At 42.4% G+C, this 288358-nt stretch overlaps 5 protein-coding genes across 9 annotated transcripts in view; 3 read left to right on the top strand and 2 right to left on the bottom strand.

Moving 5' to 3' along the window:
* tmem221 (transmembrane protein 221) overlaps window positions 1-84 on the top strand; it is a 6272-nt gene extending 6188 nt beyond the window's left edge. Inside the window, exon 3 of the mRNA XM_033621756.2 lies at window positions 1-84. This exon is cut by the window's left edge and continues 1103 nt beyond it. The gene's annotated coding sequence lies outside the window, so the exon portion shown is untranslated.
* The window catches only part of borcs8 (BLOC-1 related complex subunit 8), a 5640-nt gene extending 2080 nt beyond the window's left edge, over window positions 1-3560 (bottom strand). Inside the window, exons 1-5 of one of the 2 annotated variants that reach the window (XM_033621761.2) lie at window positions 3420-3560; window positions 3087-3199; window positions 1183-1247; window positions 986-1093; window positions 91-182 (exon numbers count right to left, since the gene is read on the bottom strand). In XM_033621761.2, coding sequence (XP_033477652.1) covers window positions 113-182; window positions 986-1093; window positions 1183-1247; window positions 3087-3199; window positions 3420-3456 — 393 coding nt within the window. In that variant the 5' untranslated portion in view covers window positions 3457-3560 and the 3' untranslated portion in view covers window positions 91-112. The remainder of the gene's footprint in view (window positions 1-90; window positions 183-985; window positions 1094-1182; window positions 1248-3086; window positions 3200-3419) is intronic. The other variant, XM_033621763.2, reaches the window with a different exon arrangement.
* rfxank (regulatory factor X-associated ankyrin-containing protein) lies at window positions 3175-7790 on the top strand. Of its 3 annotated transcripts, none has more exons than XM_033621758.2 (9): window positions 3175-3383; window positions 3944-4048; window positions 4198-4308; window positions 4416-4481; window positions 5091-5191; window positions 5546-5671; window positions 5835-5901; window positions 7263-7343; window positions 7436-7790. In XM_033621758.2, exons 2-9 carry the CDS (start codon window positions 3949-3951, stop codon window positions 7486-7488), a joined length of 705 nt encoding a protein of 234 aa, XP_033477649.1. In that variant the 5' UTR covers window positions 3175-3383; window positions 3944-3948; the 3' UTR covers window positions 7489-7790. The 3 variants fall into 3 exon arrangements, with proteins under 3 accessions (XP_033477649.1, XP_033477648.1, XP_033477650.1); XM_033621757.2 differs by lacking the exon at window positions 3175-3383 and adding an exon at window positions 3606-3841; XM_033621759.2 differs by lacking the exon at window positions 3175-3383 and adding an exon at window positions 3701-3841 and having other exon boundaries at window positions 4207-4308.
* On the bottom strand, window positions 7768-13748 carry nr2c2ap (nuclear receptor 2C2-associated protein). The gene is made up of 5 exons (XM_033621760.2): window positions 13653-13748; window positions 13388-13478; window positions 8898-9003; window positions 8671-8738; window positions 7768-8238 (listed from the first exon to the last, which is right to left on the bottom strand). The coding sequence occupies exons 1-5, from the start codon at window positions 13688-13690 to the stop codon at window positions 8116-8118; spliced, it is 426 nt and encodes a 141-aa protein (XP_033477651.2). The 5' UTR covers window positions 13691-13748; the 3' UTR covers window positions 7768-8115.
* A 61171-nt stretch (window positions 13749-74919) lies between these two features.
* ncanb (neurocan b) lies at window positions 74920-287940 on the top strand. Of its 2 annotated transcripts, XM_033621852.2 has the most exons (16): window positions 74920-75056; window positions 126784-126866; window positions 148136-148365; window positions 148497-148665; window positions 157468-157642; window positions 160802-160929; window positions 164756-165049; window positions 166173-167048; window positions 174603-175826; window positions 206967-207083; window positions 242809-242922; window positions 263412-263570; window positions 267432-267514; window positions 267957-268101; window positions 283578-283760; window positions 287004-287940. In XM_033621852.2, exons 2-16 carry the CDS (start codon window positions 126794-126796, stop codon window positions 287132-287134), a joined length of 4101 nt encoding a protein of 1366 aa, XP_033477743.1. In that variant the 5' UTR covers window positions 74920-75056; window positions 126784-126793; the 3' UTR covers window positions 287135-287940. The 2 variants fall into 2 exon arrangements, with proteins under 2 accessions (XP_033477743.1, XP_033477744.1); XM_033621853.2 differs by lacking the exon at window positions 263412-263570 and having other exon boundaries at window positions 287004-287566.
* Window positions 287941-288358: the final 418 nt, after the last annotated feature.

The following is a 288358-nucleotide window of genomic DNA, read 5'->3' as shown; positions in this document are numbered from 1 at the left end:
TTCAATACCTGAAAACAAACAAACAAACAAACAGTTTCGTCAGTATACAGGCCTGAATGTGATTATATCATGTCTGGAGAAAATACTAACCTTGGACACCTCTGTCTAGAGGTCATGAGGAAGTGGTGGGGGCATGTGCAGCAGAGACAGGGGGACTGGGAGAGGGGGTCACGTCATGTAAGCTTCATGCAAGGGTCAGTGGGAAACAAAAATTATAATAAGCACAGGCAAATAAAACAGAAAACATGAAGCTCCCAGTAACTACAAAAGAGTTTAGCACAGGTCTGATAAATATTTTGCAGTTATTGAGGTGATAAAGTGGCATGAACAGAAAGGTAAAAACAAGCTGTATTAGCTGATGTCCCAAAACAATAAAAAAAACAAAGGTTAAAGATGTGACGTGGAGCAAAGAATGGATGCAAACATGACAAAACTCCAGACATTGAGTCATTTATGTCTCTTATTTTACCCTTAAATAAGTCAATTATTGAAAGAGATTTAGTAAACGTTAAAGTGGATCTTTGACACATTGTGTAGGGGTGTGTTTAAATATTGACAAAATAAAGTATGTCAATGTTTGGAAAGTTAACTGTACATAAAAACCAGCTGCAATGACGACCATCCCTCCTCCACATGACTCAAGAATTTTCGCAAACACTCATATTACTGAAAAACTCAAGAGATAAAAGCACTGAGTTTTGCAGAGTTATAGTACTTATGTCACACTTAACCTTTCAAATGTCATACCCGCAGGCACTGCAGTGCTGGAGGGCTTACACTTTGAAGCAGCTATAAACATGTGTCATCTATAGAAAAGTTGAGTCAGATAACAGCCACTGAGAACTTTGCTTGACATGTGTAGCTGTGCATCTAAATTTTCACATTCTGTTGCTTTTTATCAGATGACCTTCTTTCATGTTTCACCCCTCCACACTTTGAACATCATCACCGTGTCTCAGTCAGCGTATTCACTGCTGCCTCCTACCTGCGTCCTTGAGAGCTGCTAATCTGCTCCTTCATGCTGATGGCCTGACGGAGGAGGCTGTCAATGTTTTTGAAATACATGCTGCTGTTCGTCATGCTCTTCACGGCGCTGCGAAAAACAACAGATCAATGAAAGTGTTTACAGCCATGACATGGTAGTGGGGCTGTGCAAATATTTTTGTCTATGCTTCTGCTCACCTGCATGCGTACTCTACAGTGTAGATGGCACCTTGACTCTGCTCCTCCCAGCTCTGCATGTCCGTCTGTGTGAGAGAAAACACATCAATTAAATATTCAGGAGAAAACCACATTATACTAGCAGTTGCTGTCCACAGCTGTTGACAGCAAAGCAATGTGTTTTACCACGAAACACACGCTCTTTAAGACTAATGTTGTGCCTTCAAGAGGATGCAGGGTGTCAGACACTTAAATTTAATGCCTTTTAAAGACTTTTTCAAGATAATTTTAACCAAATTTAAGACTGAGTTTTGGACAAATCATGTTTTTTTTATTCAAGCATTGCAGGTAATTAAAAAAGTAAGTAGTATATATGTAGTCTGGTGCAGAGGTAGGTTTTCTGTAGGAATGTGGTTATTGGAGTGAGTTAAGTAGATCTACATTTGGCCAACTGGTAAGTACAAGTATAAACTAAAAGGACAGAATTAGGTTCAGTGGTAGGTTTAAAGATTTGTAACATTAGATATGTGGACTTTCACGGCGCAGAGGAGCTTTTGTCTTACAGAAATTAAAGGATGGATGGATGAAATTAGATAATATATTTGTGGCAACTGAGACCTCACAAATTCAAATTTAAGACTATTTAATGACTTTTAAGGTCCAATATTTATAAAATTGAATTTAAGACTTCTTAAGGACATACAGATACCCTGGGTGACAACTGAAACAACTACCACAAAAGCTTCTGATGCTTGAAAAGACGTCAGAGAGTAATAACAGCCCCCAAACACAATTACAGAAAATACAAGTTCAAGCAGAATTCATGTTACTTCTTTACTATTATGTGCCTCACTTTTTTTTTAAATACCTGTTTTTCTTTTATTGAGTGAGCATGGTTCTGAATACAGTACATTTCATGTGTTACATATCATTTCTTAAAAAACCCAAACAAACAAAAATGATTTACTCCAGTCATATAATGCAGTCATATATGGTTTCATCACATTAGATGTTGAATCTTCACCCACACAAGCTTGTATGCACTTATTGCATACACACAGGGACCCTCATACCTCCCACACCTTCATACGACATTGAGAACGGGCTGCGTGATGAATTAAAATCACTTCCTTACAGTACCATTACTTATTTCATGAGCACAATTAAATCTGACTCATTGTTAGTTTGTGTTCTGTTTAAAACAACCTGGTCAATACCTCCTACCCTCCCTCCTCTCTCCCTCTCCTTGCGACTCAGACCCCACAGGTGTCAGCACTCGCTTCCAACTCACCTCATGACTAAACTGGAGCAATTAACCACCCTGATCGGTGATGTTAACCTCCACCTCTCTCACCTGGACTCATGGCGGTGCAAACAAACCCTCCGATTCATGCTGTAGTCTCTTACCCTGGCTGCTATTTACCCTCAATAGTGCCTCAGTTTTAACTAATTAATTTAGCAATTTCTGACCTTTAATTGAAGGGCAGAGGCATGTGTGTGATGTCATTTAAAGATATAACAAGGAGCAGGTCTTGTTTTGATTACAGTGTACATTATTAGAGTGAATATGAGCCATCCATTATTTTGTGGCATCCACAGTTGCTTGATTTTTAATACAAATATTCCTGTCAGGAATGTTTGTGTCATTTGGTTGTAATATTTATATTGGGTTTGGTTGTACTTGTCAGTTTCTGACTTTTTTCCCCACCCTTTACAGCTTTTGGGTTAGTTGCTAAAGTTGTCATTCACTGTCAGATCTTAGGACATAGCATTAGCTTGCCAAATGCTCTGGGCAGCAAACACTGATATAATGTTGTTACACCATATTGTGCCAAGTATGTTTGTATGTTTGCACTATTTCTTTAATTTTCCAGTGGCTTTACATCCAGTTTTTTCTCTCCATCATGATGACACAGGCTGAGTACCTTGTGTTGCACCAGCTCAGGCAGCGACCGTCTGACGTGTTCCTGCAGTCTGTAGAGAGCCACCGACGGCTCGTTAGCCAGCACGTACATGCTCTCCGTGAATTTGTCGGTCACTACAGAGTCAAAGAATTACAAATAAATATAGAGACAACACGACTTGCGTTAGAATAAATGGAGAAAACATCCAGCAGCATGGGACACGGACAAAAAGCGAAGTAAACAAAGTGCTAGCATCGCGTTAGCTTAGCGGCTAATGTGCTAACTAGCTTAGCTGCAGCGTTGAAAGGCAACAATGAGGTGAGCTGTAGTTTTATTTATCTTGCTAATAATTACCTCGTCTAACTTTCAGCTGCATCTCCTGGTCCTCCATTGTGTCGGCTGGTAATCACAGTCAGAAACGGATAACACAATGGTGCTATACGCGAGTTGTGTCAGGTAATTGTAGCCTCTTCCGTGTTTTTGTTATCATGTGCCACACGTTAATGTTCCGGACGGAAATATCGATCATGAAAAATCAGTTCTTCCTTCAAAGAGTACCAAGCGCTGTGATGCGTTACGCGGGTTGAATCAAACGTGTCTACATTTCCTTATTTAAAGAATTAATTGATTTGTTAAATAGCTAATCAACTGAGCGATAAGTGATGTGTTTCGGCACACTGGGATGGTCTGCGGGACCCACGGTGCCACTCGAGATAATTTACTTTCAGTTTGCCCAGAAGGAAGTTAGCGCAGATTAGACTGTGAGGCTGGATGTGGTGAGTGGACGATGTCATTTGCTCCATAAACTAATTGTGGCTACTTTTTCTTGAGGGTAGGACCATAATATTTAGTAGCATATGTCTTGTTTTATGTTGCAGTGATCATGGAGGCCAGAGGTGATGAAGAGGTTGCAGAAAGCCAAAATAATCGGCCATCTAACGCTAATGTTTGTCCCTCCGAGTCCAGAGATGAGAGGTCCAATGGTATCTGTGCCTCTTATATATTCTTTTAGTACAAGTTTCCAGTCTGTGATCACTTTCCTTACATGTTATGTTTTTCTGCTGCCACCCGATGTGTGGAGTGTTAAAATAAACAAACATGGACATGGTTGTGATTCACCTGTGTGTGTTAGTGTCTCCAGAAAACATGGATGTGGATGAAGAGGGTTTGTTCATACACTCCACCACTCTGACCAACAAGCAGCGTGGGAATGAGGTTACAGTGCGCCCAGCAACACTAGACTGTAAGTACTGGTGAACATGCTCTGGTGGTGAAGTGCTGACAGAAGTGTGTGTGTTTGACAAGCATTGTATTTTCATAATGGAGTTATAAGAATTTTATCGCCATCAGCTCTGTCCATACACCAGCTGGCGGCGCAAGGCGAGGTTTCACAAGTGGCTGCACACCTGAGTAAAGGTGAGGAATCTGTGTCAGAGCAGGATAACAGGATGCACATTATCGTAAAACTTCACTTAATAGCTAGTTATTGATTTGTTTAAATCACTGAAATCGATCGGCTTATATTTGGGGCAGGCCTTTAAGTCTTTTCACACAAAAGTGTTGCTCAGCAAAGACCAGGAAATACAATCACATTGTTTATTTAAATCAGTATGATTATTACTTGCCGATAATATATATCAGTTATGAATCATTCATTTGATCTAGCTCTGACAGCATCCGGCACCCCGACAAAACACCACCTTATCCTGCTGTTAAAACAATACTCACAACATAGATTAATCTTTATGAAAAACCCTTTTTATTCTTTTGATCTGAGGACCCTTATGGACTAAAGGAATATGAATAACTTACAGGATAACTCATAATTTGAGGTAGCCAACAACATCCAAATAAATGCTAGACAACCAGACCAGGCGTCTAATCGAGACAGGCCTTTATTTGTCAAAATGTGTAGCCACACTGGGCTAGTAAAAGAGATTAGGTGTTTAATTGGGACTTGGCTTTTAATTGAAGTTTTACACTGTCTGACATTGAATTGAACAAAACTCCTGCTTTATGTTGCAGACAGCTCACTGCTCAGCAAACAGGACGAGCGGGGTTTCACGCCTCTCATGTGGGCAGCAGCGTTTGGAGAAAAAGCAATGGTGGATTTTCTCTTGGAAAAGGTTAGAAGTAAGCGACTGCTGACCTGTGATTGTGGGGATAATGGTCAGCTTGTTATTGTTCTCTTTTTTATTATTTCATGTTGATGTAATTGCACTTTATTTTTTACTGCCTTATTCATATTTACCTTTGTACCTGTTGCAACACTTGATCTATTATTAATGTCAGGATACCATGCACAACTGTAAATAGAAAAATGAGCCTTAAATGCAGATGTGGGCTACATGTGGATTCCATCTGCTCAATAAAAGATATTAGAAAAAAGAAGTAAGCAGCTGCTGTGCACAAAGACTTGCACACATGTAGACAAAATGCACTACCTAACTGTTATATATGGGTTTTCTTTTTTTTTTCAGGGCGCAGACCCCAAAACAATAGCGAGGGAGCGGGAGAGCGCTCTGACACTGGCCAGCTCTGGAGGTTACGTGGACATTGTTGAGTCTCTCCTCAGACATGGAGTAGACATTAACACCTATGACTGGGTACATCATGACTTTCTTTATGTCTGACATGTCATCACAAGTTCATCAGATAAATTAGTTATGGCAAACCAACACACAATGTTAAGATGGTTGAAAACGTCTATTACACATCTAAGTACATTTGTTTTGGTTTTTACTTAACATTCTTGTATTTCTTTCTCAGAACGGTGGAACTCCTCTTCTCTATGCTGTCCGAGGGAACCACATCAAGTGTGTGGAGGCACTCCTAGGTACAATGCATATTTATGATCTAAGGCAGGGGTGTCAAACATATGGTCCAGGGGCTAGAACCGGCCTGCCAAAGGGTCCAATGTGGTCCTCTAGATGACTTTGCACACTTAATATTGATGCTCTCGATGTAGAGGCCAGTCAGCAGACTTAATGCTTATGTATTGGTTATGTCCAAACCTCTCCACCCTCTGGATAAGTATTTTTAAAGCCTTCAGTGAGATGTTTGAAACCCAGTTGGACCCCAACCTAGTCTGTGCACTTCTTGGTCTAACTTTGAAGGAATCCCATGCTGTCTTACCACATAATAAAAGCCCACGGGGTTAAAGCTTTCACCACTCTCCTGGCAAGACGTTTGATCCTTCTAAACTGGAAGCAACATGCTCCCCCATCCTTTTCTCATTGGGTCAGGGATGTCATATATTTCTTAAAGTTAGAGAAAATCAATACACACTCAAAGGGTCCTCTCAAACCTTTATTAAGACATGGAGTCCCTTTTTGGACGTTTTTTGATTCGCTACAGGACCCCCACGATAAAGAATAAGGTGGTACCTATAAATGTAGCACCTACAGATGTTTTCTTTTTTATTTCCTTTCCTCCTCTTTCTTTCTACATTTGCTTGAGTATAGTAAAAGTCAGGAGAGGAATGACTGAATTGATGTCAAATATACATTTTTTGTATTTTTGTTGTGGGATTAAAAACATTGAAAATCAATAAAACATATTTACCAAAAAAAACAAAAAACAAAAACAGCGAGTAGATACTTGATGTAAAATGCTGCCTCAGAGGCTTTTCCATCCTGACCAAAATACAGTTCTCTGGAAAAACAATGAATACTTTCTGTGGTCAGATTTAAAGATAGTGAACATTTTGCAAAATGTTGTCAACCAGCAGCTTCAGTCCAAAAGAATCTGCATGATGCCTGTCTTAAAACAATATTAGTGGAACCCTGCTGCTGAGGCACTGACAAAACTTTAGATTGTAAATGGTTTATAAGGCAGGGAATGACTTAACCTACTTCTTTAATAGCTTCCACTTATGTGGGAAATTATAAAAAAAAAAAATCACATATAATGAAAGAGTATTAGACTGATTGAATGTGATAAAAATGACAAACTGTTGAATTTGCATATATTTTTCTTAGAGTATCGCAGGCTGTTCATCATTTATTTGTAAATGGATGAACGTTTTCGGAATGATTTTCTTTACACTAAAAAAAGGAAAAATTTGAAGGGGTTGTTGAGATCAAACTGAACTGTATGTGGCCCCTGAACTAAACTGAGTTTGACACCCCTGATCTAAAGTCATGATTCATTCTGTTTGAATGCTTTATTAATTAATATTACTCTATGTTCTTTAAGCCAAAGGAGCAGACATGACCATTGAGTCTGACTCTGGCTACAGTCCGATGGCCTTAGCTGTTGCCCTTGGACACAAAAAGAGTATGTATTGTCTTATACCTAACAAATACATTCTTTTATGAGGCTGCTGTAAAAAATGCTGAGTTAACATTTTCATTTCTTTTGTTTCCCAGTTCAGAAAGTGTTGGAGGACCATATTCTGAAACTCTACAAGCCACCCACATGACACTAGGACGCTCTGACGCAGCTGATCTCAGATCTACGACCAGCTGTCACCGGTGGTGAGATGACTGAGATGTCTGTCACTATAACAAGTCATTGTAATAGACTGGTTCATATGCAGTGACATTAACACTGGGTAAACTACATGTTTTTTTAGAAATGGTTTATTCCATTAATGCATTACATTGTATGTATTACAGTGTACAAAAACTTGTAATGCAACGTTGAGCAGCAGAAATTATTTTGTTTGGCTGAAGGACAGCAAAAAAGGATTGTAAACATGTTTTAATAAAAAATATTTTTATACTGTGTGTTCCACTGGAATGGTGCTTCAACTCAAAGGCACAATACAAGCGTAGAGTATGATTACAAGTGCTTTTATAATCACAAGAAACCCGTTACATCTGCAATTAAAACTCAACCAGACTCCATGCAAAGCCTTCTGTGTTTGAGCAATGACAAGTGAGATGGCTTGACAGATCCCTGAAAGCCTCCATACCAAAAAAGGCCACATACACATCAGTTCATGAGGTGGCAGAGCAGATGACATGTTTCCCAAGTGCCACCACACCATCCTGCGTCCTGTACTCAGGAGTCACTTCCTCTCTCACGAGAGCATTTTAAAAAATGGTCATGAGGCTTTCTCCCCGAGGACGTCCAAGGAATAAACAATAATCCTCCCGAAAAAGTCGGCACTATTCTCAAACATTATTTTTACTTTGTCCACTGCAGGGGCCTCCTGTATGGGAAAGCTGTGGGTGTGGAGTTAAGGAAAAGATAAGCATGGCAGTAATGAAAACATGTGCAGGAAAATATTGTCTGATACTTATTATGAGCCAGATAGGACGCTAACAGGAAACACTGTGTTCCTAGAGTGACAGGTAGAGCTTCAGCTGATGTAATAACCTCAGTGTAGACTGACAGGCTGAATTTTATTGTACTACAGCAGATATCTCGTGAAAATATTTATGGCTCACGTCACTGGTTTTAAATTAATATTAATGCAGCTGACTGCAGAGTTAAATGTAAAATGTATAGCTACCTTGAGCACAGGTAAATAATGATGTTGTATAACATATACAGTTCGCCATTTTAAAATGTTGCTCCCCAATTTGGCATTGAATTAAAAATCCTTATTATTATCAATTAAATCTCCACTGTCAGATGCCGAATAGTTGAAGGATATCTGAAGAGAGTTGTCGTCCTCTGGGTAAAACTGGCAGATCTCTGTAAAGGCTCCATCTTTTGGGCAACCTGCAGAAAGCACAAGTGGAAATTAATTTGCCTCATCTTGTCACACCTAACATCTCGTCTGCAATAGGAAACACCAAAATGAGTCGGCGATGGATAATCACATCAGGAAACAATTTGCGCTGAGGCTTACAGCTGGAAAATGTAATGGCTGAGTTTTACCGTGTAGTCTGCATGTTTTTGCTGAGAAGCCTCCCTGGAACTGGACTTTCAACTCCAACACCTTGACAGACTGGGGGAACTCCAGAGACACCCACTGACATTCACCCTGTCAGAGACAAGCTGCTGATGACTCACTGTGAAGTGTACAGTGTAACATTCAGGTTCATCTCTGTTCTATACCACAAAGGAACTGTAAGTAGGGTGTGAATATGTGGTGTGTTCACTGGAAATTTGACTAAATGTTAGTCAGTATAAGGGTTTCAAAGTGTACCATGGTATGAAAGTCGATGGTTAAGATACAGTGTGCATTTGTTTATTTATAATATTGAAAAAAAAAATGCAACCAGACAGAGAATCTTACCTTTTTCTTCAGTAATTTCTAAATTGAGACTTTTGACACATTGATGAAAAGATGTTTTCAAGTTTCAATTATAGCAATTAAGTGTTTGTTCAACAAAAAACCTGAGTATATATCTGATGTTTATATATTTGATAATAATAATGCTTAGAATAATTATGTAATACCGTACCGTGAAAATGTCATACCATTACAACCCCTTGGTATGCATAATAGAGAGCACTTAATTTTTGTTTGTGCTGCTGATGTACATTGATTGATTATTTTTATTTACGTGTCATGCACAAAGTGCCCAACCCTCATGGGTTTATAAGACACCAAAAAAAAGTACAGTTGCAGTGTACATTATTATTATTATTATTTTTTTCATTTCATACATAATTACAGCCCCTTTTACGGCTCAGACTTTAAACAGAATATTCTGCCTTCTCTCCCACGCTTTACAAATAAAATCTGCAACAAAAAAGATTCCCTTTCTAAAACACAACTCAAGTTTCTCATACTCGTCCAGCCAAAAGAAATCAGCATAAATAGAGGACATTTTAATAAAAAGTACATCCCTCAAGTCCTCATAAACAAGACAGTAAAGCAGAAAATGGACCTCACTCTCAATTTCACCGAGCTCACACACCTGACAAAGTCTGTCCTCCTCTGGAATGGCATTAAACCTGCCGGTCTCTAAAGCCAAGGGTAATGTTCCTGAACGTAACTGTGCACATAATGATCTTTGTCTTTTGTTTAAGTTATACTTCACATACATTTCAACATCATAACAGTTTTTTATGAGACAGTAAGTTCGTAATTTTGGTTTATACCATATATCGACAGACCACTTTTCCTTATACTTGAGAAACATATTATTCTTTAACTCCCGAATATTACAAAGTAACCTGTTATGAAAGATAAATGAAAAATCATTCAAATTAAATAAGGATTTCATCTCGTTAGCCCAGGGATGACCATGTAAAATGTCCCAGATAAAAATCTTTTTAGTGAGTCTCTGATCTGACATCCTTACAAGTCTATTCCACAGTCGAAGCATTTCACATTTATGTCTGATGTTTGGAGGTTCCCATCCCATATCTCCACAAATAGCTTAAACTGAAGTTAATTTATGCACTCCTAAAAAAGATCGAATAGCTCTATAGTGCACAGTATTACTTGTACTCCCGGAAACCCCAAACACCAGAAGCATAATCAGACACAGGACAAACACATGAACTGTAGAGCTGTGTATAAGTATGAAATCCCAGATTACCACAGTATTTGACTTTATTAAGCACAGATCCCAAGGCTCTACCTGCTGACTGAGATAACACACTAACAGCATCTCTAAATGTCATGTGCTCATCCAGTGTCATACCAAGATATTTATATTGATCAGTATATAACAGCACTATTGAACCAAGATTAAAAACAACTGGACTTCTAGACAGCGATTTTCGCCTAAAGTGTACTATTTGTGTTTTATCTTCATTAACCACCAGTCTCCATTTCCAGCACCATTCCACCACAATGTTCAGCATAAACTGCAGATCTGTTTCGTGTTCCGCCATTAAAACTACGTCATCCGCATATAATAATATTCCTACAGTTTGATCTTCAACTTTAACTCCCAACTTACATGCTTTAATTTGAAGAGCTAAATCATTTACATAAATGGAGAACAATGTTGGAGACAAAACATCTCCCTGCTTCACACCAAATTTTTGAGGAAACCATCCAGTTGTATATTCATTAACCTGAACACAGGCAACAGGTGCTTGATAAAGAGACTTGATGGCATAATAAAACTTTCCATTAACACCAGAATTTAACAACCTATACTGAAGAAGTTCCCTATTAATCCAGTCGAAAGCCTTTTTAAAATCAATAAAGCAAACAAAAGTGGACTTATTCAACTTAATTCTTGCATGTATAATGGAAGTTACTGCATATATATATGATCAATACATGCTCTGGATTGTCTAAATCCGTTTTGTTCATCTACAAGCAAACCTGTCCTCTCAAGATGGTCTACAAGTTCAACATTTCATTCGAAATTTCATCAATTCCAGAGGCTTTTTTTCCGTTTGCATTTATCCACAACATTTTTTACCTCTTCAACAGAGAAATTTGCATTCAAAAATGAGTTACAATTATTTACATCAACTCTCATTTTAGTTTCCATAACCTCATTTATACTAGTTACTTCACTCAAAAAAGTATTATCAAAATAACTTTTGCAACCACAAAATAAATCTGTGGTCTTTTTCCCACTTTTGTAATACTACTCCTAAAACAGAACTATATTCACCATTCTCGAGTGTACACTAGTCTCCCATTATGCAATGCATGAAAAAAAAAAACAGCTAAAAAAACACCTCAAAGCTGCAAAATATTAAAACAAAATGTGGTGAAAGATTCAGGACCATCTCAGATAACTAAATCAGAACTGCTTTATTGGCGAAGTAAGTGTGCACTTTCAGTGTACTTGCACAGAAATAGATATAACAGCCAAAAAATCAAAAACAAGGACAACAAAGTTAAACAAGACAAACTAATATTTGACTACCATGTACAGATTTATATAGTGTTGAAGAGTAGTGAACTCCATGTGATTAAACTAGCAGACCTTTTTTGGGCCATAAAATGAGGATTTTTTTTCATTGCTTAATTTAACCCCCCTTGACAACAGTTAGTCATAAGTATTTATTGCCTTTTATAACCAAATGTTCAGAGAAGTTGTTGCCTGCTATTTTAGAAGTTACCTGGCTAACTCAGTAATCCTGCTTTGTGCATTAACCCCACATGGACTCTAGTCTCTGAAGGCTGGTGTCTGACTGATTGACATGATATACAAAACCAAAGCTGACATTCCTACACTTTCCCATGAATATTGGGCTATTTTATTTTATTTGTTTGGATTATGTATGACCTGTAAACAAGTGGGCACTTTTTGTAATAAACTAAACCGAGTGTCACATTTGCTGGCCTCCATCTTTTTCTGTATTATATTTTATTATCATTTAGTGCACTTTGTCAATTTGATATTTTTTACAAAGTAGTTTGAACTATAATTCATAAGTTTTAGATAACCAAGCTAGACTTCTCCCTCTGGTAGCTTTGTAGTAGTAGTAGTAGAAGTGTGAAGCAAAGCTATGCTTTCAAAGTAGCTCCCACAACACTCAAGACACTGAAATTTATCAACAGTATAGACAATAGTGCAGAGTGTAAAGGGTACTGGAATAAATATGGATTTTAATGTAACAGGTAGTTGGATTTGGCTTAAACATTAAGATAACTAATCTTAATAAACATTAAGATAATAATAACTAATATTTTTGGAGAACATTTTGCAATTTTGTGAGAAGTTTAAATACAGACTGTAAACATTAAAGTAGCATTTTAAAGTTGCAGTTTAGGTATTATCACTTCCTGTTGTAATAAACTACGAAATCTACTGGAAACTACAGTTTCCAGTATATTTACTGCCAAAATAAGGGCACTATGGCAATTAACGCCAGTGTGTAGTAAATACAGTAAGTAGCATAAGGTAGTTATGATGGGCCCCAGTACATGCCATTGTGCACATATTGTCTCGTCACATAATCAGAGACTTTACATTGTATAACATTAACATAGACATTAGCCACTGCACATCTGTATATCATAAAAAAATACCAAAGAAAATGAGAAATTATGAATGAAACTATTTTAACAGTTTATTATAGTTTATTTGGAATACGTATATAATTAAGTATGTCACCCAGAAAACTGCAGCACACTGGATATTTTCTCTTTTTGGGACCATCCTCTGTAAACCCTAGAGATGGTTGTGTGTGTGTGTGAAAATCCCAGTAGATCAGCAGTTTCTGAAATACTCAGACCAGTCTGGCACCAACAACCATGCCACATTCAAAGTCACTTAAATCACCTTTCTTCCTCATTCTGATGCTCGGCTTGAACTTCAGCAGGTCATTCTGACCACGTCTACATGCCTAAATGCACTGAGTTGCTGCCACGTGATTGGCTGATCATCTATGTGCGTTAACGAGCAGTTTAACAGGTGTACCTAATGAAGTGGCCGGTGAATGTATACGCCCCTGCATACAGTATACATACAGTATGTATAATGGTGCTGTAGTTTTACCTGGTCTGAGTTCCAGCACGTCTCTTCGTTGCAGTCAAACATGTACTTCTTCCCGTACTGCTTCACATCTCTGTTTAGCACTGAACTCACCCTGGGAGAGACAAAAATCCCAGTTAACACAGCTACTAGCTAACAGGAGGATGACATGCAGAATAACGAGTCGTTTTGTATTGGACTAATGAGAGACAGCTGTTTAAACGTGACAGGTAAGTCCGTTGGTTATGTCTTCATGAGCAAACTTCATTCATTTTGAGCTGTTATTTACCTGCTTTGAGTTTCGCTGCAAATCAACGAGGCTGCCATGTCTAAATTTTTAAATCACAAACTGCCGTAAAGCGTAGCGGCCGCTCTGTGCTTTTTTTGCGGCAGTGACGTATACGCCTAGGTAGCGGTTCCTCTTCCCGCCACAAGATGGCGGCCGCGTTCCGTCCAACTATTAAATGGCGGTGTTGCTACCCAACTGAGGGTAAGGTCTTCTCATCTTCATCTGAGGTCCTCGGCGGTTCAAAATTAATAATTAAGAGCAGAAAACATTAACTTTAATTCGACTCTTTATAATTTGTGTGCCCAATAGTCTGGCCAGTAACACACTACGTGCTGTTTTCCTTCATGTTTGTCCCTGCATGTCTCAGTGTTGTCTACAGGAGACACAAAGGTCAGGGAGATACGAATCGATTAGGAAGGGAGGACTACAGACACTGGGCAAGAGGTGAATTGATCTGCTATAACCGATTGCAACCTTCAAATGAAACATTATAGAGGAAGGACATCTTTAAATGCTACATGTGTGCTGAGATAAAGCTGCAAATGATTTTGTTGATTCACAGCAGATTGGATAATCCCATAAAAGAAGCAATGCCAGCATGAGATTTATTAGTAAGCATATTCCTGTCTTTCATAACCAGGGAAGCAATAACACAGTAGACCAAATGTGTGTGTGCGTGAGCCTGTGTTTGGCACGTGGCTTATTGCAGATGGAGAACTCCTGCTGAGGTTTTGTCACAGTGCCCCCCTCACTGCAGATAATCAATAGGTCTGAAATACAAAACCTGATGAAACCCAGCCTCCGTGAAAATTGCACAGGGGGGCTGGGGATGACTGGATTGTAATGTTTGGACGCCCTAACCCCTTCCACAGTCAGCACCACACTCACAAACACTTTGACTTTGTGAGCCATGCACTCCACATTATAATGTTGGTTCATACTGCAGGTTTGGTTTTACAGCCCCCCTTCAAGTCAGATTGAGTATAAATTGTGATTTAAAGCTGCTGTAATATTTGTCCCGTATCTGTGAATGACCGTGATGTATATCATTGAGAGCTTTGTGGAGCTGTTAATCAGAAACGTTGGCTCGACATTTAATTTGCCAGGTGCTTAGGTTCTGGACTGTAGCCATTTTGGAGCCCAGTACCTGGCCAACATATCCATGTGGGCGTCACACGGGTGAATGATGAGCTGGCATGTGTGGAGGCCATGAAATGTTGTCTGCTGGTACCAAAATGGTCTCAAGTGTGTTTTACCCTTGTGGACTGCTAATGAGGCCAACGAGGGCTGCAAGTGGAGCCCACATGTGCGGCCATACTAAGAACCAACATGGGCTCTTTTTAGTGTCCAAAGACCAAATAGCCATGACAGTGCGAACGACAACAATCACTTTTCACGATCAGTCAGACAACTGGCAATTGATTTTAATTGCGGAGATATGAGAAATGGGCAAACTTGTTCATTTGTGTTGCCATTTTCAGCTGTAACTGTAATTTTTAAAGATGTAGTTAAACACAGTGGTCTGACCGATCTACCGATATTTCTGCTGTGCATATTTTATGTAGGCCTATCGTGTTACTTTGCTATCATCTATGACTGACCAAATCTACCAGCATGGAAACTGAGCAATGTACCTTACTTCTGCGCACACTGCGATGACACACAGCTGGTTTAATATCACCAAAGTTTCCCTGCTTCCCTTCACTGGTCCCTGTAGAGCAGGGTCGATCTTTATTCAGTGTTATGATCCTTAAAGAGCAAAAGCAGCATATAGGCCTACATTTAGTAGGCTATAGCTTCAGTAGCTAGCTAGCTAACCCTACAGTTTTCAGGGTCTGATTTTGGTTTTGGAACAGGGAAGAAACGTATATCTTCTTCCAGCCTCTCCAGGTAACGAGTATCATTAATACAGGACGTGCCCCAGGCACAACATTTAGCTCCAAATCCACAAAACCAGCCTGAAAATGAAGGAAATCTGAAACGATTACATTAGAGTCAATGGAGCACAGTTGTGTTGTTGTCAGACCCTGGTCTGAGCCGCCCGATGCTACGTTATAATTGGCCAGTCTGCGTCGTGGGGGCAAGACTTAGCGAAGGGTCATTTGCATAGATATGAGAAATCAGCAAACATCTAAATTTGTGTTGTCATTTTCGGCTGTAACTGTAATGTTTAAGATATATAGTTAGACACAGTGGTCTGACCAATCTACAACATTTCTGCTGTGCATATATTATGTAGGCCTATTGCGTTACTTTGCTATCATCTTTGGCAAACCAAATCTACCAGTATCGAAACCGAGCAGTGTACTGCTGTGGATGGGGGCCCCGTCAAAACGTATTTTAGCCACCTTAAAAGAAGCACCAAAAAAGAACAAAAAAGAAAAATTCAAATCATTTCAAGTGTATGCCATGTTTAGAATATTTTCTCCACTTACCTTAAACACTTACAAATCTATGTAACAGTAGACCAGCAACTCCAGTGTTCTGCAAAGTAAAATGACTGGTGGTTTTGAGATAAGAGCTTCAGTCTTCTGTTGGTAAAGGTTGTCTAAGCAGTGAAAATATTCTAAATGTCATGTATACTCAAACTGATATTGTTGTTTCTAGGTGTTCCTTTTTTAGGTGGCAGAAAACTAACCAATAGAGGTAGCCTTTGCTCAGCGCCATTTTATTTTATGTATGTGACATGGGGGTTTTATAGCCAGAACTTATTGTGAACAATCATTATGAGTCTCTCTGTAGTTCGACATCGTCAGGTTGCCAGGTAACCAGTGGAGGCTCCAGGAAGTTAGTTCACTCACCCGAGAAATAGTCTGGCCCTGTAAAACCATGTTTTTTATACAGATTGAACAAATAAAATTTAATGTGTTTGTTGATGAAGCAGATTTTGTTGCCTTTGGATAGAGGCAGGGTAGCTGTTCCCCCCTGTTGCCAGAATTTAAGCTAAGCTAAGCTATCTGGCTCCAGACTGTAGCCTCATGTTAAACAGACTGGCATGAGAGTGACATGATGTCAGGGTCAGCTCACATCCCAGCTACATGAGCTGATCAAGAAACAGCCCAATTATCAGCTGATTGATGGAGGGGAGTCAGCTGATAGAAAACATGATTCCTTTCTATGCAACCAATTGGCGAATCTCATTCAGGGTGCCCTATTTAAACTGCTCAGGCCTGCCTACTGTTGCTGCTTCCCCTGCAAGCTGCTTTGCAACCCACCTCCACCCCAGCTCCTTCTTTTCATGTTGTGTTGGACTTATCAGTGTCATTTCTGTTTGTCATTGATGCTGCTCTGCTCTGTTCCCAGGGGGCCTTTGCTGCTGCTCTCCCTGCCTTAGGCTTTCCATGTAGGCGCATGGAAGGGCAGGGAGGTTTGCTCTCTTTGCCTTAGGCTTTCTGCGTAGGCCTAGGAAAGACAGAGGCCCCAGAACAGAGCCATACTGCCAAATATAAAACTGCGAATGGAAAGAAAGTTTTTCTGAGATGAGCATATTGTCAAACATTTTTTTTTTTTTTTAAGGAGGATCTTTATGCTGTCACTACTGTTTTGATGATTGCCTCCATCGATTAGCCTAGTCTTGTTGTTTTGCAGAAAAGCAGCTGTTGTTTACATCTCCGTTTTAGCATCTCACGGTCAACTGCTGTCCTTTCTCGCTCGCTGGGCTTGTCGGAGGATTATTTTCACCTCTGTCACTGATACGCTTTAAATCCTCATGTTCCCTCAGCTGTCTTTGTCACTTTTTCACCACAGCCGTGGCTGTTGCTCTCTGAGTTTTTGTCACCTCTGTTTCTGGGTTATGCCCCATGAGGCAGGATTAGCGGCTAGAAAACTAACTTTGGGCTGGCTTTTTGGTCTCACTGCAGGGACTCACTTTTCACGCTGTACATATCACCATGGTAACGTAAGGTGCTCACGTTAACCTGCAGGCTATCAGGTATGAAAAAGTCTGACTCCTCACATTCTGAGAAGATGGTGTTCCTGTTTTTAGAGGTTTCCGTCACCTAGGACACAAAGGTCTTTTTACAAGAAACCTCTGTGCCTTTGCACAATGATACATGAAGTCTGTGAAGCATTTTCTCACTGAATTATTACAAAGAATTATTACCAAATGATAGAAGGTATGATATTATATTAAACTGTAGATATTCTGTTATTCACTTTCCCACGAATGATCATGGCATCAGATTGCACCTGTAGTGTTCCCATTAACGGAGCCTTGGGAGAACACGAGGCTGTCCATGTGAGCAGGAAATCTTTTCATAGCCTCACTGTGACCATTACATATTTTTTCATTGAAAAGTATGCACGTTGTACCTGGATGTTGCAGCAGTGAGAAGCATCAGGAAATTGTCTATTCAAGTGGGGACCCTGGAACGTATTGTGTGGGCTGTTTTTGTGTGTAAGCTTTCTTGGCTCAGTCAGCACCAACAAAGCCTTGTACATGTTTCTCCTTTACGTAAAGGAAATGGTAAGCATTTAGGCCACGCTATCTGCAGTTTACCTTCAGTAATCCTCTCTCGCCTTGGCAACAGAATCAGTGTCACTCCTGACAGATACACGGTTCATTTTGTATTCATTATAATAGCGTGTTCTTACTGAGAAAAGTGCATTACTGCTGAGAATCGATTTCCTTCCCTGCCTTTTCAATGCAGTTCCTTGGTCACCAACGTTAGTGACAATCAAGATTTTCTTTTATTGTACTTGAAGAAAAACAATGTCTGAATAAAGATAATGGAGGTAAACAGCCACTCCCTGTGTCATCTGAGATGGGTGCATGGGTGGGTTGACTGTATTGAGAAGTAAATAAGCAGATGCTTCAGGAGGTAAAACAGTCACTATGGTCTATTCCAGAGTTTATGAGCTGTGGGCACTTGTGCAGATTGTCTTAATGAGTTGGGTGATTAATGCTCGCGCTGCTGTCAGTGGAGGGGACACAGCTTTCGGGCTGGGGCAGCACTACAGCACATCGAGCTGTCCCCTTTTGATCCACATGACAAACTGGCTCATGTATTGAACTTTTTTCTTTAAGTTTACTTTGATGAAAGGGAGAAGTTCCCCTGGAAAAATTCAACTTTCTGGGATGATGGCTGATTCAGTTGGTATAAAGAAAAAAAGTAGTAGGATTAGTTACTGGTAGTATACATTTAGGTTTAAAGGGTGACTTGGTATTTTCCAACCTGGATCCTCTTTTCCTTTGTTTTTGTGGGAACAACAGTTTTTGAAATTGGTCCAGTATTGACCGAGAGTGCTGCAGCCAGCAGCATTGACTGCAGTGCTGAAAAGTAATCACTGCGGGCAATTGGTTTTTGTCACTGACAGGCTCAGATTGCGACAACTCATGGAAAGGATTCCTACAGAGATAGAGCGTTGTGTTAAAGAGAAATGTAGCAGGGGGAGCCCTTTTGTAAAGGGTCCTAACAGTCCAGGGAAAGTGGCAGAGGAAAGGTATGAGTGTCTTTTAATATTAAACAATGTTTGCCTGTGGTTCGATGAAGATTAACATATGTTGTGTTCAATTCACGGCAAAGTGCCGATGGCTGTTTATTTAATATCAGACTTTATGTTATTCATTGTAGATTGTTTTATCTGTAATTTAGTAAATTGAACATATTAAGCTATGGTTTTATCTCTTAAGTGCTGCAGTTGCAGTTCACCTGTAGCTATATGAAAGTGAACTAGGGTGTTACAGTAAGATCCTTTTTTTTTTTTTTTTTTTTTTTCTAAAGATATTTTTTGGGCCATTTTGCCTTTAATAGACAGGACAGGTAAGCGTGAAGGGGGAGAGAGAGGGGATGACATGCAGCAAAGGGCCACAGGCTGGACTCGAACCCGGGCCGCTGCAGCAACAGCCCTGTGCTTGGGGCGCCCGCTCCACCACTAAGCCACCGACGCCCCAAGATCCTTTTGTTTAACCAGGAACAGAAACAAAATCATAATCGCCAAACACACCAGACTCCATTTGAATAAACAGTGATTTATATAGAGGGTTTATTTCAACCAAACCAGAGCTGGTGAATGTTGGAGCAGTGAATAGATGACCCGGGACAGTTTTTTTCAAGTATTATTTTGGCTCTGTCAACTTTGAATGAAGTGCGTTTCATGATGTTAAATCACTGTGTATTTTAGGGAGTCTGGTCAGGGTTCAACGCTAAGGTTTTTTTTTTACTTGCCCGGTCGGGCAAGTTGGTCAGAGATCTACTTGCCCGGTCAGTTTTTACTTGCCCTATAAAAATTGTTTAATTTAAGCGGCTATCAAATAACAAAGACTGCAGTTATTTTTATGTTATGTAATCTTTATTCACACTGTATTTATTAATTAAAACAACATATGTCATGTATTGTAGCTTAATTCCTACACAAAAATGACAGTGTCAGGGCTTGAAGTGAAAAATTTGTCAATCGTTCTCTGTCTATAATTTTGCTCCCTACTTGAGCCATGCCCACCTCTATTTATTTTTCACCCCTCTCTCCAGTTCTGCTGTATTAACACCGGGTTTAATATACTTTGCTTCCATCTCTCTGCCCTGCTCTACTCTACTTCAACGCTACTTAGCTCTCTCTCTACTCTACCAGTAGACTACCGCATCCACCTGTTGCACAAAACGCACACAGCAGTGTTTCCCCTAGGATGGAGTTGTAGCAGCGGAGGTGGAGCACATGCATGAAAAATAATTTTCACATGCGTGAAACTTTTTTGTATGCTTGCAAAGCACAGCCTGCTGGGATGTTTCTATGTATCTACTGGCACCAGAAGGGCTCTTCAGGACTAAGTACATACAGTACATGTGTGCACAGTAATTAGCAGGTGAAATGTCTGTCTAGCTTACATATGAGGTGTCTCAAGATTTAGGAACATACAATTTTATTGAATATAATAAAGTAAAAAGTCACATGACATGCTGCTGTTTTGTGCTATGACCTATTTAAGTGTTGGAAGTTGTTATTTACGTGCCTGAACGCAACACAAGCTCAGCATGAGTGCTGTGCTGAGCTGCTGTGCGAGCAGCTGTTTGTCTGTGCGTAACAGCAGTCTGTTGGTGGTTATTTACACAGTGTCCATAACAATAACTTTGTCAGCTGACAAACTGCACCGGGCTCGGGGTCAGGTTTGGTCAGGAAAATGCGGCCCGAGCCGCTCTAGAGTGCTCACCTGTGTGTGTGGCGGAACTCTGCCGTGCGCGATACAGAGAGCAGAGGAGAATTGTTAACGCGTGACCATGTAGAGACAGAAATGACACGATGACATAACACCATAAATAGTATATTGTTATGTTATTATATGAAGCGTCCGTTGCGCAAAATAATATCAATGGGCGCTGTGGGCAGGACATTGTTACACAGCTGTGCTTGTGACTTCAGGCAGAGAGACCGCTGCATCAGAGCAGAAGAGCACGTTTTAAAATACATTTATTTTATCAATTAGTTATTAACTTTTACTATTTTTAGCAACTTGCCCGATCGGGCAAGTGAGTTGTTAGTTTACATGCCCGACCGTGAGTTTTACTTGCCCCGGGCAATCGGGCAATCCTTATTGTTGAGCCCTGCTGGTGTGTTTGGTGATAACGCCTTTGAGGCTGTTTCTGGTCAAACAAAAAGGATCTCACTATTTAACAACGTGGTCTGTCTCTGTAGGGATCCTTTTCAAAAGTTGTCAAACAGTGTGGTAAATATTCCTATTTTTCTATATTTTGACACTTCTTTTCCTCACTTACCTCACTACCTTTACCTCACCTCCTTTTCTCCCCTTTCTTTAGCACTGATTGGTTCCTCTCACTCTTTATTCACTCAATAACCTGATTGAGTTCACCTGTTCACCCCTATTTAAATCCTGAACACCATTTCATTCGTTCTTTCTTCATCGTCACATGGGGCGGCAGTGCTGGTAAGCAGTTTCTTTCTCTTTGGTTTGGTTTATCCTGTATGTTATTAGTGCACCTTTCAAGCATTATTTACCCTTAATAAGATGGACAAGGAAAGTTTCAGTGACTGTGCATTCTGATACCACTGATAACACTTAGAATAATAATCTGAGCCTGTCAGTGGCAAAAATGGGCACTTTTAGTGAATTTAAATTGAAAGTGCTCATTGGCCTGCAGGGATTACAGTGATCTGGCTCAGTACTGGACCAGTTTCAAAAATTGTTGTTCTCATTAATCACTTAGAGACAAAAACATGGGAAAATAGGGTCCAGGTTTAAATACCAAAGTTACCCTTTAACAAAATAAATGTGAAACTTCTGAAGTTTGGTTGCTGGAAGTTGTACCTGTTACACTTGTCATTTTGGGACAAATCAGTTGATGATAGCTGTAGTTAATGATTTAACACACGCTCAACTGCCTAAGGCTACAGACAGCATCCTCTTTAAACTGGGAAGAGAATGTCGGAAATTAGAATGACATGATGCCGCTTAGCGGTCATAAATCATTTAGTTTAGGAAGACAACATTTGGCGTTCTTTGGGGTCCTACTAATTTTAATAAAGCAGGAAATGGGCAGAAACGTGAGGCACATCTGTTGCCTGCTGCAGCAATTAACACAGGATCTTGAGTCGAGGTGCCGTTTGCTGGCAGAGCTCCCTCGCTCATCTCCGTGTTGGAATTTTCTGCTCCAGTTTGAGTGAGGTTCTCTAATTAAATCATTAAAAAGCAGAGCATTTGCACAATATGCTCCGCTGCCTTCATTACAAAGCACAATCACTTGTAATTTATTCACTCACAATGAGGGAGCGCCAGATTTGATTCGTTGTCTGCAGCTCTGTTTGCATGAGCACTGAGTGACTTCACTCTGCTCTTTGTTTTTTGTGTTGCTCTTCCAGGCGGTGGAAAGGTGGACATGCATGCTTTGCTTTCACAGCTTTAAATTACTGAAGGATTGATGGATGACTGGAGCATAATGGAACCCCGGGATTACTTAGAGTTGTGTCCAAAAGGTTGGACACACTTTGCTGGCAGAATTACAAAGAGAACACATGGCAATTTTATATATGAACAATACAAGGTGACAAGCAAATATAGACCATGAGTTTCCTATATTGGTTTGAATTATTCAGGAATTGTTTACTAAGGCAAGCTATAGCAACATAATGCTTGTACTGCCTGAAGCGAATAGGCTATAATGCAGGTGTATGTCCATTACTACTGTATTGTATAGCTGAACACAGCATGTAAGAACTGCAATTCTTCTGTTCCCCCAGGCTTTGCATCCCCGACTATGTGCAGCACCACGATGAGCAGGATTTATGAAGTGTGGCTGCTTCTGCTTCATGCTCGAGCAGTCAGAATCCCTGCTTGCTCATGATGTGGTTGGAGGCCCACAGGACATGCCTCGCTCACCCCTCTCAGCCTGCAGCCTCGCCACCACAACGGCTCGCCCGGGCCTCTGATATGGGAGCAAGGAAATGGGCCTTTGGTAATGACTGGAGCACTAGCAGGCGCTCACGGGAGACCACGGTGCAATGAGCGGCCAGAGCGTATCATTTTATGGCGAGGTCATGGGGATTTGTCAGGAGGAAAAGTAGGGGATCTCGCGGCTGAGGGAATTTCACTTGCAGGTTCAGGTAACAGTATGAGACTAGAACAATAGAAGAGAAATTAGTTGGATCTGCAAAAGCTGTGACATTCTGTTGTTTATAGAAGGCCTTGTTAGGTTTTGCAATTAAACACCAGTTGCACACAGTAGCAACGACATTTAAGACGACACAAATGGTGCTGCATAGACACATTCTTTGTTCTTTGAAGTCTCACCCATGACGTTTTCACCTCTCCTCGGCTCTAGCTGTCTAGACGAGGAGGAGGACTAATCCTCACATTCTGTATTCCAGCAGGCTAGCGAAGCTGCATGCATGACCCCACCTCCCATCCTCTTAATCTCCTTGTCTCACTTTATTCGCAGCAACACACTTTGTGAACATGAGCAGCCGAGCATCAGAGCGGCACTTCACAGACCCTCCTCCTCCCTGTTTTTTTCAAGGTAAGAAGAGGCACCGCACTACATCATCAGAGAGCACTCAACACCTTTTGTCAGTTGTTTTCCATGTCAGACTGGATCATGAAGGCTCGTGTGGGGCAATGGTATTTGATTTCTTAAGTACTTGGTGTCAGATAAACCAGGAAACTTAAGTACAGGTCTCTTCAACTTTATTTCCTGTGGCATCCTTGTGGTTTGGGTTGATATAATTCAGGTTTACCACCATGAGAAGCTGAATCAGACTGTCTCTACTTGCACCCGTCTATGCAGCGACTTAACATATATGTTTATAATCATTCTCGCAATTTCTGCTTAAAAGCATTTCCTTAAACTTCTGTTCTCGACACTGTGGATGGAGCACTGACAGGGAGGAAACTTAAAACTGTGTATGTGTGAGAGAGAGAGTGAGTGATAAAAAGAGAGAGAAACAGACTCAAACTCACAACAGAATAAAAAAGGGAAGCTGTTGCCAACTACTGTAAAACCCCTGAGGTTGGGTGTCTGTAGCTGCAGCATATACAGTAGTAACTCATTTCATAACAAGGACAATTAATACTGGTTTGTTGTGGTTGTTATACTGTCAAATAATGCGAAAATAATGCTGTATAATTATGCTTGTGAACATGAATACACTCATACTGTACATCATGTACATAAAGACTTCCAGACCCACACACACCCACGCAGAGTTTAAACAGGCCTATTTCTTCATAATTAAGCAGACAGAAATGCATTTTGTCATTTTAAAAAGGGCCACACAATTTTACTTTTTTACTACGATTGCTCTTATATGTTATAGACTCACAGACAAGTGTTCTAGTGTCTTTCAGCCTTTTGTTTTGATTTTAGAGGCCACAAATTTACTGCTTCGGTTTAAACCCTTGTTTCAAGATGCACCCGGCGGCTGTTTTCAGCAAAAAAGGAATGCTAAATCAGTTGTTTACTACCTGCCCAGCATCAAACAGCAAGCAGACAAAATTACAAACTAGCTAGTGAAATATCCAGCAGCCAAAGAGCAACAAATTTACCTCAGGAGTTCAAACAAAGCAAAAAAGAAGTGAAACATGACAAAATGAATGCTGATATTGCATCCCAGCTACTTCAGCTGATCTCAAACAGCCCAGTCAACTGATGGAGCAGCTGATTGATGGAAGGGAGTCAGCTGATAGATCACATGGCTGATAGCTGATAGAGAGGTGTGTTCTTTCTGCCTTAGGCTTTCCATGTAGGCGCGTGAAAGGGCGGACACATGTGGTCTCTCCACCTTTGGCTTTCTGCACAGGCCTAGCAAAGGCAGAGGGGCCCCAGAACAGAGCCATACCGCCAAATATAGCACTGCAAATGGAAATAAATGTTTCTTCGTCTACAGTGGTCCTGACTGAACTGATGTAATCCTGCAGCACTTAAAGACTTTGGAAAAGGTATCAGACTGAATTAATCAAATCCTGAAAAAAAAATGAGTCTAATAATTTGCAGACATCTCTTTCCCAATGTAAGTCCATGAGAAAAGTCTTTTTTGGGCCCCGTGGCATCACGTGATGGACTTGGAAGTTGTAGTTTAATGCTTTTGCCACCATGTCAAATTGGCCTCAAAGTCCAGCACACTTCCTGGGGGCCTGGTGCAAATAGAAAACACGTAAGGAAGGGCCAAAACTTGCTGGGAGATGTTTGCCTTGAGGGCTTTCTGACAGAAAGAGATTTCTTGGTTAAGGTTAGGACACAAGTTGTTTGAGTTAAAATTAATAAATTCCTGCCAGAAAACCCACTGGGCAAAATTTTCCCATTTGTACTCCAAACACTATGGTCACTTCCTTTTTACTGCCAATGTTGTGTTCACTGTATGTGCTGCCCCTAGTGGCCAAAAACAGGTTTAATACAACTTTTCAGACAATGAGAGTACCACACAAATTTGTTTAGTAGGTAAACAACAAGGCTCCTGTCAGACGTCTGGATACATTATAAGGCATGTTAAAAAGAAAAAGTAGAAGAAGTTACATGAACTCAGGCTCTCGGGGTGAGTTTTAAATGTCTGCACTTTCTGCATAATATATATTATAGATAGCTGTATCTTTTGCAGCAATCATATCACAATAGACCTTTAGATCTGGTAAATTCAAAAGGAATGAAAGATTTCATCTCTAACCTTTCTGAATAGAATTCAGAAGCATTAAGGTTTCCCTACATTTACCTTTATTTGTTATCTCACCATGATTTATTAAACATAGTGGTACAGAGTTAAGGAAATTGAGGGGCAAATGAGGTAAATTGTTTTTCCAAGCACTCGGCAGTTATTCACACATAAAGTAGATAATGATGTAAGAGACAGCTGAGTGAATGATGGGGACATAAAAAGACTATAATAGGGAGGAGATTAGCCCGCGCTCTTGAGGTCGCGTCTCAGCGTTTGAGTACCTGCCACAGTGCGAGGTCAGGGACATGAGCTGCAAAATCTTTCAGACAGCCACAATTGTGTAGACAGCTGAACATGCACAGCTACCTAATTTAAGTCTGGCAAATTGTTTCTGCAACAATTAAAAAAAGATGGCACCTTCAATTAGGAGCTCCCATTCTCATTATGGCTTGTTGTTTCTTCCTGGATGTGACAGACAGCGGCGGCAAACACCTGCTGTGTGCTGCAGGGTGTTTTGTGTGTAGGTGTGTGTAGACTGTCGATAGGGTCAGTGTTGGGCTGACAGATGTGTGCAGACGTTTGTGTCTCTGAGAGTGTCAGGTAGGTTGTTATGCTATAGAGAAGCAGAGCAGTCAGGGGATGTACATGTGCAGATGTCTGTAGGCTGATGGTGTTAGATTAGTACAGAGTGCCGTTTGTCTTCACAGCACATTTTTTGTGTGTATGTTGAAGTGTTTAGCTGCTGTCAGATGGGCTGCCTCTTTAATCTGTGCAGACAGCTTTGTAATTGGAGCACTGCACGAAGAGGGGGGGGCCCGCAGCTGATGGTGCACCCACAGCCTGAAAGATGGAGAAATAATAGAGGTGGAGGATGGGTGTATGTGTGGAGGTGTATTTCTGTGGTGATGGGGGGGAGTGGTCAGGGGTTGGGAGTACAAGGACTGGCGGCAGAAGTCCTGGGGATCGGGGTCCTTGGTCCGTCACCGAGGCAACAGCATCATTGTCTGGGTCGATTCACTCGATCCCCGCCTGTTCACCCACTCAATCTGGTCAAAACCAATTGAGGGCCTTTCTGAATGGATTCCAATGGCAGCCATAAGAGCCTGCCCGATTTTCATTTCAATGCATTTCAAACGCATTTCAAACAGTTTCACTTTCAATTCCCTCCCATCGCGGGGCCCAACATAATGTGCTCTTCTCCTCTGGTCCTGGCCTCCTCCCCCGAGTACACCCAATGCACAGGAGATGAACTCACCAGACAGGTGCCATACTGCTCAGAATGACAATTTGCCTTTTGGAAATCAGCCTCTGGCTCCATTGTGTTCCCTGAAATTGAGTTAGCCCATCAGCAGACACTCAACAGCTCCCTCTTGTCCCCTCCTCCCACCTCCCACTCTCTCCCTCTCTCCCTCTGTCTCTGTCAGGTCCTTTAATGTTAAAGCTAGTGGAGGAGAGTGCTTCCATTTGAACGTGTTCACAATAGAAGCATATTTTAAATTGGATAGCATTGCATATTATGCAACTGTAAGAGATGTATCTCATAAAGGTTGTAATAAAAAGACCTGGACCATATGCAAGTGAGCAGGCAGCAGTATTCATTTTCATGTGCACAAATGGAATCAGTGCAGCATGATTGCTTATTTATATGTGATGCCAAATAGACAGGTAGGGCTGGAAAAAACACAGCCATCTATCTGCAATAAAGGGAGAAATGACACCGTATTTAAAAATGGTTAAAGGCCCAGAGCGTAGGATGGAGGGGCATCTATTGGCAGAAATGATATAAAATATTCATAACTATGTTTTCATCAGCTTATAATCGCCTGAAGATAAGAATTGTTGCCCCAGGCAAAAGAGTTCAAGTATCTGAGTCTTGTACATGAGTGAGGGTAAAATGGAGAGTGAGATAGACAGGCGGTTTGCAGTGACTTGGGTGTTGCGCCAGACCGTCCTGGTAAAGGGGGAGCTGAGCTGGAAGGCAGAACTCTCAATTTACTGTTCCATCTACATTCTGACCCTCACCTATGGTCATGAGCTTTGGTTCGTGACCGAAAGAATGAGATTGTGGTTACGAGCAGCAGAAATGAGTTTCCTGTGTAGGGTGGCTGGGCTCAGCCTTGGAGATAAGGCGAGGAGCTCAGACATCCGGAGGGAGCTCGGACTAGATCTGCTGCTCCTTCGTGTCAAAAGGGGCCAGTTTAGGTGGTTTGGCCATCTGATCAGGATGCCTCCTGGGCGCCTCCCATTAGAGGTTTTCCGGGCACGTCCAACTGATAGGAGGCCCTGGGGCAGACCTAGAACCTGTTGGAGGGATTACATATCTAATCTGGCTTGGGAACGCCTCAGGATCCCTCAGGAGGAGCTGGTGAGCATTGCTGGAGAGGGGGACATCCGGAGCACCTTGCTCAGCCTGCTGAACCCCATGACCCAGCCTGGGAAAGGCAGATGATAATTGAGGGATGGATGTTACGTTATGAGCCGTTTATTCCAACATATAGAGTGGGTCCTTTCCCACTGAGTCCGCCATGTTGTTCTAAAGTAGCTCTGAACAGACAAACCAAACTCTGGCTCTAGTTAGGGCCATTCTTGGTTTTGAGTTGGCCTCTGTGGTTCTCCTACACGCTTGGCACACGGGAGACATTGCATTTCTGCAAACTTAACACACACTAGATTATTTCAATCAGGATAGACTTGTTCTGAGAAAATAATATTTATTTACATGTGCACGTAAGTATGAGAAATGTGAAAAGTCTTCAGCGATTAGACCCCATCATGTTATCATCTATTCCAGGAGGGTGGTACAGACGTAGTAGATTAGGTAACCACCCTATGGAGTCTAGACACTGGTGGTGGTGATAGTGGTGATGAGATGAGATGATGAGGGAGCTGAGGATCTGGATGAGAAGAGGAGTGGGCTTTTGATGAGCTTGAGCTGTGGATACGGTGACTAGGGATGAATTGACAGCTGACAGGAGCAGAGAGGGGAATGGATTTTAAGTTTGGCAGCAGCAACATGACTGAGGGAGATGGTGACAAAGTTTGATAGGCTAACTCGGAGAGGGAACGCCCATAGTTAGCTGATTGGCGGGAGCTGTGGGAGTGGGATAGAGAGACAATTGTGAATGAAAGTCTTCCTGATTGAAGTTAAGCTGAGCTTTATTAAGCTGCAGCGACTAAAATTGTTTCCTGTAATCTCCTAAAGTAACCACCTAGTCCGCACATCTCCAGCAGAGCTGACTAACAGCAACTCTTTAGACATTATTAATGATCAAGTCAGGCAGTATGCAGAGCTCCGCTAGTTGGCCAGCACAGACAGGGTTCATTGGTCAAGCCTAATTAACTACTGCGTCAAAAAGCAAATGACCTCGGAGAAGTGTCAGAGAGATCCATCCATCTCAGGTCACCTTGCAGAACATACAACCAGGGATTTACTGTATTGCACAAGTAGCACAACTAACCGAGTTACTGACACAGTGAGGCTGACAGAATAGTGCAGCGACGGCAGGAAGGCAGAGGGCAGCTCCATTCAGTTAACTGCCTGGCCAAGTAGAACTTATTTGCAACCACTCGGAGCTTTTACACCAGATATTGTTTCTTGTAAAACACTTTGTGTGTGTCGCATTAGCGGTGACAGGAAAGCATCCAGCATAAAATGAGTGCGGCTATTAGATGTCGCATAAAAGGCTTTGCATCTCTATTTGTAAAGGCAGGTCAGGTTGTTTAACCGGATTTTGCTGCTGTCACTCATTACGAGGCAGAACAGAGGGTTTATTGTTCTGTTTAGTCTTTGATCACACTAATGCACACCTCATTTACAGAGTAGGAAGGAACAAATGGTTATTCTTGTGGGAATTATGGAATTTTTTTTAGTTTAGAAAATGTACAAGCAGCTCAGAGTCGCTTTATGTCTACGGTCAGTCACCTGTTCTTCATTAATGAACATGTTTTTTAGCATCAGTTCAGTCTAGTATGTATCTGTTTACCCCAACCACTAGAGATGAAAAATGTTGTACTGCCTCTATGATACACAGTTAAATTCACTCAGAGTAAAGGCATGGGTCTTTGGCATCTTTGCAGCATGCTTACTGACGATGATAAATGTGTATCTTTGAGGCGGATGTCATTGTATAATTCTATGTTGTAAAATTTTATTCCTCTGTGTGCGAGGTGCTATTCATACTTATGTATAGAGAAACTATAGGTATTTATTTCATTGGTTAACACAGTGATTTTGGAAGTTAATTGAACCAGCTCATCAAGTTTCAGTGGACGCACAGTATGTACACACATTTACTAATTACGCTGCATTATACTGCAACTCTCCAACATCCACTGGTCTTGCATGATTGTTTTCTTTGATGTGATACTGCTCCTCTCTCTAAGTGGTAACCGAGCGGGTTTTTTTTCCCCAAATGAAATTGGAAGAGGATTTATAAGTGTTGACAACAAAAGGGTCTAGATTGGGAAACTGTCATCTTGGATATGAGTGGGAATGATCTATGAGAGAGCGGCTAATTACTTGTCTTCCACTTTAAACATTGTGTGTGTCTCTTTGCCTTGTGTTGCATCCAGTTGACTGTTTCACTCAAGGCGGTGCTGTCAAGAGCACTCGCACTGTTTCTTACAAGAAAACCACAAAATTTACAGCCAAAATGTTGCTGTGGTGGTTTGGATTTTCTTCATGCTGTATCTGTGTGCTTCTCCTCATTACATAACTGAGCAGTGTATCCTAATGTGCTTACTCTGGTGTATAAGCATCAGAGTATTCCATTTATTTATAGATGTGGGGACATTTTAATGCATTCATTAGTGATGTGACAGTAGAGAGACAGAATGCGTTTAGTTTATTAGTTTATTTGTTTATCTAACAGGAGCAATGCAAGACACAACTGTCAAGCCAGAGTTACCTATAAAGCTAATTTGCATGTGTGAGACTATACAGTACAACACAGCCTCACAGTACAAGCAATTAACAGCAAGACAGTTGGCAAGCAAAACAGTTTTCAAATTCACAAACAGTAATTAACATGTGAAGTGATATACAAAAGATACATTACATAGGCTCGGAAGATGGTTAAATCCGTACAAAGGTTTAGATCAGTGATCACATGATTGGTTTGTCTTGAGCCAGGGGAGGTGGGAAAAAGATGGGGAATGACGTGAAACAAAGGTCCCTGGATGGACTTGAGTCGGTAACGTTGTATTCATGGTCATCACCGTCAACCTCGAAGGACAAAGGGATGCCCCAGAGTATTCCATTTTAATACAAGGCTAGACATGCTGGTAACTCTGTAAGGTTGTTACCTTGGTACATTGGTGCTGTTAGCTAAATGCAAACATGACAGTCTCACAATCTGCATGCTGTTTCTGGGGACTCCCTGGAGGTAATGCCAACTGGGACGCTCCCCTGAGAACTACATACTTTATTTGTTTTTGTTTTTTTTAAAATATATTTTTCTGGGCATTTTAGCCTTTAATTGACAAGACAGTCTAGTGTGAAAGGGGAGAGAGAGAGTGACATGCAGCAAAGGGCCACAGGCCAGACTCAAACCCGGGCCACTGCAGCAACAGCCTTGTACATGGGGCGCCTGCTCTATCCACTAAGCCACTGACGCCCCGAGAACTACATATTTTCATTGTTTGTTTTTGTCTGATTGCATTCACACCACCGCTAGAAGCACTGAAGTGACTTAGGCTGGACAGTGCCTATTTTACTTTGATGAGTCAAAATGGCATTGTATTTCCATCGTCGCACATATGCTCAGTAAAGCCTGGACTTCAGTCTGGGTCCATCTGTCCATGTTTTCTTCCATTTCTTCTGTTACGAGCTGTCGATTGCGTTGTCTCTTGTTTGCACAGCTAATGGCCTTAAAAATGCGGTTGCCAAAGCTGCATTGGCTCATGTTCCACCAGTCAACTCATGCTTACGTCACTCAGGGATCCTCTTGTGCTGGCAGAGTACCTCCTCTTTAATACAAGATCAACAACCCCCTCGAAATATCGTTCTAAGGACTACAATTGTGTTAGTTTTTATGATGCGGACACAATAAAAAGGGGGTTCTTAGAACGATGAAAAAGTTCCTCCAGTCTGAAAACGTCTGTCATTGTTGATCATTTTGGCATGCAAGTATGCAAACATTTGCTAAAAAACATTAAAAACATAGACACAAAGTGCACCAAAGGATGATGGGAATGTAATTAGTTAAAATTTTGTCATGATGATGGCCCTAGACAAAGAGTTAAGTGATGACCAAAGTTACAATTGATCCTCTGAATGTCAAAATTCAGTAAATCAAACAGTTGTTGAGACATTTCAGCAGCAGACCGACTGATTGACAGACAAATGCTGCCATCCCTAGAGCAGCGTGGCAAATAAAAACCCATCCATCAGCTATACCCGCTAATCCTGAGGGCTGCACGGGGCTGGAGGCGATCCCAGCTGACACTGGGCGAGAGACGGGGTACACTCTGGACAGGTCGACAGTCAATCACAGGGCAAACACACAGAGACAGACAACCATTCACGCTCAAAAGCTCACATTCACACCTAAGGGCACTTTTTTTAGAGCTGCCAATCAACTGCATGTCTTTGTCCTGTGAGAGGAAACTGGAGCACCGACAGGTCTGAACCCAGCACCTTCTTGCTGTGAGGCGACAGTGCTAACCACCTCCACCACTGTGGTGCCCAGCACATTCCTCTGTAATACACAGCTGGAAAAAATCTGGAGTGCTTCAGTCATATCCACTCCATAAAGCATAAAAACTATTTTACACAGACAGTTATATTTATCTCATTAGGTTTTTGGAGTAATTTCACGGTTACAAGTTAAACTGGAGTCATATTGTGTATGCAAATTAGATTGACTCTTGATCGTGATCATCACAGCAGTTTTCACACTCGAGTCATTATTAATCAAGTCAAGATTCGGTAGATTCATTAGATTTAATACTTCATTGTCATATTAACATGAGTGATTAGAATTTTGTCGTGGTGAGCTCACTTAAAGACAAAGAAAGCCAAAAATAGTGAAACCACTCACTCATGAAACACATGGATTAAAAAAATGATAAGTAAATGTATTAAGCAAAACTGTTGAACTTTTTTCCCAGCTTCGAAATATTGGTTTGAGCGAAAGAGTCTAACGTGTTAAAAAAATTAATGGTGATTAATGGTGTTCAGTGGTGCCATTTGACCTGGTGTGTAAGTGAAGGCCACAGTGGCTTTGTCTCATGATGGAGGCAGACGAGACGACGCTGCTTGGCCCCGAGAATGGAACATTTACATTTTAAAAACACCCAGATGGAATTGCTGATAGGAGCAACGTCCTCTGCAATTTCTGCAGTAAGGAATTTTCGTACCATGGGAGTACTTAAAGCCTGAAATATCACCTCAACACAAAGCATTTAGCAGTGAACCTGGACGTCCGAGTTAGCACAGCCTCTGATGCTACCACTAGAAGCCAGCCTCGTCAGGTCAAGCCACACTCGATCAGGCATTCAGACGCAAACTGAGTAAGTCTACCTGTGACCGACTAACTCCCTTACAAAATGAACTGTGGACCACTTTGGGTGGTAGAGGACAGGGGGACAACTGTATCCAAAATCCTGCAGCTTTAAGACACATCTGCCAAAATTCATTTGAACTGAAATTTTTTAAATACTTTCACAGCAAAAATTGATGTATCTGATTAATTTAGATTAATTAATCACAGAGCATGTAATTAATTAATTAGATACATTTTTTAAATCGCTTCACAGCCCGAATATTAACATAATCAGTAGCAGATTAATTGACAACTAAACACTTTACTTTAACATGTATGTAAGAGGAAAATTTGAGTGTGTTGATTGGTGTGGTGACAATAAATAGACCAGAAGCAACTTAATGCCTCTGAACCAGGAATTTGAAAGGATTTAGTTAGTCAGTTCCTGAGACTTTCTTTCAGTAGACATTTTATAGGTAAAAAAAAGTCAGCAAAATCAGTCAAAAAAATAATTGACAGGGAGCGTCCTGATTGATGAATGGTTAAGGAGCAGGCCACATTACTGCAACATGCCTGGTTCGATCGCGGCTGCTGACCTTTGTTGAGTCTTTCCTCATGTCCTGTCTGCTTCCACTGTGTTTGCTATAAAAATGGCTGACAGCATTTTCCCAAAATAACGTCAGGATTGAAAACAATTGTTTGTTGTACCCTTATAGATAATTATAGGCTTGTTATAACCAAATGTATGACATTTCTCAGTGTTATATTAGTTAGCGGTTGAAGGCACACATCTACAGTAAGACAGCTAAGACTGGATTTTCATGAATGTTCTCTTTGAGCACAGCTCGCAGTGAGCGATCAGCATCGGTCTCCTGCAGTCAAACATGTTACTGTCCCAGACAGTATTATCTTATATGAGCCCCCTCGGGCACATTTTCAAAACTGGATAATTGCATTTTTCTGGTTTGTTTACATTTCAGATTTTTCTTCCAGTATGCAGGTGCTGGAATCTAAACACAATTACTGGAGAAGTGAATGGGAATGCTCCAGACCAAAGTAATACATCAACGTCAAGCAGGACTGAGATCTGCTGGTGAAATATGATTTTCTCTCTATCTGTAGAAATAAGTTCCCAACTCAGTAAAATGAAAATAAACTGCTATATTTGCCAGCCACGGCCCATTTACCAGATGGTGGATGTGGACGGTGGGTAAATTGATAAAAAAAAAAAAAGAAGAAATAACTTGATGTACTTCACATCTACAGGAAGTAGTGAAGAATATGCTTAGTCCACAGTAAGGTAAAGACGTTATTGATAGATCTGGAACTCCACTCTCTTTTCTTACTAGTGAATAAGATTTTAAAGGGAAATTTGATTTGCAGTTTCATCTCTCAAGAGACTGAGCTTCATGATATAGTTCAGAGGGACGTTTATGTATGTGTTTTAATATTAAAGCCGGCTCACCAACACTTAAACGGTCAAACTGCAGCACAGAAAAATATTATAAACTGCAGTGATGATACCACCCGTAATAACATTTTGTGAAACTCCTGTAGAGCAGAAAAAGTGCATCATATGTGCATCTGTTGTAAAAAGCAAAATACCAGCTTCATGGTATTTTCTCTCTCTTTCTCATATCTTCACCGTGTCTCTCACTACACCATCAAAAAGCACCAAAATGCCGTAAAAGCAGTAACTACCTAACAGCACACATTTTACTATGTAGATGTTCAATGGACGTTGTCAAATAATTGGAGCTCAGAGGAAAGTAATTGCATCCTTTGGCTCATGTCCATTATCCTCTCTCCACATCCCCTCGACCACAGGCCATTTCCCTTCGCTCATGTACAACCTGTAAAAAACCTTACGAGGGCCAGTAACCTGAATGGAGCTCACTTAACTGAGACATGGTACAAATCACACCCTAAGAGCTGTCCATTCCAGAGTGTTCGCCCGCTCGTCCCTGTGTGCGGTTTGATTTCAAATGCCACCCATCTACACACCTTTATGTGAGGGGATTTTTTGTGTGATGCTGAAAACACCTTGAAGGTGCACTCTTTCCAAGAATAGCTTTTTATTCCCCGTAACAGACTGAGGTGTTAATGACAATGGCATCACATAAGGCAGGAAGGCAATTAAAGCTGAAGTACTTCTGAGGCATTTTTGCCTTTTATAGTGACATAAATGGAGGGAGAAAGAGATGGGGAATGACCCACAACAAAGATTCCAGACTAGACCACACGCTTCACTCTCATATGTATTTATATAGATTCTTGGCACCATACATTCAGAATGAATTGCAGTGTGAGTGGAAGCTTGATACACTGAGTTAGTTCAGAAATCCAGTTAAAATCTTGATTGATTTTAATTGTGATTGTTTTTAACTTGTATTAATTGACTTGTTATTGTATCATATTTCATGGCTTAACATTTCTATTACATTATTGTATTACCATGATTGATATTGCACATTTGAAATTGTTTGTTTATGTTTTACTGATTTATGAACTCAGGTCTATCTTGAAAATGAGATCACAATCTCAGTGGGACTTACCTGATCAAATAAAAGTTTATATTCAATTTAATTTAGCTCAGCTCAGCCCCTGTGCATCTCTGTGTGGACTGATTGAGTCCAGCTCTGCCCAAGCAGGCCTGGTGTAGCCTGTTTCTTTGTCTTGTGATTCATCTGTGGTCCAGCATTGACCTTTCCCTAAGCTCCGCCCCTTTGTGATGGTCCAACAAGCTGTCGGAGTAAGCATGGAGCCCACACTGTAACTAACTGCACTCCCTGAAGAAATAATAAAATAAAAATAAATAATAAAAATAATGTTTTTGGAAAAACGAAACAGTGATTCCAGAGAGAAGCAGACAGAGGGGTCTACAGTCTGTGTTTGAAGGATATATCCAGGATGTCAAACTGACTCAGCAGCAACAACAGGTTAAAAAGACAAAGATAGTTAGAAGCTAAAGCCAAACTAAAGGCTACAGCTCACAGTGTAAAAGTGAACCACCACATCACTGCTGATCGCCACACGAGACAATGAATATAAAGGGAAACTTCTCTGATGTTGAACCAGCTGTGTGGCATCGCAGTGTGTGCAGATGAACCGTATTTGGCTTCACCCCCATGCCGCTGCCAGCACCCGGACCTCCACCACCGGATGGCAGGGATCTGCGGAGGAAGTCAATCAACGTTCATCTGCGCACACTGTGATGACACACAGCTGGTTGAATATCAGCAAAGTTTCCCTGCTTCCCTTCACTGGTTCCTGTACAGCAGGGTCGGTCTTTGTTTCACTGTTACAGTCATTAAAAAGCAAAAGCAACATATGTATACATTCAGTAGGCTATATCATCAGTAGCTAGCTGGCTAACCCTACACTTTTCAGGGTTTGATTTTGGTTTTGGAACAGGGAAGAAACGTACAGTACAGGCCAAAAGTTTGGACACACCTTCTCATTCAATGCGTTTTCTTTATTTTCATGACTATTTACATTGTAGATTCTCACTGAAGGCATCAAAACTATGAATGAACACATGTGGAGTTATGTACTTAACAAAAAAAGGTGAAATAACTGAAAACATGTTTTATATTCTAGTTTCTTCAAAATAGCCACCCTTTGCTCTGATTACTGCTTTGCACACTCTTGGCATTCCCTCCATGAGCTTCAAGAGGTAGTCACCTGAAATGGTTTTCCAACAGTCTTGAAGGAGTTCCCAGAGGTGTTTAGCACTTGTTGGCCCCTTTGCCTTCACTCTGCGGTCCAGCTCACCCCAAACCATCTCGATTGGGTTCAGGTCCGGTGACTGTGGAGGCCAGGTCATCTGCCGCAGCACTCCATCACTCTCCTTCTTGGTCAAATAGCCCTTACACAGCCTGGAGGTGTGTTTGGGGTCATTGTCCTGTTGAAAAATAAATGATCGTCCAACTAAACGCAAACCGGATGGGATGGCATGTCGCTGCAGGATGCTGTGGTAGCCATGCTGGTTCAGTGTGCCTTCAATTTTGAATAAATCCCCAACAGTATCACCAGCAAAACACCCCCACACCATCACACCTCCTCCTCCATGCTTCACAGTGGGAACCAGGCATGTGGAATCCATCCGTTCACCTTTTCTGCGTCTCACAAAGACACGGCGGTTGGAACCAAAGATCTCAAATTTGGACTCATCAGACCAAAGCACAGATTTCCACTGGTCTAATGTCCATTCCTTGTGTTTCTTGGCCCAAAGAAATCTCTTCTGCTTGTTGCCTCTCCTTAGCAGTGGTTTCCTAGCAGCTATTTGACCATGAAGGCCTGATTCGCGCAGTCTCCTCTTAACAGTTGATCTAGAGATGGGTCTGCTGCTAGAACTCTGTGTGGCATTCATCTGGTCTCTGATCTGAGCTGCTGTTAACTTGCAATTTCTGAGGCTGGTGACTCGGATGAACTTATCCTCAGAAGCAGAGGTGACTCTTGGTCTTCCTTTCCTGGGTCGGTCCTCATGTGTGCCAGTTTCGTTGTAGCGCTTGATGGTTTTTGCGACTCCACTTGGGGACACATTTAAAGTTTTTGCAATTTTCCGGACTGACTGACCTTCATTTCTTAAAGTAATGATGGCCACTCGTTTTTCTTTAGTTAGCTGATTGGTTCTTGCCATAATAGGAATTTTAACAGTTGTCCAATAGGGCTGTCGGCTGTGTATTAACCTGACTTCTGCACAGCACAACTGATGGTCCCAACCCCATTGATAAAGCAAGAAATTCCACTAATTAACCCTGATAAGGCACACCTGTGAAGTGGAAACCATTTCAGGTGACTACCTCTTGAAGCTCATGGAGAGAATGCCAAGAGTGTGCAAAGCAGTAATCAGAGCAAAGGGTGGCTATTTTGAAGAAACTAGAATATAAAACATGTTTTCAGTTATTTCACCTTTTTTTATTAAGTACATAACTCCACATGTGTTCATTCATAGTTTTGATGCCTTCAGTGAGAATCTACAATGTAAATAGTCATGAAAATAAAGAAAAAGCATTGAATGAGAAGGTGTGTCCAAACTTTTAGCCTGTACTGTATATCTTTTTCCAGCCTCTCCAGGTAACGAGTATCATTAATACACGACGTGCCCCAGACACAACATTTAGCTCCAAATCCACAAAACCAGCCTGAAAATGAAGGAGATCTGACACGACTGCATTAGAGTCAATGGAGCACAGCTGTGTTGTTGTTGGACCCTGAGTTGAGCCGAGCCGATGCTACGTTATAATTGGTCAGTCTGCGTCCAGGGGTGGGACTTAGCAAAGGCTCAGTTGGGCTTAAACTTAAACAGTAGGTTTCATTTAACAGTTTCATAACTTACTTGTCTATTATTTCATAGATGAATCATTTAGACTATAAAATGTTGAAAAATAGGATAAACACACACCCTAATGACTTGTGTTGTCTGATCCAACAGAGCAGAACCCACAGATATTCAGCCCACACTGATATAAGACAGACATTTGAGAAGTAGAGAAATTGCCGTTTGCAACATTGTTCCCGACAACGGCCTTGAGCAATTTAGTAATTATCAAAATTGTTGGCTCTTTATTTTCTGTTGATTGACAAATCAATTAACTGACTTGTCTTTTCAGCACTTGTCCAGAGGGCACAGTTAATTTATAAAGCTGATTACTCCTGATGCCGTTCCTCAGAAACAATTCTTCACACCACTGTCTGCCCAGTCACATTTACATTAGTGAGTCTTCCAACAGTTATGAGGTATGCCGAGCTGCAGGGCTATTTCTATAGCAGCAGGGTTTAAGGAGAGCACAGGAAAACCAATTCTAGGCTTTCTTTGTTGCTCATTCCTCTATTTATTTATTTCTCTCACTCTTTCTCGCCCTCATAGAGTACATACACACATTCACATGGCACAGCTGTGAGTTATGGAGGGGAAAATAATAGATTCTTCGATGCATTGTGATTGAGCCTGGAACCATTCGGCATGCCCAAAAGTCCTTATTCAGAATTTAAATTTGTGCTTTATTCAAAAGTATGCACAGTACAAAAGAATAGCCAGGCCTACAATATTAAAGACACAGAGAGTTTGGCTGGTTATTTTCGCAGTAAATTAAACACATTGTTTTTTCTGGAGCTGATGATGGAAGTAGCTAAGGAATGAGCCATCTCACTTCCTTCTCACGTTTGTTGAGAGTTGCACATGTGCGGTAACGATAAGGCACTTGCAAGGAAATAGAGGCAGGTACAGAGTTTTAGTTTTACAGCAGAAGCATTTCAATGATCCGAATCGGGAGTTTAGTTTGGTGGCGTTAGAGGATGTGGGCGAAACTCCAACTATGTTTTGCAGAGTTTGGTGCAAGTTTCATACCAAGAGGGGTTAAAATGGCGTCATCAAGTCAACAGCATCTTGCTTGCAAAGGGCTGCCAGTGACTCCTTCTTTGGCCTTGCCGGTGCTTGTACAAAACATGAACGCTAAAGCACGCCATTCAATCATTAGCTGTAACTGAGCCTATCTTGGCTGACACTGTGCGAGGGGCGGGGTACACCCTGGACAGGTTGCCAGACTATTGCAGGACTGACACACAGAGGCAGACGAACATTCAAACCTACAGGCAATTTAGAGTCCCCAATTAACCTAAGCTGCGTGTCTTTGGACTGTGGAGAAATCCCTCACTGACACGGGGAGAACATGCAATCTTGACATGAAGGGCCCCAGCTGGGCAACAGGTTCAAACCCAGAACCATCTTGCTGTGAGGTGACAGTGCTAATCACCATGCTGCCTAAGTCAGGTAATCGTAGAATTCATTACTACAGCATATGTTTCAAAACCTGCTAATAGATAAGAAAAATTGTATACAGGCGAGTTAAAATACACTAAAAAAAGCATGATGTTGATCCCTATTATGTTGTGAATTGCGTCATACAGTAAGAAAAGGAATCGAACATTTCATCCATCAAAATGCAGTGAGAATTGTTTTTCTAATCAAATTGTAGCATCATGAAATACCTCGAGTTTCCCACCTTAGCTGTGCTCTTTTTTAATTCTTTATGTGCATGAGGACATGGCACTTCCTCAGATGTGTGTTAGAAATGTGATGTATTAAAGCACTTGTGCACCAGGAGTTTGATCATAAATGTATATATGCAGTTTGATGTGGTAGGTGTATGTGCTGCAGCATATCTTCACCAGCTCGGATGTGCGTGCATATCAAGTTGTTGAGATCAGTGGTTGTGTCTGCTTACAAACATTAGCGGTGACATGGCCTCTGTTACTCTGTGTCAGCCTGCTGGCTCACTCTGAAATGTATACACATTTTGACAGAAGCCAGATATGCGTAGGCAGCTAAAACACATATATCAACTGCAGGATGATGCCAGATGCTATTTTATCAGTTGTTTTGGATTGATCTGAATGCTGCAGCATTGAAAGTGTTTGTACAGTGTGTGTGTGTGCTAGAGAGAGGATAATGAGCGACAGATAAAGAGCGGGAGAAAAGAGGAAAGACAAAAGAAACCAAGTTTCATACATCCTTAATTGTCCTCCTCTGCTAACATCAAACAGAGCAGTACATGGCGCATGAGATGGCATCTTGAAAGAGACTTCATCCATAATTTCAGCTCAACAATGTGCTGTGTACAGATGAATAAATAGAAAATAAATAAATCAGTCAGAGGTAGCGTGATGAGAGGACAGAGAAATAAAAGCAGAGAGGGAGTCTGCCAAAAGAGTGGCATCACTGCTCACAGTTAGTTAAACAAATCATCGCTGAGAAATAAACTGATGATGGATGGAAGCAATCAATATTGTATTCTGATCACTCACTCCTCCAAAACTGTGCTAATGCTGACTTTTCAAGCGATATCACTGTCGCAGACAAATTTCCAATGTGGGAATAAAATCATTAGACTTTTACCTTAGTTGACTCTCCCCCCTGTGATCTGGATTGTTTGATGTTTGAGCTTCTTAAGTTGGTCTTTTTCATGTCTTGCCATTCCGACAAAATCAAACATCCATCCATCCATGGATCCGAAGTCTGGTTGCGGGGGCAGCAGGCTGAGCAAAGTATTCCAGACATCCCTCTCCCCAGCAACGCTTTGCAGCTCCTCCTGGGGAACCCGAAGTGTTCCCAGGCTAGACGAGATCCCTCCAGCGTGTTCTGGGTCTACTCCGGGGCCTCCTACCAGTGGGACATGCCTAGAACACCTCTAATGGGAGGCGACCAGGAGGCATCCTGATCAGATGTCCATACCACCTCACCTGACCCCTTTTTTTTAAGCGAAGGAGCAGTGGCTCTACTCTGAGCTTCCGCCGGATGTTCAAGCTCCTTACCCTATCTCTCAGCCACAGCATGACTGGAGGGAAGCACAGCCAGTTAGCCTCCGCTAGCTTCCCAGCTAGCCCCGGCTCTCCGTTTGAATCCAAACAGAGAGCCAGGGCTAGCTGTGAGGCTAGCAAAGCATTAGCCGCAGCATGACGGAGGGACGCACAGCCAGTTAGCCTCCGCTAGTCTCTGAGCCAGCCCCGGCTCTCCGTTTGGATCCAACGGAGCACCGAGCCCTGGTTTATTATTCAGGTTAAAGTGGGAAGAAGCAGCGGGTTTATCGGGCAGCTGAGTGAAGTGGAGCCTGCGAAGGAAACACCAGGACCATCTGGATGTAATAGTCCGTGGAGGTGCTGCGGTGCTCAGCTGGACAGATAGGTAACACCTCGGCTGTCAGGATGTACCACTCTGTCACTTCGCTCTCTCACACAGGCGCAGAACGTATGTGCCACTTGGCCGTCGGATGTAGTCCGTGTAGTGTGTTCAAATGCAACTGACACAGGGCGACATGAGGCGACGTAGACGATGCAACAGTTGGCTTTCGTCGCCGCTAGTTCTTTGATGTCGGTTTGGTGTGTCCGCACCTTTAGACTGAGCCCAGCCACCCTTTGAAGGGAACTCATTGAGGCCGCTTGTATCCGTGGCCACATCCTTTCGGTCATTACCCTTAGCTCATGAACATAGGTGAGGGTTGGGACATAGATGGACCAGTAAATTGAAAGCTTTGCCTTCTGGCTCAGCTCCCTCTTCACCATGACGGTCTATCACAATGGCCGCATCACTGCAAATGACCGAATGACCAAACCGCTGATCCATCTTACGCTCCATTCTACCTTCACTTGTGGACAAGACCCGAGATACTTGAACTCCCTTGCTTGAGGCAGTAACTCACTCCCAACCCAGAGAGGGCAATCCACCGTTTTCCGGCAGAGAACCCTGGCCTCAGATTTGGAGGTGCTGACTCTCATCCTGACCGCTTCACACTCGGCTGCAAACTACCCCAGTGCATGCTAGAGGTCACGGTGAAGTCAACAGAACCACATAATCTGCAAAAAATCAAACATTTTTAATGGTAAGTTTTTAGGCTTAGCTCCTCCAAATACTGAGGAATAGCTGCGCTCTCTTCAGCACCAAACAAGAAGCAGCAAATGGGGTAGACAGTAAACATGGAGGGGACTCTGTGCAGGCACATGAATGTGAACAGGGTACGGTTCTCTTGGACTGTCAAATTCAATGCAGAAGTATAAATCCTGCTTTAAAGGAAGTTTGATGTAATATTCTCCACCAGGAGCAGGATGGGAAATAATCCCAAATGGAATCTAGTTGTAGGCTTGCAAATAGTGACCCTGCAAGATCCCCAGTTTTGTACAGTCTTATAGTGTGCAACTAAAAAAGCCACACTGTCTTAAAATGTGAGAGGGTGTCAGACGTTAGTCTCTGAAAAGTCTTTTTTACAGTCCTCTAGTGTATGGTAGACATAAGGAACCTTGTGCAGCACTTTCTATAATATTTCCCCTGACTCAAACAGATGCTGTATGGTTTCTTTCTCTCCTGCCCAACGGAAACTCTTTGTTCGAAGCAACCATTTGTTTAATTACCCCCAGTGGTGGAGCCAATTAAGAATTTAAACTCAATTAAGTTTTAAGTGTGATTTTTTTTACTTGAAGTCGGATAATGATGTGGCCCAGACAGGAGCCCCTGTGGTGAGTACAGTCGCTCATATGGAGGATTGCTTACGCGTTTAATTACTCTCTATGGCTTTTTCCACCACAAATAAAATACAGAGGAAACCACTCGGATCGTAGAGTAGAAACAATGACTGTTTTTGACAGCACTGCCTTGGATAGACTTTCATATGTCTATTTTTGTGTGTGAGCCCTGTGTGTATGTGCGTGTGTGAAAGTCACACTAGCTTTCAAGTCATTGTCACAGTTCCTCTGTTACAGGCTGGTTCGTCATTCAGTCTGCCAAGAGCTACATGGCATTGCAGCTGTCTTGTGGCAATTTTCAAGCAGCTGATTTTCCAGTGGTACCAATCAACTACTTCATCGACTCGACTCTTTCAATATTAAATGAGACACAAAGTTATGCTAGTATATGGCGGCAGCTAGAACAATGTTTTCCTTGCCAGTAAATGAAAAACTGTTGTGCAAGACTAATGGACTTCTGGCAACTTGTCTGTAGGGTTGCTGCCAGTGTGTGTGTGAGTGTGTTTGCGCCATAATGTTGTTGTGTGAGCCGAGCTTCTCTAATGAGCTTCTTTTGCTTTGTGTATCACCTTTAATCAACTGGATTGGATAAAGAGACGCCTACAGTGACAGCCAACTTGACAATTAATAGCAATATATTTAGTTTTTGTGAAGGACCTTTAGCCCTAAAGGGTTTTTTATGACCCTCTTGATATGCATTTTCTCTTTTTGTGCATGATGCCTCCATGTTGGGGCATAATGAGCAGTCCGAATACGACGTGCTTTTTTTTAAAAAAAATCATCTGATAGCTAGACTGTACCTACTGTACAGCCAACAGAGTTCATTCTTGCCCATGCCTAACAGTTATACTCATAAATAGATTACGGATTGAGCACAGGCTTTAGGGGTCCAGGGGCCCAAAGTTTAGGGGGCTTTCCTGGCCTTCATCTGTAAAATGTCACTCAAATTAACACATACTGACCAGGACTGAAAATGACCACAAAGAGACACAAAAAGTCCACAAAGAGATGCACAGTAACTGCAAAATAACTATAATAACAGGCAAAACAACAATAAAGAGACACAAAACCAAAAATGAACAAAATGACCCCTAAGAGACACAAAACGACTACAAGGAGACACAAATTGACAGAAAAAGATACTCAACAAATTTAAAGAGATGCAAAACCACTAGAAAGTCTCTGTATCTTGCTCCCATCTGGGAAGTGTGGTGGGGCCATTTGCATATCTGTGCCCAGTGGCCCACTGTCTTATAATCCCCCGTTGTTATACCCTTTTCCCATCAAAATTGCAGACTTTTTTGAGGTGGGAAAACCCGCTAAAATAGGAGATAGACGCCTTTCCCGTTGCCAGTACACCGGAGCTGTGTACACGACTCTGCAGTAGACAAATACACCTTTCTGTTTTTTATACTGGTTTGTTATGGTTGACGTTACTAACACGCTAGAAAACAAGTAAGTAAACAGTAGAGAGCAGCTTGGAGGCCAGTGAAAATGTTATGTTAAGTTTTCAAACTTGTTTCCAACGTATTTGGAATGAAGTTTGAGCGCTGCTTGAATAGAGACAGATGGAATTTGTAGTGGCACGTCATTGCGTTATGCCTGAAAAGAGCCTAAAACTAGTGCATCCACCCAGCAGCTGGAAAATGAAGCCACCATGGAAGTGCCAAAACTGCAGTTCCTCTAATGGCCACCTAAGGCTGGCTGCAGAATTGAGTCAATCCCCATGGACCCCCATGTTAACATGCCCAACTTAGCAGAAATAATCATGTTGGCAGCCTGGTACAAAATACAGTTTTGGTCTCTATAGCTAAATTCTCCGGTCATGACAACTGTACAAGGGGTTAATATTTATACAGCTTAACGGTTTTCATTTTATTAAGGCTTAAAGTTATGCATAATTAGGGGTGGGCTACCTTGAGTAACAGGCTCTCTGCGAGGTATCAATATAGTCTGTAAGTCAGATCCAGCCCTTGCTTCTCTGTAGCTCCATCCTCTCGTCCAAATTTAGTCACTTCTGGTTCCAGAGGAAGAAAAAAAAACCCAAGATGGTGATGTCTAAAATGTAAAACATAGGGCTTCAAAATGGAAGTCCACAAATCAGTGGGTGATGGCACATTCCATTAAAGACAAATGTCAGATTTTACTGGGTGTTATTGGCTTTTTGTCCAGTAGGAAAGGGGCTTTAGGCAGAAATAGTTACTTGAAGCATTAGTAGTCATCTGGCCAAGAGTGAAGAATGTATTGTGGAACACAGCTGATGTTCTTGGGGGTATTGTCAGTTCGCTAACCCTTGTAACCCCAATCAAGGGTGTTTCAAATATTGCTAAGAATTTTGATAGTTCAGTCTGTCCCTGTTGTCACTGTAAACTGCATATTTTTTGTGCAAGAATGAAAAGTATTATAGGAGTAGGCGGCACAGAGTTGGTTTGGGTTGAGTGGGTTAGCGGTTAGCGTTGTTGCCTTACAGCAAGAGGATGGGAGGTTTGAACCCAGGGTGGGGGAGCACATCTGTGTGGAGTTTGCATGATCTCCCCATGTCAACGTGGGTTTTCTCTGGGTACTCCAGCTTCCTCCCACAGTCCAAAGACATGCAGGTTAAATGGTGACTCTTAATTGTCCGTAGGTGTGAATGTGAACGTGAATGGTTGTCTGTCTCTATGTGTCAGCCCTGTAGTAGGGTACCCCGCCTCTTGCCCAGTGTCAGCTGGGATAGGCTCCAGCACACCCATGACCCCCAACAGAATAAGCAGTTACGGAAAATCAATGAATAATAGGAGTAGCAACAGTAACTAAGCAAGCAGGACTTGGCAAAAGTCAGTTAAAGATATGATATCGCAACACCCAAACACGTTGGTGTGTTGCCAATACCTGCCACTTTGTCTGTTATAATAGAGTGAGTGAACTAAAGTGATTGGTTTTATGTAATGAATTGTGGCTCCTTACAAGGGTTTAAATCATTTTTCAAGTGGCAGCCAATCATGGCGCTCAAGCAGTTTAAGGCTTCAGTATTGTGTCTAAGTATTTGCATTAGCCAGGGCATACAAAAGTATGAGGACTTAAACTGTGTAAACACAACATATTCTGTCCCTCATTTTAATTTGCCCCGACAAACACCTCATGCCAGACCGCTCTCCTGATGATAACACAATGCTAAAATGAGGTGAAACACAGTGTGAAGAGAGGGCTCTGCGTGCAAGATTAAAGCTATGTTGATTTGACAGAAAGCTGAGGTTGTCTGGAGTTTAACAAGTCAGGGAGACACACACACACAGACACACACACAACACTGTGGCTGTTTCAGAACAGGACTACAAAGAATAGTGCTGGTCCCAGTGGACGTGGATTGTAGATTCGTTCTGCCACTTCTGTCTCACTAACGCTTTGCCTTTTACCTCCCCTTCTCCCTCTGCTTCCCCAAACCAAGTCCCCTGCCACCTACCCCCTTACTCATCCTCTGTCTCCTTTCTTCACAGCCTTTCTTTCCTCTCTGCCTTCTATTCTCAGCCAGCGGCATTTGTTTTTTTTCTGCTTTTGCCCTCTCAGCTCCCCTCAAGCTTTGTCTCTGCTTCTTATCCCTCTCTGTCCATCTTGCTTTTTGATTTGTTGATTCTCTTAGCTCTCACACTCCAAAATGAAATCAGCTAAATTTAGATGGTTAGGGTTGTTGAATATGACAAATAATCAGAGATTTGTCTGTGTGGTTTATACTTAAGTAACTCTTTAAAGGAGCAGTGTGTAAAATTTAGGGGGAATTTGTGGCATCTAACGGTGAAGATTGCGGAGCGCAACCAGCTGAAACTTCTCCTGGTTCAGTTTTCATTGAGGTTTTAACCAGGCGCTGAATTATCCATAGAGGTCTCATTCTTTCCATAACAAATGGACTAGGCAATTTGAACCAGTAAAAACACTGAAATGCAACACACACCACCGCCATATGCTGCGCGTCAAAACCCTGCTGCTCAAAACGCCCGCCTCCATTATATTCTATGAACAAACCCACACTGGCATCGTGCCGCTCTGCTTCAGCCCACTGCTCTATTTCCAGCGTGGCCGGCGCTGCGAGAAAAGCCTTTTATGTACGTCTCAGCCGCCGTAGTATCAACTCCGGTTGTTCAAATTTTTAATAAGACGATTCTGATAAGAAACTCACCCGTGAAATCCAAGTTGTTGTTGCCTCAAAGTTTTTTCTCTTCTTCTTCCCTTACTAGTAGTTGGCAACTAGTGTAGGTACAGCCACCTAGCGGGCTGGGGTGGGAAATACACTTTAGTGTCAATGGTGCCGCTGTGCGCCGCTGCCAATGTGTTTGGGGGGCGGCACTTGACGGCCACAGCGCCATGCTGGCGGCAGTGTGTGTTGCACTTGACTAAAGCAGTTTTAAGTAAAAAATCAGTGTTTTTCCGATGCTGCTGGTTGCATAGGGACTGCTAACTACAGCAGCCGACTTGAGAGTGCGGATGGCCCCGTCTACAGCCAGTGTTTGGTTTCTCTGTTTTGGGCTACTATAGAAAAATGGTGGTGCAACATGGCGGACTCCATGGACAAGGACCTGCTCACTATGTAGATATAAACGAGTCATTCTAAGATAACAAAAGCACAATGATTCTTATTTTCAGGTGATTACACACAAAAGAAAACCTACTTATTACATCCCATTTCTACCAATACACCCCCCTAAACTCCTACACACTGGACCTTTAACACCCTTTAATATGTTCATTTTGCATCTATATGATGAAGTACCTTGATCTGCCAGGATTTTGATCCTGCTTTAAACAGACCTATTCCCATCTGGTATTTTATCTATAATCATTTCTCACACTCTTGACCCTTCTCCTTTAGTTTCATTCATCATTCACGCTGATATTCTAGCAACATATGTCTGAGCTGAGGAAATATAACAGCCAGCATCACCTAAACCACAAATGGAGCTTTGAGTTAGTCGTGGCAGAACAGTGAAGTGGCACCTTTGATTGGCTACCACCTGACTGGTAAGAGCCAGTCACATTCATACAGGGTGTACAATGCAGCCTTTATTGATGTACAGTACAGGCCAAAAGTTTGGACACACCTTCTCATTCAATGCGTTTCCTTTATTTTCATGACTATTTACATTGTAGATTCTCACTGAAGGCATCAAAACTTTGAATGAACACATGTGGAGTTATGTACTTAACAAAAAAAGGTGAAATAACTGAAAACATGTTTTATATTCTAGTTTCTTCAAAATAGCCACCCTTTGCTCTGATTACTGCTTTGCACACTCTTGGCATTCTCTCCATGAGCTTCAAGAGGTAGTCACCTGAAATGGTTTTCCAACAGTCTTGAAGGAGTTCCCAGAGGTGTTTAGCACTTGTTGGCCCCTTTGCCTTCACTCTGCGGTCCAGCTCACCCCAAACCATCTGGATTGGGTTCAGGTCCGGTGACTGTGGAGGCCAGGTCATCTGCCGCAACACTCCATCACTCTCCTTCTTGGTCAAATAGCCCTTACACAACCTGGAGGTGTGTTTGGGGTCATTGTCCTGTTGAAAAATAAATGATCGTCCAACTAAACGCAAACCGGATGGGATGGCATGTCGCTGCAGGATGCTGTGGTAGCCATGCTGGTTCAGTGTGCCTTCAATTTTGAATAAATCCCCAACAGTGTCACCAGCAAAACACCCCCACACCATCACACCTCCTCCTCCATGCTTCACAGTGGGAACCAGGCATGTGGAATCCATCCGTTCACCTTTTCTGCGTCTCACAAAGACACGGCGGTTGGAACCAAAGATCTCAAATTTGGACTCATCAGACCAAAGCACAGATTTCCACTGGTCTAATGTCCATTCCTTGTGTTTCTTGGCCCAAACAAATCTCTTCTGCTTGTTGCCTCTCCTTAGCAGTGGTTTCCTAGCAGCTATTTGACCATGAAGGCCTGATTCGTGCAGTCTCCTCTTAACAGTTGTTCTAGAGATGGGTCTGCTGCTAGAACTCTGTGTGGCATTCATCTGGTCTCTGATCTGAGCTGCTGTTAACTTGTGATTTCTGAGGCTGGTGACTCGGATGAACTTATCCTCAGAAGCAGAGGTGACTCTTGGTCTTCCTTTCCTGGGTCGGTCCTCATGTGTGCCAGTTTCGTTGTAGCGCTTGATGGTTTTTGCGACTCCACTTGGGGACACATTTAAAGTTTTTGCAATTTGCCGGACTGACTGACCTTCATTTCTTAAAGTAATGATGGCCACTCGTTTTTCTTTAGTTGGCTGATTGGTTCTTGCCATAATATGAATTTTAACAGTTGTCCAATAGGGCTGTCGGCTGTGTATTAACCTGACTTCTGCACAACACAACTGATGGTCCCAACCCCATTGATAAAGCAAGAAATTCCACTAATTAACCCTGATAAGGCACACCTGTGAAGTGGAAACCATTTCAGGTGACTACCTCTTGAAGCTCATGGAGAGAATGCCAAGAGTGTGCAAAGCAGTAATCAGAGCAAAGGGTGGCTATTTTGAAGAAACTAGAATATAAAACATGTTTTCAGTTATTTCACCTTTTTTTGTTAAGTACATAACTCCACATGTGTTCATTCATAGTTTTGATGCCTTCAGTGAGAATCTACAATGTAAATAGTCATGAAAATAAAGAAAACGCATTGAATGAGAAGGTGTGTCCAAACTTTTGGCCTGTACTGTATATATCTATATTCTAATATCCAGTTATTCCGTATTGAAACAATTGCTCTGCAGCTGGTTTCATAAAATGATCCACTTTTCCCAGTTTCTGTTTAAAAAAATAGCTTAAAGTTTTCCATTAAATACATGTCCTGAATGTTATCAAGCCATTTTTTTATTGGTATTGGCAGTGGTATTGGTCTCTTCCTTGTTTTGTTCACAGTGTTCCCAGGGTGCATCACAGCACCACTGTTTGGAATGCCATATCCCATAATAGCTTTTATGATTGCATCTACATTGCCTCAGATCGGCTTTAGTGTAAACACAAGTGTATTGTAGTTTGCCTCCAGGTTACCACAGAGCCTTTGCAGTCATTGTTGGATGGGTAGCTAGTGTTTGTTTTGCATCTGAGGTGTTATGAAGAACTGAGCAAGCATCCAAATGAAATCTCTCTACACTTGTGACTCAGTGTATCATTTCAGTATTTTGCTTGGATTTCCATTCATTTTTTTAGGTGTAGTGCTTCTTCTGCTTTGCCCAAAGGCTTGGTAAAAGGCTGCAGTGGCCAAAGGTTTACCCTGGCTACATGCATTCACAATAATTTCAATGATAACATTGATATCTATGAGGAGGTCAGTCCTCACCTTTCATAAAATAGTCGTTAATATGAAATTGGAAGCTTTTATAGAAATTCCTTGATGCTGAAGTATCTGACTGAACTGAAAGGGGTAAAGCCTTTTAATACTTTTTTTTAAAAACACAAATATTTGTACCAATACTCTTAATACGGATAACTCTTTAACAATAATGCAAAGAGTGATTTCTAGGCATTTCCTCTTTGGTTTTAAAAATATATGTGACATTCTTTCACCAGTATTTTAACACTGTCTACACGACATTTAATACTCCAGGTACGTAGTAATAATACACATCAAGCTGTCTTTGAAAAAAAAAAAAAAAAAAAAAGCCTCGCAACCAGCCGCATCAGTCACAGTAATTTAATTCTCGACACGCTTAGATCTTCACATATGCGAGACGTCTGAGTCAAAGCTTGGAAGGTTTCAAAGGTTATGTATAAAGGGAGCTGACAGGGTAACAAAAGGTGCACAAAGAACGAACATCTCTTAAACAAAATGTCACTTCTGAAGATGTGGGGTGAGGTATGGAAATTGTGTGTGTGTGTGTGTGTGAGTGTGTGTGTGTGTGTGTGTGTGTGTGTGTTAGAGGAGAAGAACATAGAGAGGAGTCCTCTCAGCCAGCTGGTCCTGAGGTCCTCCTCTTACAGCACAAGGCCTCAGGTAGCCCTCACCCAACCCAGCCCAACCAAATTATAGCTAAAGAAAAAGAAAACAACATCAACTATTGGACAACTACCACAAAACCCCAAAACAAACTTCAATGCTATTTGGCCCCGAACAGACAGTAGATGATGGCAAACTATCTGACCGCTGTGACAGATTAGAAACTGAGAAAGACACTGACTGTGTACAGACTCAGTGATCACAGCCTGGCCACAGAGACTAGCAGACACAGGCAGACCTGGCTGCCTAGAGAAGACAGGCTGTGTCAACTCTGTCTTCAGAGACAGGTGGAGACAGAGCAACATTTCCTGCTTCAATGTAGCACATATTAAGACATCAGAACAAAGATCTTCACAAAAATTAAATGTAAACGCCAAGATTTTGATCTACGTAGAGAAAATAGTGTCAGCGCCATAGATGCAGCAAGATATGTCAGTGCACGTCACAGCCCAAGGGTGTATTCACATATAGCACTTTTTAAATGAACTGAACTCAGTCCTCTGAAAGTGGACAAAAAGTGGACCAACAGAAAAGGACTCAGCTCTATTTCTGGTCAACTTCAGCTCTGATGGAGCCTCAGTCCTCTTCTTGTTTGCACTATAGCCTGTATATATTATATATAATAGTAGTTTAATTTTTTACTTTGACGTGGCACTGCAGTGCGGTTATGAAGCCCCTCCCTTTTTAAAAGAACTTAAAATTGGAGGAAACCCTTTGTGTTTCTGTGCTGTAGACTGTTGCTGTCTGACATATTCTGCATTTCACATCTGAAGACGTGCTGTGTCTTCCGTGGACCAAACTACTCCTTGTCCTGCGTTCTTGCAAGCGTTACAGGCTGACATGGTTTTGTCTGTCCTCTCAGGCATCTAGAGGGCTAAATACAATTGCAAAGAGCAAAGCGAAGCTGGAGCACTTTGTGTTCACAAGGCACAGATTAAGTGAATGGCACTGCAGACTGAACTCGGACCACCTCCCGAGGTGGTCTAAGCACGGTTCGCTTCAGAGAGGTCTGAGTTCTCTTGGAGTGTTCACATATGCGCAAAAAATGCTTAACCACCAAAATGAGTCCGTTTAGAGGGCTGAAAATGACCAAGTGTAAAAACACCTGAAGAGACTGCCAACACAACAACAAACGGTTCATCTCATCACAGATCACGCTCTGCCTTTTTATTTAATCCTTCACTTAATTAATTTTTTCTTCAATATTTATGTCTATGATTTTATGTTAATAAATTGTTGTTAATTGTTTCTGGATTTTCACTGTCTTTAATTGTAAAACACATATGCAATGTCATGCCACTAAAACTTGTTGAATTGAACTGAGAGAGAAGGAGAGAGTGAAGTAAAGCCATTTCAACTACCTACCAAAAACCATGGCTGACAAGTATATTTGCTCAGATTTCCAGACAGATGTTATGAGAAGTCAGTGGCTGTTCTGTACAGTCGGTTCCACCTGCTTTCCCGAAGGTGTCTATTGAACCTGTATAGCTCCACGGGACATAAATCCCTCCCTAAGAAAGTGGAGTGTACACAGCTCTGTCTCCGAGCCTCTCCCCCTGCGAGCGTCTGAGTCCCTGATATTTATTCTCCAATGAGATCATTAAGGGAGGGAAAGCTAGAGGCGACCATATGGACACGACTTCTGCTCAGCTTGGTCCATTATTTAAATAAAGATCCTGGTAGACGCCACCAGTAGGTTCTCTCCATGTGCTGGCATGGGCACATATGTTGGAGCGTGACAGTGACTTGATGGCCATATATGACAAAGAGACAATTAAATTGGGAGAATGTGATTTATTTTTTGCATCATTTTTGGGTGAATATTGAAGACAAAAGAAATACAGGACATTTTGTGCACCAGTTGGGGTCACATTGACTAGCAGGATGGAATATTTTCCCAGTTAAAAAGATGACACCACAGAGGAAGATACAAGAGCTGAATAACAATGACATGCAATACTAGCGCAAGCGAGCACAGTCACCTTTATTACAAATGTCATGAAACGACAGACGTAACTGTCTGAAAGGATGTAGAAAAAGGGTTGCAAATTTGCCCTGAAACTGCTGCTTGACATGAAGTCGCTGTTTTCACAATAACCTGTTTCTGTTTGAGTCATCAGCATATAATATACTTCCAAAGATCAGAGGACGCTTTGCTTAATTTGTGCATAAACAGCTCACTCGAGCAGATGTTTTAATTTTCAAGTGCCATCATTCGTACAGATGTATATGACATCTGACATCATATGTTACTGTAGCAGCGTGATCACCATTTCTTTAACAGTAGCATCACCATAACGGAGCCATTAAAACGGCAGCTTGGCTGCTCTTTTGTTTTCGTTTGACTCCAGAAGACAAGAGAAAGATCAACATGAAGAAGAAGCAAATTCATACGGCCCCGGGCATGCTTTTCATGCTAAAATATGCATAGGAAGCTGTGATTATTACGGCTGCCGCTCTCTATGGAAACTAATGGAGCACGATTATTTGGTTTTACATAATGTGCAGCTTGGGATGCTGGTTATCAGTGTAGTTCTATAACTTTGACTGTAAAGAAAAATCTCTTTATTAGGGAGAATAAAGGGATCAGTATAATCTCAGAACATAAAATTCTGTATTTTTATAAGATTATTCACAGTGCGTGCATTTGTTTGAATTATCAGCTATTCCTCATCAAATTTTAACAACAAATGTCGGCCGACAGTGCGGCCTGTAGGTGAATTTATGTACAGTAAGAAAATGAAAGTAGAAGCAGGATTTTCTGGAGGTCAGAGAGAAGTACAGTGTGACGCAAGAGAAGTGGAAAAAGAGGCCAGGAGTGAAATGATATGCACGAGGTAATTATAGAGTCTGAAGTGAACAGATGAATAGAGCCAACCGCCTCCCAATCCCAAATGAATGAGGGGCCCTACATCTGCACAGCAGGCCTTTGGGCTGAAATATATCCACTCTTTTCCTGGCCCCCGATTGTACAAATTGTTCCCCGGGCCGGTCTATCTACACATGCTGTCTTTTCAGATAAAGCCACGCCAGGGGGTGCCGGGACGGTGTGCTGCGTTTGGAGGCTTGATTATACCGAGTGGCAGACTGAAAGAGGCATTTGGAGACGCTTCAGCAGACAGATCACTGCTGGGCCTCTACGGGTTGTGTGTTTGCCGTCCAGCAGCCGAGCGTCACCGACAGAACTGCTTCTTTGTTGACTGGCGACGCTCTAAACATCCCCTTGGATTGGAGCTCTCTGTGGGGTGTGGGAGACAATAAGGAGGGAATTGGGTGAAGAGATCACTGGGGAGAAACAAAGGATGGAAGATAGAGAGAAAAGTAGGGAAGAGACACGTTGGAGGAACATTCAAGAGCTGATTGAACTATCGTAGTGAAACGCACCCTATATAATACCAAAAACAGGGTCTGCTTTACTTGTTTGTATTTCATTTTTCCATCTGTTTTTCCTGGAGCCTTACTGTACATCCAGTATTTTCAGTATGATGCTAAATACTGCCATGGTGTTGACTTCCTTAACTCTACCATTTTTTCTCCCATCATCATTTTCTTGCCCTCCACCTCATCAGAGTCATTGTCATGTTTGTGGATGAGTCTCCTGCAGAACGAAACAGTGGCAAGCATCGTCCTTCTGCCTCTCTGCACTGGCGATCTGTAGAAGTCGCACAGTACACTGATTGCCAATAATGATGAGCTGGCGAAGAGAGGCAGAGGGAGAGATGAGGTGGTGATTGCTGCTACTCTGCGCGAGTCGATAATGGAGAATATATGTCATGTGCAGTTATGTATCTTACTGTGTGCCCGTAACCCATATGCTAATTAATGCTGATTTATGCCTCATTATGTTGATTTATAACAGGGCAACAGGAGTGCTGTTGACTGACTGTAGGAAAAAAAAAAAGAGTTGGCTCTATTAAAAGACATGATGTTAGCGTTACTCTCCCTTGCTGTTTTCAGAACGGCTTAGTGAAGCTTTGTTTCACTGTTACAAACACTTCGACCCCTACATTTTTTTTATGATGATGAAATATAAAAGTTTGAAACTGAACCACCATGCCGGTCCATCAAATGCAAATCATGTATACTTAACTTTACCGCCGGCCATTTTCTAAACCATAACTTTGATTTCCTGCTCTGCAGTCAGCCAGTTGTCTCCCCTCATTCCAGCACACTGTGTAAATTAGAGACTTGAAACTTGAGAAACTGCTTGAGATAGGCAATCCATCACACTGAGCATGAAGTCACCCACACTTTTCTTTTTTTTCGGTCACACTCTAATTATTTTTGTGTGGTAATTCATTTGGGAGCGTGGGCCATTTTGAAAACTTTTCTTGCTTGTGCTTTTAGGAATACTCTGACATTCAAGATTTGATAATCAGCCGCTAAAAGGTGCCGCATTCATTAGCTCTGTTGTCAGTAATCAAACCCTGGCAAATAGGGAAATGGAAAAGTTGTTGAAAGAATTATGCAAATTTGGTAATTAACTGCGTTACAAAATACTGTGCAGGTGCATTGCTGTCTGCCACTGTGTCTTTGCAGATCTTGGCTTTAAAGGAGCTGCATGCGACACTCAGCATATCAATGAGTCAGGGTTTAGGGTGAGATATACTGCACATGGTTCTTAACATGGAGGTAACTGAGCTAGTGGCTAGCAGGCAATGGTGCTAACACATTAAACAGCGCTAACAACAGCAACAGTGCTGTCAGAGCTAGCAGTGTTAACTGGGGGAAACTAGAGGGTGGGCCCTACGCTTCTGTGACATAGTCCTGATGTCAGTGGTAACCAGTGTATGAGAAAAGTGCAGAGCGACAGCAATTAGCTAACCAGCGGGACCAGGCTCCTAGGATGTAGGGCAGGCATTGAAGCCAATTTTCATAGTCGCCAAAAAGTGGAACTACAACTTCCAGGTCCATCACGTGATGCAACTGGGCCCATAAAGACTCTTTCCCACAGGCCCACATTGCATCCCCATTGTTGTGCTTGTGGTAGGGGAGATGGATATGTCAAAAAAACTCAGGACTCTCACCCATAAGGCTGCTGTTCATGTCCAGTGTGAAACCAAAAGTCAGTTGAGTTATTTTAAAAACGACGCAGTGTCCTAGTTTGTGTAGCATACTGTGTTAGTGATGTATGTCATGTGAGAGTACCATGTGAGAGTACCTTTTTTTAAGCCAAACCATGATGTCTTTTTTTTCTAAACCTAACCATGCTCTTTTGTTGCCTAAACCTAATGTTACTGGCTCACCCTTTTTCCCCTTTAAGGGCAGTGGCCTTGTGGGTAACCTGTGAGGGTGTCATGGTGAAGACGAATGCAGCAAGTAGTGCTGATAGTCAGCAGAATCAAGTGTTGAGATAAGCTCAGGGCTACTGCTCGACCTCATGAGAAGGCCATGTTTATTGTTCTTATGGTGAAGACTGCAATAAAGCCATTGTTGTGAACGGCACCCTAATGCCTCGCCATCTTTCCTTCTGCAAAGTGGTCCGGAACGCTAGAAGCTAGATACCAGCTAATAACAAGCCAAGCTAAAATGAATGTAAATAAGCCAGCGTGTTCCCAAGTATGGTTCGGAGCTGGTAAGCTGTCACTGTGAGGTAACACTGAAGGAGTAAAACCTAAGAGCAAAGTTGTAAGTTAATTTTGAAAAGACAGAATGCATGTAATGAATGTTAATCCACACACTGTCCCTGAATGTCCAGACCTTACAAGAGGTACCTAGAGTGTCATATTTTCATGTGATGTCAATGAATATCAATGAATACATTTGATTTGAGCATCTCAACCCCGGTAAAATAACTCGCTTCACCAGTGGGATTTGATTTATTCGGTCTGATAACATTTCAAAAGTCTAGAGGAGCTGTACGATTAAATCATTTTATCCCCATTCCAGTCAGTTAAGGGCTAAAGTTGGGTGCTCGGCTTGCAAGAGTCCCCAGTGTGCTTGCTCTGTGAGCCCAAAGATGCAGAAGATCCAGGCAACTTTACACCCACAAAGTCAAACATTTTTGTCTTCAAACACCTCTGAGCAACTTTCATAGTAATGAATGGGGCCCAAGCTTAAACGCTATATCCCGTTCTCTTTGTAGATCTATGAGTGGGACACAGCCACAGGGACTCACATGCATTAACCTTCATGTGCGGCCAGACCATCTAACACAGAAGCTCGCATGACAACACACATTCTCTGCTCAGGATGCCATTACTTTGCCTTTGTGTGTAAGGCCCCAAAGTGGCAACACAGCACTGGTATATTATTACCTAATTAGGTGGACAAGGTGGCCATGTTGGCAAACAGTTGCCTTTAAACATCCAGCAGACATGGTGCAACCTTAGAATTCATTTTGAGGTGTCTGTCAGGTAAGTGCACTATTTGCTCTCTCTTAGCTTTGTTTTGGCTTCTACCAACTCCTGAGAGAAATGTCTGGCTTGAAAGTGGTTGATGAGAGTGATAACAGTGAACCAAAACAGTAAAGTTGTGGACCATTAAACCAGAACAATAAACCAAAAGATGCTAAAACACTCCATAGAGCTGGGAACTGCAGAGTCGGGTGATAATGCTTTGTGGATTTGTCACTATGAATGATCCAGTGCTAAAATCAGGATTAGATCAGCTTTAAAATTTAGCAGCATAGTTTGTGTAATGCGTGATTAAATTGCATGCCAGGATGCATTTATTATCCCACTGTCGAGGAGAAATTGTTGCTTCCACTGCTCAATTCCTGGAGAAAAAAATCTGCATGTTGAAATGAATTGAAACTAATCGACTGAAATGTAGGAAATCCGTCTCAAAATACTTGGAAAATGGTTAGCAGTGATGTAAAACATATGCAATTTGTAGTTAATGGACTAAAATATGCAAACTAGTGAGATGACTTTACTTCAATAACAACAGCTGCTACTTTGCAATCCCTTCAAGGAACAATTTGCACAACCAAATGCCAGAAAATGTCCGCTGATCAAACATATATTAAATTCTAAAGTAGTTAGGGTTTCATTTTGGGCAGCAGGCGACACTTATGCAAATAAGACCCCGAGTGTGTTGATATTCTGTAAGAACACTGTAACACTGGAGTCAAATCTTGTCACCGCCTCATCACCAAGCTTCCTGGATTCCCAGCCCCGTGGACCGTGACAGACGTATTTACAGCTGCCGTCTTACTGAACTGTCCCCTTTACTGTTTTATTGTAACAGTCAGCACCTGTGCATTTAAAGACTGTTTGCTGGAGGATGAGGAGGTCCCGCTCTCTCTGCCAGGGTGGTTGTTTGTGTGACAAGACACCTTTTTAAAAGTGAGATGATAGCACAGACTGTAGAGGTGGACAGAAATGAAACAGAGCAAGGATATTCTGTTCTCAGGAGATGAAGGGGTCTCTGGTGTCAGTGCTGACGGGGCTGTTGAAGTTAAGTATTTCCTGCTTTGGTTTGTAATACAACCAGGCCTCAGGACGCAGCCTTTGATCACGACATTGTCTCTCTGCTCACAGCTGTTGTTTGAAATTGAATTTTGTCTGCAACAATGAAGAAAGACTTGTCACTTATGGATCCTGTCAGCATTGGTCAGAGTGGACCGAGTGTTTTAGCCACTCTCTTCAATAGTTGGAGATGTTCTGAGGGATGTATTCTTAATCCTTTTGTTCCGATGCGGCCGCCATCACTGTGGTATGACTGATGCTATTAAGCCTCATTAGCATGTAATTGCTTTGACAAGGGCACAAGATAGTATCGGCCACAGCGAAGCAAAATATAAAGAAAGTTTGCACCTCTCTTTCTAGTGTTTCTTTTCTATTGACACACAGAGTCTGTTCCCAGTGAATCACAGCTGAATATAGCTCAGGATTTCATTCACAAGGTATGATTTTTCTCTGATCACACTTTCCATCTGTCAGCCAACATGACAGATGGGGTGAGAACTGTCATTAGTTTTGGATAAGGGCTGCCAGTAAAAACAGTCAAGAGCCGGTTCCAAAATAATACCCTTGAAATGGAGACACGTGTTACTGTTTGAGTGCCTTGAGAACAGACCTGGCAAGTCAACTTTCTGACTAAATACGCCGAAACATGAAATCATCTACATCGTTGATAGGCCTATGATTTGTCGGCAAAATATTGTTTTTCTACAAGATAGTTAAAATATTGAGCATGGAGGTTTGTTCTTGATCTCTGAAACAGTAGTTGGACCATGACAATCTTAGGTCAAGGTCAGTCAGAGCCTTCAACCACAGGACCATCTGTTAACACATGATTTAGGTTCCATACTTTTCTTCATCAGTCATCATTCGTGACCTATCTCTGTGACGACAGAACAAACTAGTGACCTAACTTTGTGGATCTTCTCCACCGTTTTTTGGAATGTGTTGTGTCATGTTTCGTCATGGTGTGTCATGGCATCTGCTGCTTGTGATCACCTTGCAGCTGTATTTTAGCAAAACTTTATTTTTCTGGCAGTCCTCCATGTTGAACGGAGAATCCGAAAAACATTCTTAATGAAGTCCTTTCTACATCTGTTTTCAAGGTCTCATACAACTTATGCAGTATCACCCAAGTCTCATTTATCCAGTCGGACGCTCAGTACTTCTCAAAGAGCAAATTTTCTGCTAAAAATGTCACAAAATAAAATGCTTCCACCTATGAGTAGCATGCCCTGAGCGTGCCCAAGCATGTGCATGGGTATAAGCTCTGCTTGAGTTTAAAAGCACGCATGTCCAGTGGAATGGAAATCCAAGTACGATTCATATGACTGAATAAATGTAAGTTGGATTATACTGCATGAGTTTTGTGAGAGAGTTTGAAAATGGAAGTTTTGATATAGTTTTGCTGTTGTTAGACCTGATCCCCATTTACTTCAATTCATGAACTTTTTAGATTCTGCATTTCCTGTGGAAACATGCAAAAAGAACTTTTCTTCATGAATTCAAAGTAACACACGAGGAGTAATTGATACACAAATGGTCATTTTGCGGTCGCAGGGTGGTCAGCACTATCGCCTCACAGCAAGAGGGTTCCTGGTTTGAACCCAGGGTGGGGGAGCCCTTCTGTGTCAGCATGAGTTTTCTACAGTTTACTCCGGCTTTCTCCCACAGCCCAAAGACATGCAGGTTAATTGGTGACTCTAAACTGTCCGTAGGTGTGAATGTGAGTGTGAATGGTTGTCTGTCTCTATGTGTCAGCCCTGTGATGGCCTGGTGACCAAGTGTACCCCACCTCTCACCCAGTGTCAGCTGGGATAGGGTCCAGCACCCCCGTGACCCCCAACGGGATAAGCAGTTACGGAAATGAATGGTCATTTTGCATGTATTCCTCTAAGGATCTCAATTTTTTTTTTTCTGTGATCCAACCAAACATCATCCACATGTGCTTGAGGGAATAAAGGCTCAGTTTTGCTTCATCAAATGTCTATGAATTAGAATTAAACAAGATATTTTTGGATATCATAAATCATATTTTTAAGAAAATCCATGGTAATATATCACTGAGCGAAAAATTGTTCATAAATCAGCTTCCAGCGAGTTTATTGTTTGTAAAGAATGCAAATATATGTTAATTACTTAACATTTCTCATCGCACTAAGCATCAGTATACTTTGCACCAAAGATTGTCTTTATAATGTAAATCCTGCAGTTGATGTAGAAGTTTCAGGCCATGTGCATGTGTGCTCCCAACTTTTAGAAAAGCATAGTGCACTGAATGAACCGATCATGCCTGAAGCTCATGACTTGTGTTAACTATGAGTTTACAAGCTGGCTATAGCAACCAGAAGTTAGGAGACAAAAGCAGAAATGGAACAAACAGTGAGGTTTTGATGAAACTCTCGATCATTTTTGAGGCTGTACAATACAGTGCTGGATTACATTATTATGTCCATTCCTGTACATCTGTATCATGACCCTAGTCTTACTCCCTGGATGTAGACTGTGGCTATAAGCCTGCCACTGACCAGCTGATTTTATGACGGCATTCTCCCTTCCTTCTGCTATCTGTATGTTACCATTTCAAATCGCCTTTGCTACGGCAAACAACAACCTCCGTGTTAACTACTTACATGCTGAAAATGGCATGTTTTGATGAAGATTTGGATCGTGCAATAAGGCATGCATGCTTTGATCTTTTGGTGAATTGTTGTAAGATCTGTAATGAATAAAACAACTCGTGAGCACACTTTGGAAAAGCCCAGACTCTGTCTCGCAGGACTATTGTAACTGATGTCGATCTGTAGACTGACGGCTAGACAGAGTTCATTTGCCACATCTTTAAACTCTGGCAGCGGTATGCGCCAGTGACACTGACTCCACCAATTTATCGATTCTGTTCCCCTTCACACAACATTGTTTGATATCATTGTGATAATGTTCTGCTCGAACCACCTATAGCCAGCAAATCGTCTGTGGTTTTAACGGGACCAGTGAGCTCCTCCAGCGCTTAAGTATAGTCAGGATTCACCTCTGGACCACTGATGATTCAATTATGTTTACACACAGTGACATACCACTGTTAATGTATTTTGAGGTGTTTTCTTTTGCTGGGCCATTTTAATGACAGCGCTCACCTCCCGATGTGCAAGTGTTCCATCAAAACAAGTTCACAGCTGAGCACAGTTGCTGCAGCCTGGGCTGAAAACAAGCCAGAAGGAGCAGAAAGATTGCAGATATTTCTCTAGTGCTGACACAGGGCTGTGGAGATAGGTCTGACGAAAGCAAGACTGCCAATACCCCAGTGAAAAACCCACAATGGCATCATATTGGTATAGGCTGGTTTTGATAGGAATATGCGAGATGATTATTCTGGCTTTCACCAGTATCCACTTTTTTAAAACCTGTCAGCACATCCCTGCTTTGTATTACGCTTGTACTCTCCTTGGGAACATCATTAAACATCAAGCCAAACCTTCTCTGCTCCCTGCCTCTCCACCAGGTCAGTCAGGGGATTCACTGATTGGTCATCTCGTTATTATCGACCAATCAAAGCCCAGCGAACAGCCTCTTGTCTCCTCCCCTCTCGGGTTCATTCATTATAGATCACCTGCCCCCACCTGCACGGCTTCATTACTCCCTCATTTACAGTTTCTCTGGTCTGCTGACTCTTCTTTTTTTCCACAGTGCTTCACAGCCCTCCTGGTGCTGTTGTCTCAAACCTCACCAGCGTCCCCCCCTCCACCACTCTTTGTCTGTATCCTTCTATCCTTCACTATCAACCCCCATCGTTCCCTCTCATTTTCATCATTAGGTAATTTAACCCTTCATGCAGGTGGTCATTTTCAGTGATGGCAAATGACCGAGTGCAGTTTGTTGATTGCATTTTATTGCTATAGTCAGTCAGTTCTGGGTCAGTGAGCTGTGGAGTTGGGATCAGCATGATGAGTGACCCCCACAGAAGACACTCATATATCTTTCCCTTTGTCACACACACATATTGTGCGCTGTTTGTAAGCACTTTTTTTCCTCCCTCTGTCGAGTTGCTCACCAATATTGAAAACCAGGAGGCTCTCCGAGGAATTGGCAAAGCCAACAATTTAATGATAAAAAAAATCACCTTCAATTATTGGCACAAGAGCCCCGAATCCTTTCCCTGCCTTGCTGTAAATGCTCTTTGAGTTGGGGCCTATTCAGCCTGCACTCTGGTGTGTAATATTCCAATATGTATAACAAACTAATCAACCTGTAATTAAGTATAATTATCAATTTTATTGACATTTTTCTCGAAGCTTAGTGTGCTGAAATTATTCCTGTCTTAATGCTCTCCCTCCGTGTCTATGTTTAAGTTGCTGTTATTGCTTTTTTCATTGACTGTGTTCGCTGCTCAGCAGGCAAACCACCCAAAGAAAATCACAAGCACAAACACAGAATAAGCTTAAGGCCACATCACTTGCATAAACAAAGGGATAGCTGTGTGAGGATGCCAGTGTGTGTAGTTTTATTGCTAGAAAACAAATCAGAAAGTATGTGGAATCCACTCAGTGAGGATCTTTTAACTCTGTCTCTATTCTCTTACACGTACACGTGCATTCAAACACTCCCACACCATTTATTTGTTTGTTTACCCAGGCTGGATGTGCATCACTTTCAGCTTCCTATAAATGAAGGCACATGGTGTGAGTCTGTATTCTACCCTTCAAACGATTAGCATCACTTCTTCAGGATGGTTATGTAACTTATTAAATTTTTTTCTAAAATGCAAGGATTTCTCAGGATAATTAGGAGGAGCAGAATGTCTAGGTTGACTGCACCAGATGTTTTTGTGTATTCTGCTGAACAAATTTAAACTCAGTGCAATAAATATTTGTGGATGAATGTATGTGTGGTTTGTGGCTGTGTTAGTGCTGTGACTGTAGGGGTGGGAGTTGTCGGTTGGTCCACCACTTTGGTCCAGACATTCGTGGCTCTCAGAGGATGAATTCTGCTCCGGTGATTCGCTAACTTTTGCTTGTGCCACCATGAGGTTGACATTTTTGGATCTTACGGAAATGCTTCCACACTATATTGAATGTATTACCATGAAGTTTGATACTGATATTGATAGTCCCCAGAGGATGAATCCTAATGACTTTGATGATCCCTTTTTCTTGTGTATGAATGGGTTTTGATGCTATAGTTTCATAAAAGCCACTACCATGGACCCTAGTGTGTTGCCATACACTGCCACCCACTGGCGAAGTGTTGTAAGGGAAACACAAATCTCTGAAAACCAAGATGGCCGACAGAACACAAAAAATGGTGCGCAGCTCCAACACATTCTCACTCCAACCTCGTCACATATTGACGTTTTGGTCATGGACTTTCCACGTCCACATACAACATGCAAAGTACCCTGGGTGTGTTGGTTGTTGACGTTCTGGGACACCGTGTCAAGTTCTGCCTGTTACATGCATTGTCTTCTTTTAATGACCACTTCTGTTTTTACAGGAAATTTACGTCATCGTGAAATGACATTTTTTTTCCTTTAATAACAAACACACATGGTTGGGTTTCGGCAACAAAAGCAGGGTTTGGTTTTAGAATTTTACGAGATGCGAGCACCACTCTGTCAGATTAAAGTCAGTTTTTGTTGGACCCATCCACCACCGCCCCACTCAGACTTTCGGCACCTTAACTTACATCCTTGTCCCCCCCGCGTTTCCCCCTGATGTCGCCGGGCTATAAACTAACTAGAAACTATAACGACAACCGGCCACGTATCAAGCTGACGTTGAAGGACGCTTTTTTTTGTTGGTTTCTGACACCGCAAGTCACTGCCCAAGCACCATATTTCAGAGTGAGACCGGGGTCGTAGCTCAGGAATTTATCACCAATCCTACTATAATAGAAGACCCTTTAATCAAGTAATGTCTAAGAAGTTAAACAGTTTTTAAAATGTCTATATTGATTTCATATTGGAGAGGAAATGACAATTATTCATTCGTCCACTAAACTGGACATCATGCAGCACTGGCTATACTTTAATTTATTATTTTCTGCAGTGATTTTTTGGGCTGTAAATACACTGCTTTATGTTATTAGAGTATAACAGTTTAACAACAGTATAACAGTGTAACAACAATATTTTTACAAGATTTTTGTATTTTTGTAGAAAACATTCATTGAAAATATGTATAAAGTTTAACAGAGGGAAATGTGTGTGGGGGCTGAGGAGTCAAGAGGAAGGAGCTGAATGATGGAGGGGGGTTCAAGAGAGAGGAGAGGCTGAGTAATCAGTAGCAAGGTGCTATGCTTTTGCACAGGCATTTAACAGTATTGCAGTATATCACACTCGAGTTTAACAGCAATAAAAATATTTTTTTTTATAATTTCACACAATACATTAATTTTTTCATTGGTTTTTATTTCTTCAATTGAAAACTTTAATAAATGCTGTCCACCCAAGTAAACAAAAACTCCTTGAAAAATGCTTCAGATTTTTCTATTTCGTGCCTCAAGAGGAATATAAACACTTAAAAATCTTGACTGAAGTAGTCATAATTCATGCATGAAAGGGTTTAATATAATAATGATTAAAAAAACCTCTATCTATACAGCGTCTTTCGAAAACAACATTTACAAAGTGCTTCACAGCGTAAAAACAACAAACAGAATCATTAACTGTTAATCATAAAACAATAAAGAACAATAGCACCATTAATAAACAAAACATAGTAATAAAACATAATTAACATAAAACAATGTGGGGGATGGTAAGATAAAATGATTATGGGAAGGCTACACTACAGAAGTGTGATTTAATAAGAGATAGTTGTAGCCATCCTAATCTCCTATAAGGTTGGTCCAGAGTCTGGGGGCCCTGATGGCAAACAATCTATCACTTTTGTTTTTTAGTCTAGATTGTTTGCCATCAGGGCCCCCAGACTCTAAATGCACTCAAACTTTTAAGGGGTATTAGTGTGTACTGGTGGTATGTCTATTGTGGTAGATGTATTGCGGGATATGTTGTGATGTATGTCTTGTGGTATATGTATTGTAGTGTGTTGATTGTGGTTTATGTATTTTATTATGCCTTCCATGTTTATAGTGTATTGTGGTTGTATGATGTTTAGGTCTATATGTAAAAGCCCAACTAGGGACAAGAATTGACAATTAGCAATAGCCATAAACTATGTTAAATTCCATCATCTGTATCAAATAAAAAAATAAATAAATAAAATAGAAAGGTCAGAAATATTACTAGGGGCCAAAATATTTCAGGCTTTCAAAGTGATAAGTAAAATTTTATAATCAACTCTAAAACTAACAGGCAGCCAGTGCAAAGATGACAGGATAGATGATGTGTCCTCGTTAGCTGGTACCTTTAAATTAGAATCCTGGTGGCTGCAAGTGGGATTAATTGCAGCGAGGACAGAGACTTTTTTATTGCAGATGAAGAAAAGTGAGATACAGTAATTTAGCCTTGATGAAATAAAAGCATGAATTACTGTTTAAAGCTTTTTGGTAGACAGAAATGGCTTAATTTTAGAAATTTGTCTGAGCTCAAAAAGCCTAACTGTGTGACGTTTTTGATGTGGCTGTTCAAAGTGAGGTTACTGTCAAATAACACACCAAGGTTTCTACAGTGCGTAGAAACCTTGATGGGAGTGTGAAACCAGTATGTTTTTAATTTGAGCGTTGGAGGAGTCAGAAGTATCTCAGCCTTTTTTTAGTTAAGTTGAAGGAAATTGCCACCATGAGGTTTAAATTTGTAGTTTTGAGTAAAATGTCTCAACAGCTATTGGATAGATTGTTTCCTTTCCTTAAGCTCCATCATCAGGTCAGAATTTGTTCAATACTGACCAAATGCATGCAAAACTATTAACATTCCCATCAACCTCAGCTTTCTTTTAAGTGCTAAGAAGCCAGTTTTAGCATGCTGGCACACTAAACTAAAATGTTCCATCCTCCATTTTCATCCACTTATCTGGGGCTGGGTCGCGGGGGCAGCAGGCCAAGCAAAGCATCCCAAACATCCCTTTCCCTGGGTCTGCCCCAGGGCCTCCCCAGTGGGACATGCCTGGAACACCTCCAACGGGAGGCGCTCAGGAGCCATCCTGATCAGATGTCCGAACCACCTCAACTGACCCCTTTCGACACGAAGGAGCAGCGGCTCTACTCTGAGTTCCCTCCGGATGTCCGAGCTCTTTACCCTAAACCCAGCCACCCCACGGAAGAAGCTCATTTCGGCCGCTTGTATCCGCAGCCTCTTTCTTTCGGTCGCTACCCAGAGCTCGTGACCATAGGTGAGGGTTGGGATGTAGATGGACTAGTGAATCAAAAGCTTTGCCTTCTGGCTCAGCTCCCTCTTCACCACGACAGTCCGACAAAGCCCTGCATCACTTGGGCGCTGCACATCGCTCTCCTTGGACAATCGCCACCTTAACGTGTTCAAGGAAGCTGTGTTGTCTGGGGCTAATATTCTCTGGTAGGGTGTCCCAAGGCAAAGTGATCCCAGGGGAGGGGCCAGACTAAGAGCAATAAAAGAAGACCTTGATGACATGACAAATTTGGGGCCAATCCCAATTCTCTTCCCTTAACCTTACCCCTTGGTTTCAATCAATCAATCAATCAATTTTATTTATAAAGCCCAATATCACAAATCACAATTTGCCTCACAGGGCTTTACAGCATACGACATCCCTCTGTCCTTTGGACCCTTACAGCGGATAAGGAAAAACTCCCCCAAAAAAAACCCTTTGACGGGGGGAAAAAAACGGTAGAAACCTCAGGAAGAGCAACTGAGGAGGGATCCCTCTTCCAGGACAGACAGACAGACAGGTTTCAAGTGCACTCGCCAGATAGATTCCCCTCAACGATGAAGGCATAGTGTTGAGGGGTAGGGAATTTTGCCTATGAATTGGGACGCCACTTCATGCAAATTGGCGTAACAGACGTGTTCACCTACGTCACGCATATCGTCGACTACATCATGAATTAGCGATTTTCAAGCATTCAAATTCAAATTCAGTAACATAACACATTCCGACATATTTTGGAATTTTTGCATGCTTATTTGCAAAAATAGTACTACAATTGTGCGATGGCTTTCTCATGGAGGCTGCCATCTTCCTGGAAAACTCACCTGGCTGAATAGTTTCGCAATGCATCCTGGGAAATCCAATCTTCCCCTCAGTTGAGATGGGCTCGTAAGTGTGCATTGCATGGCCCTTCAAATTAAGTGGGTATTTTAAGGGCTGAAAAGCACTTCCCTAAACTTTAGGACACCCTGGGAACGCAAAAACAAGGGGTAGGGCCAATTTTGAGGAGAAGTGTGAGCACCTCGCCCGGTATGGGGATACAGAGGCAGGCACGGTCGAGGCCCTGGGTGTGCTAAACCCTGGTGTGGAAACTAAAATGTTGAACATGGTATGTCTGCTAAACATCAGCACGTTTGGCACTATGAAGATGTTAGCATGCTGATGTCAGCATTTTGTTCAAAGCACAGCTGTTCCTGACCTCACAGAGCAGCCAGCACATCTGTAGACTTACTGTTGTTAACAAAGTTGACTAAATGCACAAACAGGTATGCAGTATATAAACCCTTTGATTCATAGTCACATTGAGTCTATTGTCCTTTTAAGTAATTGTTTTAAAGATGAATCTCGCTCATTGGGTTGTTTTGCGCTCTGGGTCAGAGTCGGGGTCACACATTTGTTGTGTTTAATTAAGGCTGCAGAGAAGATGGAGCATTTGAAATTGGAAAACAAAGTGAATATAAAGCTTGAACAGCAGAAGTCTGCCTGGGCGTCAGTATGTCTGCTGACCTTTTCATTCATTTCCACTCCCTCACAGACATAAAACAAGCAGCAGTCAATTCGTTTGCTTACCTAACAAATATATCTTATGTTGATTATAAATGAATGTCATGGCTTTGTGGCGCATTGTCTTGGTGATTTTGCTTGCTTACATTTAAGATCCTCGCCCACATACTGTATACTAAGATAGTTTAGAATTACTCCGAATGAGGAACGCTCCATTGTTGTCATTCAAGCTGATTTGGGCTTTATGATTGTTACTCCTTCAGAATTGAATCTTTGTGCAAACAAAAGCACCCCCCCCCCCGCCCTCGCTTCTGACGAGGAGGTATGAGTAAACTTGAATCCAAAATCCGCTCAGGGACAAACACATCTCTCTGCTGTGCCTAATTATTCCGCTGGGTTTCAGGGGTGGCTGGACAGTGTTTTAAGAAGCCAAATCTCCAGGGATTAATTTCTCTCATGGTTTGCCTAATTAAGGTATTAACAAAATGTAATAAACTCTTGCCAGAGGATGCTTCCAAGCAGCGCATTGCTTATAGCTCCAGCCACCACATCAAATATGTATTTAATCTAAGTATAATGTAGTGGCTACACAAGATAAACACATTTACCCAGAGCTATAAAGCCCAGGGATCGATATAAGCTGTTTCTTTGTTTACTCTCTTGTTTGTAGTTTGATTGCCTTCTGGTCATTCTGGGAAGTGGAGAAGCAGTGAGGTAAAAGAGTAAGAAAGAGAAGCAGAGAGAAAGGAAGCACTGTCTCAGTAGTCTTCATCATCATCTCCACCACCATCACCATCATCATCATCAAAAGGCCTTGCCCTTTTGAAGCGTCTGTGTGTGGAGAGATCTGATAAGCACGAGCTTAGGGTTTGTGGCGCTTCAGTCCTTTTGGTGTCAAGCCCACTGGAGAGCGTGTCTAGCTTCAACTATTCTTTAATGCTGAAGTCAGTCTCAAGCACACAGCCAACATTAGTTTGAGTGTAACTCTCATGCGCCGCTTTGAACACGATGAGGACTTCAGCTGTCCCCGCAGCGGTGCAATTACGCCATCAATGAAGTGTCTGAAAACATCAGATGACTCGCACAAAGTGATGAGCTGTGTCTTTAAAAGTCTTCTCCCGACAGTGATCATTAAATTCGCCTCTCATGTTTTTTCATCTCATGTTAAATCAAATGATATTCTGCGATACTGTACACTGCTGTATGCTTGTAACATTAAGTATGTCACAGTGTGGGTGGTCAACAGTATTCACAGTACGTGTGTGTGAGTTTACTGTGGGTAAAATTCCTAAAAAATGGGCTTGTTATATGACCAGTTAGTTCGCTTTGATGCTCAAGAACAGGCTTATGAGCTGTAGCACTGCTTTATACAAGCAGCGTTTAATGTCACAGCGTAGTTTTTCATCCTGATCTGAATTTGAAGCCCTAAATTGTCTTTTGCTGTCCTAGAAATATGCAGTTTTTCTCACGGTCAGTCACTGAATAACTTTAGCGTGCTTTTAACTCTACCAGGCTCAACTAATGGTCTCTTTCCTTCTCTAACAAAGCAAGCTTAGAATAAACTGCAGACCATATAAAACAAAGCATAACAAGTGCTGACTATGGCTAGAAAAGGAGAATACATTACACCTGTTTTAAATTCCCTTTATTTGCGGTTATTTTTATAATATACTTTAATATACGACTCTTTAAAAAAAAATAACTCAGGGGACCAGCCTCTGAATACAGAACACTTGTGCTTATAGCATAAGTCTTGTCTAGATCTCTCCATTATTTGGCCTTATAGCTGCTCCCTGGACCGGGACTACCTGTGTTAGCAGAGTTTTAAGTGCCACGGTCATCACCTCTACAACAGCCAGTTGGGGGACCTGAGGGCATCAGAACATGCTGACATCTTCAAACACAGTGTCAAGGTATACGTTGTCAGCATAGCGTTTACATAATGGCAAACATCAGGTGAGGGGTGAAGTAAGGGCAGCGACTAACAGTTATTTTCATTACTGATCAATCTGCTGATTATTTTTACAATTAACTCTTTGGTTTGTAAAATGTCAAAAATATGTCCAAGGTGACATCTTTAAATGTCCTGTTTAATCAGTCCAAAACCCGAAGATATTCAGTTTAACATTATATAAAATGGAAAAAAAAAATCACCTCGGGGTCGGGGGGCTCTTCTGTGTGGAGTCTGCATGTTCTCCCTGTTTGAGCGCAGGTTTTCTCTGGGTACTCCAGCTTCCTCCCACAGTCCAAAGACATGCAGGTTAATTGGTGACTCTAAATTGTCCGTAGGTGTGAATGTGAGTGTGAATGCTTGTCTGTCTCTATGTGTCAGCCCTGTGATAGTCTGGTGACTTGTCCAGGGTGTACCCTGCCTCTCTAAGAATAACATTTTCTGTTAAATATTACTTTAACAGTCTGCGACACCAGGGCTCACCACACCCGGGTCCCTGCCCCTGCCACACAAAGCACCCAGCCCTGATGCCAGTCATTGCAGGTGGTGGGCACACAGGGTGGTGGCTCCATGTTATACTTTTGGGCTGACTAGGCCCTGTGGCCCAAGGTCTGGCCACCAGACCTCCACAGACCTGGCTCCACAGGAGGACCCTGGTGTCCCCATCCCCGAGTGTGTCGTGTCATCGTGGTCTTCTTGAACTGCTCTTAGTCTGGCCCTTTGCATCAAAAGGGGTCAGTTGAGGTGGTTCTGGCATCTAATAAGGATACCTCCTGGGTGCCCCCTGGTGGAGGTGTTCCAGGCACGTCCCACTGGTAGGAGGCCCCAGCACAGACGCAGAACATACTGGAGGGATTACATATCTCGTCTGGCCTGGGAATGTCTTGGGGTCCCTCAGGAGGAGGCAGAAAGCGTTGCTAGGGAGAGGGACATCTGGAATACTTTGCTTAGCTTGTTGCCCCTGCACTTTATTTTTTTTATTCTTTAATAACAATACACTTTCCAATTGCTTATTTTAGAGCAGGAAAATCTGGCCTTTATTTTTTGAGATACCCTACAGTGCCACGAACCAGATCAAGAGGAAATTTGGATTTAATGGTGTTGCTATAAGATCAGGAGACCAAAAACATCAGGAATCATCTTCTGGGGTTCTCCTTGCTGCACCCTCAGAAACTGAAATCCTCTTAATTTCCATATATCAGTAACAGAGGCTGTGTCACAGATTTGGATGTGCTGTGTGTTATGTTCAGGCACATTATGTTCAGCTGTAAAAACAGTAGGGTTTAACTGTCTCACGAAGAGGAGAAGGCTTTGTTTATTATGTGTTATCTAGGTGAGATTGCAGACGCAGTCAATTTTAAGTGTTACAGCTCATCATAAGGTGATTTTTTTAGGCTATGCTTTTTAGTAACATCATTTTTTCTGTGCTCCTCTGGTTGGGTGATAATTTAAAAAACAAACATTTTATGGCAGATTTCATTTGGAGACCCCGGGGACTAAAGACAGAGCTCTTTGTTAGTATGGGAATGTTGTGTGTAAGAAGTTGTGTTGTTGTCTGACCAGTGTTTTGCCAGTGCACTGGTACTTTTAGTATCTTGTAAGTCAGGATAATGCAGGTCAACTGTTCCACCTGGCTTAGTATTGGCAAGGTTCTGGGAACATCAGTGAGTCTAAGTTGGTAGAAAAGATGTACACACTAACATCTATGCAGTGTTTCACTTTATTCTGAGCTTTTGGTCTGTTAGATCTTCATCAGATCATACAACAAATCATCAGAACAGACACAGATTTACAGATGTCTGTAGTCCACATGGGCTGGGCACTTGTACTGTACACTCAGCAGCTACTTTATTAGGTACACCTTGATAGTGCCGTGTTGGACCCCTTTTGCCTTCAGAACTGCCTTAATTCTTTGTGTCATAGATTCAACAAGGTGCTGGAAACATTCCTCAGAGATGTTGGTCCATATTGACATGATGACATCACACAGTTGCTGCAGATTTGTCGGCTGCACATCCATGATGAGAATCTCCTGTTCCACCACATCCCAAAGGTGCTCTATTGGACTGAGATCTGGTGACTGTGGAGGCCATTGGAGTACAGTGAACTCATTGTCATGTTCAAGAAACCAGTTTGAGATGATTTGAGCTTTGTGACATGGTGCGTTATACTGCTGGAGGTAGCCATCAGAAGATGGGTACACTATGGTCATAAAGGGATGGACACGGTCAGCAACAATACTCAGGTAGGCTGTGGTGTTTAAACCATGCTCAGTTGGTACTAAGGGGCCCAAAGTGTACCAAGAAAATATCCCCCACACCATTACACCACCAGCACCACCAGCAGCCTGAACCGTTGATACAAGGCAGGATGGATCCATGCTTTCATGTTGTTTACACCAAATTCTGACCCTACCATCTGAATGTGGCAGCAGAAATCCAGACTCATCAGACCAGGCAACGTTTCTCCAATCTTCTATTGTCCAGTTTTGATGAGCCTGTGTGAACTGTAGCCTCAGTTTCCTGTTGTTAGCTGACAGGAGTGGCACCTGGTGTGGTCTTCTGCTGCTGTAGCCCATCTGCTTCAAGGTTGGACGTGTTGTTGGTTCAGAGATGGTCTTCTGCACACCTTGGTTGTAACCAGTGGTTATTTGAGTTACTGTTGCCTTTCTATCATCTTGAACCAATCTGGCCAATCTCCTCTGACCTCGGACCATCCTCTGTAAACCCTAGAGATGGTTGTGTGTGAAAATCCCAGTAGATCAGCAGTTTCTGAAATACTCAGACCAGCCCATGCCACATTCAAAGTCACTTAAATCACCTTTCTTTCCCATTCTGATGCTCAGTTTGAGCTTCAGCAGGTCGTCTTCACCATGTCTACATGCCTAAATGCAATGAGTTGCTGCCATGTGATTGGCTGATTAGCTATTTGCATTAACGAGCAGTTGAACAGATGTGCATAATAAAGTGGCTGCTAAGTGTATGTGTATGAAATTAATACCAATAATGGTACATTCTGTGCAACATGGACGATGTTTGTTTCATGTTTGATTTTTAAATGAGAAATGACATTATTTGGAATGGGTTGCCCTGATCTCGTCACATTTTACAGTCAAAAACACCCTCTGAAGATGATGAATGGATTTCACCATGCAACTTTCATGAGTGACGTGGCCCTGGTTTATTCGAGGTAACCCTCACCCTGTTTTCCACATTCATGTGAAGACATATTTGTGTTGCAGACTGTTCAGCACCATGGACAGCTCCTTGAGTCTTGAGAGGCTGCACTGACGCACTACATCTTCCCCATGCACTGACCTACCTTTATTCCAACATCCCCTCTCATGACATGAAAAGCATGCTCTCTGCCTTATGGTGAATACACACTCTGCATATAGAAAACATAAGCCTCCTTTTTTGTTTAACCAACAAAAAAAAATAATGCAAGCAGCCCGAGCTCTGCTTAAATTATACAACTCTGCTGAACAAAGCGTTAATCTCACTGCACGCTGCTCGGCGTCTCGTGGGGGATCATTATTCTTTATATGCAACAAAGCGGTGGGTCGCTCACACTGCCTATGAATGTATACCAACATCACTTTTGCACGCTCTTGTAAATGACTGTAGGCATCACTCTGCCACTGTGCTTTTTACAAGGGCCATAATAGTCTTTATGTTAACTGTCATGCAAGGCACAATACCTACAAGGCAAGCTGGCCTCTCTGTTTTAAGTCAAATTCTCATTTAGGGGAAATATGTTGATTCAGTGTTTGCTGCCCAGGCCTGCCAACTAAATCCTTGGCAATTTGAGCATTAGGCTAATCTAATTTGATAGTCTAAGCTAGCCCATTGCAAGTAAATCTCAGGTCATTGCTACACTGCCAAACAAGGTAATTCTATCCCCGAGGTTGTTAATTACAGCGCTCAGACAAAGGCAAAACGGGATTATGGGCCCTACAGTTGGGCTGAGATGCCAAATCACGTCTGTCTAAACAAACCCTCACTCCCTCCCTGCCTGTCTCATAAATTACAGCAGGGGATCTGGACTAATAGCTGTGTGGGTGTTGTGTCCCACATCAGATCATTTATCAACCAGGAAAAAACACAATGACACACCAGCGGGTCATCATCAGTCAGATAGAGCCGTAAATGTGGTTAGATGAGGCGCTTTTGAATTTAAGTTTTGGCGTTTGATGCAGAAACTTAGGGTCTTTACGTCAGCCTCAGGACCTAAAAGCCAAAAAAAAAAAAAAATCCTCCTCCTCCTCCCCCTTCTCATCCCCCCTCCATCCCTCTCCTGCTATTTGAATAGAGAGCCAGCGGAGCACTCTTTTGTTCAGTAGCGCTCAGCTGCTGGAGAGGTGAGCACCACTCTGGCGCTCATCCACTCATCGCGGCTGCCGCCTCGGCTCGTCTCCGAAAGAAGCGCGGACACTGCTTGAGACAGTCACCCATTGCATGCAAAATAATTTATATATACCGGTGCCTCCTGGGTCTGTGCCTCCCCTACCCGACACCTACAGCTGCTTCGTTTTCACCCGCTCTTGCAGGGGCTTTTTACGCGCCGTTGGATGGTTCGGCTCCCCTCGTCTGTGGCGCTGTACCACCTGCACCGTGTCAGACCGGCGCTCCTGCTTTAAGGCTACTGCATCGCTCTACATTCCTGAGGACTGGACCCCACTTCATCCGAAAGGTGAAGGCGAGTTGTTTAAGCTGCTTTTTTGGGCATTTTGACCACAGTGTTAGCAGGCAAAGTGCATGTAACGGTGTTGTACAGCCACATGCACAAGACAAACAGGGTGTTTCACAGCTTGTGTTCACTACAGTCGGTGTTGAATTGGAGATGAGCTTGTCAATACTGTTCAAAGATAATGATGATAATTACAGGTGCACTACAAAGACAGGAGTGTGCAGCTATTGTACGAGTAAAGCTCATTCCTAAAATGTGTGTATTGCTCTTCATGCTTTCATGAGGCTGATTTTTAGAGAGATAAACTGATGTTGGAAATTTATTTTGATTTGTTTGATTTACCTTTGTTTTCACTTGCTATCTTTATTTTAAATTAATGCTTTTCTTGTAACTAATTTCATCCTCCCACCTGACATAGGGGGCTTCTATTAGAAACATATTGTCTTGACACAGTGTACCCATTTTGTCATTTTCCTCCTGGTTTGCATGATGTCATGACTGTCCAATTATGCTGCATCCCTTAACAAGTAATACATGTAGCAGGCTGAAGTATCATCCCCTCTGTTTCCCCTCTGGCAGCTGCTCACGTTGAGCAACTTAAAAAGACATCCAGCCTAACAAGGTCACTGTAGGATTCAGATCTGTGTGACCATCAGTCCACCTCTTGTAGTAAAACCCCCCCTTCGTCTTCCTGCTGTAAGCCTCCAGGTGAGGCAGATAGGGACAGAGAGGGAGCTGTTGGCCAGGGTGAAAGTCGATAGGCAGCGCAGCCAGGGCTGTCAGTGCTGTCAGCGAACCAGAGAGGGAAACCCGAGACATTATCTCGGATGGCACTTACACTCAAACGGGTCTCTCAATTATTCCTGTTGGAGGAAAAGTTTGCCACCGCACGGCAGCACCTGAAGGCTACACGCTGATCAAAGTGGAGGAGGGTCCGAGCACGGCTGCCTTTCAGTGGGCTAGCTCGCAGTGCGGGGGGATGTTGGCGAGAAAAGAGAAAAGAAAACAACTTTGCTTTTTGTCTGCTTGTCTTCATTTTCCGAGCGTATGGCAGGGTGTCAGATAGAGGATGGCGGCGAGGGTTGCTCATGACCCCTTGGGAAATTAAGCAGAGATTCAACCAAGCAGTTTGTGAAATAGTTACTAGTCTGTCTCACTCCTTCTCTTGCTCTCTGCTAGCCTCTTAGTCTGTGTCTGTCTCCATGTATGTGTGTGGTACAGTATGTGCACACACATGGCTGCAACACTACAGTATGTACCAGCTGTCTTTTGTACAATTGATCTCACACTCCTTTGCTCTGATATTTCATCCCTCCCAACCTCCCACACATGTGCAATCCTGTGTTGGCCTTAGCGTCGGCAGAGTGATCATTAATGTGCAAGGCCTCGGACCAGAACCTGCAGACAGCCTGGCTGCTGGATCAGGAGCTCCTGTGTCCCAGCTGATGCAGAGCAACACCACAGAGATCAGAAGCTTCATTTTCATTCAGTGTCTGACTGTCGAGAAAATGTTCCGTTCTCACTGGTTGAGCAGCCATGTGTATGCCTTTATATATGCGTGTGCGTGTGTGTGTGTGCGAGCTGTTGGTCACCCCACTTCCTGAATTGTGTCAGTGAACTATATCAGCTCCTGTTGCACTAATAGGATGTGGCTCCAGATTTAACTCCTCTTTTTAAGCCATTCTGTCGGATTTTTTCGCTCCTCTCTGCCTCTTGCACTCTCATGCATATTGTAGAAGGTCTCTGTGTTTGTCTTTCTGTCTCTCTCCCCTCTCATCCGTCCGTTTCTTCCTTTCGTCTTGCTCTGTTTGGACTCTATCACTCTCGCACTGGATCGCGGGCTCTGCTGTTAACGCCATTGTTCTCAGAAGAGGTGTTCCTTTCTGTGGTATTGCCAGTTCACTGCCCCCATTTTCACATCTTCTGTGTGATGAGGCATTACAATGGATGAACAATATTCCTTTAGAGAGAGGTTCAGTGCTTCTCAGTGGCTCCACTCCAACCGTGGTCAAGGCCAAAAGCAGCTCAGGAATGTTGTCATCACACCACAGGAGGACGGAAGAAAGAAAGAGAAAGAAAGAAATAAAAGGGAGAGAGAGAGGGAGGTAACAGACTGGCAGAATTTTACAGAATTATCTGCTCTTAGCACAAGGTTGTGTTGTCACATATTTCAATAATGTGCCTTTTCTGCCTGGCTGCGCTCCGCTTAGTGCACACACTTGTAGCGGAAGACGTGAATGGGCAAAAATTCAATTTTGCACTTGAGTAGTGTCCAAGCAAGTGAATGGGAAACTGTGAATTTTGACAGGGATTTTTGCAAATGTAAGCCATTAATATTCCCACAATGAACCTTCTGCTATGCTTAAAACAAACAAAGCCACCCTGGCTCGAGATGAAACAAGGGAGAGCAGCCAAGCAACTGCACAGTATCAGCACGGAGGATCTCTGGGCTCGAGTTAGGCTGTTTGACTGCTGAGGGCCTCCAGCTACAAATCCTATAGTTGGAAGCGTGTGGTGCTGTGAGTCAGTTGTGCTGCTTTGGCTAATGGCTTTAATCCTCGTAATTCTACAGTGGAAAAGGAGATATTTAGTATTGAGTGGGACTTTTTTTTTTTGTGTGTCTCTGCTGAAAGTTCAGTGCCGCCGTCTCACTGTATATGTTACAAATGGATGTGGCTTTTTTGGCGATAGTGGTGGAAGGAGTGGGAGGGATGCTGGAAGATTCCTGCAGAGAGAGACTAATTTACAGACCTAGATAACCCTGATCCAATTAGGCAGTGAAAACACTCACAGCAGCCTACGCACATATTCAATTCTGTTTGTTGAAATGATAGAGAGAGTGTGTGCTTTGTACTGTCTGTTGAAGTTCAAGTTTGTCTGCCCACATGCACGTGGCGCCGGTAAGGCTGGGCTCCACTTGGCACCTCCATTCCCCCAGGGTCATTTCATGGGCTTAATGAAGGCTGTACCTTTGCTCGCCGGAGGACGTCAATCTGCTTGATCGACAGCTCCGTGTCCTTCCACTCCTCCAACCTGACACCGCCGAGCAGATGGAGCGGCGCCTAAAGTGGGGCGCTGCTAGCTTTGCCTTGGCTAACGATATAATAGTCTGGCATTAGCCATATTGAACTAGCCGCCCCAGCTAGAGCCAAGCAAATGAGCAGCGCAGCTGGGGCCATCATGGCCAGTGTCAGTGCAGACAAAGCCCAGGAGGCACAGAGGCAGAAAAAAAAGGTAGTTTACCACAATCCCTCCAGACGCACACCTCGTGAATATTCATCAAACAACCCCCCCTCTCCTCCCTCCCTAAACCCAGCTCTGCACCCCACTCCCACCAAATGTATTATTCAAAGGAAGCATTTTCCCTATTAAATACTATAAATAAATAACGACATCTGGTAACAGTTTTTGTCTGCTGAATTAATGACAGGGGCACAGTGGAGTATCTTCCACTGATTGGAGGAGGGTGGGTTTCCTCTCAGCTACCTTCCCTCTCCTGGCCTTTCCTTTGTCTCACCAGTTGGGTGCGATGCATCCTTTGTTAAAGTCAGGTGGCGTGTCAGTAGATGTGAATTAGATGGCGTCTTTATCAGTCACCTCTTAAAGCACCCCGAAGGAGAGGCAAACACTCCACAGCTGTTTGTTTTAACATTATGCTCGTGTTTTCCTGTCTGAGTTAATCCTCAGAAAAAGAAAAGCTCCCCGCGGGCTCTTTATGTGGTTTCAGCACCGGACAGCTCCTGAAGCATTGCCCGTTCTGTCTACCTCATAGCTTCTCTCTCCTGGTTAACAAAAACTCAACAGGGCACGTCTTCACACGCAGCGCAGAACTAAAAGATGCATCACTCACGGATATCAAGTATCTAATGTTGGCATCATTGTTGTACAGGCTCTATCTGTCAGAGTCTGATGAGCTGGTAAACAGGGAGTGCTTGAGAGGCCTACAGATGGCCAATGTTTTCCGCTCTCGTGTGCCGAGGTTCCCAGAGGAGGAGCGCATTTTGTTGTGTATGCGCAAGTGTTCAGTTTTAATTTGTAGAGGTATAAAGGAATCCCCCGGATCTGAGGAAAATGGGAAGTAAAGTGAAAGGAAAGCACAACATAAGTAAGTAGAAGAGGAGAAGCCATTGTTACTGAGGAGTGATTTCTGTCTGTCTTCCTCTACCTCACCCCGCCTAACTGGATCCAACACAGCAGGGCTATTTATGAAGCCGAGGCACCAGTGTGATACTTATAAAGCTCTCCTCGCTAATCAGAGATCTAGCTCAGGGGTTGCTGAAACCAATCACATGGATTTATGGGAGAGAATATCAAAGTTGTATAATTAATTTCATTCATCCCTTGCACCCAGGTCGGCCTGATCCATGCACGTCGGCTTCCTATTCTATGTGACGGCTTTGTTTGTGTGTGCTTTGCATGTGTGTGAGTGCAGTGTTTGACTCTAGTTGTTACTGATATCGGTTAATAATTTTCAGTCACACAAACTAAGACACAATGTGACTCTTCCTCTTTTGTGTTATTCAGACAAATAGTGAATGGCGAATGCCGAAAGAGCTTTCTGCGCAGAATGCCTGGGTGCATAATTTCTGTAAAATATTGTGGCTTCAAAAGGTTTGTTGTTGGTGTATTTTGTTGTTGGGGGAGAAAAAAAAATCAGTGCTGCTTTTTATTCCATATACCAGCCAGAAAAAACAGGTTCCTCTAATCCTCCCGTCTGTCTCGCTGTAGGCGCAGAGCTGTGAATCATATTTTTCTTAAAGGTTTTTCATTGTTGTTGTAATACTGCCTTTAAATGTTTTCATATCACTCACATTTATTTTTTTTGATCATGCTGCTTCATAGAGTCTAATAGAAGCAAGCGCAGACAGACACATCCAATAAATGACAACCTTTCAGTGGCGCTGGAGGTAAAACCGGGATCACCAAAGTCATTAGGCCGCAACCTCTGGGAGCCATGAGTGTGTGGGTAAACTTAAAGGAGCAGTGTGTAGGATTTAGTTGCAGATTGCAGCCAGCTGGAACGTCTCTGTGTGCCAAGTGTGAGCTCCTTGTTAGGATTCCTGCAGTGTTCATTGTTCAGGAGGTCTCTTCCTCTCCAAAACAAACAGACCAGGTGGTTTAAACCGGTAAAAACACTGAATGAAGCAGTTTCAAGTTACAAATCAGTGTCTCTCCTACGCTGTTTGGCACCTCGCAGATGGGCTGCTAACACAGCGCCAGCTAAATGCTCACCTTTTTCTGTGATAACTTAAGATCCAGACGTTGAGGAGGTTTTTACAGGGAGCCAAATGATCCACACACATCTCTTCCTCTCCAAAACAAATGGGCCTGGTGATTTAAAATGGAGGGGCTGCTAATTACGATGGCTAACACAAAAACGCAAAAACTCAAAAAGCCCTATCTGGAGCCAGTGTTAGGTTTGTCCGTTCTGGGCTTCTGTAGAAACATGGCAGTGCAACATGGTGGACATGGATGAGGATCCGCTTCCTGTAGATATAACTGGCTTATTCTAAGGTAACGAAAACACATTTCTGATCTTCAGGTGGTTATACTCTGAAGAAAACAAATGTATTATATTTAATTTCTACCAATACATTGCCTTAATCCAGTGGTTCCCAACTGGTGGGTCGCGGTCTAAAAGTGGGTCATGGGCCTAATTTGAAAGGACCACAAGTGACTCACGAAAGTGTCAAGTTTGTAAAAAACACGCTGTGAATTTCTGGCACAGAGCTTTTACACACAGCTACTTGACAGAGACAGCAAACCACCTCAACGACATGGCTAAATGCTGAAGATATTAAACTGTGTGGACCTTGAACTACTGACTAAGGAAGAATCTGGACCCCGTGGCTGGACCAGTTGGGAACCACTGCCCTAAACATTACATACAGAACCATTAAATGGCAATCTGTCTGATAGCTGGTGAGGTATTTCAGTCTGGACCAAAGCGGTGGACTGACCCACAGATTGACATTGCCATCCCTAGAGCCATGCAGCTAGCCAGGCAAGAGTGAAGCATTTTGATGCAAAACCATCAGTGGAGATTCAGACAGACAGACAGACAGACAGACAGAGAAAGAGGTAGCAGATGGCTGACCTGCGACCCTCACCAGGTGGATTTTGTCAATTGTGTCCAAACTCAGCCTTTGTGTGACACTCAGATTTGCAGTCCATGTCGGTTTAGCCACCTGACAGATATCAGCAAATATTCTCCTTACGAGGTTTGGCCCTGTGTGTATTACTGTGCAGGTGTGTGTGTGAGCTCCTCTGTGAGTGTGTGAGAGGACGGGTCAGTGGCATCTAGAGATGTGCTGAGCTGAAGAGAATGAGCCAGGAAGCTTAGAGAGAGGGTGGAAAAAGCCAACGTGAGGGCAAGCTATCTATCTATCTATCTATCTGAGGTCGTTTTGTGTCTTATGGAGGACATTTTGTGTCTCCCTCAGGTAATTTTGTGGTTGTTTTGTGTTTCTCTGAGGTCTTTTTTGGTCTAATAGAGGTAATGTTTGTCTTATAGACGTCATTTTTTGTCTCTATGAGGTCATTTTTTTTGTCTTACAGAGAAAATTTTGTGTCTCTCAGGTAATTTAGTGTCTTGGTCACTGTGTTGTGTTTCTTTGAGGTAATTGCTCTTTTTCTAGAGGTAATTCTTTTTAACTCTCTAAAGTATTTTAGTGTTTTTCTGTGGTTGGTTTGTTTCTTTTAGGTATTTTTTGTCTTATAAGAGTATATTTTTGTCTCTTTGAGGTGCTTTTGTGTTTCTCTCAGGTAAATGAGTGTCTTTTTTGTGGTAGTCTTTTGTGGTTTCTGTGACTTCATTTTTTGTCTTATTGAGGTCATTTTGTATCTTATGGAGGAATTTTTTGTCTCTCAAGTAATTTAGTGTTTTTTTGGATGTTATTTTGTGTTTCTTTGAGGTCATTTTTTGTCTTACGAAAAGAATTTGATGTCTCTCAGGTAATTTAGTGTCTTCTTGTGGTTTTTGTGTTTCTTTGGGGTCATTTTTTGTGTTATTGAGGTCATTTTTTGTTTCTTTTTAGGTCGTTTTGTATCTTATGAAGGAAATTTTTTGTCTCTCTCAGGTAATCTAGTGTCTTTTTGTGATTGTCCTTTGTTTCTGTGACATCATTTTTTGTCTTATTTAGGTCATTTTGTATGTTATGGAGGATTTTTTTTGTGTCTCTCAAGTGATTTAGTGTCTTTTTTATGTTGTTTTTTGCTTTGTTGAGGTCATTTTGTGTCTTATGGAGAGAATTTGATGTATCCTGGGTAATTTTGTGTCTTTTTCTGGTTGTTTTGTGTTTCTTTTACATCATTTTTTTGTCTTATAGATGTCATTTTTTGTCTCTTTGATATCATTTTATAATGATTTAGTGTCTTCCTGTGGTTTTTGTGTTTCTTTGGGGTCATTTTTTGCCCTATTGAGGTCATTTTTTTTCTTTTTATGTTGTTTTGTATCTTATGAAGGACATTTTGTGTCTCTCGGGTAATCTAGTGTCTTTTTGTGGTTGTCCTTTGTTTCTGTGACATCATTTTTTGTCTTATTTAGGTCGTTTTGTATCTTATGGAGGAATTTTTTTGTGTCTCTCAAGTGATTTAGTGTCTTTTTGATGTTTTTTGTGTCTCTTTGAGGTCATTTTTTTGTCTTATTGAGGGATTATTTTTTGCTTTGTTGAGGTCATTTCGTGTCTTATGGAGAGAATTTGATGTATCCTGGGTAATTTCGTATCTTTTTCTGGTTGTTTTGTGTTTCTTTTACATCATTTTTTTGTCTTATAGATGTCATTTTTTGTCTCTTTGATATCATTTTATAATGATTTAGTGTCTTCCTGTGGTTTTGTGTTTCTTTGGGGTCATTTTTTGCCCTATTGAGGTCATTTTTTTTTCTTTTTATGTTGTTTTGTATCTTATGAAGGACATTTTGTGCCTCTCGGGTAATCTAGTGTCTTTTTGTTGTTGTTTTGTGTTGCTTGTAGTCATTTTGTGTCTACTTTTGATTGTTTTGGCCATTTTTGTAACTGTTCTGTGTCACTTTGAGTTTCCTCCTGGTCATTACATGTGCATTTACATGACATCTATCTATCTATCTATCTATCTATCTACAGTAAATGGCAGTACAATTATTATGTCTTAGTCAGTCCTGACCACACTTTGATTCCTCACCAAAATTTCATCTCCTCCACACAGCCTTTGTTTGCTGAATGAAAAACTGGAGACACCATCAAATTGATTATAATATGGAATTTGTGAGGCTCATAGCAGGTCAGATGTCCTGCCAGTAGACTCGCTGGTCATTTTGCAGGCGGTAATAAGATTGCCAATGCTCCACCAAAGTGCTTTCTACATGGTGCTATGAAGCGTGCTGCCTTCAAAGCTCTGAGGCATTAGAGTCGATGGTAGAAGTGGGGAGGGGGCAGCTGTGCAGGTGTGTGTGTATGTATGTGTGTGTGTGGGCAAGTAAGGGCTTGAAACTTTTGCTCAAGGACTGTGCCTAACATGGGACTCTTACACAGTTTGTAAATGGACCAATAATTTTTGAGGAAGGCCGTTTATTTTGCCAGAGTTTCTCGCATTGTTCAGAAGAAAATAGCATTTCTTAAAGTGTAATTTCCATTCAAATTGCTTTTACTGCGTTTTGTCAACACAGAGGAAGCAAAGAAAAAAAAAAAAACACGATTGTTTGCTTTCCAAATCAGGAGAAAACGAAGTCAGTCACACGGTCAGCCAATAATCTGGCTGAATACAGAGGTCACTTTTTGTGGTTGCACATTTTAATGTACCACGCTGTTAAACAATTACCATTTTGTGGCTTTGTGCAGAAGCTCTGCAGACGAATTCCCCTCGGTGGTTAGAGCAGCTACTCTGCTCTGCTCTGGCAAATTCCAAATGAACTGTCGGGGCGGTTACCAGTTCAGTTTTGTAATTAAGTGTCACGCTGCAAAATTAATAGAGAAGAAAATATGTTGTGGAAAATGCTGAAAATGAAGAGACGTCGCTGCAGTCGCTCAATCACCAGTCAGCCAAGAATGATATTAATCAGCTGTCTGTGTGGTGTGTTTACGCCTGTCATTGTTTCTGCGTGTGAATTTGCAGCACACACATCTGCTTTCATCCTCACAGGGGCTTCCTGCATCCCTGTCTCACCTCCCTGGACTCTTCATAACGTTAAACCAGGACGAACTGTGTCCCCTTGTGTCCTTTCCCTGCCCACTTTCTCTGGGCTTCTCCCCTCAGCTGCAATTAATGAGGCTGTCTGTCCATCCTGATAATTACCCTTGGTGAGTAGTGCCGGAGCCCTCTGGTTTGCTCCCGGACCTCTTTGATAAATTTGGCAACTGCTCTCAGAACTGTTGCTGGGGCACCTCTAGTGACTGTGGATGCCGGAGACTTGGCGTATGTGTGTGTGTGTGTGTGTGTGATAGAGAGGTTCATCCGAGAGCATTGCTACCCCCGAGTGTCCGACTCTGTGCTCAGATTGATTGGGGACCGCTGTCTGTGATGGATCATTCTCTGCACTGGACTATTGGCTTAGCTGTTGATCACTGACCACTGTCTGTCACCATGTAGGGGGTTACTGTAGCTGCACCGTATGAGTGTGTTCATTAATAGATAATCATTGTTTTACTCTGACTCTTCTTATCTGTGTTAACTTGCTCAGTCCAGACGTTACATTAGCGTCCCATCAGCTTAGTGGAGAGCAGCAGCAGCAGAGGAAAAAAAAGCGGCTTGTTTTTTTGAAGGCGTAATTGTAGTAAAATGCCTCTCTCTGCTGATGCTCCTTTCTTTGCTTTAATGTAAGCGCGCTCTCATAATGCTCCACTGCCCACATGTTGCTGTTTTTGCCATGCACACATGCTCCATGAAAACAGAAAAACACAAGGCTTCTCTAAGCTCGCAGGGCTGCAGACACCTCAGGCGTCTGAGGCCAAGCCCTAATTGGGCCTCGTCTTAGCGTGACCTTCATTGTTTTGACAGAGTGGGGATCAGAGGGAGACACTCAAAAGCTGAGGTTATCTCCTCTCCTCTCCCCTCCTCTCCATGTCAAACCACCAGGCTCAGCAGTGGAGGAGGCATGTGCGAGCATCCATTAGCTGCCTCCCAATGCTTTTCCAAAAGGGTCAAAGCTGTGGAGTGGATGTTTTAGCACTCACCTCAGTGGGTAGTCTGTGGGCTTGTGTGTGTGTGTATGTGTATGCTGAACTATATGTGTGTTCTGCTTTTGTGTTGGATGTGGTAGTGCAAGACCGGCGCCCGAGAGCAGCGAGATGCTCCAAATACGGTTGGATACACGGCGCGTGATGTGATTTACCACTTAGCCATTAGCAGTCCAGCTGTGTGTGCTTCAGGTGTTCTCAGAGGGAAGGGAGAAAGAAATACTCCCCACTGCACCGAACACTGTTTTTAAAAGCTCCCTTGTGATTTATTAGGAAAACATTTCTTTAGACCGCCCACCTTCACTTTGCTGCCTTAGAAGTTATAGATACAGAGTTTGCACACACTCATGCACTCAATGCTGAGGTGGCAGGCGAGCAATTTGGAGTGGATCTGAAGTGGCCGGTGGAGATTCACAGCAGATCATTGTTTAAGATTCTCTTCATGAATTGTGTGTACAAGAATATGTATTTGTGTGCATTCATGGTGCTACAAACATCTCCAGATGAGGAAATCACCCCTTATTGCTTCCCTCTTCCTCCACCTCCTCTTGCATCGCTCTGAATGCAACGCATCAGGGTCACAATTGAAGTTTCAAGAGGCCAATCCCACAATCACGCTCCTTGATTGCGCTGTTTATTTTTAATCAGGATCTCAGACAGGACAGCGTCTTCAACAGCCCATCACCTCACACTGCATGCAATCACAGCGTTTGTCTCTTTGTTTCTTATGTATTACTACAAACAGCCTTAATTGGCTTGACCAAAAAATGCAGATTGAAATTAGTGTCGTAAATGAATTCTCAAGATTGCGATTTGACTCTTAAGTGTCATTTATAGATGGTGGTTTATAAATGGAGGTGCTCTAGTTCACACAGCGTTGTGTGTTACCTGACCCGACTGGTTTTATGTCTGGGCTGAGCTTTGTTTAAACTGCCCACCTGTGTGCCATCCAGCAGAGGTGTATGTCCAAGCAGCTATCGCCTTTTTCTTAAAGCCAGGAGCTCAGGCTGCTCATCTTGTCACAGCCTCGCATCCAACTGCCAGCTCCCCAGGCCTCCTGTGGCATCTGCTCTTTGCATTCGCCGGCAGATAAATGAGGTGTTTGCTTTTCTTTGGCAGAGCGGAACCATTCAGAAGGTCAGCGAGGGTGGCTTCGCTGGGGAGAGTGAGCCCTGTTGATGTGGCTCAAAACTCAGCTCTTTAAAGGAGCGGTAGTTCTGAATGTGTTAGCCCATTAACCACAAATCATGTATGCTTTACCTTACTGCCAACCATTTCCCAAAGCTGGTCATAAGTATGTACGCAGATGGATTTCTCAGCTTCCCCACAGCGACTGGTTTCACTGCTGTACAAGATGAAAGTCAATTTAGAGATCAGAAATCTTTTATAGTGAACATTTAGTCTAATTATACTCTTTTGTAAAATGGTGATGCAGTTTTGAAACCTTTGAGAATGTATGGGCCAACATTTAAGATTTCTGTCACCTGATGTAAAATCTCTCTCTTAAATTCACAACTACTAAAATTACATATTGGCCTTACAACCTCCATCTTTGCAGAGCTGGTCTTCCAGGCTAGATTTTCTGATAACACAGCTTCCTGATTTTAATTTTTTTAGCTGCCAGTTTTCAAACATTGGATTTGACAGCTTGCTTAGACAAATTGCTAAGCAGAGTCAAGAGTTCCTGAGACAGAATTTCAATCTGAGCTGTCATGAATAGAGAAATGGTTGGAAATTAGTCTAAAAGCATATGGTATGCTTTGGGAAACTGATTATTAGCGCCCTAAAGTATTCCAATAGATGCACCATGGCTCTGTGGATGGCCATGTCCGTCTGTTGGTTGATCAGCTGGCCCGCCACTTTGGTCCAGACTGAAATGTTTCAACAAGAATTGGATTAGTTGACATGAACTTTTGTACAGAGGAATGATTTTGGTGACCCCTTGACTTTCCTTTTGGCACCACCAGCACCTTGAAGTATTCAGTTATCCAATGAAATATTTGCACAGAATTTTGTGAATGCAGGGCTCCAAGACAATGACTTTGGTGACCCCATGACTTTCACACTAGCGCCACCATCAGTGGGACATTTTTGGTTTTGAGGGAAAAGTCTAAGCCACTGGTTCCCAACTGGTCCAGCCATGGGGTGCAGTTTTCTCCTTTGTCGTTAGTTCAAGGTCCACACAGTTTAATCTGTGCAGCGTCATACTTGCGTTTGGCCATGTCGTTGAGCTACTTTGCTGTCTCTGTCAAGTAGCTGTCTATTCGTCAGTCATTCTACAGTAAGAAATTGCACTTCAAAATAAAAGCTGTGTGCTGGAAATTCATTGTACTTCAGAATGGACCCATGACCCACTTTTGGTCTGTGACCCACCAGTTGGGATTCACTGGTCTAAGCAACTATTGGATGGACATAAGGAAATACAAGGTGGAACAGATCAGTCACCAGAAGAAAATGTTGGCATTGTGTGCTTCTTCAAACCATGACGTAGTATACGAGCTGACTTTGCCATCGGGAGCTGGAAGGGATGGTGGATGGCGTGACACATAGGCGAGATGCCTGCCAAGCTGCAGACTACTGGAAACCATTGTTTGAGACTGACAAACAAAAATAGTTTTTTAGTGAGTCATCGCTGTGTTTCCAGGGGCTTATTAGGTCCCAAACATTGGTGGTACAGAGACATTATTGCATTTCCTGTTGGTATAATGGTATGAAAACTGGTTGTTTTTCACCACTGCTTTTGGTATTGTGCCCTAAAACTGGATATTTTGAATCAAAACTTGGGGCCGATTGCACAAAACACGCTTAAGTCTTCTCCTTAAGGTGTCCTTAAAATGTTTACTTGCTTATGGTTTTCTCCTCGTCTTGGTCTTATACTTAAAGAATCCCTAGACATTTGCACAAAAGACCTTTGCAACCAAAGCAAGGTAAAAAGAAACTTAAGGGACCTCTTAGTCTATCTTAACTGCAGCATGTCTGAGTTTATGTTGATAAATGAAAAAAAAACTAATACACCCCAAGTGCGAGTGTTTTTACTATAGATTTGACTGAATTAATTTTTGTTCTGGTATTTGGGGTTCAGATTTACTTTCTAGCATTGTATTCCTTCAGAAGTAAAATCCTTTCCTCCTCAGACCGATATGGTTTTCTTGTCATCTTTTCTTCTGCCATTTTTTCACTATCTAACTAAAAGCCAACTTTGTGAGATGATAACAGGCATGACAAGCATGAGTATAAGCAAACAAACAAACTCCATGGAAACTTTTACAGCTGTAAAACTCTTAACGCATTAAGTGGGTTAACGTCAAGGGGGTTCTGTGCAACTGTGTAAGTCCCTCGGTTAAGGAGAAATGAAGCCTTATGCGTCATACTTAAGGTGTTTTGTGCAACCGGTCCCAAATACTTCCCTAACCATAACCAAGTTGTTTTTGTGCCTGTCATTTGCCACCAGTGACACCATTTTTCTGGTGATTGGGTTGAAAGCTATGTTGCACGGTATTAATGAGGTGGAATACAGTGTGTGTTCACTGTAAGAAGTTGAGAGGAGAGAGGGATATTTAAGTGGATGCACAGTGTCACATACAGTGTTAATCACTGTATGATTTAGGTTTTTCTTGTTGCAGTTAACTGTGGGGTTTAGACAAGTGTCAGTGGAACATCAGTGCCCATTTGTGACAGATATTATCAATCTCTCATTTCTTGTTTTTGTATTTTTGGTCAATTTTTGCCCTCATACAGTCGAGAGCTAAGAGGGTTTGATATGCAACAAAGGTCTCCACAAGGGCGCCCAATCAATCTGCAATTTCGACTGCATTTTCACACAGATAAAGACAAGAAAGGGAATAAAATACATCTGGTGCTGGGAGAAATCTGCTCTGCTAATGGGTCAGCCTGAATAAAGCTTGCATCTACCTACAAAGCGTCTTGCTCACGTCTTTCTTTAGAGGAACGCAAGATATCTCTTTGTTGTGCCAACATCCTCAGTCAGCACGTCTTCCTCAGTTAACAGATGTTTTATGTTCTTTCACTTCTCCGTGCTACATCAACCCTCCACTCATCCATTTATCCACAACTCCATATTTCCCTCCCTTTTCCATTCGTTTCAATTAAACCCTCCGGCTCATCATTTACTTAACAAAGCTCCCTCCGGCCCCCTGTCACTCCACTCAGCATCTGCATGGAAGTGCATTTTTGAATTAGCGCCAGGTGTTTGTTTTTTTTCCCTCTCCCAGTAAACATTGTTTGATGAGTTAAATTAGTTTTGCCAACGCCTCTTCTTTCAGAAAGGAGGCACCCTTACAAGAACAACAATGTAACTGTAGGGGTCTGGTAAAAAAAAACAATAGACAGAACAAAACAAAAAATAGACAGATTGCTTGAACATAAAAAAGTTGGATTCATTCATGGAGTTAATGGTCAGGCTCTCGTCTTTGATGAGCTTGTAGCGACAAAGATAATGAATTCTTAAAACTGGGAAAAAGAGACGACTGGTTGCTCTGTATAATCAAGTGTAGATCAAAAAAGTGTGTCGGGTGCTCTTAGACAATGGGGGGAAAAAACAGGATAAACGGGGAGGCAATCCAGACAAAAAATAGAAGAAAAAATATTTCAACAAGGAAGGAAATATTAAAAACCACAATAAGAATTATTACCTATTAGGTTTACAATTTCAAGGAATTTGCTGTGGTGTTTGGTACCTACATTAAACATAGAATAAACGTTAAGAGGAACTAAAAATAAAGGCCATGTACTGCAACAATCAAATAGAAAAGGATACTAAAAAAATACTATAACCAGTCCCAGTTTCAGGGATCGCACATTCAGCCAATCCATGTGAATTCTGCAGGACCTTACAATTTTGTCCAATCAGTGCAATTTTACTGCAGATGTGGCTTTAAAATTTAAAACTGGTAAAATCTAATTTTATTGTAGAGCTGCACGCAGCATACAGTTTCACTCAGCCCCTCCCTGTTTATCATGAGACTGCAGGACCAGAACTCTTTTCCTGGGACAGCGTCACACACACAGTGACAGGGCTAACTGTTAGCATCACAAGGCTAATGTTACCAGGTGATTATTAACATATTTCATCCTCCTTTACACCATCAGTTCATTTAAAGAACAAAAATGAAACCAAAGTAATGATTTAACCACTTGACCCCACATAACACACAAACAAAGGAACACACACACACAGATTGTCTGCACTCCTTCCCTCTCTCCCGCCGTCTGTTTCTCTCTCTCTCTATCACACACATACACACCTAATGATTAATAAACATTGTGTTTTATTGTGCAGAAAAGCATCACACAAGCAAAAATAAGTTCTATGAAAACTCTTAGTCATACTTTTATTTTGTACTTACTGCATGCTTGTGTTGAAGTTTATTCATTCAAGTTTATTATGTTGATGTTTTGTTCTTCAAAATAGTTATCTTACTCAGAAACTTAAATCTGAAGCTATATAACAATAGTAACTTTATTAAAAAACAGTTGTTAAAAAATGCTTCAGTATTCTTGTGATTAAGATGTTCTGAAGTTCAGTTCTTGGGCTGTTCTGTAAATAGCTTTCCAATGATTAATAACTAAAGCAACTTCTGATCGACCCATATCAATTTCAGGCTTAAAACACGAACTTTCTATTGAAATTCTATCCACTTCTCTCCGGTTAAATCCACGCCCCTTTAGAGCACAGATATGGACACGGATCATTTACTTGGTTGCACAGATACAGATACAGATAATGGTGTGTTCGCTAATCCCCAGTGTTAAACAACAGAGTTGAGCCGTTTCGGTGCCGGTGTGAGAGTAACAGCTCGGTGTTGGATGTCACCTGCAGCTGTGAGTCTTCAGCCCAAGCTGCAAAATATGACGAGTAAGGATTAGATCATGTTTTGTTGTGTGCTAACCAAGCAGAGAGAGCAGCAGCAGAGCAGCTCAAGAAGATGGTCCTTTATCGCTGCATCAAACGGCAGCAAACGATTTGCTGTTGCTGCCCCCCAACCTCTCCTACCATCACAAATAGATTCTAAATTTGTGGGCTCATAATTACAGGCTCCAAATCGGCGACAACATAACAACTATCTATGTCATTTGTACTTGCCCCTGTCTTTTCATTGCATCGTAACATGCATTTTGCATCAGGCATTTCAGGGCACAACAATCCAAAAAACAGCCTGTGAAATCCTAGAGGGCACTGCCCCCCAACCCCTCCCACCATCACAAATGCATTCATAATTTGTGGGAAACACGACTGCTCATAATTATAGACTAAATCCGTGACCGCATAACAACTATCTTGCAATTTTTACTTGCCCTGGCCATTTTATTGCAAAAAAACACTTATAAACATCATAACATGCAATTTGCATTGGGCATTTCAGGCTGCAACAATCTCACAAACAGCCTGGAGAGATTGTATAACATAACAAATATGTTCTATATGGCTGTTTCAGAATGACAAGGCTATACAGTTTTGTGTAGGATGTGCAAAGAATATTAAGAGGATGTGCAAGTTCACAGAGAATGCATGCAATGTACAGAGATAACAGTCCAAGATGTGCATTAATCTAACGCATATAGACAGTGTCTATGGGGAGATGAGAGACCATGTCAGTGGGGGACACGGGCTTTGTTGATGAGGCCCACTGCTGTTGGGAAGAAACGGTTTTTGAGGCGTGAGGTCTTGGTCCTGATGGACCTCAGCTTCCTGCCAGAGGGGAGAGTTTCAAAGAATTTGTGTCCAGGGTGGGAGGGGTCGGCCATGATCTCTCTTGCCCGCCTCAGGGTCCTGTAGGCGTGCAGGTCCTGGAGGGACGGCAGATTACAGCCAATCACCTTCTCAGCAGAGCAAATAATAGATGATAAAAAGGCTTTATTGTGCTGGGCTGTTGGCTAAATCATTAAAGATCCAATGTGTATCTACCACTGAAGGTCTTTCATCAGGGCTTTAAAAACAGACAACAATTCTGCCCATCAATCTGTGCCCTTTGTGGCTTCGCTCACTCTGTGGCCTCGCTGGAGTTTTTTTCTCCCTTAGGTAACATTTAAATCTCTTGGTCTGGATCTAGCCTCGGTTTGCAGCTAGCTTCCTCTGTGACTCATTATGTGGAAGCAGCCTGGGCTTTCATGTTGGTTGTCATTAATTATACAGTGCCTATGTAAAAAAAAAAAAAAAAAAAAAAAAAAAAAAAGTGCATGTAAGGAGCTTGTAGCGTTAACATGGGAACCTTATGCTTTTAAGCTTTTGTCTCAGTGCTTCTTGTTTCTTTGTTTGAGTCTCTTTCACGCCGCCGGGGAGTCTGTAACATAACATTAACAAGACATTACAAACAAAAGCCTTTCTTTCTTACAAATATTACACAAAAAAAGAGGGTTGTGTAACAATAGCACCAGGAAAATATCCATAACCCCCAGTCCCATCTGTCCCCTCTCCCTTCCTTTTCCCAAGTCTCAAATCCACTGATGCTGTACCAAGTACGTCAAGAGAGCCAACTGTAATATTTTGTGCGGACACACTGCAACAAAACACTTTGCACCCCCGCTCACACCCTTTTTCCACCGTGCACGCCTAAGAGAAGAAGTAGTATTTTTCTAGCCCCATGGCACACGCAACTACTGTACCTTCTCTTCTTCTCTTGTCAGGTGATAGCAGGTATTCTTCTGTGGTCTTGAGCTGTCACAATGGATGAGGAGAAACATATTCTTGGGTAGAAAATGTCCGGTCCATATCTGGACCATCTTTTTATTTTTATAAAGACACAATTTGAAAGATAAAAGGATGTTGCTAGGCAGGTTGGGGTCAGGGAGTTAGGGAGGAATAAAGTTAAGTAACACCACAAAGACTCCTGAGTCCAGGGCAACACTCTACGGCTGATATTTACATCGTGTGCTTTATGTGAAATGCCTAAAGGAATATTTAAACTTTTTGGGGAATACATTTTTCTGCTGTTAGAGTTAGATGAGAAGACAGATATGGCTCTCATGCCTGTACACTAAATGTGAAGCTATAGACAGCAGCTGGTTGGCTCAGCTTAATTTAAAGGGACAGTCCACTCCAAAATCAGAAATATATATTTTCCCTCTTACCCGTAGGGCTATTAATCTGTGTAAGTTGTCTAGTGTTGGAGGTATCATGACCTGGTTACTCGAGATAATCCACAGACTATTTTCTTTCCACCAAACTACACCTGCCAGCCATATCACCATGCAGAGGGAAGAGTGCATCTACTCATGGATTAGAATTTATACTCCTGATGGTGTTAGATGTAAACCTTGATGGTATCCTCCTCGGCTGAGCTGTAACACATGTCCTTTTGCGCAGTGATATGGTTGTTGGGTGTAGTTTGGGAGAAAGAAAATAGTTTATACATGAAACTGCTCACAACAAGGTCCGTGGATTATTTTATGTAACCGGGTCATGATTTTTGGAAAGACACATCGATGTTGAGTTTTTCAAATTTATTTTTTGGCACTTTGAGCACCACAAGCCGAGTGCCATCTAGTTCCATTATATTGGAGAGAAGGCAGACATCTCTATGGCTTATATCACCAACACCCAGCAACTCGTATCAAAACAGTCAACTGATGAATAGCATTACAGGTAAGAGGAAAAATATGTATTTCTGATTTTTGGGGTGAACTGTCCCTTTAAAGTCTGGCAACAGAGAGAAACAGATAGCCTTGCTCTGTCCATAGGTCACAGCGTTTACAGTATGGTGGTTTCCTTTACCGATTTATTAAGTTTTCTATTCTCTCATCCGATATTAAACTCCTGTCAATACAACTAACTTTCTGTGATTTTTCAGATTAAAAGCCTACCAATAATGAGGAGGCTTAAAACTTTTAATGTGAAAAATATGTATACATGTTAAAGTCATTGCCTGAAAATGTGAAAGGACTACAATTCATTTGTGAATGAAAACTGCATTTCTGTCTTCTGTTATTTTACTGATGGGATTATTGTTGTGGAAATGTGCATAATACAGAATTTATCAAGACAACAGGGAACATGGAGGAAGTTTTAACTTTGAATTAATTGGGAAGCAGGTGAAATTAGGAATAGAAGCCCGTCTCTGATACAAAATCCAAATAAAGGCTTCTCTCTGTCACTGAGCTAAATAAATAGAGAATAGAGAGTATTTACTGTAATGGACAGACTTGGAAGTGCTATAAAACTTTTCATTGAACTCTCAGCCACAAAGCAAATACATGTCTTTCCTAAAATGTTGAATTAATTGTTAAATATATTGCACAGTCCTGGTGACTTCCTTCTCTCTATGTCCACTTGTGTGTCTAAAGATTGTGACACTTAGCAGCCCATTTCTCAGAAGAAAATGTTCAGATTGTAATTTTCAGCAATCCATAAATACCCTATATTTGTAAGTTTCCTATGTAGCATACGTTTCTAAAGTGATGTAATATATAAAAAGACTTTGTCATTAAGAGGCGGAGAGGATGGTGGGTGGCATGACACTGAGGCAAGACACCTGCCAAGATGCAGACCATTGTTCGAGATCAACAAACAACAAAAGCGGTTGTGTTGTAAAAAGACTTTCCTGTGTTTCCAGAAGCTTTTCAGGCTCCGGACATGGGTGTTTTGTAGTGACCTGTCAGTGTTTTCCAGTGGCTTTTTATGCTGCACTTGAAGGTGTTTTGTAGTGGCCAATCTTTTTCTCCAGCAGGGATAGCACCACAAAAAGCGGTTGTTTTTCAGTGAGACATTACTGCTCTTTCTGCCAGGACTGTGCCCCCCAAAACCAGATATTTTAAGACAAAATATGATCTTTTCCTAATGATAAGCAAGTGGTGTTTGCGCAAAAAGTTTCAACGCATCCACCACATAATAACATTCAAATGTAACGTACAGTACAGGCCAAAAGTTTGGACACACCTTCTCATTCAATGCGTTTTCTTTATTTTCATGACTATTGTAGATTCTCACTGAAGGCATCAAAACTATGAATGAACACATGTGGAGTTATGTACTTAACAAAAAAAGGTGAAATAACTGAAAACATGTTTTATATTCTAGTTTCTTCAAAATAGCCACCCTTTGCTCTGATTACTGCTTTGCACACTCTTGGCATTCTCTCCATGAGCTTCAAGAGGTAGTCACCTGAAATGGTTTTCCAACAGTCTTGAAGGAGTTCCCAGAGGTGTTTAGCACTTGTTGGCCCCTTTGCATTCACTCTGCGGTCCAGCTCACCCCAAACCATCTCAACAGGGTTCAGGTCCGGTGACTGTGGAGGCCAGGTCATCTGCCGCAGCACTCCGTCACTCTCCTTCTTGGTCAAATAGCCCTTACACAGCCTGGAGGTGTGTTTGGGGTCATTGTCCTGTTGAAAAATAAATGATCGTCCAACTAAACGCAAACCGGATGGGATAGCATGTCGCTGCAGGATGCTGTGGTAGCCATGCTGGTTCAGTGTGCCTTCAATTTTGAATAAATCCCCAACAGTGTCACCAGCAAAACACCCCCACACCATCACACCTCCTCCTCCATGCTTCACAGTGGGAACCAGGCATGTGGAATCCATCCGTTCACCTTTTCTGCGTCTCACAAAGACATGGCGGTTGGAACCAAAGATCTCAAATTTGGACTCATCAGACCAAAGCACAGATTTCCACTGGTCTAATGTCCATTCCTTGTGTTTCTTGGCCCAAACAAATCTCTTCTGCTTGTTGCCTCTCCCTAGCAGTGGTTTCCTAGCAGCTATTTGACCATGAAGGCCTGATTCGCGCAGTCTCCTCTTAACAGTTGTTCTAGAGATGGGTCTGCTGCTAGAACTCTGTGTGGCATTCATCTGGTCTCTGATCTGAGCTGCTGTTAACTTGCGATTTCTGAGGCTGGTGACTCGGATGAACTTATCCTCAGAAGCAGAGGTGACTCTTGGTCTTCCTTTCCTGGGTTGGTCCTCATGTGTGCCAGTTTCGTTGTAGCGCTTGATGTTTTTGCGACTCCACTTGGGGACACATTTAAAGTTTTTGCAATTTTCCGGACTGACTGACCTTCATTTCTTAAAGTAATGATGGCCACTTGTTTTTCTTTAGTTAGCTGATTGGTTCTTGCCATAATATGAATTTTAACAGTTGTCCAATAGGGCTGTCGGCTGTGTATTAACCTGACTTCTGCACAACACAACTGATGGTCCCAACCCCATTGATAAAGCAAGAAATTCCACTAATTAACCCTGATAAGGCACACCTGTGAAGTGGAAACCATTTCAGGTGACTACCTCTTGAAGCTCATGGAGAGAATGCCAAGAGTGTGCAAAGCAGTAATCAGAGCAAAGGGTGGCTATTTTGAAGAAACTAGAATATAAAACATGTTTTCAGTTATTTCACCTTTTTTTGTTAAGTACATAACTCCACGTGTTCATTCATAGTTTTGATGCCTTCAGTGAAAATCTACAATGTAAATAGTCATGAAAATAAAGAAAACGCATTGAATGAGAAGGTGTGTCCAAACTTTTGGCCTGTACTGTATCTGTGGTTTGCAGAAATGCACAATGCCAGCATTTTTTTCTGGCGACTGGGTCGGACTTTGACAGCCAGTCAAACTGCTCCCTCTCTCTTTCTGTCAACTGTTACGCCGTTATGATATGTTGTGAGCCAATCGTGCCACTTTCTCTTCAAGTTATCGTGCGTGAAGAGTCTGCAGACGGCACTGAGATTGAACTGCCATCAGGAACGCATTACCCACACCACAGGCTGGAAAATATGTCCCCTTTTTCTGTGATTTCTTTTTTTATTTCCGTTCAATACATCCTTCACTCCTTTGGGCTTTGCCTCTCCCTTTGAGTTCCTTTTTTTTCCCTCCAGCCAATTCACCTGCCGTCATTCCCCAAACGGTGAGTCAGTAAGAGAGCAGAGAGAGGAGAGAAAACATTTTTAGAAATTTTGGAAAATGCAAATTCAAAAGCAGCTGAACTTGCTATTTGGTCCTTAAAGATATTTGACCAGTCATCCAAAGTAGATATTCTGTTACCTGAATGACTTAAAAGCTCCGTAACCATTTTTCAGATATCAATTGAACATTAAAATGTGTCCCTGGGCTGCCAGCACTGCATCTGGGGAGAGGCGGGGAGTGAAGGGATAAGAGGCAGCCATTGCTTGAACAGTTGGCTGCACTGACAGGACAGCATCCATCAGGGCTTGATGGACGAAGGCAGGTTACCAGGTATGAGCCCAGTAAGAGAGCAGGCTTCCCAGATAATCACACATTCAAAAATATCACCCCGATATTTAACCCATCATTTCTTATGAACCATGACAAGCAGTTTTTTTTTCTTTCCTGGAGGTAATTACAGACCATGTGTGTAATTTGCCTCAGTTGTTGTATCGGGACCTCTTATTTGATGCATGACTCCTCCGTCAGAATCGCAGATCATGCCTGCAAAGTCCCACTACAGTGGTAATGCACGAGGACTGCTGAGAGCCTCTGGCTGTGTGTGGTTGTGATGAGATGTGTAATTAGCCAAAGCAGCCTGACAAACTGCTGCAGGTGCACGAGAGATGAAGGGAAATGAGCCAGCAGAGAGGTCAGGGGAGAGGAGAGCAGAGGAGAGGAAAGGAGAAGTTATTGTAGCCTATAAAATTCAAGGTTGATCCAGTTTTGTGCAATCATGCAATCATACTTTATTGTTTCATCTCTATCTCAATGCCAGACCCATACCTGAACTCTTTATACACACTATACTCTCTTTCCATTTCTGCGATTCAAGGTAATTTTCATTAATTTTGAATAAGCAGTGCTTCAGAGACTGCTGCAGTATCAAGGAAAAATAGCAGCCAGGGTAAGAGACTACAGTATGAATCGGAGGGTTTGTTTGCACCGCCATGAGTCCAGGTGGGAGAGGTGGAGGTTAACATCACTGATCAGGGTAATTAATTGCTCCAATTTAGTCATTAGGTGTTGAGTTGGAAGCGAGTGCTGACACCTGCGGGGTCTCTGAGAGTCGCAAGGAGAGGGAGAGTGGAGGGAGGGCAGGAAGTATCGACCAGGTTGTTCTAAACAGAACAAAAACTAACAATGAGTCAAATTTAATTGTGCTCATGAAATAAGTAATGGTACTGTAAGGAGGCAATTTTAATTCATCACACAGCCTGTTCGTTATCAGTGTAGTATGAAGGTGTGGGAGGTATGACGGTGTGTGTGTGTGTGTGTGTGTGTGTGTGTGTGGCCCTTGAAGAAAATTCTGACAGGCCCCTGGAGTGAGACCTTCATTGGTTCTACTTCTGCCAAGACACTCATCAGTGCTCCCACAGAGAAGGAGGAACCAGGCTGGAAATTGGATGGAGAGAGAGAGAAAGAGAGAGAGAGAGAGAGAGACATGACAGAAAAAGACAGAGAGAGAGATGCGGATGAAAAATATAGTTATGATAAAGACATAGAACAGCAGAAACTAGTAGAACTGCATATGATACAAATTAGGCAAAGCGTCATACCGAAAGGTAATGTGAAAGTAATAAATGTAGGGCTGCCCCCTAACGACCTAACGAAAGGTCTTAAGCTGGCAAGATTTCATTGGTTGCTTAGTCGCAGGAAAACAAACGAACAAATGTGAAACTCAGCAGTCAGACAGGAGTCAGGTTAATTTCCAGGGCTGGTACCTGCGGTTATTCCACAGGCTAGTTAATAACATGTCGGGCAGGAAATCTAAAGTGTGGGATCATTTTGAGAAGGTGAAGGACGAACCCAAGGTGATATGTAAACTCATCTTCATTGGTCGACTACAAACAGGACGTATCATCTGGAACATGGAAGTAGCTACATGCCCATTAGCCCACAGCGTCATTAACAGGCGGCTCGCTCAGTGTGTGACGTGCACTTGTAGATAAAATATAGGCCTATATTAATGAAGGTTCATTAGTACGGTTTTGTATTTCTCTGTAATGTGGCACAGTGTTAACAATGTTACTGATACTATTCTTTCTCACACCTTCAACTCAAACCATTGTGTTGCCCCGCCTAAAATATATCATTTAATAATTAAATTAATATCAGAATCATGCGGGCGACTAGTCGACTAATGGCCCAAAGTGATGACCATTGGTCGACTAGGAAAATTCTTAGTTAGGGGCAGCCCTAAATAAATGTGCACAATGATTTTCACAATAGTGCCATTTAGGGGTGTCCCCGACTAAGAATTTTCGTAGTTGAATCTGATTTGACAGATTTTTCCTTCAGCCGACTAATCGTCGAATCATGTTGTTTTCCCCCTCATTGATTAATGAGCTCATTTGCGTCAGTTTCTGCTCCAGAGAAAAGAGCTAAAACACCCAAATAAACAAATTTAATTCTTCAGTTGGCATAATAAGATAATAATAATAAAAGTAAAAGGGTTATCATTTTATCTTTATCTTTATTCCTTTCACTTCATCAAGGTACGATGCTCTATGAGCACAGACACGCTGCAGCCTCAGTTCTGACTCGTCAGAACTTGCTATTTCATTCACAAATAAACATCCAAAAACATCATCAAAAGGTTTAGAAACAGTTTTCCTTCTTTCTGACTTCAAGTTACTTCATTAATCAACTCAGGTTCATACAAGTTCATCCACACAGACTGTGCGTCACCGCTCTCAATTGTTTGGCCACGTCGGAAAAAAATAGCCAAATAAAAAATCAGAGTCTATCAAGAAAACAATCAGTAGTGAAATTCGTTTCAAGACACTTCAGGTAAACGAATAATCCTTTAAAAAGTTTGATTTAAGAGCACATACCTCCTCCAAAGTGTTTGTTTATGCGCTCCACCACCATAAATCATCACCACATGATTCCCAAGCACAGCACCGCTGCTGCTCACCGCTCCCTCAGGGGATGGGTCAAATGCGGAGAACAAATTTCACACACAGGTGTGTGACAATCAGTGGGACTTTAACTTTAACTTTAAATCACCGTAGGCCTCGATGCTGCTCTGATGGTCCTGCAGCGCACTCACTCACGTCAGCTTATTTGGATCGAGCAACTGGGTGATTTATTCATGCGTAGTAATGATTATGCCTACTGATTAAACGCACGCGTCATTTTCAATTTTTTATTAATAGAAATTAGGCTGATGTTTGTATCAAAGTAGGCTATATATCATGAGTTACTAAAAAACAAATACATTCTATGTCAAATCAAGATGTTCAGCAGCAGTGAGCACCCCCATATAGTCAGAATGGTACGGTCTTGTTTCATAACCACATTTTGCGACTATTTGACGGTGAGACTGGCGGTCGAATCAGACTTCTCCGAATCGAATCATCGACTATTCGGGGTCACCCCTAGTGCCATTAATGGAACTGAATACAAATTTAGTTTATAAATGATTTACTTTCTAGTCATAAAATACAGTGTGTCATAAATTGTGTGCAGCTCTAATTTTTAAGAACTGCATAGTAAACAGCTGGAGTCTGGGGAGAAGCCTTTCTTAAACAGCTGGCATCCATTAAAGGCTGTTGTTTGTTAGCAGGATCGTCAGCAAAAATAAAAGTGAAAGCCGACCCAAGTTTTGTTTGCTTTGCATTTTGCCTCGCTAAATTTGAATTTTTTTTGGCTCTGTGTCCGCGATTCTTGCAGCTTCCACTTGGATGTGTGCTACTAAAGGTCCGGCACCTGGTTGCTACCTTTTTATAAAGTCTCAACCTCGTATGTGTGCCAAGGAACGTCTGGAACAAACCCAGTCTCACCCTGAAGTCTAAATCCAGCACTTGGTCATTGACTTCTGGCGTCAGATGAAAAAAAATTGTCCTTTCACATCAGCCTGATACGCTGCTAATTGTTGGCACCCATTGTTAAAAAAAACAAACAAAAAAAAACAAAAAAAAAAAACTGCAGTTCTTTAGATGGCCACTTGAGGCTGGCTCCAGAAGGGAGTCAGTCCTTATAGACCCCTGTGTTGAAATACCCAACTTTACGACAGAAATGAACATGTTTACAGCCTGGTACGAAAAACAGTTTTGGTCTCTATAGCTAATTTTCCCCTTCGCGACAATGTACCAGGAGGGAAATTTTATTTAACTCACGTACATTTTATTAAGGCTGAAAAGTATGCATATTTAAGTCGGGGCCACTTGAATGACAGGCCGTCTGCAAGTTGTCGCTACTGTCTGTGAGTCAGATCCACGCCTCGCTCTTCCACAGCTCCCCCCTCTCTTCCAAATGTGGTCACTAATGGCTCCGAAAAAAACAAGATGGTGATTGCTGAAATGCCGAACTCGAGGCTACAAACCAATGGGTGAAGTCATGGTAGCTACATCCATTATTTTATACAGTCTGTGATCATAAGTGATAATTGAGAGAGATTCCTTTTGTACCCTGTCCGTACGTTGTTTGTTTTTGTTTTTAGGAAAATCGTGCATAGTAAACCTTTAATGAACAACGCCTGCTCTCAGCAGAAAAAAGAACAACAGCATTTACGATCATGTAATTGATGGTTGTGTTCTGTCGGACTACCGCAGAACTTTGTGAGGAGGTTGTTGTGGATAAGCAGGCATACAAAGTGTCTGACTTCGGATCAGAAATTACCATATGGGTCATTCTGGAAGGAAATTACATAAAAACTGTTTTGTTGTTTAGATATTGAAAGATGTTGAGTGATGGGTGAACAGTAAATTTACACTGGAGGGTAGGAATGAAGAGAAAAAATGGGAGAAATAAAGGTAAAGAGGAATAAAGGCATTTGAGTTTACCACCACATTTCACTGCTAAAAGTATAACTGTCCCCAACCTCTGGTTTGGCTGCATGGCTGCAGCTCGGAGCGGCCACCACATCTTTCCATAGACAATGCACGCCAGCTCAACATAGGCCGCACCTCGCCACTGCTTGGTGTGCTTTGGGCGTAATGCTTCTGAAGATATTTAGGAGAAGTAATCCAGATAGAGAAGGAAGGAGAGGAATGGCTAATTTAAACAGCCCAATAACTAGGGCGTCATCCAGAGAAATTGGCTTCTCCAGGGCTCTCCGTCTATGGCTGTTGTATCCAATTGGGTTTGCATGTAACAGATGGTCCGAGGAAACTGCCCTGCATCTCTGTCGCATCAGGTTGGCCCGATAAAGAGGAGAAAGATGGTGTTAACTTTATGCGCTGCCTCTCCTAAATCATCCCCAACTTTTCTTAACTTCTCTTCTACTCCACTCCTTCTGTTTCCTACTCTGCCTTCCCTTCCTTCATAACACTCCTCGAGCTCCTTCACCTGTGCTCATTGTCTTCAAGCCTGCCTCCTCTGATGCTTCATAAACCCCGGCTGTGTTTCCCTCTTGTGTTCCAGCACTGAGTAATTACTGTACAGGCTGGAGGAGGTTACATTGGCACGCACAACACTCCTTTCTCTCTGATATTCAAATGCTTCCTCGTTTGTCATCAGTTCAATGGCGTGCGTGTGTTTGTGCGTGCGTGCGCATGTGGTGTCTAATCTCTTATTTAGAGTATCACACAGGAAAGGCATTAACATCGGTCGGGTGAGAAATTAGAAACGCGGCTGATTAATTCCCGGCGAAAAGGAATTAAAAGGCTCTTCCTTGCCACCGTCTTTGTTGCAGGATTTACCTGCAGTGTGATTGAAGGTGGCTGCTCTGCGCTGCCACTGTCATTAATAATCACCAGCCTTCAGGAAGATTCATGCTGCCACAAGCGAGTTGGTTCAAAACACTTAGCCATTACACATGACACTGAGGGCTTGATATATGACGGGCTAATAGCGCCGCACTCCAGCACCAATGCTGTGGAACAACAATAAGGACCATTAAGCTTTTATCAAACAAGATTAGAAGAACAAGTTACATTTCAGTGTAAACGGCGGCTTGTCATAAAGCTGAATTAACAACGAGTGACTGTAATGCACAATTAACACAGTTAGGTTTCTTTTTTATTTGTTGGGTTTAGGTTGTTAGAAATTAGGATCTCAGCAGCTGTGCACATCTCTCTGGGACCTGTGTGTGTGTGTGTTCATATGGTGTGAAGTGTTATTGGGAAAACACACCGACACTGTTGACTCATCAAGAAGAAACACGTTTCTGAGTGAATTGGTTTAGCTCTGCGCTGGTGGAATCATTCTCATTTAGTCAGCTCACAGAGAAGAAACTATAAAGCCCTTCTCCGCTTCTTCTTCTCTTGAGCAGGAGTAATAATAATATAATAAACGTGATCAAATTTACAGGCTGCCAACACCGTTCTCCACTGTAAAGCAGGTTGATTTGCTTCCAATAAAGCAGCGGTAGAAACTTAATCACTTTATTACTTTACATTCAGGCTGGGGCCCCTTCAGTTTTTCCCTGACTTTACTTCTGAAGGTGGATTCAGCAGAGATGAATAAGCACTTTATGGCTGACTCTAATTTTCCCTGGTCAAGTGTTAGGCCGCAGGTACTAATCTGTTTCATTACATTAACTCAGGTGATAGGGCCACATGAGAGATTGTGCGGAGAGAGGAGTGTGTAGCGCTGCACAGCCTGCCCAAATGTGAGCCACACATTGCGAGCAACTGCCTGTTGTTTACATGCAGTACAAAGGCCATATGAATAACCAGAGCATGTGGAGACTTTTCATGTGTGCATGTTGCAGTGGAAGCATCCGCGATCCGAGGGCTGTCAATTACTGATAGGAACACGATAGAGCTGAGCTGATCAAAGGCCTGCCTGATGTAGTCTGGCCTCTTTGTTCCTGTCTCAAGGGATGGGGGAAGGGGGGTGTATCGATGCTCTGCTACATCTGGTTCACACTCCAAAGGCACATCCATCACTGCCTACACACACACACACATATTTGTCTCGATCAGACAACAAATATAAATTGAATGCACATGGATGCACACAAACTTCCACGCACATTCATGAACACGCATGCATCAACTCACTGATCTGAGGGATGCTTAGCGATTCGTCACGTCACGCCTCTGTCACATCCGCACGTGCTTCAGGTGTCACGGAAAGCTTCAACCTGCGTAAAACCGATATCATGCATTTTTTTTCCCCCACTGAGTCCTGCCAGACCAGAGACATGATCGCCATGCCTGAGATTGATTCCGAGGTTTGTCGCTAATTATGTCATGCCACCGTTTGAACTGTCTGTTCAAATCCAATTATCAGGCAGTCTGTGTAGCTTACAAGATTGGGGCGGTGACGAGGGGAGGGGAGGATTGGGAGGGCTGAGAGAAAGATAGCAAGTCGCGGGGAAACATACTGTCTGGCTGGGAGATATGAGGAATTTCATTGAAAGAAAACCTTTTACACAAGATGCTTAGAAACAGTTGTTTACTCTGAATGGGGGCTACGGTTTATTTGCCTTTCTAGTTACCAGATAAAGGCGGAGGCTTGAAGCAATGGTTTGACATTTTGGGAAATGCACTTATTTGCTTCCTGGCAGAGAGTTAAAGGAGAAGACTGATACCACTTTGATGTCTGTACATTAAGACGGTATAGCATGAAGACTGAAATAGGGAGAAACAGCCATAGCCTGGCTTAAAACCCACCTACCAGTTCCTGTAAAGCTCACTAATTAACACGTTGTATCTTGTTTGTTTAATCCATACAAAACCCAAAGTGTAAAATCTACAACTTTCTTACTGTTCCCAGCTGAGTAATAGTCTGGCATATAATCCCCTGTAAAATGGTGAATTGTTGTTACTACACTTAGGTTTTTGTACACTTTGGATCACTAGTAATCCAAATAAAAGGCCAACCAGAATAACTGCGTCAGGTAACCACCCCAATCTGAAGGGAATGGCTCAATCTGGCCCAGTTGGAGAGAATTTTACATCAGGTTGAGGGGGGAGGGAGGTGTAAACCCTTGATCATCCATTCAATAGGAAAATATTAGCGCCTAATAACCGTGTAAACACTTAATCCGATCATTTCGCTCCGGCTGGAATAAATATATTCCTTTCATGCCTGTTTGTCCCATGTAAGGGTAACATTAGGTGACGTAGGGGACGCATGAACTGCATATGACACTCTGCAACAGCTGTTTCCATGGGCCTCACTCTGCTGATATTAACAGAGAATAATTTATAAATTCAAAGAATAGGTAGTACTCTGTTACTGCTACATTCTTATTTGATCACTCTGTGGCGCATAAAACCAAAAAAGCTTGATTTCCGTGGTATGAACTTACACGGATTCTCCGCATAGGGGCACAGTGAAGACTTAGGGTAGTCAGGCTGCTGACTTCTGGTTTGTCCATCCATCAATCCATCCATTTTCATCCATTTATTCTGGGCTGTGTCATGGGGCCAGCAGGCTGAGCAAAGTACTCAAGACATCCCTGACATCCTGAACACTATCCAGATCTTCCTGGGGGATCCTGAGGCGTTCCCAGGCCACATGACATATAAAATCCCTCCAGTGTGTTCTTGGTCTGCCCCAGGGCCTTCTACCAGTTGGACATTTGTGGAACACCTCTAACAGGATGCGCCCAAGAGGCATCCTGATCAGATGGCCAAACCACCCTACAAAAGAGTAGTATCCGTGAACTCATTCCTTCGGTCACCACCCAAAGCTCATGGCCATAGGTGGGGGGCAGAACTTAGATGGACCAGTAAATCAAGAGCTTTGCCCTCTGGCTCAACTCCCTCTTCACCACAATGGTCCAGTGCAACGCTTGCATCACTGCTGACACACCACCAAACTCCCTGTCCATCTTGCTCCTTTTTACGTTCACTTGTGAACAAGACCCTGAGATACTTGAACTCTTTTGCTTGGGGCAGTAACTCTCCCAACACACAAGGGACAATCCACCATTTTCCGGCAGAGAAACCCATGGTCGCAGACTTGGAGGTGCTTACTCTGTTCCTGACTGCTTTACACTCTGCTACAAACCGCCCCAGTGCATGCTGGAGGTCACAGAGTGAGGGAGCACAACAAAGGGGATAAAAACGATTTAATTAACTGGAGTTGTGATGCTCAAAAAAATGTATCCACTAACTTACAGTTGTCTCTTTCACAATGTAAGTTTATGGAAAAAGTCTTTTGCGCCCCATGGCATCACATGACGGACAAAAGTTGTAATTACACGTTAGGCAACTGTGTAAAATTGGCTTCAAAGAGGGGCTTGATCACTTCCAGTAGCCTGCATAAAGTGTACTGAGATAGAGAAAGTGTTAAAGTGAGAAGAAGCCTCTGGGAATCTCAGTTGTCTATTAAGAACCAAAATGATGACAGGGTGCAATTTAAAGACTGTAAACGCTCAGCTGGGAGTGGAGCACATAGCTTGTTTTAAATTGACCCCTCTGGTCTGACTGACTCATAATCACATTGCAAAAACAGCCTTAAACTAGCAATCAAGTACACCTCAAATGAAACTACGCTCCTCTGTGAAATGTCAGTTTCTGTAGGCTGTCTCATCTTGATTTATGGTGCATGTGCACAGTGTAGGTGGTCTGCTGCATGCTCAGTATCTCTGCCTCTTTCTCTAACACTGTCTCTCATACACAAACACACACACACACACACACACACATACATGCCTTCAAATTAGTTGTCATGCCTGGACATTGCGAGCTGCTGGGCCCCAGCAGGTAGCCCCATATTCTCAGACAGATAGGGCCAGGGCCAGAGCAGGAACCAGATGAATAAGTAAATAAACCTTGGCCCTGGGCAGGTCTCATCAATTCTGATTCTCCCAAATGAGCAAGCCAGAGAATCGATATACCTAGGGGATCCCAGTCTGTCTCCATCTCAGACCAGGGAATCGTGCTCCGATTGTGACCGGACCACAGCGCTTAGTAATAAAGCTGGAAATAGCCGGGCGGCACCATCAAGCCCCTGACAGCCTCTCTTGCTCTCTATCACTCTTTCCTTTTCCTCAATATCTCCTGTTATCTTCTTTCTCACCGAGGTGTGTTAACTCTCCCCGCAGTCAGTCCTCTTCTCTACATCTCCCATGGCTGCACTCCGGCAGCATCTCACACCTTCCTTACCTTCTTTATTTACACTTTAGCAGCAGTCTCTCTATGTTGCTGCCCTTAACAGGATACTGGAAACATCTGCAGACTTTCATGACACATTAGCCAGTTTAAGTGTGAATATTTATAAAGCACAGAGCACACTGAAGCTACTGCCACTATCAGCATGCTTGCATTCTATTCACCCCCTCCCTCTCTCCCGCCGGCGTTTCTTTTCTCGGTGCTTTGAGCGTTTGATTTCTTCCTCTTTCATTCTCACACTTCGATTCTCTTTGCCGCACGGTTATCACAGCGCAGTGTCTTTCTCCTCCACGCTGTTTCTTTTCTCACACTCTCCGTCTCCCCCCCTGTCAAAATCAGGTTTTCTTTTCTCCGGCCGCAGTGCGCTTCAATTCCAATTTCTGCTCAATTTATTCATTGTACTTTGACGCTCCTCATCTTGTCTCTGTCTCTCATCAGTTTTAAAACCTCTTTTTTCTAGCATATTTCTCTCTCCAAATTCCAGTTTCTTTCCATGCCATTCCCCGATATCTACAATCTGGTATTTTTTGTGAGAGCTGATGCATTGTCAACGTCTAATCACACATCGCACCATCACTCTTCCCACTCTTTGTCAGTCTCTCTACCTGTTAAATCAGTGCTCTCCTCCTTCGCTCCATTTATAGACTGAGATTACCTTCACTCTACCTTTCCAGCCCTGAAATCCTTCAGTCACATCTCACTACCCATGATTCACTCATTTATTCTATTTATAATAGGATCAAGTCAATATGAATTGTGTAGTTGAGATTATAGATTCTTTAAAAGCGGAGCTGTGGAATTAGGATGTGCTTTTTACAGCAGATTGCATTGTCGGCTGGCTGGGCCATGGCTTAGTTCCAAACTTGAATATCTTGAGAACTACTGGGTGGATTTGTGCAGACACTCACTGTCCCCAGAGAATGAATCCCTCTGACTTTGATGATACCCTGACTTTTCCTATAGTGCCACCATAAGGTTTATATTTGTTGTGATGATTGAAATGTCTCTACAACTATTGGATTTATTGTCATGAAATCTGGTACACACATAAATTCCCCTGCAGGATGAATTGTAATAACTTTGATGATCTCATACCTTTAATTTCGCGCCATCAGATAAAATGTTCTGTCATTTATGACCAAATACCCAAATGAATTCCTGTCAGCCTCAGGTGTGCTTCGTGTTTAGTGCTAATTAGCAAGTTAACATGGTAAACTTCTCAATTATTACTGGAAACCAGCTATTTGTGTTCAGATAAACTGAACATGAAAAAAGTAAAGAAATACTGATAGACATGTTTTATAAAGATATGTACATTTATGTTAGAGTTTTAAAAAATGTAAAAAACAGTTTATATTTTAAATGAAAAGGTAGAGAAACCTTTTATTGCCAAAGACTTTTCTGGGGTTTTTTTCTCTTTATCATTTTATTTTAAACTTCTTTAACCATTTAGCATTTAGCTAACTATCAGCATGTTAACATTTCCATTGTGAGCATGTTAGCATGCTGACATTAGCCTTTATCTTAAAGCACCACTGTGTTCACAGTAAGTACAGCCTCACAGAGCCACTAGCCTGGCTGTAGACTCTTGTTTTAAGCCTTTTGCAGTTCATTGTTTTAGCTTTTCTGTCTTTATTTAGTTCAAGCTTATCCTGCATAGCCAGACCTGTCTCCACACTTAATATAACACCATGCCTGGCTGGAGAAAGATCTGGCTGAACCCATAATTCTAAACTAAGGATTTCTTTAAACCAATCACAATCATCTTGGGCGGTATTAAGCCAAGGATGTAGTAATGGTGCTCTTGCAAAATAGCATTGGTAGGCGAGCCCAGGCTTGTAAATGGCTGATACTCTGCAAAAAAAAAAAAAAAAAAAAAAAACAAAAAAAAAAAAAAAAGAACATGAGTAGATGTCGACTATGTGATACCTTTACTGATTTAAAAAAAAAGACAATCATAATTTGATCAGTGTGCCCTAGAGGAGAGGCATGTGTAAGTGCTCAAGGAGCTCACTGGATTCATTAAAACCACAAATGATTTAATAGCTGTGTGTATTTGGCTCTTGCAATGTTCTAAACATATTCCTTGTATATCTTTACAACCATTTACTGAAAAAAAAAACAAGCCAACCCAGTTTCACTCCAAAGTTGTCGAATACCAGCGCTTGAGCAGTGACTTCCGGAGTCAGACATTGACGAAAAACGTCGTCCTTTCATGTCGGCATAAGTGGCCATTCGCTGTTGTTATGTCATGGCCTCTAGTGGTATCAGGGGGAAACACGGCGAGATAACAACGTAAGTTAAAGGGGTGAAAGTCTGAGTTGGGCGGGTGGGAGGGGTGGAGGATGGGTTCAACAACCATCGACTTTCACCCAAGAGGCTGGTCTTCGCTTCCCGTATGATTGTAAAGCCAAACCCTATTGTTTTGTCCTAAACCCAACCATATGTGTGTTGCTAAACGTAACCATGTGTATTTATTGTTAAAGGAAAAAAAATGTCTTGCGGTGTTGTACCAACACAGTGAGTTTATTTTGAAAGTGACTGTAGGCAAACTGTGTATTTCTTGTGACAATGGAAGTGTATTTTTAAAACATACAGTGCATATAACAGGCTGAAATCGACACTACGTCCCATAGCGTCAATAACCAATGCACCCAGATGTGATGAGGTCGGAGTGAGAATGTGTTAACCAAGCTGGCCTGCCCCACAGAATGATCCAAATCTTTGGCAAAACTTGCCATTTTCAGCATGTTGGTTGTTAGCTCAAAGGTTGTTGTTGTTGTTTCACATAGCAACATGGATTTGGAAAACCATATTACGCAAATAGTGGAAGAGGTGCAGAATCCAGCTGAAAAAGGTGGCAGTGGCAGCCTTATATGCACAATCTGCTACATCCTGTGACTCAGACTAGGATAATGCAACATGAGCCAGAGTGTTTAGCCGTTAGCTGTCAGTCAGCCAGTCGCTGAAGGTGGACACAGTCCAGTCTGTCTGGGTCCTCACTGGCTCAGAGGCTCCCTCTCAGGTGGCCTCAGTGATGGATGAGATTTAGCACTCACACATACGTCCCACCCCCATGAACATGATACAAACACACCATCTGTCTGTCTGCATCCTGGTGACTTGATGATTTGCTTGTGTGTGCGTGCATGTGTGTGTTTGTGTGCGCGTCCTCCTAGGTGCCTCAGATGGATGCCTGTATCTGGCAGTCACTGACGCTGTGATTTTGATGAGATGCAGGCTGATTTAACTGCACATCAAAGCAGCAGATTACCCCCGCCACTGGGTTTTTGTTGTGTGTCTGTGTGTGTTTGCGTGTGTGTGTTAAGGACACTGAGGCCGCAGACGCATATGCTTCACAGTGTGGAGTCTATTTGTGAGATGATTTAATGAGCAATATAAGTGGATTGGATGGAATTTGGAACTTGAAGAGCTGAGATATTGGACAGTGGAGGGAAAAAAAAACTCTTGACAGACACACACACACTCACACTGACTGGATGTAATATATTGGTATCACTGAATTCATACCTCTATGATTTTCCACTAACTTTCCACTCTTTTTTTGACCCTCCGCTGCCTCCTACCGCCTTCGTCTCCCAGCTTGCCTCTCAATTTACTTGTGGGAAACTACAAGGAGAAATTAGATGAGTTCCCTCAACCACAGGCAGCTCTCATCCCTTTGTTAATTAGTCTGATGTCTCCATGTAGTTGGACGACATGATGACTGGGGTGGAGGAACGAAGACAGGGAGGGAATGTGGCAGGAAGCAGTAAGAAGTATTTGCTGTCTTTAGCTCATGCATGATATATTCCCATTAGATTGCTCTGTGACTTGACACACACAGCAGAGATAGCGGTGATAGATTGTTAACCTTTCAGCTCTGGGTTCATGAGTCCATCATGAATCATCCTGCATGTGTTATAGGATAAAAACATAATCCCAGCAGCATGGCTCTAGGAATGGCAATATCCGTCGGTCGAACCACCTCTTTGGTTCAGACTGAAATTTCTCAACTATTGGGTGGATTTTTGTAATTCTTTTTTTGCAGACATTCATGTTCCCTGAAAGCTGAGCCTCTTTTATCTCCTTTCTCCTTTAACCAGCACCAACAGCAGGTTGTCCTTTCTTGTTTTGTAGTGAAAGGTCTTGACAATTATTGGATGGATTGACATAACACAGACATGACTTGACTTCCTTAGCAGTACTTTGTGCTTTGTACTTTTTATCAAATGTTTCTATGCATTTTCACACACTAAACTAAGATGCTGAATAAGTTTAACATTATACATTATACCTGCTAAACACCACATTAAAGGATCTCTATGATACAGAGGTTGTCTGCACATGGCTCTCATCATGGAGGTGACCCAGCTAGCAGCTAACGGTGCTTACAGCGCAAACAGTGATTGTTGCTTCTTTCACGCAAACAGACACAGGTCGATTCTCTCAAACAGGCGTTTATCTGGCATTTCTACTTCTCTAAAGCATCTCCCTCTTGTCACGTCGTGAAAACTAGCCTTTAAAGTCCTTAGAACGTCTTTCCGACCGTCTCTCCGACCGTCTCTCCACTTAGGCCTCAGACATTGACAAGACAAAATGTTGAGCCTAGCAAGACTTTCTCAACACTGTGCTAGACACGGTCCCAAAGCAAACTCTGCCGTAGCAGCACACCTGACAATAGTTAGCTATTTTAGTTACGCCACAGAAAATACAGGTAAGTAAACAAGGAACTGATGCCTTAGTAGCTTCAGCCTTTGCAATTGTGTACATTTTACATTTTAACCTTGACAAATTTAGTTATTTATCCATGTATTTATTTGATTAAGAACTTAGTTAAGCATAGTGCACATTTTAAACAGCACTTACAGTGATAACAACAGCAACAGTGTTGACAGAACTAATGGTGTTAACTGTGGAGAACTGGAAGGTGGGTACTACACTTCCTCGACAATGCCGTTTTGATATCAGCTTTAGCTGCTGTAGGAGTGCAGTGCAGAGTGGCATTGATTAGCTAGCCAGTGGTATACACACACATGACTCACATGCATTAACTTGCATGCAACAAAGAACAGAGAAGCTCGAAATACAACACACGGAGGTAGCGTGACTTCACTCTCTGCTCAGGGACCCCATTACTCCGCTGTATCTTATCATAGCAAATAGCTGTCTGCTGCAGTATTAATGCTCTGAATACCCCATACAGCTCTTTTAATGTTGTCTTTATGACCATGTTTGCATGTTAACCAGCTAGCATGGCTGTGGATTTTAAGTCATGTTCCAGTATCATAATATGACAGATGTAAAATGATCAAATTTAACTGCAATCAACTGTTCAGCTGTTACATAAAACAACTCAGATGTGTCAAACAAATCTTAGAATAACATATTTAGTTTCTTTTAATCACAGTTTGCTTTAATTCATTAATTTGGACACCAGGATTTAAGTATCCTAAAACAGTATGACCACATCATCATGATGTGATACCATTAAAATACAATAAACCACAGCATTGACTTATCACCCCCCGGCCCTTCTCTGTACTCCATGACATTCCCATATGGCTGCAGGTCAAAAGCCAAGCTCGAGTGAACTCATGACACTACACATACCATACGATCCCGCTGATCTATAGGCTGCCACTGTATTTATTCTGATGGGGGATCTGGTGCAGGGTTGATAGTGCAGGTTTACTAACCGGCTCCTAGGCCTTTGCCCCTGCATGATTCAGTGTCTCTGCACCACTGACTTTGATTAACGGAGGAGTCTCTGCAGCCTGCATTGAGGATTTACGGTATCCCATACATCTTTGGATCCTGCCGACAGACAAAAACAGAGAAAGGGAGACAGTAAAGCAAAGTGAGAGAGAGTGGAAATGCAGAGACGTACAGGCTGGAGCCAGAGCAACAGAGAAAAGAAACAATGTAGAGAAGAGAGAATAAGAGTGTGAGATAAGTGTAGAGAGGGAGAACCTGGCAGCCTTCCCAGTGAAATGTGTCCTGACCTCCTGTAATATACTGATAACATCCTTTCACCACAGATGTGTACATCTGTAAACACTACATGTTTGAGTGGATGGGTGGTGAGGGGAGGGGGCGTGTGTCGAGTGGCCAGGGCCGGTCACAGAAGGCTTCATTATGTAATGCCTTCATGCTTCATTGTGTGTCTTACACAAGCCGTGTGTGTGTGCTGGCTGTGTGTGTAAGGTATTGATTAAGAAACGACCACAACAGAGGCCGCACCAATATAACTCAGAGTCATAACGCCCCCTTGTAATTGTATCAGTCTTTGTTTAACGCCCATGGGTGAGCTGGATTTCTCTGTTTACTGTCTTTACATCATCTTATTTCAGTTTATATGATTCTTACTTAAATTAAAGTCCTGCATTGTTTTTTTCTCAGACAAAACCTGATTTGCTCTGATTAAGAAAACAAGAGCGACAATTTCAGTCATTAAAGAATGATCTTTTAAAGAAATACTTCACCCACAAAATGATCATTTGTGTATCAGTTACTCACCCTGTGTTATGTTGAGAAAATTGTTCTACTGTCAAGCCCCACAGTGAATGAAGAAACCAAAAACAGAGAAAATTCTCAATGAATTGGAGTATAGGGGACCAGAACAGCGAACTATATCAGCAAACTCGTGCAGAATAATCCAAGGGTGCTTTTACACCTGCCCTGGTTGGTTTGGTCCAATCGAACTCAACCCTGAGTGTGGTTCGTTTGGGCAGGTGTGAACACAGCAATCACACTTGGCTGTGCACCAAAACAACCGGACTGAGACCTTCATGAAGAGGTGGTCTCGGTCCCGTTACAAACAAAATCTGGTGCAGTTTATTTGTGGTGAGAACGTGTTCCGACCTGGATCTGAACCAACTGCAGTCACATGACACATTGTTTGGGTTAAACACTGTTACAGTCCTGGAGGATTATTAATGTGCACCTCCTCCTGTACTGCCTTAATATGCACATTCAGCACATCCGATGCATCAAAACATTGTTTTCTAGTTGGAGTCGCGCCTCGTTTTCAAACTGTATGGTTTGACTAAAATGAACAATGACAGCAATATAGTCCACGATGAGCAGCGCTAAAATCAACCTGCGTAGTTGTCCCTCCATTGTGACATTAGAAAGTGTCACATTTATCTGGCAAGTGTACTCTTCTTCAACGTTTTGTTTACTTCTTGGATTTTTCCTACATGGAAATTCTGACCAATCAAGAGCAGCTTTTTCGCTCAAGGCATTTTATCTGGTCTGCTTGTAAATGCTGCCGTGAGAACACGAACCAACTCTAGGCAATTATGTAGATTTGTAACAAAATTAGTCCCTGATTCAGACCAAAGCAAGACGACTCTAGCTCTGAAAGCACTCTAAGGTATATTCATTGAGTCGTATACCTTAAAATTTTAAACGCTTCTGCATACGAGTAGTGCGCCTGGGCAAGCATATATGTTTCAACTTTGCTTTTCAAATAGACAGACTTGCCCAGGTGTAATACTTATCCATGCATGGGACTGTTTATGCGCAAGTGTTCAAAATAGTCAGGTTTTAGAGAAAATGTATGTGTTTGGGAAGTCCTGAGCATACAGCTGGATTAATGAGATTTGAAATCATACTGCAAGAGCTGGGTTAGAGTTTGTAAGTGGATGTTTTGATATAATTTTGCTGATGTTAAACGGAGTTCCCCTTTTTACTCCAATTTATCAAGAATTTTTGGATTCTTTGTTCATTGTGGAAGCATGAAATAATAAGTTAATTTTCTTCATGAATTCAACATAAGACGGGATGATCATTTTGTGGGTGAAGTATACCTTTAAACATTATATTTAAATGTCAAATGTTCACTTGGTCTATAACAAGTCTATCTTAGAAAATGTGAAAATATCAGCTTAACTCTGTTTATTTATTTAATTTTAGAATTAGGACTTTTGGACGAAAAAGAGTGATTTGATGATGTTGCCTTGGACTTCAGGAACTTGATATTTAATTTACTGATAAAAACAATTGTTTAAAGAATTAATTGATTGGTACAACACTCATCAGTTGCAGCCTCAAGGTGTTGGACCATACAAAATTATACATATGGTGTACTGAGACTGAACATAAAGCACAGAGTGTCCTACATTTACACATTTTTCCATCGTCTAAATCAATATAAATGTATGCTTGGGCTTAGACTGTCTTTTTTATTGTCCATGTGAACCCTGGGGGTATTCTGCCTTTTTAAACTCTTGTGTACAAGGTGTCTGAACTATTTTTCCCCTGTACCCTCGTCTCAAGCCACATTTATATTCCAGGCAAAGACAAGCAGGCGGCCAAGGGGACCTTGATGTGCCCAGAACAAGTTTAACATTTGCCACCGTATAAAGTGGCTTTGCAGCCCGGCAAATGAGAAGTCTCAGACATTTGAAAATTGCCTGGCCACCCTTCCTGCACGTAAAAAGCTTTCTGTCACCTCATTTTTCAGAGGAATCTCTCCCTCCATCCCTCCCTCTCTCTCTCTCTCTCTCTCTCTCTCTCTCTCTCTCTCTATCCCTTTACCGGGCTCCTTCCCTTTCCTAAGTACAGTATGTTACCCTTTCTCCACGTCGCTCCCTTTCTTTCTCTTTCTGACTTGCCCTTTTTTATTTACATGCACTGTAGGATGAGCTCACCTTTCCTGGCCACCGGGAGCGAGGTAATATGTTTTACAGAAAGCAATGGGTGATACTCCGCTTCCAGCCGACTCTTTAACAGGGTGCCTGGCTGTGTTGGTTTCTGGCTGGCGGGTGGGTGCGTTGTATGAATAAGGGAGACCTGGGTGGCTTTCAGCTGTAAGTAATGGCTTTCTATATAGTTCTGGGCAGCCCTGAAGCTTATTCCCACTCTGCACCATCAGGGTGCTCAGCAATGTCACCCTTGCTTTGTGTGGTGGCGCTTGGTCAGCACTGTGCGGTTCGCAGTCTCCCTCTCTCTTTTTATGCCATTTGGACCATCATGTTTATTTAAAATTGAAGAATTAAAGCGGAAAAGCATCTGAATACAAACACTCAGTCCACCAGAAACACTTAATAGATGCACCGCATGTGGGTTTGGGTGTGCGTGTGCATGCAGACTGTGCAGCGAAACACTTCACTGTAATTGACAGCACTTTTCAGCTCCGTAGCGATAACGCTGGAACAAGAGCAGACTCATTCTCACTTTTATTCGTTCTTCTTCCTCCTCCCTTTCATCCCTCCATCCCTCTTTCCCCAACTCCTGATTAACCGCACCTTTTGATGTGAGCATGAGTAGCTCCTCATTTATGTACAACAGAGCGTATTAATAATAATCTGCATTTGTATTGCGCCTTTCAAAATAACAATTACCAAGTGCTTTGCATAAAATAAAATGAATCAATCGCAGTGTAACTATAAGAAAATACTAAAACAGTAACAATAAAATAGAACCAAAATCATATGTGTTAAAGGTACATTTACGTCAGTGCAAATCGTCTACAAAATGCATTCAAGTGTGTCTTGAGTTGAGATGTGTGCACAGATGTATGCACTAATGAGTCCACACCATGCGCATGCATGCATGTGTGTGCTCAACGCTCACAGGAGCATCTGCCCGTGTCATTCACACTTCCTTCACAAGCATTCCCATAGGTGTTTTGTATGTTGCATATTCAATTTTCATAATATCGCAGACTTCATTATAATGCAGAGCTTTTGCAAGTTCTCCTCCCTCATAACCTGCATCTTCTTCAGCCTCTCAGGCAGTGAGGAGAATGTTATTTCCTGAGCGTGCTCTGTTTGTGTGTGTGTGCGTGCATGTGTGTGATGGAATGAAACTGTCTCTGGCTTACGCTACGTGTCTGAGCCCATATGGTGGGCTCTGAATCTGATGGCAATTTCTTCCTTTTTTTTTGGGAGCCTTGCCATATTTCCTCACATTGGTCTTCCAGCTTCCATTCCCCTCCAAGCGTATACATACAGCGGCAGGTCTAGCAAAGCATCAGGGAAATTTATGGCTGCTTAAGATTCAAGTCCCCCCCCCACCCCCTCCCACCCACTCAGGCTTGGCATTTGAGTGGGGCTGAAATAAGCTTCAGCTTTTCTCCGCACCTTTTCCTGTCTCTCCGTCCTTTTTTCACACTTGCTTTTACTGCGTCTTTCTCTCAGCATCCCACCACCTGTTTTTCCTCCTCTCACCACCTCCCTCTTCACCTTTCCTCTCGCTATCTCTCATCTCTGGCCCCACTTTATTCCCCTCTCTGTATGGATTGTAATTGAGTACTTCAGTGAAGTTATCAGTGACTCATCTGAATTGTCTCTTGCTCAGCATGTTCTGTTCCGGCCCACGGTGCCTTTCCCCTTATTTTGGAGACCTGCGGTGTCCTGCTGTTCCACCTCATACAGGTTTTATAAGATGGAATATAGCCGCCCACTCAGCCATTGTTTTCATTTAAGTGCTTTTATTCTGTACAGTAACTCCCAAGCAACAAAGGAAACCACCCAAGGATGATGCATTCTCTCAGACAGGTGCAAACACAGACGCGGCCCTGTTAGTGCAGAAAATGTGAACCGCTAAAGCCATTTATGTATAACACAGTGTGGCAGGTTCTGAAACCTTGGTAATATCCTCCCGGAAGGAAAACAGTCTTTTGTCACTCGAAGGTTAGCCTCATTTTTCACTCTAAGGGACTTATACACAGACATTGATGGGACTAACTCCCCCTGTGAAACCAGCACTATTGTGTGAGAGTGTGTGCTGCAGGAACAACAGCAGTGTGCAGTGATGGAGTGACAGACAGGCAGCCTTAGTGATTAATGAGCCCTCTTAATAATGCACCATGGTGAGGAAAGAGTGACGGGACAATTTGAGACAAGTAAAGAGAAAGAACGGAAGAAAAAACACATAAGAAATAGCGAGTCGTGGATACAGATGGTGGCAGACGCAGATTGGCAGCTACATTTTTCCAAATACAGATCGACAGAATGAGGTAAAAGGTGAGATTAAGATGAGATGACAGATGGGTTGGACCAGATTCTCCATGAAAGGCTGAGGTGGGCCCTGTAAAGGTCTTTGACTTTGAAATGCGTCAGCTTTGCTCTGTACATTTTTTTATTCTTTTTTGTCTGCCTGTCTGTCTGTTACCGTCTAGCTGTCTGTCTCCCACTCTGTCTGCCACATCTACAGTGTCTGTGACAGGTTCGGATAGGGAACAGTGCACTCGTCTGACATGTTGAGATCTGGATGGATCTTTGCGGCTAGTATTACACACGCAGCAGGAGCGCTCATACTGACTCTCAGTAGGAGATCACGCAGGTGCAGCTGTGGGTGTTTGTTTATAAAACAGCACTAAAGCATTGAAGTGGATGAAAATTGACTGTTCGACATGCCCCACCCACCCGTTTTACTGTTGCTATGCCTGTCAAGCTTATCTTCTCTCGCGTGGCACACATTGAGCAGTTTTACAATGATAACAGTGTCGGCATCAGCACTTTGAATTAGAAGTATTTGGGGAAGTAAATATTACAAAGAAGTAAACAAAAGCAGGTTTTCATTTCTAGTGATGACTGTGGATTTTGTGACTGAAATGACAACTGTCGCTAGCAGATCGAATCAACTGTTGCTAGCTAGGGTAATCTCATGCTAACGCTAAAACTCTGCAGAGTCTCCAGCAGACTCTGTAATGTTTTCAGATGATTAATGTCTTAAATACACACAGGATGGCTGGGCATAGGTTTTGTTTCAAGATTTGGGCAGCACATATGAAACAGGCGATGTAGTGGTCCTCTGCCAGAAAGTTTTGAGCATCAAACACTTAATTTGCTGCATTCTGGTGAATTTCTATGCTGAATTTGTGCCTGGTCTGCATCCATTTATGGTAATTGTCTTTAATTTTGTCAAAATATAAGTCCTCTGCTGCTGTCAAATGCACATGCCCCCTGAGTCACCCCCAAAATCTACGCTTATAATGGTGACATACATGACGAAATTCTAAAAGACAGAGGCTAAGGCTCTGTGTACACGTAAATAACTCTGTCTACATGACCTTCGTTTCACAAAATATCTCTGTCCACACAAGAACGCAAAAGCAACTCCAAATGCTCACCAGTGTTGCCTGTCTCCAGCACTCTTCATTCATCACAAAGGTAGTGAAGTGTACAGGCTAATGTTAACTTTTTCGAAACGCATCATCATTGATCCTCAGAGATATGAGTGATGCTCTGGGAATGCTCAGGTTTTCCTTCCAATCCTCATCTCATTGATAACACTCCCACTCTGGAAGGTGTGCCACTAGGGACTGCTGGTTTGACAGGGCCTGATCCAAAACTGTTGTTTCTGGTGGACTCTAAACCGTGGGTGCTGAGGTGGAGCTAAAACACTGGGTGCAACAGATGCCTCTGCATGCGTCACTTATACACGAGAAAAGGATTTCAGGATGAAAAATAACCGATGAGTCTGGCAAATCAGTGCCTTTTAAAGCAAGTTTGACTAAAGTCGTTGGTGTATATCGTACAACTTCAATCAAAAGCCCAGTCCCTCTTACTAGCCCGGTGTGACTACACATTTTGACAAATAAAGGCCTGTTTCAATTAGACACCTGGTCTGGTTGCCAAGCAGTTCATTTTTATAGAAGTTCTTTGGATGTATAAAACCGTGAGTGTCGACCAGCACTTGAGCTAATGCTTTTTAGCTGTTTAGATCGTGCATACAAATATAAATGTTTAAAATTCTGTCAGTATGGAGATGCTACACATTGTTAGCTAGGCTAGATTCCCTACAATTCAATCGTTCAGTTCATTTTACTGAAACTATGAGCACCAGAGAGGACCGTAATTCATGCGGATTTACCAGAAATGGTGACTCCCTTCCTCTGAAGCAGTCATAAAGTCAGAATATGTGTCCGTTTCTCGATTCATATTCCTTTAGGGGAACTGCCCATTGGTCCGACAGCCCATTGGTCCGACATCCCATTGTTCCAACCATATTAAACTCATTGTTCCGAAGTCCCGTTGTTCCGAAATCATCATGATGCCCTGTGGTTAAGGTCTGGTTAGGTTTAGGCACAAAACCACTTGGTTAGGGTCAGGAAAAGATCATGGTGTGGGTTAAAATGAAAAAGAAAGTGGCAAACACATAAGCCGTGAGCCTGCTTCGCTTCAAGCCTTTCCCAGCTGACCCAGAGCCGGTCGTGGCGCACCATCAAGGCAGAAATACGCCCGCCGGGAGCCGTTCAGCACTGCGGACGGTCGGACTAATGGGATGTCGGACCAATGACATGGACCCTTCCTTAAGTCCATAAGGGTCCATTGATCAAAAAGATAAAAAGGGGTTTTTATAGAAATTAGGTAATAAGTTGTGAGTATTGTTTTGACAGGATAAAGAGGGGTTGTGTTGGTATGCTGGATGCCGTAATCCGGATGCCGTGTCATAATGCTCTTGCTCTGTCTCTGATGTCCTGTCTGTCGGAGCTAAATCAAATGAATGATTTGTCATTGGTATGGTATTCGAGGCCTAATTTTTACATAAGTAATATTCACACTGGTTTAAATAAACAATTTGATCATATTTCCCAACTTTACTGAGCAACAGTTTTGTGTGAAAGGAATTAAAGGCCTGTCCCAAATTAGGGCTGCAACGATTAGTCGACTAATCGATGACTAATCGACTATTAAAATAATCGGTGACTATTTTAGTAGTTGACTAATCGGTTTGAGTCATTTTTCATAGAAAAGTACTATAAAAGTACCCCAAAATACTCTTATTGTAGCTTCTTACATTCAAATATTGGCAGCTTTACACGCTCTCCCATGACGGTGAACTAAAACCCTTTGGCGTGAGTATGAAACAAGACACTAAGTGACATAATTTTGGGGTTTGGGAGAGACAGACCGACGTTTTTCAACATTTTAACATATTTTTCTATAAAATGATTAGTCGACTAATTGAAGAAATAATCGACAGATTAGTCGACAATGAAAATAATCATTAGTTGCAGCCCTATCCCAAATATAGGTTGAATTTAGTGATTTAAGCGAATAATAGCCCAGGCTGCTAATTGAAGTTTTACGTTAAACACATTCAAACCAAATACAGAACAAGACTGAGCTGCTGTTGTTATTCTAATCTCTGGTATACTGGCATCTTGGCTTTCACATACCTGTTTCAGCCCTGAACAGGTATTGAAGATAGTAATATAGGTTTCTAGGTAGATACTAAGCTTGCCAGCCGGGCATGCTAACAATAGTGTTAATCCATTCATTACACTCTTGTGTGTTTTTGTTTTTTTAAAGGCAATAAAGAAAATTAAGACACCGCCATCCAGACTCTCAAGGAACCAAGTGTTGCTCTTATTACAGCCCAATGCACACTGTCTCAGCATGTGAAAAAATCCAAAGCTTGACAGGCCTGCTGTGCCTAGTTATGGATGCTAAGCTACAATTGGACAATCACTGTTCAGGGACAGGGTTTAGCGAGTGTCAAGGCCCATCCATATTGTATACATCCAATGGAAAATGCACGCTGCAAACTGTGGATGTGCAGGTTATTGTGTCAGCAGCTGAATTTAGACTCTATGTGGGTGTGTAATGTCAGGTCTGACTCAAGTGAGCGGATATCTTGAAAGGACGCTCACAGCATGTTGCCTGTCCCATGCCATGAGACACACACACACACACACACACACACAAAACTTTATCCTAGAGTACCTCTAACGCCATGAGGCCTATTGTGGAAAGATTGCATCAAAATAGGTGAAGTAAAAAGGGTGAAAAAGGGCACAGAACTGGCAACACAGAGGTCAAAACCTTGATATGAACTCATGCTGTGCATCTGGAAGAGGGAAAATAGGTAACAGGTAAATAGGACACGTAAGAAAAACGGCAAAAAAGCTTTTTCTGTTGCACTTCTGCTGTTCACTGTAGCCACAGTACAGTAAATGTAAGAGGAGGCAAAAGAAAGTACCGAGGAAAAAAAAGAGAAGGAGCAATCAATAGCAGAGTAAGAGTGCTAGAGAGATGATGGGTGCAGAAAATAAAAGGGAGAAGTGTAATAGCATGGTCACAGTAAACATAGCTCAGACCCTGAGCGAACATGAGGAGTTGCTTTTGATGACTCGAGGAGAGGAAAAAGAGAAAGAAGCCATGACAAAAGAAAAAGAAATTCAACCACAAAACCACACTGATCACAATCTATCTCTAAGCTGGTACATGCAGTTTGTATTAGCACAGTCTAATTTGTTATGTGGTGATATATGAAAGTTTCAGTACAACACCCGAACTGTCATTTAATTTCATTTTTAATAAAGCAAATTTTACTTTCTAGTGTAATATCAAGTCTGTTTTGTATCTCACTAATTAGGGCTGCCCCCATGAATCTGATAATGTGAATCATTTGTCAGAGAGCCCCTGTTATATCGTGAGATATTTGTGTTTCTTCCCCTCCACAAAGAAACACACTAAAAAGGCTTCAGCGACAAAGGTTTACAAATTTGGTTCATGCTGTAAAATAATCTTAATGTGCCAAATATAGACTCTGGATACACTTATGCAGAAGCATCGTACAAAGCAACCCATCCCAACAGTTTTCCAAAGGAGACTGTACACAGGGCTTTTAGATTTATGAATGTTTTTCTAACCCTGCCTTTGAGGAAGACAGCTTCTGTATGCTATGAGAGACTTGTGCTAGAAATGCTGCTTGTCTTCTTGAGTTATGTCCTCCTTAGCCTTGAGAGTGCGAAAACACACTTTTAAATCACAAAACTCATGGAGGGCTTTGAAAAAACTTGCACCAGTTTGGCAAAAAATGCTTCTTTGAAGTATGAAGACGGCTCTTATGTGAGAATTTATTTAGCGACATAGAGCACGGTCACCCTAACAGGGCCAATATGTCACCCTCTGTGAAACCACACAGTAAAAACACCCTACCTTCAAGTCTCTGTCCAATTTAGTTATGCCCTCTAAAGTGGTGACCAGCTTCACTTCATAAGTGAGGAGGAAAAGAGGCTCAAAGCAAACCTAAAAGAAATCTGCCCCTAAGTGGCCCATTACAGCAGAAGCTGCTCTGTATTCAAGTACAATACCTCAACAGAAGTCTTAGATGTAGGAGCATGATGTAAGATGTAACATAGCTTATTTCAAAATGTACTCAAGAAGCATATTAACGAATGACTTCAAACACAAAACAATCTTTCATTTATTCATTCATTTATTTTCCGTAACCACTTATCCTCTTGAGGGTCGTGGGGGGGCTGGAGCCTATCCCAGCTGACATTAGGCGAGAGGCAGCGTACACCCTGCACAGGTCACTAGACTATCACAGGGCTGACACATAGAGACAGACAACCATTCACACTCACATTCACACCTACGGTCAATTTAGAGTCACCAGTTAACCTGCATGTCTTTGGACTGTGGGAGGAAGCCGGAGTACCCAGAGGAAACCCACCACCCTGGGTCCGAACCATGAACCCTCTTGCTGTGAGGTGACAATGCTGACCTCCAAAAGGTCAAAGACTCCCGCCATTTACCAATCCACGCTGACATCTTCAACCCACCACCTGCTCGTCTCCGATCTAGACGTCCAATTTGGAAGGACCCCCCACCCACTGACTTTGATTCCCTGGGAATCTAAAGACATCCTAAACAAACATCTAGCATCAGACCCGACTCAACCAGTCCCTGGCACCAACCTCCCAAGGAGACAGTGGTCCACCTTGAACAGATTTAGGACTGGTCAAGGTCCCTGCTTGGCCAGCCTTCACAGATGGGGGAGCAGCCTGAGCCCACTGTGTGCTTGTGGAGAGGAGCAAACCATGGAGCATATTATTGAAGCCTGCCCTCTCCAAAGACTAAAAGGAGGTCTAGTCTCCCTCCACAATATAGATCAAGAGGCTACTGCTTGGCTTGAGAAATTTGCATTCGCTAAATAATAACTGCACCACCGTGCCACCTTCAATAAAAATTATCTTTGTATATCAATTACTCACCCCATGTTATGTTAAACACATGAAAAAACCTTTGGTTTTCTCGCATGGTGAACGAAGAATCCAAAAACTGAAGAAATTCTTTATGAATTGGAGTAAAAAGGGGCCGTGTTTAGCAACAGCAAAACTATACCAAACCATCAGTTTACAAACCGTCACACAACTCACACAAACATCCATTTTTGCTGAAAACTTTATTATTTAAATCACTACTGCATTAATAGAAGAAGAAAATTAATCCCAGAGGGGAATTTTTTTCACTCAGGCTGGAAATACACACACATGCACAAAGAGGACTAATACATGCATTACATGGAAAGATGTCGGAGCAAGCAGCTGCCCATGGACAGGCATCCTCAAGCAGATGGAGGTTCGTACCTTGCTCAGGGGCACCTCGGCATTGCCCAGGAGGCGAACTGGTACCTCTTCAGCTGCCAGCCCCCACTCCCTGTTTGGTCTGGACAGGTACTTGAACTGGCGACCCCCTTGGGTTCCCAACCCAAGTTCATATGGACTGAGCTACTGCCGCCCCAAGTAGTCTAATGCATGGACAAATAGCATGCCTGTCTTTGACCTCAGCTCAGTGGAATGGGCGAGCAGAGTTCAAACGTACGCATCCACGCTACTCGCATCGAAAGTGTTTTAAATAGTAAGATTTTGGCAAGAATGCATGTGTGTGGGAAGAACAGATACACCTGGATAAATAAGACTGGATGGATGTTTTGATACCACCACCACCCCTAACCAATTCCACACAAATTCAACATGATGATGTGAGTAATTGATATACAAAATGGTTGACGTATGTTACGTATTTAAAATAACTAGTACTTATTCATATTTATCGTTACAAGGACTGAATCATTTGTGAAGTTCTGTGACTTTTATCTGTCACAAATAATGTGAATCTACACCAGATGCCCAGAGACTCCTCAATGAGCTTCCATTCAGCACAGCAGCGGCATTTGGTATGAGCTCAGTGTTTTTGTCCTTGGCTGTACCTTTGAGATTGAGTCAGAGCGACCAGCGCTGCTGTAACTGACACTGGCTATCTGTGTCCAGCATCTCCACTACCAGCCGCCAAGCCCTCTTCCCCGCCCCCAGCCTCCCTTCTGCCCTCGGGCCCTGCTCGGCCTGCCACGTCTCCAGGGATGCCACATTCATTATTTACACCCAGGGTTTCTCAGGCCCCAGGGCAGGGGCTGACCTACCTCATTTGGTCTCTGCCCCCCCTGGCTTCTGTGACACATACATTAGCCCACAGTCATATATGCATAAGTAAACACACAGATTGTAAGTGAGTAATAAATGACTTGTTCGCTTGCTCTAGGCTCAGACAGCTACACAGATAAAACTGAAGGGTTTTACACTGAAGGCATTTTGGCTAAAAAAAAGCCAAAAAAAAAAAAAAAATCCACCCCACAATGTACACTGTGATAGTCACTTCACACTCTATTTTCTATGCTCTGCATCAAAACACTTTCTTTGAAGATTTAAAGGGAAAACCAAGTGTGTGTGTAAGGCTCCAACAAAACTCCCCAGTTAATTCACACAAAAATAAAATCTGTCCAAATAAACCTATGCAGACGTACCATAGACGACTCCTGTCAACTTGGCTCCACAATAGATATTTTTCTATGTTTAATGTGACAGCGTCGATGCGGCTTTGATATTTTTCTGCTCGGCAGAGTTTCCAGCATGCCAGTGTGCAACAAGGGAACCCAGAGGTCCATCATGTTAGATTTGGCTCTTGTGCTCTTATCTGGCTGTTTCTATTGTTGAAATGCATCAGTATCTTTCCCTGGTGTGCAGTTGTTTTTGCCCCCAAAAAATCTGTTTTTCTGCACGCAGCTGAGTTGGTATTATTTGCTAATCCCACACACCGCATATGAACAAACAAGCTTTTATTTACAAGGTAAACTGTACCGTGAGTTTTCCTTCCAGAGATTCTGTCTCAAACATGGAAGGCAGCAGCTTTGTTATCCAAAATATAATGTAACTTTTACGATGATGAAACTTTAGTCAAGAACATTTCAACTATTATATCACCTGTATAACTTTGATGTTGGTAGCTCAGTGTTTAGCACTGTTGGCTCCATGTTGGTGTACATTTCAGTCCAAAGACATGCAAGCCAGGTGGTTTTGGAGAGCATAGGTATAAAGTGAGCATCTGCGTCTATAAAACACCCTGGGAAAGTTGCCAGTCTACCACAGCCAGTCTTTTTTCCTCTGCCTTCTCCACAGTGCATGCTGGGATAGGTTTAACCACCCCGTGACCCTGAATAGAAATAAACGGGTAAATATAATAGAAAATGCAGCCTTTTTAAATTTCATTGGGGACAATACTGTAGAGTGTAAAGATAATTTCTTTTTTGTACTTGAAAGAGATTAAACACGATGGTCACATTAAGTCAAGTTTATTTGTATGGCCATTAGAAGCCCTTAATCACAGCTACAGTCTCAAAGTGCTCCAGAAGACTTCATCAATCCCACATTATGAAACATAAAATTAGACTGAATGAATCGGCTGCCCTCTATCCTAAGACCCTCGCTGAGAGAAAGGAGAAAAAACTCCATGAAAAGGAATTGGAACCGGTGACTCATCGGAGCATGCAGTGTGTCTCAGACGAGCCTCACAAGGGCAATGTGTTGCTTTCACTTTCCTTTGTGTACTCACATTCCCTCCGTCTCTCTTCATCTCTGTCTCCAGGTGCAGCAGGATGCAGGGAGCACTGCCTGTGTGTGGACTGCAGCCCCTGCTGGCCCTCCTTCTGCTTCAAACTGCGGGCTGCGGTGAGTCCTCATTAAACTGTGGGCAGTCCCCGTCATCTGACCTGCTGTGTATGCAGTGCATTACTCCATATAATCAAATGCACACACAAACCTTTTGCCAATGTCTCGTTTTTTTTACCAGTTGAAATGGAGCCTGTGAATATTTCCTGGCCTTATTATCTCTGATATATTCTATGTGCAGTCAGTGTGTGTCACATGATCCATAGGAGAAAGTTGATCCCCTTCAGAATACCCTCTGTAGGTCAACACTGTGAGTTTGGACCACCTCCTGTCACAAACTAACTTCAGTGTACAGCATGTGATAAATGAGGTCCCCAGTGCAATTAAACTAGGATGAATATATCTGCTTAAAAACCTGGTTGTAGAGCATGGAGGGAAGCAGGGGGACTAGATGAGAGGCAGAGTGATGTGTGATAAAGGTAATCAAGCATGTCCTTCCAATCAAAGATAAGCAAAACCCACATCACCTCCAGGACGCCAAACAGCACGTAATCACTCTCTTTCATACTCCCAGCCAAGAACTGTTAAGAATGAAACCAGTGATGTAGCATCTTGTGAAAGCTCGCTCCAACTATTGTATATGTGCAGAACAAGTCAAGTCTCAGGTTGGCGTTTTCATGTTCTGTATAATTTTTAGAGGTCAAACTAGTATAACGAACAATGTTATTGTAAGACGAATGTGTTTCATTTGGGCTACATGCCAAAACATGTTGGACTCTTAACCCTATGGGCCCGAACAACGCATAGTGTGTCCAAATTCACACCTGTTCTTCTCTATTGATTTTCTCCGTGACCGTGCGTCATAGCGAGAAGCCACGCATATCATGTGAAACAGCGGAATCGTAGCTTTCCAACTTCCGAGCACTTGTTGTTAGTCCAATGTTTTCACAGTGAAAAAGAATGATAAAGTTACACTAAAATTATGTATAACAGAGCTTTCATACAGCTTTGCACACACATTACTCTTGGATGGATTACTCGCGAATGCAAGCTCGCATATCACATATGCATATCACATGAAAGCACAGGACTAGAGCTTTCCAGTGATACCACACACATCATTGTGCTGTCATCCCATCACGCTATAAATCCAGATCAATTGTCTACAAAATAAAAACGTGACAAATTTCTTTACAGCCCATTATACAGATCTTGTTATCAGTCACTTCATATAGTGAGGAATATCGTATCTTACCACGTCTTAGGCTTGTGTGTGTTTCTCCCTGTCTATCCACATTTGTAGTCCAGCTTTCAAGATGCAAATATCTCCATATTGTCCAGTTGACACTCCATCAGACTTTGTATGTCAAAACCAGTCAACTGCAGCTTAATTATGCATGCTGACAGGGCCGTAGTCACCATATACATTGAGGGGGACATGTGCCCCCCCCCCCCCCCCAGTGCCCTTTTTTTTTTTTTTACTGCAAACAAAGTGGCAAATATTATCTTGGAGGACATCATTGCACTTGGTTGACTATTTTTCTATTATCTTAGATGTAAATATTGCATGTTTCTTTCAGATAAAACACATTTTTGACTTGTGAATGAGTCAATGGAATTTCTTGCAATAATGAAAAAATACTGGCAATCATGTCCGCCTGGCACAAACCACATGACAGCTGTGAAGTGATAGAATGTCCCACCATCATGGTTCTTATATTGCCAGATTCCAGAGAGTCTCCCCTCTTCAGATATGGCAGAATATGTCATGCTATGTGAGATACATGTAAAAATGTAAGAATTTAGGCACACGGATTTGTTTTTTCATTGATAAAAAATAATATAAAATACAGGCACATAGAAGGACATGAAAAAAACAAGATATAGCATGTGTATGTAGCCTTTATAATGACTGTGATATGAGCTTAAATGTAAAGGCAGTAAAAATACCCCAAAAACGCCTAGGGCCCATAGGGTTAATTAAGTTGCTGCTCTAGGTTTTTTTGGTGGCATAGTGATGCAGTGGTTAGCATTGTCGCCTCACAGCAAGAGGGTTTCTGTTTCGAACCATGGGGTTGGGGGGTGGGGGAGCCCTTCTGTGCGGAGTTTGCATGTTCTCCCTGTGTCAGTGTGGGTTTTCTCCAGGTACTCCAGCTTCCTCCCACAGTCCAAAGACATGCAGGTTAATTGATGACTCTAAATTGTCCGTAGGTGTGAATGTGAGTGTGAATGGTTGTCTGTCTCTATGTGTCAGCCCTGTGATAGTCTGGTGACCTGTCCAGGGTGTACCCTGCCTCTCCAGCTCCCCCGCGACCCCCACATCATGTTATGCTTCACTAGGTTCTATCTTCACATGATTTCATTTCAGTATTAGAGGAACAAAGGGGTAAAATGATCCATTATTTCACAAGAAGCAAAGATTATAAAAATCCAAAGGCCTGGCCCCTAGTTCAGGACTGAACTAGCAAACTGTACACAAAGTAATCTTAAGCGCTAAATCGTAGGCAACTGGACTTGCTTGAGTTTCTTGAAAACGTTTTACCTCTCATCCAAGAGGCTTCTTCAGTTCTAAAGCCTCTAAACTGAAGAAGCCTCTTGGATGAGAGGTGAAACGTTTTCAAGAAACTCAAGCGAGTCCAGTTGCCTATGATATAGCACATAAGATTACCATGACCTGGATGACTACGAATCTTCACTAACATGTGTACAAAGCAGTTAAAACTAGTTCCACCTGGACCAGCTGCAACAGTAAAATGCTACTTACACATTGATGCATCAGTACTAACTTTTTTTTTTTCATTACTCATGATAATATATTAGACACAGTGGCAAATCTTCTACAGACTGAGTGGATAATTTTTTTGCACTCTTATTTAAGTAGGATTTATAATGCAGGACTTTTGCATTGCAAGTTTTGACAGTTTTGTATTGGTACTTTTACTTAAGCAAAGGATCCTTGTCCTTTTTCCTTCACTGCAAGTTAACGACTTTTGTGGAATTTTCTCATGCCCGTCTTTGGCACAATTACAACTCACACACCGGCTATAACTACAAAGCCAACTTGTGGGAAACCAGTCTCTGAGCCCACTAGCTATCGCTCTGATTGTGATAAAGCCTCTGTGGGTGAGGGCCAATATTTCAGACTAATCTGGTGTAGCTAGCGGATATCTGAGCCAAGACTTCCTCTTTTGTGCGTTGGTCATTTTGACTAACCTCTGAAAAACACATATCTGCATATTAATGATGATTGATAATTAAAAAAAAAAAAAAAGTAAAGCTATCTCTCCGTCACACATAGCTCATGGGTTCAGAGATTGCATCTCGGCCAATGCGTTCCGCCTCTCCACAAGGATCTTTTAACTGCTATTAGAAAATGTTTGGTCAAAATTTCTTGGACTACAAATGGAAACTAGAACTAACATCTTGCCCTGGTGCCTCACAGAATCTGTTTATAGAGATTAATGGAAAACAAATAAGTGTTTATGAGTGAGTGACAGTCAGGTTAGTAAGATAAATATCTGACCTCTCCACAAATGAATGGTCCCAATTCATAATGGACAGCCTTCAGCAGCAGTCTGTAATGGCATTAGAATAACTTAATAGATCTCCTTGTTGACATTTTCTTTGTCTGTCACTCTGCCCCTTCCTTTCTGTTTCTCTCCATAACAGTGTTCATATCTTAAGCACTTGGCAGACCTTCACAGCTTAGCAGCTAGCCCACTTATTCCTCCCGTTTCATCTGCTTATAATTACCCCAACTGCACTTCCAAGCAGGGGCGAGGAGATGAGATGTAAAGGAGAAAAACAAATCTGAGATCTCCAAAGCTCACATTCATCCTCTTAGTCATTTCTAAGAGGGGGAAACGATTTTGATATTTTGTTAAATCTCCGAGATATTTATTTCTAATATGTATTTGCAGAGCTCATTAAAATTCGCTTTGATCCGGCCAAAAAGCCGGAGTTTAGGATCTTAATCCTCTCGTTATATGTCAGCAAGTTATCCAAACTCTGGAGAGAGACTTGACATTTCGCATTTGTTTGGGTAATCATTTTACTGACTTTTTAAAACCCATGATTTTGCTGAGAGGAGGACAGGGAAACATGTAAAGGGTTTATGAAAAGGAAGTAATAGAGGCTTCCGTGTGATACAGCGACTTACACAGAAACTTATGTGAAACTCTGAGTCATTTATCTATCTGTATGTCTGCTCTGACCGCTCAACAGCCTCCCTATCTGTCTATTTGGCAGTTTTATCTGTCTATTCCACAGAGCTCTGCAGGGAAGAGTTTGCAACACAAGCATCCACATCCCTGAGTCCTTCTTTGCCCTCTCTATACTCTCCTTGTACTCCCCTGCTGTATATCTGTGTGTAGATGCATGTGCTTGTGCGTACATAGCACAGACTGCACGCCCCCTCAGTGCTCTCTGTGGCCTCCCAGACCGTCTGCTCCTCACTTTATTGTATTGTTTTTTGCCTTCTGTGGAGGTAACGGACCTGGCATCGGGGTCTTTCTGTGACTCAGGGCTCACATTCGCAGGCCCAGTGATGATGAAAATGGAGCCAACTCCTCTGTCTTTCTGTGTGTGTATATGTTGGTGCAGAAAAACCCTCAGGTTACATCTGCCAGGTAGTTTATGCAGCCAACTTGCTGCCCCCCCCCCCCCCCCCCCCCCCCCCACACACACACACACACACACACACACACACAGAGCATCTCCAAGGAGCCTGATAACACACTCACATGTGCCTCTCAGAGTGTATATGTCATGCGCATAGATACTCTCAGCCTCTGCTTTGGAGGAGTTAAGTTTTGGAGGGCATTAAAGTCCCCTGTTTTTGCTGCAATACTCTCCATCTCTGCATTTTGGTGTTTTTTCTCCCGGCTGAGTGACTCTGGAAATAGTCAATGGGAGGTAGAGGACTACAGGGAGGGTTGGCGCTAAAGCTCACCCCGTGACACTTGGCTTGACAGCTCCGAGATTGGAAGGAGGGTTGGATGTGGGGGAGTGGGATAGATTAGGGGTGAGCGTTTTGCACATGTGTGCGTGTGTGTGTGTTGATGATAGTGTGAGCATGCCTGCACTTTTGTACAAGTGCTCCCGTGTGTGTACGTGTGTTTATGAATTTTAAATGTTGGCTGCATGCCACATGAGATAAATGTATCATTATGCTTCAGAGGGTGCAAAAATTAGTCATGGTAGCAGACTGCAGGGAGTTCCTGTGAAGTCTGACATGGCCTGGTACGAGTCAGCTCAGACGGGGAGAGAGCTGCAGGGAGATGGTTAATATTTGTCATCAAGAGAGAACGAGGAGACAAGAGGAGGCAGTCGGAATCACAGAGGGATGATAGAGTGTGCAGTAAGTGTGAGGAAATTGGGAAATTGGAAAATGCCCCTAATACCTACCTAAACACGGAGGTAGGAGGTGTGAGAGGTGAATTGCAGTGTTACTTTAAACACCGTATTTTGATTTAGGTTTTAGTATTACTCTTTTGATATACATATATAGTATGTTATGTAAAATATTTTTAGTTATATTTGAGTGTAACTTTATGTAATTGTAGCTGACATTTGTAAAAAAACAAAAAACCTTTTTGAATTTTTAGGGTATTTTTTTTTTAATCAGTAAGTTTTAGTCTCAGTTTTTGTTGCGCATTTGATTATTTATTCCTCCATGCCGGCGAGAGCCGTGGTTGGAGGCATGATGTTTTAGGGTTGTCCATCTGTCCATCCATCATGAATGTCTTGAGGGTATTTCTTCAACTTTGGCACAAATCAAGGATAAACTTATTGGATTTTGGGAGTGAAAGATCAAGGTTACTGTGACTCTGTCTCATTCTTGTCAATGCAATATTTTTTCGAATTTGGCACAAACGTCCACTTCAAGTCAGGATAAACTGATTAGAATTCGGTGGTCAAGGGTTAACGTTGCTGAATGCCTTCAGGGAATGCATTCAGATATGGCACAAATGTCCACTTGGACACATGAATGAACTCATTAGAATTTGGTGGTTGAATGTCAAAGGTCAAGGGCACTGTGACCTCACAAAACACAATTTTGGCCAGAGCTCAGGAATTCATGTGCTTATTATGACAAAGTTTCACACAAATGTCTAATAGGATTAAATGGTCTCAGGTATTTTTTATCAGAGCTGATTGACAAACATATATACAGTACATGTGCATATACACATTGGCAAATATTGTACATCATTACAACGACATATGCAAACAAGTCACAGTATGCTCTGTTCTGTTTTTTTTAGGAAAAGCAAAATAGTAACATTAAAGAAAGCATACAAATGATAGAGTAAAAATAGAGATAAGAATAAAAATAAAATAAATCAAATCTCAAAACATCCCTACCTCCCACCCCACCCTTCCTTCCCGTTTGTTTGTTCTATTAATGTATAGGGCAGACTGCAGGTTTTCAGGTCACAGATGTAAGGTAGTCAGTTAGAGGGGACCAGATCTTGTCAAAGTGTGAGAGTTTGTCCATAAGAGTGTATCTTATTCTTTCTAAATGGAGTGTGTTTGTAAGGTCAGTAAGCCACATCTTTGTGCATCACACACATCTTTTTCCAGTTCGTGAGGAGCAGCTTCTTTGCAATGATAAGGCTGTAGGACAGGAAATTTTGCTGGGATTTATTTAATTTTCAAACAGAGTCCGATATTCCTAGTATAATAGTAAGTGGTTCTGGTTCCAGCTGGGTTTTAAGTATTTTTTTAAGTTAAGTTAAATCATAATGTTTTGCAAAAACACTTTTCTGGCCATTACTCAATGTCATAGCTCAAGAAGAGAAGAGGTTACATTTGGTCAGACACTGAATTGGTGACTCTCATCTCAGGTGTCCACCTTGAAACTCCGCTGACTGTATAGATCTTCTGTGCTGCCGGGTTGAAGATGTGTGTAAAGCATCCATCCTTTCAAAGAAATGGATGTTAACTGTACCTGCAACTTGACTGGTGTGCAGAGCCATACAAACTCGAGGTGGTATTTGTAGTTTTATCTTAAAGTCCAGATGCAATAGATGAGTGTATCTAGCACCATCAGTATCGTGACATATTTCGGAGTGAACAGGATAGGCAGGCAGGATATTATGTCAGAAGGAATTTGATTTATTTGTTGAACTTGGGCATATCATAGCAGTGCGACCTCAATGGTGTAACACAGACAGGAAAGTAGAATCCATCAGGGAGAGAGAGACAAAGCCCTTTGAGTCCTCCATGTAACATTAGATGCTGAAGCAGTCCACTGCAAAATGCTTTGCACCTAATTCGGAGCTGTATCATACCACTTTTCTTAAGGTGAATAAATTCTAGCGAGTGGGCAAGTAACCACAGTATTTTGGGGAAACTAAGACACAGGTGTGTAGCATGCTATTGCTGGCTAGCTAAGTTAATCTTAGCTCTGTGCTGCTAAATGATGCCGATTAATTGATGGGTGGATGTCATGATATGATTGGTTGAAATTGGTTGGTAACTAGCTTTTGTGGCTGGGGATGTGTTCTTATAGGGTTAGAAACACATTTTTTATTTTATTTCAACTTTATTTTTTTATGCCAGACTGTAAAGGTGTGTTCAGACAGAAAGTGAAGTCTATGTTGTCACATTTGCTTAAAAAAGTCAGTGACTCAGTGCAGATTTTAGCTATACGCTAGCTAGCAACAGATGTAATCACCATGTCCGTAGGAGTGTACCTCTGTGTTTGAACCTCAGTTCTTTCTCTTATTTCCCTTCAGTCTCTCCTCTTCTCCCACTTGTCTCTGTACCCTAATGAAGCTGGTTCATAAAGCCCCAGGGTACACATGATTTTTGTTTTTGCTCAAGTTGAAACATTTTCAGCTCCTGATTACGTGTCTTCACATCAGATTGCATTACCCACAAATTTGTGTCTAATCATGTCTTGACTTTATTACGCCGCCTCTTAAATTCCCATCGCGTTGTGAGCACACAGAAAGGTGCTATTTCAGCTATCTGTGCTCTCCTCTGTAGAGCAGTGTGATCAGATTCAGATGCTAGATCCACTCATCTGTTCACTAAAACACTACTGAGTGTCTGAGTTTAGAAAAGAGCAGCTCAAGTGTCCGATAACATTGACACAGTAATATTTATTTGGCAAACCTCTTGGGCAGTGGTTCTCAAACTTTTTTCAAGGCATACCACTTTAGAAAATATTACGCTCTCCAAGTACCATCACTATGGCTGACATCAAAATACAGTAATGCCAGACTACCACACAGTTCATGCAGGAGGCAGGTTTGATTAGGAACAGCCGCACTGTACAAATGAGCAGCACTAGAACTGGCACTTAAACTCTACCACACGACTCTCATACACCACAAGGGTCGGCCCCTCATCAGGTGCTGTAGAGAGTGGTGCTGTTTAAGTAGCCACGAGCACTTTGGCTCGGTTGATTGACGTCCACTTTAGTTTTAACAGGGCTGATTGAAATTTTCTCCTGATCTATAGATCTTTTCCTAATTGTTCCTGTTTGGAGCTAGAATTGCAGCGCTATTAAACAATTCGTTTTACCTCCACTTACAGTACTGTCTTGCCATCACAGTTGCGAAACCTATTGCAAAACATCAAAAATTACATTGCAGTGATCTCATAGTTTATTTGCAGTCTAGTATTTTGATAGAATTTTATATATTTAAATGAATTTATTTCATTTTTAGAAAATATACGTATATTCTACGTACCACTAGAGAGAACTGGTGTACAACCAGTGGTAGACGTGCCATAATTTAAGAACCAGTGGTCCATGGGAAAGTTTAGATGGTTGCCAACTGACATAATAGCTTAATCCTGCACTCATTCCTACCGATAGCCCATAAACACAAAATACTCCCAACATTATATCCACATCCATAGTCCTTTGCAATAAAATTTAATAGTAGAATTTATTTGATATAGCACCTTTCACGGAAATAAAATTCACAAAGTTCAACGAAGCAAACAATAAAACATGCACTCAGTAAAAACAAAGGCAATATAACAATTAAAACAAAGCAACGAAAAGAAAGTAAAACATAGAGCAACTACAGGCTACCGAGGACCCAAAAAGAAACACACCGGGGAAGAAGCACGAGACAATTTAGGGTGGGACAAAGGCCATTTTGAAAAGATGGGTCTTCACTTGTTTTTAAAAAGTTTCTAAGGAAGCTGCAGACTGTGAACCTAATGGAAGAGAGTCCCATAGTGTTGGAGCCACTTCTTTAAAGGCACCATCACCTATTGGACCTACTGACAATATATGGATGGAGGAGACCACTTATGTATTCAGGTGCCTGACTGTGGAGGGCTCTTTACATGAGCACAAGTATCTTGAAGTGAATCCTGAACCTGATGGGAAGCCAGTGTACAGAAACTAAAATGGGAGTGACGTGGGTTGACCTGTTGGACCTGGTTAACAGCCTCGCAGCAGTGTTCTGGATTATTTAAAAATGGTTCAGATAAGATTTGCTAAGGCAAGTAAAAAGAGAATTAGTAGTAGTCCAGTTGGGAGGACACAAAAGCATGGATAATCATCATCATAATATTACATTAAAGCAGCTGTGCGGAACTTTACGTTTTCGTTGATTATAGTGCCCCCCTTTGGTCGAAGCGGTATGACACCCACAGCCTGGTGTCGTAAAATCTCTTCTTGTATAGCTCTGAATTTCTTATAAACTGAGGACAACTGCCTGCTGTATATTTGTGTTCATGGTCACAGTCACAGATAATTTTGTGGCGTTTGTTGTAACGTTACTGGACAAGAGTGGTTCACATCAGCTAACGTTACATTTAGCTTGCTTATAACTTCCATGTCGTCATATATTGAAGTGAAACAACGTCTAACAAGTTGCGGTATATTCTCTAAATAAAAACAAAAATTACATACCTGTCAATTAAGAAAAGGGCCAACTCGGGATCAGTTTTAAAACCTTTCAAATCTCTCAGCTCTCTCCACTTGGTGAATGCCCGACCGAGGTTTACACTCATTTGGGCTCGAGCCCTATCACTGTCCCGTTTAGCCTTCTTCTGTTCTTCTTTTTCTTTTAGATGGTGCTCCTTCTTTATCTGCCATGGCATCGAAAGTACAACCAAGTCCTTATGGATACATCTAGTAAAACTGTTATGTGTTCAGCAATGCCCGTTGCGTACCGCTTACTCGAAGAACACTCTCTGTAAACACAGCGCTACTTCTTCTCTCAATTTATTGGCGGATCGCAAACAACTTCCAGGTGCATACCACCACCTACTGTACAAGAGACTACTCCCTACTACATGTCATTTAGCCTGTTTCTTAAATCCTACTCGTAAACACAGCTCCTTCTTCTTCTGTGGTTTAATGGCTGCGGGCGTGCAGACTTACTTTCGCCTCTGGGTGCCGTATTCTGGTTTGCTGACTTCCGCTGTGTCCGACCCGAGCCAGGCTACGCCATATAGAGAAAGGCTTTTTTGTCGCTGTTGGGTTCAAATAAATATGCACATCTTCAAGGGGAGGTGATACGAACTAGGGACAGTTTTATGAATGGTAAAATGTTCCGCACAGCTGCTTTTAATGTTAGCTTAGCGGGGCTGAAAAATGAAGCCAACACGGAAGTGCCAAAAACTGCAGTTCTGTTTGAAATGCCACTGGAGACTGGCTTCAGAAGTGAGTCAATCCCCATAGACCCCAACGTTAAAATGCCCCCAACTTTACAGCAGAAATAAACATGTTTGCAGCCTGGTACAAAAACGATTTTGGTCTCTGTTGCTAAATCTACCCTACATGACAACTGACTCACCCGTTTACATTTTATTAAGGCTTAAAGTTATGCATATTTAAGGGCAGAGCTACCTAAGTGACATGCTATCTGCGAGGCGTTGCCACAGGCTATGAGTCAGATCCACGCCTCGTCCTCCACAGCTCCACCCTCACGTCCAATTTATGGTCACTTCTGGCTCCAAAAATCCAAGATGGTGATGGCCGAAATGCCGAACTCGAGGCTTCAAAACAGGAGTCCACAAACAAATTGGTCATTAGGTGAGACATTTTGTCATAGTTTTTGTTTTTGAAGGCTACTGTGTAATAAAATTTAGGCAAGGTAACCCTGGAAAATAGAGGGTGCTGAGAGGGAGAAAGGAAACAAGTGAAAGGTAAAAAGAAAATAAAAGACAGGCATGTGTGAAGAGGAAAACTAGAGCACAATAGAAAAGGAGGGAGCCGCTGAGAGTTGGAGGGATGTTTCAGGAAGAAGAACTTATGCATGAGAATGTCAGCATGGAGGCATAATTTCTGAACCCTGCTTGATGTCCGCGCAGCAGACCTGCTGTGCCTAGACAGGCAACATGAATGTGCAGACACGCAAACATAGACAAACACACACACACACACACACACACACACAGAGGAAACTTCAGTGAGGAGTGTCCTGGTGCAGCTGGTGTACTGACTGGAACTTTATGTCTCTGTTTGGGAGTGTGTATCTTTGCATATTTGAGAGTGTGTGTACTTCCTGTGGAGGAAAGACGGCTGCACTGCAGTGAAACACAGACCAGCGATCGAACTCAGTGGAGGAAACAGGAGGAAACCAGTCCGCCCCTCATTCAATTTACATTATACAGTACATAGCCTCAGATCTGGTCTTTGAGGAGGCCACCCCCAAAGCACATCGTTAAATGTGCGTCTGTGCGTGTGTGTGTGTGTGTGTGTGTGTGTGTGTGTGTTTACTGCGCTAATCAGAAGCCTGTTCCCCCCTTTTTCCATTTGTGGTGCCTCTGTTGCCATGGTTATCATTTGTGGGGCTTGGTTGGGGCCGCCTCAGCATCTTTCTCTCACTTAATAACGATAATGTATCAGCGTTTAAAGTGCAGCCACCACTCTTGTCGTGTTATTTTCTCCATGTCCCTTGTTTTCCCCATTTGTCTTTGTGCGTCATCCAAGGTCTTTGTTAAAAGGATGCATTTCTGCACATCCCTGCAACAAAACAATAAAGACAGCGAGCAGTTTTGTCAGACCATCCGCTCGCACAGAAACAAACCCACACTTGCTGCTGCTCCCCTTGAGATGTTTTATTCATATCAGAAGGCAAAAATGATTCAATTTCTTCCCACTCGTACCAAAAAGTTTGTTCTGTTTTTTTTTTTATTTCAACAGATCTTTGGTTTGTGATATTTCCTTTAGATGATGGAATAAGATCATCTAACTTGTATAACAGAATTGTTAAGTACAGTATAAATGTAAATACTTGTTTTGGGATCAAGCCAGAAATGAAGAGAAGAACAGAAGCTGATATGCAACTGTAAACTCATGGAAATGTTCCTGAAAAGCAGTGGTGGTAACTCAATAAATTTACATATGCACAATTTTTAGAGACTTCCGATTTATTCTATTCCATACTTCAACTCCTCCACATTTTTGAGGGAAATACTTTTTATTTTGCTACAATTTGTTGATGCTGTAGTCACTTTGTGTTCAGATTCATATTTTACTTGTAAAATATGTTATTGTCACATTAAATTTGATATATTTTAACTGATTAAAATACCCAAAAGTCTATATTGACTCCACCTCTACCAGCTGCAACATTAAAATGCTTCTTGTGCATTAATGCATCAATAATAATTATCCAGTAATGTATTATAAGACTCTGAAAGGGGTGAGCACTTTTACTTGTCATACTTTATAAGGACGTTTTTGAATGCAAACCTTCACATCTAACAAAGTATATGTATACTGTGGCAATACAACTTTTAGTTAAAGTTCCCATGAAATGAAAAATACTTTTTTTCAGTTTAAATCCTTTGTCCCTACGTTAACTGATCATTTATCTCATTATATTCCAAATATGTAATGAAAAATCTGAATTTTTACTTTTTTCTCTTTCTAAAACCAGATAAAACAATTTAAATATTGGATGACTCTTCATGTACTCAAGGGCGTTTACAAAAGTTTATCCACTCAAATGAGACTTTGGGTGACAAGCTAGCCAGTGGTCATATAAAACTGCACTTCACCACTTGTTGGTTGAAACTACCAGCTAACACAGAGCAACATGGAGAAAGACTCTTGTTTTGCCGTTTTTGGCACTTCCGTGTTGGCTTCATTTCTGAGCCTTGGAGGTTGCCGCTTGGAGCAAACAGTCTGCTCAGCAGTGGACTCCACTGTCATTCCATAGCGCAAAACACTAAGTCTGCCCAATTTTTAAGCAGGATTTATACTTCTGCGTCCAATTAACACTGTACCTACGGCGTAGGCTCTGCATCGACATAGGGCATTTACTTTGGCCTGACGTGCACCTCCTCAGAAATGTAACTACATGTTGCGGCGACGGAGACCTCCTGTCTATTTGTGTAAGCTGAAACCGTTTCCCTCAGTGGAAAGGAAGCTTTTATTTACTTTAGTTTCACAGATAAGAAACAAGAAATTGTGAAGACAATAAAGCCTCCACAAAAATAGCATTTTAAGTGTTGTGTGTGATTTATCCTGGCTTTGTATGAGCAGAGGAAATCTCTGCTAGTCGCTGAGCTAATTTATATAGTTTTTAAATGCTTTAGGCTTGTGCTAATAACATTAGCATGTTGTATTTGTTTGGAAAAAACATGTTTAGTATAAGACAGTTGTTTTGTCGGTGAACCTTGTGAGTTGTAATGGAGCCAAATTTTGTAACATTACCTTTGTTAAATGTTGCTGTTGTCCCTGGTTTTATAGGAGTAGAGGAAAAGTGCACTAGCCACTAGGCTAACTTATACAATGTAAAATGCCATAGGCTTGTGCTAAAAACATTAGCATGTCGTATTTGTGGGGAAAATGTGTCCAGCAAGAGAGAACGTCTTTGTCTGTGAATTCTGCGAGTTATAGTGAAGCTGATTTGTGTACTTGTGTTTGATATTGTCTCTATTAAGTCATGTTTAATGTGTGTTTAATGTGTGCTTTGGGTGAATTTTGAATCAACTTAAGTTTACAGCACTTGACAGAAACCCCGCTGCCGACTAGTGTTTTGGAGATGTAACTACAGAGCGACACAAACATACCACCGCACAAGTATAAATGCTCACAACAGTGTAGGCTACGGCATAGAGCTTTTGCACAAGTGTAAATCCCGCTTCAGCCATCTAGTCAAATGTGAAGGATTTGATTTAAATCCCTCTAAAGATGCTCTAACTTCTGTTTAACAGGGACTTTAAGTAAAGAAGGAGTACTAAGCACTATGTAATTTGATACTAATTGTGGCAAAAATGGAGACAGTAATAACCTTTACCTCTTTTTTCTCTTTACCCAATTACACAGTTATTTCCAGGAAACTTTCGAGGAAGTTATTAGATAATTATGGACCAGTGAAAGCATTACCACTGAGTCAGTTTAAAAGTCTTCTCCTGCACTGCCCTTATCCATTAAACCACATCCATCATGCTGCAGATTAAAACCAACTCTCTCTGAGAATAACAAAAACAATTTGACCCGAGCCTGCTGCAGTCCAGTTGTTTGTGTTGTCTCACTTGTCATTTCTTAACACAGTGATCAACTAATAGCGGCAAGCCTCTGTCAGACAGCTCATCTGTCATGATTTATGACCTACACACACGTCTGCACAAACACACCCAAACACATAATCAGCTGACACGCAGGCAGTGGGAGTGGAGTGGCGACGACAGGAGAGGATGCACTCGATCAGTGCCGGTAGCTCTTGACTGGCAGGCTGACGGGTCTGATTTGGGCAAATCGAAGACAAAGGGACCTTTATCATTAGAGAGCCCATTGCAGGCACCTCTGAACGAAAGTGAGATAGAGAGAGTAAGAAAGAAAGGGAGAGAACGAGGAATGATGTTTGCAATTGTGTTCTATTACAGTGAAAATGCCATTACCGCCCACCCCGTGTCTGTGTGCAGCTCTGTGCCAGCCGCATAAAGGCTCTCCGACTGTGTTTAATAATTCGAGAGCACCTCTAAAGTGAAGACAGATGGGCCGACGGTGATGATCACGTAGATGCCACTGTGAACCAGCAGAAAGAAAATAAGAAAACCTGAGCTTGGAGTTGCAAGATGTTGAAAGTGGAGCTTCCAGGAGGAGGCGGAGTGTGTGTCCTCTCACTCTGTGCCCTTCTCAACACTCATAGAGACAGACAAAGACACAGGACGAGGTCAATAAAAGATTGCCTGTTAACATTTAATAAAGTCCCATCACACTGGCTCGGATTTTACTATCCAATGAGTTTTACTGAGCACACTTTTCTTGCTTTGTATTGACATTCAGCCTCAGTATTTCCTCTCCTCTTTATCACCCGACATCTTGGTGAGCCTTGTTTAAAGAGAGGGTGACAAAAAGCAATATGAAACACAGATAGATATCCAAACAAAAGGCAGCCTCTTGAGGGTTAAGATGGTGATAGCGTTTCCATTTAAATGTAGATTGGAGACATTGGAGACCTTGCTAGTTTACATTCATTACCACGGAGAAAGAGAGCAATGGTTTTTTTTTGTTTTTCACCTGGCCTCCTTCACATTGTAGTTTAGGCTTTTCATGCGGGGGATCTGCAATTGATTTCATTTGATTTAGTTGTGCAAATTGCAGCAGCAGCCAGGGAAACAAAGATAAACATTTGTCCAGATAATGTGGACGGAAAGAGTGAAAAGGGAGGAAAGAGAATGTGATTGTAAAGCTTGGTTGGCTTCATTTGTGGCACTGTCTTGCTATTGGCAACATAAGTAGCTTAATGTTACCCAAATGGTGCTTATCCAGGTGGAACCTGGCAAGAAACCGGCAAGCAGATTAAACATTATTGATGCCTCTTAGCTGAAGAATAAATTTGCCTGTTTTTGTTTCGAGCAAGCTCTCGGCAAGGTGGTTTAGAAATTGGAGTTTGATTGTCTTCCGGGACCGCGCGTTACTCAGCGTGTGTCTATGTGTGTGTGTTTGGAGGGGAGGGGCACATGTGAGTGTGTGGTAAACAAAGATGAGTTCCACATCCTCCAGGGGGATAAAGCAAAGAGAGTGACAGCAGGGAGTGGAAACTGATAGCCTCTTATGAAAGATGTGTTCTTTGAGTGAGTTTGTGTGTGTGTGTCACTGTGTCAGTCTGAATCACAAAAGTGCATCTCTACTTTTTCCATCACATCCTCTCGACTCCTTTTCCACATCGCATCACTCCAATTTCCCCGTTACACATGACTCCAGCTTTTTCAAATTCCATTTTTTTGTTTATGTATTTTCCCTCGCTTGACTCCTTTCACTGCTCACAGTCCCACACTGTGTTATTCTGGAGTCAATTGTGCTTGTTCATCTTTTGTGTAGTGTCTGTGTTTCCCTCTGTCACTGTGAGAGAAAAGTACATTGTTGCTACGATTAAGTAAAAACAAATTCAAAAGTGAATCAATTTTCCTCTACACCTACTCCTTTTGCAGAGTCTGTGGACCACAAACTGTATTGAGAGTGCCCGTTTGTTGTCAACAGTGTTGTGTAACTCACAAAATTGTCATTTTAACCCGCAGCCACTTAAGAATGTGAAGTGCTTTTGGTAATAAAATGGAGAATTTGAATCCCTCCAGATTTGAAAAAAATGCAACTGCTCTGACAAAAGTGATAAAATGCCACATTATTTGTTTTTATATCAGATTCCTGGAACATATTAGATTTTGAAGCTTTTATTGGTGATTTTTCATGGTAGAAAATGGCACTACACTCTGTTACAGTCATTCATGGAGCTGCAGTGACGGTGCAGGGATGACGACAGTTCATATGCAGAAGACCCGAAAATCTGACTAATCAGACCAGACTGGGCTTTTTCAGGAGGGGGACTTAAAGAGACAGGCGCTAAAATGGAGCGTGTCATGGCAATATCTGTCGTAAAACAAATACTGATTACTTACAAAGGATAGCAGATAACGTCAGTTGTTAACAGATTCTCTGTGATGAACATAAGCAATAGCTCAGCATATTGGGAAATACAGTTCATCTATTTCTTGCCAAGAGTTAGATAAGAAGATTGATACCATTCTTATGTTTATGTGATAAATATGAATGCATACCCAGCAGCCTGTTAGCCTAGCTAAGCCTAAGGGTGCTTTCACACCTGCCCTGTTCGGTTAGTTTGGGCAGGTGTGAACACAGCAATCACACTTAGGTATGCATCAAAGCAACCGAACTGAGACCTTCTTGAAGAGGTGGTTTCAGTCTGGTTACAAATGAACTCTGGTGCGGTTTGTTTGTGGTGAGAACGTGTTCCGACCTGGATCTGAACCAACTGCAGTCACATGATGCATTGTTTGGGTTAAACATGAGCATGTTACAGTCCTGGAGGATTATTAATGTGCACCTCCTCCTGTACTGCCTTAATATGCACATTCAGCACATCCAATGCATCAAAACATTGTTTTCTAGTTGGAGCCGCGCCTCGTTTTCAAACTGTATGGTTTGACTAAAATGAACAATGACAGCAATATAGTCCACGATGAGCAGCGCTAAAATCAACCTGCGTAGTTGTCCCTCCATTGTGACATTAGAAAGTGTCACATTTATCTCGCAAGTGTACTCTTCTTCAACGTTTTGTTTACTTCCTGGATTTTTCCCTCATGAAAATTCTGACCAATCAAGAGCAGCGTTCTCACTCAGCCATTTGATCTGGTCTGCTTGTAAATGCTGCCGTGAGTAAACAGACCAACTCTAGGCAATTATGCAACTTTGTTACAAATTACTCCCTGATTCAGACCAAAGCAAGACAACTCTAGGTCTGAAAGCAGCCTAAAGAATGAAAAAAGGCGGAAACAGCTTGCCTTGCTCTGTCAAATTGTAACAAAATATAGATATAAAATAGTGATTAGTGAGCTTGTTGGCAAAGCCAGGACTTTCTGAATATAACCCCATATATAGTGGACAGATATGGGAATGATATTAATTTTCTCATTAGCTCTCCACTAAAATGTTGAACTATTCCTTTAAAGGGGACCTATTATTCTCATTTTCAGGTTTAATGGTCAAAAAACACATTATTTTCCTCATACTGTCTGTGCTGGATCACTTGTATTTACGCTTTGTCTGAAATGTTCCATAGTGCCTCTGTAAGCCCCCCTCCCGAAAAAGCATAGATAGATTACTGAATGGGCCTACCAGGCTCAGTTGTAGGGGCCCAAAGTGTTTGGGGCCAACCTGGCCTTCACCTGCAAAATGTCACTCAAAGTAATGTGTACTGACCAGGAAGAGATTAAATTAATTAAAAAGAGACACAAAGAGGCTGGAAAGAGATACAAAGGAACGGTAAATAGACAAATAACTACTTAAACAGGCAAAATGATCACAAAGTGACACAGACCAACCACAAGGAGATAAGAATTGACTACAAAGTGGCACAAAACGACCAAAAAAGACACAAAAAAACTACAAGGAGCCCCAAAATGACTACAAATATGCATAAAAACTACAAAGACATGCAAAACCATCATAAAGTCTGTGTGTCTTTTTACTGTGTGGGTAAGGTGGTGGGGCCTATGCCTATGCGAAAAGCCCAGTCTGCTCTGATTGGTCAGTTTTTCCTGGTTTTCCTGTCAGAATATCTGCACCGTTATTGCAGCCGGGGGAATGACTGTACTGGAGTATATAGCGGCACTAATAACATAAACTAAAATCTTCACAAGACGTGTCACAGCAGGAATCTCATCTGAAATCTGGGAGAAATTAACAACATCGGCAACCATGATTACATGTCTCCTTGAGGCTAGCATGTAGCTACATGTAGCAGTGTATGTAACGTAAATCCTTGCAGTAGCGTGCCTGGAGCCTGAGGTTTTTGCTCACAGGGATTTACATATATTTACCTCATTATTGGAAACTTTGGCCACCTTTAATATGAACGTCTGACATTGTAACATTATATATATGTCAGAAAATAATAAAAAGCATAAAAGGTCCCCTCTAAGATGATTTTCCCTTACACACACAAGTAAAAAAAATCAGGTAAGACATGTCATTGTTTGTGACCCACGCTGCTGTACTTGTTTATTCCTCATCGCCCTTCCAATCTCATCTTATCCCTCTCCCTTTGAAAGCCTCATGCATTTTGTTTCACAGGTCACCTCGCACGATGGGCAGAACTCCTCTGGAGTGCGAAACGAGAGGCCATTTCAGAGCACAAATCCTGTTTGATGCTGCCATGCAGAGCACCATAGATCAGCTAGTGAGGGAGTCAGACAAGTAGCGCTTGTCTGAGACGATGTCACTGGGAGAAGGGGAGAAGTGGGTATTTATGTGTGTTCATGCGTCTGCGGGGAGGAGAAAATGCGATGGGAGGGCTGATGTTAAGCTATCAGGGTAGAGGCACTCAGCCTCTTAGCTTGAGCAACTGCAACAGCATAACGGCTGTGGGAATGAGCAATGACAGCAATCCACATGTCTGCTATTTGTGTGTGCTCAATGTCACATTAACCATCCAGTAAGGAATGAAAAATGGGGGTTTCAAAAATGTGTGTGTGTGTGTAGGTAAGTGGTTATGTGTGTGTGGAGGGTGTGCACTCGGTGCTCCCTGAATAGCAAAAGACAGATGAGATTTTTCTCTTGTGGGAGCATTCCAGTGCACACACACACACACACACACGCACACACACACACACACACACACACACACACCTTGTACAATACATCCACTATTAGCAAAATTGGCAATCAGAGATGAGGCAGCTGATGGAAAGTTGATCTGAATTGTGGACTATATTTCCTCAGCCTGGCTCAGGGAAAAATCTTATCCTGAAAATAAAACAAAAACACTGTTTAACTTTCATCTATAGGCTGAAGATAAAACAAAAATAAGATTCTCAGATGGAAAAAAGCCAAGAAGTGAAATGCTCGTCTGAAAGCTGGCAGGTGGTCGTACTGCGGGGGTGGAAGAGGAGAAAGAGAGTGACAGGAAATGGGAAGAAAAATGACAGAGCAGACAGAAGGACAGAGAGGTTGAGTGACTCGCGCAGCGGTGCGCCTGTGACCGCTGGAAAAACATTGTTCCACCGATCTGCCATTTAATTACAGACAGGAGGGGCCGCCCTGTAGCGTGTAGCACTTTAACATGCATCCAATCAAACAGGAGTGAAGCGGGACACACACATAAAGTGTGCAGTGGAAACCAACACTAATGAAAAGAAATCAATAGGCTCATTTTCTCCATCGTTCAACCGTTCGGCCCACCTAGGGAGTGCTTCTTTCTGTTCTTCAATCTTTCATTTTTGCTCTCTCATCTCTTCATCTTATCTTACTTCACTCACAACCACAAATGTCAACCTCATGGTTGCATAAGAGGAAGAGTCAGGGGATCATCACAGTCATTAGGATGCATCCTTTGAGGACTATGAACGTCTGTACTGAATTCATGGCAATCTATCTAATACTTGACTGTCAGAGTTGGACTTACCAACAGATAGTTGCTATCCCTAGAGCCATGCTGCCAGTGTGGCTAAAAAGTGGCTAACTGATTATAAATGCATGCACTGATGCTGGGCTTTGGGGCGAATTAGATTCAACATAGCGGCATGTTTTTGCCAGCATTCTCAGTAGTGAGAAAAAAGGGAATTGTGACTGATAAGGAAGCAGGAAAAGAATGAGATTAGGTTCAAGGCTTTACAGGTAAACCTCATTCACACACGCTGCACACTGGATAAACAGAAGCAGATAGAGCTCAGAGATGATAACCTGTATTACTGTTTCGAAAGAGCGGAATTCACATCTAGCTTTGCGATGTAAATGAGCCACCTCTGTCTTTTCAGGCAAGGTGACACAGGATTAGAGCGTAATGTTAACGTATGATGTGACTCCACCAGTGTAAAATGAGTTGAGAGAAAAGACAACAAAGGAAAAATGCAGCAGAGTATTGCAGAATTCTGCTGAACAAAAACCAGAACTCGTCTAAATGCACCGCACTCTGAATTTCTTTTAATGATACCCCTTCTCTCTGTCATCATGTTGTTTTGAGCAAAATAATATTTGTATGTCTATGGTGGTGGTGGTGGTGCTTTAAGCTGCAAAGAGCTGGTGGATATTGATCCCATAATGCACATCCAGGTTTGATATATGGCTTATGAAAGGACTTTTGATATCTTCCCTCCACAGTCCAGCCCTGCCTCCCACTGTTCAGGTAGCTCGGTAATGGTTTGCTGGATCAATGGCCGATAATCAGAGAGCCACAATGAGCCTCTGCTCTTTCCCTTTTACTTCAGAAGCATCTGATGGAACAAAAGAACCTGAAAGGAGAGCATGTTTTCTCCTACAAGAAGCAATTAACTAACGTCTTTTCAGCGTAATGAGAAAAAACGTTCTGTGGCTTAATTTACAAGACGGCATTGATTCTCCTCTTCTCTCCTCTCCTCTCCTCTCCTCTCCTCAGGCACAACCAACGCCGACACTGTGGTGAATATGCGGAAGGTGACCCATCAGACCATTAGCGAGGAGCTGTCCAAAACCGTTCTCCTCCCCTGCCTCTTCACCCTCCGCCCCAGTGCCAGCTCATCTCATGAGCCCCCCAGGATCAAGTGGACCAAGGTTTGGGGCCAGAGAGGCTCCGACGGCCTGCAGAAGGAACAGTCGGTCCTGGTGGCCAAAGACAACGTGGTCAAGGTACCATAGAGGCTTAGGGAGGGCGCCGTGAAATAGTTTGTGCCAAGCTTTTTTGGAAAACACAAATGGCTCAGTGGTGTGTTTTTCCCCTCTCTCATTATCACCCCTCGCCTCTTTCTCTCTGCCCTCAGGTGAAGAAGGCTTTCCAGGGTCGTGTCACGCTGCCTGGTTACAGTGAGAATCGCTACAACGCCAGTCTTGCTCTGTCAGGGCTACGGTCCAGCGACTCTGGTCTGTACCGCTGTGAGGTCGTGGTGGGCATCAGTGACGAGCAGGACACAGTTCCCCTGGAGGTCACAGGTAAATTAAATGACATTTTTCTGATTAAAGGCCTTTACACAGCAGGGGCTTTTTAAAATTTATATATTCATTTTGTGGAATTAATTCACATGCCAATATATATTTTCAATCTGCTGTCTTGTTATGAGTACTTTCACTTGGAATGCAAATATTATGCTGTGTAAAAGCATCGTAGTTTTTTCAGATAGTTTGATTTTTCTGAGCATTTGAAATGCACAGAAAGGTATCAATCATTCTCGTTGTGCAGAACAGACATCACGTCACAGCTCCTTTCTTTCTTACCTTTCAACTCAAACATAAGTCAAATTCCCTCAGAGCATTTTACCAAAAGGAAACTCAATAAAATAGCTTAAAGTATCTTAAGTGATACAACAGGTTAGCTCAGACAGACTGATGCTCTGTATCAATAGGATCCCTGTAGTTGGTCCTCTGCCTCCTCAGATGAGGCGGTAGCATCCCTAGAAGGACCTCAAACTGTCCAACTGAGCATATGTCTGAAAGCAGCCACAGCAGAATATGAATCTATTTGATCCTTTTATTGAACAAGTGTTGCAACTGTTGCAAATTTGCATTACTGCTGGTCGCTGTTGCGAAATATTTGCAGGTAAATTTTGGCATTTTGTTGTTTTTTTGTCATGCCCTCAATAGTCAAGGACTGAAACGTTTGCTGCTGTTTTTATTCACTTTTTAAAAAAAATTATTTTATGCACTTTAAACACCCTTCTTCCCGTAAAAGGATGTACTAAATAACTTGACATTTTTTGCATTGATCTCAGCCTGTGAACCTTTTTTGTGGCTGTCCAGCCCAGTTGCATTGGTGTGCGAGTATCTTCTCTGCTGTTCTTTCTTGGTTGTCCATTGTACCGACGCACCAAAGATAAACTTTTTTGTTGCCCTAATTAGGCGCAGTTTCACAGCAGCCCTACGATCTTAGGGCAGCCATTTTGAATCGAGGTCACACAGTGGGTGGGAAATCTCATGCCAGAGCCAACCTAGCTGTATGCTAGTCACACCAAACAAACATCAGGAGGTTCTGACTAGTGTAATAAAAATGTATTCATCTCAAGGACCTGGAGATTTGGTTCACATTTTGGTTCACAATTTGAGGAAGCATGCTATTGAAATCAGGTAGCTAGCTCAAGTAGCTAACGACTATTAGCTAGTACATTTGCTAACTTCCCAGGAGGAGGAATTATTACGCAATTTCTAGTTAGATAAGTGACAGTGACAGGCTACTCAGCCTGTCGCCAGTTCATAAAGCTTCACATTTGCGGTGCTACATGTCGCTTGCAGTTAGTATCAAATCACAAATTCATTGCAGAAGCTAAAACTTTACTGAAATGGATGAGGTGCATTGTAAATAAACCAAAAAGGCGTGACCAGTTACTACAAAAGATATTGTTCTTACTGAAATTTTAGGTGTATGCAAGAAGTTTAAAAAATCTGCCTGTTAATGGAGAAAATTTTAAATATTCCTCGGGAAGGCAGCTATTGCTAGTCAAGCCTTTCAGCATTTGAGCTGAGGTATAATGACAGTAATGCACTTTCTGTCATTACTTAGCAAGTGAGCGTGGTTTGTTTTACTGTAGCTGTATATTGTAGTGTGTTAACACTGGACAGCACACCGCAGAAGCGTCATTAGAACAGAGAGAAAAAGAGTGAGCATGCAAGAATCTTCTACTGCCCTCATAAACCTGATTATTTCTGTGAATCAGTAACACTGCCATCAACTGATGAGCTGTGATATACAGTACAGGCCAAAAGTTTGGACACACCTTCTCATTCAATGCGTTTTCTTTATTTTCATGACTATTTACATTGTAGATTCTCACTGAAGGCATCAAAACTATGAATGAACACATGTGGAGTTATGTACTTAACAAAAAAAGGTGAAATAACTGAAAACATGTTTTATATTCTAGTTTCTTCAAAATAGCCACCCTTTGCTCTGATTACTGCTTTGCACACTCTTGGCATTCTCTCCATGAGCTTCAAGAGGTAGTCACCTGAAATGGTTTCCACTTCACAGGTGTGCCTTATCAGGGTTAATTAGTGGAATTTCTTGCTTTATCAATGGGGTTGGGACCATCAGTTGTGTTGTGCAGAAGTCAGGTTAATACACAGCCGACAGCCCTATTGGACAACTGTTAAAATTCATATTATGGCAAGAACCAATCAGCTAACTAAAGAAAAACAAGTGGCCATCATTACTTTAAGAAATGAAGGTCAGTCAGTCCGGAAAATTGCAAAAACTTTAAATGTGTCCCCAAGTGGAGTCTCAAAAACCATCAAGCGCTACAACGAAACTGGCACACATGAGGACCGACCCAGGAAAGGAAGACCAAGAGTCACCTCTGCTTCTGAGGATAAGTTCATCCGAGTCACCAGCCTCAGAAATGGCAAGTTAACAGCAGCTCAGATCAGAGACCAGATGAATGCCACACAGAGTTCTAGCAGCAGACCCATCTCTAGAACAACTGTTAAGAGGAGACTGCGCCAATCAGGCCTTCATGGTCAAATAGCTGCTAGGAAACCACTGCTAAGGAGAGGCAACAAGCAGAAGAGATTTGTTTGGGCCAAGAAACACAAGGAATGGACATTAGACCAGTGGAAATCTGTGCTTTGGTCTGATGAGTCCAAATTTGAGATCTTTGGTTCCAACCGCCGTGTCTTTGTGAGACGCAGAAAAGGTGAACGGATGGATTCCACATGCCTGGTTCCCACTGTGAAGCATGGAGGAGGAGGTGTGATGGTGTGGGGGTGTTTTGCTGGTGACACTGTTGGGGATTTATTCAAAATTGAAGGCACACTGAACCAGCATGGCTACCACAGCATCCTGCAGCGACATGCCATCCCATCCGGTTTGCGTTTAGTTGGACGGTCATTTATTTTTCAACAGGACAATGACCCCAAACACACCTCCAGGCTGTGTAAGGGCTATTTGACCAAGAAGGAGAGTGATGGAGTGCTGCGGCAGATGACCTGGCCTCCACAGTCACCGGACCTGAACCCAATCGAGATGGTTTGGGGTGAGCTGGACCGCAGAGTGAAGGCAAAGGGGCCAACAAGTGCTAAACACCTCTGGGAACTCCTTCAAGACTGTTGGAAAAGCATTTCAGGTGACTACCTCTTGAAGCTCATGGAGAGAATGCCAAGAGTGTGCAAAGCAGTAATCAGAGCAAAGGGTGGCTATTTTGAAGAAACTAGAATATAAAACATGTTTTCAGTTATTTCACCTTTTTTTGTTAAGTACATAACTCCACATGTGTTCATTCATAGTTTTGATGCCTTCAGTGAGAATCTACAATGTAAATAGTCATGAAAATAAAGAAAACGCATTGAATGAGAAGGTGTGTCCAAACTTTTGGCCTGTACTGTACAAAGCAATTAACATCACTTATGTCATTCTAGGCATTATGCGTGTTTTCACCAACATAAATTATTGTCTGAGCAAAGCAACACTCCACTCTTTGGTTTTGTACAGCTCTCGCTTTGCTCTCAAGCTCTGCCACTATGAATAATAATGACCCTGTTTTCCATGTCAGGCTAATACAGCCATTTACACCCAGGGTTGTTTACTGTCCGCGCAGAATGTATGATGGTGTGGAAGAAAAAGGGTGAGGGAACTGGAACACATTAAACATCATTGACCTGGGCCACTCAGGTGCTGTTCATGCACTGAAAGCCTAATGAAACCAATAAGGTAGGAACCCAGCAGTGTACGCTATTGTCAAATAGTGTGACTGCGGGCACTTTGTATGGCTCTCAGTGGCCTAACTAAATGGGCAAACCATTTACTGCAGTATCTGTATCCAGGACACCCGTATTTGTGGAATTACCAGACTACCTGGAGGTAGCTCACTGTAGTAGAACCATAATTACTTTGTCAGGGTATTTTAGCTGCAGAGCTTTCATCAGATTCTTTCCAGGTCACTCACTATTTTTAATAATAAGCTATTATCATAATGACTACAGGGAATCACACAACGTATTAGCCACTGTACACTATGCTGCCACATCTACAAATCCGTGCTAGTGCTGCTAACACCAGCTCTGAAGGCCCAGTAACCTTATTCTTTTACAAAGACACAGCACGCTGCAATGGCTACGTCGTATGAGTAACACAGATAGCCTCCACTCTGTTGCCTTAATATAACTGCAAGCATGCATATAGGTGTGTGTCTGTATAGGCCACTGTTTCTTTATAATTTCTGTATCTCAGCAAGGATGCTATTCTCATACAAGCAGAGCAACTCATCTTTTTCCATAAGAGCAGTCTACATTTACTAAGCAGGACCCCTGTCACAACGCTTGGGAGATGCATCCTCCCCCTCTTGGCCAATCGATTAACACGCTATGAAAACCACTCCTTTAGAGAGAAACCAATTACGTAGCTGGCGAGGACTAGCCATCTCCAGGGCTTAGTCTTAATTGGCAGTCACGCTACATGGCAGACCACAGCCGTCCTCACACTAATTCTTCTGAGTGCTTAACGTATTAATTAGCAGGTATTGATACTGCTCAGCTATATCAATATCATATTAATCCGCACTGCTCCTCTCATAGACTAATTTGTGTGTTTGCCTAAGCCCCGATGAGATGTCCTTCCTCCCTTGCCATCTCTTCCTTAATTTCTCCCCTGCCGTCTCTGTCTTACTCGCTCCTTGTTTAGTCTCCATTTTCCTTCTTTCTTTCTCTTGGCACATATTGACTGGTCAATTGGCCGTGTCTCACCAATTAGGGAACAGTGCCATTGATAGCGCGTGTCAGCCGTTGTCTTGTGGTGAGATATCACTGCCCACCATTAACTGGTGTGAGGACGATATATAGTCTGTCAGCGATGGGCATAGTGAAAAGCATATTGTAATGGTTTACACAACTTCTGCACAAGAAAGTTTTAACAAGGTTCCTCACAGTTGCAAGTCTAAACTGTCTCAAATATATTCATGTTGTGAATTTAGTATATGCAGTTTATAGTTTGCAGATGCATTTTTAAATCCTTCTTTTAATGTGTGTGGTTCTATACAGCTCTTAATACAATGGAGAATCCTGTAGTTGGAAATAAAATCTACCAACAGCCTCATTATGCGATATGTATGCAGTTGAACTGATATTAAAATCCACGTTTGCAATCAATTTCTCCCTAAGGAAAACTTTACTGATTAACAACCAGCTCTGTGTCATTGCAGTGTGTGCAGATAAATGGTGTTTGGCTACTTTTGTAACCTGTTACAGTAATATATTACTATTTAGCAGTAACAAAGTAATATAACACATTACCAACAGGATTTTTTTTACAATGTCACATAAAGTGTTACCACCCAAAATAAACTGTTTATTGTTTTCATTTTTTTCCATTCATCAATACCGCTTCACTTCCGCCACTTGCACCACCAGAAAAAACATCCACCGAAGGTTGTTGTGTGTTGTCATGTCATTATACACTACCTTATAGATGGGTGCCAGTGATTGTGTGTGTCATCATGTCCGGTGGGTTTCCGTTCATGTAACTACAACGTATCCCATTCTGCTTTTGCGTCCTAAGGCTGCCTGAAAGCAGCGCGGATAAGAAGCTGGCCTCCAGTTTGTTTTTTCAACGTCCCGGTGATCAACATATATAAGTGATTTTAGTATTTGTTGGATGTTTTTCCATTCACATCCCCAACAACTGCAGACCAACACCGACACACTGTCCCGTCATTATGCATACTTCTTGCTCTAGTGCTGTTGTAGCTGACCAGCACACTGTGGAACTGGCAGATGGATTAATTTGCACTCGTCATAGTGATTTACTCTCACGCCACTCCATTTGTTCTGCTAACCTCAGTATTTGTTTATTGAGTTTCATATCATAGGCCCACAAATATTTATTCATATCTCATAATTATTAGACTTTGCCTGCCCGTCCATGTGTCCAAGGCTATTCATTTATTTGAAATGGTCTAGACTATTTAATTGTTCTATATCTTCACACTATTATTAATATAATAATAAAGGACTTTTAATACAAAGTGGTAACCACTGTATGTGAATGCATAAATAGGTCAGACCTGCTCAGCACCGGATGGATGAAATGAACTGTAATAAACTGAAGCGTCTGTGCTTTGATTACCTGCTGTGAATCAACATGACCCTCATCCATTTAAAATGCCTGTTAGTTCTTCTAAGGTCACTTTGGTGAAAGTAAAGCAAAAGTAGTGCAATAAGTAACTTATTGCTTTCAAATGAAGGTAACTAGTAATTTGTAATTATTACATTTTTAAAGAGTAACTTGCCAAACTCTGATGATGTTATGCAGGTTTGTTGAAAAGGAGGGAAAACATCTTATGTCAGTGTTTGTAGTCTATACAAGGTTATGACGTGCTCTCATAGTCAATAGAGCTCACACAGTGTTTCTACACATCTGTCTAAAACCTTTTGTTTCCCAAGAGTGTTACACCTAGTCCTGCCCCACTGCTGTGATTGGCTAGTACTAACCCTTACCATGACCTTTTTGCCCTTACCCTAACTGCATTCAAACCTCAGTGAATTCTTGCTAATTACAGCGCAGTTGGACAGGACCCTGCAAAACACTCCTGGGGAAAAATGTGCTCAAAAATGGGTGTATCTTGTGAAAAGTGGAGAAATACAATAGCTACACTGATGAGCCAAAACATTAAAACCACTGGCTGGTGAAATGAATAACATTGATTGTTTCATTACAATCCAGTGTTCTGCTGGGAAACCTTGGTTCCTGGCAATCATGTGAATGCCACCTGAAAGTAACCCCCTTCATAGCAACGACATTCCTCAATGGCAGTGGCCTCAGGGAGGGCTATGCACCATGCCAGACCATAAACACAACTCAAGAATGTCCCAAGAAACGTGACAAAGAGCTCCTGGTGTCCACCTGGCCTCCACATTCGCCAGATCCCAATCTAATCTGGCAACTGTGGGACGTGCCAGTACTCCACCTCACAACTCATAGGACTCAAAGGATCCACTGCCAACACCCTGATGCCAGACACCACAGGACATCCACCGGAGGTCCGTGCTTCAACAGGTCAGAGCCAAGTCCAATCCAAGGAGGCTCCACTGTGGATCGAGGGTACGTCTAGGGTACTGGCACGTCCCAGGAATGCGTAATCAGATTGCGATCTGGGAAAATGGAGACCAGATTGATGTCTTCAGATCTTTGTCACGATCCTCGGACCAATCCTGAGCAGTTTTTTAAGGTGGGACATGGTGCAGTGTCCTGCTGGGGGGCCACTGACATCTGGGAGTGCTGCTGCTACGAGGAGCAGAACTTGGTCTGTATATGATCATCATAGATATACTCTCATATGCAAAAAGTGTGGAGAATTTAAATTTCATTTTGAGTTTGAACAGAGTAAACCTGTATAAGTTGTAATGCAGTGTAGTGTACTAAACAATATTGCCGAGGGACACCAACTGCTCAACTGTGCTACAATGGGGGCAGCCTACAGTCATAAAACATGGGGCCTGCCCACAAATGGTGCCTTCCTGTTCTCCTCTCTGGAGACAGTGTGTGAAGATGCAGAGGGTAAAAATAGAGGCATGAGGTATTGGGCATTCAGCCCTCATGTGGAATAAGTCTGGGTTTCCCATACTGAGAGGAAACCCATTTGCCTCTCTAGTGTACGCATTAGCCAGCGAGCTAGCATCTCTGTTTGGACAAAATCCCACAGCCTCCAAGGACAAAGAATGGAAACTGAGAAATTAGCAGAAAAGAAACGCAGCAGAGAAAGAGAGGATCTCTGCTCTACATTTTTGTGGAGAGGAGAATAAGACCGAGATGACAAAATGGCGAGATGGACTGCTGGGATTGTGGGAACTGTGTCTGTGTGTGTGTGTGTGTGTGTGTGTGTGTGTGTGTGTGTGTGACACACAAACACACATGGCCCTGCTTGCTTTCTTCGCCCATAGCCTGGAGTGCTAATGCTCAAATTGCCATGCAGGCCTCCATCTCCCAGGAATCTCTGTCACTCTCCCAGACAAAGCCAGCGAAGATAAAGGAGCTGTGTTAGTAGCCAGACGCCCACTGGCTTTTATGTCGCTGGATGCTCCTCAGGGGAGCAGCACTGTATGAATGGCAGGCAGAGGTGGGAGGTGAGGGAACATTAGATGGACACTTCTAAAGCTATTCCTTTCCTATTTAAGTGGAATATATGCCCCCTTTCACAGCTAAGGGAATTGTGTCACACTTTGTTCCCAGTTGATTTTTTTTTCTTCTTCCAATTTTTTTTTCCCGCTCTTTTTTGTATTCCTGTCTACCTCTCACCCTGTCTCTTCTGTCTCTGTGGTTCGACGTGTACTGTATATATGCATCTCCTTGAATGCAGCCTATTTCTATTTCTATGTTTGCATTCTTTGTCTTTCCATCATGAGTACAGCAGCGCAGACAGTGGTGGCAGTAGGGTGACATTGTGTGTGTACTGTTAAAGCAGTAAAATAAACATCACCACTGTTTGTCATCCACTGTATCCAAGGGCAACATCTCTTTTCTCTAATGATAAGCCGACAGACTGTCTGATGCAAATGAGACTCACGTACGCGGGTTGTTGAACCTGAATGCTGTAGTTTCCTCCTACACAGATGGAACAATGTCAGTACATGATGTGGATGTCTAGAGGGCTCTGTGTTTATGTATCTGTGAGCGCGTACATGCTCATGTTTTTACGGCTCAAGGTTGCAGTTCATAAATATTTCTGTGACCCAGAGGTTGCAGGTCATAAATCCACGCGATTAGTTTCTGGAGTATCCTTCCTACTTCCTATCACACGCCGTATCTCTTTGCTCCAGGTGTGGTATTTCACTACCGAGCCCCTCACGACCGATACGCCCTGTCCTTCGCTGACGCCAAGAGAGTGTGTGTGGAGAACTCAGCAGTCATCGCATCACCCGGCCAGCTGCAGGCGACCTTCGCTGATGGATATGACAACTGTGATGCCGGCTGGCTGTCTGACCAGACTGTACGGTGAGGTTATCAACTTTACATACACAGTTTCAGGTTCAAAAGCTATTGTTTGTTGTTGTTGAAATAAATATCAAGCGGACACTCTTCACTGTCTCTATGGTTGTTCTGTGATGCAGGGCAGTGTCTTTGATACTGGCAGCAACACAGTTATAAGAAGAGTAGAAATTTAGGTGGAAGGGAATGGTTCATCTCGTGACACCAAGGCGAGACTACTGCCAAGCTGCAGACCACTGTTCGAGACCAACAAATGCTGCGTCTGCTTTTTAGCACATCAAGGAATTTCCAGCAGCTATTGTACCACCAAAACTGGTTGTTTTTTAGCAAGACGTTGACAGCATTTACAGTCCTGATTCAAGCAGCAGAACACTGCAGACCACTGTCAAGACCAACGAGACTACTGTAACTCCCTGTATACCAGTATTAGTCAGTCTTCTCTGTCCTGCCTCCAGCTGGTTCAGAACACCGCTGCCAGACTCCTCACAGGTACCCGGAGGAGAGACCATATCACACCTGTTTTAGCCTCTCTCCACTGGCTGCCTGTAAAGTTAAGATTTGATTTTAAGGTCCTCCTGTTTGTGTACAAAGCCCATAATGGTCTGGCCCCATCCTACATCTAAGACTTTCTAACCCCCTATTCTACGCCCAGGTCCCTCAGATCAGCTGACCTGGGGCTCCTGGCTTTCCCACACTCCAGACTTAAGCTCAGGGGTGATCGTGCCTTTGCTGTGTCTGCCCCCAAACTGTGGAACAGCAGCCTCCTCCCAATCAAATCTGCCCCCTCCATTTACTCATTTAAGTCCAGGCTCAAAACCTACTTTCATTCATTAGCGTTTGAGTCCCCCTGATGTGTCTTTCCCTGATGCATGCCTGTGTGTTGTGTCTCCTAATGTGTGAGCTGTGTACCTGACAATTATGTTGCCTCTTATGTAGGCGTTTTTAGAATTTTAATCCTTTTGAACAGCCCTTTGGTCAGCGTGAGTTGTTTTTTTAAATGTGCTTTATAAATAAGTTAGAGTTGAGATGAACAAACATAGTGAGACATCTCACTTAGGCTACTCTGAGAACCGGGGTTATGCAAGTAACCTAAAGTTTTTAAGCAAGACATTGGCAGCATTTCCAGCCATAATTGTGCCACCAAAACCGGATATGTTCTAGCTAGACATCGTGGCATTTCAAGAGGCAATTGTGCCACCAAAACTGGTTTCTTTTAAGCGCTAAATCAGCGGTACTCCTAGCTGTGGATGTGGCACCAAAGCCAGCATGATCTTTTCCTTATCATAAACCAGTGGTTTTTGTGCCTAAACAACACGTTAATTACAGTGTTGTAAAAATGTAAAGTTTCTGCTGCATTATACTGTCAAATGTTACAAATCTACAAACTGCAAAAACATACCAAGCCAACATCTAGTCTGGAGATTTGGTTGGAGTTAATGATAACTGACAGGCCAGCAAAATAGAACATTGCTTCTCCAGTGCCTGATTATCACATACTTTGCAGCTGCATCTTAATATGCTGGGCTAGATATTAACCAGCAGTCTTGGGCTTTAAGTAGGAAGGTTTGCTGACAGCTCTTGCTTGTTTGGCCAAACTGCTTTTTTAAAATCTCTATCAGACAGTTGTTCCAGCCCTAATATTTTTGATAATTTGCCACATGATCAAACATGGTAAAAAATAAATGCACTCTGCTACTAGAAATGTGTCTAAAAACACATAACTTGATGAAGTAGTAGGAGTATGAAGTATGGCAGCAAGCAAGTCATTTTGATCTTTTTGGGAGTTTTTATGAACACAAAACTGTGCAACATAATTGGACCTAATTGCTTGTTTGCAAACTGGAAAGGCAGTTAACTACATCTGCCCCCTCTGAGCTGTCTGTCAGGCTGCTGCGTGTGCTTCAGCCTGCCACCTTCCATAAAGTCCCTCTCTACATTACCAGTCAGAGCTCGTATCTCAACAGCGTTCTCCGTATCTACATTTTAATTTCAAATTGCTGTTGCTCCACTAGTCAAGCAGATTGAGTGTTGTCTTCCTGACAGTTTTTTTTCACAACTTTCCTGCGGCACAGCTTCCTTCTCCTATTTCTTCCTCTCCTTCCGTCCTACGCTCCTGTTGTTTCCACCAGGGAGTTATCTAATTGGTCCAGATCCAGGAGGCTCCGACTGCACATCAGCCAGGAGGAAAGTGTCCAATTAATACGGTGGAAAAAATACAGACATCAGCCATCGCTTCATCAGCCACCAGGCAGAAAGAGAGAAGCTGAGGCCAGAGACACTACAGGACTTAGCTCTCTTGTTTTACTCTGATGAAAAACAGGCCGCTGCATAAGAAAAGAACTGCAGGTCTATGGTTATGGGCAGGCATGTGTGTCTTCTGCATGTATGTTTGATTGTGTGTGTTTGTGCATTTGTGTGTGCGTCTGCTCCGAGTACTTCCTAAGTCCCTGTATGCCCAGCGTAATCTTTTAATCAGCCTCTTTGCCTGTGCCCTGGTGCTGCTGGAATCAATGTTCTTGTGGAATAATTGCTCAGTTGGAGCCTGAATATAGATCGCTGTTTTCTCAGCCCCACAGGCATGCCAAGCCACTGAAGGAATTCCTGATTCTTTTAACCTCTCCTTGACTTCCTACCGCTACCTCCCTTTCTCTCATTCTCTCTAAAGCTGTATCGTGCTACTGAAATTCTTACATTGGCAGAGCATTAGAGAGATTTCGAAACGATTTTAAGTGAAATGGCAGGGCAGTTTTTCTGTGAAACTCATATTGAGGGCAGAATAATTAAAGGAAGCAAGATATTATCTATTGAAGTGCTTTACAGTTGTTGTCCTGAGGTTGTTGTGACATGTAATGAATGTTACTGTATAACTCGCTTTGGCATTACAGCCAGTTTCAGGGGGGAGGTTTATGTGTTTATTTTTTCGTTCTTCTTTGAGTAATATATTTGGATAATCTCTGGGAGGGAGATAAACTTAAAGCCATTGTATTCAGGGCAGGAGATGATAAAAGTGTAGTTCGGTTTTCATCTTATTTTGTATGCTTGTGAACACAGACTCAGTCCCCGGGGAGCCAAGTTTGTCTGTAGCTGCCTTCTTCATGGCCAAGCTGTATTAATCTTTTTTTTCTCCCACTCTCTCTGTCCCCGTCTCTTGGTTTCTCTCCGCAGGTATCCCATCCAGTCGCCTCGGCCCGGTTGCTATGGCGATCGCGAGGACTCACCTGGAGTCCGTAACTATGGCGATAGGTCCCCTGATGAGCTGTTTGATGTCTACTGCTTCGCTAAGCAGCTTCAAGGTAGGAGTCAGGAGCTTCAACCATAAATTTAGGTTTAGTCATGCATGGTCCACTAAGCCGTGTGTGTGCAGCACGAGAACGCTGCGACCAGGAGTTAATACTCTGTTAGCGCTGAAAGGAAGAGGGCTGTAGCAGAGGAGAGGTCGTGGAAGTGAGAGGGAGAAAAAGAGACAATATTCAGTCTAGCTGTCATGTCACAACCTCCTGCAGACATAAGCTAAATGGGTCAGTAGTGTTATCCGAAAACTTTACTTTTTGATTTGCAGTACCACAGGCAGTTTATCTGAATGTTTGCCTGTCTGACTAACTAGCTAAGAGGTATTGTATTCTATCAAGAACAACACAGATCCTCCATTTCCATGTCTCTGACATGAATCATCAGCTGGTGATGATGCTGACTTTTTATCTGGGCCATGTAGCCTTAGCCTCACACTGTTAGCATGATGTCATGTACAGTGTGTAGCCAGAGAGTGCATATTTAAGGGGCTTTTACACTGCTCTTGTTTTTAAAAGAGTCAGTGGAAAGTTTTGGCAAGTCAGCTGGAGGCAGATTGATTAAGTAGCTAGCTACAACTGATAAAATCTGCCAGCGACAGTTGGCATTTCAGCCATGAAAATCGAGGATTGTCGGCAAGTAATGAGAAATCTGCTTTTGTTTGCTTTTGCATAAAATCGTTTAAAAATTTCCAAAGAATTTGGAGCAGAAAATCTGTCCCCACTGTTATTATAACATGCATTTGTGCCGTGCTTCAGGAGAAAACTTGACATGCAGAGCAACAGATAAGGGGGAACTACACCCATTTTCAAAACTCATATCTGTTATTCCTATGATTTAAAACACTTCAGAAATATTAGTAATGTTGTCATCAAGTATAAAGTGTGGAGCTGCTCCATAGACAGTGAATTGGGAAAGATGTTTTAGATGACACAGAGAGCACACAGGGGAATGTGTTGACTGTGATGTCACACTAACAGCAACAATCCCTTCAGGGTAGACAACTGACAACTGATTTAAATTGTGGAGATATGTGAAATTGGCACTCGGCACTAACTGCAGCCTCAAATTACATACAGTACAACACAGTGGTCAAACCTATGTGATGTATCTACTGTGCTTATTTTATGTACTATGTCGCTTTGCCAACTCTTTCTTAACCAAATCTACCAGCATGGCTTTGAGAAACCAGCTTCAGTTTCCCGTTGGAAAGAGCTGTCTGTCGGCAGGTATAGCAGTGAAAATTTTATAAATGTAGCATTCAAGCTAATGAGTTGATGCAGCGTTTGCTCAGCGCCGTTTGATCTATGTACGTAACAAACATTGTTCATGCATTCATTTATTTGGCTAGGGCCTATCCCAGCTGACATTGGGCAAGAGGCAGGGTACACCCTGGACAGGTTGTCAGACTATCACAGGGCTGACACATAGAGACAGACAACTATTCACACTCACATTCACACTCACATTCACACCTATGGACAAGTTAGAGTCACCAATTAACCTGCATGTCTTTGGACTGTGGGAGGAAGCTGGAGTACGCAGCAGAAACCCATGCTGACACAGGGAGAACATGCAAACTCCACACACAAGGGCTCCCCCACTCCGGGGTTCAACCAGGGAACCCTCTTGCTGTGAGGCAACAATACTAACCGCTAACCACTGCACCACCATGCTGCAAAGATTGTGAAAAAAACATATCTGTGGGTCCACAAAATCAGGCTCCTGTTCATTGTACATGAAGCAGCTCCACACTAACTTCTCTGGTTTGTGGTTTTGAGAGAGAGCAGCTCATGTTCAAAAATATTGAGCAAACTTTCCCTGGGCTGTGGATAAAAACACTGGAATCTGTAATTTAGGTGGTGTTCTACTTTAAGGAGCTACTGGGCACAGCCGATATGAAAGTCAGATCTAACAAAACTCCGACAAATCTAAACAATATTGAAACTTTATGGGAGGTTTTGGATTTATACTTGCAAGCAGGATGGAAATAGATTTTTATTCTAATCAATATCCACATGACTGGAGGCCTTTCTTCCTCTATGTGGTGCCGTTGGTACTGTTGAAGATAACATCCAGGCAACTGAAGTTTCTGGTCAGCTTTTGCTGCTCCTTCTTGAGACTCCTTAGATATTTGATGTACAGAAGCGATCCCTGCGAGCTAACTCCCACTCATACATGACATACTCTTTTCACTGCATATCTAACGTACCCTTTCGCCGCCGCCACTGATCATTTTGCAGCATTTCATCAGCCCAACCTCAACCCCCAGCGTCCACCTGTAGACTCTAAGTTCCCGAGGGGGAAAATGATCGTCATCACTCCCAGCTCCCTGCTGTACTGAGCTTGGTGTTTCCTTATGGGAAGTGTAAACGCCAAATATCAATCCAGCACATATTCTGCTGTGCCATCACATTATAATCACATCAGCGACAGTGGACGGACTGAAATGCTGCTATGGCTTTGTTATATTTGCATACTCCGAACAACAATCATAAGCACAGCAGGTTTTTTAACACCACAATCAAACACCCTGCAGGGGAACGTCTATCTGGGTCACTTGTTACTAGGTGGTATGACCACAACTGTTATTAAGCGTAATAGTTACAGTACCAGAGCTATTTATAGATGTGAAGACCCTGTATGTGACTGAGATGCTGAGCGGAGAAGATTGCATGACCACCTGCAGACTTTGTATCCAGCAGTTTACAATATAATTAAGTGAAATTAACAACCTGATTGAATCAATCAGCAGATAATTGTCTGCTAGCGGATATGAAGCGGGTGTTTCTCCATTATTCTGTAAAAAGAAAACAACAAACCTTGGTTAAATTAAGAATTCTCTATGTCGAAATTTCCACACTGTTTGGTTTGCTGTATCAGAAGTGTTTGTTCTTTTTCACTCTGTCATCATTTCTTTTTTTATTTCACCATAAGTCAGTATTAATTAGCAACTTGTCACCAGCCTTCCCATAAATATCTCCATCGTCTTCTTTATTCTTCTCACATATCACTCCTCACATAATCCCTTTCTTCCTCTTTCTTCTTTTGTCCGCATCTTCACCCTTTACCCCCTCATCTCAGTTCAATAAATCAGCAACACCGTTCTTTACTCTCGGCATAAATCTCCTGCACCCTCATATCCAACTTCATCTGTTCTCCGCTCCTCATTCCCACTGTCCACCCCTCCCGCTCATATTTTTTTCATCACAAACTGAACTGCCAGTGAATTTTCTGATCACACGATTTTATTTGTGCTGCACAGACACAGTGGTCCTCTTGAGCTCTCTCTGCCTGGCTTTGCCGAGGCCCTATTTTTGCATCACTATTTTATCCACATCAACCCCACCTCTCTTCATCTTCTCTTTTCTTCTTCTCCTTCAGTTGCAGTCAGTGTATTTGTCTTTCTCTTAGATCCCCCTTTGCTGCTGCTCTGAATTCAAAGAACTGTCTTTATATAGTCCATTCTTTGAATCACTCATGCCTTTTTTAATACTTTTTATGCAAAAAAATAAAGTGCGTTCTTATGCATAGCGCGTAAAACTTTGCTTTTATCACACAACTTCAAGTCTCCACCTTTATTTCTTTGTCAGAGTTTACGAAGAAGAGAAAGAAAATAGCCAGAACTTACTGGCTTTAAAGTAAAAGAAGGCGCTGACAGACTCATACGCACACACTCTTCGTAAAACAGACTCAGACACAAATGTAGCTCCATCACTTTGTACAACCAGACTCACAAATCATAAGCCAGCTCAACAAAGACGATCTTTACTGAGGGCTGTATGTACCACCATGGACTATAAATCTCTCTTCTCCTTCGTCTCCTCCCAGGTGAAGTGTTCCACTCCACAGTGCCGGATAAGTTGAGCCTGGCCACAGCCTCCACCCACTGCCACGCCCTTGGAGCCCAGCTAGCCACTGTCGGGCAGCTCTACCTCGCCTGGCAGGCCGGCCTGGACCAGTGTGACCCCGGCTGGCTTGCAGACGGCAGCGCCCGCTACCCTATCAACGTCCCGCGGAAGAACTGCGGCGGAGACGAGCCCGGGGTGCGGACTGTCTACAACAACCCCAACCGCACTGGCTTCCCCGACACCACGGCCCTGTACGACGCCTTCTGCTACCGAGGTACACGCCAGCTCTTGTGATGATAAACTCGGTGCAGCATCATTGTGGTAATTGCCATGGCAACGGCAGAGAGGTCTGGGGACTTGCTTTCCATTCTGGTTTTTAATTAGCACGACATGTTTGTGTCACACATGAAGTAGTTGCGAAGAGATTGTGTGACATTTGTGTCCCTCCCTGATGGATTTGAGGGCCTGTATGTTGCGTGTAGTGAAGCTCGAGAGGGAGAGGGAGGGATACAAAGAGAAAGAGAGGAAGGTAAGGAAGAAAGGAAGAGAGATAGAAAGAGCAAGAGCATGAATGAGTCCAACTGGGGTTTGCAGTGACTGTGTGTCTGACCTTGTCTTTTATCATGTGCCAACTGAGACTGGAATAAGTTAGTTTTATCGTCACTTTGGATCGACTTTACATCACATTCTGCTCAGTGATATTGTTTATGTCGTGCATTATCAAACCTATGATTCTGCATCTGGGGCTTATTTTTGTTTTCCTGGCTTCCATTGATTGTAGCAGACTGATATTTGACAATTGTATCTCCACAGATGGGGGAAAAAAGTGACATTTTCATCTCTCACAGTGTCAGCTTATGAAATTTTCATTGAAGCGAAACATCCACATAACCCAATCATTTTAAGTAAACAAGAACAGCATGCGAGCAGAGCAGCAGTGCATTTGTCAAAACAAACAGCTGATAGATGAACCTCTACATCGCAAAGCTGTATGCACATTTGCATTAATATTTAAAACAAATGATGTCTTTCAGAGCGCTACAAGTAGATAAAAATGGTAATACGTTTTGTTTGACGGCATAAATTTGTTTCATGTAAATAATATCGTTGATACAATCTCATTAATGTGGCATGTGCACAACTTATGTGTGTTTGTTAATTTGAAAATTATTGGATTTTGCGGTAGAAAAATTAGAGCCACATGTGGTAAAACTTCAGTCCAATGCCGTGCGGCATGCTCTGAATTTAATCTTGTGTGAGCAGTAATAACAGGTTTACAGCAACGGGAGGAGAGAGGTAAAGAGGTTCAGAGCTGTGTTGTGCAGGAGCAGATAAAGCAGCTCCAGTTACAAACAGTTCTGTTGCTTTTGCTGAAATGCGGCTTTTGTGTGTTGCAGCCCACCAGCCAGCGGGGGTCCAGGCTGCAGAGGCACAGGCTTTGTACCAGGCCCCAAACCCAGCAGCAGAGGCCATCCCTTCTGTCACCGAAGCCCAGCGTAGTAGTGCCCCTTTCCCCAAAACTTCTACCTGGACTGGCTTGGTTGACTTGGAGAACGCAGGAGTCCACTCTATTGCTGGGATCAACAGCTCTGCTGAGATCTCCGAAGAGCATGTCGTCATCCACTTAAGGCCAGAGGAGGGCTGGGGTGAAAAACAGGATGGACCCATAACCAGCCAACCCAGCCTGGAGGAGTCTGACGTCCCAAAGAGTAGCAACGCCATGGGCCTTTCTGACCTCGAGACCCTGGAGAGCCATGGAGGCTCTGCTCACGAAGAACAAGACGCCGGCTATTTTGGATCATCTGACACCCCAACACCATCCTCCATGGCTTCCTCCACTCCTCAGCCTCAGACTGGTAACAGTGTGTTGGCTGAGTTTGTTCACACTCTGATGAGGCCCTTCAGGTACTGGAGAGGAGGAGAAGAGGTAGAGGAGACAGAAAAGAGGCTTTCAGAGCTCGAGGAAAAAGCAGGACAGAACCAGACGCAGGGAGAGGCATCCAGCAGAAATCTGAGTGTACCAAAACCAAGTGGAAACAAGGGAAGCATGGACAATGCCATTATGGAGCACAGGAGTGGTAGTTTCTCCTTCAGGACTCCTAGCAGTAGACTACAGAATCCACAGGAAGGGCTGTCTGAGCAGGAGAAAGAGGTGATGCCGCTGGTTCGATTAGTGCCTGCAGTCAAAAGCACGAGGCAAAACGATACCACGACTCCGCCGGGAGAACAAGCCTCCAGCACTACTGCGGCAAACCCTCCATCCAGCAGTAACGGTATGAGCTCATTTTATGTTTGAGTGTATTTGGGTTCACCTCTAACCTTTAAAACTAAAAACCGAGTATGAAATTGAAATAGAAATGAGGGTAAATTGAAACTGTTCTATTTCCCACGAAAGCCTGGTGCATTTAAATGTGGCTGGCAAATATAGGATCTGTTTATGTCATGCTTTTTTAAACTGTCTCTCTATTCTATGCTCTCTTCCTTTCCCTCGAGTAAAGTATAATATATTCCTCCGCAGGGCAATTTGAAGTATCGCTGTAGATTAAATTAAACAGTAATTGCAAACAAACAAAAGGGGCCACACCACATACAGTAATGCAGAATGTTGGAGTGGAGACTGTTCTGCCTCCATTGTCGTATTTATCGACAGAGTGCTTTGTTTACAGTACAGGCTGTCAGGGAGAGTACGGGCTAAGCTTGCATTTTAATCCACTCCGCAATAAAAGGTTTGCTCGCATATGTAATGTTTGTTTAGAACAAAGCAGACCTGCATCACAAATTACAGCTTATTTTTAGGAGTCATAGAAGTATCAGACTAAAAAATTGACTGGTATTAGCTGTGGAGAATATATTAAAGAAAGGGATGAGGAAAACAAAGCGACCAGACATGGGTGGAAATTTAACAAGTCTGTGTACAGACTCAAAGAGAGACACGCTCTGGGAGGAAGGAGAAGGCCTGACAAATGCAGGAGTCAGTGTTGGGGAGTAGTTCACTACATGTAGATCAATCAGTAGCTGAGTGTCAGTTTAACTACATTCAAATCTCAGTAGCCTTTACAGTAGTTAACTACTTTGGGTTGTGTAGTTTATGTGGCTGATTACAAACTACATATTCATTGAATCTGTATGATGCTATTTACCTTTTTACCAGTATGACACAGTGCCACAGCTCAGTCATTTAATGATAATCACCTGCTATTTGACTGAAACCTTCATTAAGCCCCGCCCCTTTGTGATGGTCCGACAAGCTGTCAAGAGTAAGCATGGAGCCCACACTGTAACTAACTGCACTCCCTGAAGAAATATTATCATATTTTTGGAACAATGAAACAGTGATTCCAGAGAGAAGCAGACAGAGGGGTCTACAGTGTGTTTGAAGGATATATCCAGGATGTCAAACTGACTCAGCAGCAACAACAGGTTAAAAAGACAAAGATAGTTAGAGGCTAAAGCCGAACTATAGGCTACAGATCACAGTGTAAAAGTGAACCACCACATCACTGCTGATCGCCACACAAGACAATGAATATAAAGGGAAACTTTGCTGATATTAAACCAGCTGTGTGGCATCGCAGTGTGTGCAGATGAATAGTGTTTGTGATGCTAGTACCCGAACTTCCACCAGCAGACAGGCAGGGATCTCCAATGGAAGTCAAACAACGTTCATCTGCACACACTGTGATGACACACAGCTGGTTCAATATCAGCAAAGTTTCCCTGCTTCCCTTCACTGGTTCCTGTACAGCAGGGTCGGTCTTTGTTTCACTGTTAAAATCATTAAAAAACAAAAGCATGTGTATACATTCAGTAGGCCAGTTCGTTTTCAAACTTTTTGTGCCCAAGGCACACCAAAGGGCAAACCCAAATCTCAAAGCACACCTGTTTTCATATCCGTGCACAAGACTATATAACGTGTGTCATCACCTTCATCACAATAAAATGTTTGTTTTTGTTTACTGTCACATAACAATTGACACTCATGAAATATTTATTAACAAAATTATTCAAGAATTAATTTCAAACTTTTTAGAATTACATTAAAGCACCAATAACACATCCAAGCTAATGTAACATAATGTGATGTGTTACACTTTGTTACCTCACGTAAATGGCGACAAATAGGTTCCCCCTGAAGGTTTTCTTTTCTTCTTTTTTAAGATATTTTTTTTGGGCATTTTGCCTTTTTAATGGACAGGACAGGTAAGCATGAAAGGGGGGGAGAGAGAGGGGCATATCTCCTTAAAACACATCTTCAGCTGGTTAGGTGAGGACTCCTACACTCTTCCAGACTCAGATTGTGATCATTTCACACGATTGAAATACTTTTTGAAAATAAATTTGCCTTAATGAGCTCAAAGTTTTTGTTAAAATATAGTTTAACTACTTTTCATTGCGGAGAAGCTTCCCCAACACTGGCAGGGGTCCATTGTTAGTTTGTGGGTGCGTGTGCTGCATGTGTGCAAGCTGAAGCACCTGAAAGGTCCTGTCAGACAGTTTACATCCACGGTGGAGTGAATTTCCCTCAGGAATGGCGCGGTACACCACACACAGATAGAAAAGGTCACCAGGTCAATGTTCATGTCTTCCTGAAAGCACCCTGGCACTGAACCCAAAATCACTTCCTCTAGCTTGTAACTGCAGGGGTAAAGGTGGACTAAAGATTAAAGGAGCTGCTTGCGTCTGGAAGTTTGCTGGACCACCAGAGCAAGGCACCTGTAGTAAAGCCAAATACAGCTCAGAAACTGATCATCGGCCAAAAGTGGAGAAAAATGTAGCGGATAGGAGCTGGAAAGGAAGTGTGCCACAGCCTTGGGTGGAAGAAGGCAGCTTTTCTTTTAATGGTCACCATAAATGACACATCCTTGGCATCAGCTGTAGGGGAGGATACAAAGAAAGACTAAGAGGCTCCCACAGTCATCCAGAAGAATGATTCAATAAAGGTGATAGGCTTTTCTCACCTACCAATTGCCGCCTTTATTAATATAAACACTCACTGCTGTGCTACCTGAAATCCAATGCCAGCCCCCATGGTATTAATGAAAATCCGAGCTTTAGTCCGCATGCATTATTCACAGCTGTATCCAATTAACGTGGAGGCTGGGCTGCGCTGCCGTTTGCTCTCACCTCCATCTATGTCTCTGCCAATTAGGCCCCGGCTCTCTGAAGGTAGGTGGCAATGATCACTACAGCGAGGATGAGCAACACAGGAGGGGGATGAGTGGAGCGAGGAAGAGGAAAGAAAGGGGAAGACAGAAAAAGGGGGGGGGTGTGAAGAGGAGTCGTTCTTTCTTTAATGTTGCTGTGATGGAAAGCTGCCCAACTGATGTCACTTCTTAAACTAGCATCAGTGAGCTGAATTAACTCTGTTATTGCACACCGCAGGCTATTCCTCAGATCTCAACACTCCTTAACTGATGGTGCCATGTTGCCTCTTTGATTGAGGGAGGGTGTAAAGCTCTGCACTGCACACAGCGCATCCAAGAAAGATTAGAATTTAGGTATTGAATCAAATTATTTTTGAAAATTTGAAAGAGGTCTCTGAATGTAGAGCGATGACTTAAATTATCCCCCCCTGCACAGCAAAATATTTTTGAACATTTTATTGAATGAAGTGTTATTTTGTTGAGCTCCTACTGGAGCGATCTGGCTCCAATAAACGCACGTAGAATCTGAATAAGCTCAACATGCGAGTCCCGGCTGTCTGTCAAGGACATGCACGTCTGCTTCACACCAGTCACGTCAACCCCAGAGACTGAATTTATTCGATGGGAGACAGTGGGCTCTGACACTCAGTGTAGATGCTCCTGACATGATTCACATGGCCACGCAATAACTTCCCCTCAGTCTTTTTTATTAGACACCATATCTGCAGATGGGCTGAGGTGGCATCGGTGCCAGCTCTCTCTGTGTCTCTCTCATTGTCATCCTCCACTCTCACAATTTAATATCATGTCTGCCTGACCCGAGGGATTCTCTCAGCCCGTTTACTCCAGTAAAGTGGAGTCAACACAGCAGAACCACTCACAGTGGAAGCACACAATTACCGTCTGAATAGGGTTTATTATAAGTTTGTTTTGCTGCTTTTCACCGTTGAGCTGTGGCTTTTTTCCGGCGACAGATTTACAGTGTCAGAGCTGAACTTGCTCAAATCATCCAAACCTATGCCTAATTGTCTCATTTTATTTATTACATGGGTCATTACATAGATGATCAAACCAGATTAATGTGTTTAATTATTCTCACTTTCATCAGCGTGTGTAGTGAAAGTATGTAATTAGCTATTTGGATTATTAATAGGACAATTATGCCGGTCTACACGGCTCTTATGGAAATGAACCTCAGGCTCATAAACCTCACTTGGGCATAAGGCAACAGCGGACCTTCTGAATAATTTAAGCACATTTTAATATTTTATGCATGGACATATTTGTGTATGTTCTCCCTCTCGTGGTAATTTGTTGTGCCGGGTTGTGTTGCGCACCCCCCCCCCATATTGCTGTACTTTTCAGACATGTTAACTGAACTGAGGACAGCCAAACGAGCTGAGCAATGATGATGGCAGCAACACTAGCAGGGCCTCTCAGTAACACGACTGCACTGCAGTCCTAAAAAAAACCCAACAACACACCAGCCGTGAGTCACACATGCAGACAGAATGAATTATTGATGGTGTAGACAGTGTCTGGTTTAAAGCCGTAAGCTGATAAGGTACAGTGGGCCACTTCATCTAAATAAACAGGTCTAGATGGAGCTTGTTGTGGAGCAAGTCATTTGCTTATCGTGTTGCGAGCGCTCCTGCGTTTTTCCACATGGCTTCTCCCACCACAGGCAAGTGTGTCCCTGCAGGAGACTGTTTGGGGTAAAAGAATCTGCAGGGAATGAGAAAACAGGGACAGAGGAGAGAGGTGTGAAATTACTTTGAATACATCCTTCCATCCTTTTGGTGTGTCTCTGCGTGCGTGCGCCCGGGTGTTTATGGGCGTCCATGAGAGTCCCATCTTTGTCTCCAAACTCCAGCAACTTTAGCAGCCACAGAGATCAGCTCCACTGGGGAGGAAAGAAGCCCAAAACATCCAAGTTACAGTGAATTACAGTTAAATGCTACTTTCACTTCATCAAAAAGTGCAGTTTGTCTACAGCCTGAAAGGACAGATTCAACAAACTTCCAAAAAAGCACATGCTAGAGCGTATTAACCACCAAATACCACAAAGGCTGTTTGGAGAATTTCATGTATTATGACATAAAAAATCACCGTAGTGCCTTTAAAAAAGAAAAAGTCCAATTTAAAAATGAATATATGAGCATATTTATGAATGTGAACGTTTCTGCATATAAAAAATATACGTTGAAATAAATTATTCATAGGACTGGATAAAAAATTGCGACTCTTTACCAGAGGTTATTGGGCAGCGAGACAGCTTTTGGGAAAATAAAGTTTCACATGTAATGAGGTATCTGCAGGAAAGTTTCATTGTTTAGGTTTAGGACCAATGGGATGCTTAATGAACACAGTTTTTTGTCACATTAAGAACAGTGTGGGTTATTTCCCATAAGAGGTTTCTGTATTTATATTTCTGTCTGTGCTCTTTTTCCGTTGGGAAAAGGCGATGACACATCCTCCCATACACCAGCCAGGATTTGGCAACATTTGAATTAAAATGTGATGACAGTTTGGGGGTTGTTTGCTAATGATGTCTAGCCATAATACCCAAGGATGTGTTTTGTTTTTTTGGCTGTTGCTTATTTAGTCATGAATGCATAATGTTATGGAGAAAAGCTATGAACAGGTGGGACACAATCCCTGTGGATGTGGTCTTAGTTTCTTCTTAAGTTTCTACACACTTTCTAATCACAGTTAAGTATATTAAAGGGATGCTTTAGGTTTTATGAAGTGGGGTTGTATGAGGTACTTATTCACAGTCAGTGTTTTTCCCAGAGTGGGTGGCAGTCGGCACACTTGCAGTTTGGCAGAAGTAATGCCACAGAAGTGAAGCAATGTGCAAATATAGACAGGGGCAGCAGTAAAATGTATTTTAGCCAACAAAATACTCAATGTCAGTTTAAGTATACGCTATATATAGAGTATTTTCACCGCTCTACCTTGCTGTCAGACAGCTCTTTCTGACAATGAACTGAAGCCATCATCTGTGCTCTCTTCAAAGCCGGACACCTTTGACAAAAATGGTCATTTTACTTTGCAGAATACAGGAGTTGCTAGTCTACCTTTGCCTCAATTGGCTACCTTGTTTGTGTCATTGTATGACTTTTGGGTTAATTTTGATTCACTGAAGTCACATAAAAACACAAACAATCTAACAGATCGAGGCAGCAGTAGCCCACCAGCTCCCATGTGCTACGAGGTAAAATTACTGTTTTTGTCAAAGGAGTCTGGTGGCTTTGAAGAGAGCATAGATGACATGGTATTCTTAGTTGGCTGTAATGTGTTTTTACAGCTGCCCCCATCCATAGCAGTACATTGCTTACCTTCTGTGGTGGTACTTATGCCTGCTTCTTGAAACTGGGGGCACCCCAACTAACATCTACTGTATGTAAAAGCCCCGTTTCCACTGACCAGTACAGTATGGTTCAGTTCAGTTCGATACGCTTTTTTTCTGATTCCACTGTAAAAAGTTGTGGATGGTACCAATGGAACCGTTCCGTACCGGCCCCATTTTTGGTCCCCCCTCTGTTGGGGTACCTAGCACACAGATCTGGTACTAAAAGGTGGAGCTGTGAACACTGCAGTCTGTTGATTGGTCAATAGAGGACGGTCACTCTGCTCAGGGCTGAGTTGTGTCTGGTTTTGAAGCTCATGTACCCACTGTTCATACCGTGGAGAGTTTTATTAGACTGAAGCCATAAAATCAAAGGATGTTTTGCTGCCTCTCACAGCAGCTGGAGTCTGAGTAAAAAGTAACTTAATTTACTGGGCTGACTGCCGGTGACTTTTAAGGTGGAACGTTTACTTATAATGTTACTCAATGCATGAGTTGACAATGTAAATCAATCAGCACACCTTATATTTCAGGGTGACAACTCTGACCATTACTTTAGTTTTTATATGACATACACTTTTCGTAATGAGTGGATCTTCGTGCGTTTATATATATTAATTTCAACTGGATGTATGGATTATGTGAACTGCATATATTCTACAGCAACAGTAAACCCCTGAGCTTGCCTTAGAACGACTAAATACACAAACCTGCTATTTTTACATATTCCATCGCGAGAAATTTTCACCGCAGCCTTTGATATTTTGTTCAGACAAAGTTGGCGTGCAGCCTCATTCTGTAGACGATAAATGAGGTTCAGACTTCCATCTGTGTCACCAGTAATGAGGAAATACAGTGAGTGCTGGACAAAGCAGTGAGTGACAACAACCTCGCCCACATTTAAGAGTACTGTTTGCAGTGGAAACACTAGGGTCTAGGTACCATGTCTGAAGGGTTACCTTTGGTTCCAAAGGTGCCATACTGGAAGTGTTCACTGGAAACGGGGCTTAAGACACTCAATATGGATAAATACCTCACACAGCCCCACATCCAAAAACAACATATGCAGTAAAAGCAAATCAGTGAAATAGTCTATACATGACAGAAACCCATACCAGCCAGTGCTCACATTGCCATTCCCACTAGAGTCATGTTTTCATAATAATATTGAAACTGAGCTCCCTGTCATAGTTATATGGGGCTCATGTAAGCCAGGCTTGACTTTTAATTGCTAATTCCACATGCATTAAATTAAATCCACCCCGTCCTTCTTCCCGCCCCCGTAATGAAATCATATTAATTAGTCTGTTCTGTCTCTTTATTCCCTTCAGAATTCACTGCATCAGGACCCAAAGAGAGATCACCACCCAGTGAACATGTCAACATATCTGGCCCTCAGGGTCCCAGAGGAGGCCCGGCCTCTCCTCCCGCCCCCAGCACCCACTTTCAATGGGCCATCAAATCCATGCGTGGCTCCAAACTTGGCCCCCCTGGAAATGTGGCCTATGTGGGCAAACGTCCCACGTGGGAGCCTATGGAGGCCAAAGCAGGGCCACTTGAGGTGATAACCCTGCCCACTTCCCTTCGACAGGACAACCCAGAAAACTATTCAGGCCAAGGAAAGGACCAGGATGGAGAGGATCTGAGCACTCCATCAGCTGCCAGAACTGCATCAGGAGAGGAGAAGGAGATCGAGGGGAGCAGTGAAGGGAGCAACTTTCCTGGTGGGTTTGGATTGACAGGCAACAAGTTGGACAGCGACAGTGTCAAACTGAGTTCTGAAAAAAAGTCCTCACTCAGCCAAGGCCAGACTGAGGTTGTGACTGTGGCAGAGCACACCACTCTGTCCCAGTGGCAGCCGGTGCAGCAGCCCACCACCCCACCTCAGGGCCCCCAGGAGTCTGACACAGCAGAGGAGGCCAGGGGGGAGATCCTCTACATCCGCCGACCCACTGATACCATCTCCTCTGCTTCTTCATGGAGGGGAGAAAGTAGTTCAAATTCAGGTTTCACTCCTCTTTTTAGGAAGAACAGCAAAAACAATAGCAGAAAGGAGGTGGTGACTTCCACACCTGAAGCCCTAATGGAGGTGCTGACAACCACTGAGGTGACCACAGTGGAGCTTCTGACTACTAGAGACACGCAGAGGACGGATCCTATCACCAGAGCAATCACCACAGAAAATTCCTCAGAGAGCGCCACCTTAGAGGAGTCGTCTATTTCCATTTCTTGGGTTCGGGAAGAGACGGAGAAAACAACCCCCAACCCACAGGACCGTCTCTCAGCTACTCTAGCACCCGGATCTCAAACGACTACTGGTGTCATTCAGTTGACCACCTTCGCGTCAGACTCCAACGTTGGCGCCACACAAATGGAATCCAGGTCGGCAGTGTCTGAGTCCTTCATTGTTGGGAGTCGGTGGACACCTTTCAAAGGCATGAGCCCAAAGTCAGAGGAACACAAAGCTCCGGTGTCGACAGGCAACAAAGACAAAGACACAAACAACCCTTTTGGCATCCTTGTACCCAACTGGGCCTTTGGGCTAATCCCATCAGGTATGTGAGCTCCAGATGAATGAACTTCACTGTCACTGTTATCTTCGTGATTATGAGTGATTATTTAATCAGTAGCCATTCATTTAATTATGTACGCAGCTCCGTGAGAGACAGGAACATCACTCACTTCATCGCTGTCCTGAGGTGACATACAGTACAGTAACAGCAGTGCGTTAACGCTGCTGAATGCCCTCCAACCGAGTTCACAGCCTCTGCAAACCACCTCAGATATATACACCTCTCCTTCCTTACTGTGTCTGTCTCTTGTTGTTTCATTCTACATCTCCCCTCTCTCTCCTACTCTGACACGCATCATGCATTCTTAATCCAGGCTTGCCCTCTCTTCTCCCTTCCTTCCACGTTGGTTTAGAGAGACAGCACAGCGAGGCAGTGCACCAAGGTGAGACCAACTAGGTCTTAGCGAAGTAATTAGCGGGTCAGAGTGAGTGCAATTAGGTGAACTGGGGAGAGGCAGAGATCCTAGTCCCCAACAAATCAATGTAGACACAAACTACAAGATGGGACTTGTAATTGACTGTGGTCTCTTCTCCTTTCTCATTTTCAAGTTTGTCCATGTTCGCTCGGCTCGTTCTCTCGCGGCCGGCTCAACTTTCCCGTCTCGCACTCCATCCCGAACTTGTTGTTCACCATAATAGCGGTGTCTGTGCTGTTTGCCTCAGCGTGCTCTCATTGATTTCTTTTGATAGTTAATGGACCTGCTACTGTGACAGAAAACAACAGACTAAATAAACACAACAAACGCTATATTCCGAGGACCACTCGTCTCTTCCTCGGCTGAATTTGTAAACTAAACAGCCAAAATGTGTTTCCTTATGTTTAATGTCTTTGTCTGAAATGACTGAAATATTTATTGTGTGTTTCTGCCAAACTGCTAATGTCGCTCATTGATCCTCGGCTCAGTGCGTCTGGTATTTTCTGGGTTTTGAAAATACATTTTCAAAATTCTGACGCGGATTATTAGTCACCCTGCTCAGCAAAGTGCAAGACTTTTCTTTATAAGTCATCACATGGTAGAGATTCAGAAGCTGCATTTATATGAAGTCACTAGTCATGAGGGTAACAGCCTATTCAGAATACATGCATCTTATGTCAACACTTAGTCATTCAGACAAATATTTGCTTCTGTCTGTAGAAGTGGCGTTTACATCATTTTGCAATATGTTTGACAGATGAGCATTTGTCATGTGCTGTGAAATTCACAAAGAATGGATTGTGGCTGCTGGTAGCAACATGAATTGTGCATCACTTTCAGCGACAATCTGCCCTGTCTCGAGGGCCATTTCACAAAAGATATTGCGCTAATGATTTTACAGCGCAAATATGCCTATTAAGTTTTGCAGCTGAGTGCAGTTTGCCCTTTTATGCTTCTGATTGCAATTATCCATGTGGCAAAGTAGACATGTTGTCTTTGCATCAAGAACACAGTAGGCAGAACAACGGCAGAGAGGAAAAGAAATCTGAAATATTCACACCTTGAGCTAGAGGTCCTGACTGACGAAGTGCAGAGACATTCCTCAAAACTTGAGGCAGTCTGGAACGTCTGGGTGTGACATATGACGCCCCAAATAAATGCGCTTTAGTGACCACCAACTCTCTGAGGCGCTTAAAATTTCACTGTACCTGCATGTGGCTATTAGCACTGATCTTTGTGGATTGGACTGTTTTTGCAATGAGGCTCATTTGCATAGAAAGAGGCCAATTTTGCACCAAAGATATGCATATAATTTAGATACTGTGCAAATAGCACAGGAGCTCAGAGACGCTATTTGCTTGGCAGTGCAGTTAGGGGTGCATTTGAGAATTACAGAGTTTCTTTTTGTCTTATTTGTGCAGGTTTAGTGGCCACAAAAGCCACCAAATTCTTTTGTGAACTGATGGATTACTGAGCGCGGCTGCAGTGTAAGCGGGGCCCCGCTGGCCTTCACCTGCAAAATGTTAATCAAATTAAAACATTCTGATAAGGAAGAGACTCAAAATGACCATAAAGAGAGAAAAAAACAACCACAAAGAGATATGATGGAACAGCATAGAGACATGAAATAATGACAAAAACAGGCAAAAATACAAAGAGACCCAAGTCTCACACAACCCTGGCACACAGCATAATTACACACTGGCACAAAATGAACAAAAAAGGCACCAAATTAACACAAAACACAAAAACCACATCACCTCAATAGGACACAAAATAACCTCAAAGAGACCCAAACGTCTGCAAAAAGACAAAGTAACCACAAGGCCACAATATGGTTACAAACTGACACAAAACAAACAAAAAAGAAAAGATGCAAAATGACCTCAGAGAGAGAGAGAGACAAAATCACCTCAATAGGACACAAAATTACCTCAAAAAGACCCAATTGACTTAAAAAAAACACAAAACATCCGCAAGGAGATAGAAAGTATCCACAAGGATACACATTATATGATTACAAACTGGAACAAAATGACCAACAAGAGACACAAGATGACCTTAAAGAGAGAGAAAATCACCTCAATAAGGCACAAAATTTCCTTAAAGAGACCCAAACGACTGCAAAAGACACAAAACTATTTCAAGGAAACACAAAGCAACAACATGGACACACAATATGGTTACATACTGAAACAAAACAACCAAAAAAAGACACAAAATAACCTTAAAGAGACCCAAATGACTGCAAAAAGACACAAATCAACCACAAGGAAACATAAAACAACCACAAGGACACACAATATGGTTACAAACTGGAACATAACAACAAAAAAAAAGACACAAAATTACCTCAATAAGGCACAAAATCACCACAAAGAGACCCAAACGACTGCAAAAAGACACAAAACAACCACAAGGACACACAATATGATTACAAACTAGAACAAAACAACCAAAAAAAGAAACAAAATTACCTCAAAGAGAGACAAAATCACCTCAGTAAGGCACAACATAACCTTAAAGAGACCCAAACGACTGCAAAAAGACACAAATCAACCACAAGGACACACAGTATGATTACAAAGAGGAACAAAACCACCAAAAATGACACAAAATCACCTCAAAGAGACACAAACGACTGCAGAGAGACACAAAACAACTGCATGGAGACACAAAGCAACCACAAGGACACACAATATGGTTACAAACTGGAACAAGACAACCAAAAAAAGGACACAAAATCACCCCAAAGAGACACAAAAGTATCTCAATGGGACCCAGACAACCGCAAAAGACCCCCAAAAAACACAGAGAGACACAAAACAACCACAAAGAGACAAAAAGAAACCACAAGGACACACAATATAATTCCAAACTGGAACATAACAACCAAAAAAAGACACAAAATTACCTCAATAAGGCACAAAATCACCACAAAGAGACCCAAACGACTGCAAAAAGACACAAAACAACCACAAGGACGCACAATATGATTACAAACTAGAACAAAACAACCAAAAAAAGACACAAAATTACCTCAAAGTGAGACAAAATCACCTCAGTAAGGCACAAAATAACCTTAAAGAGACCCAAATGACTGCAAAAAGACACAAATCAACCACAAGGAAACACAAAACAACCACAAGGACACACAGTATGATTACGAAGAGGAACAAGACGACCAAAAAAAGACACAAAATTACCTTAAAGAGACCCAAACGTTTGCAAAAAGACACAAAACAACCACAGGGAAGGTGGAAAGGTGGTGGGGCCCTTTGCATTTCTGCACCCAAGGGTTTATTGTCTCCTTATCCGCCGTGGACTCCTGTATGTTTTTGGAATAGCTGTACTCTGTTTCTTTTTTTACCAGCTTGCCAACTTGACTTGATTCACCACTTGATTGTCCCCATTTTTTGGTCATTTACAAGCACTTTCTGCCAACAGTGAGCGTTCTCTGAGCAGTACATGTATGTCTTTCCCAGTGGAAACCATCTTTAGTCAAGTGATGTGTTCTAGTTGACAGGAGATGGTGAAGCGGGGGACTGCTTCCATTTAATAACAGCAGGAGGAGGATGTTCTGATAAAACTGCGTTTTCAGTAGAAAGGGCAGCCGCAAACCAATAATGGCGTGCACGTTCAACACAGGTGCAGTGCTGTGCTGAATGCTTAATGTGGATCACGGCCATGACACCGAGCTTATCATTTAATGCAGCGGACATATAATTGAGATTTCATTTGGAACAGAAAGATTTTGGTTTATGTAATTGCAGCTCAGGGACACTGGCTCTCTTCAGATTGAATGGTAGTTTGTTTATTACAAGAGGAAATTAAAAAAAAAAAAAAAAAAAACAGGAGTACGAGAGTACATTTTTCATCTTTATCAGTATTTCTGATACGGTGACATTTGAATGGACTGCGTGGCGCGTCACTCTTGTTGAGTGATTAGAGGCAGGAGACCCCTCCCACTGAGTGACCTTTCGTAGTTGTCAGTTATAGTACAGGGAAAATTACAGCAATGGTTGTCTGCACATTACAGCGGCGAGATAGAGACGGAGAGGAGGGAAAGGGCAGAGGGATGGACAGCTCTGGGAGAGGAGAGAGGAGAGAGGGGTGAGTGTGTCCTCTACGATGCTGTAGGTGGGAGTACATAAACCTCTTTAATCAATGATCAGAGACTACACTAACACAGTCCCGTGGGCCTCCAGAGAGCACGTTGTTTCTCCTCATCTTTTCTCTCCCTGCTTCCCTCCTTTCTTTCTTTACATTTCTGTACTTCCCTCCGATCCTCATTTCTTGTTTGTTATCAGGCCAGTCTCAGCTCCTCTGTGTCCTATTTGGCCATATATCAGAGTGATAAGACACTGGTATATAACACAACATCCAGCTTTCCAATTCCCCATTGCTTTGGCCTCCAGCTAAACCCACACAGATGGGTGGACACACACACACACACACACACACACACATAAAAAGTAAATGTATGTGAAGAAGCACCAGCATGCCAAGCTTCTCAGGAGTAAACCTCGATAATCCACCCCACATGTCGCGCCATCACATAAACACACACACACACACTGAACATGTCTTAATCCCTCTCTCCGAACACTGCGAGAAAGTAAACACGTCTCATTTTATTTCTTTTTTAATTACTCATATCTTCATTTCCATATTGTATAATCCTAAAGTCAGTATTTATTGAAGTTTGTAACACCTCATAAAAAAGTTACAAAAGTGGCTTTGGGTCCAGAGAATCCCCAGCAGGCGTGGAAATTTACCAAATGGCTCAGAGCGCCGGTGTCCAGCCGTGCGGGGTGACAAAGCACGGCGGGGCGGATACAGTAACGTGGGCTGTCTATCCAGCCTTTAAATTACCAATGCCAGTCTGATACCCTGGCAAACACGGAACAGGATGCCTCTGAGTTATTGCCTTCTTGACTAAAGCCTTGTCCCGGGCTCAAGATGGATCAGACCTCTGGCAACATCAATAACACAGCAGCCAGCCCTCAACCAAATTAGAGTGTTAAATTTGGAGGAGAAGAGCCAGTAGGTTGAATGTGTGTGTGTGTGTGCGTATTTGGAGATGGAGGGGGGAAGAAGGAGATAAATGGAGACAGGGGCAGGCTGGGGTGGCATATTATCAGTATGGGTCTGTGGATAGATGTTCAGTTTGTCTGCTGGCTGTTGGAGTCCTTGGATAGGCTGTCTGGAGCAGTGAGAGGGCACATTCTCGATGCTGCATATAGAAGTCTATTGATTTTCCTGCCTCTCCCTCCTTGTGTCTCCAATCTTCTTTTTCTCTATTCTTCTTTCCCTCTCCTCTGCGTCTCTCCCTTACTAGCCTTTTTTTGTTCCTCGCTCTCCCTCGCTCCCCATCTCCCTGACTTTATGTCTTTTATTACTCCTCTGGTCATTGTTATGACTCTCGCTGGCATAATGTTTTGATAGCCTCTTGAACTCCAATGTGGTACACCACAAGGCTGTCAATTGCCGTCTAACCGTGTCTGTCCCCCGTACGATCCTCAGCAGGATCCTCGTCACTGGCTTTTAAAAAAAAAGAAAAAAGAAAAGGAGTCACCTCCCTTAAATCCATCCACTGCCTAATCTGCCATCCCACTATCCGCTTCTTGTCTCCAAGTTTCTCTTCTTCTTTCTTTTCATGGTGTAATTCCTCCATTTTTCCATATCAAACACTCCTGCTGAATCTAATCCTGTGCTATTGGCTGCTGCATATTAAATGAATGGGATTTGTTAAAGAACAGCCTTGAGGGACACTGGGCTCCGGCGTGGTGTGGGATGAAACGGCGTTACACACCACTCTGTGCTGACTGAGCACGGGCTTTTTTGTATCCAGTGAACCAGGGGAATAACGAAGCAACCAAAGTGTTGAAAATGAGCTTAAGTACACTGTGGTGAGAAACCACACTGAGCCTTTCTGTGTACATCACTGAGGGTTGATAATGACAATGCATTTTAAAATCCACTGAATTCGCTTCATGTCCGTACTGTCAAACTCTCTGAAAACACCTGTCTGTATCCCTGGATAAAATGGTGGTGCCTTTCTCAGCAGGGTGAAGGCTGTCCGCTCTTATTAAGTCAGGCCAGTCTTAAAAACAAAACCCTGTTTATTACAAAAGCATCCAAATCTCACCATTGGCTCTCATTGAAAGTAATCAATGCTGACTCATCATACTGGCGAAGACAAATGTCCTCGCTGGACTTGCATGCTTCATTTTTACCTACATACGTTCTTATGGTGCCAACATGGAGGACAATGTTGCTAAAGCTAGCTGTGTCTTGTTCCCTTATCATAACCTACACAAAGTCAGCACCTTCAGATTATTGGAAGCTCTGGCTCCAGGTAAACAGAACACTGTGGCTGGCGATGCTAATCTCATATTGTGGGTAATGGACTCGTTATTACTCGGTGTGTTGTTTAACCCTGAGGCAACAGGACTGGCATCATAAAGTGATTGGCAGACAGGAGCGGTGACTGTAGACCAGGCCACAAACTGAAACCGGTTGCTCTCTCAGAGTCTTTCGACGCTGTAGAACAGGGAGAAACTCTGTCCATGAGGTTTGGCCAGTACTATCGTGGACAGGCCTCCTGTCAAGCCTATAGTGCCTGTAACATCTAGAGCAGTGATACTCAACTTACAAGTGGGCCAAATCTGGCCTGTGATAGGGTGCCAGTTGGCCCGCCAACAATTTTTTTATTCACAATGAAAATAAACTGGTGCACAATGGGATTTTGTGTGTGTGTGTGTGTGTGTGTACACTTTGAATTTAAATAAGGTGGCAGAGTGCATTAAATAAACATCAAAATAGAGCTTGTTTATCCGAAAGAGAAAAAAAAAGTGCCAGAGGAGGATCTCTTGCACCTGCCAACGGCGGCCAAGGCTAAGCCCAGAATGTCCTCAAATCCTAGAAATGCCCCTCTGTACACCTGACCTGCGTGGATTTTTCTCTGGGCAAAGATGAATAAGGACAGCAAACGTTAAGAGGTGGAAAACAGGCACTTCCTTTATTATATACACTGGTAAATATTATGAATGTTTCCTTATCAACTAGCCCCTGGCCTCCTGTCATTTTGTGAATATGGCCCGGGGGCAAAGCAAGTTGAGTGCCTCTGACTTTAGACTTTAGCAGAAATAAGATGGTGTAACTTTCCGCCATGTCTCTCTACAAGAGACCTTCTATCTGCAAGTTTGGTTTCTTTAAGGGTACACTATGCAGGATTTTCCTATAAACAAGGGGATAGACTCCCTCTCAATCTTCACTTATGACCTACTAGATGTGTGGCAGTGTATCTGTCTGCAGAGACTCTGTCCTCTGCCCGTGTTTTCTTATGTTTTGCTTATTTTGCTGTGGTCTGGATGTTGTTGGGTGCAGAGCACAGGTGAGAACTTTATAAAATAGGTAGTGACCAGGGATCTTATTTATAAAGCAATGCGTAGGATCCATACTAACAATGTACGTACAGACAAAGCCAGAAATGGTGCCCGCCAAAAAATCTTCAACAATTTCTACAAGCACCTTCCACCTTATCATGTGTGTTGCCAATTTCCTGTCTCTAAAATGTTTGTAAGCATGGGTCAAAGTTTCTCCCATCAAGTCTGCTTTTATAGATCACAACTTTTGCATGGGAAGTGCCGTACGCCTCTTTAAGGCCTTGTTTAGTGTGTTCATGAATGAGCCCCCTGGTGCCAGGCCGTGAGCAGCATGCATCCAAGAAGATGCTTTGAAAACTGCGGACACAAATATAGCAAGGCGATATGGCAATCTAGGAAAACTTTAACTTTTACTTTCATTGGCAATAGTGGTAAGAATAGTAACCAGTTATTTTCTGCCTTGTTTACCTTTAACTGGGGATGTCTTGGAGCTAAGTTAGTAAATTAGGCAAGGCTAGAAGCTAAGCTAACAGGGCAATAATAAAAGCAACACCTCTGATGCTGGAGCACGGTCTTACTCTGAAGTCGTCGAAATCTGGTGCTTGGGCAGTGGCTTGCGGCGTCAGAAACCAACAAAAAAAAGGCATCCTTTAACGCACCCAGCAGCGTCAGGAGGAAATGAGGCGGGACAATGACGATACTTAGGTCAGCGAACATCTGAGCGGGGATGGGTCCATCAAACACTGACTTTCACCCGAGAGCGGTGTTTGCCGCCTGTAAGATTGTAAAGCCAAACCCTGATCTTTTTTCCTAAAACTCACCACTTGTTTTTGACGCCTAAACGTCAATTTGCAACTGACGCAGCGCGTGTATTTTGAAAGAGACTGTATGTAAACGGCAAATTTTCTGTGAAAATGGAAGTGTATCTTGAAAGAAGACAACTTGACACGGTGTCCCAAAAGATCAATGACCATCACACCCAGGGTACCTTTCACGTCGTATGTGGACGTGGAAAGTCCATGACCAAAGCATCAATATGTGAGGTCGGAGTGAGAATGTGTTGGATGCTGAGATTGTATTGAAAATGAAAGGTAACAAATCTAATATGATGTAGACCAAGCCCAGAAAGGATAATAGTCAGTAAGAAGAGTGAGGAGATTTAAACAGAATATGGAGGAGGGAGAGAGCTTATAGACAGAAGTCTCTAGGAAGTCCATATGTGCGTTACAACATGTACATCATGTCCAATTTGCCACGTTTAATTTGTTCTCACAGCCATTTTCGGCATTCAGGAAGTGTTGTCTGCTGTGTGTGTAAGAAAAGCAGCTCATGAAACTGAGTCTCTCCATGGACCAAGTCAAATTTGCTGTGCCTGGAAAGGTCATTGAACATCACAGCAATATGAAAGGCAAATATTTGCAGTTTTGCAAAGTGCTGTTGGTTTTAAAACTGTTAAAATAAAACACACAGGGAATAAATTATTCAGTGCGGGAATTTCTGTGTAGCAGGTGAAAAGCTCAAGTAAAATATCAACATTCACTGACATTTTGGGGAATAGAAAGTGCTGATTTATATATGTAAAAGTCAATGAAACAAACTGCAATTTTTGTAAAGCTAATGCACCATCAAAATTTTGGGTTTAATATTCTGCAGTGAGCCTAAAAAAACACGGAAAAGCTGTCTTAAACAGGCATTTTTACGACATCATAAAAATGCTTTATTATCTTTGCTGCCACAACAAAACCTGGTGATTATTCAGCCTCTAGGAGCCCCATCACAGGCAGCTGTATTTTATTTTCTAGATTGCATGACCCAGAGCTCCCATTATGGCAGATGAATAACTAAATCTCTTGACTGTTACTGGTGGCAGATCCACAGCAGAACTGCAAAACAAGTTTTGTTGTTGTTTTTATGAATATTTTCGCACATCACAGCCCTCTAAAGATCAGTGGGGTGGCAGACCAAAGTGCTATGTTAACTTCAGTAACACTAACTATGGATGCGGAGCTCCAATTTTCCCTGTGCACAACATATGCTTTTTAATCATGTATTTGTTTTGTTAGTGGAGTGCCTTCTGCTCACATATGCACAAATCATTGTTCCGAGAGAATCTGTAGTTCTCTAACATTCAACTTTCCATAACTTCACAGTTTTGGATTGGAAGTTTACAATAATCGTTGCTATCCCCATATCAGCCAAACATGGGGGACATTTATTCCAATTGGCATTTAGGGAAGACACAGTCAAACCAACTGGCTCAATGAGGAGTAAAACTTCTAAGTAAAACATTCCGCCACACACAGATGAAACCATCAACTGCTGCAACTGTTGGAACATTCAGGCGTCGTCATCGCCTCTGATTTTATTGTAGTCATTTTCATTTAGCCGCCTCTGTAAACCAGATAAGAGAAGACCTCTGCTGAGCCATATGTCACCCCATTAAAAACACAGACAGGGATTTACCGAGAAGGGTTGTTTTTTTTTTCCCTACTTCCTCCACGATGAATCCCTATCTGAGTTTTTATTGTCAGGCACAGCCTTAGGGCCCCTGAGGGTGCGTAGAGTTTCATAAAGCTCCGAACAACATCACCTCTGTGCACCACCGATTGGGAAATGATGGGAGGGATGGATGGAGACAGAGAGCTTGACAGGGTGCTGTCAGAGGGAATATAATCCTGTGTGTGGACTCATTGTGTGGCTGTGCACTAACCTGGACGTGGTTATGTGGGTAACCGTTACAATGGAGCATTCAGGCGCTATCAGATTAGACGTCTCAATTCCTGTTAGCGAAAGAATATTTCACCTTTCTATCTGTATCTAGCAGGTCTGTCCTTGTAGAGGGCAAAGAATGGAGACAAACTACCAGCACGCAGCCATGTTGTTTTTCACATCAGTTTCCAACACACTGCTTTTATTACCTCTAAACGAGAGGGCTGTGGATATAGATTTATTATGATGTGAAACTGCTCAGCAGACACACTGGAAATAGGGGCTCTATTACGCCTGTAGCAAACCCAACAAGATTTGAATAGCAGCGTCCCTGAGATGCTACTTTCCTGCTTTCATTCTCCATTTGCAGTCAGACTCACCCAGTCACACATGCAGGCGCACGCCGTCGAAAAATGGAGCTGCCTGTCATCAAGGTTAACAGTAAAATGTTTGATTTCAAATTGAGGTATTTTCTAGCTACAGAGGAGTGGCAGCGGAGAGGATGAGTGCACCCAGCTGGGGTTTTTCGAGCTGCCAGATTGCCTCACTGACTTCCCTCCCTCTCGCTGAAAGCAGAGCGGAGCAGTGGCAGGGGTGCTTGGCTCCTAGCGTCAGTCACAACGCATCATGCAGGAGCCGGCCCACAGCGGGTCGAGGGGCCTCCTCGTGTAGGGCATGTCAGATACACCCACAAATCTGTCCCAGCAGGGAGGATTCATAGACGGGAAAAGGGGAGGGAGGTTTTCTTAAGCAGTGCGGGTGGTGGATATGAAGGTGTAAATTACAGAATCTGTTGGGCAATAAAGAGAAAGGGTGTTTGCAAATTGCAGAGGTGGCTTGGAGGAATTTTTGGGAAGCAAGCTTCTTTTCATAGTTTGTGCTGGCAGGAGCACTGTGAGGTCAGGTCATGTAAAGTAGTTCTTCTTTGTCGAGTTTTAAACAGGTCTCCAGGCAAACTCTCCTGCCCAGAGCTTGCTTCTGCTAATAGCACTGCTCTGCTGTCAGAACAACTTCTTGATGGTAACCACAGTGGAATACGAACAAGCAGGCGAGGGAGTATGAGATCCCCAATCTGTGTGTGTGTGCTTCTCTTTCTGACTTGGGGCTTCATGTAATTGCATATTTGCCACAAACACAACACACTCGGTCATGTGTGCAAGGTCAGTGAAGGTGTGTCCAGGCATACTTGTTATTTTTGTTTGTATTTGCACAGCACAATATGTGCAAAAGGTTTAGGAGAAGTAGAATGTAAACAGCGGGGTTCGGTGATTAATCTTTGTCCTCTCAGCCAGTCACATTACTGGGCTCACCTGTTTTAAGTCCTGCCAATCACAGTGGGGCATGATAAGAAAAGAATCTCCCCAAAAGGAGAAAAGAGAAGAGTGCAAATCAGCCTTTTTCCAAACAGGAAACAAATATTGTTTTCTGTGAGCAGCAAGACACAAATACATATCACCATAAATGTGTTGCCAAGGGCAGATGATGCGCCTCTGTAAGTCAAAGTTATATTTGTGGAGATATTGAATGTCTGGTCAGATTTTTTTTCCCATAGAGATGCAAGGTTTTATTCTGAAACACAATGATCCACACTTACTATTCTGTGCAGGTACTGCTTGATTCCTGAATCACCCCTTTGAGATTTCACCAAGACAATCACACAGCCAGAGTCGTACAGTAATTGCAGTATATTCCCATTAAAAATTGCATTTTAAAAATCGGAGGAGATACTTTCTCCCGTGTGTGCTTTTCCCCGTCGTCATTATAATCACGGTAATGAATTTGATTTTGAGTGCCTTTTATGTAACCCAAGGACACTTCACATACAGAAAAAAGGGAAAAAAAAAACAAAAAACGTGTTAATGAAAAATCTTGGATAAAAAGGTTTAGATTTAAAACAGAAATAAACCCTTACATTGCAGACTGAGGCAGCTCGTGTGGTTGCTTTGCAGCCGACTGTTGTTGGTTGTGTATGATTTTATCGAGGTAACCACAGTGGGTCATTGTGCAGTTTGACGTGGCACTTTTCAAGAAGAAACTGCAGATACACAGATGCAGTCCGTCCTGTTGCCTTCAGGTGGTTGTATGGAGATAGCAGATAACAGAAAGAATTACTCATAACACAGCTCGTTTTACCCACATTCTGCTGTAATCACTTCATGGTTGTATTTTGGAGGCTGATCTGAATCTATAAAGTGGTCGGACAGTGTTGAATCAAAGTGTTTATGGCTGTTATTCAGGATCATTTTGTACAGGCTTATGGTGCTGCATGATCAACTAAGTAACACACAGACACAGAGTGTAAGACAGAATACCAACTAGGGGTGTGCCATATCATCTCATACACGATAATAACAGTATAATTTTTAATATCATATAAAAAATTGATGTGATACTCGCAGTATTTTGATTTGTTGACATATTGACGTCTTAGTGTTACCCACGGCAACAACAAGCATGGCTAAAAGCAAAATTATGACCCACTCAAAGGTGGTTCCAAAAAGAGGAGCAGCTTCAGTAGTGTGGAATAAACTGTGACGTCCTGAATGTTTTATGAACAGCCCCGGACTTCTCAGACTCTTTAGCGAGTTACCGCTCAGAGGGAACTCATTCAGCGGCTCCTCTGGCAGCAGCACAGCGTCTTTCCCTCTTCTCTCTCACACGGGAGTTGGTGATTTTGTCATAAACCTTTGGTAATGTAAACCCTCGATGACGCTCGCGGCTCTATGAAAAACGTACATGTGAATGTGTGATAGTTCTGGTATCATAATGGCCTATCACAGGTCACAGCTTGATGATTAGAGGAGAAATGGCAGAGCATAAAGGTCCAGGTGATAAAAAAAAAAACCCTGACTCAGTCATTTAGGATTTGCTAAAAAAAGGAAATCACCTGTTGATTTATATATATAGAGCCCGGGGACATTTTTTTTGTTTTTGGGAGCTGTTTAAATGTGTAATTTGTGGTCATGTTTTTTTTTTTTTGTTTGTTTTTTGAAATATTAATATTATATACATAATCTGAATAATTAAAGAAATTAGAGATAATTTTGCTTAGTTTTTACTGAATATTTGAAGGCAAACTCTTAGGTTAACATGTTAGCCTCCACTGAAGGCGATTTACAAGGGGGAGGGAATTTGATTTTTCCCTAACCAATCAGTAGAGATCAACGACTCACCCAGAATCTGACGTCATTAGTATCCATGCATCAGGGGTGCTGAAAATAAGCGAGCATTGCCCGTTTAAAATGCCTCCGTCGTCGTGCACGCCCAGCTGCATCACCGTTAAATCCAGTTTAGCAGCTTCCTTAATTTGGTCCTCCATTAACACGAGTAGTGGCGAAATACCTCAATAGCATCGTTAATGTGGCCTGTAGGATCTGTAGCAGTCACCATTGTTGCTATCCTCACCAGTTACCCACCGGCGTACAGCTTGACATCAGCGTGGCGCTGATTGGCTAATCGCTAGACCCGCCCCCACCCCCGGCGTTCATTGGTCCGTCCATCGTTTGGATGAGATAAATCGCAAATTCATTGCAGTATGCCAGACCAGAGATGCAAGCCTACTCAGTTGAGTGGGCAGGGTCTATGGTCTGGAACCAGGCTATTAACATGTTAAACTATATCACTTATTTTGTTGCAATTCTATTTTCTTTTTTTACTAATTTGTCATATCGTCAAGAATATCATTATTGCAAAAATACCCTGAAATATCACAATATTATTTTAGGGCCATATTGCCCACCCCTAATACCAACACCTCCACTGCACTTATTTATCTGTATGTAGCTCTTATCTGTCACACCTAACCTCCAACGTTCAGACCATACCTGCTGAGCAGGGCATGAAAATATCAGGCTAACAGACAAAGTGCATGTCAAGATCAAGAACCAACCCAATCGCCAGAATAAATGTTGGAATTGTACATTTCTGCAAATCACAGATGTGTAACATTTGTACTTTATTGTATGTGGATACACTGAAACTTTACGTTTCTTTATGGTTCAACAAAGCTGTGGTTAACCAAGCACCAAACTAATGAAGCTAATGGAAGTGCCAAAACCGCAGTTCATTGAATGGCCACTTGAGGCTGGCTCCAAAAGTGAGTCAATCCTCACAGACTCCCGTGTTTAAATGCACAACTTGATAGCGAAAATGAATATGTTTAAAAACGGTTTTGTTTTCTACAGCTTATTCAAAATTCATGACAACTGTACAGGGGGTGAATTTTCTATATAACTCACCTGTTAACATTTTATTAGGGTTTAAAGTTAGGCATAATTCAGGGCGTGGCCACTTTGATAAGCAGGCTCCATCCTCTCGCTTTACTCTAGAGAAAACAAACTGACGGTACACAAACCAGTGAGTGATGTCATGGTGGCTACGTCTATTATTCTATACAGTCTGTGTCTTTACCATGTGGATAGGTTTAGGCTAATAACCACCTCTGTTAGGAAAAGATCATGTTTTAGCTGCCCATACTCATTTTTGGTGCCACAGTCACCGCTGAAAATGCCATGATGTCTTGCTAAAAAACAACAAGTTTGCTTGTTTGTTGGTCTCAAACAGTCGTCTGCAGCTTGGCAGCCGTCTTGCCTAGGTCACACACCATCCACCATTCCCTCCACCCACTGATGACAAAGTACATGTAATCAGAATTGCGTCACTTTAAAAACGTTGATAGGATATGCATAAAACATACAAAGGTAACATATCCGTGGTTTACAGAAACTACCCAACTGGCTTTGTGCTTCTTACAGCACTTTGTGCACCATTATGAAAATCTCAAGAGCACGTCTACATGACTAATTGCTCTTGAAATAGGAACTCAGCCTTTATCTGGGTATACGTCCCTCATTTAATTTGAGGGCATTGTAATCAAGTATACATGCATGTTCAGCACACAGTGGACACGCTGGATGTGTAACAATACACGTTCTTTTCAGTAATCATGTAAGTCACAATATGAATAATGCATGATACATCACTGACAGTAATTGTCACTTTCAGCCTTGTGTGCGTATGGAATATTGTTGGATAATTTAAAAAAGGCGAAATGCGGTTGATTCAATATTCTCATTTCCCAAAGCCCTGAAAATGAGAGCGAAGACACATTGAAGAGAAGAGGGGGAAAAATATCCAAGGTGGATAGAATGTGTTTGTGATGATAAGCCAGGATGGATTATTTTCTTGCCACTCTGACAGCCCAGATAATGCAATTTATTTAGGACGAATGGAGACGCCACAAGTGCCGCTCTTGTAACAATAGACTCTCAATTTCTTCGTCAGTCTCACCGTGCAGGCCCGCTGAATCGGGCTGTATTGAATTGCTGGCATGTTACTCCTCCCCGGTCCTCTCCTCCCCTGATTCAGTGTGACGCTCGGTTCACGAGGTGCTCACTAAGAGCGCATCGACTGCTTTCTGCTGTCTCAGGCTTCTGGCACTGTAGCTAATTGCAAGTGTCATGCTTTTTCATAGTTTGTGTGTGCGTGTGTGTTTGTATGTGTGTGTATGTGTTTGCTTGTGCAGAGAGGAGGAAAACATTTAATGCAGTTGAAAAGAGGTGAAGCTGAAACCAGAAAGGACTGAATCGAAATAGAATCAGAAACTTTATCTGTGAATTTTTATTGCACTTTCGCATATTTTGAATATGGAAGAATATTCTAACTTATAAATGTTATTAAACTTCAGAGGTGGGATCAAGTCATTGTTATGCAAGTCCAAAGTAAGTCTCAAGTATTTGCACTTAAGTCAAAAGTCAAGACAGGCAAGTCCTGAGTTAAGTCCTAAGTGTACACTGACCATTTCCAAGTTCAGTGTCCTAAACTTTTAGTTTCAAGTCCTACACAAAACATAATGCCCACTCCACCAAATGTCATACCATTTTAACAACTCCACCATGAATGGTTTGTTGGAAGTTGTTGCGTCTCCATCTGTAATTTTCAACCTGCATGTTTTGCTTACCGTAGTTGGGTTCTTGTTAAAAACCGTGTGGTTTTTGTACCAAAATGAAATTATCTTTGGTATAATTTTTTCCAACTTGTCTTCAGTAACATATCCTTAGGGTGCTTTCACACCTGCCCTGTTTGGTTCCATTCGATTGAACTCAAGTACGTTTGCCCCCTCAGTGCGGTTCGTTTGGGCAGGTGTGAACACAGCAATCGCACTCGGGTGTGCACCAAAACAACCAAAGCAAGACCTTCTTGAAGTTGTGGTCTCAGTCTGGTTACAAACAAACTCTGGTGCGGTTTGTTTGTGGTGAGAACGTGTTCGGACATTGTTTGGGTTAAACATGAGCATGTTACAGTCCTGGAGGATTATTAATGTGCACCTCCTCCTGTACTGCCTTAATATGCACATTCAGCACATCCAATGCATCAAAACATTGTTTTCTAGTTGGAGCCGCGCCTCGTTTTCAAACTGTATGGTTTGACTAAAATGAACAATGACAGCAATATAGTCCACGATGAGCAGCGCTAAAATCAACCTGCGTAGATGTCCCTCCATTGTGACATTAGAAAGAGTCGCATTTATCTCGCAAGTGTACTCTTCTTCAACGTTTTGTTTACTTCCTGGATTTTTCCCACATGAAAATTCTGACCAATCAAGAGCAGCTTTCTCGCACAAGGTATTTTATCTGGTCTGACTGTAAATGCTGCCGTGAGAACACGAACCAACTCTAGGCAATTATGCAGCTTTGTAACAAAATTAGTCCCTGATTCAGACCAAAGAAAGACAACTCTAGGTCTGAAAGCAGCCTCATGGTCCTGTCATGCAACTTGATTGGATGCTGTCAGATTGGTTCAAACAAAGTGAATCTGAAGAGAAATGAACCGATTCATTGCACACTTTTTAAATAACATACCTTTTAATCGTTGGGCTTGGTGAAAGGTAGTAAGTATTTTCAGGGCAAAAGTCAAAGTAAGGTCACGAGTCACTGGAGTTGAAGTCTACGTCTTCTTGTGTCTCCACAGCTCCATTTCTTTTATGTCACATAAACCTGTAGGGTTGATTTACACCTACAGATATGACTGTAAACTGATAATAGCATTATGTAAATAAATAATAACTTGGAGGAGTTTAATATATTGGCAAGGTAGTCTTAGTCATTTGAGTAATTCAGTGTTGATTGCACCTTTCAGCGCGCTCAGTAATAATTAATGCACCACTGTAATGGGTTATATGTGGAATGTTTACAGATGGCAGCCAGTGTTGTTTTCACCCCTTTCACCCCTGGACACTCTCACACTTATACAAAGGTGTGTAGACGCAGCCAGACGCAGGGCACCGCATGTGGTCAGACAGACAGAAATAGCTGCTCCCTCCCCTGCAGCGCTCATCAATCCTAGTTTGTCAGAGGCCGTTCTGCTCGGGCTCGGTACAGTAATCACATCGCTACACCTGCTCCTTCCACAACCTTCCCTTCAAAGATGTGAACGTGCTCCCGAAGGATGCAAGGTGGCGTCTGCAGCCTTTCAAGTGGTCAAGCTGGGTTCAAGCCCAGATTCAGCGTGTATCTAAGTTGTCAGTTGTCCTTGAGCACTGACTCCCTGCCAGCCTGGGAACGCTCAGTAGCTGACCGGGTGCTCTGATCTCCCTGTGGCGGAGAGATCAATAGAGTGCTACATTATTATTCGTTATAGCCGCCGGCTTTATACCATATGTGACCCTTTGGATTAATAGTACCGTCGTTTTGTGGTCTTTACAACCACATGTCCAGACTAATGCTATAACTACAGGCTGGAAGGCCCTCTTACATTGTGTTGTTTTGGGCTTAACACGGTTAATCTTAGGTCATCAATCAAAAACTGTGATCCTAAAATTTACTGAGACATGTCCAACAACAGGCAATATAAAGCCTGAGCTACTAAAGAGAGCCTCTGTCATTATTCTTATAGTGTCAGAAATTTAGGACCAAAACCCTTCTGCCAAATGTCACTGTGGGTGTTGCTACAACCTGCGTTTACAAAGCAGTAATGACATGACTGGCTAGCATATTGCTATTGCTAAAAAAAATAAACATTTACATGCTTTTTCCTCTTTCTTTCCTATCACTTTGCGCAAGGAAATGATTGGATGTTTGTAATACGGAGATCTTCTACAGGCCTCCTGGACAAAAGGACAGAGAAGACTCCTGATCAATGGGTCAGGGGACACACCCTGTTTTTAAACAGATAATGCTACATTGAAATTAAAATTGTCAGGAAAAGAAAGAGCTAGTTGACAGTAGCCGATAGCTGTTAGCAGCTGGTGGCCTGAACTAACAGCTAACCAAGATTGTACTGAGGTCATGGATGTATAAAGAGAACTGGATATAGTGTTGGAGGCAGGGCACCGTTCATTCCTAGTAATGTTGTTTAGCGGTGTATGGAGCACCTCCCCAGAAATGTAACTACACATTGCGGCAAGGCAGACCTCCCATCTATTTTTGTAAGCTGCAACCATTTCTCTCAGTGGAAAGGAAGCTTTTATTTACCTTAATTGCACAGATAAGAAACAATAAATTGTGAAGTCAATGAAGTGTCCACAAAATAGCATTTTAAGTGTTGAGTCTTAACTCTTAAGAAGTGTGTGATTTTTCCTTCGGGGATTTATACTTCTGCATTTATCCTGGCTTCATAAGAGCAGAGGAAAACTCCACTTGTCGCTAGGCTAATTTATACAATGTAAAATGCCACAGGCTTGTGCTAATAATGTTAGCATGTTATATTTGTTTGGAAAACGTGTTTAGTATAAGACAGTTGTTGTGTTGGTGAATCTTGTGAGTTGTAATGGAGCCAAATTGTGTGCCAATATCTTTGTTTAATGTTGCTGTTGTCCCTGGCTTCATATGAATAGAGGAAAAGTCTGCTAGCTGCTAGGCTAATTTATACAATGTAAAATGCCATAGGCTTGTGCTAAAAACATTAGCATGTATTTGTGGGGAAAATGTGTCCAGATAAAGACAAGTGTTTGTCTGTGAATGCCGCGCGTTATAGTGAAGCTGATTTGTGTACTTGTGTTTGAAACTGTCTCTATTAAGCCATGTTTAATTTGTGTTTTGAATCAACTAAACTTTACAACACTTCACAGACTGGTGTTTTGGAAGCAGTGGCGATTGCTCTAAGACTGCAAGGGAAGCTCAGCTTCCCCTAAAATGTCAAAAAATAAGTGGTCAAATATGTACTGTTGTGTTTACATTTCATTGACTAAATATGCGCTAGAACGCGTTCAACTTTTGTTCAGAATCAGCTACTTATCACAGGTCACTGACGCAACTTTCTTCTCATTCATTCCTGTAGCATCACAGTGCATTAAACAGTGGAAGCTCAGCGTCCAAAGACTTCAGTGGGGAAGCATAGAGTGGGTTGTTCCACTGCAGCGAAACTAGACAGTCATTGGATAAATGCTCGGTTTTGTCCCGCTCATCGGACACTCAGCGTCTCTGGGGGTCTATGGGGCAGTGGGCTGGCCTTGGCTGGCCTGGACGCTGGGCTTCTGCATGATGATTGAATGATCTGTCTGAGGTTGAATCCCTTTTTGACTGACAGCGAAATGAGCAAATCAGCGATCTTGAAATATAAACCACCACCGGAGCATTTTTTCAAGTTTCATTCCGTTGTTCCGAGTTGATTTGGAGACTTTTCCAATCCTCTTAGTGACTATTTCTTTGTTAAAAACGACTAGCGACAAATCTAGCATCTTTTTCTGGTGTTATTGGAGACTGTACTTGTGTTTGGAGACTCTGACTTCTGTCGCTCTGCAGTTACTGTCCCCAACGAGCAGCGAGTGCTGCTGTGAGCCCCTCCACCGACCCAAAACACTCACAGGCGGTCACACTAGCCTCGCGCAGCAGCCCCAGAGGGTAGAATTTACGTATAAATAAACGGACACATTTTATGATGTAGGCCGAAAATGAGCTTCCCCTCCTTGAAAGACCAGCAGTCGCCACTGTTTGGAAGTATAACTGCAGAGAGACGCAGACACACCACTGTACAAATATACATGCTCATGGCGTAGGCCACATGCATAGGCTACGGCTCTGCACAAGTATAAATCCCACTTAACTTACAGCTAGCGCTCCTCTCACTTGAGTGGGGATGACATTATTTCATTGCATGGCTCTTCTAGACAATAGAAATGTTAACTCACCAAGTGGGCCAAATCCTCATTATGCAGGAGTTGTGACACGAAAAAAAAAATATCCACTGATCTACAGACGTCTCTTTTATTATGTAAGTCTATGGGAAAAAGTCTTTTTGGGCCTAATGGCAACATTTGACTACTATGTCAAATTGGCTTCAAGGCCTGTCTCTGTTCCTGGGGGCTTGATTGAGTTACCTTATGATGCAATCTCTATTCAGTAAAAATAAGATTTGGACAAACTTAAAGGAGCTATATGTAAGAAATCTAAAGCAAAAAGTCGTAAAATCATCCTAATATGTCACAGAGACTAAGGAATAATGTTCATATAACATACTGATCTCACCGACAACAATAGTACAGCCAGAATATTTGCATTTAATAAACATTTTTACAGTCCGCAAATCATGTTTATGTTTTGAATTTGTGTTTTGGCCTGTTGCGCCACCCACCGCCGTCTACCAGTCACACAGTAGAGTCTCAGCATCAGTTACAGTTACGACTGAGCTACAGCAGCACGGCAAGCAGCATTAGCAGTGTCCCAGTACATAGCATTAGCAGCCGGCTCCTCCTCAGCTGTATCCCGGCAGCAGCGTTAGCAGCAGAGAAGCTGGACTTGCTCCAACGGTCCGCTGGAAAAACAAAGATCAAGGACGCGGCGACGCGGCCCTGCCACGGCAGCCTTCCATGGGCAAACAAATCAGTCTTCAGCGAATCTACCTCGAATCTGTAGGGGAGGGGGGGTGGACATGACTCGCAGCAGTATTTTGAATTTGAGTGCACTAACCGTTTTGGCCACATTCTTACATACAGCGCCTTCAATTATAATGTTATCGTGATGTGTTCAAATGTAATCATGAAAATGTAGCTTTTGGTAAACTTGAATGAGTACAATTGTTTGAAGGAGAAATTTGGTGAGGTTTTCACAGCAGTATTAAATAGATATTAGAGGGGATATTAATTCTTCAATAGTAAAAAGACTTTACTTAAAAAAGATTGTTTTATGTAACAGAAGGTTATAATAAAAGTTGTTTTATAAATTTGAATCACTGAATCCGTGCTCATTCAGAGAGAGTATAATGAATGAATTACTTCAAGTGAGTTCAGTTATTATTTTAAATGAAGGTTTCTTTGTTTTCCTGACACAAAATTAAACTACAAAAAAAACAATCTGTATCAGCTGCATTGACAAAATTGTTATCAGTATCTACCCAGAGTGTCACAATCAGTGCATCCCCAGTACCACTGGCTGTGACTGACAGTTGGTGCAGTGGGTTAAAAGGAATAGGCGTAAGCTTGGTTTCGGGGAGTCGAGGCGCGCTGACCCTCCCAGTTGTGTGTGTGACCTCATGGACTGTATAGCTGAAGAGTTAGCTGTAATACCCCTCACTGCAGACTGTCAGCCTCTGCACACATTAGTCTGTCTGACTCTGCAGACTGACTGCCGGGGCGCTGACATCATCAGCACAAACCACAGCAGCTCCACCAACAAGTAAACCTAATCTCTGCCTCTCTCCGTCTCTTCCTCTCTCCTCTGCCACCTCCTCGCCCTCCCTTTCCGCCCTCATGTAGCTCACCTCTGTAAATCAATCACTTTGAAGTAATCTGAGACCAAACCGGGGTCTGCATCTTTGTGCTAGAGAGAGGCGTTATCTATATTTCAACAGAAATAGGTTTCATATTTCCCCCAGTGTGTATTCAGCTTGCCATGGCAGTAATTGTAACTCATCTGCAGTGACTGACTGCCTGTCTGGGGACACGTTGATACATGGATCATATTCTTACCTGCGAGTCTGTCTGCCTCTGTCCATCCTGTCGAGGGAGAGATGGAAACTTGGAGTCACTCAAGTCATACAGATGACTTAGTCGACAGTAACTGTCATGGCAGTGGTGACCGTTGCTAAAACAGGAGTCCAACAAGTAACGAAACATGAGCACCCAGGTTGGCGTGCACTGGTAGCCGAATGGTTAAGGTGTATTTCACGTAACCTAACGTTCCTGTTTTGATTTCAGGATTTTTGATTTCACCTTTGTTGGCCTCTCACTCTCCCCTCATTTCCTGTTTGCACCTTTGCTATCTAGTGAGAATGAGTATAAAAATAAAAGCTTTCCATTGTAAATATCTAACAGTTTATGCAACAACTTCTTGGTTCAACTTTGACCTATTGTGCTTGCTGAAGTTGTGCACACACACACTAGGTGCAATAAATGATTAAACAGTTAAGGTAATCGATAATTTCATCACTTATTTCTTGCCCTCTCTGACTTTACTGTATCAATATTGTTGTTTCTAGTTTTCAGTATGTATTTTGGTGAGCAGATCACGCTTATAACCGATAAATGTGAAATTACCCAAAACTAGTGCAGTACCCATTGAAAATGTGCCTGTTCAGAACAGGCCGATTGCTCGATCTCTAGTGTTGCTGCTTGCAGCTTTCTTGAGAGCCGCTCATCCAAACAACTTCACACTCGACACTAGAGCTACAACTGTTCATCCATTAGTTGTCAACTACTGAAGTAATTTCATAATCGATTATTTGTATAGTGGCCATTTCAACATACCATCGTTCCTAGGCCACTTAGTTTGTGAGGTGTCTCGGTTTTGACTGGTGTTTCTGTTCCTTTTCTGAAGATCCAAAGTACTCACATGAGGCAGGAAAAGGTTTAACAAGGTTTATTGAGAATCCAAAAAAGTAAACAAAACGACAGACTAAGTCCTTTCAAAATTACATCTTATATGGTCCTCCACCAACTCGATATCCAATTTCTATGTATTCTCGTGTATGTTGGTGAAGATTCTCAGTCATCCAGGTCATGGTAATCATAAATGATATATTGTAGGCAACTGGACTTGTTTGCGTTTCTTGACGACGTTTCGAGGGTTCACATCCACACAGATTTTAAAGCCTGACCCTGCACCAGTCATTTAGAACTGAAGAGGCTTGGATGAGAATCGAAACATCTTCAAGAAACTCAAGCAAGTCCAGTTGCCTATGGTATAGCACTTACGATATTCTCATCTATTACCCTTATTATACTTCAACTCTGCATAACATGGTCAAAAAATTACTACGATCCAAATCAAACTTTATGTCGTCTTTTACGCACAAAGTTGTCCACAGTCCCCCTTTGTCATGAGCACTAAACTGCCTGACACCACCATACCTGGCGTAAATTACTTGTGTCTGTATTCTAACATAAAAATAAGCTAAATATAAACATAACCTTAGCAGTCTACTACTGTGCACTATTCAAATAAACAGAAACAGTTGTCATCTTGGGCTTTGGGAAACAGTGATTGACTATTTTTTTACCATTCTCTGACATTTTATAGACCAAACAATAATTGTTTAATTGTGAAAATAATCTTAATTGACAAGAAAAAGTAATCCTTACCCGACACTGTGCTACCTTTGGTTCTGAGCAATACACCTGCCATGAAATAGTTGCATCCCCTAGCAGTGCTAAAATATATTCATTATTTGGGTGAAAACACACTTTTGTAAGTTACATCGCTGATGATTGAAATTTTTGAGTTTGCTACTGTGTAATATCTCCAATCTTTCTTCATCTGTTGTTGAACACACTGTTGCAATCAAGGGAGAGGGAGCTGTACCCAGCATGCTGTTTGGCGTTTCATGAGCCAGGGTCTCCTCTCAATACACTACACAGTGTGCACTTCTGGTTGTAGTAATGCAGTAATGTCCCTTAGATCTCAAGAGCTCACGCTCAACACTAAACCTCCTTGGATCCTCAGCAATACACCTGTCAAGTGTGCAGTGGATAGGATGAACAGCTGAGGAGATATTGGAATGACCGACATACAGACAGACAGCGACTCCTTCTATTTTAGTCAGATTATCTGCAAAAAAATTCTTAATGTAGGCTCGCTCCATAATGGGTTTTTGTTCCGGTCTTAGGTGACATTAAGCATCGACAGAACCACTTACACTGATGCATTATGCATGCCTTTCTTTGCTCTGTATCATCACTAAACGCATAAAACACATGTTCACCGTAGCCATCATGCCAGTGACAATATGAATATTTCACACTACATCACGGCGATGATGACAACGACTGTATTTAAGCCCATACTTTGCAGTTTAGCGCAGCAACCCATATGGCTCTAACTGCTCTGTGCGCCTCAGTACCTTTTAGGGATGTACTGTAGCATTAAATTTTAACGGGGCAGCTCTAGCTGGGCCCAGGTGATGGCTTATCACGCTCATAGAGGGGGAACACTTGAACAGGCCAAGGCATGATCTCTGTCTCAGCAAAGCTATTACAAGGTTCAGTGAGCCCAAGCACAGCAACGCGGCAGGCGATAAGCAGGTGTATATACAGTAAATGTAAGTGCGTGTGTGTGCAGTTTTGCTCTGAGTACGGGTCTGTGTGAGTATGTGTGTGTATGTGTGTGTGTGTGTGTGTGTGTGTTACACGTTTATTCTTGCAGAGTTCAGTGTTTCTGTCAGCACAACCCTTTCTGCAGGCTTCCATTATGTCGAATTTGCTAACCACTCAGCTTCGGACTTCATGGGATGCGAGACATTTCCCTTATCGCAATCCTCCTTTATGGTCCGTTCTAAATCCTGGGTGTGTGTATGAGTTGACATCGGGGAGTAGCTTTCTAAATGTGCCACAAGACTAAGATAATCTCCCTCCTGAGAGGCTTAGGAAAAACTTAAGATGACCCCATAGAGCAATAAAATGTCACACAGGAGAACATGTTTTAAGAAATTCTGCACAGGACGGAAGAGATGTTGCAGCATGTGTTCAATGTCAGCGAAGAAGACTTTACATTAGCTGTCTGATTACTATGACTGCAAAGCTCAGACCTGAAAGCTGACCCCATGTATGGCCAAATCTGCATATCCCCATGTGTCCATTTCATAAACTGTAGCGCTACACAGACTGTCCTTCTCTTCCTCGGACTTCGGATTCCACTCTTTCTCTTTTCCTTTCTGTCTTTTGCAGAGGAAAAAGAAAGACACACAGTAGGAATGGAAGACGCGACCTATTTTAAGACCAGTGTGTAATTAATCATAAGCTAGCAGCAAGCATTAAGAGAGGAGGAAATGTATGATAGCTCCCTCTGTGACTTTCTGTCCCTCTCTAGCTGACATTTTTTCTCTCTCTCTCATACACTAAATTTTAATTTGTATCCTTCCCTCTTTCCCTTCCTTCCTCCTCATCTCTCTCGCTCTCTCATGCCTTTTTTTTTTTTAATCTGTTTTTCACTCGCATATTAATTTTTAGTTTCACATCTTCACACACACACTCCTAATTATAAAAACCGCAAAATGTCATCCAGCACCCCGGCATGAATGTTTAAACACTAAACCAGTCACATTTCACAAGTTACCTGTTACATGTTAAAATTGTGCGCATGTTTATTCGTTCATGCAGAACATTTCTTCGGACTGAGACGTTGCTGTCGTCACACAATCCGTAACTGCTGTTTCATCCCTGTGTACTGTACATGTGATGTCACCGCTCAGGCTGCAGGCTACTGTTTATGAACAGATGGTGAAGAACACAGTCTCATTTGTGTGTAATAAGTCATTACTAATTGTCTGCAGATTGGATCAATGTCCTATTCTGCTACAGCACAGCTCTCAGTCTGCATTTCCACAGCTACCATTTATCAGTGCTGGTAGATGGTAGCTGAGGAAAAGTCCTTTTCATCTCATCATTAAAGCAATTTCACTGGAACTGGTCAAATTATGCCAATAAATGGTTTCTTTTGTGGAGAAAATGAACCAATGGGAACAGACTTTTAAGGGTTTTAAGGCACAGACGCCTGTATTCCCACACACAGTCGCCATGCACCAGCTATGCTCTAATTTTTCCTATCAGTTGGTGATGCCATCCACTTAAATCCTAAGAAGCTTATTGATTATTTCTTAAGATATGTCACTCACTTTTCACGATTGGAAATGAAAACCCTCTGCAGTAAGCCGGAGCTACAGTATTACCCTCTGTGGTGTGATGGACTGGGAGAATGGTCATAAGAAGTTTGGCCTTATAGCTACTGAAGGCTTCCTCACTAAGGCGACTTGATGACCCGGTCCTCGGCTGTCAGTTACACTATGTGCATCACTGCCTTTTCCACTGCAGCAGATACATGTCCGCCCAGGCTGAGACTCAAAGTGGAGAGACGTTTGTGCAGCTGAGATTTAATACCAAAACTGTATGCAGAGATACTCACATCAGGCTTATCTTAGGCAGTACAAGTGTGACTCAGCCGGGTTTGTAGAGCACACAGGGACATTTTGAGATGTTACGAGCTTAAGTGTAAGAATTTTAAACTAAACATTTGCCTCAGGTCTTTAGCTCAGCGTATCTGACATATGCTTTTGATGTGATGGGACTCACCTGGTGTTTATTCTGCAGTAATTTGTTCTCATTAGGTCATTATTTTTATCAAAGTGATATTATTATGTTAGTTTCTTAGGGCACATCACTGATTGACACCTGTAGCTTTTAACATCAAGCAGTGGCATTGCACAGGACTTTGAAAGCATTAAAAGGAAACTTTGCTCATTTTAAACTGGCTCTGTGTCATTGCAGTGAAGGCAGTGTGTGCAGAAGAACAGTGTTATGTCTCCACAGACCTCGAACAGCAAATGAGTGAAGAGCTCCAGGCTCTGGTGGCACGAGGGAAGCCAAGTGCCATTCATTTGCACACACTATCCACAATGCAATGACACAGACCTGGTTGGAAAATCGGCATAGTTTCCCTTTAAGCACTGAGTACGTGTCAGTATTAGTGGATTAACATCTTAATTTTATCAGTGTCATGCACTACTATTTTTTTATAATGTACTTATTGCGTAACTGGTTGAGCATCATGATTAGAGGCAAGTCTTGTTTTTAGCCACTTACCAATAATAAACTATTTATATAGCACCTTTCAAAACACAGTGACAGTGCTGTACAATAAAACTAAACACAATTAAAACACAAGGAGAATAAAACAAACAGCATGTCATAAAATGCCATCTAGTAAAAGATAAAATAAGGAAGGCCAAGGCTAAAATCAAGATAATAAATGGGAAATAACATTAATAAGGTAGCAATAAAATAGACTGCTCAGATAAAGTTCGGATTCCAAGTCATTCCAGGGCCTCGGGGCTCTGTCCCCTTTGGTTTTCAGTCTGGACTCTGGGACAAGCTGAAGACCTCTGCCTGAGGATGTCAAACTATGCAGAGGTTTATAAGGTACTAACAGGTCTGAAATGTAGTCTGGAGCCAGGCCATAATGAGCCTTAAAAGTAATTAATACGATTTTAAAATCAATCCTAAAACAAACAGGGAGCCCATGTAAACAGGCTAAAACTGGTTTGATGTGGTCGTGCTTCTTGGTTTTGGTGAAAAGCCTGTTCTGAACAATCTGAAGTCATTGCAAGGTTTTTTGATTAATAAAAATAAAGGCTGTTGCAATAATCAAGACGCAAAGAGATAAGAGCATGTATAAGAGTTTCTGTATCTCTAAAAGTTAAAAGAGATCTTATTTTAGCAATATTTCTGAGGTGATAAAAGCATGATTGGACAAGCTTATTGACATGTTCAAAACATAAATTACTATAAAACATGACACAAAGATTTCTTGCAACTGGCTTCATGTGTTGAGGCAGGTAACCAACAGATTGCAGTATTTGTTTCGTGATATGCTGTGACCCAATTACAAGGAGTTCTGTTTATTAGAATTGAGCTGAAGAAAAGTTGTGTTGTGTTCTGGTGTTGTGTAAACACCTGAACACAACACCAGAACACTCCTGAAAACTGGCAATGGAAACACAAATCAGTGCGGCATGGCTTTACTCGGCACGGCCAAGAGTGACAATGGAAAAAGAACACAACACCTGGACACAACACCTGAACACACCTGAACACAACAACTGAACACAACATCAGAACACACCACCTGAACACACCAGAACACAACACCTAAACACACCTGAACACACCTAAACACACCTGAACACACCTGAACACAACACTTGCACACAACACCTGAACACACCTGAACACAACAACTGAACACAACATCAGAACACACCACCAGAACACAACACCTAAACACACCTGAACACAACACCTAAACACAGCTGAACACACCTAAACACACCTGAACACAACAACTGAACACAACATCAGAACACACCACCTGAACACACCTGAACACACCTAAACACACCTGAACACAACACTTGCACACAACACCTGAACACACCTGAACACAACGCCTGGACACACCTGAACACAACACCTGAACACACCTAAACACACCTGAACACAACGCCTGAACACAATGCCTGAACACAATGCCTGAACACAACGCCTGGACACAGCTGAACACAACACCTAAATGCACCTGAACACAACACCTTAACACATCACCTGAATACAACACTTGGACACACCTGAACACAACACCTGAACACAATGCCTGAACACAACGCCTGGACACAGCTGAACACAACGCCTAAACGCACCTGAACACAACACCTGAACACACCTGAACACAACACCTAAACACACCTGCATACACCTGAACACAACGCCTGAACACACCACCCGAACACACCTGAACACAACACTTGGACACACCTGAACACAACACCTGAACACACCTAAACACACCTGAACACATCACCTGAATACAACACCTGGACACTGAAACCTCCTGGCAGGATGCGCTTTCCAAGCAAACCAAAAAAAATATCTGCATGCCCAAAGGCATAATTTTTGTGGAATCATGAAACTGACTGGTTATGGTTAGGTGTTGCATAAGTAACTGGTCAGGTTAGAGCAAGGTTGGATTCCTGTCAAGGTCAGAGAAAACACAGACTGATGTTGCATTTGGTCACACAAGCTTTGCCACTCGAAACTTTAAACGACTTTGAAAGTAGCTACCCAAATGCTTTTGCCAAACATTGTTAAAGTTGTAGATTTGCTGCTCCACAACACTTATAATTTGTACCATCAGAAAATATCTCTCATTATGTATTTCTGCTGTTTCATGGTGTGTGAAACATTACTGACTCTCTGTTGACTCACTGTCAAACTAAAGGTCAAAGTGTGTTACATGTACACTGGTGTTATCCACAGACGGACTCAAACAGCTCCTTTCCTTGCCCTCTTTTCTCTCCATCTCCTCCCCTCCATTACTTGACATTTTTAGACCTAACCAGGCGCACACATTGACCATATCCTGTGTTTTTATTTCCAGTGTCATTCCCTGCTCAGCACTCAGCTGATTTTATCATCTCCATCAGTACATCATTAACCTTTAAGCAATGTATGTTTTCAAATCACGTACAGTGTTGTTTTTTTCCTCCCCGCTGTTGATTTAAGAAACGAGCCCGTCTCTAATGGTTTTTCTCATTCAGCGAATCACTTTTATGTATTTTCAAAGGCAGCCTTTCCATCATCTCCTCTGCCCTGTGTATCAACAGCAGCCTCTCTGCAGCGGTGGGAGTCTATCACCCCGTTTCACAGGAAATTGAACACTCACTCACGTTACTGTACTGTATATCTCAGCAACGTGCGATGAGTCAGGGTCTGACGAACATCAAAAATTAAAAACACATGCTTGCCCGCGTACACATATGCATAAACACACACACATACAAATGGCAGTATTCCCGGACTTTCAGGGGAGCTACATTCATACATCATTAAGTGAATCTTGGTGTTATTATGGAGAAGATGCAGTGAATTAGATGGCCTGAAAGACTGTGTCAGGGGCTGCAATCCTATCAGGACTGGATAATAAAAAGACACTTAATCTCACCAGTTCCCCACAGTCCTTCTTTGCACACAGAATAAAAAATCCTGACGCCCGCTCTGCACTCTAACCGTCCTTGTCAAATTCTCCTCCTCCCTCCGTCCCATCCTAAAATATAAGAGCAATAATTACGACTTAATCTCCTCAATCTCCGCCATTCATCTGCCAAAATATTTCCCATGAAGAGGCATGGAGTTATGGCCCAGCAATGTAAAATGTGTTTATTACCTCCTCTGCAACGTGATAATGTGCCATAAAAATGGGTGCCTGTGCGTGTATGCATGTCCGGGCGATGATCAGCTAATTTATGAGGACCTTGGCTCATCAGTGGGACCTGGGGTGAGAGACAGGAGAACGGCAGGACGGGGTTGACTCAGCACATTGTCCTTCGTCTGGCGAGCATCAGTCATGATAAACAGGGGCACGACAGACGCAACAACAGCCAATCCGTCACCTTGTAGAAAGTCATAGAAACCGGGACGAGTCTGCGTACTGTCTGGCCACTCGACTCTTTCTCTGTCTCTGTCAGAGAGCGGCGAGAGGATGGGCTCAGTCAGGATAATGAGAGTAGCATTATGCTGGCTCACTGCCTGTCATAGTTTGTCAACATTCAAGGCACTTTAGTAATGTTCTTTCTCTGTAGAAAATGAATTATAAATCCACATCTGTCTCCCTGCTCTGTCCGTCTTTACAGTGGAGAACAACCCATGCCAGACCAACCCCTGTCTCCACGGAGGGAGCTGCCTGCAGGAAGGTGATGGCTATAGCTGCTACTGTCCTCAGGGCTTCTCAGGAGAGAGCTGCGAGATTGGTGAGTCACTGCCCGGTCAGGGCTGAGCGAAAGACCTCAGAGGTCAGCAGCTGCAGGCAGATGCTGTGTCACTGTGGCATACGGGAAAGAGAGACAGGCATATGTTGGCATAACATTTACCAGATGTACCCTACTGTGCTGTGAATTCAGGAGGAAAGCACCAACAAGTTTCCCAAAGTGAGTTTTGTTTCCTTATTTGTTAGTTGGATTCAATCTCAACGCTCTCAAAGTCGAGAGGAGCTTTTCTGTCAGGTCCAGTAGTTTTGGATCAAGCTGGCTGACTGAAAGTGAACAGGGAATATCCATATGCTGCGAGTCAGCCAGTTGTGACAGAGGTTGCTGAATGTTGTGCTATATGCACTCAGCTGTGTGTGTGTGCATTTGTGTGTGTGCAGGTTTTCACCTTCTGCCCCAGGAGTAGTTGGCAGCTCATCTTTCCTCTCAGCTGTGTGGTGGGAGAATGTGGCTGTCAGAAAATGGTTGTGTGTGGGTGGGTGTGTGTAGGTGTGTGTGTGAGCTTGTGACTGAGACATGCAAGGACACATTGGCCACAGAGGAGCCCTGATCGGGATCAGTGAGAGATGGAGGAGCTGATTAAAGTGCTGAGGGAAAACAGGAAAATAAGAAAAGAAGTAGATGTGGCACTGGCAGAAAATATCAAAGTAGACTTGAAGAAATTCAGCATCATGAACCTCACTCTGTTAGACTGAGCTGTAACACATCACACTTGATACAGAGTCGTTGTCGAAGGCGTTCAGTCTGGCACATTGATTCTGGGCCCCGGCCAAAGGACCGTGGGTTGAACCATAGTAAATATTAGATTGCATTAGAGGCTGGACTCTTTTTGTGGTGTATTGTGGGCAATTAAAACTCTACTCTTACATTTATGGCTTTCAAGGCTTCTCTTTCTCTTAGTAGCTTTTTTTTTTTCAAAGCTTATTTCGAGCACTGAGCTCCATTTGCTGTATCTATTAAGGCCTTGGAGTAAATCAAAGGCCATTCCTGTTTTTATGATTAAATATGTGGTGTTTATCTGAGTATAAGTGCTGTAAGGATCAAGTTTAAATAGTCATTAGACAGATGCAACATCGAAATTCTTTTCCCTGACTCCCTAAATTGGCAAAGAGCACATTGAATCTTTTGTTAGTCCAACTTCTCTGTGCTCTGTGTTAAATATTCATGCATACAAAGACAACAGCTGAGGTTTCAAGGGTCAGTACTTAAAGAAGAAGGTCATAGATCAGGGGTCAGGGGTCATGTGAGACATATTGTCTTGGGTCTGATTATCAATAACTTTTAGTTCTTATACCTAAAAGAACATATTATGCAGCATTTAGGTGTGCCTGTGCATAAACACCATTGGTAATCAATTGGCAATCTGCCATTAGGATCAATACCTTGTGACAAATGCATGTTAACTGCATGAATTACACACACATGTAGTTTGTAATGATTTGCTGCAGTCGATGTGGTTTAAGGTTTGATATTGAATGAGGCAAACTTAATGTTTTCTTTGAGAAGCAATTGGAATGAATTATGGTATTTTAGCCTAAATATTGGGGGGCGGGGGGGGGAGCACATTCATAAAATATTTGTTATTTACTGATTACTTCTGCGCTTGTGTGTCTGTCCTTCGGCTTTCTTCTCTCAGGAGTGTTTAATTGCCTTTCCCTGTGTTACTAAAGTGTTGTGATGTTGATTATGTTGCCAAACAGCTGCATATCTGATGTTTTTAATATTAATTACGGCCAAAGGCAAAAAGGTTAATTGCTTATTACAGCAAACGCTTGACCACAATTTTACCAACTTAACACATTGCTGCTGCAGAGGAATTAGGCCGTGAGGGAAGTGGGGCTTAATTTCAATGATGCATTGCACATCCGCAGCCTCTGTGCGCATCAGTTCATCAGTAATGGTTGACCATCTTACTGAAGGTCGTTTGCTTTCTCTTTTGGCTCCCAAACTAGTTTAGATACACCCACCACAGCCCCATTATAGCCCATTGAGAGGCATATAAACCAATATCCCCTGCACTGCCTCTGCTCTCCACGTGAAATGATTATTTAGGCAAAATGAGGCACCACAGCTGCAATGCACCTTAGAGTCTGTCTCCAGGACTTGGCTTGGAGCTGCAATTATTTGGGAAGAAGCGTTTTTGGGAGCTGCATTATTGATGGCCTGTGTTTCTACTGTGGGTCTGTAGTTAATATTTATGAGTTCAGGGGGAGAGAACGAGAGAGAAGCTGTGGACACCTCAGTGTTAGCACTCCAGCTCCACTAGATCCTCATCTTTAGAAAGTCCTTCACTTCATCTGTATTCCTAACTTAATCTAAATTGATTCGGGGCTGTCAGTAGAGACGCACGGACTATAGCGTGGAGTACCCTTATTAAAAATCTAAGCTTAAGGTTATTGTTTGCCATTGATCAGCAGGACTGTTTTGTAAAGTCTGGATCCTGCAGCAGTATAAGTGATTAATGAGGCACAGCACAGCCTGTCAGTTTGATGGCCATGTGTTGAGATACAATAATGAAATATATTTTCCTTCCCCACAGCTGAAATCAACATTTGTTTGCAGATAAGAGAGAATAAAATATAGCCCATAACAGAGATGTAAACAAAATACACCTCTGCTCTGGGGGATTCTTCTCTTCCACTGATTATTTTGCTAAATATTTCAGTCTTAATAGCTCTCGTAGTTGTTGTGCAACATCTTCTGATGCTAAGCTAGGGCACATCTTCAGTGATCATCGGGTGGTACGGTCTCTGGAACATGAGACACCCTCGCTCAGCCGACCCAACTGAGGTTGATCAAGCCTCAGCTTGTGCCCGAGCTGCACTCGCCCACAGATTCGCTCTCTTAATCCAGAGCCACCTGGAGGCTTTCTTTGCCGCCCCCGTACTGTTACAGATGACCCTCCTCCTCCTCCTCCTCGTCCTCTCGCCTGTGATGCAGAGTGCAGAGTAAGCCCTACAGAGTCCTGTCCTGCACAGCCTATGCACCCTACCTCCGCGGGCAAACGCTTCGCCTTCCAGTCTTGTCCTGGCAGTCGCTGACTAAGTCCCTGTACTTACCCCTCTTGTGCTCGAAAGCCTCCTCCATACAGTCCTCCCAAGGCACTGTCAGCTCCAGCATGACTGTGTCCTTGGTTGCCTCTTGAACCAGGACAGTGTCAGGTCTGAGGGTGGTCTTTGCTACATGCTGAGGGAACTTGAGTTGCTTACCCAAGTCCACCATTAGTGTAGAGGAGCCCTGATGTTGCCGTGGTTGTTGCTTGTGTCCAGGGGCATCTATTGGAGTGGTATAATGTTCATGTGTACATTTTCATCGGTTTAAAACCACCTGAAGCTAAGAATAGTTGTGTTATTATTTTCTTAGAATGAGCCGTTTATATCTACATACTGAGTGGGTCGTCTCCCACTCAGTTCACCATGAGTAACAGTAACCCAGAACAGACAAATCAAACACAGGCTCTTAAAAGGGCCATTCCTGTTTTTGCGTCGACCACTGTAGTTCACCTACACACCCTCTGCACACAGGAGAAGTCTCAGTTATGCAACCTCACCGCTAGATGCCTCTAAATCCTACACACTGGCCCTTTAAAAGGACTTAATATAAATCAAGCTCGGCAACGCAGTCAAAATACCACTCGAAATGTCTTTGTGCATTCTACAGAGTAATTCAGATTGAACAAGCCACTCTGTATGCAAGAGCACATGGCGTGTAAACAAAGGGAAATAGCACTGAAAGTGTACAACGAGAACAAATTATGGAGGGATTTGAGATTTCAGGCGGCGTGAGAGTGTGTTGGCAACGCTGTAAAATGTGAAATTATGCTGTGTTACTAGATTTTAGCACTGATGAACAATTATATTCATGATATTACATACTAAGCTAAAAACCTAAAATAAAAGTCAGAGCAACAGACGCAGAGCATCCCTGTAACCATGGTAACACACCCTAACTCCCGCAGAGAACAGGGAGAGCCACTGGCTGAGATCACTCTGAGCATCATGGGAATACATTACAGTGTAATAGATTTCCCCCTGATGGTCAGAATAACTTGCTAGATTTGTTGCTAGTTGCTTTATAGAAATAAAGTTGCTGAGAGAGTGAAAATCCAGCAAGAAAGTCTATTGAGTGTGTGTGTGGGAGAGAGTGTGTGTGTCAGTCACCCTCATGTGATTCAATCGGTGGGAACATCTACATTCGCCCCAAAAGATTCATTGATTGTATGAGCTCATAATTCATATTCATATTAAATATTTTTGGCAGTATAAAAAGACCCATGGCTTTAGCCCCATTGCTGTGCCTTAAAGCCACAGTTGGTAACTTTGATTCAAGATTCAGTGTGTTGTGCTGCCTAGCCTTTGACTACAGTTCACAAGCGGTGATTGACATGAGTTCCATTTTACTCCTTGGCTCTGATTGGTTGTTTTCGTTCATGTGCGATAAGGCCATTAGAAGCGCTACAAGGCAATAGAGCAGGCAGAGGAATTTTTTTATTTTTTTATTTTTTATTTCAGATTATCTGTCTCATTTAGTGCTGTTTGAATACAGTGACAGTTTCAGCAAGTATGACAAAATTATTTTTTATAGGAGTTGCTAGCTAACAGCGTTGGTGGACCGGTGTAAAATTTTTCAAACTGGTTGGATATTAGGAGTTGGACCGGACCAGACTGGTATACTGAATTTTATGCACTTTGACTCAGCAGCCTCCCACAAGTGGAGCATGATGACACCATGTCCCAACAGCAAACTAGCTTCCAACTATTATCCTATTGCATTGCATAATGTCAGAACACTCTGTCCACATTGAATCCATTAAATATGCACTTCTGTCACATCATATAAACAAACCAAGTATCTATCAGCTGTGTGCTCCAGACCAGACTGGATATGTAACCACTTAAAAGGTGTTTGAGCAGCCTACTTGCTATCGTCCTATGTTTGTACTGTTACTTTTTAAAACAGAAAACAAGTTTTATATTGTGGTATTTACTGGAAATAACCTACAAAGTAGCCAACAGCAAGTAGCCTAGCTTGTTTTAAACGATGGTCCTATAGCTTACCAGAGATGCCCTCAAACCAGCTGACACCTATGTTGATGTTTTTTTAGTATTGAAATATGTTGTGTTTTAATTCCTCAATTCAGCTTCATTATTCAGCCATTTTTCGTTCATTGCGGCACTTTCAAAGTGAGCAACAGGTAGCCTATAAATAGAAATAGGCTGGAACGCTAGACACACAAGGAGCTAAGACAAAGTGGCACTGAGAGAAAACAAGACACACACTAAATACTCTGGTGAGGGGACAGACATTCAGACACAGGTGAAGTCATCAGAAGGAAGGGGAAATACACAGGGGCAGGAAGTGATGTGATCTGAAACAAGAGGAGATGTGAGTGAACTAAAAAGGAAACAATATGAATGAATGAGTTGACAGGACTTGAGCTGGGACATAAACAGCACAAGGTATCGTCCGCTGACAGTTAGGACATTTCTTTCGTCTGTTTTAAATCCAAAATGTTGCCATATTGCTGCAGTTTTATTTCCTTGAGAGATGAACTCTGCCATGTCTCCTCTCGTCACCTCAAAAAACACGTGAACTTTGTAATAAACAAACACAGTGTGCACAGCTCTACCCCTCCCATCTCTGCTGACATTTGATCCCCTTAACGCTGCTGTGCTCAGCTCACAGCCTGTCAGACACTGCTGTCTCTATTAGTCAGTTTATAAACAAACATAACATTATGGTAATCATCTCGTCATATTGCTTATTACTAATGCAATACAAGTTGGAATTAGAACAGTGGCGCGGTCACCAAAGGTTGCTGATGTAGGCTACTTTTTTAATTTGTAAGAATGTGTCGTAATGACAAGTGTCAGTTCAGTCGGTTTGCAATAAATTAAACCAGGTTAAGCTTGTACACTGGACCAGATCAGCAAAACTGGAAATGGACCCAAAACTACAATGCGACCACTCCCCACACACGTAAAGAGTGGTCAACTCAAAAATGATTGCCGCTGACATGTGAATAAAGCTAATAAAGACAATTGGTAGCATTGTTCTTTAATGGGACAGTCTTTACACCCATAAATGTCCCTTTGTAACCTCATATAACGGTTTTAAAAGTACATTACCTTCAGTTCATTTAGATTCAAGAACACAGAAATAGAGTGATGAGGTCGCCAGTATTGAACGAGTTCTTTTAAAGGTTGAGCTACATCCTTGTTTTACATTTATATTGCGTCCGTCTTGTTTTCCTTTGTGGATCTCAAAAATGAAATCTCATTCTTGTTGACAGCGGCAGCTATTTCTGTTTAGTTCAAATGTGGTTTGTTGTGGAGGAAACGCATTAACCTGTCTCATTCTATTGCCGAAGACGGGTCAACAAATCACTGTGATTCTAAGTGGAGCAGGAGTTAGGGAAATCATTTCTGGTCGACTGCTGTTTGTTCTTCAGAAGGACCTCAATCAACCCATCAGTCAGCCAGAGGAAAGGAAGAGAGCAGGCAGGTAAATCATTTCGAGCTGCGAGACATTCGCGTGCATCTGGATTAAGCGACAAATAGAGAGGGACCGGTAAATGCAGTGTTTCTTTCATGGCTTTTTGCAACAGAATCAAAATCTATTGCTGGTGTGCCTTTTGGATTTCAAATGCAGAATGTGGTGTGGGGGGGGTCAAGATGGTAAATGATCCTCTTAAAAGGAGGAAATTACTCTGATCGCACAATTCTCTCATCCTGTCTTTCGACCCCTGTCCCCCTTCCTCTCCATCCATCTTCCTCATGGCCCTGTGTGGATTCCCCTCCTCCATTTTCTCCATCGTTTGCATGTTAAATTATCGGAGATAACTGAACCTGAGCTGCTGTCTCACCCTTTCTATTTCAATCCACTCGTCTCGTCTTTCTCCTGCCTTATCAGCCTCTCTGCTTCATTTCTCTTTATCTCCTCAAGCACATCAGTCAGAAACAACAACCGAGTGCAGGTGGGCATACACATGTGAAAAAGGCAAACACGCCTACAGTACGCCGCCCTATCGCTACTGAACAAACTTCACCAACATTCAGTCAGACTCACAGGTGTTTTTGAAAAACTCCCAGGTCAATTTCAGCAAAATAAATTGAATAGCAACATCCTCTATCGGTGCGCACAGCAATGTCCTCGAGTTGGTTTTCTGCTCGACAGGAAGCACACCTGATGCGTTTTTTTATTATTATTATTGCACCTCCCCACACTCTCTTGGCCTCATTTCCAATCATGGTGATTAGATCTGAGTTTTCTCTCTCCCACTTCCTGCCTCTCGCCCTCCCTACTCATGTACGTTTTTATCAAATGTGATTTTCTCTTTCCTCGCGTTTATTACTCTGACCACATCTTCCTTTCGTTACCACCCTTCTTCTCTCTCTCTCTCTCTCTCTCTCTCTCTCTCTCTCTCTCTTTTATTAATCCTCCATTACTCCTTTCTCTATAATTTTCTTTGTCTCCCTTCTATGACTCTTTTACTCATTTTTTCCTTCCTATTCAGCCCATCTCCTTGCCCTCCTCTCTTCCCTCCCTCTCACCCCTCCAGCACGTTGCTCTTTGGCAGGACCTACAGTATTGAAATTGCTCCGCAGTGCAGAGATTGGGGTGAAAACAAACCTGTAGCCCCCGAGCATTTCTCCCACACAACACATTTCATTTGCTGCCACACTTCCTCTCGCTCCCGCAACCCCTAACCTCTCCCACCTTCTCTCTCCCTGGCTCCGTGCTTCCATCTCTTTCTCTCTCTCTTCCTCTGAATTTCCCTGTCAAAGGCCAATACAATTATTCATACAGAAATGTCTCTGTACTCATGCATAAAATGAAACTTATTCAAGCTCACACGTTCACTCACCTGCATACTTGAATTGCCAAATATGCTCACAAGGGTGTGCACAAAATATATTCTTCTTTTGACTTCTTTTTTTTTTTTTAAATATATATAACTCTCTTCCTCTTACACAGATGTGGATTCCCTCACACACACCTGTTTGGGTCTGTCTTATATAAAACTAATATGTACCCAAGACTATATGAAGAGCTAATGCATTACTCATGTTTAAAGAGGCCATGAGAAACGCCCCCGCTGGGCCTCTGTATTAACTAATTCATCCTCTGAGACCCACTCCTCTCACATCAGCTCATATGATTGAGCTTGAAAGATTCATGAGGTTCAGGCTATTAATATCATCGGCCCCTAACCCACCTTACCAGTGTGTCCACAGATCTGAGGGATGAGGTCAAGGAGGATGGAATGGGAAAGGACGCGCTGTGGATGAGGATAATGGTGGGTTTTTATTGTAGATACACACAGACAGTTGAGATATTTGTCAGCAGATGCCCCAGAACCTGGTGGTTTGAGGTGAAGTGAAGCAGAAAGCGAAATTGGCATGCTCAGAGCTGGAGGTATTGTATGCAATAAAGCTGACTTATGGCTAGAAGTGGAACAAAAGTGTGGGCAAGGAAGAGAGAGAGCTGCAGATAGATAGATTCTCAGTGAGTTGCAAGGGTATGTAGAGGAAGACAGATGGAAAGGGCCGGCGCTGCCATGCTGCTCCCCCCAGGACACCCCATTCACTCCTTCATTAATGATGGAATGGATTTATGTGTTTGGCTCCAAATCCTCCAAGTTCTAGTGCTTACGTCAATATGTTGTCGAGTTTTACTGCTATTTCTTGGCTTCTACTTTTCCTGCAATGTTAGATCCCATGTTGGCCACAGGGTGACAGAATGCACCATGAGAAAGCGATGATCCATGTCATGATGGGCATTTTGATTGCTCACATACGGCACAGACAAGGATAATAGGATTAAATACTGGAAATGGAAATTCTGGTATTTACTGGGAAGTATTACCAAACTCTGTTCTCTTTTCCCAGCAAAAACAGCTCCAGGAGGTTTTGTATATGTGTGCCCCTTTGTGTTAGTGAACTCAAGACTGTATGGAAACAGTGTCGCCTCCTCTAAATCTCATTAGCATGCAACAGTCTCACCTTAAAATATTGTTTTGCTAGTAATATAACTGGATCTACTTTTCTGCTTCACATTTTGTGGAATATGTGCTCTTTCACTTTTTGCTGGGGGTAAAGGCCTTTGCACACCAAGTCCATTTTCTTCGTATGCATTTTTTGAATCCTTTATCTAAAGAAAAAAAAAACATTAAGCAGAGAAACCTTGCAAGGTGAGTCTACTGATTTTATCACTGTATTTGTTGAGAAAATTCACAATACGCTGAGCTGTCCTCCCACACTGTCACTCTCTCTCTCTCTCTGTGGTCCAGATACTCCTCCTTGTCATCTTCTGACCTGTTGAAAGTAACTATCTGAGTTATGAAATTATACTATGTGTCCCGTTCCTCTCTTCCGCAGCTTACACCACATTTTCTTTACTTCTTCTTGGTCTGACAACTCTCCGATCTGTTCAGACAGAAGTTGTGGACACAGTGTGCAAACGTGCCTGACACAATGTGAGGTCATATTTATTTTTCAACGCGCAACAATTTTGGATGGAAAACACAAAAACAGTGTGCAATGGCCTTTAGATGAGAAGGTGAATACGGCTCTTATGTCTGCACAATAAATATATAGCTACCATCAACTGCAAGTTAGCTTAGCTTAGCATAAAGACTGAAAACAGGAGAAACAATTTCCTGGAATATCCCAAAATTTGAGACAAAATACCAATAATATCAATAATGCAATGGCAGTGTATGGTTATCTATTGGTGCTTTCACAATATATTTACACAGTGTGAACTTTTTGGCAAATAATCATCAGTAATGTGGATATAATAGCTAAGTGGGTAAAGGCAAATAATAGAGCAGCTAGAACAGTCTGGTAAGTTCAGAAATAACATCACCTTACAGCAGCTGTAGGGCCAGGACCCATGCCTTGTCTTTTACTGCCAAGCAATGCAGGGTTGGACACTGGGGACTACTCTTGTGCCTCTTGAGAGTTGGCGACCCTTGCCAACTCTCAAGGGTGAAGTTGCTAAGCGACCATAACCAGCACCATATTATTATTTAATTTAATTTTTAATTTTATAAATTCAATAAATTCAACTTTTTTACTCTGTTGTCCGAAAACACACATGCACAAACAGGACCTCTACATGCACAAAGTGGAGAGATGTCAGAGTGGGGCTGCCCATGACAGGCGCTCCGAGCGGTTGGGGGGTTCGGTGCCTTGCTCAAGGGCACCTCGGCAGTGCCCGGGAGGTGAACTTGCACCTCTCCAGCTACCAGTCAACGCTCCATATTTTGGTCCGGACGGGGGACTTGAACAGGCGACCCTCCTGTGGACTGAGCTACTGCCGCCCCAGTTATGGCTTACTTCTTCCAGGCGTTGTTTTTTAACTCTGTATTAGATGTAAAAGGTTTTGCATGGGACAGATCAACTTACAAAAGAAGGAGAAGATATCTACTGGCTGTGATGGGTTGTTCCTTATAACATGACATACAGTGCGTGATGCTGTGTTCCAAAAGTTGAATTTTGTTTATCTCAGGGCACAGCTGTCGCACCCTGAAAAACAGGTGCTTGGGAACACTTGCGTGCCATTGCCGCGTTGCTCTCACTTTTAAAGACACATAGGGCCCTATTTAGATGGTCTAAAGTGGATGGCGGAGGGCGCATAATCCATGTCGCAAGTGTCATTGCTATTTCGATGCAGACACAGTTGTCATTTTCACGCCCTGCGCCCTCTTCGTCTAACTAGCAAATGAACTTGCGCTTCTCTGGGTGTGTTGGTCTAAAAATGAGGAGTGGTCAGGCGCAGTCAGGGCGTAAAAAGCAAATGCGCCAGTGACCAACAAAAACCTGGTCTAAAGTCAACGGCGCAGTATTTCGCTGTTAAACAAGTTAGTAATATGCGTCTCTAGGCGGGTGCACAACGTACGTGCACTCTGCTCAGGCACACACGGAGCAGCCACACATATGCAAAAGATAACAAATAAAAATATGATTACAATGTGAAAGGTTATTATTGTGCACATTAAAATATTTATCAGAAACACGTCTTAATGGTCAGTCATTAATCAGAATGATCTAATGGCAGTAATAATGATCATCATAATCCGGGAGGTCCAAGCTCGCAGTGTCCGAATATACGGAAGTGCGAGCAGACCTCCACGGGCTGATGATGCATAGCCTGTAAAATGAACTTGTCTTTCCCAAATGAATTGTGATCATTTTGGCATGTAAATCACAAAACCAAAGATGTGAAAATGTTTGCTAAACTTTATTTTGACATAAACACAACAATAACCAGCTTCCGTGAACTAAACACGTTAACTTATAGCCCTACAAGTGAAAATGTATATGTAAAAAAAAAGCTTTTAGGACGTAAAACTGAAGATCATCTTGTCAGGAGGAGGAGGAGGAGGAGGAGGAGGAGGAGGAGGATGACCCCAGCTCCGCAGCCAGCCCACAGCCAGACCAGACGGCCCGGGTGCAGCCACGGGACCAGCCCTTCCTGCACCTTCAGGCGGGGGGAGGGGGTTCAGGATGCTGGAGAGGGAGCTGGGCTCTCTAACCTCCCGGGTTAAAATAAAATAAATTGAATAATTTACAATTTGTTGACAGAGTTTCTCTCGTGCGCGCGCGCTCTCTCTTTCTCTCTCGCAGTCTCACTCGGTTTCTTTTCTTTTGACTTTTCTAAGATGACAGATGCTGAATATATACTCCCTATCTGATGCTGTGGCTGCTTGTGGTTGGCTGAGAGGGATGTGAACTCATTAGATTGCAGCTGTGTTCATAAAATCAGGTTGGGTTTCCATTACGTGTGCCAAACGGTGCCAATCCCCTTTGATCTGACATCAGATGTGACTGGACAGTCGATATAGAGATACATTTATCGTCTCCTCAGCTGTAAAACGCTCACTCTTTCCAGTTGGTAGGTCCGCCATCTAACTAGCTCTCTGCCGTGCGCTCCAATCACGCCTCCTTTAAAGGGAATGAGAGGTGACACTCTGATTGGCTTATTGAATGATACGCCCAAAACACACCCATGACTAATTCACAGAGTAAGTCCAACCCTTTTAAACTCTCCGCCATGGCGCACAGTCAGTCTGAAAACGCGCTGTCTAACTAGCAAGTGACTGGGACACACCCATGCGCTGCACGCCTGGCGCTTTGCGTTTTAGACCATCTAAATAGGGCCCTTAGTCTCCATTGACAGCAGCGGCTTTGAGAGCGCAAAAAATGTGGTGTATGTTCAGGCAGACAAGAATTATGATATTGCTAGGGGTGGGGGAAAATAATCGATACAGCACAGTATCAGAATATTTTTGTGTGGCAGTATACATAGTACCAAGTATTAATTTTCTTTTTTTAATAAATTATTAATATTACAAATACAAATTAGACTTTAGGTAACCTACTAGAATAATATAATCAATAGCTTTTTCAGTCCACTAGAAACATTTTACTGCTGCAAATAAAATTGGCTGAAGTGAGATGAAAAGACTGAAACTTATTAACTTAAACAGATGTTGACAAAGTTTTCCTTTTCAGACATAATTTACAGTTGAAAAAAGGTAATACATCACATTATATCGCAATATATTTGACCAAAATACTCCTATTTAAAATCACAATAATATTGTATCTTGACTTCAGTATCGTGATAATATCGTACTGTGAATCTTCTTCTCATTCCCACCCCTAGATATTACAATATCCAAAATCTAAGACATGTCTAAATATCTTGTCTCATATCACAATATTGATGTAATATTGATACATTGCATACCTCTACTCCAAAGGTAACAAAATCTGCCTATCAGCACCTCTAAAGAGCACCAATTAACACACATACAAAAACTAAATTGTTAAAATGCCATGTTGTGTATTTCATAATTGATTAGACTTAATTTATGTTTAAATGTTTTGTTTTGCTAAACAACTAAAGCAGCCTTATCAATGATGTATCAACATATGACTCAGCACAGTGACTCAGATGAACGGTGCACGAGGCTGGATGGGACAGCGAGTGTGCAAATGGCGGAGAATGTGTCTTTCGTGTGATTGATGACCAGCAGTTTGTCACAGTTTGTCGGCAGCTGAGGAGCTCTTATAGGGTTATGATTGGCTGGCTCAGCCCGTATCCTCATGCCTCATTAATTCATCCACGCCATCGGGTTCCTCAATCAGCATGATGATTGGCTGTGCCCTCCCCCGCCACTGCACCTATACCACCACCATACCGAGAGTGTCTAGTTGGAGCTCCTTGGCCTGGAGCTGACTTGTGCAGTGATACACAGACACTGACACACACAAAGCTGGTTAATATAGACAAATGCAGTCATGATCTAACACAGAAATTCGGCATCAAACACGGACACATGGAAGCACACAGATACAGCCTCAAACAAATAGGACCTCAAACACTTGCAGGTGTGTACGAGTGTGCAGTTAAACTCTGTTCACACTATATACGAGATGGCTGGACGGCGTAATTGCCCAGTTTTCAATCAGCGTGGACACTCCTTCCTCTCCAAACTCCTCAGGACAATGAGAAACAAAGGACATACTGGCTGCGGAGATGAATGAGAATGAGCTGCAGTGTGTGTGTGTGTGTGTGTGTGTGTGTGTGTGCACGCGCATGTGAGTGCTGCATGCAGTATCTCTCTGGTATAAACACACCTGCAGATTAATGAGCTGCTGGCCAAGTTGCCAGGACTAACCTCTCTCTCTCTCTTTATCTCTTTTTTCTCCTCTCTCTCTCTCTCTCTCTCTCGCTCTCTCCAACACATACACACACGCACGCACACACGCACGCACGCACACACACAGTTGCCTCATCTTTACTTATCTTCTTTGTAATTTAGTTGTCGGGTACAGTGAATGAATATGCATGTGTCTAATATGTGTTGAGTTTAGCTCAGCGTGTGTGTGTGTGTGTGTGTGTGTGTGTGTGTGTTGTGCTGGATGGATGGAGGCAATGACTCTGTATACACTGGGTGACAGCTGTAGGAGGAAGTGAAGCATATAAAGGCTGGCCACGTAGAAAGCGGGACAAATTGATTTCCCATGAAGACCGGAGAACTGGGTTTTACACAGGGGGGTCTTATCAGTGTTCCAGAAACACTCCCACAGCAACACACTCATACAGATGCACAAACACCTGCACACTGCGACACAAACTTATATCATCAAGTATGAATATGGATCACAGAATGCTATATTCATATGACAGTGCAAAAAACCCCACAAACACATACATTCATGCAGCAGTACGCACTCATATGTTGTAGCTCGGTGGCTTTTTAAAGGTACCCTGTTTTGTTTTTGTCCACTAGCAGTGTTTTCATGTGTGGGTGCATGTTGTGTTTGCATCACACATGTGATAAAACACAATGTAAATGCTGCCATTGGCTTCATGCTTTTCCACTGATCAACAGATGGTGATAATGCACCAATAAACATATCATTGTGCTAACAAAAGCAGTGAAGAAGACTGCTAGCTATAGCAAACATGGATGAAAACAATACACCAGGAGCTACATGCCCATCCAGTGGAAGTCTGTTTTGCTCTATGTGCCCAGGGATGCTTAAAAAGTGAGTAATTTTATTCCCGGTAAGACAGACTTTTTTGTCATAATGTGCCACTGAGCAACTTTCATAGTAATGAATGGGACCCCACCTCCAACTCTTTATGTAGTTGTCTTTATGGCCAGGACGCATTCCACATCTTTAACCACCTGGAAACCACGAGGTCAGGCTCTGTGCCAACTTTCAAGAGTGTGGAGGCAGTTTGCGTCTGAGATTGCTAAGTAACCATTACGCTAGGGCCACACCGGACACGGAAGCGCTGCGAATAGCCTCAAAGCGCCGAGAAGCGAAGCCAGTTTCCTTTCGGTGCCCATGTTAACCGATTGTGTCACCCACACCAGCGCCGCGTGGCCGCCGCTGCAGCAATCGTTTCGGCTTCTGGTCTATTTTCTGCGTTAGCCGCGAGCGAATGTGTCAAGCCAGGCAGGAAGTCAAACAAAGGAACAACAACAGCATCCGGTCAATTTTCAGAATAAAACAAATTTCAAAATAAAACACCCCATTTGACAAATGCGATGTATACATATGTGTGTGTGTTTATATACATATTAGTCAGTGGTATCTAAATAGTGCGCGAGAAAGATGATGAACACACATACTCACACCCACTAACACACACACACACACAAGATAGAGAGAGAGAGAGAGAGAGAGAGAGGGCCAGCTATAGGGGGTGGGGTTTGGGGCACACACACGCAAACAGAGAGAGATACCCATGATGGAAAAACAGCCCCAAATGTGACGGAGACAACAGCTGGGAGCAGAAGCGCTTGTCGACCGGCATGGAGAAATGCGCGTCTAATGTGAACGGGCTCGCGCAAGAATTTCGGTGCGCTGCGCTTTGCAGCACTTCGTTGGCAGTGTGGCCCTGGCGTTACCAGCACCATATCATAGCCTACTTACCAGAAATCCTGAGTGCAGAGACAGTTTTCTTTCAGGCATTGTGTGGGACAGATGTAATGCCATAGGTAGCCCACTAACCGCTTACTAAAATGATCAGCTTTTCCTCGACATTAAAGACAGACTGATATTTACGGAAGAAGGTAAAGATATCTGTCAGCTGTGATTAGTAGTTCATCTTGACATGACATGCGGTCTGTGCTGCTGCGTTCCAAAAATCGGGCTCTGTTTATCTCAGCGTGCAAATGTGATGCTCTGAAAAACAAGTGCTTGGGAACGCATGTGCGTGACAATGGCATCGTTCTTGCTTTTGAGTGGCCTTCAACACATCTACATTGAAAGCAATGAATTTAAAGGGTCCAAAAGATGTGGCATGTGTATGGGCACTTATAAATCCACACAATGCACAAATGCACTGTGAAGCTAATATTATCTGTGATTAGACTGAGCAGCTACAGTGCAGAGATTTTAACATTAGGTGTCAAAACGTCGTTAGACATAACTTAACAGCAGTTCATCATTATCATCATAACCAGCGAAATTGGCAGCTTTATTAATAAATATAACACTATGATTATATTTGAATTATGATAACTGATGTAAATGAATGTAATATCTTTATAAATGTGAGCTTAGCTGGATTTTTCCCTGACTAATCGACTTCAATAAAAAAGCAACATTATTTTATCAGAATATATCAATGTAGAAACATGATAATTATGATTTTTGTGTTACAAATAAACAAATGCAATGTAGTCTACAATATTATTATTGGAAAATAACGGCAATTTAAATCATAATTGCAATCCTAATACGTCCTAAAAATCCTAAACCTAAGACATCCTCTTAAAGAACCTGGAGTTAGCCAAATGTTCTCTTTTGCTGGATGTCCTTCATCTTTCTGTCTTTGTGAGGATGTGTAGATCCTCACAAATGTGCGACCATCTGTCCGTCCACACATGTACACATACTGTACACACTACAGTGACCTAACTCAGTAGTACAAAGGGGATTTTTTTCCTTTATCTCCATGGTAGCAAGCCAGCAATTCAGAAAAAAAATAGCAGGAGACGAGAAGCGACGGAGCGATGAAGCAAAAAGGCATGAAAGAGAAAGAGACAGAGCAAAGATGACTGAGAGGATCACGTCTTTGACCAGGTGCGAATACGATTGACTGTCAAAAACAAATTAGCTGAGAAATAGTAAATAATTCTTCCTTAAGATTTACCAGAGGCCGTTTGTTTGGTTCATGAGCCATTTCTTTTCAGAAATAGATTCAAAGATTCGACATCAGAGCTCCCTGTACTCAGAAACACGTCCTTATATAATTTCACTGTCAGTGATTAATTGATTCTGACAGCACTAAGGAAAAAATAGATAATTCCACTCTACTATTTCCTCTTTAAGTATGTCAGAAATAGCGACAGGAGGCAGAGAATAGCCTGTCATTCACCCCTCTGGGGAACTGCTCTACTTTAAGAGTAGAGTTATTGTATTTTTTAAGTGTGCACGCTCACAGAAGTAAGGACCGAAAAATACGGAAGGGAGGAAGAAAGGAGGGAAGGAAAGGTAATGAGAGAAGGGACGGTAAAAGGGAAGGAAAGGAGGAAGAAAGTGATGAAGTCTGAGAGAGGGTGGAAAAGAAAGGATGCAAAGGCAGAAGGCAAGAAATGAAAAATGGAATAAAGGCAGGCAGAAATGGAGGAACAGTGAGGGAGAGAAAAGTAATAGCATAAGCAATCCATTTTAGATGGACGTGTAGCTCCTTTAAGCTGAGGTGAGGTGTGTTAATGATCACACCCTGGGTGTCTCGGACAGATAAAGTTGTCAAGGAACAGGCCAAACCCCACACGGCCCAGAGGGACGCTACCGCTGCTAACACCAGGAGCCCTAAAGGGACACCTGTAAACCCTCCTGACTCAAAGGAAATTAGCCCGGTAAGACCCACGGGGCACAGGAGGATAAACTTGCCATTTAGAGATCTCCAGAGGGAGGGAGAGAAAATAGAAGGTGAAGAGACTCGGAAGTGACTAATGAAAAAGAAGTATGGAAGGCAGTGAGGGAAGGAGGAGGAAATGACTGTGGAGGAGGCAAAATTAAGAGGAGAAAGGAAGGGAAAGTAAAAAAGAGAAGGGCATGTCTAAAGCGCTGATGATTCTCCGGGTCTCTTCTTTATTTCCTGTTATTTTAAAGTCCTCCACTATCTCCGGTTTCCTCCTCTCTCCTTCTGCGTGGAGGACAGAAATAGAGAGTGAGCCTGTATGATACTGTTGGCACTGTGGCAGCTTGCTTGGCTTCTCCTGTCCCTGGCTTCTTTTTCCTGGCCACTGGCCCCCTCCCACACAAAATATAAACAGACACTGAAGATGGAGCCAGTGAGCACACACACACACATACACACATACACACACACACATAGCGTCAGTGAGTGGAGTCAGACTGTCAGAACTGAGGGCTAGCAGAGCGATGTGAGATGTTGTGACACTTTACCTCATTACATTTTCCCAGGCTGTTATGAATGTTGCAGAAGTGCTGTCAACCAAAGCAAGGACCTGTCTGAAACATACTGTGGGCACACACACACACACACACACACACACACACACACACACACGTCACAGACGCATGCACAATCACATATCCCCATTGAACACGTGAATTAAGATGAATTTTTTCCTGTTTTTGTATTTCATGTCGCTGTGTGATTTTTTTTTTGGAAATGTCTACAAGGCAGGTTTAAGGCTCACTTTGCTTGCTTCCCCTCGACGCACAAGAAAATCTGGTAAACCCAGACGATTTGGATCGTTGCCTGTGTGAGGCTCTCAGTACATCGTAAGAGCTCCAAGATGTAATTGCGTCTGGGGCTAGTGGTGAGGTAGTGTATCCCTGCTCATCCTAACATCTTCGCCAAGTAAAGGGGATGAAACATTTTCTCTATTTTCAACAGAAAACCCCAGGATGAAGGACTTTTCTCCAGACGCTGGATCCTCTGATAGGTTGATCAACGTTGCACCAAGCTCTCTGGAGAGCAGCACAGAGCCTTGGGCTGTACCAGAGCTGCTGTGTAGTCTGTCTGTTTTCCTCCTCTCCCTGCTGATCCTGATCTCTTTGTAATCCACCCGCACCCAAACACAGCTGAAGGCCCGCGACTCGACAGTATACTGCAAGCACACACACAAACAGGCATCTAAACAGAGGCACAAATGACACAAACGACTCACGTGTCCATTCAGGCGACACACACTCACAGGTGCCAGCACATACAGGTACAGTTAGGGGTGGGGGAAGAACTGGTTCTTAGATGCATCGCAATTCTTTATTGAAAGATGATGTCTCGATGCAAAAAAAAGTCACTAATCGGAAATTAACAACCCAGTTCTTGACATGGTGGTTGCTTCTAACAATTTAGAGGACCAGGCCGTATGTTTGTTACATATGACCTAATTGGATAGTGAAACAAAACAGACACAAAACGTGTATCACTGTGACATGTTTACATTCCTCACATCGGAACCAATTGGACAGTGAACATATTTATGTTGTACTATTATTGTATTAATAAGAGATCATGGAAGTTAATTAATCTGTTTATCTTAATTATGGATCTTTACAAATATGCATGTTTTACAACTAGCAAGTAGTAGTGGGAAAAATAAATCATGTATAGATTTAAAAAATGTTGTCAAAAAAATGTTAATCATTTTATAATCATATCTTGGCCCCCTCAATCAGAATCAAATGTAATGGTGAGGTGTCTAGAGATGTACACCCCTATGTGCAGTCATATTCAGATTTATGCGGTGTGTATTATGTATTAGATTTAAGTTATATACTGAAAGGGATACTTTGTACCAATTGCATTTTCATATCCCTGCCACCACGAACAAAAAGAGTATAGAAGCGGACTGAGAGAAAGACTCTGCCCTCTCTGTCTCTCTCTCAAACTCAGACCAAACTGTAAAACTAGGCAGTGCTGATCAAATTTAGAAACATATTTTAGTGCACTGTTTGGCTGTAACATGAGAGTTTGTGAACAGGAAGCGGGCGCCATAACACGTATTGTAAAAATGGAGGCTGAAAAAAAGAACAAATGGTAAAACTGAGGAGTGCTGACCATATATAAACCAAGATTCTGTTACTATGTTGATTATTTTTCTCACATTAAATGTTTTCAGAAACATACTTCAGCTCACTGTTTTACTGTATCCGAGCCAGGCTCACATGACGGCACCCACCAGTGGGACCGTTTACTTGTCCAGTGCAGTGCATTGTATTGCGGTAGTTGTAGTTTTTCAACCTCTTATATAACACCAATTTCCAAAGTTTTTGTGTCTTTCTACAGACTAGACATCCTAGTTTTATGAAAAGACCATCTTTCCAGCAGTGACATGCTTCTATAACAAACCTAACGACACTTATAAACACTGAACAAAGTTAATTGTGTTGGATTTGAGCATCAGTGTTCATACTTAACCATGAAAACTTAATTTAGTAACGTCATGGAGTTTGCAGTTACGTCACATAATCTTCACCAGAGTTTTCCCATCTGTCATGGATTGTAGATGTTCAAAAATTTCCACTTTTCTTTAAACACCTTAAGAACACCTTGTCCTTAAATGATTAGACTGAAAGTTTATTCTTGATCTTGGAAACAGCAGCACAAAACAGTCTCACCTCAAGGTCCATTTAGTGGCTGTTCTGGAGCTTTCACAACTTGCAAGCTATATCTGCAAATAAAATCATGTGCTATGATCAAAGCTTTGAAACAGCTACGAAAAGATCCTTGAGGTGAGTATAGTTGTTGCTGCAGTTATCATTTTATAGTTTACTAACCATTCTCTGCCATTTGCTAAACAGAAGTATCGACTTCAAATTTTAAAAAGTTAATCAAAATTGTAAATCCAGCTTGGGGAAATGGACTCATTATGTAAGATTCCTTTTCCTTTTATGGCCACGTTGTAAAAAGTATATTCAAGTCACGTTCTAAAATCATTTTCAAGTATGTCTGAGATTACGAATAATGTGGAGGGACTTGTCTCCCTCTGCGAAGCCCAATATACTAAATCTATTCTAAAGATATAGTAATCCTATCATAATTCAAAACTAAAGACACAGTAATCCTTTAATTATTATGGGCTAGAAACCCATGTTAACCCTCTTTCATATATTTAAAGACAATTACTTGGTTTCTAAAGCCAACATGTTGCAACCAAAGATTTTTAAGTGCACAACATATGGGTGGAATTTGTAAGTGAAAATAAATTAACACCAGTTAGACTTTATTTTTAAACCCCCTGTGCTGGGCTGCTCCAACGTCTTTTTTTATCCTGAGATAGCAGAAGAAAAAAATCTTGGGACAAATAGTACTGACATGAGCAGTTTCTTTTTTTTTTATCATACATGTTGTGGCAAACATGTCAGCAAACTTTACATTCTAGCAGACCCAGAGTAACATTGGCATTAATTTGGGTTTGTGTTTACGGCTATAAAGAGAAATATCTGGTTCTTGCTGCTGAATGCTCCACTGTGTTCACCAGCTAGTCACTAACTTTGTCTTTCTGCTGTTTGTGTTGAGCAGGTAACGAACAGCAGAGCTTGCTGCTGCTGGAAACAGAGTCTGTTAATCAAATCATTAAATTGACTGTCTGGAAAACCAAAACAGTGAGCTAAAAGAAGCAAAATTTAGCTTCAGAATGTTCCTATGCAGTGTTTGTACATAGCTATGCAAAGTTATGCACCACAGTTTCTTTATAACCCACGTAATCAAGAGCCAGTGGTTGGGGGTATAACCTCTACAACCGGGAAGGCCGTGATCACATGACAAATGGGCCAGACGGGAGTAAAGAACGAAGTAGTCCACTTGCGTTGGAGGCTGGGTCCCATTCATTCCTATGAAAGTTGCTCAGTGGCACATGAAGCCAAAAAGAGTTCAACTGCCGTGTCTAAAATTACTCAGATGATTGGTGCTGCTTCCTGCACTGTGTGGCCCACGGAGCAGACGCACTAGAGACTTCGAAAGGGCCGAGCCAGCAACTTCTGGTTTTGCGCTCCACTAACTTGAATGGAGACAACATGATTTAATCATGCAGTTCTTCTAGACTTTCCAAATGTTATGAGACCAAATGAATCAAATCATGATTGTGAAATGAGTCATTTCTTTGAGGTTGTGACACTCAAAAAACTATCCACTGATCTACAGACGTCTGTTTCACAATTTAAGTCAATGGTAAAAAGTCTATTTGTACCACAGGGCATCACGTGACGGTGTAATTACACTGCTTGGCCACTATGGATTAGGGCTGCAACTAACGATTATTTTCATTGTCGACGAATCTGTCGATTATTTCTTCGATTAGTCGACTAATCATTTTATCGAAAAATGTGTTAAAATGTTGAAAAATGTCGGTCTGTCTCTCCCAAACCCCAAAATGATGTCATCTAATGTCTTGTTTCATACTCACGCCAAAGGGTTTTAGTTCACTGTCATGGGAGAGTGTGTAAAGCTGCCAACGTAAGAACATAAGAAGCTGCAATAAGAGTATTTTGGGGTACTTTTATAGTACTTTTCTATGAAAAATGACTCGATTGATGATGGATTAGTCAACTACTAAAATAGTCACCGATTATTTTAATAGTCGATTAGTCATCGATTAGTTGACTAATCGTTGCAGCCCTACTATAAATATTGACTTCAAAGTCCGTTCCACCTCCTATGAGGTGGCAGGTTGGGGTGGTTGATGGGTCGCAAAACACAGGACTTAAAACCAGGAAACCGATGTTTGAAACCGCATGAACTTTAAGTTAGTTTAAGGTATGTTATCACCATCTTTTCCTATACCTAACCTATGTAACTTTACTTGCCTGAACCTAAAGACGCCCAACCATGTTTCTTTTCCTAAACCTAACTTAAGTAACTTCATGTTAAGTGTGTAACGTCATTCACAGGGTGCTAATTTATAGGATATCATATGAACCATTGTATCAGGATACATTGAACACTTTGTAGAGCTGAGGGGAAGTGCAGAGTCGGGTGATAATTCTATTTGCTGTCATTACAAGGGACTCCTTTCACATTACACATACTCATTTGATCCACTGGAAATACAAAACTATTGATCACTGCAGCTTTAAGTTATTTCTGCCAAAGGGACCAAACAGTGTGGAGACAGAAAGAGGCTCTTACCCAAAAGAGTTGGGAGTGTGAGGCGAGAGCAGCTCTGTGTAGCGACTTGGCATTCACACACATACATCAAGTTTCTGCTTGCAGCTGTGGATATCCATTCTGCAAACACACACAATGTGCTGTGCCAACACACACACACACACACACACACACACACACAAAATAATACAAACATTCGATGAGTGTGTTTTAGAAACACTTTCTCCCCTGCGCTGTTCACACACACAATCCCAACACAAACAGACACATACATTCATTTAAACACACACACAAAAAAAACATTTTACACTCATTAATGCCGCTGTACACACAGCACACACCCGCATTATAGTTATTGACACGACGCAACATGGTCCATTGAGTGGGCCTGCTGTTTGGACGAGTGGCGGTTCAATAGAAAGGTATCCATCTTTGTAGAAGGGCATGGAAATGTCAATGCCCCTCAGCCAGCTAAAGGAAGTCAATCATCCAGGGTCTCGCACAATGAAAGATGACAAACACAAAGAGCCTTTCAGTGAAAACCTTTGTGTGACAAACATTTCCATTTCAAAGCCTCCATTTTACAGGATGTCATGTCAATTTATTTTTACATAATGTTGGCTGTGCTTCGGAGGCAATTAGGCGAATGTAAAAAGAGTGACCAGATCTGTCACTGCTGTTGGTTGATAACGGGGCAGGCTGCCACCCAGTGTGTTTGCTGGAGTGTGTTTCCATATGGGTGTGTGTCACAGATAGAGTGATTGAGAGTGTGCTCGAATCAATGCGCATTTTCTCCCATGATATCGCTCACAAAAAAAAATCTTCCTCTGTGGCATTAATGTTGTCCCTTCGTGCCCTCCGTAGCAGCCTGTCAGATGTGAAGTCTTCAGGTGGCATTTACTGGTTCAAAGGTTCTCTGTGTAATTGATCAGGCTGCTGTTTGATCTGTACGGTTGGCATTTAGTCTACAGAGAAAAATGTGCTTTTCCCGAGCTCTGTTAGGACAAACTGGCTTTCGAATGCCTGTGCCTGCCACCTGAAGAATTTGGTACCAATGGATCATGCAGTATATAATAAGATTTCCTCTGCTCGCCATCCACCCTACGCATGTACCTGTACACGATTGTGATGCACGGATGTCAAGCCTTTCTTTCTCTACATAACCCTCTATTTGTTCATCTTTTCATGTAATGAAGCACTTTTTGCGAGGGTTATTTACAATGTGCCGAAGCAATTACGCCTGAGACTTTTGCAGAAATGGGACTCCAACTCCTTCAAAAGTTTCCCTCAAATGTTAAATAGCTCTAAAGAAAAAAAAAAAAAAAAAAAAAAAGGTCACACGTAGTACTAAATTTCACCAACACTCCTACAAATACTCATTAGGTTGACAGGCAAATGGCTGCAATATTGACCTTCTCAATAGATGTTTGTGATAGTTCTGGCACTCAAAATGGGCGGCCAGCATCTGTACTTCCTCTGCACTGCACTCCAGCTTTCACAGCACCAAAACACAGGACCAACAGTCACTTAAAATCAAATTCAGAACGAACCTCTTAAGACTTCCGTGGAGGAGATTGTAGCTATTTTTGTGTCAAAGCCAACAAATGCCAAGTAAAAAATATCTCAACTGCCTCTTGCTTTGACATTTCCTTTTTATTTGATGTTGCGGGTGAATATTTATGTGTTTGGAGGAGAGAATAGGACATTTGCAAAACAACTCACTGCTGCGCAATCAAATAGATGACCAAAAGAAGTCAGACGACGTTCAGTTCATTTTAATGAGCAAGGGGAGAACAGATAAGAATACAGACATTTCACGCTGTGGCTGTCATCAGTGAACTAAAAAAGGCTTTCTCTGCAATTGAGCATCATTAGCTCCTGGTATCCATATGTTGACCTCAGTACTAATTTCACTGACCAGAATCACAATGTATAACATGTACAGTACAGGCCAAAAGTTTGGACACACCTTCTCATTCAATGCGTTTTCTTTATTTTCATGACTATTTACATTGTAGATTCTCACTGAAGGCATCAAAACTATGAATGAACACATGTGGAGTTATGTACTTAACAAAAAAAGGTGAAATAACTGAAAACATGTTTTATATTCTAGTTTCTTCAAAATAGCCACCCTTTGCTCTGATTACTGCTTTGCACACTCTTGGCATTCTCTCCATGAGCTTCAAGAGGTAGTCACCTGAAATGGTTTCCACTTCACAGGTGTGCCTTATCAGGGTTAATTAGTGGAATTTCTTGCTTTATCAATGGGGTTGGGACCATCAGTTGTGTTGTGCAGAAGTCAGGTTAATACACAGCCGACAGCCCTATTGGACAACTGTTAAAATTCATATTATGGCAAGAACCAATCAGCTAACTAAAGAAAAATGAGTGGCCATCATTACTTGAAGAAATGAAGGTCAGTCAGTCCGGAAAATTGCAAAAACTTTAAATGTGTCCCCAAGTGGAGTCGCAAAAACCATCAAGCGCTACAACGAAACTGGCACACATGAGGAGCGACCCAGGAAAGGAAGACCAAGAGTCACCTCTGCTTCTGAGGATAAGTTCATCCGAGTCACCAGCCGCAGAAATCGCAAGTTAACAGCAGCTCAGATCAGAGACCAGATGAATGCCACACAGAGTTCTAGCAGCAGACCCATCTCTAGAACAACTGTTAAGAGGAGACTGCGCCAATCAGGCCTTCATGGTCAAATAGCTGCTAGGAAACCACTGCTAAGGAGAGGCAACAAGCAGAAGAGATTTGTTTGGGCCAAGAAACACAAGGAATGGACATTAGACCAGTGGAAATCTGTGCTTTGGTCTGATGAGTCCAAATTTGAGATCTTTGGTTCCAACCGCCGTGTCTTTGTGAGACGCAGAAAAGGTGAACGGATGGATTCCACATGCCTGGTTCCCACTGTGAAGCATGGAGGAGGAGGTGTGATGGTGTGGGGGTGTTTTGCTGGTGACACTGTTGGGGATTTATTCAAAATTGAAGGCACACTGAACCAGCATGGCTACCACAGCATCCTGCAGCGACATGCCATCCCATCCGGTTTGCGTTTAGTTTGACGATCATTTATTTTTCAACAGGACAATGACCCCAAACACACCTCCAGGCTGTGTAAGGGCTATTTGACCAAGAAGGAGAGTGATGGAGTGCTGCGGCAGATGACCTGGCCTCCACAGTCACCGGACCTGAACCCAATCGAGATGGTTTGGGGTGAGCTGGACCGCAGAGTGAAGGCAAAGGGGCCAACAAGTGCTAAACACCTCTGGGAACTCCTTCAAGACTGTTGGAAAAGCATTTCAGGTGACTACCTCTTGAAGCTCATGGAGAGAATGCCAAGAGTGTGCAAAGCAGTAATCAGAGCAAAGGATGGCTATTTTGAAGAAACTAGAATATAAAACATGTTTTCAGTTATTTCACCTTTTTTTGTTAAGTACATAACTCCACATATGTTCATTCATAGTTTTGATGCCTTCAGTGAGAATCTACAATGTAAATAGTCATGAAAATAAAGAAAACGCATTGAATGAGAAGGTGTGTCCAAACTTTTGGCCTGTACTGTATCTCAATACATACAAAGTATAAAACCTGAAAAGGATCAATAACCAATGATACAACAGCACTTTTGTACCTTTGCGGATGGATGCATGGTTGCATGTGGTGGTTCTTCCTACTTTCTACATCACTGATAGACATGGTTGAATGTGGTCAAAAGTGCCCTCTATTGCACCTGTAACTGCACCCTGCAGTGAAGTCAACCGTCAACACTTTCTGGGGTACACTTCTACATTTCTGCAGCAAAATGGGATGCTAAAGCACTTGAGGTCAGCAAAAACAAGCTGTGTTGGTGCCCCTGTAAACTTGGCTCAAAATCGTCAGTATTTCTCAGAGACATTAAATATTCAAGTAAGCCACAATCAAACTTTAAAAACATTCTGAGTTATTATTTATTATGAGTGTAACTCCAGCTTTGGCTGAAAAGACTGTGTTCTAGGAACCAATCACTCATGGTAGGAAGCTGATTGAGAAAATTATGTGTTCGGAGCCTGTAAGTCACCACTGAAAGGCAGGAATAATTAGTGTCTGTAAACTGTCAGCTGTAGACGTTATAATCTCCATAATCCAGCATTTAAAGTCAGAATTTATCGATCTTTACATGTAACTTAACATGAAGAACTTGATTTTATCAATCTTAAGCCTCATTTTCGTTTGGCTCGATTTCACTCAACTCCCTTTTGGAGCCAGGTCCTTTTCTCTCTTTTGTTTTCCAATGGGGATACTGCTCCCTCAGCGAAGTCTGGACTCTCAGTAGAGCTTTGATTCTCTGCCCGAGCCCAATTGAGCCTGACCGGACCCACTGGGTTTGGGCAAAGCCGGGCAATGATTTCTCAGTATTCCCCTGGGTTTGGATCAGGTTGGGTTCTCGTCAATTCTAACTACATGTTTTTTTTTCTCTTTTGTTTAATGGGAGGACCATGACGGAGAGATAGGGACAATGACAGAACAACGGAGCAATATAGTAGAGAACCGGGGGAGAAAACTGGAGTGGGAGCAAGAGACGGATGGACAGTGAGAAGGGTGGAGGCTGCAGGGCAGTGTGGTTGGCAGTGTTTGCTTCTGCCTCCCCAGCATTGGTAGAGCTATGCAGCACTAACATGCAGTGGAAAGCGGTGATTACCATCTGCACTCTGCACAGCCATGGACCACCGCGCACACTTGCAATGTGACACACACTGAGAGGTACATGTTCTGCCAAACCTGTTGTGTCCGCGAGACTCAAAGCTGACAGACGGTTGAAATAATAGAAGGATGACAAGAAGCAGAAGTGGTGCGACGGCACTTGTAAGCCCTTAGCTTGTAATAAATGTTTTTGGGGGTTTTTTACAGTAGAAATTTTGGCTTTTAACGGGCTCAGGCCCAAAACTGCTGCTGTGGGCTCCAATCAGGCTTAAATAGAAACTGTGCAGGTTCACGTAAGGACGGACAGGCCTGACTTTTTGGGCTCGGTCTAAACTCTAGTTCTCAGCCGATTACCTTAGCCACACCGCATGGAACTGCTGTGACATCATCTTCAGCATAACACTTGCTGATCCTTTCATCGGCAGCCAAACAGACGAACGTCTGCCCTCCATCAGTTGCACGGCATAGTGTTCACTGTGTACGTAGAAAATTGTGGTTGCTATTGACAGAAACTTGGCTATTTAAAAATGGCAGGTGTGTGCAGGACGTCCGGTCTCACACTGGTGATAATTCTCTCTGACCAATCTGTAGTCTGTTTTAACACCACTTTCTTATATTACCTGAGGTTGCTTGGAAGCTCGACTGAGGTGGTACCAAAAAAGAAGTACTCAGTACTATCCACACCTTTTGCTAATGGAAAACCAAAAAAAGCAAATGGAGCTGTGAGGTACCATGCAGTGCAAATGTGGCATTAGGCCCAGACAAAATGCCACCATGTCTAATGCTACTCAATTGATAAGAGGAATTTTTGGCAAGAAATTACCAAAAGGCTTTAAATCCATTGAGTGGTGTGTTTATTTTGTCATTTGTATCTAAAGTGGTCTTTGAATTAATCCATAGACCTCTCAGGATTCTCTAATACTCACTTGGAGCCCTGATAAGCATTTTAAAGTGAATGTTTTTTTAATCTGGAGATGAAGACCTTTTAAATCTTCTGGAAAATCAGCCACTATTAATCCTGACCCTGCCTCATTACTTGAGCACAGGATGTTCTCCACTGTTAAAACAAAAACAGACTGTATATAATAAGTAGTTTGTTATTATCTTGTAGAGTTGATAAAGTTTGTCCTTTTCAAAAATCACTTTCCACTTCCTGCAGAAAGTTATAGTAAGGGGCATTCCCTGTCTTGCATGTGTATAACCATGCCTTACTTTTTATGGCAGACTTACTAGACCACTAAAATATTATACCATGTTTTAATGCATGCCAGGCCTTGGCTGCAATATCGATTCTTCTCTCCAAGCCTTTATGACCCTCTGAGTGGACTCTCTCTCCGCTGGACTCTTCCTGGCTAAACCCACAAGGATTCATAGCCGTGAAATTGCTGATTGCAGTTGAGGTCTCATTTATAAAACGGTGAAAGAGCTGTTTAGTTTTTATTTGGCCTGAGCATTCACGAACGCCGTGGCCGGGGTGTAAATTGAAAGCGTAAATCTCGTTGTTGTAAAGTAGAAAAAGACCCTAGAGAGGTGGCAAAGTCAGAAACAGAAGGACAAGAGTGTCAGGAAGGTGATGGAGTTGATCTCGGGCTGGACGTAGCTCCGGTCGAGTACACAGGTAATAGAAATTTTATCTGATCTATTGGACTGACAAAATAATCCCAAAAGGGAAATGGGGAAAGGCTGACCCAGGGCCTCCTCTCACCCGGTTTCTGTTTGCTCTCTGGTTCTTTCTGTCTCTCTGTCTCTTTTCAATTATTCATACGCTGGTTTCGACACATGCCAGCAGTAAGCCTCCAGATATTCTGTCAACCGACACCACCCCCGGTTTGTGTGGCTGCTCTCTCACTATCCTCCCCCTTATTCCTCTATCTCTGTTTCCCCATCCTCTGTCCTCACACTCGCCAGCTACCCTCGGATACACACAGAGAGGCGGCGATAAACAACAAGAGCAGGTTACATATTTATCCCACAATCAAACATTCCCATCCAAACTATGTATTTTTCAATCAGCAGTGAACCGTATTTAATCCTCAATTTCATATTTGTGTCTCCTCTGCCATTATGTTAGCCACCATCAACTGTTCACATTCATTTGCTGCCTCTCCTGACAGACTCAAATGAATAATGCTGGCTTAAAGAAAAGCCGGTAGTGTCGCTAGTGTGTTAGCTGCACCCAGCAATTACCACGGTGGCTGGCACCTGTTTATCCCTCCATCCATTTCTCTGCCAGCAAATAAGTGGAGCACTGCTCTCCTCGACTCCCTGGAGACTGTGCTAGTGGCCAGGCCTGATTTTGTTGTACTGGGGAGCCAGCCAGAGAGTCGCGGACACACACATACAAATGCACAAATGCAGTCACACAAACACACACACACATTGCCACCTGCTTAAGTTGGATGGGTCTCTCATTAAGCCAGTTGGGCAGAGTGGACATTGAGTGGGCTTTGAGTGGACAGGCCTGCTGCGCTCTGGCCCTCAACGCGCCGTTTGAGTAGAGGTGAGCTAGACACCGACAGACACTGAGGGACAAAGTGCTGTCATGACCATATGGTGCACAGGGGTGACAGTACATTTTTATGAAATCAGTTATTTAGATCGAGCATGAACACCTAAGTTAAACCTCCACTCAGGAATGTTTAGCTCGCCAAACGATGAATTGGAAACACCTCCTAAATTACCTCAAACACATGTCTGGCAGAGTTGAATTTCAATTTCTTGCCACATATCTACACACATGCACACGGTGCCAATCAGTGACTGTTATAAAGATAGACAAGGTGTCTCTACTTCCTCCCACTGTACAAAAGTCAAAATGTACTGAATATGACAGCTGCCACCTTGCAATGGTGACATCATTTGGAGCCAGATGCTGTGTCTGAAATCATTCACTTATTCACTACTCTCTACTCACTATATAGGGAGATCTATGTAGAGGACGATATAATTATCTCACCTGCAACATGAAAAAACACTTTCAGACACCACTCGGGTCATTTTCTCTGCGCTGTTAATTACGTTGTTGCTGTCGCTCATTGAAAACATGTAATTTCAGTGTCTGCTGGTGAAGCGTCCATAACAAATACTGACATGCATATTTATGATAAAAACATAAAATTATACTGAGCGTGTTTTCCCAAATTAATAAATAACGTTACAAAGTAATTTCTGTGTTGTGTTGTGTTGTGAAATGAGCTGCTCAAATTAAACATATTAATAACGTTACACTGGCAGACAGGCAAGAGAGCAGCACAACTGCAACCTGTCCTACTAATGAAAGTAATTTTCCATTTAACCTTTGTTGTGTTGAAGTTTGTGAATTTAATGTATGCAACATTATGCATTTGACATTACGGCACAAATCAGAGCTAGTAGTGACTCAGCTTGCTAACATTAGCTAGCTTTATTAGCCGTACTCTGTACAGTAACTGTTAAGAACTTTTTATTTTCTAAATAATGAATATATTTATCTGTTCATGAACTGACGACTACACATTAGATTGACAATTTATTACATGGCAAAGAAAAATGAGTGAAACAAACAAAACAACACGTCATTCTAAGTTAAACATGTACAGCAGGAGGAGCAATCTCTCTCCTCTTGTCTGTCTCAGTCCCACCCCATATGGGACTGTTGGTTGCACACTACTTTTCACAGTGCATTGTGGGATACTTTGAGTAAGCTATACAGGGTATAATAGTTCCCACTGTACATTGGGACAGCACTACAAAATGGTGAACTCACTATGAGTAGTGGGTGATTTTGGATGCAGCCTGAGTCGGCTTAAGAGCTCCCTCTGCAGTATGAAGTTCTTGACGTCCAGCAATTCGTAAGCATTGCCATTGATCGCGAGCACACAAATTGGCACATACAGCTGTCAGTCATGACGTCAAACCCCCTTTGTGTTGCATCAAATGAATAATTAGAACCAACATATCAGAACAACATATTTTGGGTTGTGCTTTGAGATTTTAGTTTGGCTCACATCCGATCCACTAACATGAAGGGGGAGGGGTTTATGACCTAAACTGCAGCCAGCCACCAGGGGGCAGTCGAGATGTTTCAGCTTCACTTTTAGCTAATGTATCACCGATCACCTGTATGCATTTCTGCACAAAGACAGTAAACATGAGTGAAGCCATGCCATATCTGAAGCTACTATTGTTCACAAACTGTCAATCTTGCATTGCCAAAGCTCCACTTCATCAATATCGAAGAGGCCAGCCATTTGATTGGTTGCCAGTGAAAATGGCACTCTCATACAAGTAACCAGAGATGGGGACTCGAGTCATTGTGACTTGGACTCGAGTCGACTCGAGTCGCTGTTTTGATGACTTGTGACTTGACTTGACAAAAAATAAAAGACTTGAGACTTGACTCGGACTTGGAAGTTAAAGACTCGGGACTTGACTTGACTTGACTTGAGACAAGATGACTTGAATGACTTGAGTGTTATTCACATCATGTTTTCGGTTAGAATATAAAATTAATAAATTAATTTAAAAAATAATATCGATTACCCAGTAGGAGCGCAGGCTGAGAATGGCATTGTCATGATTGGATCACTACCCTGTCAATCAGTCATGCCCTCTCTACGTACCTTACGTGTTTATTGGAGAAACAGGCCCTCTTATATCAGATAGCATCAACATGTCAGCGGGAGGGGTCCCGAGAGTCATCATCTTCGGCTTTCGGAATTACCATTATGATGGCAAAAGACGAAAAGCACAGTGCAAGACATGCGGCATAAACATCTCGAACAGCCAGGTGACAACTTCAAACTTTGTTCGTCATTTGAAGAGCCATTCTGCCCAGTAAGTGCTTGTCAATTAGCTAATATTATCTGGTTAGTCGGTAGTTAGCTAACGTTAGCTTGATACGATTCGGGGGTGGGGTGGGGTGGGGGGGTGTATCCGTTTAGTGGAACTTGTTTTTTAATTTATTTGCTAACATTAACCCCAGAAAACGTGAGCAAACATTCCGACCGGTTCATCACAAGACCGGCTGTACATTTTATGAACGAGCAACACAGGGTTAAATGAGCTAAATAGGTGATTTTGGCCGCTGCCTTGGTTAGTGTGTGTGTGTGTGTGTGTGTGTGTGTGTGTGCGCACGCATGGGGGTCGTCCCTGCAAAGTAAACATTGCAGCGATGAAGTCAATGTTTACTGACAGTTACTTATATCTTGTCTTTTCACTTTATTAAGATCAGATTCTGCAGGTAAAATTACAATAATAAGGTGACTTGACTTGGACTTGACATAACCTGTGACTTGACTTGACTTGACTTGCCCAAGAAAAAATGACTTGGGACTTACTTGAGACTTGAAGGTTAAGACTTGAGACTTACTTGAGACTTGAACATGTGTGATTTGGTCCCATCTCTGCAAGTAACCATAAGTTACCCATGGTTGGCCTGCAAAGACTAGTTAATATTGAGAACTTTTGTGCTTGAATTTCTTCTTACATCTGTACACTTGACGAGATGAAGGTCAGTCTACCCCAGCTGTCTGGAGTTCCTCTATGTTGCTTGCTACGACAGATAATATCCACTTGCCTATTGTAGCCCCTCTAATAGCTGATGTTCAGAGCTGTTTTTTATTGACCCCAGCGCTCCTAAAATCCAGCGGGTTCCTCTGCTCCTTGCCAGAGTGCTACAGTGCTTAATGATGCCAGATGCTGGCTCATATTAGGCCCAGTAGCTGTTTTGGGTTTTTTCTTTTTTTTTAACAGCTGTCCTGGCAACCTGCTCATCTGTTGGTTTACAGCGTAGACGGAGGGATATTTTCAGTGTCTATCATTCATCACACATCCTATTTTAATTACATGGAGTTCCTCAGAGGTTCATTCGGGGATCTGTGCACGTGTAGTCGTATTTAATATGGATTGTTTCCAGTCTTATCGTTCTGTTTTGTCCAGCTGTACATGTTATTTGCACTGGAAATACTTATGTATTCTGTATTTTGTATTTATGTCAGTCCACCTAGGCTCCTGCAGGCGGTGTAATTGCCTCAAACAAGTTTCTATGACATGATGCCTGGTTGGTCTGAAATACTGCTGTTTGTCTTTTAACTTCGACACCACACCATTTAACACCATTAACTGAGCGTGGTCTATCTTCACTGCATACTTCTGCATTGAATTGATGCTGTGCCTATGGTTTAGCCTCTGTATGGATGCGTACCTTACACCATAGTCTGACGTTCAACTTCCCAGCAATGTAATGTAGTGGGGACGCAGACTTGCTGTTTGTTTTTGTAAACTGAAAGCCTTTCCCACGATGGAAACAAACCTTTTATTTCAAAGATAACAGACAATAAATCAGAAAGACAAAAACCCCCACACAATAGCATTTGAAGTCCTGTGTGAACTTTTAATGAGCAGAGGAAATGTCCACTAGCTGCTGGTCTTATTGATCCAATGGGAATTGTGATAGGCTTATGCTAATAACATTAGCACATTGTATAAGTGGGGAAAACTTGTCAATCAAAAGACAGTTGTTTTGCCTTTGAATTTTGTGAATTATAATGAAGCTGAATTTTGCAATATTACTTTTGTTAAATGTTGCAGTGGATTTTGGCTTCATGAGAAGAGGAAAAGTCTGCTAGCTCTTAGGCTAATTTATGCAGTGTCAAATGGCATAGGCTTGTGCTAACAGTGTTAGCATGTTGTGTTTTATGTGCTAATTGAATCAATCAAATTTTACAGCACATCACAGAAGCTCAACACAGTGGCATTGAAACCCAAATGCCAGTTAGCATTTTGGAGGTGTAATAGCAGAGCGAGGCTATGACACAGGCTTTGGGTAGAGCCTATATATACAACTATAAATCAGCCTTAGATGTTCACACTTCCAGTTTGTAATGCAGGCTTCCTACTGCAAAAAAAATCAAAGTCTCAAGCCCAAACTGAGATCATCCAGATCAGATGACACTATTATAACATCATCATACTTTTTTAGTTTGTTTTCTACTTTCAAAGCTCTCCAGAGCCACTGAAGCCGTGCAATTGTTTTTAAAAGCTGAGCAGCGCTGCTTGTGACAAGTAAAGTTAGCTACAAAGTCATCAATGATTTGCCAGCGCTGCCCTAAGACTTTGGGTCAGCCCTCCCTTTGATGTCTGATCATCTGAACTGGACTTAAACTAATTTTCTGCAGTGCTGGATGTGTGTGGCTCTCTTCCTATCCCCGCTGCGTTATTCTATTCTCTTTTTATATTTTATTTTTCCACCCCATCATGAGTCAGACAGACAGACGGTAATACATGGATATACAGCGACACACTAAACCAACACAAATGTCATCTCATTCTGACTCCTCTGGCGGGGTCTCTACCTCCTGCATCAAATTCAGCCTTTAATATCAGCCAGCCCAATGCGGGGCACCAGCTATGAAGCTGTCATGCTGTTTTATCCAAACAGACTCTTCCGCCCCAAACGCTGTCTGCCTGCAAAGCCCCTGTAATCCAGCCCTGAAACTTGCCAACTTCCCAGAGTCACAGATTCACATCACCTTTCCCCTCGCTTTCATTACGTCACCTTTATTCTGTGTTTTTGAGCATCTCTTTCTAGCCCCACATCTTTCCTCACTCCTCGGACTTTCTTCTGCCTCCCCACCCATCTCCATTCACTTCTTCTCCTCTCCACTCCCATGACCTCTTGCCAACGCCCCAGGGATTTGCTCAGTTGTTGTGATGGCAGAGGATTGTGGGATACCAGCTGCAGTTTTAATGATTTTGCCCCCGGGCCCAGATCAGCCAGAGAAATACAGTTACCATTTTTCAACGGAATAAGAACTCTCACCCCTGCGACGCCTCTGCGAAATATGTGTGTGCATATGTTGTGAATTTGCATGTGAGTGTGTGTATTGTGCACAAACACTCAGACTTTTCATTTTGCATCTAAGAGATGTCGCCTGACTGGCTGCATTGTTTTGATCACTTTTGCACATATTAAAATGAATTAGCATACAGTTTTTGTAGCTACTAGCGAGACAGCTTGTGCATCAATGTGGGCAGTATTGTTGTTGAAGATGGAAGCTCATCTGACTGAATGCTTTCCTCCCTCTAATCTCCAAGTCTCTCTTTCTCTTTCTACCGCACTCTCCCTCGCTATTGCAGAACTGCAGCACGTCCTGCAAACACATTGCAATTAGCATCATGCGCTTCAGTGCATCCCAAACCACTCACTGATGAAGTTCAATCAATTCGCTTTAATTATAACTTTCTCAGAAACACCTCTAATCTCTCCAAAAGTTTGATCTCTCTGGGGTTTGTTCGGTGAAATGCTGTGGCAGGTAGTTTAAAAAGTAACCGTTTGGAAAGTGCCATGAGCGTGTGTGTGTGCACCGAGCCTGACTCGCCCCCTGTCTTTCTTTCTCCCCCTTTCTCTCCTTCTAGACATTGATGACTGCCAGTCTAATCCATGCCAGAACGGAGGAACCTGCATCGATGAGATCAACTCCTTTGTGTGTCTTTGTCTGCCCAGCTATGGGGGAGCTACTTGTGAGAAAGGTAACAATGTGGATGAAAACTCTGCTCTCCCATTTTACTCAACAATGGGGTGTGTGTTTTGTGGAAGCAGAGAGCGAAAAAAGAGGAAGAGGAAGACTGGGAGAAGTAAATTGACAGAGGATGGTGGAAATGATTGAGAGTCGTAGGAGGAGATGGCAAAAATGGATAAAGGAGGAAGACAAGGCAGAGAGGGATGAGACAAAGAATGTGGAGAAGCAAGGTGATGTGACAGTGGAGGTAGCACGATGAAGATAAAGAGGGGGAAGGGAGAGGAGGGGAGATGAGTGTGAGGAGGTGGCACAGGAGAGCAAGATGATGCTCGAATGTGGAGACAGAGGTGCAGAGCAAACAACGAGGTTGAGGAAGATGGAGTTAATGAGGGTGTGTAAATGGAGGCGGTGGAGGCGGTGGAAGTGGGAGGAAGAGGATGTGAATGTAGACAAAGAGGTGGAGGAGGAGGGAGAGGGAAGCCCTTTGGAATAATGCATCAGGTTTATACAGGACACCTGCGTCCAGCTGGTTTCTTTCTCTCATTACAGGAATTCCCCCGCGACAAGGGGGTTGCAAAGGAGGCTGTTCACAAACTGTATGTTACATGAAAACATGGCTGGCATGTTGGTGCAAAACGACACTGAGGAAAACCAACAACTTTATTAGAGTTTGATCGTTTGAGTTTTGCACATTTTGATAGATAAAAATCCTGATTTTTTTTTTGTGTGTGTTAAAAGAAGTTGAGTAGACATTGTTACACTGACAGTTGGGAAAATACTTACAAAAAAAAAAAATTGAAGAAATGAGGAAGAAATGCACATGAGCTGCTAGTTTGTGCCAGATTATCTGATGGAATGATTAAGCTACAAACTATTGCTGAAAAAGGTATTTTTAAATGTCAAAATTTTCACCAAAATTATTAAATTTCTTTTATCTGACTTTTAGCTTTTTTGTTTTTGATAATAAAAATGAACACTGTTAAATTCCCAGATATAAACATATACAATAAGTAGGGCTGCCCCCTAATGGTCAACGTGATGTTAGTCAACCAGAAAGGCCATTAGTCGGCAACATGTCATTGGTCGTTTAGTCGCAAAAAAATAAAAGATAAAATAAAACAAATATGAAACTCTATGAGGAGCTGTGCCTTGTCAAAATAGATCAAACCTATATGATTGGACAATGTGGGAAATTTGAAACGACAGACACAGGAAGTGGCCATGCTCAACAGTCAGACAGGAGTCACGTTACAAACCAATCACAGCCAACCAATATCTTTCCCTTCCTCTGTAAATATTCAGTCTGATAAACACGAAAAAGTTGATCATGTTAGTGCAGGGCTACCCAGAGCTTTACATCTGTCCCACGGACGATAGGCCTACACACTTATAAACAGCTCCAAAGACGTGGCATGTGTACGGCCTCTAATTTCCAGGGCTGGTACCTGCAGTTATTCCACAGGCTAGTTAATAACATGTCGGGCAGGAAATCCAAAGTGTGGGATCATTTTGAGAAGGTGAAGGACGAACTTCATTGGTCAACTATCTGAAACATTTAAGTAGCTACGTGCCCATTACGACCTGCACTACCTCTGAGCCACAGCTGCCCCGAACAAGGGAAAGGAGGAGGGAACTGCTCTAAATTACATAAAACCAGTCAGGTTCCACTGGTCCAGTGTGACCTTTGACCTCAACTCTCAGAAGATCTGTCTTTTTTTGTGTGTGTGCGTCTGGCTTCCAGTGTCGCGCTCTGCTTTTTACAGGTCTGATGTGGGACTCTTAGGGCAGAGCGATCGATGAAGAGAGGAGGGGGAGTAGAGAGTGAAGCCAGAGAGAAGCAGCAGACTAAAGCAGGATATTTTTAATGCAGTAGACACTACAATAGGTTTGGCAGGCTCTATCAGATCTTTGCACTTGGCTTTGTGCGCGCTGGTTTGTTGGCTGAACTACAGTAGTTTGGCACAAACCAGCACTGACTGACTTTATCTGTCACTTTTCAGCTGGAGGTGACTCGTGGAAATGTGTGTCCTTTTCTCATCCGTTTTATCACCTTTGTTTACATCTCTGTGCTAGCATCTGTTACTAAACTTTCTAACCAAGCTTGGGTTATTCCCAGAACGGCAAAGTCATGACCCACCCAGCTCTCTCTGATTGGCTAGAACACATTGCCTTTGTTGCTTGGGTTGGTTTGGTTGAGGCAAGGGGAGGGAGATTTGTGAGGGTAAGAACATCAGGTAAAGTAATCAGAGGCAGAGCAAGGGCCGAGACCCATGCCATGAGGTCAGGTGCTGGGTGCTGCTCTTGTGGATACTCTGTGCCAACTTTGACTGGCATAAGGGAAGGTTGCACCGAATGTTACTAAGCAACCATAACCAGCACCGTATCATAGCCTACTTAACCAACACATTCTCACTCCGACCTCGTCACATTTTGACGTTTGGTCATGGACTTTCCACATCGAGATATGACATGCAAGGTACCCTGGGTGCGTTGGTTGTTGACATTCTGGGACGCCATGTCAACTTCTGCCTGTTACATGCATTGACTGTTTTCAAAATACACTTGAAATGTAAAGTTTGTATAGAGTCTCTTTCAAAATATATGCACTACGTCTGTACAACGCTGCGAGTTCTTTACCTTCAACAACAAGCGCACGTGGTCACCTATCGAACACCTACCTCCCAGGTTAAAGTCGGTGGTTGTTGGATCCATCCAACACCCCTCCCACCCGCCCTGCTTGGATTTACGCCTCCTCAACTCACGTTGTTGTCCAGCCCCATTTCACCCTGATGCTGCTGGTCAGTGTTACACAATAATGGCAATCAGCCGCGGATCATGCCGACATGAATAGATGGCTTTTTATATCAGTGTCTAACACTGGAAGTCGATGCCCAAGCACCGGTATTTGATGACTTCAGATCGAGACCAGGTTGACTTGAGAAGATGTTATGTGTGTTATGTCTATTACTAACATGACACACTTTAAAACTCACCAGACCAACCAACTACCTCCACAACGCGGTCCCAAGCCTCATTCTTTGTATTTTGGTCTCTGTAACCGAACAGCGACACATTATAAAGGACTGAGTGGGCGCGAACGCAAGTTATAAACTTGTCGATATCCATTGTCGGAACAGGTGTGCTGTAGGAACTAAAGTTACATGGCTTGTTCTCTGGGACCTGCTTCATCGAAGCACGTCAGCATTCTGATTGGTTGCCGCCTAACGTCAGAGCTTACTACCATAAAGTTAAATGAGTTTTAACTCCCCTCCAGAGCTGCTCTGGTCGCTTTGGTTGCCCAAGACTGACGACCAGGTCCCCCAAGTCACTGGGCTCTCATTGAAAATGAATGACTTCTGCCGTTTTGGAAGCTCTGGTCGCTGTTGGTGTGAACGTACAGTTAAAATGCTTAACTTCTCCATATTTATCTCATAATGAGGGATGAAAGGAAAGATATCTGGCAGCTGTGATTGGTTGTTTCAAGTCACATGACATGCAGAGCACGTTCCTGCGTTCCAAAAATTTAACTTTCTCCGGGCGCAGCTGTCAAGCCCTGAAAAACAGCCGGTTGGAAATGTTTGCATGCTGCAACCGTCTTGCTCTCACTTTTAAGTGCACCTTCTGCGTGTCTATGTTGAAAACACTACATCTGAGGGTGCAAAAAATGCTGCATGTGATCGGGCCCTAAGGCAGAGTGAGCAGGTCATGCCTTCACCATCCTGGGGAAAAACATGCTCGGGGGTCTGGACCTTATAAAATATTGGTAGATAAACATGAGGATTAACAAGAGGATTAAGTGGATAGAAAAGAGGGAAAGTCCGACAACTTTACTGAAGTGCAGCACTAAAACGTTTGAGTGCCTCTTTAGTCTCTTTATACTCGTTAACTCTTAGCAGCCTTTTTTGATGTTTCACCACAGCAGAAGCAACTCTGGTATCAGCTTTTGGTATTTCCCTGTGGTCATGGCTGCCTGTTTAATATTCATGCCCCTCCTGTGGTGCGGATCATACATAAACAAGTAAATGGAAAAAGCCACAGAGACTGTACAGTGTATGAATTTGAATGCAGTGCTGTTTTCAACTGTGTTTTCAGGCAGTTTTAACCTTACCTGAAATGTACAGCCTCTTTAAATCAGGGCAGATCATTAAAGTGTGAGGAGTAGAGACACTTGATCAATCACATCTCACGAGTTTTGATCATACCAGCCTTCAGTTTTGCATGTGCACCCTATTAATGGTGCTTTTTTTCCTCCCTCCATCCCAAACATACACTCATCTCCAGAGCATGCCTCTCATTTAACATGCACTGGAGCCGTGCGTACGTTTCCTCCCCTGCTGCGTTGCCGCTTTAACGCCTGATTGGGAGCAGCAGGTCCAGTCGTGTAAATCTAAAGTCTCTGTTTTCCTGTTGCTTTTATCTCTCGCCGCTCCGCACTCACAGAAATATAGGATTCAGCTGTGAAAAGTACAATTCGCAACAGGCGTCGCTCTGCCATTTTGGCGTGATCTCAGTTTGATATCCGGGGGGGCAAAACGGCGACACGGGCGCTGGAAATGAACTCATTCGTTCCGCCGAGGCTTCCATCCAATTGGTCCCTGTCTCACTAAAACGGTCCGGTTTTCTCCGTCTCATTTGCCGTGTGTTCTTGACTGTGCGTGTGTGCATGTCCAGGTGTATGCCTCATGAGCTAACAGCATCGGATGCTGGGTAGATCTGGTTCGCTGCTGGCTCCCTCTGGCCTGTTACCATGGTGATCCCATCTGAGAATCAATAATTGTAAGTTGACAGGGCTGAAGTCCTCAAGCAGATGCACAGAGAGAAAGAGAGAGAGGAGGAAATGGTTTGTTGTGCAGTTTTTACAATCATATTAACATTTGTTTTGGTGTTGAGGAGGAAGTTGGTTTAGAGCAGGTTTTTGTCTGCAACACTTTGAAACTCAGGGGCTTTAAAAGTTGATGATATTCTTCTGTCACTTTTCAGCATTTTTCATATTATTTTACTGCAGTTGTTCCTGTGCGAAACACCTGAATCCCTCCTCCTGGAGTTAGTTTTCAGCAGTTCTGTATCAGTAATGAATGGATATTCGGTAAAAAGAAGAGGCAGTTGTGATTAGAGTAACAGAGACATCAGTCAGTTGTTTCTCTCTCCTCTCATCCCGGCACTGATTGTTGAGCCCGTCCTGCAGTTTTTTTGGCTCGCTGCCTAATCAGTGGAGGCAGAAACCGAATCTCTCTCAGCCCGACTGCAGTGAAAAGTGACGGAGGAAGCATTAGCCGGTTTCTTCTCATCAGCTCCTTTTCCTCCAGTCTGTCTTTTTATACATCGTTCACTCTGGGATTCATTTCCCTCCGTCTTTCTAGGGAGGAAAAACGACATAATGTGCAAGTGTAAGAGTGTGGATTTGTTACTTTGCTATTCCACTACTGTAGACACCTCTGTTTCATGTTGCCTTCTCTTTTTTTTCTCCTTCTTTTCTCTCCCTACCTTTCTGCTGTCACTCCCTGCACTCCTTGCATCTTTTTGTGCCTCTCATCTCCGGTGCACCGCAGGACGTTTTGTCACTCCCTGTGAGTGTGTTTGTGTGTATATCTCTTTGTGTCGCTGTGTGTGTGTGTGTGTGTGTGTGTGTGTGTGTGTGTGTGTGTGTGTGTGTGTGATGCTCTAGCATTTTTTGAAGCTGTGAAGTTAGAGATCTTTCAGCTAACAGACCTTCACACAGCCACACATTCGCATATGTTCCTACTTGTGAGGACTCTGGTTGACATAATGCATTCTTCATCCTTAGCCATCACGACTACACGCCCAACCCCAACCTTTAAACTAGGTCTTATCCCTCACGCAGCCCTTTGAAGATGTGAGGAGCTGCCAAAATTTCCCCACAAAGATTCTTCACTGCTCAGGGTCTTAAAGTCACATTGTCCCCAAAAAAATAGACATACAAAAGCACAAACAAACATCCCCATTTGCTCTGCTTCTTTTCTACATCGGTGGCTCACTGATACATTATTTGCCACACATACAAACAAACAAAACTCACTCTACCTACCCTTGTACCCTTCCAATTATCAAAAGATTTTTTTCCCTGCCTGTTTATTCAGCAGCAGCTCAGACGCCAGTCGAACACTTCCCACTCTGAGCAGTAAACTACAGTGTTGTGCAATAACTCGTAGTTACAAAACAAGCCGCTAAATAAAACAATAATCCTCTCCCTCTGTTTCCTAACAGCGCTAATAATCTACAAATTGGAAACAGGAAGCTTGCGTTAAAAGGATTGTGTAACTAATTAATCCCATGGTGTCTGGCTGCTGCTTGGTTGTCTGTGAGAAATGTGTTTGCATTCACCCTAAACTTCCAGAGCTTCCTCCGTCTTCTCCTCCACTGCTTCTGCTTCCATACGTCAGCATTAATATTTATTCATTTTTTCTTGACTTTTGGGAGAAAAATGCTACATTCCCCAGTAGGCTGCGCAGCTGTTACTGGCAAGTGTGACTGGCGACAGGTTGAGCATGCAGAAGGAAAGACACAGGCGAGCATGCCGATGAGTTTAGCCGAGCAGTGTGTTGGTGGAGTTTGCAGCCTTCAGGAAGTGCAGACCATTATACACCACAACTATCCATTGAAACCAATATAAATCCCAAATAAGTCACAGTGTTCCAGGCAGGACGGCTCACTCATTCCACTGGCAGGAGATACTGCTGGCATACACACACACAATACACACGCATGCTCAGACGCACAGTAGTCATTTGACAAGAAAACAAAAACTAGACAGCGTTACAGGAAACCTAAAGAAAAGTGGAGCACAACTTCCCCCCAAAGAGGACGACGGGTGAATCTGGGGCAGACAGATAGGAAGACTTTTGAGCACGTTGACGCCAACAGCAACACCAGTGCTGCAGATTGGAAGCAGGCAGCAGACAATGTGGTGTAGTCTACACACTGAGACTAATGAGGAGGAGAGCAGACTGAGCTGACTAACAGCGGTGGGAAATGCTTCAGAAAAGCTCCAGATGCAGTCACTCCGTCTTTGTGCACTTTTTGTCTGACCTCGTATTCTACCTTTTCTTTCATGTATGCATGTTCTTACACGGAAGGTTGTTTACTTGTAATTTAGAGTCAGTAACTGTAGATGAATGATTGAATGATGTTTGCTCTGAATTGCACATTACCGAAATTTGGGGCATTTTGAGTGTCCTCTGATTTTTGGAATTGCTTCCACACTGGACTATTCATGGTTTAAGTCCCAATGCTAATGTCCCGTGTAGGGATGTCACAATACGCAGATATTGACGATAACCGTGATACTTAAACATGAAACACTGATATCATGTTAATTATACATGCATGATAATACTGTATAAATAATCCAGCACCTCTTAAACAATTTCCATTTCTTTCTTTTCTTGCGTTGATTCCCTCCCCCAATGCCACCTGGTTGCTTTATCACTAGTAGCCAGTGAGTGTAATCTCTCTTTTTGTATGATTTTTCATCATAGTTATGGTCATACACTCTCTCTCCACCTTGCGACACTCGTATCTTGAGTGTAATTTATTTCCAACAAGAGACAAAATGCACTATAAACAAGGTTAAATTTGACTGATAGCATTATTTTTATCTTAAATTTTCTATAGGTATCTCGATAATATCCTTATTGTGAACTCTTTTGGCCACAATCATCGTGTGGTGAAAATCTGATATCGTGCCAGCCCCAGATAAGTGCTTCTGCACAATGTAGAGTATCTGTTACATAGGGCATGCCTGACTTTGCAGGAGAATAGAGTTTGCATCCCCTTACTGTCCATCACTTAACATTTACTTTTTGACTAACCATTACCACAAAATTTAGCCAACCTTACCCAAGTGTTTTACATACGGTAGCATATTAAGGCGATTGTAATTAAAGAATAAATAAAAAATAAATAAATACAAAGCCAGGGGACTCAGAAGAGTGAGAATTGACAAGATTCAATTTGTATATTTGCACGATAAAAACTTAGATATTCACATTTTCGGATGTTATGGGATCAAATTTTTATTTTGTTTCTTTGCAAATTATTAATAATAAATCATATATACATAGCCCCATCTCATCCATATGTGTCTATATGTTTTACAATGTTTGCGGTCGTTGAAATTCCAGAAAGCAAAATTGACCTATTATCTCACCCTTCCTTCCCCTCCCCACCTTGGCTGGCTTAGGATGACCTGTGATGATGACAAGAAAAATAAAAATAAATAAATGAATACAGAAATAAGTAAGACAAAAGAAAAAAAAAAGAATAACTACAAAAAATAAAATAAAAAAATGCATTATTAAAATTTGTATTAAAAGTTATAAATTTGTAAGAAAAACTCTGAGATTAGGGTCACAAATTGACTAGACCCTGTTACAACCCAGTATGTGTCTAGGGGTAAGGGAAGCAACATAAAACCAAACAATGAAGTGAATAAGGCAAGCTGCCATTTATTCATTCACAAAATAAACAATACAAGCTACGCTTTATAAAAAAAAGGCAGTACAGAAAAGAAAAACGCGCTCGCAGGCTCTGTAACACAACCCGGAAATCGGGCTTCACGAAAGGAGCCTCGGCAGTAAATTACATTTAAACAAATTCAGGGAAGGGCGGCAGGTGACGGCAAACCATAAAACAATTAAAACAAAACTCTGACCTGTCACCAACAAAATAAACACCCCAACTAACTTAACTAACGGTGGTGGAAGGCCACCCAGAATAACAAAACTTAAACAAATCTGTCTGTCTGCTCTATGACTTACCTCACAAACAAAACAACACTCAAACCGACACCCATAAAGCTAGTGTATTATACATCAAACAATCTACGTGTGTGTACAAAGGATATGTGGCTAGGCTACAAAGCTAAATCCTAAAGCCCATATATTCCCAAATACAACAACAACAACAAACAGATTATAACAGCAGAAAACACAAACGGAGCAAGGCGGACTGCTCAGGTTAAATCACAGCCGCCATTGCTCTTGACTTCGTGCAGCCTTTAAAGGTTCGGACGAGGGGCCGGTGAAGCGGTGATTGGCCGGAACCGATGACAACAGCGAGGGGGCCGGCCGATCAGCAAGCGAGGGAACACTGAACAGCAGCAGAGGAGAGCGGGCTGGAGGCGTGGTGCGCCGGGGATTCCCTCCAGAAGAGCAGACAATTAGACACACACGTAAATGATTGACAAGTGCTGGCCGAATAATTCCCATAATGACACGCACAGCACATTAAACACAGAAAATAACTGTAGGCTACTAAGGTCCAGAGACCGTAACAGACCCAAAACACAAAGCTTTAGTGGTGTAATGTTGGTGTTGGTGTAATGTAAAGAACACTGCTGTTGATTGATTTGCAGAATCAACCAGTATTAACAGTCTGCTGGTAGCGTTTGGTTTCAAGTAGTGTTGTCTGAATATTTGAAACGGTTTCAGTGCTCATTTTCTGCGGTATCTATATTCCGGTACCAGCTATGCTGTCTCACTCTCTCTTATTGTTAATGTTTGCTACAGTCATTCTGCTGCTCTTTGCTGCAAACCAAGAAAAAGACAGCTGTATTTTTCAATGAACATTTTAAATTGTATGCCCTCAATGTCAGTTTTTTTCCTGTGGTGTTAAAATGGTGTTAAATAGTAATAATTTCAAGGTATTTTATCAAAGTTAGAAATCCAGTATCATGGCAACACTCGTTTCAAGTGGGAAGACATTGGGTCAAAAGGGAGCTCAAATACAGAACAAAAAACAAAGTTAGAGTGTCAGTATCACAGTTTTTATGAATATTTCATTTCAGTTAACTGTGCATTTTCACTAGTCATATGAATACTCCAATCATATGTATGCCTCTGTCATCAGTGGCACTCTTGTTCGAAGTAGAAGTTTCTACTGATGTGGGGTCAGACCAGGTTTTGACCATCATCAGTGTCAGTCCCTCCGTCCTTATCACGCCATGTCTTCTGAGCCAGAGATGTCCACTCTTGAAATCCCATTGGTCAATTAGATACGTCACTCAAGGCTTATCTCCTCTCCACACTCTTGTTAAGCCACAGTACACTGAGCACTTTGGCTGAACTTGTGATCTACAAGCTTCTGTTTGATGTCTGATAGTCCCTGCGTCTTTGTTTGTTTGCTTTTTGCTTTTTTATATCATTGTTCTTGGCGTGGGTGGTTTAGTGACTCAGCATCGGCTTTCAGAGTTGACAGAGAGGCTGAGAAGAGAGGCGTTTGAGTTCACCGACTTCACTGCGATGCCTCTCTGCTCTGTCCCTGACTGCTGCCGCTGCCTAAACTGGCCACTCAGCAGAACACTTGGCTCAAAATTAATTTTTGTGCATCCTCCGGGTCTTTAGAAGCTATTAATGCTAATGAAGATTCATGCGTTCTAATAACATGTCGAGAGGGACACGTGCCAAGACTGAGAAGAGAGGGACCTGGAGCTTCTTGGTTTAGCTCGCTCACAACCGTCTCCAGAAGAGAATGAACACAGACAGAAACTCAGGTGCAAACATAAAAATATCCCTGAAGTTCTGCCTGAGCCTGGCACAGGCTATTCGAATGGAAGAACAGCAAGGCATCACTCTCACTCCATATGTTATTGTGTTCAACACTTGCCAAATCTCCCTCCTAACAGGAAAGCTGGAGAGATGAGGGGGTAATTTATTCTCATTCAAAGTGCTTAATTAGACAATGTTCCTGAAGCAACTGTCATTCTCTTCTGCTGAGTGGAAGGAAGTTCAGGCAGAAAAGAAAGAAGCAGTGAAGAAAAGAGGGAGAGGAAGCATCAGAGCAGGTGTTACAATAGATGAAAAGAGAAAAAGAGATGGAGGAAGAGAGGAGAGTCTGTGTTCCTTTGCTGTGCATTAATGAACGTTTCTGATGGAGCGGTGTAAAACATTACTTTGAGCTGTGCTAGAGGTTTAGCACGCTTCTGTACTTCCTCTTTCTGATACTCCCCCGAAAATTGTCAAAGCACTCTGATTGCAGAGTTACGAGGCCTGGCTTGTACTATCACACTTCCTTTTGTCTTTCATTAACGGTCGTCCTGCAGTTTTTCCAACACAGGAAGTTTTCCAGCAAATTCTTAGAAACTTTGGAACTTGACCTGCGTTTCAGTCACAGGAATCATGCTTCAGTTTTGGTTCCTTCCTACTAAGGTGCCTGCTCATGTGTGGTATTATATCACTCTGCATTTATTCGGACTTGCAACCGTGGCTGCATGTCGCAAGTATTAGAATTATGTTTGAAAAAAGTTGTGAAATGAATGAACTAATGCCCGTTGCAAGCTGGCAGTACAACACACTGTCATCCCAGATCATCAGTTACCTCTTCATGGCCCTCAGTGTGTGGTTCCAAGGCCGAAGGCACCCTTTGGAGACTCAGTGAGATGTATTCTTTCGTATCTGTATGTGATGCACAGCTGTCTTCTGGCTGAAACAAGTTGTAACATGTGGCTGATGTTTTCAATGGGTTGTTGTTAGGTTTAGGCAACAAACTGCTTGGTAAGGGTTAGACAAAATTCATGTTTGAAGTAAATACATCACATGACTGATGTAAGTACGTGACAGATGGATAGAAGTTACTTAACCTTACGTTAAAACAGCACTGACCTATGGTTTCACACAGGACACCGAACAGCCATCTCCTGGATGAAAGTTTGTCTGACCCATTCACCACATCTCCCTCCCATCCTAGCCAAACTCTCTTGCTCTTGGCCGTAGTGATGCTAGATGAAACTGCTGTGACATCAACTTCAACGAGACACTTGTTGATCCTTTTATTGGCAACCAAACAGAGGAACATCTGCACTCTGTCAATTGTACGACATAGTAGATGGCATAAAACCCAGTTCAGGCCAAAGTTTCATGATGAGACAATACCATTTTAGAACTTTTTTACCAGCCAATCAGCTTGTAGCAAAGTCAGCTGGTCAAGTCCACCTATGAGCAGATGGCGTGTTCACTTGCTGTGGAGTTCTCTGACCATAGCCCTCCATCCCTGCCAAGCCTGAGTTTGCCTCATTTATATCCCCACTACTGCTGGCCTCCATCCTCACACTGTGTTGGTGTTGGACGGTGGGTCGGTGCTGCTGTTCTCTGTATGTGCGTGTGTCACACGCACACAGCCTACTTATTCACTGTTAATCAGTTCTTATTATTTAAATCATTGCAGCGTATTAACGAAGAATGCGGTCCATCTGAAGCTCTTATCGTTTTATGTTCCATTAATAGTAGAAATGCAAATGCAGATAGTACCTAGAGTATTACCAATTTTTAGAAATCACATTACTGTAATGAGTAACTAAATAATAGGTTGCTGCCCATGCGAAACAGGTTCACTTGTATGTTTGCTCTTTACATTAGCTGCACACAGATGAAACATTTTCTGCCCACTCTTTTTTACAGTAAAACTGATGCAGATAATGGAAACATAAGCCATTTTCACACAGAGATCACGTTATAGGGTCGCTACTAAGTCCCTTCTGTATGCCGCCTTCGCATTTTTACACATAATCAAACAACAATGGCATCATACCGCCCCAGTGTGTGATTTTAGACAGCATGCCAGCATCCTGGAAGCAAAAGAGGCATGACTGGTGTAACATTGGCCAGCATTGGCCTCTAGTGTGACATATAACATATGTGTTGGCACACGCAGCGCTTTTTAACAATAACAATGGCATATCATGGCAATAACAGTCATTTACCGTCTGTGTAACATGGCAGCTGATCTTGTTCTTTGCTTGGAGGGTAAGGCGCCCCTGGACTTGATTGTTTTCCCAGTTTGTGGATATTTTTAGCTGCTGTTCTTCTTTGAGTTAGCTGCTAACTACTATTAGCTTTTTTTTTATATCTCCCAGCAGTAAGTCACACACATACGATGTCGTGAAAACGTCACGCCTGCCCTGTCCATGGTCTCGTCTTGCTGGCTGACCCTTTTACACAGACTGGATTCAGTGCTATTACTACCTCCACTGCCTGCTTAAATGTGAGACAACTCTGTCCCTCCTTTCTCTAGTCGTACTCTTTATAAACAGCAAAGTGGAATAATGGCTTCAGATTTCCACCAGGAACAGGCTGTGTGAAAGGGGCTATAGACTTAGATTTTGGGTGTGACACAGGGGACACATTTACCCCCACCTCCCCCCAGAAAGGCACAAAGTTATGCATAAAAAATCCGCAGAATAATGCTGAAAATTTACTTGGGGAGGACCCCAAACCCCCCTTTTCATACGTGTTTCCTCCATGTTGAAAGAAAACCTACACCCTTAAATGGAAACACGTGACTGTGACTGTGTGCTGTCATCACCTTACACTAATTACACACTGTGTCTGTTTGAATAAACTGGACTTTTCACCTGTTTACTGTAAAGGCCCGTGCTGCCCTCACTGTAACCTCGGCCTCCTCCATCAACATTAATCTGCAGAGACACGTCTATGGACTAATTATGCAGAATGAGCCTTCAGACTGGCATCAGTCATTCATGTTGTGCTCTGTAGCTGTTTTACTGTAACATCCATTACTCCTAATTGTGAGAATCACACTATTAAGATGTTCCATTAATCAACACCGCACTCGTAACAGCCATTAATAATTTCACAGCCGCTCTCACATTCTCCTCACATTCTCACCTTTTGTCGCTGGCTATCAGCAGCTTCCTCCTCATCTCCCTCTCTCTCTGTGTCCCTGCGTCTCTCTCTCACTCCTTTACTTCCTCCCTCTCTGGACTGCTGTCATCTGCCCTCTTGCAAATGGCACACTGAGCTGTCAGCCTTCAAAGAGTCACACAGGGAGGAGACATAATGGCAGCACACACATATGCAAACACACATTCCAACCATTTCATCGTTCAGGGGATCTAAAAAAGCCGAGCGGTGGAAATATCACTTGGTGATGTGGATAAACGAGCCAATCAGTCAGCTGGAAGTGTATGGCCTTTTATTTCCTAACTGCCGTTCGCTAAAGTCTGTGGGAATATTAATCGCTGAAACATACCCCCTGCTTCTCTCTCTCTGCCTGACAGAGGGAAAGCGGGAAAAAGAAGACGACTTGAGTAATGTCTAAATATTTGAAGAGGTTGATGTGATGTCAGGCTTTGAGCCTCACTGTCAGCGAGTGGGAGAAGAAATCAGCAGAGACTAGGTTGAAGATCTGAGGGGGAGAAAACATGCCTGTTTACTTTTCATCTCTGCTTTTCTTTCTCTCTGTCTCTCTGTTTCTGTGACTCTTTCACTTTCTTACTCTGTCTCTCTTCTCTGTCCTCCCACTCTGCACCTAACTGTGTTTGATGCTCTTAGTTTGTCTGTCTTTAATTTTTTGTCTTTGTTGGACACTGAATTTTTTTATGTATGTATGTAAATCCCAAGTAGAAGTGACACCGAGCCTGCGTTTGTGTGTGTAGTTTGTACTCTCGGGTTTAAAGGCTGTAATGTAGCCAGTGCCTTACACCTGTACATTACAGACTGAACGCAGTTGGTGTGTGATACAATGAAGGGGTGTATGTTTAATTTATAGAAGTGGGTATTTGTGTACGTGTCTATTTTTGTCTGTGTGACACCTACCCTGATTCTCCTGTCCCTGCTCCTGTAGATAATAACCCATCGTCCACCTTCATGAGCCAAACTGGACCCTCTCCCAATGCTAATACAATGCACCAGCTGCCATGTGGCAAACATTTTGCCCAGGTAGCTTCCAGGTCTGATGACGCAGTGAAGTTAGCAGTCAGCAGAGACAATGACAGCAGCAGTGACTGATCGTTGGTCCCATGGGACCAGAGATAACAGTAGTAATGTCGTTCTACCTAATGCTAATTTACTGCTCGCTGTTCAGAGGCACATGGTCTGTGCTGCAGGGACAAGTGAGGCTTCAAAACGCTGACTCTAATGCAGCCAGTTTCCTGTGAGACTGTGGGAAGGTTCCAATACGAGATTAACCTTTCCATAGATGTCCAGTTTGTTGATTGAACACTGGTAGATTTTTAGAGAATTGACAGGGCTGACATGTGGAGTCAAACCACGTCAATAGTGCATAGTGACAGGTTATTAGTGTTCCTCCTCAAGCTTAATATTATACCGTATGTTATGAACCTGTCACCTGTAATAAGAACTCTTTACATTAAAGAAAAGCAACATTAATTTTAGTAAGAATGCATTTGAGCTCATGTGTAAAAGGGTTTCCTCTCATCTCTAGGAAATGAAAAAGTTTGAAAGCAGCCATCTTATCTGAACTTAACTAATATGTATCCAGTTCTTCTCATGAAGTGATTGAATTGACCCAGGCATAATGTGCTTATACTCACAAGTATAAGTAAATTAGCATTCCCACTGTGCACTGTGAAAGGAGATCTGTTACTAAGTGAAGAGGTCATGCACACAAAAGTTAAAGCCCAGGCTCATCTTGCGATTAAGGCAACCTTGTTAACCAGGGAGCCACTGATTCACCCAGCGGAGGCTGAAAAGGCTGAAGTAGCTAATTGGGTTTCTTGTCATTAGCATGTTTTGTGGTCATCAGATTCAATCCCCAGACAACCGTTAGAAACTTGAAAAGGCAAAGTAATGAAGCAGTTCTCCACATTTACATTTATAATAATCATCAGAGCAGCTGACATCTCTGCTCAGAAAAAAATGCAACCCAATCACCAGAGTATATGTTGGTATTGTAGGTATACATATGTACATTATTATGTTGCAGATATGTTGAAACTGAACATGTTGTTATGTTTCAGCAATGCTGTGGTCAATGTGTGGTTATGTTTAGGCACAAAAACCACTTGGTCATGTTTTGGACTTGCCTAAGTCTCACACCATCCACCATCCCATCACATACAATCAGAACTGTCATTTTAAAAACATTGATATAATACTTATGACATGAACAAACGTAATGTATCTGTGTTTTGCAGAAATGTACAATGCCAGTATTTTCCTGCTCACTTTTGTATTTAATGAACAAACAAACAGACGGCTGTAGATAGAACATGAGAGCTCTCATCTTTCTCGCTGTATTTTCTTTAAATTACAGGACAAATCATCCAGTGCTTGTTATTTCAGGATTCAACATGCATTTGCTAAAAGTCATACTGTACTTTGGCAGTAGTACTAAAGCAAAACACTGAGGTGGTGATTCACCACTGTAGTTTATGTGTGTGACAGATTTTGTACTAATATTGTTTCTAAGTACTCTGTAAATTCGGTTTAGTCAGATGAATGACAGCAATGTATTTCAGTTCTGTCATATTTCTGTGTGACTGACATGGATTTATGTTCCCAAAATGTCTGTGGTGTGATAAACCTCATTTGGTATGTAAAGAAACGCTGAGAATTATTTGTGAATAGCAGCTGATCCGAGCCTTGTGCACGCAGGAGCTTCTTTTACAGTTGTTGTGAGTCAGCCATTAGTCATCACTCAGACTCATTTTTACTCAAATGTGGGTAGATATCTTTTGAAATGTTTTTATTAGCATAATGAAAGTAAAACGACCAAGTGTCAGTGCTAAACAACACTTTTCAGATATCTTGCGGTGTGAAATCTAAAGATTTTTTTCTACAAAAAAAATTCCCTGAATGCAAAACCTTCGCCTATAATAGAGAACTATTTAGATTTGAACCATCGGGTCGAGCAACAAGTACAAACAAGTAAACCAGATGCCAGCTTTCAGTACTTAACCTTTTCCAGATAGGTAGGTAGCTAGATAGCTAGATAGCTAGATAGATAGATAGATAGATAGATAGATAGATAGACTGGTGTTGGCAGAGATGGGCGCAATCCACATACTTAGCTCTGCTGCTCATCCCACAAATGCATATTCCTTACTAGACTCACAAGTCAGTCTTTAGATGCTTTGCTTAACAATTTCAGAGTTTAAAAAAACTCCCTACATTGCAGAACCAATAGTACATCTGCAGGGTGGTCCTTCGGTGGCTCGCTGAACTCTTGTGCTTGTAAACATAGTCCAGCTGCATTAAAAGTTTTAAACAAAGTGGCTGTAAGACCTTCATTTCCACAATCTTGTAGACTGAGCACACGTTTGATAAAACAGAGTTAAATCTTTCGGCATCCATTTTTAAGCTCTCTGTGTGTTTGTTTCCTTGCGGACGAGAAAAGGGGGAGCGCACGTCTCCGGGAGGGCGTGTCCTTTTAAAAAATGCAAGAGGCGTTGCTTTGTTGCCGGTCGTTTTCTCCGGTGTGTTAAACACACTTTAGAAAGGAGTGTCCCCAGACTATCAGAAGGCGGACATCTCTGATTGTCTGGTGGCGAGACTAGTTCCTTACAAATGTGGAAGGGAAATAAACAGGCTTTACAATGGTCTACAATTTATTGCCAAGAAGCATTGTTTCAGCAAAGAAATAATCTACCAAACACAAATGTCTTCCAATATATACGATACAAGAGTGCAAATAGGCAGGCCCATCTTATAAAAATAGTAGTGTTCCCTAATGCAGTTATTCTGTGTCTATTGCCTGTACAGCATAGAGAATAAAGGACTTATTATACATGTTCCAAATGGTTCTTGGGACCCTAAATCGATGCCCAGATGGGAGCAGCTCAAACTCTGTGTGTAATGTATGTGAGGCATTGCTAATTCTATGTGTGGCCTTCCTGTGTACAGCATTGTCAAATATGTTGCTGAGTTGTTGTCATCTTCCCTACAATGTTGACAATCTTGGAGAGCTTGTTTTTGCTCCTCGCGCTCGGGGTTGCCGTACCATGCTGTAATGTTGATGATAAAAAGTTCAGGACCTTAACACCAGAACTTCAGGGGCGGCATTCACAAACATTCTGAGAGTACTCACAGGGAGCTCCTAACTTAGCCTAAAAACTTTTATAACGAGTCCCTTCCTTGCTAAGAGTTGCTCTGAGAACTTTCCTAATCACTTCTAAGCTAGGACAGAAACTTTTACCATAGTGAGGAGGTGTGGTTGACCCTGTTGCTAGGTGTGATGCATTCTTTTAATAGATGTGATTGGTTGTCACAGACACACCCCTCTGTGAGCCTTCAAGGTGTGGACACCCAGTGGAAATGAAATGACGGCTGACTGTGAAAGTGTTGTCATTGTTAGTGTGATCACTCGGCTGATGGAGGGTTGAGACAGACACAAGTCATCACTGCTGCACTGTTGCATTTTTCCAGTTTTCCAAATATGTTCGTTTCGTGATCATTTTATTTCTGATGTTAAAGCGTGTGCGTATCCCTAATGACATCAACCATATAATCCCTGCACGATCTCGTCTGTAGCATTTCATTTACTCCCTGTCATCCAGTGGCTGAAAAATATTTCTCTGACCTCTTTGTGTTTCCACCATTTTCTCCTCTGATTGAGAAACTCTTAAGCCTCTTAAATGTCCTCCTCCCTGCTCCTAACAGTTTTTCACCTTCGGAGCTCTTTTAAGGTCTAAGATGCTCTTCGAATAACTTTTATCTTAACAAGGACCTAGTCTTAATTTTAAGGGGAAATTCTAAGAAAATGTCACAGTTCCAAGATTATTTTTAGAATGTCAACACTAGGAGCAACTCTTAGTACTAGAAAGCTTTGTGAATATGGCCCCAGGTTCACAGCCAGACTCCTGTCTTAGGTTGAGGCAACAAAAGCACTTTGGTTAAGTTTAGGGAAGGATCATGATTTTAGTTAAATGTTAATAAAAAAGGTGGAGATGCTGTGTTACAAGATTAGAGCTACAAACCAGGACACTATACAGGACTCCACCTCCACCAGTCTTAGAGAATGGGACTGAATGAGTGAATCTCAGACAAGCCATTGGATGAATGATGGATTTCAAATAGTGCTGAATCGCACCAGAGCATCAAAGAGTGCTAAAAACTGGGCAGACACTTGCCTCCATAAATTTCCCAGATATATGCAAACACACTCTTCATTTTTCATCCCTTCTCTCTCTGCACCCAACATGCATGTGTGAATGTTTAAATGGTTCTGCATTCATCTGTGTCTGATTTCGGACCTGTAATAGCTTTAAGTTTACTGCATGAGACAGGAAGTCATCTTCTGAGCTCAAAATACAAGTATATTTTAACATGCTGTTGCATGTTCAACACTCTGTGGGTTTTCTTACTCATTGCTCATCATCACTGTCAGTTTGTCACTTTCACACTGGAGGCAATTTTGTGTACAGCTCCTGAGCTATAGCTTATGCATCAAGCTGTGAGTAAGAAAATTCAAAAATATGTGTTAAATTCGAAAATATATTGATTCACAGCATAACGAGTGAGTTTTTTGCCTAAGACATGATATCACCTGAGGAGGCTGTCCTGCTGTGACCCAGCGCAGTGCATGTTATGAAATGGTGTCATTACACTTCACAGTATTGTACCTCAAAAAGCCCTGAACAACATGGTGAATGGAGGAGAGCTTAACAGTATGAAAAGCACTTACTTTCTCAATGCAGCATGAAGGTTTCGAGGCCCTTATTTCATATTACAGTGTAGAGGGGCTTTCATAATGGACTCCTCTCCTCTCTTCCTCTTCTTTCCAGGGCCAAAACTGCATCTCTCTGCATACTAAGCAGGGCCCCATACGGCCCAATTTGCACCGCGCAATTTACTGGTGTCGCTTCACATTTGTTGGAGGAAAAGCTGAGGCCCTTTTCCCTGATCCTCACACTGCAGGGAGGGAGGGAGGAACGGAGGGGGGCACAAGAGGGGGGTGAGGATGAGGAGGGGAACCGGAGGTGGCTTAGCTGACAGATCGAGCCTGAACCACATCAACTATACATGCATTTTGCACATATTCAGATGTACGCACATTTTCACACCAACATCTCTCCGCGCATAGACAATCCAGCAAAGCCTCACACACATCACATTTCAAATGTACAGCTCAGAGTCGCACAGCTAACCCCCAGACAGATGAGGGGCGATAGATGAGAGAGATGAAGGGAGAGAGGGAGGAAGGGATGGAGGGATGGGTGGAGGGAGAGTCGGTGTGCTGACAGGACTGTGACAGGGCTTAATTACCAGGCGAGCGCTGTGCACTGGAAGCAATTTCTAAGGATTGTTGTCATTTGAATAGATTAAAACGCCCTTTCACTGGTCTAAACTGTCTCACCGCCGGCTTGCCTCTGCTGTGGATTAAAAGTCCAAGTCAAATCAAAGAGAAGAAGACACAGAGAGAGATGGAGGGATGGAGATGGAGATGGAGAGGAGTGTCACAGGGGGTTCTCAATGCAAGATAGCACTGAGGAAAGAAAGAAAGAAGGAGAGGGATATATAGATCCTGTGTGCTGTAAGGCAGGAGCAATGTGCTGTGTGAGGATACAACAAGAAATAAAACAAAATAATGGTCATAGCCCTAAATCCTCCCACTCCTTTCCTGTGCAGTGCTATCCTTCGCACCTGTCTGCTGTGGGAGTTTAACGATTTTTAAAAAACGCATTTCTCTTTTCATATGGATTACCCTTTGACTGTCTTTTTCAATTACCTCCCCCTTCCTCTTCCCAACCCCCCCCCCCCCCCACACACACACACACACCTGCAGACACTGAGGGCTGCGAGCACACGTGGAGGAAGTTCCACGGCCACTGCTACAGGTACTTCACCCGGAGACACACCTGGGAGGATGCCGAGAAAGACTGCAGGGAGCACAGCGGCCACCTGGCCAGTATCCACAGTCTGGCCGAGCAGAACTTCATCAGAGGTGGGTGGAGGTTGAGGAGACAACAGGGACAAGGAAAGACTTGGCACAGACAGTGCAGCCTATGCAAATGTTCCCCGGTGTTCTTTTCTAAACGGATTTCACAGCAGGAAGTCTGAAATTAGGCGGATAAGTCCTATTCATTTTTAATGTTAGGTAGCCGCTAGTTGGAGCATTTCCACGTCTCTAGGAGCATAAAAATCTCCTCAAATATTGTGTCTATATCGAGGAAAGGATCAGACTTTAAAGTAATTAAAGTCATTAAAAAATGACACTTATGGAACCAGCGGCTTTCCCTATTTCACAACTCAATAACTCAAGAAACATCTGGTGACTCTCGCAGCCACCAATCACCACTCACTTTAAATAATAACCGTCAGGTCTTTATTATCTAATCTTAAATAATCTCCCTCTGCTGTCTGCCTGCAACACACTGCTTTTACTAGCTGTTGATTGATATCTACTCTTCTACCTTATTATTACCATACTTGGCGATGGCAGCTCTCGCCTTATGTGTATTCCATAACTCAGTGATAAATGGCTGTCTGCCGCTTCTCCGAACGGCCCTTGAAGGGGTTTATTGCGCTCCCCGCTGAAAAACACCCTCAGGAGCCGAGTCTGTTCAGCCAAATAAATGTGTATCGCCGTTTGTTGCAATGAAAAGGTGCTATAGGCTGTGATGTAAGTGTCTGTGACAGAACATTTAATATACTATCATATTCTTTCTTAGGATGTGATTTTTCTTGAAACAGGTGAAACATCCCCACAGTGGGTGAGGTAACTGCGTTTGTGTCCAGTGAGGGAAATGCCAGTGTCAGTGTGTCGACACCGGATTAAATAAGACCAGTGTAAAGGCATAAATGCCATTTGTGTTGATTTGTGTGAAGAGATGTGAAACTGTCACATGCCATGGGCTGTGTCTCTACATTTTTATTTGGAAAGATACGATTTGAAGACTCTTTGTTAGATTCAATGGTTGTCATGTGCGGCAAAGTCCACCCACCTGGTATTTTAAGCATGTTCTCCTGAATTATTTGCAAATGGTATTTGATTATTTTTTTTTATTTTTTTTTTTTCAAATATTCATACAGTCTGTCTTTAGTGCCTCATAAGACTTCATCTTCTCACTCTTAGTTTTCCGCCCCCTGGTAATGCTCCACATCCACACGTGTTGTAATAAGGCCAGATCACCAGCAGCAATCTTCTGTAATATTGGATCCACCTTCTGTCTCGGACAGATGCCAGGACAGTACCATCCGTCTAGCACCCATCTTTCTTCCACAGGCGCACAGTTACCAAAAAGTGTGTTTAATTGCCTCGAAAATGGACGTCTCCACCCCTGCAATAAGGGGATCAGAGCCATTAGGAAGATTAATGGGCCTAGTAATGATGTTAAGCAGATACACTGATGATTGAAATTCCATTACATGTGTGCATGCACACGCACGCGCCCGTACAACCGTGCACAAAGACGCCCCCAAACACACAAATGAGATTAACCCAAAACACCATTAGTGATATTTCCTTTCGCACAAACAAAAATCTCATCACCAGTGCATCAGAGGCAGAAAGTATATCTCCATTATTGTTGCAGAGGGAAGATCTCTTAGCCGTGCCAGCTGCCTTTCAGCAGTCGGGCTTCGTGTGCACAGCTTGTTGCACAAAGCAAAAACCTACAGCTCAGTATGAAACAATAATGAGCACTTCACAGCTAAAGTACAGCAGAGATCAGTTTACCAGTCACAGAAAGAACTGCTGAACCTGTGAAAACAGTTGGAGGTGCTGTGTGACATCTGAGAAAATAATTCTGATGATGTCACATGGAGTTATTGTCTAATTTGCAAATTACATCATTTGCATTTCGGGAAGTATAGGAGCACTTTTGGAGTTTGATTCAACCGGCAGCAGTGTGGCTTCAACCACAGGTGCTTTTCCCACGCACATCAGCTTTCTGTCTCATCACTTGCAGCCGTAGCGGCCAATAGCTTCGAGGAGACCACATTTCATTGAGAGAAAATGACTTTCTTTTTCCCGTTATGATTTCAGTGTGAATGCAGCACCAGCCTCAGGTAGCCAGCTGGAAGCAGATGGGTTACCGCGAGGCAAAATATCATGGGAGTGTAGTAATAGTTGCATAAAAAGACCCAAAATGAACACTGTAAGCAGACTATACTTAATTATATAGGACAATAATTTAAACAGCATTTATATAGGAGTGATTCTGGTCGAAGCTTTTTGATCTGTATAAGGGGTTGATTCACTGTAAGTAGTTTGCATTGTTTCTAATGCATTAAAGGGAATTAAACCCCATTTTTCTGTGTGTAAAAATTTTATTTGGATTTTTCTATTCAGAGGAAAAGGTGCAGAGTTACAGGTGTCATCTCCCACTCTGAACTCCCCTCCCCAATGCCACCTTCCCTCCCGTCCAAGGTCAACATACATAAATACATACATGTACATTAAATTAGCAAACAGTAGACATGAAAAAGTGTCTAAAATAGACTGTACGTACAGGTTCAGGTTCAGGTTACTTTATTGATACCCAAGGGTAAACTAGTTTCGCAGCCGAGAGTCAAAACATCCATCACAGTTTGAACAATCAAAACAAAACATAAAACATAGAATACAAGAAAGAAAGAAACTGACACAAACAATCCAACAAACAAAACAAGACAAACAGAAAAATAAAACTGTCCAAGATGCAAGCTTAGAAAATGGTCAGACTCTGAATTCTCCCCTTTAATGTCATTCATTCGTTCATTTTCCGTAACCGCTTATCCTCTTAGGGGTCGTGGGGGGCCGGAGCCTATCCCAGCTGACATAGGGTGAGAGGCAGGGTACACCCTGGACAGGTCACCAGACTATCACAGAACTGACACATAGAGACAGACAACCATTCACACTCACATTCACACCTACGGACAATTTAGAGTCACCAATTAACCTGCATGTTTTTGGACTGTGGGAAGAAGCTGGAGTACCTGGAGAAAACCCACGCTGACACAGGGAGAACATGCAAACTCCTCACAGAAGGGCTCCCACACCCCAGGGTTCGAACGCCCCACCTCTTGAATGCCTTAGCCATATAATTATGGTGGTTAAAGGGCACCAGGTCATTTTCCTTTTGGAAGAGGAGGTTAAGCTCAAGCAAAAGACAAAGGAGAGATGCAAATTCTATAGCATTTTTTTGATGAGCAAATAAATTCTACTCTGATTTTGTCGCACCGAAAATGGTAGGGATAGGGCTGGGGTCAAGTGTTTTACCACACTCACATAAGTGGGATTCAAAAATGGAATTCCAAACCCGAATTTTCTAGACATGTCTGTTTTCGTGTTGTACCCACAGAGCACACTATCATGGACACAGTATCATGAAATCTGTTGCAGTCCAAAACAATAAGTTTGTTTCCATCCACCTGTTTTTATGCGTATTTTCAATTTGAGCATAAGTTTCAATATCAGAAAGAAATATTATGGTTTGGCTGAAGCGGAGAAGTTTTGGAATTAGTTAAAAGAAAATGTGTTCAACTCCTAATACTCACAGAACAGTAGGGGATAAAAACACGAATTAATTAGCATTTTCTTTTGCCGATTATCTAGTAATCTGGGGTCCCTGACTAATTCCTCTGCAAAAGGTAATAATTATGTAATTTCTGTTGAAACTGTGCTAAAGAGGTGCTAATTCACATTCATATTTTTTTAAAAAAAAGTTTTTAGAGCTATTGTTTTTCTTTCTTAGACTGTATTTTGTTTTAAGTGGTCTTTCTTGGACTGGTTTCTTGTTCAAGTGTGAGTGTTTGCACTGTATGTGAAAGCCTGTTTTCTTTTTAAGTATTAATTTCTTGCATGTTTCCTCCTACTCAGGTCTCAGCCATGACAACACCTGGATCGGGTTAAACGATCGTACAGTGGAGGACGACTTTCAGTGGACCGACAAGATGGACCTGGTGAGGAGGCAGCTGTGTGTTTTGTCTTTAGCCAGCTGTCGATCCCAGTGGAGTTTAAGGCCCCAGGGAAACTATACAAATTTGGAGGTGCTTGATATCGCAGCTGCAAACATCCTGAACAAGAATTTGCTGAGGAAAAAAGCATGATTTTGTGTTCTATTGTGATCTCCCAAAATATGTTCACCGTTACCTCTACCTGGTGATTTTCATGAAATACACAGGATGCACTTTTTGTGCCATTAAGGGTTGTTTTCTTAATTTCCATTATCACATGTGAAAACATCACACATGAATCAAAGGGAGATAAATAACGTTCTGCACAAAACTGATTATTGTGGAAAAAAGCAGACGTGTGATCAGTGTCTCACGTGAAGAAAATTATGTTTAATTGAAGTTTGAAAACCCTTTTTTTTGTCTAACCGTGCGTCTGCTTTCTGTGCAGCAATATGAGAACTGGCGTGAAAACCAGCCCGACAACTTCTTTGCTGGAGGAGAAGACTGCGTGGTGATGATTGCTCATGAGAATGGCAAATGGAACGACGTGCCCTGCAACTACAATCTGCCTTACGTCTGCAAGAAGGGAACAGGTGAGAACAACGAGGTGGATGTAGGGAGGGGAGAGTGTCGCAGAGTATGCTGTGACTTCAACAGGTGATTAAGATGACTGACAGAGAGATAAGGAGGTAAGGAGTAGCAGGATGTAAAGAAGGAAAAGTGGAAAAGAGGAAGAGGCTGCGAGGAGATTTGCGAGTGAGACGATGGAAGTAGAGAGAAGGAGGCAGACTGGGACTGAGAAAAGGGGCAAAGGAGAAAACCTTGCTGTGCTGTCACTTCTAAAGTCTGAAACTGCTCTTAAAACTATTTTTTTTATGTAAAGCAGCTCATAAGTGTTGCAGCCTATTTCTGACAGCACACGTACCTTCGGGGGATTCTGAACATCCTATGTCTTACTTAACATTACACACGTCTCTGTGCAAAGAAAGAGATTAGCACCGAACCTCTTCAATCAGTCCACGTCCTTCAGATTCACACTCATTACTGCTCACCAGCTTCTCTCATCATCCTCCAGGAGAACTTTAAAAAGTTCTCCACATACTCACATCACGGCTTCATTTCCTCTGCCAAATGTTTTTAAGGTAAAGCACATCTTGAGGCAGAATGTACTTTGTGCTTTATGTTCAGGAAATTTAAACTCAGCAAAATGAGGTGAGCAAACTTATTGGTTGGTTAAGTTCCCAGATACGCCACTGCCTCCACCTCATGTCCCCTGTTGCAGCTGTCCTTTCTTGGTGCTGGAGTTAGGACACCACAAGCTCCACTGAGAGCCTATTAGAGCTTATTTTTTGCCACTCATTTGCATACAGGTCAGAGTTATGACCAATGACAGGAAGACAGAATTATTATTATGTAGATGGAGGTTAGGAGGCAGGTTTAGAGAAATACTGGGACACAAAAAGCCACAGGTGGGGTATCCCAAAAACTTTCTCTAAAGCTTTGGACAAGACAAGCTTTGTTCTTTAGCTGCAGGCGTATGGATTTAAACTTTATACCGACTGACAAGCTTAAAGGGTAACTTTATAGGCTAGAGTCCAGGATATTTTTCAATCTGGACTCTATTTTCCCACATTTTTATGTTTAAGTAACAAACTGGAACAGCAGTTTTTTTAAGTTGGTCCAGTACTGACTGAGAGGGCTGCAGGCGGCATCCGCAAAACAGGCTGCAGTGTAACTCGGAGCATATACGCACCGTCAATTTATGTCTGCTATAAGTGCTTGTTTTTACCACTGGCAGGTTCAGATTACCATTGCTAGTGTCTGACAACATTAAAGAGACAGAGCTTTTTGTTTAAGAGTAACAAAGAAACTGCCCCAAAATCACTATCGCCACAACCGCCAGGCTCCATTCAAATAAACAGTATTTTTAGCGTATGTACAGCCATCATTTTTTGACATCTAAGTGGGTGGATTATGGGTTTATTTCAACCAACCCAGAGCTGGTTATTGTTGGAACAGTGGAAAGACAAACTGAGATGTTTTTGTGAGTTTTATTTTGTTTCTGTTGAGTTTGAGTGAAGTGTGTTTTATGATAATAAAATGACTGATTATTTAAATGGAGTCTGGTCAACCCGGTCTCATTCTGAAGTCGTCGAATACTGGCACTTGGTCAGCGACTTCCGCATCAGACTCTCCTTTTATGTTGGCATGATACATAGCCAGGTGCCATCAGTGTGTAATGGCACCTGACGGCGAAAAAAACGCAAGTAAAGGGGGTGAAAATCCCACAAGGGTGGGTGGGTGCTAGTGGTCGTGGATGGGTCCAACAATGGCTGACTTTCACCTAGGAGGCTGGTGTTCGCTTCCTGTATGAATGTAAAGCCAAACTCTTATTTTTTCTAAACCTAACCATGTGCCTGCGTAGGCTAAACATAACCACATGTCTTTGTTGGTGAAAGAAAAAAAAAGTCAATTAGCCGTGTTATACTGATGGAGAACATTTATTTTGATAGAGACTGTAAGAAAACTGCACATTTCCTGTGAAAACTAAAGTGTATTGTGAAAAGACGCAAAGGCTACCTTGCATGTCATATGTAGACATGGAAAGTCCATGACTGAGTGCAGATATGTGACGAGGTTGGAGTGAGAATGTGTTGGTCTGGTTGCTTTCGTGGCCACAATGTCAGGGCTGTTTCTGGTTAAAAACCTCTTGTACTCCACCCCCATTTTGTACGCCTAAAATGACATACCCAAATTAAAATGACTGTAGCTTCTGAACCGCTCTGACTACATGCATGCATGAGGTCTTGCCAGAAAGAAAACTCCCTGAAGTTTCTTGTGAAAGTGTCAGAAACACTCTAGGTGATACAGAGACAGAGTAATGGGCCTCTGAATTCAGTAAAAAATTGAAGATTTTGCCTAAAATAAAATAAAAAAATGTTTTTCAGGATGAATAACTGTCTGTGGCTTCATCTGAGCAGGTAGGCACACTATCAGTGAACATGTGTTTCAAATTTGAAGAAGATTGCTCAAAGTATGACCATTCTACAGTGTTTTTTCCATGAAAAGATCCAGGCGGAGCTCCAAAAGACAAGTTGGTCACTTGGCTTCAAAACAGTACTATCAGTGATCAAACAACACTCAGCCAGCTTCAGACATTGTACCTTATTGGAATCATGTGTGATTATGATAGCTGATGTTGTTTTTGACACAGAAACACCATAAAATATCACCAAATAAAGCCAAATGAAACGTGAAAGTTATGATCCCACTTACTAGATGGTATATCTCAGCCAAAAATAGTGGTAGGAGTGAGACTCTTACCTTTTATAAACCAGCTACGTGCCTGCTAACAGCTCCACATAAGATCGTGAGTAATCCTTTAACATTTCCCGTCGAAAAACGGCATGACATGACTTGTCACCACTCATCGCGATTTTGTTTTGTTTTTGTTTTTTTTGTGTTTAGGCTGCTCTGGTGCGAAATACATAAGAAACAGAAGAAAAACGATGTTATTTTTGAAAAGTCGAGAGCTTCCTGAATCCGGCAATACCAAACATCACATGGTTTGATGACGTAGTGCGCCTGAGAGATGCCATTTAACAGAGGAGGGGGGAGCGAGGACATCGGCGTGTTCGAGAGGTTAGGATCTTACTCTTTGACAAAAAGGTCGATCTCTAGGAATCCTTTCCATAATGTTGTCAGACGCTCAGTCAGAGCCTGTCAGTGGCAAAAACAAGTACTTTTAGGAGGCGTTAATTAATAGTGTGAACACGTGTGGTTACATCACAGCATGTTTTCACAACTGCCATTTTCTGTGTTTAAGAACACTACAACAGAATAAAGCTCATTTCGGTATAAAAAACAAAAACAACCACAAAATCAGGATCCCTGATCTGGAGCAGCTCCAGACTTTATCCATCACAAGTCTGAGACTTCTCTGGTGTCTAGCTTTGAGAGAGAGTAGTTCAGGTTCACAAATATTGATTGAACTTTCCTACACCATGGAAATAACATACTGGAATGCTTAATTTAGCCGATGTTCCCCCTTTAAAGGTTATTCCTAAGCTGTAAGTGGGTGTGAAGTCGCTTGATAAATGTTTCTTATTTTTCACTTTCAGCAAGTAACTTTTTCAGCTCAAAAATGGATATGTTGATGGTAGATGAGGGTATTAGTCAGCACAAAATTTCACTAAATTAAATCTTGGTAGATTTGAAGTATTTTGTGGGGTTTTAAGGCTTTATTACAGACAGTAGAGAGATGACAGGAAATAAAGGAGAATGAGATGTAACAAAAGTCCCGAAGCAGGGTCGAACCAAGGAACTTCAGATTCGTGTTAACCTTAACTGTGAGGGTGCCCCTACGGAGTGTGTCTAACCTATAGTACCTTGTAGAGCTAAATGAAATTGTGTCATTGTTCCTCATCATCACTGAATATTGGATGAGCCGTAACATAAAAGCGTTAAAGGCCTTACCGATGGTCATTATGTTAATGTAAGCCAATTAATTGTGCTTTAACAGATGGTTTGTCATCACAGGCCACAAGCGTGGAGAGCGTACTTCTAAAGCTCCAGGCAACGAGCACGTCTCCTGAAACACCCTGCTCCACTCTTGTATGAGAGGAGAAGTATTTCCCTCACAAGCAAGGTGTTGCACCACCTCTGATGCACACTGTCACAAGTCCCCAGAATCCAGCCCACCTCTGACCTTAATCAGTCAGCTACAATCACCAGCGTCTTTTCATCTTCCCCCCGCCTCCCCGACAGCCTCTTCTTTCATACTGAGTAACCCCATGTAATGTCTTGTCTTATCAGTGGAGTTTGTCAGCTCCACGCTGAGTATTCTCCGCCCGCTTTCCAACGCTCACAGCTCAAATGTGATCTGTCTGCCTGCTCATCAGCAGTCTCTGGGCCTGATTAGGCGATAACAGCACTATGCGAGCCTATCGGACATCTCAATCAGTTGCCCAGGGGCCAGTCCGGGTGGTGTGTCATGCAGATGGTGGTGATATTTTTGTCATATTACTGAAAAGAGATGAGACGATGGTCAGATCTCGGGGAAAGAGAGCGACTCATCACCCGTATTATTTGTACAGCCAGCTCACACAAGCCTGCAATCATTAATCACACATACTGTTGAACGTGTTAAACTTGCTGATTGGTCACGGCTTCTGATTTCCTACTTCAAAAATTGCCAAAAATCTTTACTTTGAGCGTATAATTGTCAATTTTGGTTGATTTTGCTTTCAATAGCTTGACATCCATCATCCTGTAACAAATCTTTTTTTTTTTTAAGATGTTTTTTGGGGCATTTTTAGCCTTTAATGGATAGGACAGACAAGTGTGAAAGGGGGAGAGAGAGAGGGAGTGACATGCAGCAAAGGGCCACAGGCTGGAGTCGAACCCGGGCCGCTGCGGCAACATCCTTGTATATGGGGCACCTGCTCTACCACTAAGCCACCGACGCCCCATCCTGTAATGAATCTGTTAATTTTTCGGGACAAAAAACAATGCAAAAAGATGTGAAATACAAGAGGCCTTTTGTATTTCACAAGGAGAAAAATAGATGTAATGAATAAAGTTGGCACAGACCAAGTTTTACGCTTACATTTGAATTCAGCTGACGAGAGAGTCACGCTGTCTTCTGCCTCTGAGCTCTTCCAGCGAGGACGAGAGGGAATTTACCACAACAGGACATGTAAGTATTATGAAATTGTTCCAATATTTTGATGGGTTATTATGTACAGAGACAGGAAATCTAATTTTGCATGACATACTCAGCGCGCTCTCAGAGTGCTTTGGGAGATGATAGGCTGTTGTCAGTGCCTTTAGCAGTTGATTTGTCCATTGGCATGTAATGTAATCATTGTTGGATACACATTGTGTAGAGTAAAACTGTCACTGCCGGAATGTATTTTGAAAGTAAGGAGGGAAGCTATTTTTATTTCGATATGAATTACCCGACCAGCTACTGTGCATGTTTGCAGCTGTGTGTGTGTGTGCATGGAGCTGTGAAGGATGTGTGTAGAGCTAGTGTAGTGCACAATCCCCTCAAGCAATTGACATTTCAGTTCAGAAGGGACTAGTGGGGGAAAGACAGGTTCACCGGCATGTGAGGAAGCCACAGGGGAAGGAGGGTATATGTGTGTTTCTGCTGAATACGTGCACACACTCCCCCTGTGTTTCACTGAGAACTTTTATATATATATATCCAATGTAATAATAATCCATATTTTTATTTGTGTTTAGTGCTCAAGATGAATCTGTCCAGTCACAGACAGGAAGGAAAGGAGGGAGGCCAGAAAGGTCCTCTTTACCAACTCCACCACAGCAGCCACACACCTTCCCACAGGGATCCTGTCGTATCATTTTGAAGACACCGCTGCTACAGATAGTTACATCCTCCACAGGGAGGTGTGTGCAGGGACAGAGCAGAAGTCCACAAGCCACCAAACCTCCAAGGAGCTGCTCTTTCTCTGCACTGCACTGCTTTCCAGCTCACATAAATCTTTGACCAGAGGTTTTCTGTAGGAATGTTGATTCAGTACAAAAAAAAGAAAAAACTTGCCAAACACAGATACAACTAATATTAAATAAAGGAATAGTTTGAAATCACTACATTTTGGGGAATATGCTTTCTTGTTGAGAGTTAGATGAAAGTAGTGATAGTACTCTTGTGCCTAAGCTGAAGTCTATTAGCTTAGCTTAGCATAAAGACGGAAAGCAGAGGGAAACAGCAAGTCTGGCTCTGTTTAATGTTCACAAATCAGCACCTCTACAGCTCACTAATTAAGACATTATATCTTTATTATTTTATCTGGATATAATATGATTTCATGGGATGTTACATGCTGTTACTTTTTCTTGCCAAACAACACCAAGGGGTAGTGACTTCCTGTAGAGTTGGATTACTATTCAGAGGTGTTGGACCAACACATGAACTTTCTTTATGCTAAGTTAAGCTAACGAGTCCTAGCTTTAGCTTTATTTAACTGTTGGGCTGCAATTGATTTAGGTGTGCCAGTTCGGTTTCAGTGAGCCATTGTTAGTGTAAGGCCTAGTCCACATGTATACGGGTATGTTTGAAATCCGTTTTTTTTTTTTCCTCCTTTGCCCTCCAAAAAAAAAAAAAAAGCCACATAAGCAACGTCATGTAAACATTCATTCATTTCAGTAACTGCTTATCCCACCTGACATTGGGTGAGAAGGCAGGGTACACTCTGGACAGGTCACCAGACTGTTCACATTCACACCTACAGGCAATTTAGTGTCACCACTTAGCCTAGTCTGAGTGGGCGGAAGTTCGCTGCAGAGATCAGCCTCTCATTGGGAGGAACGAGCCACCCGCTGAAGTCTCGCCCTACCATCTCCGGTTGTGTAGCAGTTTTCAACCGTTTTCAACACGTCCTTTACTAACTTTTGCAGTGTTTGATCTTGTGAGGATGTAGCCATTTTTCTGCCATGGTTCACGTCCTGTAGGTGATATTTTTGTGGGCATGTTACACCAAAACCTGTTTCCCCCCGGCAATATTTTTGCAAGAGCACCGTTGCTGTGGCACCGCCCAGAACGATTGTGATTGGTTGAAAGAAGTACAAGCAGCCAGGGCGTTTTTTTCTCCAATCTCAAAGTGAGAGTCGGCCCAGCCAGACCTTCCTTTTCTTGAGATCTCGTGAGCGAGACTACCACTTAGCCTAGCCTGCATGTCATTGGACTGTGGGAGGAAACTGGAGTACCCGGAAAAACCCAGACTGACACGGGGAGAACATGCAATTCCTACCCCAGGGTTCCAGCCCCCTGGGTTTGAACAAGGAACCTTCTTGCTGTGAGATGACACTGGTAACCACTGCCCCACCATACCACCCGTCATAAACATATGTGTTCAAATGAAAATGCATGCCAAACCATCCAGCCATATGATCCTAACCCAAAAGCCACACAAAGAAGAGGGCAAATAAGTTGCCCAGTTAGAAGCCTGAAAAACACTATTACCAGAATGCTACCTGTAGCAGTGACCTCCGTAGCGCATTCTGACCCTTCTGTTCTTCAGTTTAGTGAAAAAGTAACTGTACATTTATGTGCAAACATGTAAAAAAAAAAAAAAAAAACGTGTTACCAAGGTTAGAGCCAGCACTATTTTGGCCATGACTGCCACTGCAAAAAAATGTCACCTCATTTGTGATGCCTCATGAAGGAGATAACGGTGCACTCTCTAAGAATGCAAGCCAAAAATTAAATTTTACCTGTCTGCATGTCAATATTGAAAATGGAGTTTCTGAAAATCTTCACCCTGGATGGAGTTTTACAAAAGGTCTGTTTTCATAAAATGCAGTTTTTGTGCGAACAAAAGCCCAAAACACATTAAAAAATCTACATTTTCCACATTTTCTAGGCCTTAATTGTGAAACCTGTGCTGTTGTTATGACGTCAAAATGTGTGCTTTGAAAAGAGCCTTGGACTTTGCTCCGTGATTTTAATAAAGTTTTTAGAAATCCGACATATATTCTTGGTCTTTGTCTTTAACATATTCTTATTTTACAACTTCATACTAATCGCTGCTTGATCTACAGTACCCTAAAGCATCACTGTTTTCTATCTCTCTATCTGTCAGGTGGTCTGGGTTGTCAGTGGCACCTCACCAAACATCCACACAAACAACTCCTGCAGTTTGTTATTTAATAAACGTGACTGAATCTGTCCACATCTACTGTTTCCATGTGAGACCGGCTCCCAGTAGTTTTTCTGTGGGAATGCACACACACTTTCATGTCTCTCTGATTCACTGTAACAGGATTGCCAGTAGGTGTGCGGATGCTTTGAGGCCATGGAGGAGTGCTGAGAGGAACCAGCATCTAACTGTCTGCAGCTCTCCACACGCCGCTAACTCACACTGACTACCCCCCGCCACACAGACACAGGCACACAGTGACAGAAAATACCTCTAGAAACATGCTGCTTTCAAGTATAGAGCTAAAGCACACATACTGCATATAACCTGCATGTAGGAGTAACTTCTCCAACCAGGTCTCACTTTCAGCTCATCAAAAACAGACACTTGGTCAGTGGTCCTCGGCATCAAATACAGATGCACTTAGGCACCCCATTGGCGGTGGTATGAGACACAGTGGGCGGCGTTTTTTTGGCGCCCTGAGCAATTGCTGTAGTATAAAGACAGAGAAAGTCTGCAAAGGGCAGGCGGAGGTAGGTGGATGGGCCAAACAAGCTCCACACTTTCACTCCACAGACCCCTGTTGTCATGTATCAGTTCAGAAAGGATTCTAATAAAGCAGTAGGCAGGCTGAAAGATTAAAGAAAAAGTGAGCTTTATGCTGGTAAAAAAAAAAATCCTTCAAACAGGCAGGCAACAAAACACAAAGTCAAAAAAAAAGGAGAGCCAAAACTAAACTGAAACAAACCAGGGAAGTACACTGAACACAGGGATGAAATCAGGGAAGAAATTCAAAATGTACCACGGGAAATCAGACAGGAAATGACGCCAGGATAAACAAAGGGAAACACACAGGTATATACACATAGAAAACGAATCACAAGAACAAGACACAGCTGGAGTAGGTGGACACAGGCAAAAGTAGGGAAATGGGGATTGCCTGGCAATAAGGGTGTGATGGGGAACACTGGCATGGAGCAAACAAGACTAATACAGAACAGGTGTGAAGGGAAGACTCAGGGAACAGGGAGAGACTAACGAGACTGATGGAGGACAGGTGTGATAGAAAACAGGCGGGAAAACACACAAAGACAGAAAGTAAGAGGCCGTTTACACGTACACGGTGATTTTGATAAACGGAGACATCTTCCTTCGTTTGTGCCCTTCGTTTACACGCAAACGGAGATTTCTCCTCTGAAAACGAGTCTTTCTAAAAACTCCGGCCAGAGTGGAGATTTTGGAAAACTCCGGTTGCGCGTTTGCATGTAAACTGAGATAAACGGAGATAAACGGAGTTATAGGCAGCCAACGTCACAACATGCGCCGGAAGTTGCGCCTGTGTCAAAAGTGCGACCTATGTTGCTATGGTGACAACAGATACATGGAAGGCTTGAGCCTCTCATTACACTGCCACCTACAGGTTTGGCATGCTCTTGTGTATATATACACGGGTAAGTGTTAACGAAGATCTTTTTGAAAACGGAGATGGTGAAATGTCCGTTTATGAAAATAGCCGGCGACGTGTAAACGGCCTCTAAAACCAGGCATGACACATGAGGAGAGAACCTATCTGCATTTAACGAGCAGAAACTACTACTGAAAGCAGAAGACACGACACAAGGTCAAATTGACACGCCATCCCTGAGCTTCTATAGTTGATGCCGGAGGGAGGACTTGGTTTATGTTCAGACTGCATGTTTGAAGTGCCCTTACCTGCTTTTGAGTGAGGGAATAATGGACAGCTACTTGACAGACAGCAAACTAGCTCGATAGCATGGCCAAAGCAAGTATGACGCTGAATATATGTAACTGTGTGGACCTTGAACTAATGACTGAGGGGAAAACCGGAGCCTCGTGGCTGGATCAGTTGGGAGCCAATGTTGTATATGACATCGTCAACCAGAGTTAACTCCTATAGTGTCCAGATATGTCAGATTTTCCCATCAGTCCTGTTGTACACTTGGTGGTGAGACAATAGAGTGAGACAGACTCATGCACACAGCTCAGCTGAAAAAAGCTCTGTTTCAGGGATACAGAAACATTACACTAAAGACACTTTGAAATCTGATTTGAGCTGCCAGAGTGTCTGGACAGAGATGCGTCTGTAGAAATCTGATTGGAATTGCACTTCAAACCACCTCCGAATGTGGCTTGGATCCAATATGCAAAAATCGCTCTTCGTGTGTTTTTTTGCTGTCCAGACTTTGGCAAAATCAATCTGGATACAATCTGGATATGGTTTGGACTGATAGTCTGAACAAGTCCCTAGAGTAGGGGTGTCAAACATACGGTCCAGGGGCCAGAACCGGCCCTATAAAGGGTCCAATCCGGCCCACTAGATGACTTTGCACACCTAATATTGATGCACATATAAAGGCTGAGAGGTTTCAGGAGCAAGTTGAACAGCGAGTAGATACTTCATGTAAAATGCTGCCTCAGAGGCTTTTCTGTCCTGACCAGAATACAGCTCTCTGAAATAACAGTGAATACTTTCTGTGGTCAGATTTAAAGATATTGAACATTGTGCAAAATATTATCAACCAGCAGCGTCAGCACAAAAGAATCTATATCAGACGTCTATCTTAAAACAATGTTAGTGGAACCAGAACGTCACAGTTTAACACGTAGAGCCACTGACTAAGCGTCAGTATTTGAGTTAGGACCGAGAATGCGTTGTCCTCTCAGCTTTTAATGTCGGCTAAACTAAAATATGTTAAATCAGCTGCTCCAAATTGTGACCTTTGTCCTCTGTAAGCTTCACATACAGTTATGTATATTCTTTTTTCTAGTTTTTGAATATCAGCAAGGCTACATCATTATGCTGAGAAAAATCTCCACTTGTTTTTTTCTCTGTACAAGTGAATCATCTCTCCTCTTCAGCTTCCTCTCTTATTTTCTCTTCGTCTTCAGGCTCTCTTCTCCGTCTCCGCCTCTTTTGTTTCCATCTCTTCACCCACACTTCTTCAATTCTTCTCTTCTTCTAACTTCACCATTTGTTCATCTTCCAAGCTGTGGTCCAGACACTTAAAATGAGCATCCTTTTTTGCTCCCTGCTTTCTTAGCTATTTTAATGCGTCTCTCAGCTCCACAGTTAGCAATCGTATTCCACTCTCTCCAGCAAAATCTGGACAGATTCCACATTACACTCCATCAAAGTATTGATTAGTGCAGCTTTAACCATAGCCAGCACCTTGAGAGTATTGGGAACTTCAAAATCTGCCTGTAGCAACCCACAACAGGAGGGAGTGTGGATATTATGTTGAGTTTCAATAAGCCGATCTAATCATGTAAGCAAAATTATAGTCTGACAGTGTGTGTGACTCATCTGTTATCAGACACACACAGAGATGCCAGGAGTGGCTGAATGTTTAGTCCTCAACAATCAGTGGTTTACCAAAAATCCACACTTGTGTTTCAAAGATTTAAGTTACTGCTTAAAAGATTGAGAAGCAGCGTCAGTGTCGTGAAAAGTACATTTTTTATGGGACTTTTCCAAGAAACCTAGTTCCTCTCTCTCAGCAGCAGCCCCGTACGTCCTACAGGCTTTATTCTGCAAAAGACCTTTTTCTGACTTACAGCGTCTCCAATAAAGTCACGGCTCCATTTGCCTTCACTGAGTTTAGTGACATTTTCTTTTATCCCTACTTCAATACATTCTGACTTCACTTGCCGCAAAGTCCCGCTGTGAGAAATCATTCAGCAGTGTACATAGGTGAGGGCTAATGGAAAAACCACCTTTTAGCCTCCCGTTTGTGTTGAGTGTGTGATCGTCTCAAGTGAGGAGGAAAGGGCTTTTTGCCCCTTCCTTCCACAAGACATTAAACTGTAAATGTGGCATTAAACCTTTCATCAGAGTTAATGGCATTGCTTTCCCTTATTAAGAATTTAAGAGGTATTAGGACAAGGACAAGGGGATTAAGAGGGTTTGTAAACATTTTTTGATTGCTGATTAAGTCCTCTCATGACCGCTTTAACCACTGAAGTGTGTAAATCACATTCAGGGAGTGGAATCAATTGTTACTGGTGTTGGCAAACTAGGTACCATTGATTGGGGCAGCCTCGACCTCACTTCATCCAAATTTCCATAACCTTTAACCCTTCAGACTATTAAACAACGCTTCATTCTCTCTCTGAAAAGAGCTCAAGCTGCAGCTTCAAAAGATCCAGAATTGTTTTTGGACATCATAATTGAAAAAAATCCACACAAAACACATTTAATGAATAGTTCAGTTTGATAATCAGTGTGAATACCTGTGACAGTTTGGTGACCTGTTTGTTTTATAGCAGAAAGCCTGATTTTGTTGCTTTGTTACAATTTTTTTTTTCAAGGACTGACAAATAATAGACACGTTGACTTCAGCCCCATGGTGTAATGAATTAACGGCACTGCAGGAGCCCTCACAAACACAGAACAAGCACAGTCACAGTACTTTGGTGCCCACTTTTAACAGGTGATACACACTGAAAAGCGTCTCCGTTACACGACCATAGCAGAGGGAAATATGTGGAGGGAAACTGAAGTTCAAAAAACCTTTTTTTCACAGCAGACATTCGATAAGCAAACACAGGTGTAACTGTTGACTTGATTATTTCCTGCATTGCATTTAGGTAATGGATAGAACAGGGACATCGTTAACATTATTCGCTTTCCGGCTATTATAAGCCAAATGTCTGCTCTGCTGTGATAAAAACGCTTTATGATTCAAAATCATTCTTGGAATGACAAAAAAAAATGCTGTCATTGTAGCAAGGCTATCAAGATTCAGGTTGGCATCATTTATTTAGGAAGCAGAATGTCATGTAAATATGGACAGACCTTCGACAAGGAAGAAAAAGAAAACTGGGGATGCTCATCAAACAAACACATCAGTCAAATCCAAATATAAAGAAGCTTATTTTCCTCTTGAGCTCCCTGTAAATATGGCAACAGTTTTAGCAGAAACTAATGGAAAATGTGAGGAAAGAAGCATACAGTTCACGTTCTTGCAGTGGCGGACTCCAAAAGGAAAACCAAAAGGGCCAGCTGCACACATTGGGCCACCAGTGTGCTCAATTTAAAGGCCACCCAGAGGGCACACACATTATGTTTTCTTCATTTAAGGACACCCAATAGAGCATTTCATCATGTTTTTACTCTTTAAGGGCACCCTAGAGGACACTTAATCATGTTTTCTCCACTGGAAAGGCACCCTAGGAACACTTCATCACGTTGTTTTCAGTGGAAGGACACCTGCACCCTAAAGGGCACTGCTACTTATTTTACATTGCGTGCTACTTATTTTATATGGTGTGTATTTATTGTCTTGTGTTAGGCAACAATCCTGTTGCACAAATGTTGTTTGCTATGCAAACGCAATTATTATCTGTATTTCTCGTCTGCACCTTAGAAGTCGCCCCCGCAATTTCGTTGTATAGTCAGCATCATTGTTAATGTGCAATGACAATAAAGGCTTTCTATCCTATTCTATCATGTTTTCTCCACTGGAAGGGCACCCTAGAGGGCACTTCATCATGTTTTTTCTACTGTAAGGGCACCTTAGAGGACACTGTCATGTTTTCTCCACTGGAAGTACACCCTAGAGGCCACTTCATCACGTTTTCTTTAATGGAAGTACATCTTAGAGGACACCTTATCATGTTTTCCTCGCTGGAGGAGCATCCTAGATGGCACTTCATCACATTTTCTCCACTGGAAGGGCACTGCATCATGTTTTCTCCACTGCAAGGGCATCCCAGAGGGCACTTCATCACATTTTCTCCACTGGAAGGGCACTGCGTCATGGTTTCTCCACTGGAAGGTCACCCTGGAGGGCACTTAATCCCATTTTCTCCACTGGATGGGCACTGCGTCATGTTTTCTCCACTGCAAGGTCACCCTGGAGGGCACTTCATCACATTTTCTCCACTGGAGGGGCATTGTGTCATGGTTTCTCCACTGGAAGGGCACCCTAAAGGGCATTGCGTCATGTTTTTTCCACTGAAAGTACACCCTAGAATGCACTGCATCACATTTTCTCCACTGGAAGGGCACCCTAAAGGGCACTGTGTCATGTTTTCTCCGCTGGAAGTACACCCTAGAGGGCACCTCATCCCATTGTCTTCACCAGAAGGGCACCTTGAAGGGTACTGCATCATGTTTTCTCCACTGGAAGTATACCCTAGAGGCCGCTTCATCACGTTTTCTCTATTGGAAGTACACTCTAGAGGACACATTATCATGTTTACTTAACATAAAAAGCAACCTAAAGGGCACTGCGACATGTAGGGCACATCATCCTGTCTCTCCACTTCAAGGGCACCCTAGAGGCACCTCATCAGGTTTTCTCCACTGGAAGAGCACCCAAGGGGACACATTATGTTTTCTCCACTGGAAGGGCACCCTAGAGGCCATTGTATCATGTTTTATCTACCATAGAGGCATCCAAGAGGGCACTTTTGTTGTAATTTGTCCATACATGCTTCCTCTGCCCAAGTCCAGCGTGTCCTTGATAATTCTTTCCAATAAAATTTATCTTGGCACTTTATGTGACTAGTTTTCCCAAACAGAGCTTATAGCAGTTGATAAAGATGACAGAAAGTTTTGGAGCCACTGCAGTACAGATTATAAACCATAGCTAGTATTTCAGTGTTACAAGCCCGCCTGTCTCTCAGTTATAATCTCCTCAGCAGTGCACTGAACCAGCTGTAGAGCTTCTGTCACCTCTGACTGTTTGATAAATGGTTCAGCAGCTGTGATCAGTGATGACTAACAGCTATATTGTCCACCTAGCTAATCTGAGATCGAAGATTATCATGGATAAAATGGCGATTCAAGGTGGTGACAATAAACTCAAAACTTTTGCTACACATTCTGCTGAGTGACGGAGCTGCCATGTAGGGAGTGTCAGAGTTGCAGCGCATTCACCTGCTGCCTCCACCGGAGAGACTGGCACCGCTCTGACAGGGGAGTTAAAATATCTGTGAAGTTGTTTGAGTGCATCCCTGAGGCTTGTCCATCCTGTCAGTCTCTGACCGGAATGTCAGTCCTCTCTCCATCTCAGCTTGTGTAAACATTTTTTCTCATTCCACTCTTTATGTGTCTGAAACGCAGTGTTGCTTTGACAGCCGCCCACTCACTTGCCAGACTTGGACAGACACGTTGTCCTGCAGACACTAAATCCACATTTTGATGTTTGTGCTGTGAGTGGTTTTCTGATAGATGTCATAAGTCACACACACACACTGAATACAGAAACCATCAGGGGCATTAAACTGTTGTAATCACACACACTGATAAGGTGAATCCAGGTAAAACTCATTAATATTAGATACATATTTATCACACAAGAGATTGTGAAACTAAAAAGAAGAGTACCATCTGATTCATATTCTGTGGTGTGCTGTCTCTGTCTTTCCCCCTACAGTACTTTGCGGAGCCCCACCCACTGTGGAGAATGCCTTCCTGATTGGTCGGAAGCGCTCCCACTATGATATCCACTCTGTAGCGCGCTACCAGTGCGCCGAAGGCTTCCTGCAGCGCCACGTGCCCACTGCTAAGTGTCGTGCCAACGGCAAGTGGGACCGGCCTAAAATCATCTGCATAAAATGTAAGTTTTTACACGACAGGATTTTCACAGAGCAGACCGGCAGACAACAAGACTTAAAGCAGTATTTCCATTTGTTAGGTCATTTTCACATTTACATTTTCTTATTTTTAGCATGCACTCCACCATAGGTCCGTGAGACAAACCTCCTACATTAGCTACCCCCAGGAGCTGCTGTCACCATCCGCGTTCAGGCTCGCCATCCCCACTCTCATTATTAATAATTGCGAGCAGAAAGATTACTGTGGTTGCAGACTAAATGAAATCCCCAGGGCTTACTTAGAAGTGGTAGGGTCTCCTTTGAAGTGTTTTATGCTTGAGGTGGGGGGGGGGGTTCATACTTTTCAAAACTGTTTTTTTTTTTTGCAACCGGTTAACCGTTTATTGAATACAGAGGATGTGTGCTAAAAACTGAAACTGAAATATGACGTTTATACTTCGTATCATACATGAGCTAATGTGCATTAAGAGTAAAACACTTGTGTGAGTGCAGCAAATATTCTCACATTTGTTCTTATTGGGGTTTTTTAGTTGGAGTGACATTATGTCAGTCTTTCATTCATATTTGAAGCCACCTTTTATTTTGGTGCAATTTAGGATCTAAAATCAATTATAATAGTCATGGGCAGATTATGAGACAATGGGCCCCTGGGCACAGTAATGCAAAGGGCCCCGCTACCTTCCTACATAAGAACAAGACACACAGACATTGTGGTAGTTCTGTATCACAGTATTGTTTCGTGTCGTAATGAAGTAATTATGTGCCTTTTTTTGTTATTTTGTGTCACTTTGTAGTCCTTTTGTGTCCCCTTGTAGTCGTTGTGTGTCTCTTTGTGGTTGTTTTGTGTCACCTTGAATTGTTTTGTCTTTTTGTAGCCCTGTTGTGTCTCTTTGTGGTTGTTTTGCATCTTTTTGAAGTCGTTTTGTGTCTTAATGAGGTCATTTTGTGCCTTTTTTGTCACTTTGTGTCACCTTGTTTGTTTTGTGTCTCTTTGTAGTTGTTTTGTGTCTTTTTCTAGTCATTTTTTGTCTTAATGAAGTAATTTTGTGCCTCTTTTTGTCATTTTGCGTCTTTTTGTAGTTGTTTTGTGTCTTAATGAAGTAATTCTGTGCCTTTTTTGTCATTTTGTGTCATTTTGTGTCACCTTGTGTTTGTTGTGCATGTTACTGTAGTCCTTTTGTGTCTCCTTGTGGTTGTTTTGCGTCTTTTTGAAGTCGTTTTGTGTCTTAATGAAGTCATTTTGTGCCTTTTTTGTCAATTTGTGTCACCTTGTGTTTGTTTCATGTGTCATTGTAGTCCTTTTGTGTCTCTTAGTGGTTGTTTTGCATCTTTTTGCAGTTGTTTTGTGTCTTAATGAAGTCCTTTTGTGCCTTTTTTTCATTTTATGTCACCTTGTAGTTGTTCTGTGCCTCTTTGTAGTCCTTTTGTGTCACCTTGTAGTTCTTTGTGGTTGTTTTGCCCATTTTTGTAGCTATTTTGTGTGTATTTGCAGTCCCTTTGCATCTCTTTGTGGTCTTTTTGTGTCTCTTTATGTTCATTTTGAATCTTTTCCTAGTCAGTACGTGGCAAAGAGAAACTTCGTTATTTTTGAGCCAGGACCCATCGTATATTTTTGTAAGTTTTTGTGTCTAATTGACGACTCAAGACAACAATTATTAAAATTGGTCCAGTATTGAGCGAGAGCACTGCAGCAGCGAAACAAGCTGCACTGTAACCACTCAGGACAATTGGCACTGTCAGTTTACGTCCACTTAAGTGTTTTTTTAACCGACAGCATCAGATGGTTATTATAATTGTGTGACAATGTTACAGAAAGAATTCTACAGAGAAATGTCCTTGCCATTTGCTGATCAGATCTGTGTGTTAGTATGTGTAACCAAGTCTTGCTGAAAGAGCAGTCTCATTCTGAAATCTCAGACTGTATAAATCAGAAAGGTATTCAGGCATGACATTGAAAATCTTTTAGATAACACTATGCTACGCTTTCTGTACTACAACACAACAAACTCTCAGTGGCTCTCCTCTCTCCACCTCATTTTTTTCCTGCAACAAGTCACCTTGAGACTTGGTCACAATAACAAAAAGACCAGTTTCAGGTGAGGAAAAACGTCTCATTGCTCTGTGGTGTCCTTTTTGTAATGTTCTGAGACATTTGTAATAACAATCTGAGCCTGTCAGTGGCAGAACGGGCACTTTTAGTGGATGTAGATTGACGGTGCACAGTTGCCTGTAGGGATTACATTGCCGTCTCTTTCGCTGCTGCCGGACCAATTTTAAAAAAAGTTGTCTCCGTTAGTCACCTACACACACAGGACATGGGAAATCACTGTCCAGGTTGAAAAATACCAAAGTTTCCTGTTTATTTGGGTGACATTTTGCAGGTGAAGGCCAGGGACGTCCCTGACACTTTGGGCCCCTGGGCCTGTGCCCAGCAGGGCCACACTGTGATAACAGCCTTTTATTATGCAGCCTTCACACACCTTATCTCCTCTGAGCCTTAAAATAAACGTTATCATTCCTACAATGATTTTAAAGGACTCACTCCGACTGTGACAGAATAGACAGAATAAATGTAACTTTTCAGCATAATTTCTTTCTTCTTCAGGGGGAGATATAAAAGGTTGATATATATAAATATTCTACAAACCAAGCCTTATATTTCATTTCTCTCAGCTCACAATGTGACAGTAATGATGAAATGCTAAAATAATGTAGCTTCTGTTGAAAGTGATAAAAAATATATATATTTTCCTTTCGACTCTTTATCTTTGGACAGAGTTGTTTTTATGGCCCAGAGTTATGGTGTCGTTATCACTCATTGCAGATGACATGTCTTTGTTGGCAAAATCCAGAAAGGGACAGAGCAACCTAATTTGGCAGTACACCCCAGGAATGAGCTTACACTGAGGCTGAGTGGGTGGCTAGCTCAGTGTGCTCTTGCTAAAGGCGCCCAGTGTACTGAGTGTGAGATAAAACAGATTCCCTCAGCGTGGTGGAAGCAGCTAAACCTTCTACAGAGAACACGCAGTTTTGACCTTCCTGCTTTTTGATCCCATTTTCTCTGGTCTCTTACCTGCTTTCACCTCCCTCTGACTATCTGTCTGAATGCTTCCGATGCTTGTCAGTGATTCATCTTCCTCTTACATCAGTTTTCCGCTCTTTCTGACCGGCTTCTTTAATAAATCGCCTGCCCTTTTTTTCTTTTATCTCACCATCTCTCTATTCCGCTCTGTTTGCTCCACCAGCCCGACGAGCCCACCGCTACCGGCGCCACCACCACAAGGGCAGGAGGGAGCGCAGGAAGCACAAGAGGCACGGCCACAGAGAGGGAGGCCACCACGGAGGAGAGCTGGGCCACAACCGCGCCCACGTCTGAACCAAAAAAAAAAAACCCACCCACCCCCTTTCCTTTTTCTCCTCTGCTGCCAACTGCGGTTTGCCTGTCTCCCTGTCGTCCCTTCCTCTCCTCGCCCCATTTCCCCAAACACTCTTTCACACCTTCCAGCTCAAAACTCTCAGCCCAAGCCCCCCCTCCCCTCCCTGCACTGCACTGCCCTGCCCTTTGCTCCACCCCTGGCTCTCCGAGTCAGCCTGTATCATAGTCAACTCTGAGGCCTGTCAAAGTGCTGCCAGGCGTCACCGGGACAACAACAAATCCCTTTGTACTCTTTTTACTTTCCTCTCTCTGTTTTCCTTTCTCGTCTGTCTCTCACCGACCCTCTAACTCGACCCAGTTACTCCCCTCCGAGCTCAACGATGACCTGAAACATGGGGCTACACTGACCTGTTTTTGAAAAAAAAAAAAAAAAAATTACCTTTGAGATCCACACCGAACATTCTTCGGGGAGAAGTGGTTTAGTACAAACTATAAATAGGAACGACATCACTGAAAATGCCGTAACAAAATCAGACGAGTCAAGGAAGACATCCGTGTTGTTGACTTTGAGCCTTTTGTCTGTTAAACACACATTATTTTCTACAAGTGTTAATTTCTTGACTCTGCTGCTTTTGGTTTTGCTCTTTGTAAGACATTGTACTTGACTTAAAGCGAGTTATTCTGAAACAGATTTAAGTGATTTTCTTTGAATCAGAGGCAGTTGTAATTGAATTATTTGATTGTTAGCGTTGTATCTTCTTGTCAGTGTGAGACAGTTACTTTAGATCAGATGCTAAAACCCCCCGGAGGAAAATGGAAAAACGCATCTCAATTCAGTTTCATCGCATCTTATTCCACATCAGTCATTTCTCTGAAGTGTCGGAACAATCTCAGCCCGCTCTTGTTGTGTCAGACATCCATCCCTGTCATTCTCAAGGGTTAATCACAATCTTTGATGTCAGTTTGTCTCAGCTCAGCTCAGCAATCCCACGATCTGTTTTGCCTTTTCTCATAATTTGCGTCGCTGTGAGAATGGGTGTGCTGTGAATTAATGAAGGTGATGCAGCAGGGCCAAGTTCTTCTCACTCATCAGCAGAGTTTTGCATCTTTGGTTTGATGAGGAGAAATTACGCTGTCACCCAGGCGTGAGAGATACAGAGAGAGACGGAGCAGGTTATCTATCCAGTAGCCCCCTCATATTTCACAACAAGCACAAGATATGAC

The sequence above is a fragment of the Epinephelus lanceolatus genome, chromosome 6 (genome assembly GCF_041903045.1).
Source record: "Epinephelus lanceolatus isolate andai-2023 chromosome 6, ASM4190304v1, whole genome shotgun sequence".
Lineage (NCBI taxonomy): Eukaryota > Metazoa > Chordata > Actinopteri > Perciformes > Serranidae > Epinephelus > Epinephelus lanceolatus.
This window is presented reverse-complemented; position numbering and strand designations above follow the sequence as displayed.

Bases quoted from the DNA above. Each gene is read 5' to 3' on its own strand.
- rfxank (XM_033621758.2), top strand. From the start codon at position 3,949: ATGGAGGCCAGAGGTGATGAAGAGGTTGCAGAAAGCCAAAATAATCGG. The intron at 4,049-4,197 runs GTATCTGTGCCT...TGTGTGTGTTAG, and splicing joins CAGAGATGAGAGGTCCAATG to TGTCTCCAGAAAACATGGAT. The intron at 4,309-4,415 runs GTAAGTACTGGT...TATCGCCATCAG, and splicing joins GCGCCCAGCAACACTAGACT to CTCTGTCCATACACCAGCTG.
- nr2c2ap (XM_033621760.2), bottom strand. From the start codon at position 13,690: ATGGCAGCCTCGTTGATTTGCAGCGAAACTCAAAGCAG. The intron at 13,479-13,652 runs GTAAATAACAGC...TGTCTCTCCCAG, and splicing joins TGCAGCGAAACTCAAAGCAG to GGTGAGTTCAGTGCTAAACA. The intron at 8,239-8,670 runs ATATCCTTCAAC...CTCCACACCCAC, and splicing joins AGGACGACAACTCTCTTCAG to AGCTTTCCCATACAGGAGGC.
- ncanb (XM_033621852.2), top strand. From the start codon at position 126,794: ATGCAGGGAGCACTGCCTGTGTGTGGACTGCAGCCCCTGCTGGCCCTC. The intron at 175,827-206,966 runs GTATGTGAGCTC...CCGTCTTTACAG, and splicing joins CTTTGGGCTAATCCCATCAG to TGGAGAACAACCCATGCCAG. The intron at 207,084-242,808 runs GTGAGTCACTGC...CTCTCCTTCTAG, and splicing joins AGGAGAGAGCTGCGAGATTG to ACATTGATGACTGCCAGTCT.